Source organism: Aquarana catesbeiana, linkage group LG06 (genome assembly GCF_042186555.1).
Source record: "Aquarana catesbeiana isolate 2022-GZ linkage group LG06, ASM4218655v1, whole genome shotgun sequence".
Taxonomy (NCBI): domain Eukaryota; kingdom Metazoa; phylum Chordata; class Amphibia; order Anura; family Ranidae; genus Aquarana; species Aquarana catesbeiana.
This window is the reverse complement of record NC_133329.1, coordinates 305,196,227-305,484,584: the sequence shown is the minus strand read 5'-3', so window position 1 is coordinate 305,484,584 and position 288,358 is coordinate 305,196,227. Positions and strand designations below refer to the sequence as shown.

General features: G+C 44.3%; 1 protein-coding gene across 1 annotated transcript; it reads left to right on the top strand.

The window, feature by feature from the left end:
- The first annotated feature begins 56,712 nt into the window (after positions 1 to 56,712).
- BARD1 (BRCA1 associated RING domain 1) lies at positions 56,713 to 248,450 on the top strand. Its single transcript, XM_073633578.1, has 11 exons — positions 56,713 to 56,961; positions 66,738 to 66,794; positions 70,229 to 70,377; positions 150,868 to 151,898; positions 159,260 to 159,340; positions 163,628 to 163,800; positions 216,906 to 217,017; positions 221,788 to 221,920; positions 228,610 to 228,702; positions 240,943 to 241,040; positions 244,690 to 248,450. Exons 1-11 carry the CDS (start codon positions 56,828 to 56,830, stop codon positions 245,017 to 245,019), a joined length of 2,391 nt encoding a protein of 796 aa, XP_073489679.1. The 5' UTR covers positions 56,713 to 56,827; the 3' UTR covers positions 245,020 to 248,450.
- Positions 248,451 to 288,358: the final 39,908 nt, after the last annotated feature.

Below are 288,358 nucleotides of genomic sequence, written 5' to 3'. Positions count from 1 at the left end.
TCACAAACTTCCTTCACCCTGTGCAACCATCACCAAAATAGGATGTGCCCTTACCAAAGAGCATTGATCACCTATTACGGGGGGTCAAAATAGGCTTGCATGTCTGGAAATACTCCACGTCTGTAAAGAGGTTCGCTCAACAGAAACTTCAAGCCACCACCGGGGAAAACATCAGGTTTCTTTTACTCCAACCGTGACATCAGGTCATATACCCCAAATGAGAGACAAATGCCACAATAGTGTAAAACCTTTTTTACCAGGATTTAATAAAGGTAATGCACTTACATGAAAAGACTTTTAAAACAGTATGTACTGGATACAGTGGTTTCAGAGGTAGATTCTCCAAATGCGATGACAGGAAATGACGCTATCAAACACCAGCCAATGGGTCAATCATTGGCTGGTGCTGTTCGGCCCCGCCCATCCCCGGCAACACCGCTGGTCTCTCTCCCTGTATGCAGTTTCATTACATGACAGTTTCATACTCTGAGTGGCTCTTACAAGCCTCATGATCTGCTCAATGTGAAACTCCCCCTTTCCCCCAGTCAGTGCCAACTGCGGTGCCAATCAGTTCCACCTGCCATTGCCAATCTGTGCTTCCAATCAGTGCCACCTGCCAGTGTCAGTGCCAATCAATGCCACCTTTCAGTGTCAATCTGTGCTTCCAATCAGTGCCACCTGCCAGTGCCAATCAGTGCCACCTTTCAGTGTCAATCAGTGCTTCCAATCAGTGCCACCTGTTAGGCAGCACTGATTGGCACTATCAGTGCCAGTCAGCACTGCCAATCAGTGCCACCTGTCAGTGTCAATCTATGCTTCCAATCAGTGCTTCCAATCAGTGCCACCTGTTAGTGCCAATCAGTGCTGCTTATCAGTGCCAGTCAGCACTGCCAATCAGTGCCACCTGTCAGTGTCAATCTATGCTTCCAATCAGTGCCATCTGTTAGTGCCAATCAGTGCTGCTTATCAGTGCCAGTCAGCACTGCCAATCAGTGCCACCTGTCAGTGCCAATCAATGCCACCTGTCAGTGTCAATCCGTTCTTCCAATCAGTGCCACCTGCCAGTGCCAATCAGTGCCACCTTTCAGTGCCAATCAGTGCTTCCAATTAGTGCCACCTGTTAATGCCAATCAGTGCTGCCTATCAGTGCCAGTCAGCACTGCCAATCAGTGCTTACAATCAGTGCCAACTGCCAGTGCCAATCAGTGCTGCCTATCAGTGCCAGTGTCGTCTATCAGTAGCCATCAGCGCTGCCTCTTTGTTCCGCCTATCAATGCCTATCAGTGTTTCCAATTAGTGCCACCTATCAGTGCCCACCAGTGCTGCCTATCAATGCCCATTAGCACTGCCTATCAGTGCTCCCAATGAGAGCCACTTATCAGTAGCCATCAGCGCTGCCTATCAGTGCCAATCAGTGCCCAGAGATGCCTATCAGTGCTCATAAGTGCTGCCAATTAGTGCCCATCAGTGCTGCCAATCAGTGCCACTAAATGCTGCCAATCAGTGCAGCCTATCAGTGCCATTAGTGCTGCCAATCAGTGCCACTAAATGCTGCCAATCAGTGCCAATTAGTGCAGCCTATCAGTGCCACCTATCACTGCCAATCAGGGCCCATCAGTGCAGCCTATCAGTGCTGCCAATCCGTGCTGCCTATCTGTGCACTGAGTGCAGGGATGGGGAGATGGACTCAGCAACCAGGCAAACTGTCCATGGGGGGCAGGCCTGGTGGGGCACAACTTAAATCTGTTGATGTTCATTAATGCCACATGCCAATCTTTAATATAATAGGTAATCACCACACTACTATTTGCACTGGTGGTCATTTTGGAACAGGAAGGGGCCATACCCAAACTATTCCCACAAAGTTGGGAGCACAAAATTGTCCAAAATGTCTTCGTATGCTGACATCTTAAGAGTTCCCATCACTGGAACTAAGGGGCCAACCCCAACCCCTTAAAAACAACCCCACACCATAATCCCCCTCCACCAAATGATTTGGGCCTGTGCACAAAGCAAGGTCCACAAAGACATGGATGAGCGAGTTTGGGTTGGAGGAACTTGACTGGCCTGCACAGAGTCCTGACCTCAACCCGATAGAACACCTTTGGGATGAATTAGATAGAGCGGAGAGTGTGAGCCAGGCCTTCACGTCCAACATCAGTGCCTGACCTCACAAATGCTCTTCTGGAAGAATGGTCAAACATTTCCATAGACATACGCCTAAACCTTGTGGACAGCCTTCCTAGAAGAGTTGAAGCTATTCTACGGTGGGCCAACTCAATGTTGAACCCTACGGACCAAGACTGGGATACCAGTGAAGTTCATGTGCGTGTATTCCCCCTGAAGTAGATACGAATTCCCTGTATCGAATACGCATTGGGGAGGGGACAGGACGGAATGAGGAGCAGTTTACCTGCCATAGGAGGAGACGCATATCACCCCCATACCTTTCCATTATCTGATCTTATTGGTGGCAATCGAGTGGTGCACTAGATGCACTTTATAAATGTGAGTACCCTGTGTTACGGTTTGTTTACTTGTGTTCATTAAATTGTTTAAACCTTACTACACTATCAAGCACTTTTATTTTTACATAAAACAGGTATTTCACTAAGGAGCCCTGGATGCAGTTTTTCCCTTCTGAGCCCATAGGATGCCATAGGATGCCATAGATGCCATAGTCCTAATGCGTGTTTAGACTTAGCTTAATCACTAAGTCGCACGCTCTAAGGTGAGCATTCACTACCTAGAGGATCACTGAAGAGAGGACACCTTGGCACATTTGAACACCTACCAAGTTATTTTTGTGATTGCATGGACTACTCAGTGTATTGAAGCACAGCAGGACACTTTGTCTGCACACGAGCACTTTAATACTTGTCTTATATATTTTTTCACATACATTATATGGACTTTTATGAACTTTTTGAATTTTATGAATTTATGTGTTTTTTCACATGAGCACTATATATTTACTGTGCATTTGAGTTTCCACTCCCTTATTTATTATTTACTGGCACTTCATTATTGGTCAACATTTGTGTGTTTTTATGTTATGTATGCATTTGGTATCCAATTATTGGGTGTATAGTGCATAATACCTAGCACAGCACTTTTTGATGAGATCATATTTATAGTGCGGTGTAGTATCTACTCATGTGCGTGTAAAGGCAGGTGTCCCAATACTTTTGACAACATAGTATAATATATATATATATATATATATATATATATATATATATATATATATATATACACATATACATATATATATATATGTGTGTATGTATATGTGTATATATATATATATATATATATATATATATATATATATATATATATATATATATATATATACATATACATACATATACACACACACCTCAGAAATTTTTCCAGAAAATCAAGTATTTCTCACAGAAAAGTATTGCAGTAGCACATGATTTACTATACACATGTTTATTTCCTTTGTGTGTATTAGAACAAAACAAAAAAAGGGAGGAAAAAAGCAAAATGGACATAATGTCACACAAAACTCCAAAAATGGGCTGGCCAAAATTCTTGGCACCCTTAACTTAATATTTGGTTGCACACCCTTTGGAAAAAATAACTGAAATCAGTCGCTTCCTATAACCATCAATAAACTTCTTACACCTCTCACCCGGAATTTTGGACCACTCTTCCTTTGCAAACTGCTCCAGGTCTCTCTTATTGGAAGGGCACCTTTTCCCAAAAGCAGTTTTAAGATCTCTCCACAGGTGTTCAATGGGATTTAGATCTGGACTCATTGCTGGCCACTTTAGAACTCTCTTTGTTGCCATCCATTTCTGGGTGCTTTTTGACGTATGTTTGGAGTCATTGTCCTGCTGAAAGACACTGGGCTCTACAGTGCGACCCAAAATCCTTTGGTAATCCTCAGATTTCATGATGCCTTGCACATATTCAAGGCACCCAGTGCCAGAGGCAGCAAAACAACCCTAAAACATCATTGAACCTCCACCATATTTCAGTGTAGGTACTGTGTTCTTTTCTTTGTAGGCCTCATTCCGTTTTCGGTAAACAGTAGAATGATGTTCTTTACCAAAAAGCTCTATTTTGGTCTCATGTAAGACCTAAACAACTAAAAAGTGGACTTTAGAGGCACACAGGTAATTTATTTATAAAAGGTAAAAATTATTTTATTTAGGTATAGCTTGCATAAAATAGGAACAGTTGATGCATATAAATACATAGAACAAAAGATATTTCCATATAATTAATATTTTCTACCCCACATACAACCAAGACACCACTTCATGTGATACATATACAGAGTAACGCATCCAAAAACGGATGGGGAACGAATTCCCATACAAGTATTCCAATTATGGATGTGAGTAAGCAGATTTTGGGTCAGATTGTGAGTCCGGGTACATGTGTTCTTAGTAGCTCGACATGTTGCGCGTATGAAAACACTTCTTCAGGAGCTTGGAAAATTTCTGCTGGATATACATAAGAAAAATACACCAGTAAATATATTGTATAACATTATATAAACATAAATCATAATCAAAGATAGGTACAAAGATCACTAATTATAAGTACAACATTTGCTCCAACCAAGCTAAACGGCCACATACAATCCCCGTGAAGGAGACTGGTCACTTGGGGGCAGGACGGCAAAGCCAGGTAGCTGGGGGACCTAATATATCGTAGTAAGGGGGTTAGGATGCATGTTTGTAGATGTAGCCTAGTACAGGGTAGACCGTAAACCTCCCGAGGTAACAACAAAAGGGACAAAATTGTCCCAGAGAAAAGATTCCAGAGGCATTCATTGTATAGGAAAAAACCAATTGGGGCTACAAAAAAATTATTGGGTTGGAAATGGATATGAGAGGGGGGAGCCTGTTGTATTACCAAATACAGGGAGTAATAAATAATAATAGAAACCAAAAAACACAGCTTACCATGTAGTAGTCAGACGTGGTGGGAAAATATAAATATAGTATCTTTGCTGGTAAGCTACAATGTCTACTTGTTTGTAATGAACAACAGTATAGAAAAAAAGCGCTGTGGAGGCACCATATATAGCCCGTATCGTAAGTTTGGAATAAGAGTAGGTAAGGTCTCATATAAAGAGTTCATGAGTAACAATGAGTTACTAGCTTGAGGGGTTAAGAGCCTATAAGATAAAAAACAGAGGAAAAATACGAAAAATTTTAAGAGCACTAATAATAAAGCGATGCACAAAGTCCCACAGTGGTGGTCATTAGAATCGAGGTGTGTAAAAAGCTAGGAGTGGTTGCTTACCTCAAGCCTAATTCAACAGGGCCATAGAGTAAAGTGCAGCTCACACTTGCTGGTCAGTGTCTGCTGACAGCACAGGCTAAGCTGTGTGAATTATAGGTCCCCCCACAGGAAATGCGTCAAGTCCAGGCGGAGGTGACGCATGCCGGTCCGACCGCTGGCTACCGCGCAAGCGCCGACCAACGTTGCTGCCGCGGCGGTAGCAAAGGCAGGGACTGGAGAGAGCCAGAAGGCACCGCATGTCCCTGTCAATCGCCGCACATCCAGTCCAGAGGAAGAGACAGGATGTGCGGCGCTGGGCGATCAAACTAACCTGCCAAGAGGCATGTAGCTAGCCAAGCGATCAGGACCAGGGGAAGGAGCATGGAACCATGAGCGAGGACGGAGCAAATAAACATATCATACAGTTAACGGCATGAAGTACAAACCAAGGCATATAAAAAATGAATATGATTATGATAAATCCAATAATAATAGTATGTTATATTAGTATCCACATGTATAGTTTATAAAAATTGATAGTAAAATTTCTAAACAAGAAAAATATTATCAAATGAATAACCTTATTCATAATTAGTTTTACATTTTGGCATAGGGATGTGACTAGGAATTAATTAGCTATTATTTCATAATTCATTTTGACTGTGATATTTGTTAAATAGGACAGGAGGCACGGCAAAATTGATAAGGAATGGGGGGGGGGGGGGGGGGAGGGGAAAAAAAAAAAAACAGAAACCATCCTGTAAAAAAATTATCAAAGGGGACTTTATGTCCATTGGAGTTGACCAGAAGATTGTAAAGGGGACAATGAATAAATATGGAATTATCAATGCCTTCCCCAAAATAAACCTGCCACAGATTCTAAAGTGTTTAAATTCTATTTAATGATCATATTGCACAGGGTAAGATGCATAGGATAGTATATGGGGGGGGGGGGGGGTTTCTTTTAGAGGAAAGGTTTTTAAGACTGAGTCTCATTGAGCCCCAGCGCTCGAGTAGCATTCAGGCGCTCTATCCATAGGAGTCTCTTTTTGTAAAATAAGCTTGTCCCATTCGCCCCCTCTGGGACTTTTAGGGACGACGGCCAGAACAACAAATGAGACTGTCAAAACGGTGATAAAAGTCGAGGTGTCGACTATCTTGGTCTCATCTGTACACGAGACGTTTTCCCAGAAGGATTTTGGCTTACTCAAGTACATTTTGGCAAACTGTAGTCTTGCTTTTTTATGTCTGTGTCAGCAGTGGGGTCCTCCTGGGTCTCCTGCCATAGCGTTTCATTTCATTTAAATGTCGACGGATAGTTCGAGCTGACACTGATGCTCCCTGAGCTTGCATTTCTTTGGAATTTGTTTGGGGCTGCTTATCCACCATCCGGACTATCCTGCGTTGCAACCTTTCATCAATTTTTCTCTTCCGTACACGCCCAGAGAGATTAGCTACAGTGCCATGGGTTGCAAACTTCTTGATAATGTTGCTCACTGTGGACAAAGGCAAATCTAGATCTCTGGAGATGGACTTGTAACCTTGAGATTGTTGATATTTTTCCACAATTTTGGTTCTCAAGTCCTCAGACAGTTCTCTTCTCCTCTTTCCGTTGTCCATGCTTAGTTTGGCACACACAGACACACAATGCAAAGACTAAGTGAACTTCTCTCCTTTTTATCTGCTTTCAGGTGTGATTTTTATATTGCCCACACCTGTTACTTGTGCCAGGTGAGTTTAAAGGAGCATCACATGCTTGAAACAATCTTATTTATCCACAATTTTGAAAGGGTGCCAAGAATTTTGACCACCCCATTTTTGGAATTTTGTGTGACACTGTCCAATTTGCTTTTTTTTCCTCCCTTTTTTTTTTTGTTCCAATACACACAAAGGGAATAAACATGTGTATAGCAAAACATGTGTTACTGCAATACTTTTCTGTGAGAAATACTTGATTTTCTGGAAAAATTCCTGGGGTGCCAACAATTTCGGCCATGACTGTATAAATATATATACATACATACATACATACAAGCATGTGTGTTTGAGCTTTGGGGTGCACATCCTAATGCAATAGTCTGCGCATGCCTATGCATCTGTGCATGAACCCGCACAGATGTCTCTCAAATCGCCCCCCCCCCCTCCGAAGTCGGACTGAAATCTTAAAAGTTCAGCTGAATTCATTCAATTTCAAACCCACATTCAGTGTGAACCTAGGCTAAAACCTGGAAACTGATTCGTTTCTATGCAGAGCTGCACCAGATTTTAGTAAATCTCCCCCCTGTCACTTATTTGTTGGAGTCAGTCTGAGTCATCTTGCAGGCGATCTTCAGATTCTTTCTTCGGTGGCGAAACACAGATACTCTTCAGAACATAAACATGTAAAGTGAGGAAGTGTAGGCATGACCCAATGCTGGTATGTGCCTATGTCAGTGTACAAGAGGAGAGAGGAACAGCACCTCTAAGTGTAGAGGGATAAAACACTTTAATGGTTAAATAGTAGGCAACTTACACAGATACCACCTGGGACTGGCACGATTCCTCCTACCTGTGTGAGTTGCCTACTATTTAACCATTAAGTGTTGTATCCTGCTACACTTAGAAGCGCTGTTCCTCTCTCCTCTCGTTGCCTACAGAGTCTCTTCTAGCTCGTTTTGAACTGGCTGCTTTACAGCGTGGGCACCTTTGGAATTTCCTACCAAGAGGCTTTTCTACACGTTTCTATGGACACTTTATACTTTTCAAGCATGTTTTTAGGATAGCCTTATGTCATTTCCATGATTCTCGCCTAGTGTGCCAAATATTTACCCTTGTGCCTAGTTTAGTGTAGTTTCTTTTTGGCCTGTCCCCAACATATTCAGAAGTGTGTGATTAAACTGCTCAGACTGCAGGTTTCTTTGAAGGTGGTAAGAAGTAGTGTGTGAATTCTGCACTCCCAGCATGTTCAATAGAATTTGGAGGAGTTTGCTCTCAAAGTTTGTGTCTTGATACAAGTAACACTTCTGTGGTAGCTCATAGAATTTTTCTACTAGGTCTATAAATTGTTCTGTTGGGAAGTGGTCGGGTACTACCAAGATGTTCCCTTATCCACATGTATCAGACTCCAAGTACAGGAAATCAATGCACACCCACTCCATGGGCCCTTGGCTTTGTAAGTGAACCTTTGGCGCAGTTTTGGTGAGTAAGGTCTTCCACTGCATGCACTGTAATGGTAATTGCGATCCACTTCTGCTTTCATTCAAGGCCAGTAGAACTAATCTCTGCCTAGGTTGAAAGTCCTCACTGACTCCAGATGATAATGTTCAACATAAAAAACTACTAGCACTGTTTTCCTGTATTTTTCAGGGAGTATTTGCTGTAATTTTTCTTCAAGATCCTCGTGGGGGGGGGGGTTCTTCTGTAAATCAGTTCACCAAGGGATTGCAGTCGATTCTACTCTTCATTAATCAACTTGGCTCCCTTTGGGGATTCAGTCAGTAAAAGTTCTGGCCAGAAACTTTCTAGAGGTTTAAAGGTAACCAACAGAGGGAGTTATCTGCTTAATCCCTCCTTAAGTCCTCTTTACTGAGGCCTTGATTTCATATTTGACTCATGTTGCAGGAGAGCTTAGGGACTCCAATGGCAGCAACACTAGTTGCCTCTACCCCTGTCACTTCACAAGCTTAAAGTGGTTCTAAAGGCAGAAGGTTTTATTATCTAAATGCATTCTGTGCATTAAGATAATTATGATTGCCAGCCAATCATGAGAGCTGTTGAAGCAAGTCTCTGAAATTCCTACAAAATCTCATACAACAGTAGCTCTAGTTCTCCCATCTTGTCCGCCAGACTCCTGGCATTGGTGCACTAGCATTGGTGAACATGCCACGTAGTTTAGACCGGTTGCATACTATCTCCTTATTGGGTGTTCTGAGGTTGCAAATAGGACTTGTTACTGTACTTACCTCGGTTTAACGTGCTTTAGTCAACCTACCACTGTCCCCAACACTACCCTTTGGAATTTGTTCCGCGCCATCTCTACCTCTGGACCCTCCCACCCATCGCCTAGTTTAAAAGCCCCTCTAACTTTTTCGTCCATCTTCACTCCCAGCAGATCTGCACCCTCCTCATTTAGGTGCAGTCCGTCCCTTCTAAAAAGCTGGTAACCGACTGAGAAGTCAGCCCAGTTCTCCAGGAACCCAAACCCCTCCTTTCTATGCCAGCTCCTCAGCCACTTGTTTACTTCCCTAATCTCCCTCTGCCTTTCTGGTGTGGCTCGAAGTACCGGTAGTATTTCTGAGAAAACTACCTTGGAGGTCCTTTTCCTCAATTTAACTCCCAAGTCCCTAAAATCGTTTAAGACACTCCATCTACCTCTGACTGTCATTGGTGCCAATGTGCACCACGACAGCCAGGTCTTCCCCAGCCCCTCCCAGTAGTCTGCCCACCAGATCTGTAATGTGCCGAACCCGAGCGCCCAGTAGACAACATACAGTTCGGAGCTTCAGGTCTTTGTGACAGATGGACAGAGAGGGCATTCTAAGAATTGAGTCCCCTAACACCAGAATCTGTCTTTCCTTTCCCTTGGCTTTTCTCCCACTCTCACTGGAGGAGTTATTCCCCTGGCAGCTAGGGGAGTCACTCAGCTCCAGCAGTGCTGGTCCCTGACTGGTTTCACCAATGTCACTCAACGGGGCGTACTTATTGGGATGTTCCAGCCCTGGACCAGCCTCCCTGGCACTTTCTCCTCTATCCTTCCTGTCACCCACCTACTCTGCTTTGGTGCCTGCCCCTCATCTCCACCCGCCTCTGTGCTGCCCCCAGCCGGGTATGATCCCAAATCTTGTTTAGTATAGAGTGTCGTCTCAGTGTTGACAGTTGCTTCCCTAGATTCAGAACCTGGGCTAATTGCAGATCTTTGTCCCATATATAACTTAGGTGCTGTGAAAAGAGTCACTTTAGCCTGATGTAAGGACCCCTGGGGGTTCTGCAACATCGCAGTTAAGCTGTAAGACATGTTGAACAAAGATCAATAAAGACAATTCTTTTCACAGAAGATTAAGGTATGCTGGCAACATAAAGTTTATTTGGGTTACCCTGTGTGGCAGAAAACAGAGAAGTCCCAAACACGGGATTACCAATTTTCCAAAACATATTCTTTACTGGAAGGAAATGTTTAGATTTTGCATTGGGACCTAGGGAAGGTGGTTGCGTTATTTTTACCCCTAGGGAGGCTTGCTCATGTGATATTTCATTACATGCCAAGATAACATTGTCTCCTGACTCTACTCCATAGGTGCCTCTCTATGGAAAGTGTAACACACTGCTTAGATGTCATAATCACATGACATGTCCTGCATAGAGTTTCATTAATAAAATTTGACTCAATACGTATCTTGACAGGTTAGAGAACTTACCTTTCCATCATTCAAAGAGAGTGGCAATATCGACAAGACATGTGGCCACATGGGAAAGAGCCTGGAGTATGAAGCCAGGTGGGGGTTGGATGAGTGTCTGATGAAAAACGACTGGGAGGATAGGTAGAAGATCCTTATCTAAATATAGGACAGGTAGGTTCTTCCTAATGATATCAACTATTCTATTATACTCAGAAGAGAAGCCAGTGACAAAAAGAGACTGTACTGTCATGCATTGAAACTTGTTCTGATCTCTTCCTTCTACCTTTACATCATTACCTACGTCAGAAGCTGATCCATTGGCACTGGAAAAAAACTGAACCCAACTAGACGCAGGTCCCCGATGACAGGTGTATAATGACATATTTTATATCCTGACAAAAGGGTTAACGCTTTATTGCAGTACCTACTGAGAGAATCAAGCTGTTAGTACATTTTACTGACATCTGTTTTGATCATTTTTAAGCCATTGTGACTGCTCTGAATCTGAACAGTCTTTTATCCTTAAGTTCCTCGTAGAAAAACCGTGATCTCTTAATCACATTTACTTCCAGATTTATGGCAAGATGCTTATTTGCTTTGAGACATAAAATGTCAAAGGATGTTTTATAAATTGTGTCTAACACTGACACTCTTCTGTTTGGTGAGGGATTTTGTTACTGAACCTGAAAGAGATAAATTTTACTTATAAGCATTTTATGCGCTTGGGCAATTGTACCGCACACACAAAAGTAACAGAATTCCTGAAGTAGTATCTTCAGAGACAAGCCAAGATAAAAAAAAAAAAAAACTAGTGGAATAGATTGAACAAAAGACAAGGAATATATCAGCTGTACAGAGTGCATGATAAATGGCATTAAATATATTGGAGAACTGCAGAATTAGGGAGCTTCATCACTTTTCCAGAAACAAAAGAACAAGTATGAAAGGAATCTGCACACAATATAAGAAGACAAAAATTGACTGCCTGTATAATACTAGGCAAAGCATATTATCTGTTTGCTACCTTTCATTTGTCATTTATAACCTTCCATGCAAAAGATACAGTATAAATACAGTAACAGTACCTGCCAACACTACATCACTGTTCTATAGCCAAAACCAAGGAGCACATAATACATGCCTTTAATAAGCACAACCAGCCCTACAGCGTACATATCTCCAAATGTTTTCATTTGGTGTAGTAGATATCCGATATAAATATTGAACTATAAGCATACTCTTTTTAAGTTCTTTCAGTTTCTTTGAAGGTCCATAGCAAGTCTGTTTGGCGATCTTTACCGGACAAAAAAGCAGAAAGGAAGGCACAATAACTAGAAGCAATCAACCATAAAACCTGGTAAGTTATTACTGATTGAGAATGGAATTAGACCACGCTAAGGTGGTATTATTAGTATATCCTGTCCTGCTGCTATCTAATTGAAAAATCTCAACACAAAAAAGTGAAAGAAAGACAGTGCTGTGCCGAGGTGTATGTTAAATTAATCAATCCTAAAAAATGTGACCTCAACACAATCCTATAATCTCCCTCCAATAATTTCTAATGTGATAATAACACTTCTAGCTATATGATATAATGAAAATAAGTTAAACTAAAATAAAAGTTTTGTATTGTGATGTGTGGCCACACCAACAAGTGCTAAAAAGAGTGGGGAACTAAACCCACATAAATGTCCACTTAAATCTGTGTGTATCTATATTCAACCAAAGAACAAGAACAGGAACAAAATTCAAAGTCCATAAAAAAGTGTCCCAAAATATGGTGCCAAAAAATTATTAAGTGTGACAAAATATAAAAAAAATATTAAATAACCAAAAACAAAGTTCAGCAAAACTTTGTTCACTCCCACAAGTATAAATAGATTCTTCATGTAATGTATCCTCCACTGCTTTTAGACCCCCGATCCCTCCATAAAGAGTACCGGTCACCACCTATTACTGTCACAAGGGATGTTTACATACAATAAAAGTGATAAAAAAAAAAAAAAAAAACACAATGTAGTAATACAAAAATAAATAAGAAAAAAATGTTGTTTTTTTTTTTTTTTAAAGCGCCCCCATCCCCGTGAGCTCGCGCAGCAAAGAAAACGCATATGGAAGTCGCCCACGCATATGTAAACGGTGTTCAAATCACAAATGTAAGATATTGCTGTGATTGTCAGAGCAGGAGCAATTATTCTAGCACTGGACCTCCTCTGTAACTCTAACCTGGTAACCGTAAAAAAAATGTAAAGCGTCGCCTATGGAGATTTTTTTAGGTACTGTAGTTTGTCGCCATTCCACGAGTACGTGCAATTATAAAGCATGACATGCTTGGCATCTATTTACTCGGCGTAACATCATCTTTCACATTATATAAAAAAATTGGACTAACTTTACTGTTTCGTTTTTTTTAAATTCATGAAAGTGTCCCTTTTCCCAAAAAGTTGCGTTTAAAAGGGATAAGTCACTAATACAACAGTTGAGGTCAGAATACCTACTATGCACATAAATCCTGAAAAGGAGAGCAATGTGCAGGCAGCATGTAAGGGGGTGTTGGTACTTTTCTCTTGTTTTGCCACTAGGTGGTCCCCTCCTCATAGATAAATAGGGGGTTACATGAGAGAACAGGAGGAGTTTGGGCACAGGGTCAAGAGAGCAGGAGTGGGTCTATGGAGCTGGCCCCTATGACTTTGTGGGACCTATTCTACAGAGATGTAGGGCTTACCGTTATAGATATTCCTTGGCTGGGGAATACCGAGAGAGGCCCTGGTGCCATAAATAGAGTTGGGGGACAGGACCTAAATGTCCAGACCTGGGAAAGCACTAACAACTGCTACCATATTGGGTAGAAACTGCATGTCTTGAACTTGTGTACCCTGATGTTGTCTACTTGCCAATGCTATATTTAAGCCTGTCCTAAGCAGTGTTAAGACCTTTAGCGGCATTGTCAATGTGAACAGCTTTCGGTCTTTTGATATGCTCAGCAGATTACTGAATGGTTTGCTTACAAATACTGCAGTAACATGTATGTAGCGACGTGTGAACTCCAGTAATTGTCAAGTTTTCAAACTGTAGTCATGTGCACACTTAGCGATGTCTTATTCTGGGTGCTACACAAGTGACATGCTGTCTGTACAATGAACACAGGAAGTCACTCCCCCATACCTCCGCCATTTAGTAAACATCTTGCATTTTTTCAATTGAACAAAAATCTGATTATTCCTGGAATTTAGCTAAGTTAACCGCTTCCCGACCAGCCGCCTCAGTTATACCGCGGAAGGTTGGCTCCCCTGCGCAAGCCATCGTAGCTGTACGTCGGCTCTTTAAGACGCTGTAGCATGCCCACAGCATGTCCCCGGAGCCGATGCATGTTCCTGAAGGGCGTGATGACCGCCAGGCACTTGCAATCGCTCATGACAAAATGAGAACTGGGATCAGGTAAGAGGAGAGAGATTGTGTGTTCCTACTAAGTAGGAACAACAATCTCTCTCCTCCGCTAGTCAGCCACATCCCCCCCCCCAGTTAGAACACACATAGGGAACACAGTTAACCCCTTCCCTGCCAGTGACATTTATACAATAATCAGTGGCTATTTATAGCACTGATTGCTGTATAAATGCCAATGGTCCCAAAAAAAGTGTCCGATTTGTCCGCCGCAATGTCTCAGTAATAAAAATCGCAGATCGCCGCCACTACTAGTAAAAAAAATAAATAAAAATGCCAGAAATCTATCCCCTATTTTGTAGATGCTAGAACTTTTGTGCAAACCAATCAATATACGCTTATTGCGATTTTCTTTTACCAAAAATATGTAGAAGGCCTAAACTTATAAAGAAATTCTTTTTTAAGAATTTTTTATGGGGGATATTTATTATAGCAAAAAGTACAAAATGTGTTTTCTTTTTTTCAAAATTGTCGCTCTTTTTTTGTTTATAGCGCAAAAAATATAAACGCAGGAGGTGATCAAATACCACCAAAAGAAAGCACTATTTGTGGGGGGAAAAAAAAAGGACATACATTTTGTTTGGGTAGACCGTCACACGACAATTGTCAGCTCAAGCGATGCAGTGCCGTATCGCAAAAAAATGGATTTTTAAAACAGCTTACCTGTAAAATCCTTTTCTTGGAGTATATCACGGGACACAGAGAACCACAGTAATGACTATCTGGGTTATATGCTGCCTTTAGGTGATTTGACACTGGCAACCAATAGTAAGAAGGTTCCTCCCATATAACCCCTCCCATACAGGAAGTACCTTTAGTTTTGTAGCAAGCAATGAAGATCCCAGAAAGAGAGGGGAGGGACCTCTGTGTCCCGTGATATACTCCAAGAAAAGGATTTTACAGGTAAGCTGTTTTAAAAATCCATTTTTCTTTATCGTACATCACGGGACACAGAGCACCATAGTAATGACTATCTGGGATGTCCTAAAGCAATGCCTTTGAGGGGAGGGAACATAATATTCCTAGATCCCCTTTTAGGCTCAAGATTTATAAAGCTGCTTGCGGCTGTGGCCAAAAACAGTCTCCCTTTGAGACCCAACATCCAGTTGGTAAAACCTGGTGAATGTATGAACCGAAGACCAAGCGGCCGCTTTGCAAACCTGAGCCATAGACACTTGTTGGCGCACTGCCCAAGATGTACTAACTCCTCTAGTAGAGTGAACCTTGAGATATCGAGGTGGAACCTTGTGTTTCAACTCACAGGCCTGGATAATGACCTGACGAATCCACCTAGAGATGGTAGAACTAGTTGCTGCCTGTCCCCTCTTAGGACCCTCAGGCAGAACGAAAAGTGAGTTAGTCTTCTGAAAAGGGGCTGACATATCTAAGTAAACCTTGACAGCTCTCACCACATCCAGTGAGTGAAGCAACCTTTCCTTTTTAGACTTATGCCGCGTACACACGGTCGGACTTTTCGTCTACAAAAGTCCAACGGACGCCGACGGACTAAAGCTGGCTGGTAATCCGATCGTGTGTGGGCTTCTCCGGACTTTCAGCAGACTTTTTCAGTCTCAAATCCGACGGACTTTAGATTTGAAACATGCTTCAAATCTTTACGTCGTAACTACGACGGACCCCGAAATCCGCTCGTCTGTGTGCTACTCCGACGGACAAAAACCCATGCTAGGGCAGCTATTGGCTACTGGCTATGAACTTCCTTATTTTAGTCCGGTGTACGTCATCACGTACGAATCCGTCGGACTTTTGTGTGGTCGTGTGTAGGCAAGTCCGTTCGTTAGAAAGTCTGCCGAAAGTCCGCCGGAAGTCCGCCGGAAGTCTGTCGGACAGGCTGTCGGACTTTTGTAGACGAAAAGTCCGACCGTGTGTACGCGGCATTAGGGTTAGGAAAGAAGGAAGGTAAAATGATATCCTGATTCAAGTGAAAACTGGAAACCACTTTGGGCAAAAAATCTGGACGGGGTCGCATCACCACCTTGTCCTGATGAACAAACAGAAAAGGTTTTTCACAAGAAAGGGCGGCCAATTCTGACACCCTTCTGGCTGAGGTTATGGCCACCAAAAAGACCAATTTCCTAGTTAATAGGACCAAAGGAATACGCCTAATAGGTTAAAAGGGTTGACTCTGTAGAGCTGAAAGCACTAAGTTTAAGTCCCAGGGGCATAAGGGCGGCTTAATTGGCGGCCTTAAATGCAGCACTCCCTTGACAAAGGCTCGTACTAAAGAATAAGATGCGATTGGCCTCTGGAAAAAAAACTGATAAGGCTGAAATTTGTCCCTTAATGGTCCCTAGGGATAGATTTAAATCAATTCCTGTTTGAAGAAAGGCAAGGACCCTCCCGATCGTATACTTGCAAGGGTGCCATCTTCTCCTCTCACACCAGGAGATGTACGATTTCCAGACCCTATGGTAAATACTTCTAGAAACTGGCTTTCTACCATTTATTAATTAGAGTAGACAGGACAGATTCTCTGATACCATGGTCTTTTAGTACCCTGGTCTCAATAGCCACACCATCAAATTCAGCGACCGTAAAGAAGGATGGTATATGAGACCTTGGGACAACAGGTCTGGACGGTATGGGAGGCACAATGGGTCCCCTACTGCCATCCTCACAATCTGAGTACCAAGACCTCCTGGGCCACCAGAATTACTGTTTTCTGTTCCTCCTGTATCCTGCGTAACAGGTGCGGCAACATCTGGATTGGAGGAAAAGCGTAAATTAGGGAATACTGATCCCAGGGAATCACCAATGCATCCGTCCCCACGGCAAGTGGATCCCTGGTCCTGGACACAAAGCTGTCCACCTTGGCATTGAACCTGGATGCAAGTAGATCCACATCTGGCATCCCCCAACGCTGGCAGATTTGAAGGAAAACTTCGGGGTGAAGGGAGAACTCCCCCCGTAACAATTGCTGACGACTTAAGTAGTCTGCCCGGCAATTGTCCACCCCTGGAATATAGACTGTCGACAAAAATGGCACGTGCCTCTCTGCCCAATTTAATATGTAATTTATTTCTCTTTGGACTGCCTGGCTTGGGGTGCCCGCTTGGTGGTTGATGTATGCCACCGTGGAGTTGTCGGACTGGACTCTGACCGGAAACCCCTGCAACCTGGACGTCCAGAATATGAGAGCCAAGCGAGCTGCTCGAATTTCCAGCAGATTGATGAGCAAGGTCTTTTCTACTTGGGACCATCTTCCCTGTACGGATGCCTCTTCCATGACTGCTCCCCAGCCGAGACGACTGGCGTCCGTAGTCACCACTTTCCAGGTTACTGGCGGAAAGGACTTCCCGCTTTTCAAGTTGTTGGTCTTTGACCACCAAGAGAGGTCCTGTTTTACCCTTGGGGATAGAGACATTGGATGATCCAGGGTTTGAACAGACTTGTTCCAAGCCTCCAGGATAGTATTCTGGAATAACCTGGAGTGAAACTGCGCATAAGGAACTGCGCTGAAAGACGACACCATCTTGCCCAGCAGTCTCATGCACAGTCGAATTGAGGGCCTTTTTATCCTTTTGACTTCTCGGACCAGCTCCACTATTGAGCTGACCTTTAAGGGAGGTAAAAATACCCTTTCCTGGGTTGTATCCAGGATCAAGCCTAGATATGTCAAGATTTGAACTGGATGAAGGGCCGACTTGTCCATATTCAGAATCCAGCCTAGGCACCTCAGAAAATGAACGGTAGTTGTAACATTTTCTACCAAGGTGGAGTAGGACTGGTCCCTTAACAGAAGGTCGTCCAGATATCCTACCACCGAGATCTTTTGGGACCTTAGAAAAGCCAACGCTGGAGCAAACATCTTTGTGAAGACTCGAGGGGCTGTGGCTAGACTGAATGGAAGTGCCACAAACTGGAAATGACACCCCTCTACTGCGAAGCGCAGAAATCTTTGATGTGGACGGAAAATCGGCACATGTAGGTACGCATCCTTGATGTCTACGGATGCTAAAAAATCCCCTTTTCTTAAGGATGCGATTACTGAATGAACCGACTCCATACGGAAGGTTCAGACATTTAGAAAGGAATTGAGAGACTTGAGGTCCAGAATGGGCCTTACCTCCCCGTTCGGCTTTTGCAGTGTAAATAGGTTAGAATAGAACCCTTTGAATTTTTCTTTGTGCGGAACCTCGATAATCACCCCCTGCCTTTCTAGCTGTTCTAAGGCTAGGAATAGGCTTCTCTTTTTCTCTGGGTCCGATGGGACTCTAGATACTAGAAACCGATTTGGGGGAAAATCCTGGAACTCTATTTTGTAACCTTGTGTTATAGTGGAAATGACCCACCTGTCCTGAACCAATTTGACCCAAGCATCTGCGAACCGCCGCAGTCTGCCCCCCACCCGTAAGAGTGGGGGCGCCCCTTCACAAGGAAGACTTGGAATTGGTTTTGGCCGGTTTCTGAGTCCAAGGTCTTTTTTGACCCCGAGGTTTCTTAAAGGCAGGTAGTTGAGGCCGTCAATACTTCTTGGGAGAAGAGGCGCCTGGCCCTGGAGCGTTGGGAATTTTAAAGGAGGGCTGCTTATTCCTTCTTTTAACTGGAAGCAAGGAGCTCTTCCCTCCTGAGATTTTTTGGATATATTTATCCAGATCTTCTCCAAACAAACGCTCTCCATAAAAAGGAAAAGCCGCGAGTAGCCTTTTGCATGGCATCTCGGCTGACCAGCTCTTTAGCCACAAGACTATGCACATATGTATTGAGAGTAGCGCAAAATGAGACATCTGCTGGATTGAGTCTTTTAGTGCGTCTACCGCAAAACAAAGCGCAAGGAAGTTCTGACAATTCGGCAGAATATTCCTCCTGAACAGGCAGGTTCCTGACCAATCTTTTAAAACGGTCCTTCAAGGATTGACAAATACCAATAGCTGCAACTGCCGGTTGCACTGCTGACCCAGCCACCGCAAAGGAGGCCTTTGGTAAGGATTCCAGCTTTTTATTCGCTGTGTCTTTAAATCCTTGGGCATTATCTACTGGACAGGTTAAGCTTTTATTCACTGATGAAATAGCAGCATCCAAAGGCATATCCCACCTTTTTCTGAATTTTTCCTCCATAGGGTATAAAAAAGAAAACCTCTTTGGAGGCAAGTATATCCTGTCCGGGTGGTCCCAGTCAGCGTAAATCAGCTGCTCCAATAATGGATGCACAGGGAACGCCTGGGAACCTTGCTGAGGTCGCAAGGATCCCAATGTAGAACAGGAAAGTCCCGGTCCCTGTACGGGAGGTAACTTAAATCCTGCTCTCACCATCTCAGCCAAAGACTGGATAAACAATTTTTGGGATTGTGAAGCTGATAATGGTTCCTCAGAACCTGAACCCCCTGCTGAGGACTCTTCACCCTCCTCTTTTTCCCTTACGGTCACCTCCTCAAAATCCTCTGCCCATTCTGGATCCAAATCACCAGGACCCAACTGGCTAAGGGAGTCCTGGTGCTCAAGTGACTCAGCACTGGGACCAGGCTCAGGAGAGGGAGATCTATGCCTTTTCTTCCCTCCCTGTGTTACTGAGGCAATCATACCTGCTATTTTGCCTTCAAGGCCAGCCAGGGCTGACGTTAAGTTGTCCTTAGTAACATAAGCCGTTGCAGGGATATTGGTGGTGGCCACTACGCCTGACAAATGCAATGGCTCAGCCAGAGCCAAATGCTGTAGGTCTTTCAAGAGAGATTGATGCTGCAGTAGCTTGAGGTTGATCTCCTGTTTTCGAAGGAGTCACTTTAACCCCTGGACTTGCCCTATTCCCTGTACCTCGTTTTCTGGAAGACATTGCTTACAAGGTTTTGAGGAAAATACTCGGTACTATATGGCTGAGATCAGTGTATAGCAATTACCACCTTCAAAGTGTTGCAAATGCCCGACTCACGTGCCCAGCTCTGTGTCCCACTGCAACAGGCTCCTGGCTCTTACGAGCCTAATCTTACCTTCAAGACACTGGCAAAAAAAAAAAAAAAAAAAAAAAAAAAAAAAAAAAAAAAAAAAAAAGGTACTTCCTGTAGGGGAGGGGTAATATGGGAGGAACCTTCTTACTATTGGTTGCCAGTGTCCAATCACCTAAAGGTAGCATACAACCCAGATAGTCATTACTATGGTGCTCTGTGTCCCCTGATGTACGATAAAGAAAATGGCCTGGTCATTAAGGGGGAAAATCTTCCGACAGAGTTTAGCCCATTCGCAAGTCTGCTCGTGTGTACGCGGCATTACATTGCCCTGTATTTGGCTCCATCCATCTTCCCATCAACTCTGTCCAGCTTCCCTGTCCCTGCTAAAGAAAAGCATCCCTACTACACGATACTGCCACCACCATGTTTCACGGTGGGGATGGTGTGTTCAGGGTGATGTGCAATGTTAGTTTTGCGACACACATGGTGTTTTATTTTTAAGCCAAAAAATTACCAGTTACGCTTACCGGTAACAGTGTTTCTAGGAAGTTTTCAAGGACAGCATCCTGAGAGAGATGACCGGTCCCACCTGACAGGAAACACAATTAAGGGGTCAAAAACCCCCACCCCTCCCTCCTCTTCAGTTGTGAAAAGTATTGATCCACACCAGTGCACGAGAGTGAAAACACCTCAAATGTTCATACAACATCAATAAATCAAAACGTGTGGGAAGTAGGCCTGCCGCCCTAGAAGACTTCCCAGAAACACCGTTACTGGTAAGTGTAACTGGTAATTTTCTTAAGTCATCTTTCAGTACGGCACCCTGAGAGAAGAGCAAGTAGCACAAGCCTACCTTAGGGGGGAACAACAATCTGTAGGACTTTTCTACCGAATGCCAGATCCTGAGGTGATAGCAGCTACACCCTCTAGTGTCTCAGGAAAGTGTTTTGGCTTGCCCTCATTGCTGCTCTGCAGATCTGCTCTTCCGATGCTCTGGCCCTTTCTGCCCAAGAGGTCACCAGAGACCTTGTAGAGTTCGCCTTAAGGTTAGCGGGGACTGCTTTACCTGCCTGTTCATAGGCTACGTCAATGGCCTGCCTAATCCATCTTGCTATGGTTGTTTTCAATGCCTGCCCACCTCTCTTCTGGCTGAAAAAAACTAACAAGTGATTGGAGTTTCTAAATTCCTTCACCGTCTAAATAAAGTAACAGACACTGTCTGACATCTAATAACTGAAAAGATCTTTTCTTCTCATTCTGAGGGTTGACACAAAAAGAAGGAAGGACAATGCCCCGTGACCTGTGAAGACAAGAGGCCACCTTAGGAAGGTACAGGGGATCCTGTCTAAGAATAACCCGGTCCTCAAATAACAAGAAAAAGGGCTCCTTGATTGATAGAGCCTGCAGATCGCCGTTGTAATGGCCAGAAGGAAGGGTGTCATAAGGGAAAGTAACTTAAGCGGAACTTGAGCCAACGGATCCAAGTGTGCCCTAGTTAGGGCCTCCAAGACTGGGGTCAAATCCCACAGAGGAAATGTATTAATTTGCACCAGGGACATCCTCTGCCTAAAATCTTTTATTCAGGGGGCCCAGAGCCAGCCTCCTGTCCAAAAAGCTGTATAGGGCTGCTACCTGGACCCCGAGTGTCTTAGTTGCCGGGCCTTGATCCGCGCCCTCCTGGAGGAAGTCCAGGATTGCAGGGATATCCTGTTGGGAAGTCCCTTTCGTTGGATAACAAGAAAAGACTCCCCAGACCTTGAACAATTGAATTGTATCATAACACAGAGTGGTACTGTGGATACATATAGAGTAAAAGAGTGCTACGTCCTATAGATTAATTGTAAAGGTAGGAGGGGGGGGACTTTGGACTTTTTAGGCACAGTAACACAGAAATGAATACAAAAATATTTATTGAAAAAGCATATAAAAATATACCTTTGCATAAAAAAAAACACAAAAAGTCTAGATATACATATACTCGATAGGATTACTGCTGTGCAAGAATATACTATATGGAAACACTGACAATACCTATAACAAGGTCATTTGTTTGATTTACACTTAAAAAAAGTCAACACAGCATGAAATTATCAGCCCCTGATGATATTTACTGACAGTTGTAAAAAAAAAAAAAAAAATCAGATTTTGACAAACTGTCAGTAAATTTACTGGCGGTTGGCAACCCTGAATAGTAGTGACAATATGTAGAACTAAATCCAAGATAATTGGATAAGAAAAAGGTAATACTTACTACATGTTGTGTAAGGATGGAGAATTTAAAAATAAGAGCAAAGGCACCTATAGGAACGGTATCAGAGGCGCTAGGTGATGGGGAAAGTATGTAAAACGAGGTCCAGTGTCAGTAATCGTTTAATCACTGCCTATAAAGAAACATAGAACATTTAATAATAATAATAAAAAAAGCCAAAGTACTTGGTAGGGTAGGTAGATTGCAGAAAACTCACCAATTAGAAGGTAAACCCAAAGAAATGCTCTAAAAGCAGGGAAGGAAGGGGGAAGGTAACGCCAGGGGACCCACAGATAGTCATATTGGAGACAAGGAGTCCATTGTATAATACCCCAGGCAACAAACGAGTATGTGCGCATAAAGGGACTGGGTCCTTCACAGATAGCAAAAGGGGGTATCAATAGGATAACCTGAAAAGTAAACAGCATAACCAGATAATAATGGAAAGGACTATGCAGTAGATACAGACAGCCCATAAGGGTAAGAAGGCAATAGGGCAGAACATACCTTACTAACAAGGACCCCCCAGGACCAGTGAGCTGAAAATAGTCCAGTGACCGTTAACAGTATCAGCTGCTGGAATGTGCCTCGAACCTGTCCTATTTGTATGTACATCCCTCCCATTATCAGCAAATCGGCTAAGCCGATGTGACATCATCCGGACCGGCCGAATAGTCACTGTGCATACGCCTGATCAGTGAGCGCACCATCTGGACGTAATGACGCCACATCAAGGAAAGGGAAGCATTTGGAGTGACTGGCAGTGGTCAGCGGAGATGGAGAGCTAGGAGCTCCCCCCTGCTGGCCAAAGCATGCACCACACCAACAGATAGATAAATGGCGTGACGCTGGGCGGCCGCATAGTGACCGAAATGTAACCCTGATTCCAGCCCACCAGTGCTGAGTGAGCCAGAGAATCACAAGGGATATGCTGCTAGACAATGGTATAGAAAAATGTACAACAAATCACATACTAAAATAGAAATAATATAAATATACAGAGAGATAAACTTATCAATAATTACAAATGGTAGTGACAGTGATCGGTGACCACAAATGGAAACCACACACTGACATGCCAATGAACAAAGATACTAATATAGAGCATTAATAATGCGATCTAGATCAATTTTTTTTAATAATGGAATAGAAGATAGGTCACAGTAAGGAACTAGAGACATTGGATCAAGATAAGACAATGATTAACCAGCTATTGGAACTATCTGTATGTGAATTGGCAAAATACCTCTAACAGGTAAAAGTAAAAAACAAAGAGATTACAGAAATGGTTTATAGGACTGGGCCTCATTGATGCCAGGGGCATGGATGGCATCAAGGCGCTCTATCCATAAAGTTTCTTTCCTAAGAATCTGTTTATCCCAATCGTCACCTCGTGGGCCCTTTGTAACAACTGCAAAGGCAATAAAGGAAACCAGCAAGGTGTCGAATTTGTGATACAAATCGAGAAGTCTACTCACTGAGGTGACCATCTTACCACCCGCAGAGTAATAAACGTGGTCCTTTATACGGGATCGAAAATGTCTACCAGTTTTACCCACATAGAAAGTTTTGCATTTACAGGTCATTAGGTACACAACCCCTTGAGTCTCACAATCGGCATGAAAGGTAGGGGTAAAGACTTTGCCACTGGGGAGTATGAAACGAGTACCTGTATGAGTCCAAGGACAAAAGGTGTATTTACCACATCTAGTAATACCATTAGGACGATATTGGGATAGTCAATTATTGAAATAATGGCTGGAAGTAAGTTTGTCACGTAGAGACCTTGACCTGAGAAAGGTAATGTCAGGAGTGGGACTAATGTATTTGGCGAGAACAGGATCATCCCGCAACAAAGACCAATGTGATGTCAAAATGTCACGCAAATCCGCATGATGTTCAGAGTATCTGGTTATGTATCTTACTGTTTGGTTAGATTTCATAGTCTTAATTTTATATAACAAAGAACTGCGTGATTGACGCAGTGCCTTGTTATACGCTTTTCGTAGTAGGGATTTACTGTAGCCCCTTGCCTACAGGCGATCGCGAAGTATGTTTGCCTGTAGTTTAAATTCATCAGTGTGCGTACAGTTTCGGCGTAGCCTCAGATACTGTGCATAGGGTATACTACGAATAAGAGTATGTGGGTGGGCACTATCAGCATGTAACAGTGTGTTGCCTGCTGTTTCTTTCCTGAAAAGTGTGGAGGACAAACAACCGTTACCATCCTTGAAAATGGTAAGATCAAGGAAGGGAATCTTAGACACATCACTAGACACTGTGAATTTTAAGTTAAATTGGTTATGATTCAAAATGTCAATAATTCTAGTCCATTATTAAAAAAGTTGATTTAGATCGCATTATTAATGCTCTATATTAGTATCTTTGTTCATTGGCATGTCAGTGTGTGGTTTCCATTTGTGGTCACCGATCACTGTTACTGCCATTTGTAATTATTGATAAGTTTGTCTCTCTGTATATTTAAATTATTGCTATTTTAGTATTCGATTTGTTGTACATTTTTGTATACCATTGTCTAGCAGCATATCCCTTGTGATTCTCTGGCTCACTCAGTACAGGTGGGCTGGAATCAGGGTTACATTTCGGTCACTATGTGGCCGCCCAGCGTCACACCATTTATCTATCTGTCTATCTATCTAGCTCTCCATCTCCGCTGACCACTGCCAGTCACTCCAAATGCTTCCCTTTCCTTGATGTGGCATCATTACGTCCAGTTGGCGCACTCACTGACCGGGCGCATGCGCAGTGACTATTCAGCCGGTCCGGATGACGTCACATCGGCTTAGCCGATTTGCTGATGACGGGCGGGATGTACATACAAATAGAACAGGTTCGAGGCACATTCCAGCAGCTGATACTATTAACGGTCGCTGGACTATTTTCAGCTCGCTGGTCCTGGGGGGTCCTTGTTAGTAAGGTATGTTCTGCCCTAGTACCTTCTTACCCTTATGGGCTGTCTGTATCTACTGCATAGTCCTTTCCATTATTCTTATCTGGTTATGCTGTTTACTTTTCAGGTTATCCTATTGATACCCCCTTTTTCTATCTGTGCGGGACCCAGTCCCTTTATGCGCACATATGTTTGTTGCCTGGGGTATTATACAATGGACTCCTTGTCTCCAATATGACTATCTGTGGGTCCCCTGGCGTTACCTTCCCCCTTCCTCCCCTGCGTTTACAGCATTTCTTTGGGTTTACCTTCTAATTGGTGAGTTTTCTGCAATCTACCTACCCTACCAAGTACTTTGGCTTTTGACATTTTTTTTTTTTATTATCAAATGTTCTATGTTTCTCTATAGGCAGTGATTAAAGGATTACTGACACTGGACATCGTTTTACATACTTTCCCCATCACCTAGCGCATCTGATACCGTTCCTGTAGGTGCCTTTGCTCTTATTTCTGGTTTTAAATTCTCCATCCTTATACACAACATGTAGTAAGTACTACCTTTTTCTTATAAAACCTCGACTTTTGGCTACAATTACCGATCAATTATCTTGGATTTAGTTATATATATTGTCACTACTATTGGGTATGGCATTTCTGGCCATTTTTCAATATTTCTCATAGAGTAACCAGTTTATTAATAACTACTTATCTCCACATTATGTTACAATGTTATGTATGCCCCTGTAGTGACCATATATGTTCCCTTCTGCCTATCTTGCGCTGTCTGGGTTGGGTACCACAGGGTCATTTAGCTGTGATGACATATGATATTTACCTCTGTTGTTAGATTACAACTGTTACGCACTGTTTCAACTGCTGCGTCTGCCAAATACATTTATGATCTGCTTGGATTTGGAAGTACGCGACACATGATCTATTAACTTGGTTACCCTCATGTCCGCGTTTCTGGCCACGCAGGCCGAAACCAGGGCTGGACTCATGGCTGCTACGTTGACCTACCAGGCCCTGCACGGGGGGGGGTCTTGGACCGGCGATCTATTTGGTCCCTGATATTGCCTGCATCCTCGGAGAGGTCAGATTGTTTGGACACCTGTGCTAGAGAAGCACCCAGTCTGGGTGTCTTAAAAAAATCTCTCCTCCTCCTCCTCGATGGGGTACCTGCGTTTCCACATTTTAAACTTCAAGAGCTTTCTCTCAGGCTCCGTCCATTCCCTCAAGATGATATCTTTGAAAACCTGGTGGATTGGGAGAACCTTCGACTGAGGCCTGACCAGGCCCCTATGCATCCTGTCCTGGGCAGAGACCTGTGTTGCGGGGTCCTGGATCTCCTCTGATGCATATACTGCCCTTAGGAGACCCTCCATATCATCAGCTGAAAAAAATGTGTCTGCCTGGTCTAGAATACTCCCCCTCATCAGGAAGGCTCTGATCGGAGACCCCTGCCTCCTCTTTAGAGTCCTGAGAGGTTAGAGCTTTAAGGGGTTCAGGATGCCTGCTGTCACTGTTAGCAGATGAACCTTCCTGCGAGGAAGAGAGTCTTCCCTGCTAGAGAGGGGCTCAGGTTCTTTAGGTTTTAGGGTTTCCTGTAAAGCTTTGTGGGTTGTTAACATCTCAGTCTGTACGGAGAGGAAATCCTTCATGACCTGAAAGGTCTCTTTTCCTGACAATGTGTGGATACACTTGCAGCAGAATGGTTTTGTGTGGTCCTGCGACAATTTGTCATTGCAGTAACCACATCTCTTGGAACAGGAAGGGATCTTGGACTTAGGTCTACTGGCGATTCCCTGGGCAGCAGCCTCTCTCTCTGTAAAAGACATACAGCCATTAGTACCATCTTCCCCCATCTGCTGTATCCTGCAAGGGTAAGGGTTGGGGGCCTCCCCCCCATTAACCCCTGCCAGCTTGGTAGACTCACCCCCTGTGGTCTCCTCCATTGCTGTGGCCGTTGCCGGCCCCTCCTCTCGCTCCATAGCCAGTGCACTTACGGGCTTTGTGCCTGAGAAAAACAGGATGTGGACGCTTGCTCTGCCGCCAGTCTGACCTCCGTTCCCAAGCATGAGACGCCGCCATTTTCTCAAAGCCTCAAGTGCCCCGCTCTCGAGAGCATTGGGGCAGCGACGTCACTTCCAGCGCAAGGGGGGGAGCAGCGTCATATCGCCACCCTTCTGCTGGTACAATGGCGCTCCCCTTCTCTTCCCAGCCAACAATCCAGCGTCGTCCAAAAGCCACACACTGATTGACCCCGGGAAGCCTTAGGAATGCCCCACGGGAGATCCGACTGCCAGCCTCCTGTAAGCTGACATCCCCATCAGGTAAACAGGAAGAGCAGGAAACATGGTCCCTGAAGTTCTGGGCACACCACTGTGCCCAGGGTCCTTCAGTTCTCAGGGAGGCTCTTCCATCTCTGCTGCCCCTCGAGATGATGGGGAACCTCCCCAGGAAGGGCAAGCCCTATCAGACCCAGAGGCTTCCCACGGGGGAGACCTCCAGCCCTCGGCTTTGAGTCTAAGGAAAAATAAACTGTTTTGCTGTGGGGAAACACAAGCAAAAACTGAGGAGCACAGGGAGGGGAGGGGGTTTTGACCTCTTTCTTGATTGTGTTTCCCGTCAGGTGGGACCAGTCATATCTCTCAGGGTGCCGTCCTGGAAGACAACTTGAGAAAATACAATTTTGATCTGATCTGACCAGAGCACCTTCTTCCATATGTTTTCCATGTCCCCCACATGGATTCTCACAAACGGGAATTTAACAATGGCTTTCTTTTAGCCACTCTTCCATAAAGACCAGATTTGTGGAGTGCACTACTAATAGTTGTCCTGTAGACAGATTCTCCCACCTGAGCTGTGGATCTCTGCAGCTCCTCCAGTTACCATGGGTCTCTTGGTTGCCTCTCTGATTAATGCTGTTCTTGCTTGGCCTGTCAGTTTAGGTGGACGGCCATGTCTTGGTAGGTTTGCAGTTGTGCCATATTGTTTCCATTTTCGGATGATGGATTGAACAGTGCTCCGTGAGATATTCAAAGCTTGGGATATTTTTTTATAACCTAACCCTGCTTTAAATCTCTCCGCAACTTTATCCCTGACCTGTCTGGTGTGTTCCTTGGCCCGCATGATGCTGTTTGTTCACGAAGGTTCTCAATGTCTTCTGAAGGCAATTGGTTCCACTAGATTTTAGTTAGGGGTATCAGAGTAAAGGGGCTGAATACAAATGCACACCACATTTTTCACATATTTATTTGTTAAAAAATTGGGAAACCATTTATCATTTTCCTTCCACTTCACAATTATGTGCCACTTTGTGTTTGTCTATCATATAATCCCAATAAAATCCATTTATGTTTTTGGTTGTAACAGGACAAAATGTGGAAAAATAGGATTTTTATAACAGCTTACCTGTAAAATCCTTTTCTTTGAAGTACATCAAGGGACACAGAGCCATAGTAGTTACACCTTCAGGTGATGGACACTGGCACACCCTAAGACAAAAAGTGCACTCCCTATATAACCCCTCCTACTACTGGGAGTACCTCAGTTTTGTAGCCAAGCAATACACGTGTATACCAAAGAAGGGAGGGACCTCTGCGTCCCCTGATGTACTTAAAAGAAAAGGATTTTCCAGTTAAGCTGTTATAAAAATCCTATTTTCTGATCATGGGACACAGAGCCATAGTAGTTACTATGTGGGATGTCCCATAGCAATGGCAACTGAAGGGAGGGAGACACAACAAAAGTATGGCACCAAGAGACTAGAGGACTTGTCATGGGATCCCATGAGTAAGTCAGTGTGTGACGAAACATGTCGGGGTCGTGGCTGTACGACGTTCTTCACCAGTGATGTGTGACCCTTTCAGTTGAACAAGGAAGTGGTGATTTGTCAGAGTGGCCAGGTATCGAGGAGTGGGTGAGAGCCAATACCTGACGCCTGCATACCTCAGGTTCGCCGTGACCGTAGCCCTACACTGTGTGATCCAACTGTTTAGCGTGTTGTGTTTTGAAGCCGTTTCTGCTTATTTGGATTTGCAAAATGTGAGTTGAAAAGTTGAAGAGTGTTAGTGTTTACAATAAACTGGTTATACTGTTTTACACTATTGGAGCATCTTTTTCATTTTTACATGTGGAACGATTTCTGCACACACTATTGGATTTTTGGTTTGCTGATTTAACCCTTTCCGTATGGTTATAAAAGCGATTTAGCCTTGCTCGCAAGTGTAGGCATTTGGAGTCGGTGAGTGCATTTCTTAAGGGAGTGGGATCACTCAACACTCTGGTGTGGTGGAAGTTAAGAAGACACTACCATTCAAAGAATTTTTTGTGTACATCAATTTATGGACTTTTTTGTCTGATTTATTCACTTATTAATTTCACTTGTCACATGGTGTTTTAATTGTTGATCAGAACATTCACACAATTTTCCAGTGTTGTCTTAATTGTACAATTCTGTTTTAGGATAGCGCCACTGTTTTTTTTCTTGTTTATTTTCTTAGTCACTATTTAGTCACGTTACAAGGTAAAAAAAACACAACTTACTGAAGTTGATCGCCCATGGTCCTTTAGAATTTGGGTCTCAATAGCCAAACCATTAATTTTAGCGTTTGTAAGGTAGGATGGAATACCAGACCTTGCGAGAGAAGGTCTGGTCACAGTGGTAGGGTCCAAGGGTCCCCTACCGCCATTTTTATGATCTCGGCAAAACAAGATCTCCTGGGCCACAAGAATCACCTCCTTCCCTTCTTGCTTGATCTGCAAAGCAGACAAGGAAGCAGAACAGGAGGGAACACAAAGACCAGTATAAACTGATCCCAAAGAAAGACCAAGTCGTCTGTTCCGCATGCCATTGGATCCCTTGTCCTTGACACAAAGTTTCGATTTTGTTGTTGAACCTGGATGCAAACAGATCCACATCCGGAACTCCCTATTTCTGACATATTGACAGAAAGATGTCGGGATGAAGAGACCATTCTCCCGGGAACAATTGCTGGCGACTCAAGTAGTTCGCCTGCCAATTCTCTATTGTGGAATTAAAATTACTGATAGGCAAGGAATGTTACTTTCTGCCCAAGAAAGAATATGATTCACCTCTCTGGGCCGCACAACTTCTTGTGTCCCCTTGGTGATTGATATAGGCCACTGCTGTGGCATTGTTGGATTGAATTCTGACAGGACAATTCCGTAGTCTGAGCATCCAGGCGTACTGCCTGAGTCTCTAGAATATTGATGGGCAAGGTCCTGTCTGATTTGGACCATTTCCCTTGGACAGACGCTTCTTCCAGGACCGCTCCCCAGCCCAGAAGGCTGGCATCTGTTACCACCTTCCAGGTAACTGGTAGAAAGAATTTTCCTTTTTGAAGATTCTTGGATATTAACCACCAAATTGAGGCTCTGACACACATTGGGGGATAAATGCATTGGAAATCCAGAGCTTGGACTTTGTTCCAAGTTGACAGGATACTGTTTTGTAGCAGTCTTGAATGAAACTGCGCATAAGGAATGGCCTTCAAAGAAGCCACCATCTTTCCCAACAATTTCATGCAAAGTTGAATAGTCGGATCTTTCTTTGTTTTGACCAACTGAATCAGTTCCTTTATGGAACTGATCCTTTCCTGGGGCAGAAACACCCTCTTTTGAGCTGTATCTATGATCAGCCCCAAGTACTGAAATCTCCTTGATGGTTTTAAGGAGGATTTCTCTAGGTTGAGAATCCAACCTAGGTCTTCCAAGTAGCTGATTGTGGTGACTAAAGTTTGGTTTAAACGGGCTACCGATTGATCTATCAAGAGGAGATTGTCTAAGTAGGCTACTATTGTTATACCTTGGGCCCTTAACCTGGTTAAAAGAGGAGCCAGGACCTTTGTGAATACTCGAGGTGCAGTAGCTAGACCAAAAGGAAGAGCTACAAACTGAAAATGAAGATTTTATACCTCGAAGCGTAGAAATTTCTGGTGAGCGGGGAAAATCGGCACATGGAGATAAGCATCCTTGATGTTGATTAATGCCAGAAGTTCTCCTCCTTGTAGGATGGAGATTACTGATCGGATGACTCCACGCGAAAGGAGCAGATATTCAAAAACCGGTTTAGAATTTTGAGATTTAAAATAGGTCTGACATCCCCGTTTGGCTTTGGAACCGTGAACAGGTTTGAATAAAACCCCAAACCCCGCTCTTCCAAGGGGACCTCTGATATCACTCTTTGAGACAAGAGATGATCCAGAGCTAGAAAGAGAGACTTCTTTTTCACAGGGTCTCTGGGAACGTTTGACCTGAGAAAACGAAGAGACAGGAACTCTCCGAACTCTAGTTTGTAACCTAGAGAAATTGAGGAAGCCACCCATCTGTCTTGACATTGTTCCTGCCAGACCTTTGAAAACTGTAGAAGTCTTCCCCTCACTCGAGTGTGCGGGGGGCATCCCTTCATAAGGAGGCTTTAGAATTCTATTTTGTGGGTTTCTTCCCTGAGGTCCTCTTTTGACCCTGGGACTGACCCTGAGGTTTATCTCTTGACTCCAACGGTGGAGGCCGTCATGACTGCCTGGAGGCTGCTGCCCGCAGCACTGGAGAAGAAGTACGTTTAAAAGAAAATTGCTTAAACTTCTTCTTAACTGGTAAAAGGGTACTTTTCCCATTAGAAATTCTTTAGATATACTTATCCAGATCATCTCCGAACAACCGTTCACCATGAAAAGGGAAACTGGCCAAGAGCTTTTTGCATGGCACTTCGGCTGACCAATTTTTCAACCATAGGATTCTACGCACATGTACCAGCCCTAGCATGAGCCGTAAGGCCTGGAGAATAGAATCTTTCATAGCGTCTACTGTAAAACACAATGCTTCTGATATTCCAGCCAAATTCTGGGCCTGCTGATCAGGAATAACTTTGAGTACATCTTTAAACTGGTCCTTTAAGGACTGAGAAACTCAGATCGCTGCCAGTGCAGGTTGAACGACAACCTGCGAGCAAAATATAGTTTTTAAAAAGGAACTCCAACTTCTTATCCGTTGGATCCTTTAGCATATGAGCATTGTCAACTGGACAAGTCAGGTTTTTATTTACAGAGGATATAGCAGCGTCAATTGCTGGAATTCCCCATTTCTTATAAAAGTCTTCCTCCATAGGATAAAGTATTGAAAACTTTTTTGGAGGGAAAAATTGTTTATCTGGGTGCTCCCATTCAGAATACATAAGCTTCCTTAGCCATGAATGGATAGGAAAGGAATGATCAGATTGGGGAGGCTTAGCGAACCCAAACCAGAGGTGGGCTGACTGCCTGCCCTGCTGGCAGTAAAAATGTGGAGCGGACCAACTCAGTGAGAGATTGTACCAACAACCTTTCCTGCGAACCTGATATCTCCGTATTAGGTTCTTTGGAAGAGGAGACATCAGCCTCTTCCTGGTCCTTAGAAAACAAATAGTATTCTCTTGCTCCATGTTCCTCCGTATGAGGGTCCTCAGCAATGGACGGGGACCTGCTACGCTTAGCCCCACTCTAAAATGCAAATAAAGCATCAATTTTTTTGGCTCCAAGCTTAAAATGGTTGAAGAAAAAACCTCCTGGGTAATATACACAGGGGCTGCAATGTTAAGAGCAGCTGCAACACTTACCCCTCCTGATGGCTCACTCTGACCAGCCATATTACTTTCCGGGGAGGATGCCATCTTATTTTAGATGGTTTTCGGCTGCCGTGTGACTGTAGTAGTCTTACTAGAGCCCTTTCTTGAGGTGTTTTTCACCCCCCCTTCCGCTCATAGCCCGATGCACAAAGCAGAGGTACTACCAGAAGGAATGCCTCCACTGCTTGAGCAATAGTCCAGCTCTGTTGTTGCTATTAACCTCCCTGGGGTTAAATTTCAGCACCATTAGCGGTAACCCCGAGCCACACTCGGGACTGCATTGCAGGATCCTGGTGCGGTATACTTACCTTGTCCCCAGGATCCTGCGATGTCCCCCGGCCCTGTCCTCCGCCCGATGCCTCTGTGTGCCGGGCTCCGTTCCCTGCGAGCATCGCGACGCATAGGGGCGGAGCCCGGCGGCAAATTAAAAAAAAAAGTGAAAAATCATAATACATACAGTCCACTGTAATCTTACAGATTACATTACTGTATCAAATTATTTCACATCCCTTTTGTCCCCAGTGCTTTGTCCAATGCCCTGCAAGCAGTTTTATATGATATATACTGTTCTTTCTGCCTGGAAACTTGAGATTGTCCATAGCAACTAAAAAGTGTCCCTTCACATCAAAAGTGGTTTTAGACCAGCTAGAAAACAGCGATAGTAAATTAGAACACTTGCAGAATTGAGCGATAGTGAATCGTGGGGAAATTTTATTGTATTATTTTTTATAATTATTTATTATATTATAATTTATGATGATTTTGTGTTTCAAACTTCATCATACTCGGGATGTCTACTAGACTCTTGGTGGACAGATTTAAGTGTGTTATTGCTAAGAATTACAGGCCTACCATATAAAACGCCAAATTTCTATGCAAAATAATTGTACCGCTTTGAGACGCAAAAAAATCAAGTTAGACTTACCGGTAACTTGTTTTCCAGGAGTCTTTCAGGACAGCACCTTGAGAGCGTGGCTCCACCCACTTGTCAGGAAACACACCTCCACCAATCTTTAAAAGGAGGCTCCTTCCCACTTATCATCAGTAGTAGTAGAGAACCTCCGGCCCAAGCTGGAACACATAGTCAGAATATGGTTAGTCACAGCATAGTAATGTAATACAATAAGGGTGGGTTGCTGCTGTCCTGAAAGACTGGTAAGTCTAACTTGATTTTCCCCTTAACGTCTTTCAGGACAGCACCTGGAGAGGATAACAGAGACTTACCCATTAGGGAGGGACCACAGCCTGTAAGACCTTTCTGCCAAAAGCCTGCTTGCTTGCTGACACAAGATCCAGTCTGTAATGACGGACAAACGTTAGGTAACTTGACCACGTAGCCGCCTTACAAATTTGATCTGGGGTGGCGCCAGCTATTTCTGCCCATGTAGTGGCCTGAGCCCTGGTAGAATGTGCTTTAATCCCCAGTGGGGGAGATAGCCCCAACTGGGAGTAGGCTGCCAGAATAGCGGATTTAAGCCATCTAGCTATTGACCCCTTAGATGCTTGGTGGCCCTTCTTTTTTCCAGAAGTATAAACAAAGAGTCCGAAGACCGAAAGTTCTTTGTTACTTCAAGATAATGTAATAAAGTCCTTCTTACATCCAAATTGTGGAATTTGCTTTCTTTCTCCCCTGAAGGGTTTGAGCAAAAGGTTGGTAGGATGATCTCCTGCGATCTGTTGTGGGCTGACGCTACCTTCGTCAAAAAACCCCGGATCTGTTTTGAGTATAATCATATCTGTGTAGATGGATAAAAAGGGTTTTTTTTAACAGATAGGGCGTGCAGCTCACTAATCCTCCTTGCTGATGTTATTGCAACCAAAAATAAAGTCTTTTTTTTTTAATCAGAAATAAAGTTTATTGAGCATAATAGTCAGTACATCTTACAGGTGATGGTTAACAGTTCACAATAATTGTTGATGTCAAAGGCACAGACTTTTACAATGATAATTGTGACATATCATTACAAGCCAATATCGGGGTACATATCTTACATTGAGTTGCTAAAAGTTTGGACATATGCAGAGGTAGGAGATATTGTGCCATCGCACATGCAAGTATTGTGGTTTGCTAGTCTGTGCATGTAGAGGCTTCATTTATCCATCTGTCCCATATTTTATGGTATTTGGCAGGGCATCCACGATGGGAATACAGAACTTTTTTGTAGGGTAGGACGATGTTCACCGCCCTCTTCCACTGCTGCACTGTTGGGGGGCTAGGCCGAAGCCACTGTTGAGCAATCTGCAATCTGGCCATGAAGAGGGTCTCCTGCATGAATATTGATAGATATTTCTCCTCCTCCGATACTGTGAGCAGGCCAAGTAGACATTGGCGAGGGCACAGCGTCAGAGGAGAGTCCATTTGATCGTGGAGAAATTTAACTATTTGCAGCCAGTAATTTTGAATGATTGGACAAGACCAAATCAGGTGATAGAAGGTGCTAGAGGTGTCACCACAGCGAGGACAGGCCGAATTGGCGTCCGGTCTGTACTTGCGGATGCGTGCAGGGGTGAGATAGGATCTGTGGAGAATGTATAAGTGGGTGAGGCGATCTGATAGTTTCGGGGATACTTTTGCACTGGTCCCTAGCATGTCCCCCCACTGGTCGTCATCCAAGGTCCCAATATCAGCTTCCCACTGAACCCTTAGGTTTTGAGTATGGTTAGTGGCTACGGGTGTCAGGAGGGTATTATATAGGGTGGAGATCATCTTTTTTGGGTCGTCGCCTAAGAGAAGGTCAGTGACAGTCACCACCTCCAGGGCGGGGATATTATTACTGAATTGGGATTGAAGGGCATGACGAATCTGGAGATATCTGAAAAACATGTGATTGGGAGGGGCAAATTCATCTTTTAGAGCCTGAAAGGGCTTGACCCCCCCTCCCGCCACGACCTGGTAGAGGTATATGACTTTAAAGATAATCCATAGCTTATAGTCAGGGATATTCAGTAGTTCAGGGAGCTGAGGATTATCCCATAATGGGGTATGGGCATGGATAGGAGGGGCTCCTATGATAGTAAGTGTGCGCTGCCATATTCTACTATGATGCTGCATCAGCTGATTACCTCCCGTAGGGCCAGAGTTGCCCCTATGTTTGCAGAAGAGTATCTGGAAGGGATGTGCCACCACGTCAGAGGCATGTGTGCATACCAGGGTAGTGTAGCGGAGTCTGTCATGCCTATTGAGATAGTAAAAATGGGACAGCTGTGAAGCTAAGTAGTAGAATGCGAGGTCGGGGGTGGCGGTGCCCCCCAAATGGGTGGGGCATTTAAGGGTCTGCCATGAAAGCTTATGTCTGGATGTGCCCCATATGAACGTGTTGAGTATAGACTCGAGGGACCTAAAGATGTGAGCTGGGACATATAGTGGGGCATGCCAGAATAGGTATAGCAGCTTGGGAAGAAGAATCATCTTCACCAAGCTGTTACGACCCATCACCCCCAGCGGGAGCCTGGACCAGATTTGTGTTTTGTTTTTCAAATACGCAAATATTGGTTCGATGTTCAGGGGTATGTAATCGGCTAAGGAGCGCGAGCATTGAATGCCTAGGTATTTGAATTGGCTAGTCCTTATTAGTGGGAGGGACATCTGAGTGTGCGTTGGGACAGAGACATCAATGGGGAGTATTTGGGACTTAGACCAATTAATTTGTAGCCCTGAGGTCCCATGTTGCTGAATGAGCCGTAGAGCCGAGGCCAGCGAGGGGCCTGCGTCCGACAAGTATAGTAGCATGTCGTCAGCATATAAGCTGAGCACCTCAGTCAGCTGCCCCCTACGGAGGCCCCTGATGCCCGGGTGTGCTCTAATAGCTATGGCCAATGGCTCGACCGCTAAGGCATACAACATGGGGGATATTGGACAGCCCTGACGTGTTCCCCTGGACAGTGAGAATGGGGTGGATAGTTTGCCGTTGACCTGGATCCTAGCAGTAGGATCCTGATAGAGAAGTTGGAGCCACCTGATGAACCTGGGGCCAAAGCCGAACCTGTGAAGGCACTCCCACAGGTAGCCCCACTCCACAGAGTCGAACGCCTTGGCGGCGTCTAAACTGACTACCACTCTGGACCCAGGCTCATCATGCGTAGCTTGTAAATTTGTAAATAGCCTTCTTAGGTTAAACGCTGTATTCTTATTGGGCATGAAGCCTGTTTGGTCAGGGTGGATGAGGCTAAGGATGACCTTGTTGAGTCTCATGGCGAGAATTTTGGCGAGAATTTTCACATCCAATTGGAGGAGAGAGATCGGGCGGTAGGATTCGGGCTGAAGGGGGTCTTTGCCTGGTTTGGGAATGAGGACAATCAGTGCCTCACTCATGGTGCGTGGGAGTGTCCCGGACGTATGTATGTATGTGTGTGTATAGAGCCTCTAGTCTGGGGATGAGGACCTCTTGGAACTGGGAATAGAACTCCAGAGGGAGGCCATCCGAGCCCGGGGCCTTAGACGAAGGAAGATTCGCCATCGCCGTTTTAATGCATTCTTCTGTTATAGGGGCCTCCAATAATTCAACCTGGGTGTCTGAGAGGGAGGGAAAGTCTACACTGTCTAGAAGAAGGTGCAGTTCGTCCATGGAGTGATTAGCCCTAGAGGTGTATAGTTCAGCATAGAATCTTTTGAATTCGTGGGCTACTTGTTCAGGGTCTGTGAGCATGGTACCATCTTGTGAGCGGAGCCGGACCACCACCGGAGGCGTATGGTCCAGGTGAGCCATGTAGGCCAAGAGTTTCCCAGCCCGCTCCCCATGCTCAAAGACCCTTTGTTTTTTAAAGAAAATTCCTTTTTTGGCTTTCTCAAAGTGTAAACTATCCGTAAGTCTAGCGTAGTTGGGCAGAATTGGAGGGTGTTGGGTTGGACAGGAAAGCCTGTTCGAGGGAGCCTAAATACTCCTCGGCCTGTAACAAAGTATTATTTGAGGAGGCCTTGTGCCTGTTAGTGTGTGTAGATAGGATCAGGCGGGCATGAGCCTTGAAGGCTTCCCACACCATTCCGGGCGAGGACGACCCCTGGTTGACCTGGAAATAATAAGACCACTCACGCTGTATGATCTCAACGTCGTTGAGGATTGTTAGCCAAAATGGATTTAGCCTCCAAAGGCGAGATGGCGTAGAGGACGGTAACCTCAGAGTAATCCAATAGGGGGAGTGGTCTGAGAGAACTCTCAAGCCGAACCCCGCTGCAAGGAGGCTCGGAATGAGAGTGGGGGTAAGCAAAATCATGTCCAGGCGAGACATTGCGTTTTGTGCGGGCGTGAAACAGGAGTATGCCGGTGTGTTGGGATATTTGAGTCTCCAGCTATCGGATAGGGCAAACTCCAAAAGGAATCTGCCGAACCTTGTGAGGGTCGGCCTGCTCTGTGATATACCTGATGGGTGGAGCCTGTCGAGCATGGGGTCAATCACTGTATTGAAATCCCCCATCCAGATCGCTGGTGTATTGGGATGCTCAGACATGAAAGCCAGGCCCTCTTTGAGGGCAGTGAATTGAAAGGGTGGGGGTATATAGAAAGCTAGCAAGAGGAGTTCAAGCCCCCCCACTGTTACATGTAGGAATAAGAATCTCCCCTGCTGGTCCGACTCTAAGTTATGCAGTTGAAAATTAACCGTTTTGGCTATGAGGACAGCTATGCCTCTGGAGTTGCTGGTAAATGGAGCTTGATATATCCAGCCTACCCATGGTTTTTTAAGAGCCATTTGAAGTTGTCCTGTTATGTGGGTCTCCACTAATACTGATACATCCGCACGCATGCGCTTGAGATGAGACAGTAGGGCAAGGCACTTGGACCTGTCGCGTAGCCCCCTCACATTCCACGTCACCATTTTTAAAGAAGCCATCAACTATGTGGGTGGAATGTGGTGGCTAATCGGACCAGCAGGAGAAAATCACCCACCCCATCCGACAAAATCATTCCCCTGCAGGGCACCCCAATAAAACAATAACCAGTTGCAATCGCACAAGTCCCATCGGGGTGATTCCACAGGGCGGCTGAACAGACCCCTAAAGTGGGTCCCGCCGATCTGCGGAGAACCCCGCATGTGAGTAAGGCGATGGATGCAGATATGTACGGATCAGTTATGAGTTTTGTGGCATGTAATATAGGACATTGCTCATTTAAAAGAAGATCGATACCGTTAACTAATAAAATAACAAGAACAAAAACAAAAACTGTGCCAACTCTGGACCAGCGTGGCTTATCAAACTTGTGGCAACCCTCCGTATCCGTGGGGGCTGCTGCTGGCCAGGGAAACATTACTTGGTGCGGTTGCAGGGTAGCACTCCAGTCAGGTAGTGATCCAGGCAGGATGCTTAGGTGCATGGTTATGATTAGGTCAGGAGCCGCCCCGCAAACCGCTGAGGGCGAACAAAAGTTATCTGAAGAACATGGCGGTGCTAAACAGAACAGCATCCGAACGTCTGAGGGGGGTGCCTCAAAGTACTGGAGCCCGGCTGGGCAAACATTTCAGCAACTGGGGGGCTAAAAATGGTGTTGCGGGATAGCTGAGCTAAATGGCTATAAACCTGGTACATGGGGTGGATGAGAAGGGTATGTAATCATACGGCATAGGCAGCCCTCGATGTGGGGGAAGGGGTGACTCACTGTTTGCGTGGTAAATGGCTCCGAAGTAAGGGGCTCCTGCATGCCGCGGGGCAAAGGAGCAGCTGTTCGGTGCTCAGATCAAGGTGCCATCAGCGGTCGTGACTCAGCCCTCCAGCCAGGAAATCACTGCCGAGGGATCCTCGAAGAAGTGAGCCTTTCCGTCCCGGATCACACGGAGGCGCGCTGGAAACAGCATGGCGTAGACTAGATGGCGGTTGCGCAGCTGGCGTTTGGCCTCTGAGAACTGTGCTCTCTTCTTCTGCACTTCGGCGGAGAAGTCGGGATATACCGCCACGTGTGCATCTCCAAATGGAATATTACCCTTTTCCCGGGTTAGGCGCAGGATAGTGTCTCTGTCGCGGAAATTTAGTAATTTCGCTATGAAGGTTCTCGGGGGGGGGGCTCCAGGAGCAGGTGGCCGCGCCGCCAGCCGGTGCGCGCGCTCCACAACGAAGGCAGAGGAAAAGGCCTCTCTGCCGAAGTTAGTTACCAAGAGATTCTCCAGGAATGCTGGGGGGTTTGAGCCCTCTGCTTTTTCTGGAAGTCCCACAAAGCGGAGGTTACAACGGCGCAATCTGTTCTCCATCTCGTCCTGTTTGCTGAGGACTGTGTTTAGCTGGTATTGTAGTCTCTCCACATTAACCTGCAGTGGCGGGATTTCATCCTCTGCCTGGCCGATCCTGCGCTCCGTCTCAGACACTCTCTCCCTGAGTTTGTGGATATCTTGCCGGATAAGTGAGACATCCACCTTGACCTCTTCTATCTTGGAGGTGAGGGTTGTTTGGCAAATCGAAACCGCCTCCTGGATCCGAGCGGTATCACCGGATGTCTGGGCCTCTTCCCCCGAGTTCGACGGGACGCCATCTTCGGTCGCCGGCTCCCGCTCCTCATGGCGGTATTTGTCAAGCTTCCCGAGAGTCCCGGTGTTGCGCTTAGGAGGCGACATGATCACGGGAGGCTACCGTGTGGTTTGTGGTATCTGGTGCCAAGTTTTAGGGGTGATTTAGCCCCGCAGGATGGTTATTCAGGATACTTGTAGCCGGAGCTCTCACACCGCACACCTCACTCCATGAAGCTTCAGGCCACGCCCCCACCAAAAATAAAGTCTTAAGCGTAAGATTCTTCAGTGAAATTACTTGTAGTGGTTTAAAAGGTTCCTTTGTGAGGGCTTGTAGGACCACTGATAGATCCCAATTGGGAAAGTGCTTAGCAGGAGCTGGTCTGGATCTAGTAAATGCCTTGAAAAATCTTGTAACCAAGGGCTCAGAGGAGATTGTTCTTTCTAGAAAGACTCCCAATGCGGCTACTTGCACCTTAAGCGTGCTGACTAATAAGCCTTTGTCTGCACCATTTTCAAGGAACTCTAAAATTGACACCAAATTTTCTACCGATCTATTTGTCGAACGACAGTAGGAGTTGTAGACTTTGCAATATTTAGCATAGATTTTTCTGGTTTCTATTTTTCTACTGGAAAGTAAGGTAGTTACCAAAGGTTGTGACAGACCCTTGTTTCTTAACAACTGCTCCTCAGATACCAAGCGGTGAGGCTTAGACTGGCCACTTCTGGATGATGTATCGGACCTTGTAGAAGCAAGTCTTGCCGGAGAGGCAGTCGCCAAGATGGTTTGACTGCCATCTGTAGAATGGTGGTAAACAATGCCCTTTTTGGCCAAAATGGAGTAATTAGAATTACTGCCACTTTCTCCCTCTGCATCTTCCTCAATACCAACGGGATTAGTTGAAACGGAGGAAAGGCGTAACTCAGATGAAAGTTCCAAGGCTGTATTAATGCATCTGTCCCCTGGGAACTGTTGTTTCTGTGAATTGAGAAGAAAACCGGGAGTTGCATATTTTCTTCTGACGCAAACAGGTCTATTTGTGGCTGGCTCCAAGGCCTGGTGATCATTGCAAAAACTTCTGGATTCAAGCTCCATTCTGCCTCTTGAATCCGTCTTCTGCTTAGATAATCTGCCACTAGATTGAGAGTGCCCTTGAGGTGGACTGCTGATAAGGACAGCACACGATTTTCTGCCCATCCTAGGATCTTTGCAGCCAGTAACTGAAGTGTCTTGCTTCTTGTGCCCCCTTGCTTGTTTAGGCTATGGTAGTGGCATTGTCTGAGAGGACCTGGACATGGGATCCTTGAAGGATTGGAGAGAAGGCATCCAATGCTAAGGCGACTGCCCTTAGTTCCCTCCAATTTGAGGACTTTTTCGCCTCTGACTGAGACCAAACTCCTTGTGTGAAGTTTTGACCCAGGTGTGCCCCCCCATCCCCACATGCTGGCATCCGTCGTTACCACTTTTTCTATTGGGAAGGAGCATAGCAGGCCCTTTGACAGATTTCTCCACCACCAAAGCGATCATTTGACTTTGATGGGGATTTTTACCTTTGCCTCCAGAGATTCTGTCCTGTGACCCCATACTCTCAGGAGGAAACTCTGAAGAGGTCTGACATGTAACCTTGCCATTGAATGGCTGGCATGGTTGAGGTTAGGCTTCCTAGGGCTGACATGACTCGTCTGGCTGAGAATTCCTGATTTGTCTGTAAGGAGGCTACAACATTTTGGACTTTTACCTTTTTCTCTTCTGGGAGAAAAACTCTCTGCTCCACTGATCCAAATCCACTGATTTGATACCCCATAAATTGTACTTCCTGGGCTGGTTTTAAATTTAACTTTTCCATATTTACAATCCAACCCAAGGCTTCTAGATGGCCGCGGGCTTTCCCGAGGTCCTCTAACAACTTCACCCTGGAAGGGGCAAAGAAGAGCAGGTCGTCCAGGTACGGAATTAGAGATATTCGTGGGGCAGAAGAAAGGCCGAAGGGGAGGGCTTGAATTTTAGGTGCAGAACCTCTTTCCCCATGTTTATTGGCATCCTTAGGAATTTCTGAGACTGAGGGGCAATGGGGATATATAGATAGGCATCTCGAAGGTCGATCGATGCCATAAAGCATTCCTTTGTCAACAGGTTTCTGACCGTGAAGATGGAGTTCATACAAAACCTTTTGTATAGGACCGATCTGTTCAGCGGTTTCAGGTTGAGGATTAATCGAAAACTTCCAGATGGCTTTTTTATCAGGAATATATGGGTATAAAATCCCTGATAATGCTCCCCCTGTGGAACCCGAGTCACAACCCTAGACTTTTCAAAGAGATGCTAGACCTTCCAAGACATGCAGCAAGTCAGACTTTGTTGCATCTCTTGGAAGGTTTGTTATAAAGTACCTTTCTGGGAGGATATATGAAAATTCTATTATGCAACTTTGGGCCAGCATGCACAGAATGTACAGGTTTTCCGTTATGCTTCTCCAATAGGGGAGAAAACCCTGAAGTCTTCCTCCCACCTGTAACCGGCTGTCATTGCGTCTTGCTGGATGACACAGGAGGATGGAAAAGGACATTTCCTTTGCCTTTTCCCCTCTGCCCTGACCACTTTTTCTTTTTCTCTTGAGGCTTGTTTTGTTCCTGAGCCTTGTGAGGACGAAAAAAAGTTTGACTGGTTGTTTCTTTTTCTTGACAGGAAAAGATTTCCAAATCGGGGCCAAACAATAAATCCCCTAGGAAAGGGACCCCGCATAGTTTGTTTTTAGATGCTGCGTCCCCCTGCCAGGTTTTTAACCACAGAGCCCTTCTGACTGAATTAGTAAGGGCTGCGGCTTTTGCTGTCATCCTGATAGATTTACCTGATGCATCTGAGACATAGGCAACAGCTGCTGACAGTGCTGAAAAGGAAGCAAGGATTTCAAGCTTAGGGGAATCAGCTATTATATGAGCTTTAAGCTGATTCACCCAATACGCCATATTCCTGGAGACGCAAGTAGTTGCCATTGCTGGCTTAAGGTTGTCCATGGATTGCCAAGCCCTCTTCAGTTGTTGATCCATCTTTTTATATCTAACAGTGCCTCGTCATTGGTATCAGTGGGTGGAATAGTGACCCATCATTGGTATCAGCGGGAAGAATAGTGCCCCATCATTGGTGTCAATAGGAGAATAAGTGCCCCATCGTTGGTGTCCATGGTTGGAATAGATGGTGCGGGAGTTGGAACTTGTCAGAATCGCCCCCCCAAAAGCTCCATTTCACAAACAGGAACGGGGAGGAGGCCTTGAAGCAGAACTTCCCTTTTTGGGTGGAGCTCCACTTTAATGCAGAAGGTACATAGCATATCTTTTCTACATTAACCTCTTCATGACAGCGCTATGGCCACATAATGCCCTCCCTTAATCGTGCTTCCTGTGTGCCCCCTGCGGTGTGCATTGGGACATAGCTCCACAGATCAGGGTAAAGAGCCAATCACAGTGGCTCTTTACCATGTAACAGGATTTGCCAGTTATCGTCAATCCTCTCACGCTGACAGTGCGTGAGGAGAGAAGAAACGATAAGCATAAAGTGAACTTACACTGGACCCCCTTCCCATTGCAACGGTCTTGCTATACAGAAGTGCTGCCATCACCTGCTGTGACACAAGAACCAAAGGGTGAATCGCTCCAGGTGGTGTACTGAAGAAAATGCCCTCCTCAAAGTGGAAGCCAGGTGCAGGTTCAGCACAAGCAATATTGAAGAAATGGATTCTGGACAGCCGCACTCCGATAAAAGCCTTTATTGTAATGAATAGTCAACATTCATGTGACAATAGCAGCAGGACAAACAGTTGACGCCTTTCACAACATCATTGTTGTGAAAGGCGTCAGCTGTTTGTCCTGCGTCTGTTGTCACATGAACGTTGACTATTCATTACAATAAAGGCTTTTATCAGAGTGCGGCTGTCCAGAATCCATTTCTTCAATACCTGCTGTGACACAATCGGTTGCCGCTTCACCAGTCCCGGGATTTGAAATCCCCATGGCTTAAAGCGGAGTTCCACCCAAAAATGGAACTTCCGCTTTAAGGGAAGGTGACCCCCTGACATGCCACATTTGGCATGTCATTTTTTGGGGGGGGGGAGCAGAAACCCTCTTTTTAGAGGGATCCAGCTCCCACTTCCTCCTAGCGCAACAGCTGCGGCGCCGGAAGGAAGATCACCCCCCCCCTCGGCAATCATCTGGGACAGGTCCCAGACGATTGCCCAGCCAGTCACAGCACGGCTTGCTCATGCGCAGTGCATGCCCGGCTGTGGCAATGCCGGCGCTGCAGAAAGGAGGGGGAGACAAGCGTGGCTTCGTTCCCCCCTCATCGCTGGACCCTGGGACAGGTAAATGTCCGATTATTAAAAGTAGCTGCTTTTATTATTTTTTTAATTGGAACTCCGCTTTAATCTGCTAAACATACCTCGTAAAGGTACATATAGGAGGCATTCTAATTGGTGGGCGTCGTCACATGGACTGTACCAACCAATCAACCTGGAGGACAGAAAGCCGCTGAAATTTCAAATCCCCGGAATGATGAAGCGGGGACTTGATGTCTCACAGCGGGTGATCGCGGGACTCAGGTACAGTGGCACCAGGGGGAATGGGGAGGGGTCCAATGTAAGTTCTCTTTACAAATTTTCTGCAAAGGTGAATTACCCTTTAAATACCCCCAAAGGAAAGCTCTGTCTCATAAAAATGTCATCTGGGTAGAGCATTGCATGACCAAAGTGTGACAGCGATGAAAGCTAAAAATTGGCCTGGGCAGGAAGGGGGTATAAGTGCCCGGTAGGCAAGTGGTAATAAAACCTTCTTGTTCACATTTCTTTTATTACAGTTCCACCATGTTGCCAAAGAACATTGTAAAATGGCAAACAACAGCAACAAATAATTTCCCCGCTCTCTCTCAGGGGGGCGCTGAGCACACCCCCCCCTCACCCCGCTCTGTCGGGGGGGGGGGCACTGAGCAGACACGCCCCTCACCCCGCTCTTTGGGGGGGGCGCTGACCACACCCCCTCCCCCCGCTCTCTCTTTGGGGGGGCGCTGAGCACACACCCCTCTCTCTATCCCCCGGGGGGGGGGGGCCTGAGAACACACACCCCTCTCTATCTCCAGGGGGAGGGGCCTGAGCACATAGACCCCTCTTTCTTGGGGGGCGCTGAGCACACACCCCCCTCTCTATCTCGGGGGGATGCTGAGCACACACACCCCTCTCTCTCGGGGGGAGCGCTGAGCACACACACACCCCTCACCCCGCTCTCTCGGGGGGGGGGCACTGAGCACACACACCCTTCTCCCTTGGGGGGGCGCTGAACACACACACCCCTCACCCCGCTTTCTCAGGGGGGGCGCTGAACACACACCCCTCACCCCGCTCTCTCAGGTGGGGCGCTGAACACACACCCCTCACCCCGCTCTCTTGGGGGGGGGGACGCTGAGCACACACACCCCTCTCTCTCAGGGGGAGCGCTGGGCACACACAAACCCTCACCCCGCTCTCTCGGGGGGCGCTGAGCGCACACACCCCTCACCCTGCTCTCTCGGGGGGGGGGGCGCTGAGCACACACACCCCTCTCTATCTCGGGGGGAGGCGCAGAGCACACACACCCCTCTCTATCGGGGGGGGGGGGGGCTGAGCGCGCACACACCCCTCACCCCGCTCTCTCTTGGGGGGAGGCGCTGAGCACACACACCCCTCACCCTGCTATATCTTCCAGGGGGCCTGAGAACACACCCCTTTCTATCTGGGGGGGGGGGGGCTGAGCGCGCGCACAGCCCTCACCCTGCTCTATCTCGCCTGAGCACACACACCCCTCTCTATCTTGGGGGGGGGGGGGGGGGGCTGAGCACACACACCCCTCTCTATCTGGGGGGATGCTGAGCACACACACCCCTCTCTCTCGGGGGAGCGCTGAGCACACACAAACCCTCACCCCGCTCTCTCTTGGGGGGCGCTGAGCACACACCCCCTTCTCCCTCGGGGGGGCGCTGAAAACACACACCCCTCACCCCGCTTTCTCAGGGGGGGCGCTAACACATACCCCTCACCCCGCGCTCTCAGAGGGGGCGCTGAACACACACACACCCCTCACCCCGCGCTCTCGGGGGGGGACACTGAGCACACACAACCCTCTCTATCTCGGGGGGGAGGCGCAGAGCACACACACCCCTCTCTATCGGGGGGGCTGAGCGTGCACACACCCTTCACCCCACTCTCTCTTGGGGGGGGGGGGGCGCTGAGCACACACACCCCTCACCCTGCTATATCTTCCAGGGGGCCTGAGAACACACCCCTTTCTATCTGGGGGGGGTGAGCGCGCGCACAGCCCTCACCCTGCTCTATCTTGGCTGAGCACACACACCCCTCTCTATCTGGGGGGGGGCTGAGCACACACACCCCTCTCTATCTGGGGGGGGCTGAGCACACACACCCCTCTCTATCTGGGGGGGGCTGAGCACACACACCCCTCTCTATCTGGGGGGGGGGGCTGAGCACACACACCCCTCTCTATCTGGGGGGGGGGCTGAGCACACACACCCCTCTCTATCAGGGGGGGGCGCTGAGCACACACACCCCTCTCTATCAGGGGGGGCGCTGAGCACACACACCCCTCTCTATCAGGGGGGGCGCTGAGCACACACACCCCTCTCTATCTGGGGGGGGCTCAGCACACACACCCCTCTCTATCTGGGGGGGGGGCTCAGCACACACACCCCTCTCTATCTGGGGGGGGCTCAGCACACACACCCCTCTCTATCTGGGGGGGGCTCAGCACACACACCCCTCTCTATCTGGGGGGGGCTCAGCACACACACCCCTCTCTATCTGGGGGGGGCTCAGCACACACACCCCTCTCTATCTGGGGGGGGCTCAGCACACACACCCCTCTCTATCTGGGGGGGGGCTCAGCACACACACCCCTCTCTATCTGGGGGGGGGGGCTCAGCACACACACCCCTCTCTATCTGGGGGGGGGGGCTCAGCACACACACACCCCTCTCTATCTGGGGGGGGCTCAGTACACACACCCCTCTTTATCTGGGGGGGGCTGAGCACACACACCCCTCTCTATCGGGGGGGGGGGGGGCTGAGCGCGCACACACCCCTCACCCCGCTCTCTCTTGGGGGGGCGCTGAGCACACACACCCCTCACCCTGCTATATCTTCCAGGGGGCCTGAGAACACACCCTTTTCTATCTGGGGGGGGGGCTGAGCACACACACCCCTCTCTATCTGGGGGGGTTGAGCACACACCCCTCTCTATCTGGGGGGGGGGCTGAGCACACACACCCCTCTCTATCTGGGGGGGGGCTGAGCACACACACCGCTCTCTATCTGGGGGGGGGCTGAGCACACACACCCCTCTCTATCTGGGGGGGGGCTGAGCACACACACCCCTCTCTATCTGGGGGGGGGGCTGAGCACACACACCCCTCTCTATCTGGGGGGGGGGCTGAGCACACACACCCCTCTCTATCTGGGGGGGGGCTGAGCACACACACCCCTCTCTATCTGGGGGGGGGCTGAGCACACACACCCCTCTCTATCTGGGGGGGGGGGGCTGAGCACACACACCCCTCTCTATCTGGGGGGGGGGGGCTGAGCACACACACCCCTCTCTATCTGGGGGGGGCTGAGCACACACACCCCTCTCTATCTGGGGGGGGGGCTGAGCACACACACCCCTCTCTATCTGGGGGGGGGCTGAGCACACACACCCCTCTCTATCTGGGGGGGGGGGGCTGAGCACACACACCCCTCTCTATCTGGGGGGGGGGGGCTGAGCACACACACCCCTCTCTATCTGGGGGGGGGGGCTGAGCACACACACCCCTCTCTATCTGGGGGGGGGGGCTGAGCACACACACCCCTCTCTATCTGGGGGGGGGGGCTGAGCACACACACCCCTCTCTATCTGGGGGGGGGGGCTGAGCACACACACCCCTCTCTATCTGGGGGGGGGGGGCTGAGCACACACACCCCTCTCTATCTGGGGGGGGGGGCTGAGCACACACACCCCTCTCTATCTGGGGGGGGGGCTGAGCACACACACCCCTCTCTATCTGGGGGGGGGGCTGAGCACACACACCCCTCTCTATCTGGGGGGGGGGCTGAGCACACACACCCCTCTATCTGGGGGGGGGCTGAGCACACACCCCTCTCTATCTGGGGGGGGGCTGAGCACACACACCCCTCTCTATCTGGGGGGGGCTGAGCACACACACCCCTCTCTATCTGGGGGGGGGGCTGAGCACACACACCCCTCTCTATCTGGGGGGGGGGCTGAGCAAACACACCCCTCTCTATCTGGGGGGGGGGCTGAGCACACACACCCCTCTCTATCTGGGGGGGGGCTGAGCAAACACACCCCTCTCTATCTGGGGGGGGGCTGAGCACACACACCCCTCTCTATCTGGGGGGGGGCTGAGCACACACACCCCTCTCTATCTGGGGGGGGGGCTGAGCACACACACCCCTCTCTATCTGGGGGGGGCTGAGCACACACACCCCTCTCTATCTGGGGGGGGGGCTGAGCACACACACCCCTCTCTATCTGGGGGGGGCTGAGCACACACACCCCTCTCTATCTGGGGGGGGCTGAGCACACACACCCCTCTCTATCTGGGGGGGGCTGAGCACACACACCCCTCTCTATCTGGGGGGGGCTGAGCACACACACCCCTCTCTATCTGGGGGGGGGCTGAGCGCACACACACCCCTCTCTATCTGGGGGGGGCTGAGCACACACACACCCCTCTCTATCTGGGGGGGGCTGAGCACACACACACCCCTCTCTATCTGGGGGGGGCTCAGCACACACACCCCTCTCTATCTGGGGGGGGCTCAGCACACACACCCCTCTCTATCTGGGGGGGGGCTCAGCACACACACCCCTCTCTATCTGGGGGGGGGGGCTCAGCACACACACACCCCTCTCTATCTGGGGGGGGCTCAGTACACACACCCCTCTTTATCTGGGGGGGGCTGAGCACACACACCCCTCTCTATCGGGGGGGGGCGCTGAGCACACACACCCCTCACCCTGCTATATCTTCCAGGGGGCCTGAGAACACACCCTTTTCTATCTGGGGGGGGGGCTGAGCACACACACCCCTCTCTATCTGGGGGGGTTGAGCACACACCCCTCTCTATCTGGGGGGGGCTGAGCACACACACCCCTCTCTATCTGGGGGGGGCTGAGCACACACACCCCTCTCTATCTGGGGGGGGGGCCGAGCACACACACCCCTCTCTATCTGGGGGGGGGGCTGAGCACACACACCCCTCTCTATCTGGGGGGGGGGGGCTGAGCAAACACACCCCTCTCTATCTGGGGGGGGGCTGAGCAAACACACCCCTCTCTATCTGGGGGGGGCTGAGCACACACACCCCTCTCTATCTGGGGGGGGGCTGAGCACACACACCCCTCTCTATCTGGGGGGGGGGCTGAGCACACACACCCCTCTCTATCTGGGGGGGGCTGAGCACACACACCCCTCTCTATCTGGGGGGGGGCTGAGCACACACACCCCTCTCTATCTGGGGGGGGCTGAGCACACACACCCCTCTCTATCTGGGGGGGGCTGAGCACACACACCCCTCTCTATCTGGGGGGGGGCTGAGCGCACACACACCCCTCTCTATCTGGGGGGGGCTGAGCACACACACACCCCTCTCTATCTGGGGGGGGCTGAGCACACACACCCCTCTCTATCTGGGGGGGGCTGAGCACAGACAACCCTCTCTATCTGGGGGGGGGGCTGAGCACACACACCCCTCTCTATCTGGGGGGGGGGGGCTGAGCACACACACCCCTCTCTATCTGGGGGGGGGGCTGAGCACACACACCCCTCTCTATCTGGGGGGGGGGGCTGAGCACACACACCCCTCTCTATCTTGGGGGGGGGGGGCTGAGCACACACACCCCTCTCTATCTGGGGGGGGGGCTGAGCACACACACCCCTCTCTATCTTGGGGGGGGGGGGCTGAGCACACACACCCCTCTCTATCTGGGGGGGGGGGCTGAGCACACACACCCCTCTCTATCTGGGGGGGGCTGAGCACACACACCCCTCTCTATCTGGGGGGGGGCTGAGCACACACACCCCTCTCTATCTGGGGGGGGGGCTGAGCACACACACCCCTCTCTATCTGGGGGGGGCTGAGCACACACACCCCTCTCTATCTGGGGGGGGCTGAGCACACACACCCCTCTCTATCTGGGGGGGGCTGAGCACACACACCCCTCTCTATCTGGGGGGGGGCAGAGCACACACACCCCTCTCTATCTGGGGGGGGGCTGAGCACACACACCCCTCTCTATCTGGGGGGGGCTGAGCAAACACACCCCTCTCTATCTGGGGGGGGGCTGAGCAAACACACACCCCTCGGGGGGGGGGGGGCTCAGCGCTGGGGGGGGCTCAGCGCTCACACACCCCTCTTTATCGGGGGGGGCTGAGCACACACACACCCCTCTGGGGGGGGCTCAGCGCACACACCCCCCTCTCTATCTGGGGGGGCTGAGCACACACACCCCTCTCTATCGGGGGGGGCTGAGCACACACACCCCTCTCTATCTGGGGGGGGGGGCTGAGCACACACACCCCTCTCTATCGGGGGGGGGGGGCTGAGCACACACACCCCTCTCTATCGGGGGGGGGGGGGGCTGAGCACACACACCCCTCTCTATCGGGGGGGGGGGCTGAGCACACACACCCCTCTCTATCGGGGGGGGGGGGGCTGAGCACACACACCCCTCTCTATCTGGGGGGGGGCTGAGCACACACACCCCTCTCTATCTGGGGGGGGCTGAGCACACACACCCCTCTCTATCTGGGGGGGGCTGAGCACACACACCCCTCTCTATCTGGGGGGGGCTGAGCACACACACCCCTCTCTATCTGGGGGGGGCTGAGCACACACACCCCTCTCTATCTGGGGGGGGCTGAGCACACACACCCCTCTCTATCTGGGGGGGGCTGAGCACACACACCCCTCTCTATCTGGGGGGGGGCTGAGCAAACACACCCCTCTCTATCTGGGGGGGCTGAGCAAACACACCCCTCTCTATCTGGGGGGGGCTGAGCACACACACTCCTCTCTATCTGGGAGGGCTGAGCACACACACCCCTCTCTATCTGGGGGGGGCTGAGCAAACACACACCCCTCGGGGGGGCTCAGCGCTGGGAGGGGCTCAGCGCTCACACACCCCTCTATATCTGGGGGGGGCTGAGCACACACACACACACACCCCTCTGGGGGGGGCTCAGCGCACACCCCCCCTCTCTATCTGGGGGGGCTGAGCAGACACACCCCTCTCTATCGGGGGGGGGCTCAGCACACACACCCCTCTCTATCGGGGGGGGCTCAGCACACACACCCCTCTCTATCTGGGGGGGGGCTCAGCACACACACCCCTCTCTATCTGGGGGGGGGGGCTCAGCACACACACCCCTCTCTATCTGGGAGGGCGCTGAGCACACACACCCCTCTCTATCTGGGAGGGCGCTGAGCACACACACCCCTCTCTATCTGGGAGGGCGCTGAGCACACACACCCCTCTCTATCTGGGAGGGCGCTGAGCACACACACCCCTCTCTATCTGGGGGGGGGCTCAGCACACACACCCCTCTCTATCTGGGGGGGGGCTCAGCACACACACCCCTCTCTATCTGGGGGGGGGCTCAGCACACACACCCCTCTCTATCTGGGGGGGGGCTCAGCACACACACCCCTCTCTATCTGGGGGGGGGCTCAGCACACACACCCCTCTCTATCTGGGGGGGGGCTCAGCACACACACCCCTCTCTATCTGGGGGGGGGCTGAGCACACACACCCCTCTCTATCTGGGGGGAGGCTGAGCACACACACCCCTCTCTATCTGGGGGGGCTGAGCACACACACCCCTCTCTATCGGGGGGGGGCTGAGCACACACACCCCTCTCTATCGGGGGGGGGCTGAGCACACACACCCCTCTCTATCGGGGGGCGCTGAGCACACACACCCCTCTCTATCTGGGGGGGCGCTGAGCACACACACCCCTCTCTATCTGGGGGGGGGCTCAGCACACACACCCCTCTCTATCTGGGGGGGGGCTCAGCACACACACCCCTCTCTATCTGGGGGGGGGCTCAGCACACACACCCCTCTCTATCTGGGGGGGGCTCAGCACACACACCCCTCTCTATCTGGGGGGGGCTCAGCACACACACCCCTCTCTATCTGGGGGGGGCTCAGCACACACACCCCTCTCTATCTGGGGGGGGCTCAGCACACACCCCTCTCTATCTGGGGGGGGCTCAGCACACACACCCCTCTCTATCGGGGGGGGGGGCTGAGCACACACACCCCTCTCTATGGGGGGGCGCTGAGCACACACACCCATCTCTATCTGGGGGGGGCTCAGCACACACACCCCTCTCTATCGGGGGGGGCTCAGCACACACACCCCTCTCTATCTGGGGGGGGGCTGAGCACACACACCCCTCTCTATCTGGGAGGGCGCTGAGCACACACACCCCTCTCTATCTGGGGGGGGGGCTCAGCACACACACCCCTCTCTATCTGGGGGGGGCCTCAGCACACACCCCCCTCTCTATCTGGGGGGGGGCTCAGCGCACACACACCCCTCTGGGGGGGGGGGCTCAGCGCTGGGGGGGCTCAGCGCTCACACACCCCTCTCTATCTGGGGGGGGCTGAGCACACACACCCCTCTCTATCAGGGGGGCTCAGCGCACACACACCCCTCTGAGGGGGCTCAGCGCACACACACCCCCCTCTCTATCGGGGGGGGCTCAGCACACACACCCCTCTCTATCTGGGGGGGGGGCTCAGCACACACACACCTCTCTATCTGGGGGGGGGGGGCTCAGCACACACACACCTCTCTATCTGGGGGGGGGGCTCAGCACACACACACCTCTCTATCTGGGGGGGGGGGGCTCAGCACACACACCCCTCTCTATCTGGGGGGGGGGCTCAACACACACACCCCTCTCTATCGGGGGGGCTCAGCGCACACACCCCCCTCTCTATCGGGGGGGCTCAGCGCACACACCCCCCTCTCTATCGGGGGGGGCTCAGCGCACACACCCCCCTCTCTATCGGGGGGGGCTCAGCGCACACACCCCCCTCTCTATCGGGGGGGCTCAGCACACACACCCCTCTCTATCTGGGGGGGGGGGATCAGCACACACACACCCCTCTCTATCTGGGGGGGGGGGATCAGCACACACACCCCTCTATCTGGGGGGGGCTCAGCACAGGAATTATTATTTAATTAAAGGAACAGTGCCAGACCCTTCTACCACACTAATCAGCACACACACCCCTCTCTATCTGGGGGGGGGGGCTCAGCACACACACCCCTCTCTATCTGGGGGGGGGCTCAGCACACACACCCCCCTCTATCTGGGGGGAGGGCTGAGCACACACACACCATCATAGTTGCCAACATTGAAAAAAAAATATGTGGGACACTTTTTTGGCTGTAGGCGGAGTCGTACAATAATTAGGGGGCGGGGCATTCGTTTGTAGGCGTGGCTCAGAAAAATTATAAGTGCGGCGCGCGAAGTGGCTTACGCGAAATGGGCGTGGCTTATGCAAAAATGGGCGTGGCTTAAATGGGCGTGGCTCAAGAGGGTGTGGTTAGAGTCTGAGATGAATGAGGGATGGAGAGGGAAAGGGGGAGAGGGAAAGGGGGAGAGGGAAAGGGGGAGAGGGAAAGGGGGAGAGGGAAAGGGGGAGAGGGAAAGGGGGAGAGGGAAAGGGGGAGAGGGAAAGGGGGAGAGGGAAAGGGGGAGAGGGAAAGGGGGAGAGGGAAAGGGGGAGAGGGAAAGGGGGAGAGGGAAAGGGGGAGAGGGAAAGGGGGAGAGGGAAAGGGGGAGAGGGAAAGGGGGAGAGGGAAAGGGGGAGAGGGAAAGGGGGAGAGGGAAAGGGGGAGAGGGAAAGGGGGAGAGGGAAAGGGGGAGAGGGAAAGGACGGGACAGCAGGCCCAGATCCTACACAATAGAAATGTGTATTCTAGAAAGTTTAACAATCAGCAGATAAAGATACTCCAAACACCTGGTGTTAACGCTTCAATCAGCCTGGCACCATGGTTGTTATGGTGTCAGGATGATTGAAGCGCATTATTTCTATTATTACATTGTAATATAAAATTAAATCATTCAACTCACCATAATGCCGAATCAGTGGGATCCCTGAGCGTGTCACTAGCCACGTCGCCTGCCACCAGCAGAGTCTGTCCTTGCATCAGGTGCCCCCACCAGAGTCTGTCCTTGCATCAGGTACCCCCGCCAGAGTCTGTCCTTGCATCAGGTGCCCCCGCCAGAGTCTGTCCTTGCATCAGGTGCCCCCGCCAGAGTCTGTCCTTGCATCAGGTGCCCCCGCCAGAGTCTGTCCTTGCATCAGGTGCCCCCGCCAGAGTCTGTCCTTGCATCAGGTGCCCCCGCCAGAGTCTGTCCTTGCATCAGGTGCCCCCGCCAGAGTCTGTCCTTGCATCAGGTGCCCCCGCCAGAGTCTGTATAGACCCCCTCAGTGCAGACCCCCTCCATCAGTGCAGATCCCCTCCATCAGTGCAGACCCCCCTCTATTATTGCAGCCCCCCCTCGATTAGTGCAACCCCCCTATATTAGTGCAGACCCCCCTCTATTAGTGCAGACCCCCCCTCAGTTAGTGCAGCCCCCCGCTCAGTGCAGCCCCCCTCAGTTAGTGCAGCCCCCCCTCAGTTAGTGCAGCCCCCCCTCAGTTAGTGCAGCCCCCCCTCAGTTAGTGCAGCCCCCCCTCAGTTAGTGCAGCCCCCTCTTAGTGCAGCCCCCCCTCAGTTAGTGCAGCCCCCCTCAGTTAGTGCAGCCCCCCCCCCTTAGTGCAGCCCCCCCCCCTTAGTGCAGCCCCCTCTCAGTGCAGCCCCCCCCCTCAGTGCAGCCCCCTCTCAGTTAGTACAGCCCCCCCTGTTAGTGCAGCCCCCCCCTCAATGCAGCCCGACCCCCGCTCCTGCAGGAGCGGCCGGTGTTCTGCCGAGAACGTTCCACTCGGCAATGGAGGACCCCCTGTACTGCGCAGGCGCAGCGCTTGCGCAGTACGGGGCTGGGAGCTTTCAGCAAGACATGGCGACGACGCCGTGTCTTCTGCTCGCTTCAGTGGAGAGGGGAGGGGCCGTGCAGCTAAAGAAGGCGCTTCATTGGCTGCACGGAACGAGCCCCCTTCCCCTCTCCACTGAACACTAGAGGAAGAGAGAGCGGCGGCGCCGGCCGCCATTTTGCTGGAGCCCGCTGCTCCAAAAAAACAAAAAAAACCCAACATTCCCGATTTTCCTTATGGGAAATCCCGAATTCGGGACACTCTCCAATCGGGACGAGGGTCCCAAAATCGGGATTGTCCCGGGAAAATCGGGACTGTTGGCAACTATGCACACCTCTCTATCTGGGGGGGGGGGGGGGGGGGGGGCTCAGCACACACACACCTCTCTATCTGGGGGGGGGGCTCAGCACACACACACCTCTCTATGGGGGGGGGGCTCAGCACACACACACCTCTCTATGGGGGGGGGGGCTCAGCACACACACACCTCTCTATCTGGGGGGGGGGCTCAGCACACACACCCCTCTATATCTGGTAGGGGGGGCTCAGCACACACACACCTCTCTATGGGGGGGGGGGGGGGGCTCAGCACACACACACCTCTCTATGGGGGGGGGGGGGGGCTCAGCACACACACACCTCTCTATGGGGGGGGGGGGCTCAGCACACACACACCTCTCTATGGGGGGGGGGGCTCAGCACACACACACCTCTCTATCTGGGGGGGGGGGGGGCTCAGCACACACACCCCTCTCTATCTGGGGGGGGGGCTCAGCACACACACCCCTCTCTATCTGGGGGGGGGCTCAGCACACACACCCCTCTCTATCTGGGGGGGGGGGCTCAGCACACACACCCCTCTCTATCTGGGGGGGGGGGATCAGCACACACACACCTCTCTATGGGGGGGGGGCTCAGCACACACACCCCTCTCTATGGGGGGGGGGCTCAGCACACACACCCCTCTCTATGGGGGGGGGGCTCAGCACACACACCCCTCTCTATCTGGGGGGGGGGGCTCAGCACACACACCCCTCTCTATCTGGGGGGGGCTCAGCACACACACCCCTCTCTATCTGGGGGGGGGGGCTCAGCACACACACCCCTCTCTATCTGGGGGGGGGGATCAGCACACACACACCTCTCTATGGGGGGGGGGGCTCAGCACACACACCCCTCTCTATCTGGGGGGGGGGGCTCAGCACACACACACACACCTCTCTATCTGGGGGGGGGGGATCAGCACACACACACCTCTCTATGGGGGGGGGGGGCTCAGCACACACACCCCTCTCTATCTGGGGGGGGGGGGGGCTCAGCACACACACACCTCTCTATGGGGGGGGGGCTCAGCACACACACCCCTCTCTATCCCCGGACACACGGTCCGTTCTGTCACTTTCCTCACACACATTCCTCCACACAGCTCCTCCTCACGCACGTGCTCCATGACCTCCTGGAAGCCCCTCCTCTCCTCCATCTCCCGCCATTTTTGAAGTCTCCGCCCGGAGCTGAGTCGCTGTGTGCCCGCTATGGCTTTACGTGTCCGATCGGGGAACCGACCTCCGGACAGAGAGGACCCCGGCACAGTGCAGCACATGGCTGAATGGAGCCGGACCCGAGCCGCAGTGCGGGAGCTGGAGGGGAGACTGCGCTGCTCTAAATGGTAGGAGATTCATTCCTGGGAAGGTCCCGTATGTGATCTATACCTTGTCATAGGAGGACATGTACAGGTCACTGTGTGTGATCTGAGGGGATTCTGATTGGTTGCTGCAGTCAGAGTGTATATGTGACCCCTCAGAGTGGGCACTTCTCCCATACATCTCTATGAGGACACCGGGGATTGGAGGACAGAGATCCTCAGCTCCATCACACCCTGTCCTCTCTGCTTACATCACCTGTAGTGTTCCAGAGGGGGAGGGGTGTACTTTCCCAATCATAGTATACACATTGGTCAGGACTCTGTAACACACACTGGGAGGGGGAATACACAGCCACAGTGCTGGACCAATTGCACATCAGGCTTTTCCTGGCACTTTCTGTTTACATGTGACAATCAGTAATTTTTGCTAGAAAATTACTTATAACCCCCAAACATAATTTTTATTTATTTATTTTTTTTTTTAGCAGAGACCCTACGGAATAAATTGATGGGTTTTGCAAATTTTTTATGTCACACAGTATTTGCGCAGCAGTTTTTCAAATGCGTTTTGGGGCGAAAATAAAGATACACTTTTTTATAAAAACTTTTAATGCAAAAAAACACAATACATAACCCGATTCATTCATAACCCGATATATTTGTAAAATATAAGCAATGTCACACTTTAAAATTGTGCACAACAGTGACAAACAACATAAATCTTACTATCCCCTTGCATCAGGTGTCCCCGTCACCGCGCCCCCCCCTGCATCAGGCGTCCCCGTCACCGCGCCCCTCCTTGCGTCAGGCGTCCCCGTCACCGCGCCCCTCCTTGCGTCAGGCGTCCCCGTCACCGCGCCCTTCCTTGCGTCAGGCGTCCCCGTCACCGCGCCCTTCCTTGCGTCAGGCGTCCCCGTCACTGCGCCCCTCCTTGCGTCAGGCGTCCCCGTCACCGCGCTCTTCCTTGCGTCAGGCGTCCCCGTCACCAGGCCCCTCCTTGCGTCAGGCGTCCCCGTCACCAGGCCCCACCTTGCGTCAGGCGTCCCCGTCACCACGCCCCCTTGTATCCACATCCACATCATTGCTTCGCTACAGCTTTCAGTTGCAAGGGGCAGGAGGTGGAGCAGGCTGCAGCTGTGTACAGAGAAAGTTCTACTTCTACTTCTATCCTGATGGATCACTCAGTTCAGGTTCAGCCTGTGGTCTGCCATTTAGTGATACCTAATAAAAATATATATGCCTTTACACCCACATGGATGAGCAAGTTTGGGGTGCAGGAACTTGACTGGCCTGCACAGAGTCCTGACCTTAACCCGATTGAACACCTTTGGGATGAATTAGAGTGGAGACTGCGAGCCAGGCCTTCTCGTTCAACATCAGTGCCCGACCTCACAGATGCACTTCTGGAAAAATGGTCAAATATTCCCATAGACGCACTCCTAGATCTTGTGGACAGCCTTCCCAGAAGAGTTGAAGCTGTTATAGCTGCAAAAGGTGGGCCAACTCAATATTGAACCCTACAGACTAAGACTGGGATGCCATTAACCGCTTCAGCCCCGGAAGATTTTAGCCCCTTCCTTACCAGAGCACTTTTTTGCGATTCGGCACTGCGTCGCTTTAACTGACAATTGTGCAACGTTGCACCCAAACAAAATTGATGTCCTTTTTTTCCCACAAATAGAGCTTTCTTTTGGTGGTATTTGATCACCTCTGCGGTTTTTATTTTTTGCGCTATAAACAAAAAAAGTGACAATTTTGAAAAAACGCATTATTTTTTACTTTTTGCTGTAATAAATATCCCCCACCAAAAATATATAAAAAACTATTTTTTTTTCCTCAGGTTAGGCCGATATGTATTCTGCTACATATTTTTGGTTAAAAAAATCATAATCGTATATTGATTGGTTTGCGCAAAAGTTATAGCGTCTACAAAATAGGGGATAGATTTATGGCATTTTTATTATTAATTTTTTTGTTTGTTTACTAGTAATGGCGGTGATCAGTGATTTTTATCGGGACTGCGACATTATGGTGGACACATCGGACAATTTTGATACATTTTTGGGACAATTGTCATTAATACAGCGATCAATGCTGTAGAAAATGGATTGATTACTGTAAAAATGTCACTGGCAGGGAAAGGGTTAACACTAGGGGGAGATCAAGGTGTTAATTGTGTTCCCTAGTTTGTGTTCTAACTGAAGGGGGGAGGGGACTGTGTAGGGGAGATGACAGATCACTGTTCATACTCTGTATGAACAGACGATCTGTCTGTTCTCCCGTCAGAGAACCAGAAACTGTGTGTTTACACACACACAGATCCCGGTTCTCCGTGTGCCCCCAGCGATCACGGGAGCCCGGTGGTGATCGTGACCGCCGGGCACTCGCATCAGCTCAGGGGGCGAGCGTCCCCTAGTGGCCACATGGCAAAGCGACGTTACATAACTTTGTTTCACCCAGCCGTGCCATTCTGCCGCAGTACAACTGCGGCGGATGGTCGGCAAGTGGTTAAAGTTCATGTGCGTGTAAAGGCAGGCGTCCCAATACTTTTGGTAATATAGTGTATAAAAAGGCATATATTATCCTTTGTAAGTGCATAACTTTAGTCTAAACGAAGGGCGAAAAATACATTTTCATTATATATGCATACAAGTCTTTACATGTATAAACACATCTATATGCAGGTATCTTAATGATCATTACACAGGAAAATTTGTCCAAGATAAGACATGCGTAATAACATCGGTATAATTGTTACGGCCGTGTGAATGTAGCCTGACATTTCTAATGTGGTGTAACAATAGGATTCTAAAGCCTCATACACACGGTTCGATTGTTGGCAGGGGATTGTCTGTTGACAGACTGCTGTCCTAAAATCTTACGGTCAATACGCTCCTTTTGACAGTTGTTGTCCAATTTTCCGCCAACAAATGTTGGATGACAGGCTAGTAAATTTTCGGCGGACAACGGTTTGACGTCAGATTTTCGTATGGTCAATACACAAATCCGTCACACAGTCAAAAGTACAAACACGCATGCTTGGAATCAGTGCTCACCAAACACAAAATTAGCAGAAGGGGCCCAAAGGATGGCGCTCAAGAGCTGAAATTCCTCATAGTACGTCACTATGTTTGTGGCACGGCAATTGTGTACTGTTAGTATGCAAAACAAGATCCTGGCATGCCCTTTTGACAAAAATCAGACGCTCGGTTGGCCAACAATCGTACTGTGTACACGAGACTTTAAGCGTGTGGCAGGCAATCTTTATTAACCGCCTCCAGACCGCCCCATGTACTTTTATTGCGGCAGGGTGGTGATTTCATGCACGCGGTTTAGGGAGGCGCGCGTCCCCAAATGACCCCATTTTGGAAAGTAGACACCCCAAGCTATTTGCTGAGAGGCATGGTGAGTATTTTGCAGACCTCATTTGTTTTTGAAAATGAAGAAAGACAAGAAAAAACTTTTTTTTTTCTTTTTTCAATTTTCAAAACTTTGTGACAAAAAGTGAGGTCTGCAAAATACTCACTATACCTCTCAGCAAATAGCTTGGGGTGTCTATTTTCCAAAATGGCGTCATTTGGGGGGGGGGGGGGGTTTGTGCCACCTGGGCATTCAATTGCCTCCGAAACTGTGATAGGCAGTGAAGAGTGAAATCAAAAATTTACGCCCTTAGAAAGCCAGGGCTTGGTTTTCGGGGTCCCGCACGCGGCTAGGCTCCCAAAAAGTCTCACACATGTGGTATCCCTGTACTCAGGAGAAGCAACAGAATGTATTTTGGGGTGTAATTTCACATATTCCCATGGCATGTTTGAGCAATATATCATTTAGTGACAACTTTGTGCAAAAAAAAAAAAAAAAATGTGTCTCTTTCCCGCAACTTGTGTCACAATATAAAATATAAAATATTCCATGGACTCGACATGCCTCTCAGCAAATAGCTTGGGGTGTCTACTTTCCAAAATGGGGTCATTTTTTTTGGGGGGGGGGGGGGGTTGAACTGTCTTGGCACTTTATGCACAACATTTAGAAGCTTATGTCACACATCACCCACTCTTCTAACCACTTGAAGACAAAGCCCTTTCTGACACTTTTTGTTTACATGCAAAAATGTATTTTTTTTTTGCAAGAAAATTACTTTGAACCCCCAAACATTATATATTTTTTTTTAAAGCAAATGCCCTACAGATTAAAATGGTGGGTGTTTCATTTTTTTTTTCCACACAGTATTTGCGCAGCGATTTTTCAAACGCATTTTTGGGGGAAAAAACACACTTTTTAAAATTTTAATGCACTAAAACACACTATATCGCCCAAATGTTTGATGAAATAAAAAAGATGATCTTAGGCCGAGTACATGGATACCAAACATGACATGCTTTAAAATTGCGCACAAATGTGCAGTGGCAACAAAATAAATACATTTTTAAAAGCCTTTACAGGTTACCACTTTAGATTTACAGAGGAGGCCTACTGCTAAAATTACTGCCCTCGATCTGACCTTTGCGGTGATACCTCACATGCATGGTGCAATTGTTGTTTACATTTGACGCCAAACCAACGCTTGCGTTCGCCTTAGCGCGAGAGCAGGGGGGAACAGGGGTGCTTTTTTTTTTTTTTCTTATTTTTTTGCTTTTTTTATCTTATTTTTAAACTGTTCCCTTCATTTTTTTTTTTTTTTTTTTTTTATCATTTTTATTGTTTTGTTGTTTATTGTTATCTCAGGGAATGTAAATATCCCCTATGATAGCAATAGGTAGTGACAGGTACTCTTTTTTTGAAAAAATTGGGGTCTATTAGACCTTAGATCTCTCCTCTGCCCTCAAAGCATCTGACCACACCAAGATCGGTGTGATAAAATGCTTTCCCAATTTCCAAATGGCGCTGTTTACATCCGGCGAAATCTAAGTCATGAAATGCTCGTAGCTTCCGGTGTCTTAGGCCATAGAGATGTTTGGAGCCACTCTGGTCTCTGATCAGCTCTATGGTCAGCTGGCTGAATCACCGGCTGCATTCTCAGGTTCCCTGTTGAGACAGGAGAGCCAGAGAAAAACACGGAAGACGGTGTGGGGGGGGGGCATTCCCTCCCACTGCTTGTAAAAGCAGTCTAGAGGCTAATTAGCCGCTAGGATTGATTTTACATGAAAGCCGACCTCTGGCTGAAAAGAACGATACCAAGATGATACCTAAACCTGCAGGCATCATTCTGGTATAATCACTCAAAGTCGTGAATGGCGTACCTGAAGACGAAAAAATGGTTAACAATAAAACACAGTAAACGGTAAAGTATAAAAAATTGCATACCTGAAAAGCAAACATAATAACAATAAAACATTGCAGAATAGAATACAGTAAAAAAGAGCAGAACAATAGAGAGAGAACAATGAAACGACAACTATTTTTTTTATTATTTTATATATATTTTTTTTTTTTTGTAACTAACTTTTATAACTGTAACCGTTTCCAGGTTCGGGTCTCTCAAAATGCGATGGCATCTTGGGAGACCCTGTGAAAGTGTGCCTAGTCTGTGCAATGCTGTACCCTACGCTAATACTCAACTAGTGCATGGTAGCGTTCAAAACATTCACCAAGGCAAAGACCAGGATTGTCAGGACAGGAGGGACAATAATAGCGGGTGTCACGCCTATATCCGCGCTTGCTGCAGACGCAACATCTTTTTTGGGGGGGTTCGTTGGGTAGGGGTACTCGGGAGGACATAAAGAATATGCCTCTTATGCAGCCGACTGCATTTGGTTGGGGATGTGAATGGGGGAAGTACGGGCGCTGCAGAAGTGGTGGGTTCCTAATTAGGATTGGCGAATGCAGCAGGAAGGGCATTATGGGCACGACGGGCCTGTGTTTGTCTTCTTGGTGGCAGCGGGACACTACTTGTGCTTGCCACCTCGCCAGCTTGAACTGCACTTATGGGACTTGCCACGTCACCAAGTGTTACTGCAGTGCTGGTTTGACTATGACCGGGGTGTACTTGGCCGCTGGTGCTTGCCAGTTCACCAAAACGTTACCAAGAAAACTGTTAGCGATCGCAGGGATCAGGCCTGACTCTGCGAACGCTGCAGTTATGTGTTTAGTGTTTTGTAAGTGACAGTGATTGATCAATACTGCACTTGGGTGGGCTGGGCTGGACCGGGCAGAGGGGCAAAACGAAGGTGCTAGCAGGTATCCCTGGGCTGATCCCGCTAACACTGCGTTTTTGGGAACCCTAAACTGCTGGGGACGCTAGTATAGATCTGATCGCATCAGATATTGATCCGTTCAGATACTATACCACTAAGGGAGGCGTATGCTGCGTGCGTGGGTGTTAGCGGTACTGGCGCTAATCTGACGCTGCCTGGGGCGACGCATATCACCGCCGGGCGATCAGGGGTCTAAACCTTTATTAGGTAATAAACGGTGGGTGCCCTGACACTATAAAAAATAAACGAACTAACTAACCAGCGTCACCCGTAACAGTTATACGGTGATCAGTGGTGAAAGGGTTAACTAGGGGGCAATCAAGGGGTTAAAACATTTATTAGGTAGTATATGGGGGTCCCTGTCGCTATAAAACGCTGACGGCGAACCTAAATATTTACCTCCCTAACTAGCGTCACCAGTGACACTAATACAGCGATCAGAAAAATGATCGCTTAGCGACACTGGCGACGGGGGGTGATCAAGGGGTTAAAACTTTATTGGGGGGGGTTAGGGGGGTATCCTAGACCTAAAGGGGGCTAACACTAACTGCCCTACCACACTAACTGTCACAAACTGACACCATGCAGTAATCAGAAAAAAAAACAAAAAACTGCTTGGTGTCAGTGTGACGGGGGGTGATCGGGGGTGTAATGTGTGCCTGGCATGTTCTACTGTGTGTGTGTGTGTGTTGTGCACATTTCAGTCTTCTCTCCTCGGCACCGGAATGGAAAATGCCGAGCCGAGGAGAGATGACATAATTTCCTCTGCCTCTGTGTACAATACAGAGGCAGGGAAATGATCCCATTGCGAGGGGGGGGGGGGGCCACGAATGGATGGCCTCCCCCTCACCTCCGATCGCCGGGGAAGATTTGCCAACCGCCGCAGGCACCGGGGGGGGGGGGGGGGGGGGGCAGGCAAGGACGTACCTGTAAGTCCTTTTGCCTGCCCGTGCCATTCTGCCGACGTACATCGTCGTGCGGCGGTCGGCAACTGGTTAAATCATCATATGGTATCAATATATGGTTTATATTATTGATTTTTGCCTGGTTATCTGTCCGCACAAGACTGTCCTGACTAGCGCTTTTTTACGATTGCCCTTGACTGTTTATTTATATTCACACCTCTCCTGGTGTACTCATCCATATAGCTGCTTATTGGGCACAAGTAGGACCCTGATATTGTCTCCACTGCTACAAATATCCCAGCTTCCTGTCACCAGACTTTTTTTTGCTCTTTCCCAGAAGAGTTGAAGCTGTTATAGCCACAAAGGGTAGGCTAACTTAATATTGAACCCTACGGACTAAGACCGGGATGTCATTAAAGTGTGTGTGTGTATGTGTATATATATATATATATATATATATATATATATATATATATATATATACATACATACATACATACATACATACATACATACATACATACATACATACATACATACATGGGGTCCCCAGGTTACAAACAAGATAGGGACTGTAGGCTTGTTCTTAAGTTGAATCTGTTTGTAAGTCGGAACAGGTACATTTTTTAAGTGTAGCTCCAGCCAAAAAAACTATTTTTAAGCTTTTTGGATAGCATAGGGAAGGGTTATCACCCCTGTAACATTTGTTTTGCTGTTTGTGCCCCTGTTCAGAAGATTTCACCTCACTTTCTGTCCCAATGACAATTGGATTTTGAAAATTTTGGGTTGTTATGGTAACAAGCCTTGGTGATAAAGCATCAGTAGAGGTACCTTTTCCCCATAATAGCTTTTACAAGAGTGAATTTCCCTTCCTATGTGGTAGATTTCCTCTCACTTCCTGTTGTCTCCCTCCGTTTGTAAGTAGGAGTGGTTTGTAACTAGGGGACCCCCTGTATGTATATATAGGTGTGTATGTGTGTATATAATATATATATATATATATATATATATATATATATATATATATATATATATATATATATATATATATATATATAATATAAAAAAAGCAGGCGTCCCAATACTTTTGGTAATATAGTGTATGTAAGCGCACAAAATCATGTTCTTAGATGCACATTTTTGACTCTGTTAGGAATCTGAATGCAGTGCATGTTTGCTCACCTGTATGAATGGCTCCATTGAAAACAATGCAGCTGTGTTCAGACCCGTAATTAAAAAAACATTTGTATATGCGCTTTTTGAATGAAGCCTTAGACCCCTTTCACACTGGAGGTGTTTTTCAGGCGCTTTAGCGCTAAAAATAGCGCCTGAAAAATGTCTCATCTGCAGTCCCAGTGTGATAGCACTAGGGCTTTCACACTGGGACTGCAAGCAGCATATTTGGGGTGCTTTAGGAGCGGTGTATACAGGTAGGATGCAATGGGAAGGAGGGGGGGGGGGAACACTACTGCGTGCGCGTGTGTGTGTGTCACACACACACACACAGCGCGCGCTGTATGTGTGTGTGGTGTAAAGGGGGCAGTGGACACTGCTATGGACAGGGCTACCCCCATAGCAGTGCCCATCCTTATAGCAGTGTCCTCTACCACTCTTCATTTCACACCCCCCCCCCCGCATTCTGAGCGCAACGCACCCCCCCTGATCCCTGCATTCTGAGCGCAAAGCGCCCCTGATCCCTGCATTCTGAGCGCAACGCACCCCTGATCCCTGCATTCTGAGCGCAACGCACCCCTGATCCCTGCATTCTGAGCGCAACGCACCCCTGATCCCTGCATTCTGAGCGCAACGCACCCCTGATCCCTGCATTCTGAGCGCAACGCACCCCTGATCCCTGCATTCTGAGCGCAACGCGCCCCTGATTCCTGCATTCTGAGCGCAACGCGCCCCTGATCCCTGCATTCTGAGCGCAACGCGCCCCTGATCTCTGGACTTTCCCTGGACTTTCTTGCAACGTACTCCTTAACCCTGCATTCTGAGCACAACGCACCCCTGATCACTGCATTCTGAACGCAACGCACCCCTAAACCCTGCATGCTGAGCGCAAAGCACCCCTGATCCCTGGACTTTCTTGCAACGCACTCCTTAACCCTGCATTCTGAGCGCAACGCAATCCTGATTTCTGGCATTGCGTTCTGGTGTGAACCGGCCCTAACAACAAGACACTGTGCCCGGTGATGTTTGACTTAATCTGTTGTTCAAGCTGATCTCCATCTCTCTAAGGTTGCCTACCCCTGGCCTAGAGGAATGCTTTAAACATTACCTATAGATATTGTTGTTGTTACCGTCAATATTATTGCTAGCGTTGTTCTTGTATGCCTGCTAATAACTAGAGCAACAACTAGATACCAGTGTCTTGCTAAATTCACTCTAAGCACAGTAAGGACAAATGAAAATTGATGGTGGAAAGCTTAGAGTATCCAATCGTCTTGTCAAGTGGGCTGTCAAGAAGCTTAGAAAATTGGCAAACTTGTGCTTGCTTTGAAGAGATGAGAGAAAAAGTACAAATCAGCTATACAGTACAAGCCCAGCTAAAGAGAGAGCGATTAAAGATGCAGCCATATTAAGTCTTTATTATGCAATATGACTTTTGATTTTATTTTACTATGCATAGCTGAGGAATACTGCATCTGTGGTCTCTTTAATGTGCTATTTTCATTAAATTGTTTTTTTCTTGTTCCTGCAGCTTGTTGATGTTGAAGCAGCCTGTGTGTTTGGGTGGATGTGAACATGTGTTTTGTAGGTAAGTTACAGTTTTCGTTATCATCTGACCTATAATAGGTAGTTGAAGGTACATTTTTCTAGGTGCATCTTAACTTTTAGATCAGATTTAGATCTTTGCAGTGCTTTACTATATGCACTTTAACCACTTGCTTACTGGGTACTTTTACCCCCTTCCTGCCCAGGCCAATTTTCAGCTTTAGACCCCTTTCATACTGGAGTCATTTTTCAGGTGCTTTAGTGCTAAAAATGGCACCTGTAAAGCGCCTTAAAAATGCCTCATCTGCAATCCTAGTGTGAAAGCCTGAGTGCTTTCGCACTGGGGCGCTGCGCTGGCAGGACGTCAAAAAAAGTCCTGTAAGCAGCTTCTTTTGAGGTGTATACATCACTCCTAAAGCGCCCCTGGCCATTGAAATCAATGGGCAGCGGCGCTTTCGGGAGCTTTTAACCCTTTGTTCGACCGCTAGCATGGGTTTAAAGTGCCCCGCTAGCAGGCGAAAACGCCTCTAAAACTACGGTAAAGCGCTGCTAAAACTAGCGGCGTTTTACCGCTGACGCCCCCCCTCTTTCAGTATGAAAGGGCTCTCTCAACACTGTACCCATATACAATTTTTATAAAATATTTACGTGATAAAGGGCCAATGTGATTGGCCGTTTACCCCAATCTGTGAAGTGAAGTGAATCCTGAAGGACTCAGAGATCACAGAGCGTGCTGCAGGGGGCACACAGGCAGCGCGATCATGGGAGGACATCCATGTACGCCCTCCCGGCAAAGTAAGCCTGAGCTGTAGACATCTTTCCTTATAGCCGCATCGGCAACCCGTCGATCGCAGGCTACCTGTCGACCACGGGTAGGTGACAGGTATCTCTGCCCTCAGCCTCCCTTGCGGCACCTTCGGCCTCCTCTACCCTTCACATCACCCCCTCCTGATCCCTGCATTCTGAGCGCAACGCCCTCCTGATCCCTGCACTCTCTTGTAATACTTTTTTGTTGTGTCCACTGCGTTTGCAATCTACATTTGGGGTTAAAAATGTTTTCTCACCCACAGTAGATCACAAAGGCAGTACGTTTTGAAAATGGTGCAGGAAACGCACATTAAAAATGCCTTTCTGGCATCGCGTTCTGGTGTGAACCAGCCTTAACCATGCCCGGTGATCTTTGACTTCATCAGTGTTGTTCAAGTAGATCTCCATCTGTCTAAGGTTGCCTACCCCTGCCTTTATAATAAGCTGCCCCATTCATTTTGCAAATGTACCTTTTTACAGACCTACACCTGGGGAATGTGCCTTAGGGTGCCATTTAAAATGCTTGTTGTCAGTATTGTGCTGGGGCAGGAGAACAGACAGATTTTGTGCTGCTTCTAATGAAGAAAAAAACATCCAGGAGGAGCTGGGACTTTGATGTGAGTTCAAATGTTTTTGAGGTGACAAAAACATTTGGAGAGCGTACTGGCTCAGGTTGGGCTGCTCACAACAGACAAAGCTACCCTCCAGTGGCTGCTCCAGCAGACTACCAGATAAAAAGCATGCACTAATGGAGGGAGGGCCAGACAAAAGGATAATGCCCTGTACACACAATCGAAATTTTCGTCGGAAAAACCTTGGATGGTTTTTTCCGACGGAATTCCGCTCAGGCTTGGCTTGCACACACACAGTCACACAAGTTCTCTGAACTTTCGATCGTCAAGAACGTGGTGATGTACAACACGTACGACGGCACTAGAAAAGGGAAGTTCCATACGAAGCGATTAATCTGAGCATGCGTGGTTTTTTGCGCATCAGAATTGCATACAGATGAACGAAATTTCCAATAGGAACTTTTTCCGACGGGAAAAATAGAGAACCTGCTCTCAATCTTTTGCTGGTGGAAATTCCACCAGCAAAAGTCCGATGGACCATACACACAGTCGGAATTTCCGACCAAAAGCTCACATCGGACTTTTGCTGGCGGAATTTCCAATCGTGTGTACGGGGCATTAAAGTCCTAATTTATTTATCAGTTTGATAATCATCAGGGCTGCAACAAAACGCTATATAATGTAAATGTGACTGGTGTTTTGTTGTAGCCCTGTTGATGGGAGAGTGTTTTCTGACCCCTGAAACGTGTTGGCTGTGTTTTATTATTATAAACTAATAAATTAGTTTGGCCTCTCTTATCCTCTGATCTTCCATCTGTGCTGCTTCTGGCTGACACTTCTAATCTAAGAGAGAGGCTACAACTAAATAATCAAGACAGTCCTCTTTCCCTAAGTGAAAAAAAAGAAAGAACAGAGCAACCCCATAGTGTAGCATAAAAGATAAAATAAATGACAATTTTATTGAAAAATAGAAATGCACTCATATGTAGGGCATGGCATAAAGGTGACTTGGGAGCCAGAAAGTCAGAGAGGCAGCCAGGGAACCACCAGCCTTGGCCAACAGCTGGGGATGAAGCGTGCTGAAGATGGAGGAAGCCACTGTCACTGCCTTAAAATAATGAAGAAGCCAACTGGCTTTGAAATGTGTCTTGTGTCTACTCACGCATTTGTCTACAGTGACGTCAGGGATTTCAGTCCTGGGTTGAACATTGATTGCAGTTGCAGTGACAGCAGAGTTTAAGTGCACTAACCAACCCTCCTAAACCCTCATTTTGTAAACTAAAATTTATATCTACCAGCTACTTACTAACCACAGTAAGACAGCTGTGGTCAGCTCCATGCTTTTTTTTTTTTTTTTTTTTTTTTTTACATCTTTAATGCCAAAATTTTCATTTAGAGCTGGCTTTACCAGCAAAGTGAGGTTTCTTACACTCCTATAGGGCAATCTCTGGTGTTGGTAGAGTGCCCCATACAAGTCCATGGAAGCTTATTGTGCAAACACGATTTTCCTGTGTTAAGGCCTATAAAGAAAAGCTGCTTCTGCCAGCTTAGGAAGTCGATTGCAGAACTGCAGGTGGTCATGGTAGTTGAATGAGGTCCCTAGCTATTGTGTATGTGTTTTTTTTTTGGGGGTTTTTTTTTTTTTATTATTTTTAAGGGAAGACTGCAATAATCACATTTATGTGCCCAGCGAAAATGTACAATACTTAACCATTTAAGGATAATAATTCAAAATATTGAAAATTGCCATTTGTGACTGGTTCTCCTTAATGATTCATTGACCAGGAGTCAGGAATTCCAATGTCAGTTCCATGAATCACCAAGTCAGCAATCATAGTTCTCATATTTAACAGGTTCCCCTTGACAGCAGGACTTCAAAGTTTCTATGTTGGTATAGCTAAGCCAGCTCCTGAACATAGAATGCAATTTATCTGAATCCCGTTATTTAGTTACAAGTGACAGAGTAATGCTTTGTTCAATTAAGCTACAGTAGAAAATCAATATTTCACAGTACAAAATAATAAATAAATAATGTTTCGATTGGGTATTTTTGAGCTATGATCAACCTTGGATTTTTTTTTTCCTTTGTGTTTTTAAGGACTTGTGTGGACGAAAATGTTGGAAATGAATGCCCCTTGTGCCACACACCAGCCTGGGTAAAAGATGTGCAGATCAACAGGCAACTTGATAATATTATTCAGCTATGTAGTAAGCTAAACAGCATACTGGATAAAGGAAGTCAAGATGGTGAGTTTTTTGTGTTTACATTTTTTTTTTTTTTTTTTTTTTTACAGTTGCGAACATTGATATAATTTTACATGCACATGTATGTATGTATGTGTGTGTAGATGTGTGTTAGCCCACCCTTTGCAGCTATAACAGCTTCTACTCCCTCAGGGAAGGCTGTCCACAAGGTTTAGGAGTGTGTCTATGGGAATTTTTGACCATTCTTCCAAAAGTGGATTTGGGAGATCAGGCACTGATGTTGGGCGAGAAGGCCTGGCTTGCAGTCTCCACTCTAAAATCGGCTATAACTTTATGACCACTGACAGGTAAAGTGAAACGTTGATTGTCTTGTTACAATGGCATCTGAAAGTCAGTGGGATATCTTAGGCAGCACGTAAACATGTTGTCCCTGAAGTTGATGTGTTGAAAGCAGAAAAAATGGGCATTGCAATTTGTTGTGTATGGAGCTGTGTAGCCACAGACTATGCTAACCCATGTCCACAGCCATAAGTGCCTACAATGGGCACATGAGCATCAGGACTGAATCACAGAGCAATGGAAGAAGGTGGCCTGGTTTGATGAATCACATGTGGCATGTTTCCACATCCAGCCCTTTACTGTGGTAAACTCACTGACCTTTCTCTGCCCTGAGTACATGATGGAGAACTTTACCGGACCGTACGTTCCGACAGCTTTACCTGCCCCTCTGCTCCAGGAATTCCTCATCAATGACTGTGTAATGATGAAGACATTGCCAATGACCGTGTAAAGGTGAAGTTTCCTCACAGTTCTCCCCGTGCCTCCTACTGCTGATGAAAGGTGATGGGCTGATTTACGAAAAGTCTGCTGGTTTTCACTGAGGTCCATGCTGGGGATTGTGGTTCCTCCATTGTTTTTGATGGAGTATCTACAGATGGGGAATCTCCGGTCTCCCACTCCTCCTCACTGGAGCCCTCTTCTGGGGAAGACCAAGAGAATAGCTTCTCCACTGATCCGAACCTCTCCAGGACTCTGGGAGAACCCCAGTCTATGACCTGGCTCTCTCTCACCTCATCCAGATCACCTGAGGGATCTCCCTCCTCCCGCAACATGGGCTCCTTCCAGATGGGCACAGCAAGGGTCTTACTTGAAACCGGCTCTTCAGGGATATCAACCGGAGGCTGCACATTGGCTCCTGCAACCTCTGGTCCCCTGTCCAGGCCTCGGGTCTCCACAGCAGTCTTTTCTCCCAATATGGCCCAGACCTCTGTAGCTGACATACCTGATGGCAGCTCTCCTCCATCACTGGCAGGTGATCCTCGGCCCTCCAGACTTCCTGCGGTTCCAGCATGCACAGTCCTGTGAGCGGGCATATGGTGTAATATCTTGATTCCCGCTGGGCTGGCCCTAAGCGGGTTAATGGCTCCCCACAATGACAGCACCAGGCCCAGGCATTGACCCCAATCGTGGGTAGGTGGCACCTGGCGCATTGCTTGCACAACCTCTCTACTCCTCCGATCACCCCCAAGGCAAGTCCTCCACAGAGCTCCAGCCGGATGCCGGTGTCGACTAGCACCCGGTCCTGCATCTCAGGTGACCGACTACCCACCCTGCCATCTTCATTTGTCTTGTGTTGTGTGCGCAGCACGCGGATCTCTTTCACTGTCCTCTGCTGGGGCGTAACTCCGCCCACACGCTCCTTGGTTCAGCGTGCGAGGAACTGTAAGCAGGTTTCAAGTAGTGTGTGCTGTAGAATTGCAGGCACTGTCCAGGCTGAAGTTTTAAAACCAAGACATGGAAACTGAAGGTAGGCAAACTATACAGCGATCACCATTAACATAGTAAAGTCTCTCCTGTAACATCCTACTGTGTGGGATTGACTGTGCAACATCCCATCATCGACACCCCCTTGTTGCATTCTGTTACTAGGGGCAACAGCAGACATTCACAAACTCCTTTTACTGTGTTAAGCAGGATTAATAGTCATTTGAATTTTCTGCAATGCAGTGTATAATGCCCGTGCCATACAGAGCGCTGGACATATTTGTTGCCACGGGTGATAGCACATGGTTACAGTCACTGGTTGCAGGGCTTATTGCTGTAGTGAGTGTCCATTGACACAACTGAGTGCAGGGGCGTGATGGCAGCGCTGATCCTGGACGGTTGCTATGGGCAACAACACCTGGCAACAGCTTGGATTTGGTTGCTATGGGCAACAGCGTGTGGCAGAAGTCAATTTTGAGGGCAAAACACAGTCCTTTCCTCGTTATACCCCAAACTTTGGCAAAACAGGCAAAGTCCCCCCTGGCTTTTAGCAGTTGCTAGGGGCGACGGCCAGCAGGTTAACCGTGAATATAGGCAATAATGAATCAATTAAATTAGATAAATATATAAATACACAATTATAAATATATAAATATATAAAGTGTCTCTTCAGTATTGCAGCAGCGCTGTGCACCCCAATTAAACAGGGTCTCTTTCTTAATCTATTTCAGAAAGTTCAAACATGGATCTGATAGCCATAGTTCCACCAATAAATAATCAAGATGTATTCTGTGAGGGTAGTAATCCTTTCACCAAGCGATACACCATGTGCTGGGGTCCCCAATGAAAACTCACTCACCAGAAATCAGATCAATAAAAGCCTTGATTAATAGTAGTAAATCTGCATCAATATCCAAAGTGACCACCAGATGTCAGTATTATTCCCAGTAGTTCCAATAGGATATGTAGAAGAAACAAAAATGCTCACATAGCGTGATACTGCTAAACATCTTTATTTGAACCATCCAAACATCCCCTTAAAACCATGCGTACCAAAATTTAATAAACATTGAGCAAAGATCACAAAGTGCACTGTGCCTGATTGCGTCCTCCAGTCGTGAAAACCTGTCAGGAGCGCTCCCTGTGTGTAACCACAGTCACACGCTTCCTGGTTCCTCGGTTGGTGGAGCACATGTGTCACTTCCTGTGCGACACGTCCCTAACGTTTCGTCACTTCCTGGACTTCTTCTGAGGGCGTGACACACAAGAAAGGAGGCCGGTATTTATATAAGTGGCAGGCGGAACAGCCAATCAGCAGAAGCAGACGCCCGGATGACTCACACATCCCCGCCCCTAATGCTAAATACTGTCAGCAATGTGTGAAATAACATCATCCGGACATTCTGCTCCCACAGGTCGTATTAAGCATGACAATACCGGTTCTAGTGGAAGATGACCTAATGCATAAAAAACAAGTACCTTGAATACCTGCAATCATTCAGTGTATGTGGCGCGGACATTGATCCGCAGCGCTATCATTGAGCAAGCACACTTTCGGTATTCATTAAAACTGATTAAAATATTCTCTCAAAATATAAAAGTATTTAGTAAACAAGAATTGTCTAGCAATTTTACATCATACATTGCTTATCCTATGAATAAAGATAAAAACTGCATAGCGATTTCCTAGCATGTATTGAATAATCGCATACGCTAAATTGCACCTGATAAACATATGTTGGAATATTAAAATAAATATATTGTCTAGCAATTTTACATCATACATTGCTTATCCTATGAAAAGATAAAAACTGCATAGCGATTTCCTAGCACGTATTGAATAATCGCATACGATAAATTGCACCTGATAAACACATGTTGAGATATTAAAATAAATATGTATTAAAATTGTATATCTAAAATGTATATATGTACATATATAAAATATATGACAATCCACATGTAAATATATGTATATAAAACGTGATCATATTGGAGTCAAAATTATAATAAAAATTACACTGTGATAAAATGAAACTGGAACCATACCCCAGGGTATGTCTATGTGTCACTGATGAAACAATTTATGTCAAGCTCTATGTTAAGACCCTTGGGGGCAATCACATCCACAGAATAGATCCAATGGGTTTCACGTTTGGATAACTCTCGGATGCGATTTATGCCCCTCCAGTGGGACTGGAGATGTTCAACCCCCCAAAATTCCAATCCCGTCGGGTCACTATCATGTTTTAATTTAAAATGCAGTGAGACGTTATGATCCTTATAGCCTATTTTTATGTTGTTTATGTGTTCAGCTATTCTCACCCGTAATAGCCTTTTTGTACGGCCTATATAGATTAAACCGCAAGGACATTTCAATGCGTACACCACAAAGGTGCTGTTGCATGTAATGAATTGTTTAATCCCGAAACTGCGATTATTAATCGGGGAAAGGAAACTATCAATTCCTCTAAGAGGTCTGGAGACCTCCCTGCAGGCTTTGCATCTCCTGCATGCAAAAAAGCCGTTGCGATCCCAAAATGTCGGAGGACGTTTAGGAGGGTCAATCACTTTCTTCACCACTCTGTCTCCAAAACTTGTGGTTTTTCTATAAATGAACTGGGGCTCAGAAGGTAATACTGTGGTGAGTTTCTTATCTAACCGGAGTATATGCCAGTGTCTTCTGAAGATCTCCTCCACTTCCTTGTATTGAGTATGAAATTGAGAAATAAAGCCCCACTCTTTATTACGATTTTTTTCTGTTGGTGCTACCTCAGAACCCACCGGCCGTGATTCTTGTAAGCATGTAATTCTAGGTATTTCAGCCACTTCCTCCACCACCTTCTTCAGTTTCTTCGGGTCATATCCCTTGGCTTCAAATCTCTCTGTAAGGACTTTAGATTGAATCCAGAACTGTGTATCTTCAGAGCAGTTTCTTCTTACTCTCATAATCTGTCCTTTTGGGATATTCCGGAGCCATAAAGGATGATGACCGCTTGAGATGGGCAAATAACTGTTCCTGTCTGTTTTTTTAAAATAAACTCTTGTTTCTAATTTATCGTTCACCCTATAAATGGTGACGTCCAAAAAGTTATTTCTTCTTTGTGCCATTCTGAAGTAAGCTTAATATTATTATTATTATTATTATTATTATTTAAGGCCTGTATAAATGCCCCTAATGACTCAGATGTACCATTCCAGATAAAAAACAGGTCATCAATGAAGCGTTTGTAAAATATAAGTTCCGGCCTTTGTTCTCTAAAAATGGTCTTATCCTCCCACTCCGCCATGAACAAATTGGCTATGCTGGGCGCGAATTTCGCGCCCATCGCAACGCCTCTTTGTTGTGAGTAGAATGTACCGTCATACCAAAAATAGTTATGACAAAGGCAGAAATCCAAGGCATTCCTAAGGAAAATCTTTTGGTTATGGGGGAGATCCTCTCTTTGACTAAGGGCCCAATTGAGCGCCAATAAGGCATCATCATGCTGTATGATGGAATAAAGAGAGGAAACGTCGGCTGTGACCAAAATTGCCTGCTCTCTTCCTATCAGGCTCACATTCTGCAAACAATTAAAAAAATTCTTAGTGTCCCTTATATATGAACGGGTATTAGTGACACTCTTTTGCAAGAACCGGTCCAAGTACTGACCCATTCTGGCAGAGACCGAATCAATACTGTTGACAATAGGTCTTGCTGGAGGATTAGAGGGGTCTTTGTGAATCTTCGGCAAGGTGTAGAGCGTGGGGATCCGACTGCTGGTGGGTAACAGGAACCTTTTCTCTTTGTCCGTTAGTACTCCGCTTTTTAAACCCATGTGTACTAGAATATCCAATTCATCCCTATAGGGCAGGGTGGGGTCATTCTTCAGACGTTTATATGTTACTTCATCTGAGAGCATCTCCATAATCTGGTTATGATAGAACTCCTTTGAGAGTATTACTACCCCACCCCCCTTATCGGCTGGTCTTATGATGATATCTTTTCGTTTCTCCAACATGGTAATCCCCTCACTGATATGCCTTACATTCATTTGTTTATCGGGTTTCAGATGTTCCAGATCTCGTAGTATTAACCCTTTGAATACCTCAACTTGATGGTTGGGATTGTTGAGGGGGTTAAATAGGGACTTATTTTTAAGACCACTATTGATCACCTCCCCTGGCTTATGAGTTACCGCTGATATATTAGGGGTGCATCCCAAAAAATACTTTTTAATATTTATCTTCCTAATATATTTGTGGATGTCAATGAAGACGTCGAACTTATTGATTGTTTGTTTTTTTCAAGCCACATTTTAAGCCTAGATTCAGAATATTCATCTCTTTGTGTGTTAGTTGTTTGTCAGTCAGATTGAAGATGCCCTCTACTCCGACTCCCTTCTTCTTTTTTTGGGTCCTAGATCCCGCTCTGCAACCACGATATTTTCTTCCTTTGATTGTGGGTATTGCGGAGGGTCCCTCTTTCGTTGCGGATGTTGAGTCTTCCAATATGGGGTATTGGGGTTGTTCTGGGGTTTCTGGTCCCTGTATTGAACCCACGGGTGGGGTCTCCCTCCACGTCGGGGTTGGTTCCAACCTCTGGACGAACGACCCCTTCCTCTCCCTAAAAAAGGACGGGGGTGTGGGTGATTATTAGCATAATTCTCTTGGTTATTTCGATATTCCTGCAGGGGCTGAAACCTGTTGTGTGTGGGTATGTCATAGGTGTTGGGTTGTGAATATCCATTCTGATTAGAACGTCTTCCATTCCCCTTTAGTTTTCTTCCTCCTTTCTGTATGGGAGTGGAACACCTAATCGGTGAATTTGCATACGAGGTGTTCCCTGCACGATCATTCGTAGATACCGGATAGTTAACCGATGGTAATCCTGGTATCAGTCGCCGGATCTGCTGTGGAGGTGCAGAAGGCTCTTGTATAGATTGATCTCCTGCCTCATTTCTACAAGGCACTTGTTGCCACGAGTAAATGGAATTCTTTTTGAAGTCCTCCAAATCCCTATGGTATTTCTTCAGTTTCTTTTTTTGTGTCTCTCTATCAACTTTTTCCAATTTCTTTTGTATTCTGGCATTAAACTCTATAATTTGTTGACTATCTTTTATTGGGTCTAATTGCTGTTGTAGATCATTGATTCTTGACTCCAAATTGGCCATTTTGCGTTTTTTTCTTTGTAAGACTAACTGTTGTAGCTTGAAACCCACACCGTTAAAGTCCAACCATTCTTGCATGGAACCTTGGTCATCCCACCCATCCTGTGGGGTGACATCCCATCTAAGGCTCCTAATGATGACTTTTTCCTTGATGTATTGTTCAAGACTACATATGTCCCACCAAGTCCGTACTTGTTTTTCTAACACATGGCCCAGTGCTGACATTGCTCCATTGTAATTGGTTTGTGTGGTGGTCGGTTCATAACTGGTGAACAAAGCGTCCACATCAATGTGCCTATTACTTAAATACCGTAGGACGTCCATAGCAGCAGAGAACTAAATATGTGCCTTGAATGAATGTATGTTGTATATGCCCGTCCCAAAAAAACAACAATGCTCTGCGCTTAGTACAATATTCTAACGGTGTATGTGCGGCACATAAATAATTATATGACTAGTAGCAGCTGCTTAAATAGTAGAACATGTATATAGGCAATAATGAATCAATTAAATTAGATAAATATATAAATACACAATTATAAATATATAAATATATAAAGTGTCTCTTCAGTATTGCAGCAGCGCTGTGCACCCCAATTAAACAGGGTCTCTTTCTTAATCTATTTCAGAAAGTTCAAACATGGATCTGATAGCCATAGTTCCACCAATAAATAATCAAGATGTATTCTGTGAGGGTAGTAATCCTTTCACCAAGCGATACACCACGTGCTGGGGTCCCCAATGAAAACTCACTCACCAGAAATCAGATCAATAAAAGCCTTGATTAACCACTTGCTTACCGGGCACTTAAACCCCCCTCCTATCCAGACCAATTTTCAGCTTTCGGCGCTGACGCACTTTGAATGACAATTGCGTGGTCATACTACACTGTACCCAAATGAAATTTTTATCATTTTTTCACCACAAATAGAGCTTTCTTTTGGTGGTATTTGATCACCTCTGCGGTTTTTACTTTTTATTAAAAAAATGTAAAAACTGAATTTTTTTTTAAAAAAAAGTTTATTTTTTTATATTTTGTTTTAAAAAATTTTAAACGGGTAATTTTTCTCCTTCATTGATGTACGCTGATGAGGCGGCAGTGATGGGCACTGATGGGCGGCAGTGATGGGCACTGATGGGCGGCAGTGATGGGCACTGATGGGTGGCAGTGATGGGCACTGATGGGTGGCAGTGATGGGCAGCACTGGCAGGTGGCACTGATTGGCACTACAGGTGGGCATTGATAGGTGGTACTTGTGGGCACTGATAGGTGGTACTTGTGGGCACTGTTAGGTGGCACTGTGGGCACTGTTAGGTGGCACTGTGGGCACTGTTAGGTGGCACTGTGGGCACTATTAGGTGGCACTGTGGGCACTATTAGGTGGCACTTTTATTGGGCACTGATGAGGCAGATGTGCCTCTTCCACTAAGGGACCGATGTCCCTCACATCCGATCCGGTGATCGGCTTTTTTTTCTACTCGCGCTGTCAGCGTGAGTAAAAAAAAAAAACGATTACCGATCTTTTGTTTACATCATGTGATCAGCTGTCATTGGCTGACAGCTGATCACATGGTAAGGGGCCAGGACCGGCCCCTTACACAGATCGGTGATCAGCCGAGTCTCAGTGACTCGGTGATCACAACGCGCCCGGCGCGCGCCCTGCTGGGCGCGCGCAGGGAGCGCGCACAGGGGAGGACGTCATATGACGTCCTCCCGGGAATGTAGGTCCGCGCTGTAGCCGTCATTCGGCTATAGCGCGGATGCCAAGCGGTTAATAGTAGTAAATCTGCATCAATATCCAAAGCGACCACCAGATGTCAGTATTATTCCCAGTAGTTCCAATAGGATATGTAGAAGAAACAAAAATGCTCACATAGCGTGATACTGCTAAACATCTTTATTTGAACCATCCAAACATCCCCTTAAAACCATGCGTACCAAAATTTAATAAACATTGAGCAAAGATCACAAAGTGCACTGTGCCTGATTGCGTCCTCCAGTCGTGAAAACCTGTCAGGAGCGCTCCCTGTGTGTAACCACAGTCACACGCTTCCTGGTTCCTCGGTTGGTGGAGCACATGCGTCACTTCCTGTGCGACACGTCCCTAACGTTTCGTCACTTCCTGGACTTCTTCTGAGGGCGTGACACACAAGAAAGGAGGCCGGTATTTATATAAGTGGCAGGCGGAACAGCCAATCAGCAGAAGCAGACGCCCGGATGACTCACACATCCCCGCCCCTAATGCTAAATACTGTCAGCAATGTGTGAAATAACATCATCCGGACATTCTGCTCCCACAGGTCGTATTAAGCATGACAATACCGGTTCTAGTGGAAGATGACCTAATGCATAAAAAACAAGTACCTTGAATACCTGCAATCATTCAGTGTATGTGGCGCGGACATTGATCCGCAGCGCTATCATTGAGCAAGCACACTTTCGGTATTCATTAAAACTGATTAAAATATTCTCTCAAAATATAAAAGTATTTAGTAAACAAGAATTGTCTAGCAATTTTACATCATACATTGCTTATCCTATGAATAAAGATAAAAACTGCATAGCGATTTCCTAGCATGTATTGAATAATCGCATACGCTAAATTGCACCTGATAAACATATGTTGGAATATTAAAATAAATATATTGTCTAGCAATTTTACATCATACATTGCTTATCCTATGAAAAGATAAAAACTGCATAGCGATTTCCTAGCACGTATTGAATAATCGCATACGATAAATTGCACCTGATAAACACATGTTGAGATATTAAAATAAATATGTATTAAAATTTATTTTATATACATAATATATTTTAATACATATTTATTTTAATATCTCAACATGTGTTTATCAGGTGCAATTTATCGTATGCGATTATTCAATACGTGCTAGGAAATCGCTATGCAGTTTTTATCTTTTCATAGGATAAGCAATGTATGATGTAAAATTGCTAGACAATATATTTATTTTAATATTCCAACATATGTTTATCAGGTGCAATTTAGCGTATGCGATTATTCAATACATGCTAGGAAATCGCTATGCAGTTTTTATCTTTATTCATAGGATAAGCAATGTATGATGTAAAATTGCTAGACAATTCTTGTTTACTAAATACTTTTATATTTTGAGAGAATATTTTAATCAGTTTTAATGAATACCGAAAGTGTGCTTGCTCAATGATAGCGCTGCGGATCAATGTCCGCGCCACATACACTGAATGATTGCAGGTATTCAAGGTACTTGTTTTTTATGCATTAGGTCATCTTCCACTAGAACCGGTATTGTCATACGACCTGTGGGAGCAGAATGTCCGGATGATGTTATTTCACACATTGCTGACAGTATTTAGCATTAGGGGCGGGGATGTGTGAGTCATCCGGGCGTCTGCTTCTGCTGATTGGCTGTTCCGCCTGCCACTTATATAAATACCGGCCTCCTTTCTTGTGTGTCACGCCCTCAGAAGAAGTCCAGGAAGTGACGAAACGTTAGGAACGTGTCGCACAGGAAGTGACGCATGTGCTCCACCAACCGAGGAACCAGGAAGCGTGTGACTGTGGTTACACACAGGGAGCGCTCCTGACAGGTTTTCACGACTGGAGGACGCAATCAGGCACAGTGCACTTTGTTATCTTTGCTCAATGTTTATTAAATTTTGGTACGCATGGTTTTAAGGGGATGTTTGGATGGTTCAAATAAAGATGTTTAGCAGTATCACGCTATGTGAGCATTTTTGTTTCTTCTACATATCCTATTGGAACTACTGGGAATAATACTGACATCTGGTGGTCGCTTTGGATATTGATGCAGATTTACTACTATTAATCAAGGCTTTTATTGATCTGATTTCTGGTGAGTGAGTTTTCATTGGGGACCCCAGCACGTGGTGTATCGCTTGGTGAAAGGATTACTACCCTCACAGAATACATCTTGATTATTTATTGGTGGAACTATGGCTATCAGATCCATGTTTGAACTTTCTGAAATAGATTAAGAAAGAGACCCTGTTTAATTGGGGTGCACAGCGCTGCTGCAATACTGAAGAGACACTTTATATATTTATAATTGTGTATTTATATATTTATCTAATTTAATTGATTCATTATTGCCTATATACATGTTCTACTATTTAAGCAGCTGCTACTAGTCATATAATTATTTATGTGCCGCACATACACCGTTAGAATATTGTACTAAGCGCAGAGCATTGTTGTTTTTTTGGGACGGGCATATACAACATACATTCATTCAAGGTTAACCGTGAAGGCGAATCTCGGTGGGACCTTCAAATGTAGCGGTGTAGTTGCCACTAGTAACAAACATCCACCAAATCACCCCACTGCCAGACCTTCATATATCGCCCCCGAGACAATGAACAGTCATTTGCTTTGTTTTGTTTTTGTTTTTTGGGGAATATAACTTGGTTGGGGAAAGGGGTATATGGGATGCCCATAGATCAGATCACTTTGCCATCATATTTAAAGACTTTATAGATTAGAACTTTGAGCCTGAAGGAATGATGCGCATGCGTAACAACTACAGTCTCTTCCCTGCATCACCATGCAGACTATTGCTCCTCCTCTACATAACTCCTACAGACTATTGCTTCCAGAAATTCCTCATCAGTTACCGTGTAAAGATAAGGACTTTACCCATGACCGTGTAAGGGTGAAGTTTCCAGAAATCCTCTCCTCCTGCACAAACTTATACTGTAGCACATTAACTTGTCGCATCCTCTTCTGTATGCAAAAGAACCCACTCTGAATAGTCTCTAATGCTGACTCTGCGTTATTGCTGCTACTAGGCCAGAGGCCTGCAGTACCTCTCCCTGGAGGTCTAGTAGTTTAATAGCATGTGTTGAATGGTGTACTACTGTTCCCAGCTAGCCCAGCTTGCAAATCCTGTGACCTCGGGCCACATCAATTTGACACTATTACCCACAGTCTCTCCTCTGTTCCAGGACTCATCAATGACCGTGTAATGATGAGGACTTCGCCAATGACCGTGTAAAGTCGAAGTTCCCTCACAGACTCCCTGGCATGTCTCCACATTCAGCCCTCCACTGTGGTGCACTCTCTGACCTTTCTGTGCCCTGAGTCTACAATGGAGAACTTAACCAGACCGTACGTTCCGACAGCTTCACCTGCCCCCTCTGCTCCAAGAATTCCTCATGACCATGTAATGATGAAGACTTCGCTAATGACTGTGTAAAGGTGAAGTTCCCTCACAATTCTCCCCGTGCCACCTCCTGCGATCGGCGCATGCCCCAGATGGTTGTGCCCTCCTGCTGCTGTCTAGTACTCCATTCTCCACTTCTCCCAGTCGACAACTCCTCCCAGTGGCATGTTACCTCAGCTTATATGTGAGGCCCCCCCTTGCCAATTCCAGTTGGGGATTGGTCAGGGCTCCCGCATGAGCTGCCTCCCACTCCAGTTCAAGGCCCTGCCTTTCTTCCAGAACATTCTCCCTCGAAGCAGGGGAGGCGCTGAAGCACTGAAGCACAGATGGTCACACCCACTGCTACACTAACCGCTCCCTGCCCCCAGATCAAAACAGACAGGCCTAGCTTGCAGCATAGGCCTGCCTACATTTACCTGTACTAGCAGTTCTAGCAAAAAAAAAATCCTATGCTAGCACCTACCTATGGTAGAGGGTGCTACAGATATATTGCTGAGCACTGTAGTAGGGAAGAGCACTTAGAGAGCGTACTCTGAACTCTGTCAGAAAGCAGCCTCTTGGATTTTTGTCCCAATCTACACGTCTCTTGTATTCTGGTATACCTCAGGGTAAAGGGGCCCATCCGAATTTATTACTGTATTATGGAAGTTGACATTTTACCTGTATAATGTCCTTGGGATGGGGCTCCCCAGGGCAGTGAAGCCTTTAGATGCCTGCTGTCAAGCAATAAACACACAGTGATAAGTTGTTCATAATACCAGATTTACTTTATTCACCGAAGAGAGAAAAACGTATGCATTTTCATTTATTTAACATCTACCTGCTCAGCCACAACGTTCCTTTAACTGGGTTGTTACATCTGGGAGGGGGTTAAGGTCTGCCCAATCATGTGACCAGTGTGATTGGCTCACAAATGGGCAGGGATTTGAGCTGAATGTCTTTCATTTACTTTACACCAGAGTTGTATACAGTGTGTTGCGATACTTGTATGCTACATTGTGATTGGCTATCACCAGGGGTGACCCATCAATTAAGGGTGCACGTGTACCGCCCCCCACACACACACACACACACACACACTCCAGAATGGATAGATTCATGCATGAATCTATCCATGGCCGCCTCTGCCACCCCCTATTCAGGTGTCCGGCCCCTTTTAGGATGTCGTGCGCCTGGATTACAGCAGCGGGGGTGTTTTTTTTTTTTTTGAAGCACCCGATTAGAGCCATAGGCTCTAATAGGCTTCAAAAAAGGTGGACTCGGAGCGCAAAGCATTGCACTCGGAGCCCACCCAGGTGTGTTAGAAAAGCAAATTAATATTTGCTTTCCTAACACTGCACCGCTTCACCGCCAATTAGGTAGCGCGGGACTGATCCCCGTCACCTGATTGGCTGAAAGGACAGGCGCTGCTATTAGATGCCTAGCAGGAAGATGAGACACATGCAGCACACAGCTCGCTGCTGCCTGACCTGCCACCAAGATGGGGTAAGTGCCAGTCAGACGACAGGCGGGGGTCACATGGCTGCATTTGATGGGTCACAGTGGCTGCGTTTGATGGGTCACAGTGGCTGCTTTTGATGGGCACAGTGGCGCTGCAATTGATGATTTTCAGTATTTTTCAGAATTTTTCAGTTTGTTTGTGCCCCCCAAAAATTTTGAGCCAGGAAGCCGACACAGCACACCGCTATTCCCGGTCTGTGCAGCTGCAGACCGGGAAATGTCGCACTGCCTGTGATTAGCGGTGTGCTGTGTCGGCTTCCTGGCTCAAAATTTTTGGGGGGGCACAAACAAACTGAAAAATTCTCTACCAGCCAGGTCTCCGTAAAAACAATCACACAGCTATTCAATCTGTGTGTAGTAACTAATATTGTGTAGTTTATATTCCCATGTCCTGCAAACTGAAAATTGACTGACCGCTTACATACATTTTTGGTAATCTGCGTTTATATTCCCATGTCCTGCAAACTGAAAATTGACTGACCGCTTACATACATTTTTGGTAATCTGCGTTTATATTCCCATGTCCTGCAAACTGAAAATTGACTGACCGCTTACATACATTTTTGGTAATCTGTTTGTCACCGCTGTCTCAACTACATCTGTAGCCATGCTCCCATTATTTCAATGTTTATTTAGCCATTAAGTCTTACCTAAATTATGGGTTTCCTTATCTTTACAATTTTGGCCTTTTAGTCCCCTTGCAGTTTGATTGTGGTGTGAAAGTTATGCCCTGCTTGCTGTGTTCCTAATATGCCCTCCTAATTGATTAATTGCTAGATTCCATCCACACCCAACACAGTATATAACAAGGCTTTCTTTACGGGGGAGCACATACAGGGGTTCTTCCAAAGAAGTGGCGTTCTTTAAATAAGTGGCACTTCTGCTCTTGCACTTCAGTAATTTGCACAAAGCTAACTATAAACTACTGCAGGTGACCTCATTTTCATATTATCTCACCATCTCTGAAACATACACTCTTTACCTCTCTTCCTCTTCACAATTGCAGCCTCTCTCCTCAAGCTCTCTTTTCTACATCCCTCTGCTCCACCACACAATCTGTACATATCACCCTCACTTCTCCCCTCCCCCCATTACTGCACTCATCACCTCTTTCTAACTCTAAGCCCACTTGCTAACATACCCCCCAGGATACTGAAGCATGTCCCCTCATACAAATCATATTCTCATATTACCTCCCTCACTCTTCTGCTTCTCCTAATCGCTGGAGATATTTCCCCAAACCCTGGGCCTCCCTTATTTAACTGTACCCAACACACCCATCACCATCTACACAATTTAGTCTCCATTCCTCTTCTTCCCAACACCAGCCTCCCTCTCTCCTGCGCCCTCTGGAACGCCCGCTCTGCCTGCAACAAACTCACTGCTGTTCATGACCTCTTTGTCACTAATTCCTTCAATCTACTTGCCCTCACCGAAACCTGGCTCCACGAATATGACACCCCTTCTCTTGCTTTCCTCTCCCAGGGTGGCCTTCACTGGACTCACTCCCCTAGGCCTAATGGACGCAAGGGAGGTGGAGTGGGATTCCTCCTATCCCCCCAGAGCACCTTCCAGGTTATTCACCCTCCTCCCTCTTTTTCCCTCTCATCATTCGAAGCCCACTGTATACGTCTATTCTCTCCTACTTCCCTAAGAATTGCTGTGATTTACCGGCCCCCTGGACCATTATCGACTTTCCTTGATGAGTTTTCTGCCTGGCTACCCTACTTTCTCTCTTCGGATATTCCAACAATCCTTCTCGGTGATTTCAACATCCCTGCTAATACAAACACTCCTGCTACTTCTAAACTTCTTAGTCTAACCTCTTCATTTGACCTGAAGCAATGGGTACAGGCTTCTACTCACTCTGATGGCAATACCCTTGACCTTGTATTCTCCTACCTATGCACTCCATGCAACTTCTCAAACAATCCTTTTCCTCTCTCCGACCACCATCTTATTAGTTTCTCTCTCCCCCTGTCTTCCACCACCTTTCCCTCCAATCGCCTAACCATCACCCGTAGAAACTTTCGCAACTTCAACTCCTCTCTCCTCTATTCTGCTACTGACCACCTCTATGACAAAATCTCTCCCCTGTCCTGCCCCAACCAAGCCACGTCCATCTACAATAAATCTCTGTCCTCTACCCTGGACAAGCTCGCTCCCCTCACTACACACAGAATCCGGCCTCGACCCCTACAACCCTGGCAAACAGATGACACTAAAAGTCTCAAAAAACGTAGTCGTGCTCTTGAGCGTCTGTGGCACAAGACTAAGTCTCTCAAAGACTTCAACCAATACAAATCTGCCCTCCAAAAATACTATTCTTTCCTCCACACTGCCAAGCAAACCTATTTTACAACTCTTATTAACACCTTCTCATCCAGTCCCCGTAAACTCTTCTCTACCTTCAACTCTCTACTTTGTCCTCCACCCACTGACTCACTCACTGCCCAGGAGATTGCTAATCACTTCAAAAACAAGATTGATACAATCCGTGATGATATCTCCATTCTACAGGTATCTCCCCCAGCTATGACCCCATGTCAACAGGTACAACTGACACTCCCCCTATTCAAATCTGCTACTACAGATGAAGTTGCTAAACTCCTTTCTATCGCCCACCTAACCACCTGTCCCCTGGACCCTATTCCCTCTCAAATGCTACGGTCACCCTCTGACCCCATCCTACACTCTCTAACCCACATCTTCAATCTCTCCCTCACCTCTGGCATCTTCCCCGACGCTCTAAAACATGCACTGGTCGACCCCATACTCAAAAGCCGTCCTTGGACCCTACCAATCTTAACAACCTACGCCCTATCTCCTTGCTCCCCTTTTCCTCTAAACTCCTTGAACGCCTGGTTTACAACCAACTGAGTGACCACCTCATTAAAAACAACCTTCTTGATCCCCTTCAATCTGGATTTCGCCCTCAACACTCCACAGAAACTGCTCTTTTAAAACTCACAAATGACCTACTAACTGCAAAAACCAATGGACACTATTCTGTACTCCTACTTCTGGATCTTTCAGCTGCCTTTGACACGGTTGACCACCCCCTCCTCCTCAAAAAACTTTACTCCCTCGGTCTCCGTGACTGTGCTCTTCAGTGGCTCTCATCCTACCTATCCCAACGCACCTTCAGTGTCACTTACAATTCTACTTCCACTCCTCTTCCCTTCTCTGTCGGGGTCCCCCAAGGTTCTGTTCTTGGACCTCTTTTATTTTCAATCTACACCTCTTCCCTGGGTCAGCTGATAGCCTCTCACAGCTTTCAATATCATTTCTATGCTGATGACACGCAAATCTATCTCTCCACCCCTCAACTCACTCCATCAGTCTCTTCACGCATCAATAACTTATTAACCGACATATCTGTATGGATGTCACACCACTTCCTCAAACTCAACTTGTCCAAAACCGAGCTTATAATATTTCCTCCCCCACGTGCCTCTTCCCTTGACTTCTCTGTCAAGAGCAATGGCACAACCATCCACCCGTCCCCACATGTCAGGGTGCTAGGTGTTATCCTGGATTCTGAACTCTCCTTTCACCCCCACATCCAATCACTTTCCAAAGCTTGCCGCCTCAACCTCCGCAACATCTCTAAACTATGTCCCTTTCTAACCAATGAAACCACAAAGCTCCTGATTCACTCCCTGGTTATCTCTCGCCTGCAAATCACTCCTCATTGGCTTACCTTTAAACAGACTATCCCCCCTGCAGTCCATCATGAATGCTGCTGCCAGACTTATCCACCTTACAAACCGCTCAGTGTCTGCTACCCCTCTCTGCCAATCCCTCCATTGGCTGCCACTCGCCCAACGAATTAAATTCAAAATACTAACAATAAGTTACAAAGCCATCCACAACTCTGCCCCCAGCTACATCACTAACCTAGTCTCAAAATACCAACCTAATCGCCATCTCCGTTCCTCCCAAGACCTCCTGCTCTCTAGCTCCCTCATCACCTACTCCTATATCCGCCTCCAGGACTTCTCCCGAGCCTCGCCCATCCTCTGGAAAACCCTACCCCAATCTGTCAGACTGTCTCCAAATTTATCCACTTTTAGGCGATCCCTGAAAACTTTCCTCTTCCAAGAAGCCTATCCTGCCTCCATCTAATAACTGCACTATTTTCTCCATTAGCTCATCCCCCACAGCTATTACCCTTTTGTATAACTTGACCCTCCCTCCTAGATTGTAAGCTCTAACGAGCAGGACCCTCTGATTCCTCCTGTATTGAATTGTATTGTACTTGTATTGTCTGCCCTAATGTTGTAAAGCGCTGCGTAAACTGTCGGCGCTATATAAATCCTGTATAATAATAATAAACCTCAGCCTGAGTTCATCCAACTTGCTTAATCACCTCAGTTCCAGAAGATTTTTACCCCTTGATGACCAGCCCATTTTTTGCTATTTAGCAGTGCACTACTTTAACTGGTAATTGCACATACAACACTGTACCCAAACAAAATTTGTATAATTCTTCCATACGAATAAAGCTTTCTTTGGTGGTATTTGATCACCACTAGACTTTTTTCATTATATAAACCAAAAAAATACTGAAAATGTTGGAAAAAAAAACAGGTTTTTACTTTCTGCTATAAAACATAAAACATATTCAATAAACTAAATCAAATTTCTTCATACGTTTTTCGGCCAAAATTTATTCTGCTACATGTCTTTGGCAAAAAAAAAACAAAAAAAACAACAAAACCCCCCCCCCCCATAAGTTTATATTGATATTAGTTTGCGTGAAAGTTTATGCCCTCTACAAACTGGTGTGTGTGTATATAATGGGACTGCGATAGTGCAGCGGGCAATCTGACACAGAGTAAGAAATGATTAACTGCCACTGACCTCGTACTATACACTGTCCCTGTACTAATGACACTGGCTGGGAAGGTAAAGTCTCAGGTAATTAAGAGGTTAAATGTGTGCCCCACAATTAACAGGTGTTATTTTGTGAATTGTGTGCTGCTTTTTACTAAAGATCTCTTTTGTTACTTTGCAGGGACTATAAACAGAGAAATCCACCCCCCCCCACCCCCCAATCTCACGTGTGAGTAAAGCCTCATACACACGTTAGGACTTTGTACAAACTTTCCCGTGGATTTTTGTACAAAGGGCGTTGGCCATAAACTAATTAAGCATACACACTGCAGGACTTTTTCATCCAACTTTCACCAAATCACATGGTTTTTCAGCTCTTTACCACCACCCTTTGGTCAACTTCTGTATTGTTATCTGATCTTTTGCATTGGTTCTGAGCATGCATATTTGTACAGTAGGTGACCGCGATATTGTGTCAATCTCGCCCCCACCCCAAAGCACCTTGTCCCCATGTTGAGGAGGACAAGGGCCTCTTCCCGACAACCCTGGCCGTTGGTTGTTGGGGTCTGCGGGCGGAGGGCTTATCGGAATCCGGGAGCCCTCTTTCATAAGGGGGGCCCCCAGATCCCGGCCCCCCACCCTATGTGAATGAGTATGGGGTACATCGTACCCCTACTCATTCATCTGGGGAAAAAAAAGTGTCAATTAAAAACCTGTCTAGTGTTTTTTTAAGTAATTTTATTAGGCAGCTCCGGGGGTCTTCTTTCGACTTCAGGGGGTCTCTTCCGACTTCTCCGCTCTCTCTGGCCTCTTCTCCAGGTGTCTGGTTCTTCTCTCGCTCTCCGGCTTCTTCTCCAGGTCTCTGGTTCTTCTCCCGCTCTCCAGTTCTTCTGCTGGGCTCCTCCGCTATCTTCTGCTCTTTTGCCGCTCTTTTGCTAGCGGTGGCCCGGTCTTCTCCGTCGTCTTGTTCCCTCTTCTCTTCTTCCGATGTTGACACGGCGCTCTCCCCCGCTGTAATGCCGTGTGCGAGGTGCGCAACGACTTATATAGGCATGGGGTGTGGTCACCGGGTGATGCCAGCCGGTGACCCCGCCCCTTATGACGTCACAGTCCCAGGGCATGATGGGACTGTGACGTCATAAGGGGCGGGGTCACCGGGTAGCATCACCCGGTGACCACGCCCCATGCCTATATAAGTCGTTGCGCACTTCGCACATGGCATTACAGTGGGAGAGAGCGTTGTGTCAACATCGGAAGAAGAAAAGAGGGAACAAGACGACGGAGATAGACCGAGCCACCGCTAGCAAAAGAGCGGCAAAAGAGCAGAAGATAGCGGAGGAACCCGGCAGAAGAACTGGAGAAGAGGCCGGAGAGCGGGAGAAGAACCGGACACCTGGAGAAGAGATCGGAGAGAGCTGAGAATTTCGAGTCGAAAGAAGACCCCCGGAGCTGCCTAATTACTTTAAAAACCTGTCTAGTGGTTTTTTATTGACACTTTTTTTCCCCAGGTGAATGAGTAGGGGTACGATGTACCCCATACTCATTCACATAGGGTGGGGGGCCGGGATCCCGGATTCCGATAAGCCCTCTGCCCGCAGACCCTGACAACCAACAGCCAGGGTTGTCGGGAAGAGGCCTTTGTCCTCATTAACATGGGGACAAGGTGCTTTGGGGTGGGGGGGGCCGCAGGGCGCCCCCCTTCCCCAAAGCACCCACCCCCCCATGTTGAGGGCATGCGGCCTGGTACGGATCGGGAGGGGGGGCGCTCGCTCGTCCCCACCCCCTTTCCTTACTGGCCAGGCTGCGTGCTCAGATAAGGGTCTAGTATGGATTTTGGGGTGGACCCCCACGCCGTTTTTACGGCGTAGGGGGTCCCCTTAAAATCCATACCAGACCTAACGGCATGGTATTCCCTAGGAGGGGAATTCCCTCTCGCGCTCGCTGCAATAGGAAAATGTGTTTTTCCTATTGCAGTCAGCGTGAGATGTACAGTACCCTGTCGCCAAGCTGCGCTGGCAGGACACTCAATAAGGTCCTGCATCTTTGAGGCGCTCTAGGAGCAGTGTATACACCGCTCCTAGAGCACCCCTGCGCCACTGAGACGCTGGCAAAGCGCCGCTACAGCGCTTTCTTGGGCGTTAGTGGGGGTTAAAAGTGTGCCACAGAAACAATGGTAAAGCGCCGCTAGAAATAGCAGCGATTTACTGCCGATGCCCGCCCACCCCAGTGTGAAAGCGCCCTAAGCCCTGAGTGCTTTCACAAACTCCGTGTGAGCCCTGGTTCACACTGAGTGCGGGAATGAAATGGTGCAAGTTCAGCTGAACTTGTACCATTTCATTCCTGCATGTCAGTCCCGATTTCGGCAGCGATTTCAGAGACATCTGTGCGGGTTTCTGCACAGATGTCAATGGAAATTGCACACTGAAATCGCAAAAAGTAGTACAGAAGCTTGCCTGCAATTGCCGCCGATTTGACATGTCAAATAGCACCAATGTGAACCAGGGCTTAAAGAGTGAGTAGAGTTAAAAAAAAAAAAAAAAAAAAAAGCAGAACTGAGCCTGAACCACCAGATCTCAGAAGTGGATCAGGCACATCACTAGTGCAGTGGAATTTAGGTTTGCAGACTTGGTGTGTCACCTAGAACCCTGTTATTACTTTGCTTTATGTTGATTCACATAAGGTATGAACCAGTATGCAATCAATAAACTTGTAACGTAACCACACTAAACATAAATTACTAGTTACAGTGCAATCTGTTTATATTGAAAATGATTATTCTTTGTACAAAAATGTCTTCAGAAACCAACATTATTTTTATTTAAAACTGTGTTTTTTCAGCTATAATTATTGTGATGGCAGGCAGTGTCTAGATCAGCAGTACCTTTTGTTAACTCCATTTATTAACAAGGAGGTAATTAATTTGTGAAATATGTAAATATGCTTTGATGGTAATTATTCCTTTGTTATCTTTATGCTCATTTATCTTCTTTTTCACCTTCATATTTTTGTCATGGTTGTCTTATCTCTAAAACTGACTTATCTTGGTCATATCAAATCTTATTTGAAAAAGGTCTTGGTTGTGATAACTGAACAATTAAAAGCATCATCTTTTTCATCGTCGTATGCTATTTACAGCTTGTGTTTAATTTATGTAATACTCCTTTAAGTCTAAACTCTGAGGAGATCATAAAAATAACATTTAAAGCAGTCATGCATTCTTTGAAAAAAAAATGTATGTATATTTACATCCTGCTAGCCCATTTGCCTTCTGTAATCCTCTGCACACCAGTACTTAGAGGGGAAAGGTTAGCATCATAAGCCAGTCAAGTCACAAAGTGTCACTGTGCCTGGGTTCCAATAAGGGGAAATGTTGTCATCAGTCTGCTGCAGGCAGGACATGCCATTTCCTCGGTCTCCCCTCCCCTAGTTATTACTTACACAGAAGATTGCACATTGTAACCTTTAAAGGGGTATTTACCACTTCAATACCAGGCACTTTCGCCCCCCTTCCTGCCCAGGCCAATTTTGCAGCATTGTCGCACTTGTCAAATGACAATTGCGCAGTCATGCAACACTGTACCCATATTACATTTTGGTATTTAATCACCACTGGGGTTTTTATTTTTTGCTAAATAAACTAAAAAAGATTGCTTTTTACATTTTTTTTTTTTTTTACACACTTTTCTTAATTTCGGTTATAACATTATTATTATTATTATTATTATTATTATTATTATTATTTTTTTTTTTTTTTTTACACATTATGATTGCTTATACCAGTTTTTCACTGTTTTCACTGTTATAGGCAATCATTTTTACTGAGTGAAATGGATTCACACAATAGTACACAATGGATGGCATGAATTAAAGCCATCCATTGTGTACAATTGCCATGTGATCTGCTGTAAATTGGTTACAGCAATCACATGGTACCGGCGGTGGCTAGTCCACTGATCAGTCATCTGCTGTGTCCGGTGGACACATTAGGCGACAGATTGCGCCGCGGTGCAGCCCGTTCCAGGAGGATATGATATGGAGTGGTGAATGTACTTCCTGCCTGTCATTTGTCTATAGGCTGGGCAGGAAGTGGTTAAACACGCTAAGGGCTCGTTTACACTTGCTTCAAAACAAGGCTTCAGACATGCTTTTTTGAAGCTCTCTGAACTCTAGTGAAATCCCGTCACAAAATAAAATGGTAAGCTTACAGTCCTTGCATTTTCTTGGCTTTGTTTCAAAAATTATACCCCCGTGTCGCTTTAGTGGTGCTTCAAAGTGTGTTCAAAGCCTCCATAGACGTCTATGACAAAGCTCGCTTGAAGCACCTGAAGCTTTTGAGAGGCTTTAATTCAACTTTAGCTTCGCTTTGTTTTAGAGAAATTGCAAGTAAGAGATATCCACACATGCAGCATCTGCCAAGCTTCATTAAGCTTAAAAAAAAGCACCACCGAAGCATCGCAGAAGCATCAAGAATACATCAAAAAAGCACGTTGAAGCGGTAGGTGCTTTAATATGTGCTAAAGTTGAAGCAAGTGTAAATTGTTACACTTGCTAAGCATGCATCGCCCAACATGGGTTCAAAATATTTGATGCTGGATCTGCATTAAAAATAAGCAAAGGTTTTTTTTTTTTTTTTTTTTTTTTTCCTTTTTAGGCCTCATGCACATGAGATGCTGTTTAAACTCGTGTTCAGAGGCAGTTGGACACTTTTTTCAACTGCCCCTGAACCCATTCAGTGTTATCCTGTGTCCATGTACACAGTCTCGTTTTTTGGTGTTTTTAGGCAGTTGCGTTTAACCTCGTTTTTCCAGAAACAAAAAAATGGGTTCAGACGCAAATGTTTTCCACATTTCAGATACCAAACGCAGCTAAATGCCGGTACCGTGTTTAGCCGCGTTTGCGTTTTATAAGTGTTTTTTACAACCCGAATTTGGGGCCCCATATCTTGGGGCCTCTTGGTGCTAGGAACCCCAAATTTGGTATGCAAACACAGTGCAACTAGCACTACAACATATCCAAATTTGGGGTTCTTGACATTTTGCGACCCGAATTTGGGGCCCCATATCTTGGGGCCACTTGATGATAGGAACTCCATATTTGGATATGTTGTAGTGCTGTGTTAGCACACCAAATTTGGGGTTCCTAGCACTAAGTGGCCCTGAGATACGGGGCCCCAAAGTCGGGTCACAAAATGTCATTCTCTGCTGCAGAAGTGCTTGACATTTTGCGACCTGAATTTGGGGCCCCATATCTCGGGGCCACTTGGTGATAGGAACCCCAAATCTGGTGTGCTAACACAGTTGGACTAACACTATAACAGGGCTTGAAAAATTTGCTTGGAATCTAGGAGCCAGCTAAAAAAGTTAGGAGCCAGGTTTTTTTTAAACGACCAACAAAGCTTTATTTTCAATATAAAAAATAACTAATCTTAAATTTAAACAGAAAAAGACCGCCCCGCTAGAGGCCCGAATAGCGTCACTAAAACGACGGTAAAGCGGTGCTAAAAATAGCGCCGCTTTACCGCCGACGCCCCCCGCGGCTCGGTGTGAAAGGGCTCTAAGGGTCCGATCAGGTCCGCCTGAAAAACAGACAGGCGAACCTGATCAGACAGCCCGTGTGAAAGGGGCCAAGCAGGGAGATAACAAATTATTTAGTTTTTTCCTAATTAAAATTAATTTAACAGTTTTTATATAAATATAAAATAATAAAAAAAAAAGGCTATCCCCACATTCACTTCCTTCTCTTCTCCACTTTGGGAAGGAGATGGGCAGTGAAAACAGGCAGGTATTTCGCATTAGCATTGCTGGTTGCAATACCAACGGCCACCACAAGATGGCGCCAGATTTCAGAAGGACTCCAGAACTACCGATGAAGGCAGCAAAGCCGGGGCCTCAATTACCGGCCGGCGCGGCCCGACGTGATCGCACCGGGAGGGGGGGGGGGGGGGGTTGGAGTCCGCACAGAGCCAGGATACCCCCAGCTGTGCCGCCCCAGGCGCCAGGTCGCTAATTCTAGTCGCAAATGCGACCTGGCGCCCGGGGTTTGTCGAGCCCTGCACTATAACATATCCAAATTTGGGGTTCCTAGCACCAAGTGGCCCCGAGATATTAGGCCCCAAAGTTGGGTCACAAAATGTCATTCTCTGCTGCAGGTGCTTGACATTTTGCGACCCGATTTTGAGGGCCCCATATCTCGGGGCCACTTAGAGCTAGGAACCCCATATTTGGATATGTTGTAGTGCTGTGTTAGCACACCAAATTTGGGGTTCCTAGCACTAAGGGGCCCCAAAGTTGGGTCGCAAAATGTCATTCTCTGCTCTGCAGACGCTTCTAGACGCAAACGCGGCATGCAAATGCGGCAAAGCGGGCGTTTTCTAAACGCCGGTTTCAGCTTTTAAAAACATGTGTTCAGCAGAGTTTGCACCGGCGTCTCGTGTGCATGAGGCCTTAAGGAACTCTCTCTAAGGCCTCATGTGCAGTTGGGCATTTTTTTTCAACTGCTCCTCCGTTATCTTATTAGTACACAGGGTCGTTTACAGTCGTTTCTAGGCAGTTAAGTTTAGAGGCTTTTTTTGGAACGCAAAAAAAATGGGTTCAAAGGCTGAGTTTAGAGGCATTTCAAGCACCAGACACGACAAAACATGGTAACTCGCATTTAGCTGGGTTTCATTTACAGGCGTTTTTCATTTTTGGCTATTTTGAAAGAGAAAACAAAACAAAAAAAAAAAACGCCTGTAAACGTGGCAAAATGGACGTGGGTTACTATCTGTCAAGTTAAATCGCTCAGGAGAGGCTGTTAAAACGTCCCATGTACATGAAGCCTAAAGCTAATCCAAAGCTGTTATTTCTGACTTTTGGTTTGAGTAGTTGTTTGGGAGAATTGAATGACGAATCCTCCATGTATCTCAAGAGTCAAGAGAATGGCATCTTCATCTGAGAATTCTCACACAGCTAACTTTTGTGTTGTGACACATTTGCTTTTCTATTTTGCAGCTACATTGGGATAACACCTACTTTTATATTGTTCCATTTCACATAGCATATCTAATAGAAATATTTAAAATTGTGGCTTATGTTTTTACTTAATCATCATGCCTAGCTTTCTCCAGCTATGTAATAGTAAGAGTTATGTTTACCATAATTACCACTAGTTTTAACAGCAGGCACTTACTGCAGAGTGTGCTCATTGAAAATATTTTCACTGGTAAAAATAACATTAGCAATTTTTGAGCTAAAGACTACAATGGTAGCATAAATGTTCCCTGAGTACATTATAAGCTTTTGAAGACCAGGCTCTTTCTGGCACTTTTTGTTTACAAGTTTAAATCTGTGTTTTTTGCTGGAAAATTACTTATAACCCCCAAACATTATACATTTTTTTTTTTTTTTTTATATAGAGAACCTAGGGAATATAATGGCGATCATTGCAATGTTTTATGTCACATGGTATTTAGAAAAAAAACACGTTAATGAATAAAAAAAAAAAAAAACACAATATATACCCCAATTTTTTTGTAAAATGTGAAAGATGTTACACCGAGTAAATAGATACCTAATATGTCATTCTTTAAAACTGTGCACGCTTGTGTAATGGCTACAAACTACGGTAATCTCCATAGGCAATGCTTTAACCGCTTTTACAGGTTTACCTGTTTAGAGTTACAGCTGAGGTCTAGTGCTAGAATTATTGCTCTTGCTCTAATGTTCGCTGTGATACCTCACATGTGTGGTGCGAATGCCGTTTACATATGTGTGTTAGGGCCCTTTCACACTGAGGCGGTTTGCAGGCGCTATTGCGCTAATAATAGCGCCTGCAAACCGACCCGAAAGTGCCGCTGCTTTGTCTCCAGTGTGAAAGCCCTGAGGGCTTTCACACTGGAGTGGTGCGCTAGCAGGACGGGAAAAAAAGTCCTGCTAGCAGCATCTTTGGAGCGGTGAAGGAGCGGAGTGTATACCGCTCCTTCACCGCATCTGCCCATTGAAATCAATGGGTGCTTTGCGGTGGTTTCTAACCCTTTCTCGGCCGCTAGCGGGGGGGGGGTAAAACCGCCCGCTAGCAGCCACATACTGACGGTAAGGCGCCGCTAACAATAGCGGCGCTTTACCGCCGCCCCAGTGTGAAAGGGCCCTTAGAGCTGCACAATTCTGGCCAAAATGAGAATCACGATTTTTTTTGCTCAGAATAAAAAGATCACGATTCTCGTGACGTGAAAACTTACACATTATACAAAAAAATGGGCTAACTTTATTGTTTTTTTTTTTAAAATTCTTTCCAAAAAAATTGCATTTGAAAGACCGCTGCGCAAGTAGTGTGACATAAAACATTGCAACAACCACCATTTTAGCAAAAAAAAAAAAAAAAAATGATTTTAACTTGAAACCAAAAAATGTCAGAAAAAGGTTTAGTGTTTAAGTGGTTAAATTTTTTTCACTTACACAAGTAGTCTATTCCATTGACAAATTGTTACAATGTTCATACTTAAGTTCAACTGATAAAGAATGTTTTGATTCTTGGCAGACTGCCAGGTTTTTTCCTTCCTTTCTTTTGACAGCTGTGGCTTCAGAAGAGCAGAGAGAATTCTTTGCATAGAAAGAATCGGGAAACACTTTAGTCAAGATCACAATAACGATTCTTGATGATTAATCATGCAGCTCTAATGTGTGTGTGCGACTTGCGTATGCATTCGCTTTTTTTAATCACTTTTTTTCCTATTACAAGGAGTGTAATCATCCCTTGTAATGGAAATAAAGATGACAGGTCCTCTTTATGGAGAGAGCTGGGGTCAAAAAGACCCCAAATTTCTCTGTTACCTTTTAAAGGCCTAAAGATAAAAAAAAAAAAAAAAAAAAAAAAAAAAACTTTTTTTTTTTTTTAAACTTTTTTGCTTTAAAAAAAACAAAAAAAAAAACCTGTAACGGAAGTGGCGTTATGAAGTCGCTTCAGTCTTCCAAGGCCATAGAGATGATCAGAGGATCTACTCTTTGATCTCCTCTGAGACTAGCCGGCCACACCGTTGGATTGTTTCTTGGACGAGAAATGGTAAGCCTGAGAAACACCGGCGAGCAGCGGGAAGGAACGTTCATGAGAAAGCCAGCCGCTGGCTGTAAAAAACAATACTGGGGTTATGGCTGATATCTTCAGCCGTAGTCCAAAGTGGATAATTTCACTTTATTTCAGTAATTGCATATGTATTCATCAATTGTTAGACTGGCATCATTCAGGGGTGGGAATATATAGGGCTCATGCACATGGGCACAGAGGGCCGTACACTATCAAGAAAAACAGTATTTCTGCTCCCCGGAGTCGCAGGTGTTTGGTTACAGCTGCATCCAGCTGCCTGTACAAATCAATGGCGGGCTGACAGACACTACGGCTGTACTCATGTAGTCGCACATATGAGTGGTTACATGCAGACCGTTTGTGTCCAGGGCCTCTCATCTATCCCTTCAATGTGCAATTACATGTGTGCAGCCACAGCGTCTTTCTGCCTGCTATTGATTTTGTACAGGCTGCTGACTGCAGTTGTACCCAAACTCTCGTGGCTCCTAGATGCAGAAATATGCTCCTTACTGACAGTGTACAACGCTCTGTGCCCTTGTAAATGAGCCCATATTTTTTAAAGTGATTAAGAGTAAAAAGAATAAGAAACCTAAGGCTGAACCAAGCTTGAACGGAACACTTTTAATTGTTTATTACATTCTGCCATCTCTATGGTTTTGAAAATTGACTCCTCCTGCATACATAACACTCCTGTTTCTGTTTTAACTGCTCTATTCTTGCCTCTTCTTTCAACTACCCCTCGTTATATCCAAAAAGTGGATCAGACCTAGTGGATTGCTAACCTTGTGTGGAACTAACTATGCAGATACCTATACAAGTTCAATGCTTTATAAGACCTTTGTCAAGAAAATTAGCAACAGAATTAGTTGCAAAATAAAGCTGTCTTCTACTGTATGCAAAGCTTACTCTAAGGGCCAGTTCACACCACATGCAGTCCAGTGCATTTTGTTATGCATAAAAAAATGCATGGATAATAGGTTATATGGTTTCCAATTGGATTGTTCACACCAGTGCAGTCAGTTCCAGAAGAAAAAGTAGAACATGCTGAATTTTTTCTGTACTGAATTGTACTGGAACGCGGTAAAATGCATGAAAAACACGAACGCACCTAAATGCACCTAAAACACGCTGGAACACATGTCCTTATTTAAGGTGAAGTAAAAAGGCACCGGAATGCGACAACAATGCGCATGCAGAAAAGCATCTGGACTGTGTTTCCATGGTGTGAACTGGCCCACACACACACACACACACACACAATTTTTATTTATTTATTTATTTTTTCTCCTTTCATATATTAAGAATGAGAAAGAAAACACAGACAACTGAGGCGGAGAGCAGAAAGAGGCAGTGATGTTTCAGCAGGAGCTTACTGCAGAGTAGGATCTAGTGACTGTCCATGGGTTCCACCATTTGCAGAGGTGGAAAGTTCTGACAGAGAGGCTTCAGAGTTCAGAGCTCTGCAGTACGGGCCTTTTTTTTTTTTTTTTTTTTTTTTTTTTTTGGAACTACTGCTGGGATCTGCAGACACTGTCTGCAGCATATCGGCCATTCCAAAAGTACCAGTCATTTGGGTACCATATGCTTGGGGAAACATATGACTGTATCACAGAGCTTGGTGGGGGAAGCACCTCAATGAGACAAGACAGCAGAAAAAGGACTCTCCTACTTTCTGTTCATCACGTTCCCTCCATAACATAATTAACATAATGTTCGCCTGCTGCATCTCTCATAACTGCTGCCTCTAGTGACTGGGAGGGAAGTCTCAACAGGTTTCAGAGGCTTGGGATACTCCTCATCAAGCAGGGAAAAGTGTCATGTGGCCATGCTGAGTGAATTGGAGTGGTTGGGGTCAAGTAAAGACTGGAAACTCCTACACCTATCGTGCCATCTTCAGCATAATTCTTCCCAAGGCAGGTGTTTCTTCCACAGTGGAAGAAAAAAATGACCTCAACTCACCCTCCTGCTCCAGCCGCTCAAATTTAAGCTTGTGGATTCAGCTCCCATCCTTGGGTTTATGATGTCTGTTGTTAGACCCCCCGAGGCTGGCAGGTGTCTCATTTCTGTAGCTATCTCATAGAGGTAAATTGCCGTGGCTATTTTGTAATAATCTGAAATCTATTGCTAGAAAGCTGTCAGGAAGAGATGGCCTCTAGTGACAGAGGAGGTAAGGTATTGTGCCACATATTTTCTGAATATGTCTGCTTTACAACTTAACATGGCCCTGAAGTGCATATACACAGTAGGCAGCATAGCTAAGTCTATGCAGTCGCTACCCTTTTAAAAAAATAAATCAGTCTTTAGAATAACTTTAAGATCTTACAAAGGGTAAAACCCTTCCCTCCCCCACCCCCTAATCTCTAGGATAAACAGAATTCTGCTACCTACCTCTTCCATAGAAGCTGTACTATAGCTTCTATGAATGAAAAATGATGTCTAAATGGAGAATGGGTGGACCTTTCAGTCATCCGCCTGCTCTCTATTCAGAGATTTGTTTTTCATTCATAGAAGCTAGAAGTGCAGGTTCTATGAATTGAGGAGGTGGGCAGAAAGGGCAGGCATTGTTGGCACTCTTGATGAGTGCAAATGACAGGGCCCTTGGCTCTATTAATCTCTGATGCACTAAAAGACTACAGCAATGGAGTTGGGGGAAGGGGAGGAGAGTAATTGAAGGAAGATTTTAACTAAATGAGAAGCCAGCAGCACGCTAGACACATCAGTTTGATGGTAAGTCATGTCCCTGTTGTGCTGATTATTATTATTTCTTTATCGTACATCACGGGACACAGAGTCATAGTAGTAACTATATGGGTATATAGGCACCTTCAGGTGATGGACACTGGTATACCCAATACAGGAATTTCACACCCTATATAACCTCTTCTACCAGGAGTACCTCAGTTTTTTCGCCAGTGTCTAAGGTGTTGGTCACGAGTGAAGATGTGCTCTGAAGAGCTCTGCTGGAGGGATCCTTGCTGGATTTAAACACCCTCCACAGACCGGATCCATCCAAAGTGCCACTGAGGCTAAGGTGGATGGTACCCGGTCCTCGTATACGGAGAACGAGGTTTTGCCTGTAACACCTCTCCTTGCAGGGCTGGACCATGGGACCCAGAGCTTTTGGTCATGCTTACATTACCTAAAGTTTTTCCTGGCGGGGTGCTAATGCAGGTCCAAGGGAGTGGAACCCCCGATAAAAAGGGACCCGGTCCTTGAATGTTTGCTAACACAGCCCGCCGTGATGGGTGAAGTTTGGATCTGTCTGTCTTTAGCAGTATCCTACGGCGAGGATAAGGTAAGGGAAGAAGCCTAGAAACTGTAAAAAGTCCACCTATGGTTTTTTGTTCCATGAGTAAAATGTTGTCATGCCTTAAAGTCGCCACTAGAGGGAATAAATGCACATAACTGGTACATTGCTTCTCAGTCAGCTCTGTGTCCTAGCTAACAGCATGTGTGTGGTCTCGGCCAGCCAGGGGGGATTCCTCATCTAGAACATATTCTTTTCCCCCCTGGGGGAACTAAGGAGCTGGGAGGTACAACAGTAGTTTGTACTCTACCCCCCCTCCCCCCAGGGGAGTGCGGCGGCTTCCCTATGTTGATATTTTTATGTCCCCACAGAAGCCCACAAATGTCAAGTTTAAATTTCCGCCTCCCCAGCCTTCGCTTTCCCTCCCCTCTCGCTGGGTCTGCACTGGCAGATCCGAATGCCGTCCGCACAGACTATTGGTAGTTTAAACAAGAGGGGATAGGTTAATGAGCGGAGGGGGCGTGGCTTAGGCGCGGCGCCATGTGCAGAACGTAGCGTCCACGAGGAGCACACAGCGCAGGCACTGGGGACACCAGACAGAGAGAAAACAGACACTTCTCAGCTAGGAGCTGCAGAACATGGATGTCTGGCACACAGGAGCGCTGGGGGCACGTAAGGCAATACATACAGGCATTTCCAGTACAGGAAATACGTTTTACTCAGCACCAAGCTGAACTTTATTAGCGGCATTGTATGCTAGACTATTGCTCAGCAAGTAGTGCATTTACTGAGTGCCTCTGCTTTTGTGCTTAGCACTATGGCTCCCAAAAAAGACACCACAAAAACCTCAAAGGTACCAAAGATTTCACCCCCAGGCGCTGGGAACTCCAGTCATGCCTCCACACTGTCATCCTCTCCTGAAATATCAGATGTGGCAAGCCAGGGTAAGTTATTGGAATCAATTGGTGGTGCAGCTGCTTCTCACATCTCAGCCCCTGTATACGTGATTGAAGATGCCTTTTCCTCTGCCCTGCTGGGCCTAGAGGGAAGATTAATTAATCGCATCCTCTATCCAAAAGGCTAGGAAGCGTGTTGAATCCCCCTCCCCCACCTTAGACCCTTTACTAAGGGAACAGTGGGTAGAGGATGAGGGGTTAGCCTCTGGCGATCAGGAAGAAAAACAAACCGATTTTATTTCAGCTGAAAGTTTCTTCTTTGGGTTCCTTAAAACATTCACAGCCTTTGCATGCATTTCCCATCCATGCATTATTAGAACAGCTTATTTATGCTGAATGGGATCACCCAGATATGCATTTTCTCCCTCCAAAGAGATTCTCAGTTCTCTATCATCAAAAGATGGAATGTACCAGCAGTTGACACTGCAATTTCCAGTGTGAATAAAAGTCTAACTTGTCCAGTAGATAGTGCACAAATGCTTAAGAATCCAACAGATAAAAGGTTGGAATTCCTGTTAAAATTCTCTTTTTCTTTGACAGGTGCAGTTACTCAACCTGCAGTCGCTGCAATAGGCATTTGTCAATCCCTAAAGGACCAGTTTAGACAGGCCCTTAAAGAGGTTCCTGTACAGCAAGCCCAGGATTTGGCCGAACTACCAAGAGCATTATGTTTTGCCATAGACACCATTAAAGATTCTATTCATCAGGCATCCCGCCTTGCGCTTGTGCTAACACACATGCATAGGAGCCTGTGGTTAAAAAATTGGTCAGCCAATGCACCATACAAAAAACTCCTGACTGGTTTTCCTTTTCATGGGGATTGGCTATTTTTTTTTTTTTTTTTTTTGCCACCTCAGCAAGAAGATTTACCATGGGAATACGTTTTTCAAATTGATATTCAAAAATTCTTCCCCTTATTCCTCACATCATTGTGGCTTTTAATCTATTTCCTTGGAATATTTCATATCACCAAGAATAAAGAAAATAACATAGCCCCCCCCGTTTCTACTATTTATTATTGCTTTCTTGCTCCCTACCCCTCCCCCCCTCCCCGCCTGCCCACCCTGAGACCGTACCTCCTCCCGCCTCACAATTTTCTTTTTATTTGCCATATCTCCCCTAGGTCAGGATCTACCCTCTCTACTACTCAAGTTGTCCATATCTCAGCTGCTTTTATATATTGTTTAAATTTTTCCCAAACTCCCCACTTTGTCCTATAGGCCTCCATTTTTGTCCCTTCACTAAATCTCAAATACTCCAAATCCTGTATCTCATTTATTTTATTGATCCATTCCCTCATGTTTGGTCTTTCTTTTTTTTTTTTTTTTCCAATTTTTAGCAATTAGGCTTTTGGCTGCATCTATAAGGTGGGGCAAAAGTGTTCTGAGATAGGCCTTAGTGGGCATTTCGCTCAGATGAAATAGGAGAACCCTGGGATCTTTTGGCAAATCAAAATTTGTGATCTCTTTAGTGTATTTTTTAATCTCCTCCCAGAAGACTCCTATCTCAGGACACGACCACCACATATGAGCCATCGTCCCTATTTCATTACATCCCCTCCAACATAGCTGGGATTTTCCCCCTTCAATTTTATGCATCTTGTCCGGGGTCATGTACATTCTTGTTAGGCATTTATAGTTTAACTCTAATATTTTGTAGTTGACTGACGTAATCGAAAGTCGCTTCAGTATCATGTCTACCTCTGACTCGGTCAACGTTAAACCTAACTCCTTCTCCCATTTACCTATAAAAGCCAGGGTGTCTTTCCTTCTCAACTCCACCAATACTTTATATATACGGGAGAAGCCACCTCTTTCCTCTGTTTCCATGCATATTTTCTCTAATGGAAGTAGATTTCTTGTTGTCCTAATTGGTTGAGGTAGGGATTCCACAAAGTGTTTTAATTGACCATAGCGCCATGGATTGATATATATCCTATCTCTTCTGTTCTTGAGGACTCGTGTTTTGAACATATTTTACCCCTCTCTACTACATCCTTCAGTTGGACAGTCTCATCTAGGAGCCATTTACCAAACCACTCTTCCTTCCCCGGAGGAAAATAATCTACATCCTTTAGTGACATTAGCAGTGAGTTGTATTCCCAGTGTTCCCTTTTGTGAATAAGATCCCATATTCTAAGTGCGTGCCTAGTGATTTCATGTGATTCTATGTTATATTTTCTTATTTTTGGTGGGCACCATATTATTTTGTGTAGATTTGCCTTACTGATTTTATTTTCAATCTCTACCCACTGTTTTCCCTTATTTTTGACCCAGTCTACCACTCTCGCAAGTGCAATGGCCTCGTAATATTTACAAATGTCTGGTGCTCCCCACCCCCCTTTGCTTTTAACATTTATTAATTGAGTATACTTTAACCGTGGTGTTTTCCCTTTCCATATAAACCTTAGTATCATTGAATGTAGTCTTTTGAGGTATGCAGGTGGGAGTGCAATTGGGATCATTTGCATTTTATATGTTATTTTTGGTAATAAAACCATTTTAAAAATATTAATTCTTCCCGCCCACGACAGTTGTCCCTGGTGTATTCTATTTAATTCTGCTTTTACCTCATTTATGAGCGGCAAAAAGTTCGCTTGATATAGTTTTCCTACAGATGTAATTTTGATTCCTAGGTAGTTTAAGGCTTCTTTCTTCCATCTGAAGGGAAAATGTTCCTGATATGCGTGATCTCTTGTCTTATTGGGGTTTATGTCTAATACTTCTGATTTGGTAGTATTTACTTTAAAGTTGGATAATTTCCCGTACTCTTGCATTGTGGCCAGAACATTCGGTAGGGAAATTCTTGGGTTTGTTATATAGAGGAGTATATCATCCGCATAAGCCTCGAGCTTATACTCAGTTCCACCTATATTTACTCCTTTAATGTTTGGATTTTGTCTTATCCTAGTAAGGAGGGGTTCTAGTGCCAGCAGGAAGAGCATTGGGGAGATTGGGCACCCCTGTCTTGTTCCATTATACATACAAAAGGGGTCAGACAGGGTCCCATTTATTATAACTCTCGCTGATGGTTTTGTATAGAGCGCCCCGATCCAGCTACAGATCTTATCTCCATATCCCACTTCTTTGAGTGACTCCAACATAAAGTCCCAGTCTGCCCTGTCAAACGCTTTTTCAGCGTCTATTGACAGGAGCAGTCCTGGGACTTCACTATTTTTAATTTCCTGGGTTATCAAGAGGGTTTTAATACTATTGTCCTTTCCCTGTCTACCCGGTATAAATCCTGCCTGATCAGGGTGAATGATATTTTTGATTGTTTGCTTTACTCTACCCGCTATTATTTTTGCAAATAGTTTTGTATCATTGTTTAGGAGGGATATGGGCCTAAAACTAGAGCATAATGTGTCGTCCTTTCCTTCCTTGTGAATAATAGCTATGTTTGTCGCCAGTGCATCTCTGCTCATTTCCCCTCTCTCACCTATCTCATTCATGTAGGCGCAAAGTTTTGGCACTAGATAGTCTTGATATTTCTTATAATATAATGCTGACAGCCCATCTGGACCTGGGCTCTTTCCTGTCTGGGTCTCCTTGATGGCCTTCCTTATCTCGAACTCCGTAATAGGGGCCTCTAAGGATGTTCTCTCCTCCTCTAATATTTTAACCATCCCTGTTTCTTTTAAATAGTTTCTAATTTTTTCTTGTTTTAGCCTTCTCTCTTTGTCCTTCTTTTTATTTATTGAATAGAGTTCCCCATAAAATTCTTGGATGATTTTTGTTATATCCATATCTTTATATCTAACTTCTCCTGACTTCGTCTTTATTTTATCAATATATCTATTACTCTTCTTTTTACTTAGTGCCCTTGCCAGGAGTCGCCCAGGTCTATTTCCAGAAATATATCTCTCTTTTTTGACTAAGTTGTATTTTTTTACCATTTTCTGCCTCTATCTGCTGTCTCATGGCTTCTCTAGCTCTATATAATTTGCCCAGAATCCCTCCTTCCCCGGTTTCCTTATGCTGCCGTTCTAATTTTTTAACCTCCTCCTGGAGCGTACGAAAATTTTTAGTCTGTCTTCTTTCTTTCTCCACTCCCGCCTTTATTATTGTCCCTCTAGTATAGGCCTTATGGGCCTCCCAGACTATTGATTCCGATGTTTCCTTTGAGGTGTTAATTCTAAAATAGAATTCCAATTCTTCTTTAATTAATTTATCAATTTCTCTATCATGAAGCAGGTCCTCATTTAATCTCCAGTTATTTGATAGGGGTATTTGAGTTTTTTGTTTTATTCGCAGTGTCACCGGGGCATGGTCCAAGAATGTTATAGATCCTATGTTTACGTCTTCTACCTCTTCTAAATTCCTATGTTCTACAAAAATATAGTCGAGTCTTGAGTACGTCGCGTGTACGGGGGAGTAGTAGGTGTAGTCTTTTGTTTTCTGGTGTTGCATCCTCCATACATCAACTAGCTGCCAGAGATGTAGTTTTTTCTTAAGTTTATTCAGCCACATCCCTCCAGTCCCCCGGACACGCGACGCACTGTCTCTGCCCGGCTCTAGGCATAAGTTCATATCTCCTGCCACAATAACCCTCCCTCTCCTGAAGCTCTCTAGTTTGGATAATACACCAATTAGATATTTACCTGGGTTAATATTTGGGCAATAAATGTTAACTAAGGTATATTCCTCATCATTTAGTTTGCCCCTCAGAAACAAAAATCGACCCTCTGGATCGGTTAGACTCTCCTCTATCTGGAAGCGAATTTCCCTTGCAAATCCTATCGCCACCCCATTTGCCCCCCTTATCGGGGAGTCACTGTAAAACCAAAACGGGTACTCCCCAGACACTATCCTCTGACTTCTCCCCAGGTATAGGTGTGTCTCCTGGAGGAAGACCACCCCTGCTTTGCTGGATCTCAACTCGCTCATTATGTTAGCACATTTTATGGGTGCATTGAGACCCCTCACATTATATGTTACCAGGTTTATTCCGACCATTTATTCTTCTTTTCTGGTCCCGACAGTGGTAGACAAAGAGGTTTGTACAGGTCTCGACCCTCCCTTAGTCCCCCCCCTCCCCCCAATACCCCATCCCCCCTCCCTCCCCCCCATTTATGGGGGTTTCAGGCCTCCCAATGGCCCTATTTACCGTGGCCTCACCTTCTCCACCCGGCCCTACGGTTATTCCCCCGAGGGTTGAGCTCAGTGTGTGCGTCCCTGGATCCCCCCAGCCCGCCCCGGGACCCGCCAGGCCCCCCCTCCACTCCCCCATCAACCCCACTCCCCCGGGGTCCGCCCCCCCCCCCCCCCCCACAACCCCAGCCCCCCCACCCACCGTCCCCCAACCACACCTCTCAAACCATATATTTTAATTTTCCGGCCCCTTTAATCGGGGTACAGCAACCTATTTTATTTATTTGTTTTTTCCTAATTATTTTAACTCTTGTTTAGCGCCCTCTCTTGTTAAATACTGGTTTCCAACTTTGTGTATTTTCTGCGATGATCTGCCCTCCTGCTTTCTCCCACCACCCTGGGATTTCTATAGGCGGAATGTCCAGCTTGCGGCAGAAATTTTGGGTCTCTTCTGGGAACCTTAACGTCGCTGAGCGCCCATCTTTTCGCCCAATCAGGCACGCTGGGAACCCCCAGGAATACTGCACCTCTCGAGCTTTAAGCTGCTCTAGTAATAGTCTAAGAACTCTTTTCCTTGCCCGTGTCTCCATTGCCAGATCTGGGTATACTTGTAAAGTAGATTCACCATATTTAACTGTTTGATTGTTTCTCAGACTTGCCCTGATTTTCTCTTTGTCTTGATAGTTGTGGAACCTCACTATCACATCTCGAGGTGCTTCCTTGTTAATCTCGGCTGGTTTCCTAAGCCTATGTACTCTATCCAGTTTAACCCTTTTAACATTTGGATTAATAAGGCCTCCAAAAATTTGATCCACCTTTTCCTGCAGATTTTCCCCCTCCCCCTGTGCCTCTGGGAGGCCTCTAATCCTCAGGTTTTTCCTTCGGTTTCGGTTTTCTTGATCTTCTAATCTGTATCTTAAGTCCCTGTGTTCCTGTTGCAGCTCCTCTATCTGGCTTCTCAGGTTCCCCATCTCTGTCCTCTGTCTTTCAGTTACTGTCTCCACCTCTTCTACTCTTCTCAGTATATGGCCCATATCCCCCCGTATTGCCTCTGTTTCAGCTTTGATAAAGGTTTCCAGTCTAGCAAACATCTCCGCTATATAGTTTTTTGTTGGCAATACTCCTTCCCGTTGGCTCTCCATTGGGGCTTCTTCTACTGTTGCTGGGTTTGAACTGAGAGGTTCTGCTTCAGCCAGCTGTCTCCTTGTGTAAATTTTAGGCGGGCGTTCAGGGGTTTTATTTTTTGAACCAGATGCCTTTCCCGGGCTTGCCTGCGTGTTATCCTGGACCATGTACTTCCTTATTGTGCCTGGGCTAGAACTAGTTCTAATAGACGCTCCTGCTGGGTTTGTTGTTGTTCCCCCCCTTCCTGCCTTCCCTCTCATTCTTTGCTGACTTTTACCTCCCCTAGTGTGCCCTTTGGCCCCTGATGTCCACAGCACCTGTGGGCCTCTTCTGCAGATCCACTCCCAAAAGAGTTTGTCCACCTTAATGAAGATCCGGATAGTGCAGTTTTAGTCTATTTAGTCTATTTAAAAGTTGAATTTGGCTGGCTATGTATCAATGGTTCAAGCCAGGGACAATTTACAGGTCTTAGCCCGTTTTATCTTAGGGTATTCCTACCCACTAAGGGGTCCTGTAGAATAGACCCCCAATTGGATAGAAAATTCAAAGCTCACAGTACCAGTATTATCATCATTTTGTCTTTTACGCTGGTCCCGTCCTTTATGTATCTTAGAAATGTGGGTCAGGGCCCAGCCAGAGTACCCACAGGCCAGAAAAGGGGGGGTACTGTTGTTCAAACGGACAGTACGAGCTGAAGTACGCCCTCAGCTGTATGGTTGTGTCACGTTAATATATGACTTGTCCAGGGGCCCAAACCTGAGGCTTTAGAATCTAGCGATTGGATTATGTGCCTTGGAGAAGCCTTTTTAGAAAATGACCTGGATGGATTTACATGGCTCCCTATCTATGAGTGGTTTACCTATGCTTTATCTTCCCCTCATATCATTTCGGATCGTACATGTCATACAGTTCCAATCCTCATCTGCCCTCCATTGAACCTAATATTGCACAGAAACCTCAGGGGGGGACTCAGTACAGACAGCACCTTCACATGCAGTATAGAATAGTACCCCCTGTAGATCCTTTATTTATAGACATCAGGTCCTAAGGACATCAGCAGTCCCAGGGGGGAGTAAGGGAATGAACTGGTCTTACACACAATTTTTGCAAGTCCTCTCCATTACGTTTACCTCACTTTAATATCAGACAGTTCCCATGTCCTCAGATGAGGAGATTCGCACTTTTAGAGATATTTTGTGTACCTTTTGTGAACCTTAGAGTGTCCTGATGTCCTGGGTAATTTAAATACTTTACCGTCCATGCATAATTAAGGTAAAAATCACTCTCAGCTCATATAACCTTTTCCTTTTGCATATTCATGCTCCAACAGTGACATTGCATATAAGGCACTTACCCTCTCCGAATCCTATATTCTAATACACTTATCTGAGGGTTGCCCATCCTGACTTCTGCTACGGTTGCTGTATTCCTAGGAGGCTGTCGGTAATGTCCTTCCAGACTTCTCATCCAGCTCCCTCTCCAGGTGCTTTGGCACGTCTCAAGTTTGTGCTGGGATTTCCCGGAGCCTCAGCTCCCCTAATCAGTTGCTTCTGACCGCTGCTCCTTAGTTCACAATTCAGCCTGGGCTCCGAAGAGGAGGCAGTGAAGACGGAACGGGGGGGGAGAACAGGGGGGGGGGGGGGGAGGCGACGGCCGCTTTTGCATGGGGACCAAGTCCCGCGGTCTGATCCCGAGGTGGAGAGCTAGGAGGCGGCCGTCCGCATCCGAGTGAGAGGCGCCGCTGCCAGCGTCGCCACAACGCTGCTAGCCACGAGGAGGGAGGAGAGACCCGGCATCCCCGAGCGATCTCTGGGGTCAACCAAGCGCCCACATCCGGCTCCTCCCCTCGGCCTCCGGGATTGGCTATTTGATGATGATTTTGACAAATACATCCAAAAGATTTCAAATGGGAAAAGTACTCTTTTGCCAGTTAAGAGAAGGAATAAACGCCCTTCATTTAAGCGGAGTCTTTCTCCTGCACCAGGGGCATCCGCCTGTAGGCAGTGGCGACTGCCTCCGCCTTCATAGTCTACAGGAAAGTCTCAGGGTCAGGCCCAGGCACAAAAGTCCTGGGGGCGGAAACCTGCAAAGCAGAATACTAAAGCCTCCTTATGAAGGGGCTCCCCCGCTGGCCAGGGTGGGGGGAAGACTTCTGCAGTTCCCAGAAGTCTGGCAAGAGGAAATTCAGGACAGATGGGTCATCTCCACGGTGTCTCTAGGGTACAAACTAGAATTTTGTGAGTTTCCACAGTCTCTTTTTCTAAGGTTAAATGTTCTCAAAGATCCAGGGAAAACGCAGTCTCTGTTTCGGGCACTAGACCGTTTACTGGCTCAGGGGGTGATCATACAAATCCCCACAGAAGAGCAAGGTTTGGGGTTTTATTCAAACCTCTTTATGGTACCAAAACCGAATGAAGATGTCAGACCCATTCTAGCTCTAAATAATCTAAAACAGTTCCTGAAGATCCGCTCCTTTCGCATGAAGTCGATCAGGTTGGTGGTTTCTATCCTACAAGGAGGAGAACTTCTGGCGTCTATCGACATCAGGGATGCATATCTGCATGTCCCTTTTTTCCCGCTCACCAAAGGTTCCTGTGATTTGAGGTAGAACAGCATCATTTTCAGTTTGTAGCCTTGCCCTTCGGCCTAGCTACAGCACCCTGGGCGTTTACAAAAGTTTGGCTCCACCTCTAGCCAGGTTAAGGGCACAGGGCATAATAGTCTTGGCGTACCTAGACAATCTTGTTTCTAATAGACCAATCGGTGGCTCATTTGAAGCAAAGCGTGCGCATTACAACCAAATACCTGGAAAATCTGGGGTGGATTCTCAACCTAGAGAAGTCTTCCTTAAAACCGCTAAAAAGGCTGAAGTACTTGGGTCTGATTATAGACACATCCCAGAAAAAAGTGTTCTTGCCTCAGGCAAAGATCAGCTCCATAAGAGTGCTGGTGCAGATGGTCAGGTCGAAAGGAGATGCCTCTATTCGCCTTTACATGAGGTTGTTAGGAAAGATGGTGGCTTCATTCAAAGCGGTTTCCTATGCCCAGTTCCATTCAAGACTGTTACAAAACAGTATCCTGTCTGCTTGGAACAAAATGGTTCAAGCTTTAGACTTGCCAATGCGGCTGTCCCCAAGGGTGTCCCAAAGCCTCAGCTGGTGATTGGTAACCCAGAATCTGCTGAAAGGAGAATCTTTCAGATCAGTTATCTGGAAGGTGGTAACGACCGACGCCAGCCTTTCAGGCTGGGGAGCAGTGCTAGAAAAGACAACCGTCCAGGGACAATGGTGAAGAATGGAAAAGTCCTTGCCCATCAACATCCTAGAGATTCGGGAAGCGGGTCTGGCTCTAAAGGCTTGGACATTCTGGTTACGGGGTTGTCCTGTCAGGATCCAATCCGACAATGCCACAGCTGTGGCTTACATCAATCACCAATGGGGCACCAAGAGTCTCGCAGCACAGAGGGAGGTGAACCATATCTTAATTTGGGCAGAAAGGAATGTTCCATGCCTATCAGCAGTTTTCATTCCGGGAGTAGAAAATTGGCAGGCGGACTTCCCCCGGGAGCCCCCAGCAGTTGCTCCCGGGGGAATAGTCTCTTCACCCCGACTTTTTTGGGCTGTTTTCCAGAGATGGGGGACTCCGGACGTAGATCTTCTGGCGTCCAAATTCAACATGAAGTTAATCAACTTTGTGTCCAGGACAAGGGATCCACTCGCATGCAGAACGGATGCTTTGGTGATCCTGTGGGATCAGCTCTCACTGATTTATGCATTCCCTCCATTCAGTTGCTGCAGCAACTTCTTTGCAGCATCAAGCTGGAAAGAAAACTGGTAATTCTGGTAGCCCCAGCATGGCCCAGAAGATCCTGGTATGCAGAAATCGTAAAGATGGAGGTGGAGGATCCTTGGTCCCTTCCACTACGGCCAGACCTACTCTTACAGGCGCTGATATTCCATCCTACCTTACGAACTCTAAATTTAACGGCTTGGCTATTGAAACCCACATTCTGAAGAAACGTGGGCTTTCCCGGTCCGTTATCTCTACCTTGATTAATGCAAGGAAGCCAGCTTCCAGAACTATATATTCTAGAGTCTGGAGGGCTTATGTTTCCTGGTGTGAGTCCAAGGGTTGGCACCCTCCGAAGTACAACATAGGCAGAATTCTTGCCTTTCTACAAATGGCGGTAGAGATGAAGCTGGCCTTGAGTACTATCAAGGGCCAAGTCTCAGCTTTATCGGTCTTATTTCAAAGACTGCTTGCTTCACATTCTTTGGTCTGGGTTTTTATGCAAGGGGTGATGCGGCTTAATCCGCCAGTTAGATCACCTTTGAACTCTTGGGACTTGAACTTTGTTTTGTCAGTGTTACAAAAACAGCCATTTGAACCGATACAGCATACTCCCTTAGTCCTTCTGACAAGGAAGTTAGTGTTCTTGGTTGCTATATCCTCAGCAAGGAGGGTTTCGGAATTGGCTTTTCTTTCTTGTAAAGAGCCATACTTGATTATTCACAAGGACAGAGTGGTGTGGCGCCCTCGTCCAGGTTTTCTGCCAAAAGTGGTATCAGGTTTTCACCTGAACCAAGATATTGTCCTGCCGTCGTTTTTTCCAAAACTATGTTCCAGGGAAGAGAAGTCACTACATTGTCTTGATGTGGGGAGAGCGGTCAAGGTCTATTTAAAGACGACTGCTCAGATTAGGAAGACTGATGTATTGTTTGTGTTGACAGAAGATCCTAGGAAAGGACAGGCAGTGTTGAAATCCACTGTCGCTAAGTGGATTTGGCAAGTTATAATTCAGGCTTATGATTTAAGGGGTAAGATTCCACCTTTTCAAGTCAGAGCGCACTCTACCAGAGCAGTTAGTGCTTCTTCATCAGTGCTTCACCAGGCCTCCATGGCTCAGATCTGTAAGGTTGCAACTTGGTCTTCAGTACATACATTCACCAAGTTTTATCAGGTGGATGTAAGAAGGCATGAAGATATCGCCTTTTGGGCGCAGTGTGCTGCAGGCAGCAGTATAGGCCCTCAAGTCTGGGGGTGCCCTATGGGTTGTGTCTCCCTCCCCTCAAATAGCATTGCTATGGGACGTCCCATATAGTTTACTACTATGGCTCTGTGTCCCGTGATGTATGATAAAGAAAATAGGATTTTTACAACAGCTGACTTGTAAAATCCTTTTCTTGGAGTACATCACGGGACACAGAGGTCCCTCCCCTCTTTCTGCGGTTTAGGTATATTGCTTTGCTACAAAAACTGAGGTACTCCTGGTAGGAGGAGGGGTTATATAGTAGGGTGTGAACTTCCTGTATTGGGTATACCAGTGTCCATCACCTGAAGGTGCCTATATACCCATATAGTTACTACTATGGCTCTGTGTCCCGTGATGTACTCCAAGAAAAGAATTTTACATATAGGCTGTAATAAAAATCCTATTTTTTGTTTTTACTAAAATTAGGTTTTAACAAAACTGACAGTGCCTACAAGCTCTACACATATCTCTCCCCGTGCAGTTTGTCAGTAGCACTCCCAATGCAATTCCTATCACAGATAAAAAAAAAAAAAAAAACAAAGCTACTGTGACCTCAACCTTTTTATAGTGAGGGGCTGACCAATTCAAAAGCCCCCTTATTGGCCTTCTAAGCCAATTAAAGTGGTTGTAAAGGGTTTTTTTTTGTTTTTTTTTTACCTTCAGGAATTCTATACTTGAAGGTAAAAAACCTTCAGTGTACAGCTTCCCCGTTATACTAACCCGAGCCTGATCCCAATCCAGCGATATGTATGAGAGCAGGAGCCCCCCGGGTCTTTCCATCCTCATTGGCTGAGGCACAGTAGCTGATGCCATTAGCTTCCGCTACTGTCAATCACAGCCAGTGAGGAGGGAGCAGGGGACGGGGCCAAGCCATGCCAGATGGCTCAGGAGCTAGCACTCATGAGTGCCCCCAAGGCAAGCAGCTTGCTATAGGGGCACTCAGCAGGGGGGAGGGGCCAGGAGCACCAGCAGGGGACCAGCGAAGACAATTGGGGCTGTCCTGTGCAAAACCATTACACAGAGCAGGTAAGTATGACATGTTTAAAAAAAATAAAAATCTTGACCTTTTACAAGCACTTTACCTAAAGGCTAGGCTGTGCATTATAGTTCCAAAGAATTTGAACTTGAGAATTTGCTCACTGTTTTTCACTGTTTGCTCACCTGATAAGGTGTCCAATCATTCTTTTTATGAGATCTCCTGGCCACTGGTGTCTGTGGGGTAGCACAGACCTAAGATTGTTACCTGGTCAGACTAAAATCGGATGGATTAGGCCTTAATCGACTCTACAACTTTACAGTGTTGGCGTAAAGGCTGGTTCACACATGTGATGACTGATGTTTTTCCACACTGGATAAACACCAGTCACTACTAGGACACATAGAAAACAATTGTTTTCTATATGTCCGGTTCACACTGCAATGTAGCCGCACAACATGTTGTGGAGATATGAATGACATGTTACTTTTGACACTTCAAATAAAGTTTAATAAAAAAAACTAAAATGGTGCAATGCAATGAAACCCGCATCAAGCCGCCCCCTCACCACAACACGCTATAAGTAAAAAACTGACAGCTGCTTGCACGCTAAATGCGCCACAGTGTGAATGAGCCCTTAATGTCTAATTTTTCATCCAGGAGCTTTTCCATGTTTGTCTGCCAGGTGACAAATTGAATGGCTTTTTAAAACTTGTTTAGCATTTTGGGACTTGCACAAATATTCATGTTGGCGATAAGATGGATGTCTCAGTCCAGATTGTTCTTTTCAGTTAGTAAATGGCCCCTACTATGTGTCCATATGCTTCACTGAGAAACTGAGTTTCTTTTCTGTAGCATTAGATAAAATAGTGGTGTCCTTCATTTGTGAGCCAAAACTTGCATATTTCAATTAGTAATGCACCGAATGCAGGGTTCTTTCTGGAATTTAGCTTAGCGCTAAAGATTTCAGGATTCAGTCAACTGAATCTGCATTCTAATTTCTTTGGAATTTTAGTGCACAGCAAGAATCTTTTTTAGGAGTAAAAATGATACAACATAATTTTATTTCTAGTTAATTTAAACATTTGGTGTTAGAATGAATTGTTGTACGCAGTGTAATATTTGTGTCCGTGCGTTGTTTCCCTTAAGTGTCCAGAAGGGCCATCTTTATTTCTCTTTTTAATATTTTCCAGATTGATTATCTTTCAGAACATGTGTCTCATCTTGCTTAGCTTCTCATTTTACCCATAGCCTGAAATGTTCCAGCAATATTATATTTCAACAAGATTATTAGCTATGTTTTTTTTTTTTTTTTTTTTATGCTCCAGGATGATTGAGTAACAAGTCCCATTGTACAGCTTTCACTCTAGCTCAGGTGTCAGTGGGAGCAATAGTAGCCTATCGTTGTTATCAGTGGAAAAACATATGCCCAGTCATTGGTGTCAATGAAAGGAATTGTGCCCCACCTTTGGTGTCAATAGAAGAAATGGTACAAGTGGGTGGAATTGTTCCCTTTTTGATGGTGTTGGTGGGAAAAATAGTGCCCCACGGTTGGTGTCAGCAGCAGGCGTTATGCCCCATTGGTGTAAATGGATGGAATGGTGCCCCAAGGAGCATAAAGACAAGCAAAAGGGAGCAGTTTGGAGACTGCTGCTCTAGCTCCAGACTGTCTTAGCCACATCTATATACAGCAATAGGTTTTGGGTCAAGAAAAATCTTTTGAACTCAGGGGTGTGTCTAAAGACTTCCCCGCAGCCTAGGCGTTTGTATGGAATTGTCTCCTATTGTGTTCATCTGCAATGAAGTGTTCAATTCTCATAATGCAGTTCTATAATCTATTCACAGATTGAAGGGGTTTGTTGGGTTCGCCAGTGGGGAGGGATAAGCATCTGTTATGTGATGGTGGAGAATGTCTATTCAGTGGGTAAGAAAGAACCTGGGATCATAGACAGCAGTGCAGTTTGTGGGGGTATGTGGGATCGTTGATTCCGTGACTTATATAGTCCCGTGTGAGGATCTTATCTCAAAATGGTTAGATAAGAGCACTTTCTCACCAGATGTTTGTCATGTTGCCTTTTGTAGATGAGTTTCTCAACATTTTTCTGGGGCCAAGGGAAAGTAGTAGTGGAGTGCATTGGGGCACGTATACTGTCTGCCCAGGCTTTAGAAATTAATTTCTTGTGATTTACATGCCAGTGAAAGTTTGTGTGAGAAGGTAAAGGCTTTTTCCTCGCATTCTGAATCTGGAGAAGAGTAGTTGGGTAAGGTTGGTTGAGAGAAATGTAATACGTTACCATATAATTGAGTGGTGATTCTGTTTGGAGAGTGGAAATGAAGGAGACTATTATCAGAGTGGGATCAGCTGATAAATGAATGTTGTTTGGGAGGGAATCGATTTATGGATTTAATTTGCAAGTATGTCAATCAGTGCGATGTAATGTTGTTCTAGACTGTGGTAGGCATTGAGATATGGGGGTAGTGCACCATTTATGAGTATTTGTGGCAGTCTGCGAGAGCAGAAGTTGCAGGCAAGTCCTTCAGGTGATAAAAGGATCTCACAGAACCAAGGTAGCTATAGATTTAATAGAGCTTACTTTAAAGTGATTGTAAAGTCTTTTTTTCCCCCCTATAAAAATAACAAACATGTTATACTTACCTGCTCTTTTGCAGTGGATTTGCACAGAGCAGCCCGGATCCTCCTCTTCTCGGGTCCTGCTACTGTGCTCCTGGCCCTTCCCTCCTGTTCAGTGTCCCCGCAGCAAGCAGCTTGCTATTGTGGCACCCGAGCTGAGTCACAGCTCCTTGTGTCCATTCAGACACTGAGCTCTGACCCAGCCCTGCCCCCTCTATCCCCTGATAGGCTAGCTGACTTTGACAGTAGTAGGAGCCAGTGGCGCCGCTGCAGTGTCTCAGACAATCAGGAAGGAGAACCTGGACAGCTGAGACACTCGTGGACATAACTGGAGAGAGAGGGTTGTCAAGTAAGTATTAGGGGGCTGAGGGGGGCTGCTGCACACTGAAGGCTTTTTTGCATTAAGATAAACCTTCTGCCTTTACAATCCCTTTAAGATTATTAAATGACGTTTCTCAACAGAAAGTAGAATTAGCAGTTCATCGATGAACTCCCTGAAGTTTCTCTTTAAATGCTGAATTTTGCATGTTTTATTGGCGTGTACCTTTAAGACTAAACACTAAATTCACAGTGTAAGAATTAGTCTTTACACAATAAAAGGCACATAACATAATTACATTGGAACCCTACAAGAATTGTTTTTCATTTTCTTTGTGTTCTTTGTTTTAATCATTTCTACTGCAGCTCTGCCTTCTTTCACAGAAGTATTTGACACACTGCTCTGCAAATGGTTGTTATTAACCACTTTTTCTGTAAAGTATCATTACTGCAATTACATTGGTAATTAGAACAAAAAAAATTAGATTAGGAGACAGTAGGGCATGCCATACAGATGAGTTGCCTGATGCAAACCAAAGCAGTATAAACATGTTTTTGGTCTACTTGACTTGTACCAGTTCATTATCTTCTAAAGCAATTTTTATCAGAAAAGTGAACTTTATTTCTCTGGACTTTATTTAATAGGCATGTGCTGATGACTTTGTTTACATATTACTTTTTTAATGAAAACTTGCTTGACTTGTACCAGTTCATTATCTTCTAAAGCAATTTTTTTTTTTTTTTTTTTTACAGAAAACTTACATTTGTACCATTCAAGTGCTTGTAAAGGGAACAAAAAAAAAACAAATGTTTAAATAACATGTCTATACAGTACTTACCTTCTCTGTACAATAGAATTGCATAGAGCGGCCCAATCCTCCTCTTCTCGGATCCCACACCGGCGCTCCTGGCTGCTTCTCTCTTGCTGGTGCCCCAATAGGAAACCGATTTCCATTGGGGCACTCGTGCAGGCTCGCTCCTGGGCCTTGCTGCTGCGTTCATTGACACAGACAGCAGGACTTGGCCCGGCCCCGCTTCCTCGTCACTGGAGTTGATTGACAGGAGTGGGAGCCAACAGCTCTCGCTGTTATCGGTCTGTCTGGGCAGGAGGAACAAAGCTAGAAGAACCGCAGCTCTAATGCACAGCGCTGGTTTGTGATGCAGTTCAGGTAAGTATAGGGGGGGGGGGTGAGGGGGCGAATCTGTGAATGCATAAAGGTTAAAAACCTCGAGACTTTAGAACCACTTTAACCACTTGCCTACCGCGCTATAGCCAAATGACGGCTACAGCGCGGTTGGATAACTCTGGGAGGGTGTACTATGACGTCCTTCCAGAATCCCGCTCTCGCGCGCCCCCTAGGGCGTGCTACGAGAACATCCGTGACCGCCGGGTCCATCACGGATCATGGTAAACGGATAGCGTCATTTGACGGAGCGATCACTTGTAAACAAACCGGTGTCACGTCCGGTTCCTCTCTCCTATTGGTACGGGGAGAGATCGGTGGCAGCAGCGCTGTGGGCTGGATGTGTAGTGCCCACAGCGCTGCTCTGTGCCCATTCCAGCCATCCATGCTCCGCATACCCATCCATACTCAGCATACTCATCCATCCATCCATCCATCCATATTCGGCATACTCATCCATCCATCCATACTTAGCCATCCAAACTCAGCATACCCATCCATACTCGGCATACTCATCCATCCATCCATGCTCACCCATCCATACTCAGTCATCCATGCTCAGCATACCCATCCATACTCATCCATCCATCCATCCATCCATGCTTCAGCCATCCTTACTCGGCATACTCAGCATACTCAGCCATCCATACTCTGCATACTCATCCATCCATCCATACTCACCCATCCATACTCGGCATGCTCAGCCATCTATTCTCAGCATACCCATCCATACTCGGCATACTCATCCATTCATCCATACTCCGCATACTCATCCATCCATCCTTGCTCATCCATCCATGCTCACCCATCCATACTCAGCATACTCATCCATCCATGCTCAGCCATCCATGCTCAGCATACTCATCCATCTATCCATGCTCAGCCATCCATACTCAGCATACTCATAAATCCATCCATGCTCAGCCATCCATCCATCCTCAGCAATACTCATCCATCAATGCTCAGCCATCCCATCCACCCACATCCATAATTAGCCATACTCGGCCATACCCAGCCGTACCCAGCCATACTCGGCTGTACCCAGCCATTACAGCTGTACTCAGCCGTACTCAGCCATACCCAGCCATACCCAGCCATACCCAGCCATACCCATCCGTACCCAGCCATACTTGGCTATACTCATTCATGCTCATCCATCCCCATTCAGGCTCATCCATGCCATATCAGTTATCATCCATGCCACATCCATGCCCCTACCGTGCCTCACAAAAGTGTAATAGGTAGTCAAATTAGATTTGAAACTTATGTCCCTAGAACACCTGATGGTGCTCCCTGCATGTTGGTCCTCTGTATGTGGTCACGCTGTGGAAAAGTCTCACACATATGATATCGCCATACTCAGGAGTAGGAGAATCTATTTTGGGGTGTAATTTTTGGTATGTACATGCTATATTTTAGAAACATTGTGCAAATGGACAATGTTGTGTAAAAAAAAATGCATTATCGTTTTCTTTACACATTTTCAAAAAACTTGTAGAAAAAAATGACATGTTCAAAAGACTCGATATGCCTCATAGATTATACAAGGGGTTTTTTTCTTTCCAAAATGGGGTCATTTTTGGGGCGTTTCCATTGTCCTGGTTCTCCAGGGCCTTCAAAAGTGTAAGAGGTAGTCAAGAAATGATATGTGTAATTTATGCTCCAAGAACGCCTGATGACGCCCCCTGCATGTTGGGCCTCTGTATGTGGCCAGGCTTTATAAAAGTCTCACACATGTGGTATTGCCATACTCAGGAAGAATGGTAGAATGTATTTTGGGGTGTAATTTGTGCTATGCATATGCTGTGTGTGAGAAATAACCTGCTAATTATAACAATTTTGTGAAAAAAGAAAAAAAAATCTTGATTTTGCAAAGAATTGTGGGAAAAAATTACAACTTCAAAAAACTCACCATGCCTCTTACTAAATACCTTGGAATATCTACTTTCCAAAAAGGGGTCATTTGGGGGGGTATTTGTACTTTCTTGGCTTGTTAGGGTCTCAAGAAATGAGAGAGGCCGTCAATACATCAGGTGTGATCAATTTTCAGAGATTGGCACCATAGCTTGTGGACTCTATAACTTTCACAAAGACCAAATAATATACACCGATTTGGGTTATTTTTACCAAAGATATGTAGCGGTATAAATTTTGGCCAAAATATATGAAGAAAAATGCATTTTTTTTTTTACAGAATTTTCGGTCATTTTTGAGGCCTCATTCACACGAGGCGGACTCCGTTTCCACGGAGCCCGCCTCAGTCCGCTGGCTCAGCGGGAGATCTCCTTGTTGATCTCCGTTGAGCCGGCGAATGACAGGTCCCTCTCTGCTCACTGAGCGGGGAGGGGCTTGTCAGGCACCGCTGCTGCCTATGGAGGGATCGGATGAAAACGGACAGCATATCCGTTTTCGTCAGATCTCACCCGATCCGCCAGCGACGGATCTGGACGTAGGGCCATCTGTCTGTTTTTTGCGGATCGGACCAGTCGGATGTCAGCGGACATGTCTCTGCTGACATCCGTCGCTCCATAGGCTAACATGGAGCGCCAATTCAGGTCCGCCATCAAAACTGACAGGCGGACCTGAACGGTCCGATCGCGTGAAAGGGTCCTCGTAGCGCAAAAAATAAAAAACCCAGCGGTGATTAAATACCACCAAAAGAAAGCTCTATTTGTGTGAAAAAAAGGACAAAAATGTCATATAGGTACAGTGTTGCATGACTGAGTAATTGTCATTCAAAATGTGAGAGCACCGAAAGCTGGTTAGGAAGGGGGTTTACTGTGCCCAGTGGGTAAGTGGTTAAAGAAGATGTAAACCCAATATTTCATGTTCCTGATATGTGCCTGCTGTACCATGTACTTGTATGAGAAAGTATCCTGCTTTCTTTGTGTGAAATCCCTGGTGTTCCTGCCAGTCCCTTTTGCTTTAATATTAAAAACTGACCACACTAAGCAGGAGAACACGCCATGGTCAGTTCTCTAGCTGTGCTGGGAACTCAACTTGCTCTCCTCCGATGATCATACTTGTCCTGACAACCCCCCCCCCCCCACAGCCTTTCACTGGGAAGATCAGTGTAATGCTGTTCATCCTCCACCCCCCCCCCCCCCCATGCAGCTGAGAACAGAGGGAATGTGATCACTTATAAAAAAAAGGGGGAAAATGTATTTTATAATGTTTTGTCTATATGTCTATACTCAAATGTTTTGCCTTTCGATTCTATTTTAAACTGAGTTGTGTTACAAGGTGAGGGTTCACAATCACTTTAAATATGCCCATGCAGGTCAAAGCAAGATGTTCACTTTAATGCAGACCCCCACAGCATCATATACTCCTCTTCATTAACTCTTTCTTTAGCACTTCTTTCTTCATGACCAGGCCATTTTTTTTCCACAAATAGAACTTTTCTTTTGGTGGTATGTGATCACCTCTGCGGTTTTTGGTGCTATAAACAAAAAAAAAAACTGACAATTGTGAATTTAAAACAATATTTAATACTTTCTGCTATGAAACATATCCAATAAAAAAAAATAAAAATCAAATTTCTTTATCAATTTAGGCCGATATGTATTCTGCTACTTGCTTTTGGTAAAATAAAATCCCAATAAGCGTATATTGGTTTGCGCAAAAGTTAATGCATCTACAAACTATGGAATATTTTTATGGCATTTTTATTTTTATAAGTAATGGCGGCGATCAGCGTTTTATTTTATTTTTTTTAAATAAAAAAATTCACTCACTGTACTAATGGCACTGGCAGGGAAGGGGTTAACAGGGGCGCTCGAAGGGTTAAGTGTGCTCCTAGGGAGTGTTTTCTAACTGTGTGGGGGATGGCTTAACTGGAAGAAGAGAGAGATCTGTGTTCCTGCTTTCCAGCAGAAACACAAGATCTCCATCTTCCTCTCTGACCGAACGGTGATCTGCCTTGTTTACATAGACAGACCGCCGCTCTGCCTCTCCTGTCAATGATCAGCGTGTCCAATCACAGTGGGAGCAGGTCGCCAGCGGGGCGCCCCAGACCCCGGAAGAAGCGCTATTGTACAGGTACCTTGTTTTGAGCAGTCGGGCCGCCTTGTCACAGTAAATGTGTGGTGGGCGATCCGGAACTGGTTAAAGACTAAGTTTTATCTTTGGAACATGTTACCAGTATTTAGGGTGGAACATGTTCTAGCTCCTGCCTCTTCTCCCCACTGATCTCCCCTGCCTGTGACAGCAGGTGGGGGGGTCCTCTCCCCACACCCGCTGTCACAATTAAAAAAGAGTGTGGCCTTTCCGAGCCTCCGCCCACACAGCTGCATTTTTTCCTTCACAGTTTTCTGTGACTGAATGCCTACGGATGCTGTGAGAGCGCTGGAGAGCGCTCTGGTAGTCCATTGATTCTTCCATTGATTCTTCCTGCTATTTAGTAACTGGCTGCCAGTATGAGGTACAGGCAGACAGCTTATCAAGTGTCTGCAGAATCCAGGCATTGCACCCACAATCTTCTTAGGCCCTATTCACACCTGGGTGTTTTGGAATTGCGGCAGAATCTCTGCATATCTGCCTGTGATCTCAAAACTCGCTACAATCACAAAAAGCAGGTTCAGGTGGCATTATTTTCAAAGGCATCTAAAACACGAAGCAGTTTAGCCGCAATTGTTGTGCAGAAAATCGCATCAGGTGAAGCTTGTCGCCCAAAAGAAGCTCCAGCTTCTTTTTGGGTGACAAGCTTCACGCAAAGTGATTTTTTTCATCGATAGATCGCCCTTGTTTAGGTGTTTTTGCCTTGAAAATAATGGGACCTTTTTTTTTTTTTTTTTTTGCCACTTCAGTCGACCTTTTCGAGGGGTTTAAATCAACTTTGCAGTTCATTTTTCCATGGTCACCCTCTCGATGTCTCATCATCGTAGCGTTTTGCCATATCAAAAAAGAATAAATTTATACATTACATTACACTTCCCCAGAAGGTTAAAGCGGACCCAGGGACCATATCAAATCACCTCTCTTCTTATCTTCTCTACCCTCCCTCTCCCTCCCAACCCCAGCGCATCCCATTTCCCCTCTCTCCAAGGTCATTTCCTCTTCTACTCTCCTTCTCTAATCTAAGGCATTCAGTTCTTTAGCATAACTCCAGGTTTTTTAAATTTTTTTTCCAACCTTCCCAAGCGTCCAAGTTCCCACTGCTTGTTTCATCTATAGTATTCGCCAGGATCTCCATATTATATGTTTGCTCAACTGCATCGATCCACTCCCAGGTCTCTGGGCACTTCCTCCTCTGCCAAGTCTTCGGTATCAACCTCTTTGCTGCGTTTAAGAGGTGAGGTACCAGTGACCGCTTATATTTATTTGTATCTGCTTCTCCCCCTTGGAATAGTACCACCCAAGGGTCTTCCACCACCTCTATTTCAGTGATTATCTTTATTAAAGCAAGAATCTTCTTCCAGAAAATTTTTATTTTGGGGCAATTCCACCAAAGGTGAACCATTGTTCCTACTTCTTGGCAGCCTCGCCAGCAGGATGCCGAACCATTTATCTGATATTTACTTAATATCTCTGGTGTTGCGTAACTTCTACTTATACATTTATAGTTGATTTCTGCTGATCGTGTATCTAATGTCAAGTTAAAGATCCTATCTAAAATTTTACTAATTGTGTTTCTGTCTTTCTTCGTGCCCAAATCCCTCTCCCATTTCCCGATGAATGGCGGTATCTCCAACTGTTCTGTCGACATCAGGATTTTGTATAGTTTAGAAATTATATTTCTCGGGTCTTCTATATCACATAGCTTTTTCATCTGTCAGTTCTTCCCCGGACCTAATGGGATATGGTAATTTTACTCACAAAATGTTTCAATTGTAGGTACCGCCACTCATCCATCCCACGTGTCGCCCTACCATGTCTAAGTTGTTGAAGTGTCGTTATTTTACCATCTTTAATTATTTCTCTTACTTGTGTTATCCCCCAAAATGCTTCCTTTCCTCCTACACTTTCAATTCCCGGTGCAAAAAATGTATTATCTTTCAGTGCCAATAAAGGTGAATTATATTTCCCAATCACTTTCTTATAAACCCCATCCCAAACTTTAAAGACATTTTGTGTAATTACGTGAGTGTTATTATCTAAGATTCTAAAATGTGGAGGATTCCAAATGATACTTCCCAAATGTGCTTTACTAAGAGTTTCCTCTATTTTCACCCACCTTTTCTCATTTTCTCTCTTTGCCCATTCAACCAATCTTGACAGAACTATGGCTTTATAGTAGTTCTGGAAATCTGGCATGGCCAGTCCACCATTTATTTTCCTTTGTTTTAAAATCTGGAAAGAAACTCTTGGGCTTCTATTTTTCCATATGAAGTTCATTATTATCTTTTTTAGCTTTCTTAGGTAGGATTGGGGGAGTGGCACAGGGATCATCTGAAATTGATACGTTATTTTAGGGAGCAGGACCATTTTAATAACATTGATGCGACCTATCCATGAGAGGGGCCTATTGGCGAATCTCTTACAGTCTGATCTAATTTCATCAAGTAGGGGTATATAGTTTATATTATATATCTTCTCAATTGAGTTTGCTAATTTGATTCCCAAGTACCTTAATTCCTTGGTCCACCCGAAGCGAAACTCTTTTTTCACGTTCTTTACCTCAGGCTTGCTTAGGTTAATATTTAATATTTCTGATTTTGCTAAGTTTATTTGGAAGTTGGATACCTCTCCATACTTTCTCAGGGCTCTCACTAGTTTGGGCATAGAGGATACTGGATCTGTTATATAGAACAACACGTCATCAGCAAATGCTGCGATTTTGTGTTCATCTTCTCCCACCATTATGCCTTTTATGTCAGGGTCTCTACGTATTGTTGCCAGGAGCGGTTCCAGGGTCAGGACAAAGAGCAACGGGGACAGGGGACATCCCTGTCTTGTGCCGTTTTTCATCTCAAAAGGTTGGGACATCAACCCATTGACTCTTATTGCGGCCGTAGGGTGGTGGTATAGAGTTTTTATCCGTTGGATCATTTTCGGTCCTAATCCCATAGTCTCCAGGGTCTGTATCATGAACCCACAGTCTACTCTGTCAAAGGCCTTTTCGGCATCAATTGACAGAAGTAGCCCTTAGGGGCCCACTCTCCCTTAACTTTTGCAACAGGAGAAGTGTCTTAACCCCGTTATCTCTCCCCTTTCTTTTAGGGACAAACCCCACCTGGTCCGGATTGACCAAGGAGTTCATTAACTCCTTTAGCCTCTCTGCCAGGACCTTCGCATATAGTTTTGTATCGGTGTTAAGCAGTGAGATAGGGCGGTAACTTGAACATAGCGTTTTCTCCTTACCCTCCTTCAGTATGATTGCTATGGACGCCTGCAGGGCTTCTCTGCTCATCTCGTAGCTATCTCCCAGCCCATTCATATAATGACACAACCTTGGGACTAGTATCTCTTTGAATTTTTTGTAATAAAACAATGTGAACCCATCCGGGCCAGGACTTTTCCTGGGGGCCCCTCCTGATAGTGCCCTTCTTATTTCTTCTTCCGAAATTGGCGCATCCAAGAGTTCCCTGGCTGAGTCTGAAATCTTAGGGAGCTTCGCTTTCTTCAAATAGTTATTATTTCTCTCCCTCCTATTATTAAACTGGGGGTCTTGTTTGGTGACTGAATACAACTCCTGGTAATAGTTCTTAAAGATATCCGCTACCTTTCTAGATGAGTATTCCGTATGACCATCTTTAGTTTGAATTTTTGCTATAAAATTTCTAGCTTTCTTCTTTTGTACCATTCTCGCCAGGTGTTTGCTTGGTTTATTACCCCATCGGTATCTATCCCTTGCAATCCTACTGTATGTTACTCTTGATTCCTGCTCCAATGCCGTTTTCAACTCTGCCCTTTTAATTACCACCTGTTGATATATCTCCCGGGGGAGCTGGCCCATTTGTTTTTTATGTTCTTGTTCCAACCTATCTAAATCCGCTGTTAGTTTTTGGATTTTCTCTCGTCTCTCTCTTTTCTTCCTTGCCCCCATCCCTATTAGGACCCCTCTTATGTAGGCTTTATGAGCCTCCCACAAGGTGGACCCTGATACTTCCCCAGTATCATTTACTGAGAAGTAATTCTCTAAATTCTCTCTAATTCTGGCATATCCCTCATCCTCCCGGATCAATTCCTCGTTTAAGCGCCACTGACCACCAGACTCCGAACCTCCACCTATTGTCATTTCCATAGTCGGGGGGCATGATCTGAAAAAGTCACATTTCCAATCTTAGAGTCCAGGACCTCATCTATCTCCCTATGTTCCACAAAACCGTAGTCAATCCGAGAGTGGGACGCGTGCACAGGGGAGTAGAACGTGTAGTCCCGTCTACCGGGGTGCTGAACTCTCCAAATGTTTACCAACTGACACAGGGATAGTTTTTGCTTTACCTCCTTCAGTTGAATATTGTTCACCCCCTGTGTTCGGGCCGTACTATCTAATCCTGGGTCCATACAGAAGTTAAGATCCCCCATCAATATCAAAAGCCCTTTCCTAAACTCCATTAATTTCCCCAAGATATACACAAAATATTTAATCGAGTTTTTGTTAGGTGCATAAACATTAGCCAGAGTGTATTCCCCCTCATTTAGTCTGCCTCTGAGAAATAGGAATCTACCTTCTGGGTCTACCAATCTATCCTCCAGCACAAACCTTGTTCTTTTTGCGAAACCAATGGCTACACCTCGAGTTCTACTTGAAATGATATCTCCTTGGTACCAGATCGGGTAGTCACTTGAAAACAATCTTAATTTAGATTGATGTGAAATATGTGTTTCCTGGAGAAAGACCACATCAGGCCCTAAAACTTTAAGCTCGTTAAAAATATTTCGACGTTTATTGGCCATATTTAGGCCTCTAACGTCATACGTTGTAAATTTTAATGTGGTCCTAGCTGTCACTGAAAATAATGGGACCTTAACCTGCATTTTACAATTGTAGTGCATTTTGAGTTTGCGGGCAGAATTGCAGCGATTCTGCCACAATCCCAAAATGTCCATTAGGCCTGGTTCACACCTATGCAGGTTGAAACTGATGCCTTTTTTTCCAGGTGCATTTTACTTTTTGTTTTTTTTACTAGTTTTTAACTACTTGCCGCTTGCTATATAGCAATATGACGTCGGCAAAGTGGTTGCGATATCCTGACCGGATGTAATATGACGTCGCCAGGATATCAAGCCGCTGCACGCCCCCGGGGGCACGCATCGCGGCGATCGTTGTTGCGGTGTAACAGTCTGACGAACACCGCAACTCCGCTCTAGGTGAAGAGTCTCTGACAGAGACTCTTTACCACGTGATCAGCCGTGTCCAATCATGGCTGATCACGATGTAAGCAGGAAGAGCCGTTCATCGGCTTTTCCTCACTCGCGTCTGTCAGACAAGTAGAGGAGAGCCGATCGGCTGCCCCTCTGACAGGGGGGGTCTGTGCTGATTATCAGTGCAGCCCCCCCGAGGATGCCCACACTGGACCACCAGGGGTGCCACCACTAGTCACCACCAGGTAGGCCAACCTAGACCACCAGGAATGCCAATCAGTGCCCACAATGGGCATCACTGATTGGCAGGAATTATTGTTTGGCACTGACATCCATCAGTACCATCCATTAGTGTACATCAGTGCTGCCTTTCAGTGCCCAGTGCCACCTATGTGTACCCATCAGTGCTGCATATCAGTGCCGCATATTAGTGCCCATCATCAGTGCCACCTCATTGGTGCCACCTCATCGGTGCCCATCAGTGCTGCCTTATCAGTGCCCGTCAGTGCAGCCCCATCAGTGCCCATCAGTGAAGGAGAGAACTTACTTGTTTACAAAGTTTTGTAACAGAAACAAAAAAAAACATTTTTTTTTAAAATTTTCGGTCTTATTTTTTATTTGTTTAGCAGAAAATAAAAATCCCAGAGGTGATCAAATACCACCAAAAGAAAGCTCTATTTGTGGGCACAAAATGATAAAAATTTAGTTTGACAATTGTGCGGTCATGGTACACTGTACCCAAAGTGCGACAGCGCTGAAAGCTGAAAATTGTTCTGGGCAGGAAGATGTATAAGTGCCCGGTATTGAAGTGGTTAATGCATTTTGATGAATTTCCACTGCATTCATTGAAGTCTATGGGACCAATAACACAACCTGCTGCGGGAAAAAAGTCCCTGACCCTTTTCAGAAAAATGCATCGGTGGAAAACGCACAGATGTGAACGTGACCCATAGGAAACTGTTAAATGGACTGTAGTACGTTTCTGCATAACTGAAAACGCACTGAAAAATGCATTACTGTGAACTAGGTCTTAAAGCCCAATTCTATTGAACATTTTAAAAAAACTTTTACTGAAATACTCTTGTCCTCTTTTGGTACTGTCCCCTGCAAATAACTTGAAGGGGAGAACTGGGGGATAAAGCATCTGCATAGCATCCAATCAGCTGATCTCTAGAGGTGATATTAACCACTTCCTGACCAGGTCATTTTTTGCGATACAGCACTGCCGTTACTACCCTACAAATTGAGCTTTCTTTTGGTGGTATTTGATCACCGCTGCGTTTTTTTTTATTTTTTATTTTTTGCTCTATAAACAAAAAGAGCTGCCCTTTTTTTTGCATATGTACAGTATTTAGGGATGGAGGTGTATCACTGGTGACTGCAGACCTTTTATTTTACTTAAACAAAAAAAGATCAACAATTTTGAAAAAAAAAAACCCAATATTTTTACTTTCTGCTATAAAACATATCCAATAACCAGATTTAAAAAATCCAATTTCTTCATAAATTTAGGCCACTAAATATATTCTGCTACATATTTTTGATAAAAAAATCCCAATAAGCGTATATTGATTGGTTTGTGCAAAACTTGTAGCATCTACAAAATATTGGATATTTTTATTTATCATTTACTAGTAATGGCGGCAAACAGTGACTTCTAGCGGGACTGCGATGTTGTGGCAGACATTCTGACACTAATTGACACTTTTTGGGGACCAGTGACACTAATACAGTGATCAGTGCTAAAACTATGCACTGTACGAATGATACTGGCTGGCAAGGGGTTAACATCAGGGGCGATCAAAGGGTTAACTGTGCATAGTGAACAGAATTTAATAAACTTAGCGCTGCTTCTATATAATCACATGTGCTAAATTACACATATCTAAATTTAAAGTGCCAGGGCAATAAATAGTCCATCAGTGCAAATAAAGCGTCAGTGTTAGTGATCTTTTCTTGTGAAGATCCAAGGAGTCACTCCGTGCTCCCCTCCTGAATTTGCCACTCACCAACTGTATGTTTCAAAAAAACATGGTATATGTCCTCTGGCAAAATGGATGATAGTGGCTCCCTTCTTCTCTTTCGATTAAAGGGCTCTCAGCATAGTTGTAGTACATAATCCAATAAAGAGAGAGATTCCATAGCATAATACTGTTTACTTTAATATAGGTTTAAAAGCAATTGCTCTTACAAGAAAGTAGAAATTACAAGCGTGTGCGTGTACTGGGATCACCACCTTGGCGTGCGTTCCAAATACCGGAAATGATGTCACTAACTCGTCCCAGCTTGCCGTGTTTCGCCCCTCCCACTGGGCGTCTTCAGAAGCCTGTGTTCGCATAGCTTGTGTTTTTGTACAGTGTGGGAGGTGCTTTTACTAGGGGAAGACATGGATTCTGGTCCCTGCTTTGCAGAGACACGGGATCCATGCCTTCCCTCCTGTCAGAACGACGATCTGCCTTGTTCACATAGGCAGACCACCGTTCTGTGTGCCTGCAGGATGATTGGCAGATGCCAGTGGACATCACATCCACAGTCTCTGCCACTGGGCTCCCCCTGTGTGTGATCACAGTGGGGGCGAGCCACTGGCGGCGGTGTGCATGCACGCCCCCTACCCAGAAGAGCTGGATCACGTGTGTGTGTGTGTATATAATATATATGTAACGTGATCTAGTGCACAGCTGCTGCTCTGTAGCAGCAAAACTGCTATGGGGTGGACAGCAAGAGAGAAATAATAAGTTGCCTGGGTTTGGATTGCCTCACAAATGATTCTTCCTAATTCCCAACTTCATCCAAAACATTTTATTCTGTCTTGGATACAGTGCCTGGTTTCATTTGCTGCCCGTGTCTCTGTTGGGGAGATGTTCTCCCACCTTAGAACAGGAAATGATGGGCAATCTCTCCAGGAGGTGCTAAACCAAAAACACATTTAGAGCAGTGATGGGGAATTAAAAGTCTCAAACTATGTTTTTATAGTTTTCTTATCCTGTCTGTTTTCTTGCCCAAAAATAGGCAAGAAGATTCTAATCTACCCAGTGGGGCCAAACAGAGAGAAACAAAAAAATCGAATATAACATTTAACTCTTCCCCACTTTATTTAAAGAAAAACATTAATTGTCTGGAGTTAGACTGTAAAAAGTATCAAAGGCCCTTGCTGTGCCAGGGAATACCTTTTATAGGTAATATTTCAATGCCACATCAACCACGTTGCTGTTTTCTTCCAAATGGCCAGGTGTGCATCTAGGAGCGCTGCTTTATAGCACAGATATAGACAAAAATATAGAGCAATTTATCCAAGTTGCCTGCAACCCGTAAAATGTCAGGAAACCTGATCTGGGTCACTGACTCACACTCCCGACATTGGGAGCTCGTGTCGCATGACGTGTGAAAATCAATGTTTCCCTATGGGAGCTGTCCTAACTGGTCCGACACAAGTCGGTCCGACTTTGAAAATGCTCCCTGTAATACTTTGGTCCAACTTTGATCCTACTTCAGCCTATTGACTATCATTGAAGTCGGAACGCTGTCTCGCATGATCCAACTTTGGCATGCGACTTGTGCTCAGATGATCTTGAGGGGGAACTCCGTGCCAAATTTTAAATAAAATACCGGCATGGGTTCCCCCTCCAAGATCATACCAGGCCCTTGAGTCTGGTGTGGATTTTAAGGGCAACCCCCTATGCAGAAAAAACGGCGTGGGGGTCCCCCCACATCCATACCAGACCCTTATCCGAGCACGCAGCCCGGCCGGTCAGGAATGGGGGTGGGGACGAGCGAGCGCCCCCCCCCTCCCCGAACCGTACCAGGCCGCATGCCCTCAACATGGAGGGGTGGGTGCTTTGGGGCAGGGGGGCGCCCTGCGCCCCCCCGCCCCAAAGCACCTTGTCCCCATGTTGATGAGGACAAGGACCTCTTCCCGACAACCCTGGCTGTTGGTTGTTGGGGTCTGCGGGCGAGGGGGCTTGTCGGAATCCGGGAGCCCCCTTTAATAAGGGGGCCCCCAGATCCCGGCCCCCCGCCCTATGTGAATGAGTATGGGGTACATCGTACCCCTACCCATTCACCTAGGAAAAAAAGTGTCAATAAAAAAACACACTAGACAGGTTTTTAAAATGATTAGGCAGCTCCGGGGGTCTTCTTCCGACTTCGGGGGTCTCTTCCTTCTTCTCCATGGGCTCTCCGGCCTCTTCTCCGCGCTCTCCAGTATCTTCTGCCAGGCTCCTCCGCTATCTTCTGCTCTTTTGCTAGCGGATGGACCAGTTTTCTCCGTCGTCTTCTTCCCTCTTCTCTTCTTCCGATGTTGACATGACGCTCTCTCCCACTGCAATGCCGTGTGCGCGGTCCACAACTACTTATATAGAGTTAGGGCGTGGTCACTGGGTGATGTCACCCAGTGACCCCGCCCCTTATTACGTCACAGTCCCATCATGCCCCGGGACTGTGACGTAATAAGGGGCAGGGTCACCGGGTGATATCACCCTGTGACCACGCCCCATCCCTATATAAGTCGTTGCGGACCATGCACACAGCATTACAGTGGGAGAGAGCATCGGAAGAAGACATCGGAGAAGACCGGGCCACCGCTAGCAAAAGAGCGGGCAAAAGAGCAGAAGATAGCGGAGGAGCCCGGCAGAAGATATCGGAGAACGTGGAGAAGAAGGAAGAGACCCCCGAAGTCGGAAGAAGACCCCCGGAGCTGCCTAATAAATTATTTTAAAAACCTGTCTAGTGTGTTTTTATTGACACTTTTTTTCCTAGGTGAATGGGTAGGGGTATGATGTACCCCATACTCGTTCACATAGGGTGGGGGGCCGGGATCTGGGGGCCCCCTTATTAAAGGGGGCTCCTGGATTCCGATAAGCCCCCCCGCCTGCAGACCCCGACAACCAACGGCCAGGGTTGTCTGGAAGAGGTCCTTGTCCTAATCAACATGGGGACAAGGTGCTTTTGGGGTGGGGGGGCCACAGGGTGCCCCAAAGCACCCACCCCCCCATGTTGAGGGCATGCGGCCTGGTACGGTTCAGGAGGGGGGGGGGGGTCCACTCGCTCGTCCCCACCCCCATTCCTGACTGGCCGGGCTGCGTGCTCGGATAAAGGTCTGGTATGGATTTGGGGGGGACCCCCACGCTGTTTTTTTCGGCGTAGGGGGTTCCCCTTACAATCCATACCAGACCCGAGGGCCTGGTATGCTCTTGGAGGGGGAACCCATGCCGGTTTTTTATTCAAAATATGGTGTGGAGTTCCCCCTCAAGAGTCATACCAAACACAGTGTCTGGTATTCATTGAAAGTCGGACGCATGTCGGCTTTAAGTCGCAGGGCAAAGTCTGATCCAAAGTAGGAAGGCTGTTGTGTCGCACCAGTGTGAACCCGGCCTCATAGCAAAAAATAGAACTGACAGCCCTGGAGTTTGCAGCTTTAAAAAAAACAAAAAAAAACAAAGTTTTGTATATTTTTGTTCTTACAGGGCCTGCATCTGTGTATACAAGTCATTTTGGGTGCGTGAATAATTTACATTTCTTTAATTGTTTTTGGAGATCATGGCGAAAGTAATAATACAAAAATAAAAGCTTGTTTTAATTAAGAAGGCAATGTTGCACTTCAGTTCTTTGGCACTGTATTGGGAATTTTGGTTACCGCCATGTTACTTTAACCTGACTTATCCTGCCTTTAGTGGTGCTGAAAGTAAGTGGATTGTAATAGCCCCTTCTGTTCAGATATACTTCTTTCTCCAGGCAGTACTTAACGTTTGTTTGGTTATACAGTATATAACTTATTTTGCATGTGTTGCATTCCACATAATAGCTTAAGATGAGTGTTTAAACGGCTGTCTTTTCCTTTTTTTTCTCTAATGCAAAATAATCATTCCACAGTGACTGCAAAAACTGTTACCCAGATGGCACCAAACCATTTTCCTTTGATTTTTTAATAAGAGGCACGTTTATCAAAGAGATTTCTCAACGTACTGTTGGTAATGGGAAATAATTTGAAAGGCACACAGTGTGGATCATTATATTTCTTTGATGCAGATTAATGGCAGCTAAAGCAGCGTTTTGTAATTGCTTCATTTTGCCATAGACTTTTTTTTTTTCCTTTGTTACATTACGATGGTAGGAGAACTTTGGTTTAGGCTTATAGTTTTTACACACATGAAGGAAAGATTTTGGATGTCTGCCAGTTTCATAGAAAAATCCATTCATCTTTCAAGTGGCATTGTTGCTTTTAGTTTTTTTTTGTTTTTTTTTTCACAGGATTTTGTATTGTATTCCATTACATCTTAAAGGAAACCTTTTCTGAGAGTAAGATATTGCAGTCTGCAGATGCTAGTTGCTTGGCTCTCATATTTACCCTCATGATCTATTCTGACTCAGTGACGTAAAGATATTGAAGCCAGGCACCTAGCATTTTCTGGAGGAGGTGAACCTTGCCAGCCTCCATATTAGATACCAAACATCGTCGAGGTATCGACCCTTATCTGAATCATTCAGGTCGGATTTTAACATGAACTGTGGATAGGTTCTTCTGACTCTGCATAGAGGTTGCCATCTGCTGACTGCTTAAAATACATTTGAAAGCAAGTCTGTCACTTACAGAAAGTATATTAAAAATGGCATACTTGCAAAGGAATACTTACCTCTGCTGCTCAGCCTGAATGCTGAGGAATCCAATGCTGAAGTTTCTTCCAAGATAAAGATAGACTCTTCACAGGAGTGTTGATCTCATTGGTTTCCCTGCAGCATAAAGTGGTTCCTTCTGCTAACCTCCACTCTTCACAGGATACAGTAGTGATGTGGTACAGTAGTGATGTGGATGTATCCCCCGCAACCTTCTGGGATACGTCACAACCTGGGACCATTCACAAAGTGCATGGCCACGAGTCACAGCTATCAAAAAAGGATTGAAATCCTGCGCTTATCCTACCCTCCTGGTGAAGGGAAGTGTGACTATTGAAATGGAGAAATCAAACATATTGATAAATGAAAATATATAGATAAAGAAAAGCTGCAACCTAAAAGGTCCAAACCCCTACCATAAGCATAGATAATTTAAAAGAAACAGGTGTGCTAATCTATAAGAATATTCACAGTGCAAAAATACACATGACAAAAATGTAAGGGCATAAAGCCCACTCCTACAAAAGCAAGTGTATAATGTGCATAAAAAATGTCCAACTGGCAAACCCTTATACAAAAGGGAACTGAGTGAACCAAGTATGTGAAAACTTCAGTTCTCCAAGGAAATTGGGTGACCCAAATATAAGGCCGCGTACACACGGGTGGACTTTTCGTCCGGACTGGTCCAACTGACTTTCCAGCGGACTTTCGACTGACTTTTTAACGAATGGACTTGCCTACACATGATCACACCAAAGTCCGATGGATTCGTACGTGATGACGTACACCGGACTAAAATAAGGAAGTTGATAGCCAGTAGCCAATAGCTGCCCTAGCGTAGTTTTTTGTCCGTCAGACTAGCATACAGACGAGCGGATTTCTGGGTACGGCGGAGTTACGACATAAAGATTTGAAGCATGTTCCAAATCTAAAGTCCGTCAGATTTGCGACTGGAAAAGTCCGCTGAAGGTCCGGTGAAGCCCACACACGATCGGATTGTACGCCAGATTTGGTTTATCGGCGTCCGTTGGACAAGTCCGGTCGAAAAGTCTGACCGTGTGTACGCTGCATAAGGGAACTTCAGTGCTCTTCAAAACACAAAGACTTTAATATCCCATCACAACATAGATTCACTTCTTACCAGATAGAAGTAGTTTCAAGCATTGGATAATAATCCCACCCTGCTCCAACAGACTGAACTGTAAAAAACTAACCAAATTCCGGATAGCAGCGGTATCAGACACTGGATAATGATCCCATCAGGCTCCAACACCTTAAGCTGTAAAAGTGGACCCGGTTTTTCAATGGACATGGGAATCACGGTATCTTTGGAAGAGCTGATATCCAATCTGGCAGCTCAAGGATAAATCCCAGAGCATAAAGGAAACAGAGGAAAGCCTCGTAGTGCAATATGTTTCAACAAAAGGATTTATTAAAACAGCACACTAAAAACTTACATCAAGGCAGCCAAACATCAGCAAAAATAAAAACACCAGCCAGCTCAAACGGTTAGACGTCTCACAATGGGCTCCACCCGACTGGTTTCCCCGTAATAGGTTTCAGCTGGAAAAGGAGAGTCTGATACCACTGCTATCTGGAATTTGGTTCGTTTTACAGCCCAGTCTGTCGGAGCATAATGGGATTATTATCCAATGCTTGAAATTACTGCTATCTGGTAAGAAGTGAATCTATGTTGTGATGGGATATTAACCACTTGACAATTGGGCACTTAAACCCCCTTCCTAACCAGACCAATTTTCAGCTTTCGGTGCTCTCACACTTTGAATGACAATTACACAGTCATGCAACACTGTACCGATATGAAATTTATGTCCTTTTTTTCACACAAATAGAGATTTCTTTTGGTGGTATTTAATCACCTCTACGGTTTTTATTTTTTGCGCTATAGATCAAAAAAGACTGAAAATTCGATAAAAAAAAATAAAAATCTTTGTTTCTGTTAAAATTTATTGGCGAGTATTGGCAGTGTTTTGCAGTGTTGCAGAGTATAGCACAGTGTTGCAGAGTATAGCACAGTGTTGCAGAGTATAGCACAGTGTTGCAGAGTATAGCACAGTGTTGCAGAGTATAGCAGTGTGTTGCACAGTGTTGCAGAGTATAGCAGTGTGTTGCAGAGTATTGCAGATTATTGCCATTTTTTATATTGAGCAGCACTGTGGGCACTAAACATCCAGCCCACAGCGCTGCCATCTCTCCCCCCTCTCCCCCGCACTGTACCGATCGGTACAGAGAGGGGAGGGAGGAACCGGCATCATGACGTGACACCGGTTTGTTTACATGTGATCGCTCCTTCATTTGCCGGAACGATCACGTGGTAAACAGACCCGGCGGTCACGGATGTTCCCTAGTGCGCGCCCCAGGGGGCGCGCGGGAGCAACATTCTGGAATGACGTCCATGGACGTCCACCCAGAACTAGCCGACCGCGCTGTTGCCTTCTTTCGGCAATGGCCCGGTCGGCAAGTGGTTAAAGTCTTTGTGTTTTGAAGAGCACTGAAGTTCCCTTATATTCACCAAATTTCCTTGAAGAGCACTGAAGTTTTCACATACTTGGTTCACTCAGTTCCCTTTTGTATAAGGGTTTGCCAGTTGGACATTTTTTTTTTAATGCACATTTTTCATATAATATAGAGGCAACCTTACCCCCTTCCCGACCAGCTGCCGCAATTATACTGCAGGTTGGCTCCCCTGCGCGAGCCGTCATAGTTGTACATCGACCCTTTAAGACTCTTCAGCAGGCGCGCGCCCGCAGCGTGTCCCCGGAGCCGATGCACGTGCCCGACGTGTGTGATGAATGCCGGGCGATCGCTCATGACACACAAATCCCGGTTCTTTCAAGGGAGAGGAGACAGATAGTGTGCTCCTACTAAGTGGGGACACCGATCGGTCTCCTCCCCTAGTCAGTCCCATCCTCCCACAGTTAGAACACACCTAGGGAACACACTTAACCCCTTGATCGCCCCCTAGTGTTAACCCCTGCCAGTGACGTTTATACACTAATCAGTGACTATTTTTAGCTCTGATTGCCGTATAAGTGTCACTGGTCCCAAAAAAAGTGTCAAAAGTGTCTGATCTGTCCGCCGCAATGTCGCAGTCACGATAAAAATCGCTGATCACCGCCATTACTAGTAAAAAATAAAAAATAAATAAAAATGCCATAAATCTATCCCCTATTTTGTAGATGCTACAACTTTTGCGCAAACCAATCAGTATATGCTTATTGCGATTATTTTTTTTTTTTTTTTTACCAAAAATATGTGGCAGAATACATAGTGGCTTAAACTGATGAATAAGTTTTTGTTTTACATTTTGTTTTTTTTTTTGGATCTGTATTATAGTAGAAAGTAAAAAAAAATTTATTTTTTTTCTTTTTTCCAAATTGTCGCTCTTTTTTTGTTTATAGCGCAAAAAATAAAAACCGCAGAGGTGATCAAATACCACTAAAAGAAAGCTCTATTTGTGGGGAAAAAAAGACATCAATTTTGTTTGGGTACATTGTGACTCAACCGTGCAATTGTCAGTTAAAGCGAGGCAGTGCTGTATCTCAAAAAATGGCCTGGTCAGGAAGGGGGCAAATCCTTCCAAGGCTGAAGTGGTTAAAGTGGTGGAGATCTACCTGAACATCAAGGGAGAAGTCAAAGGTCACTGGGCACAGTGTCGCCTCCTCACACCTGATTTAAACCTATAATTGCAGTAGCGCTGTGTCCCAAATGTGTGCATTGCACGGCAATCATGGGTTTAAATCAGGTGGTGAGAAGGCAACATATTACCTCCTCACCACCTATCAACACACACCCGGATCACTTTTCAGTGGAGCAGCATTTGAATGCGCCTTTAGTAGCATTCAGCAGTGGCACCTGAGGGCTCGTTCACACGTAAAGTTGGGGATGGTTAAACAGCAGGTTATAATAAAAGTTAATGGCTAAGTGCAGCAAACCCGCAGGTACACTGCACTGCAGTGCACTTTGTGGGTAAACCGCAGCACATCAGTGTGAAAGCAGCCCTATACTATTATGCCTGGTATATTACTTCACACTGACCTGAAGATCTCTTCTTTCCTGCTTCTGGCACCACACTAGAGACCGCTACCTGGGATCAGAGGCGGAGTGCAGTTGGGATCACTCTGCATGGGACAGGAGCCAGCACTACAGAGGAAGCATCGGCTTATGTGCCTCTTTCTCCCTTCTACAGCTCCAACTTTTACAAGTAGTCCCTCTGCATTGCACTCTGTTTGATGCTTTGTAATGGCAGGTCAATAAACTCAGACCATGATCTACTAGTCCCCTGTCTTGAGATCTACTGGTAGATCGTGATCTACAGGTTGCTGACCCCCGTAATATAGCATATACGATTGCAACCCAAGTCATATTGTAATTGAATGTTATTAAAAATTACCTTTCATTTTCAATCTGCAGCACTGACATTTTCTGCAATATGGCTACCTGAAGGCATTCTGTACACAGATGGTTTACCGAACGCCCCCAGATATGTCATTTCCTGCTTGTGTGATTGGCTTAGTTCCCCTTATTGGAAAATTAGTAAGGCCAGCCATAGACGGTTTTGAATCGAATCATGTATGGGCAGGCTGAATGTGCACAAGTTGATTGATCGATCATCTTGGGTACAACCAGCCTGCTGGATTTTGCATGTGATTATCACTAGGGGCTAGTATAGCTTCCTTCGCGTGATTCTTCCACGTTCAGGAGAGGGAGCACCACCCAATTGTTGAGACAACTAAACAGTGGTGTGTGTGGCTTTTACATATATGTGCTGTTGTATGCAAATTACTTTTTTTTCCTTTTTAGAAATGGGTATAAACTTGATTGCTGGGATGTTTGTTTTTTATTTATTTCTAGTAAATTTCCCCATCCAGCTTATTTTAAATTGGCTCAGCTGCTTGGCCCTTTCTCTTTTAGCAAACAGTTTTTAGGCACATACAGTTTCCAAAGTTTGTTGGCGTTTGGTGACAAGGTTGATACGATTGAAGTGATTGTAAAGGAATTAAAAAAAAAAAAAAAAAACATGTCCATACTTGCCTGCTTTGTGCAATGGAATTGCACAAAGCGGCCCTCGAACCTCCTCTTCTCTCTTCCCCTGTCGGCTCTCCTGGCTCCTCCTCTGTCCAGTGCTCCCATGGGATGCTGCTTTGCATTGGGGCACTCGTGCATGCTTATTCATAAGTCCTGCTACTGCGTCCATTGACACAGACAGCAGAACTTGTCCCCACTCTCTAGTCACTGGCTTTGATGTACCGCACTGGGAGCCCATGGCTCCCGGTGCCCCAGCAAAGCCAGTGAGACCCAGAAGCGAGGGGAGAGAAGAGTTGCAGATGTGCACAGCGCTGGATCAAATGAGGGCTCAGGAAAAGGGGGGGTTGAGGGACCAGAATCGATGCCTAAACATTTTTTACCTTTTTTACAAGGAATGCATTAAAGTGATACTAAATACACAGTGTTTAATTTACATTGTCCTTTCTCTTTCATCATCATCATGTGGATGATGGCAGTGTAATTTTAATTTTAAAAAAAGCATCTAAGTACTGTTTTCTCAATCAACCTACAGCTGTCACATGACCCAGATCTTTCCCAGTCAGTCTTGTCAGAAACCATGAAATTAGACCGAGACAGAAGTAGAGTTAAATCACACTTGCTTAATAATAAAAGTAAAAAGAACAAACGTAGTCAAAACATAGCCAAAGTTCAGTAACCGGAACAGATAGTCATCCAAGCCAGCAGTCACACATCAATCTAGTGGAACAGCAAGCAGGATCTGCAGCCAGAAGGGATGTCAGCAAAGCCAGTCTTTAAACAGGAATACAGGAGATGTTTCTTGTGATGTTGACCAAGGCAAAGGCAGAGATCCTCTGGACTGGATGGCTTAAGTAGGCAAGACTGACGAGCAGGATATCATGAACAGCTGAGTAACTGTGGAGAGAGATGGGAGCTGGCAATTAGCTGACAGCTGCGCGGCCAGCTCAGAGAAGGAAGGGCTGAGCCCAGCCCTGACAAGTCTGTAGAGAAACATTAGCAGAAGGAGCTTATAGCCCTCTGCTGCTGGTCACATTTTCAAAATGTAAAAAAACGCACAGCCTTTGGAATAGAGAATAAAAATAAATAATATCAATAAACTGTTTTAAATTGTCCTACAAATATATATTTTAAATAAATATTTAATTTTTTTTCTGGCAATAACAGTGTTGATGGATTTCTGCCAGTCGCAGACTGTCATGCCCCTCCAGCCTGTGTCTTAGAATAAGAGGGAGGTGAATCCTCCATTAATCTACATGTAATATCCCGCCCCCATCATGTTTAGCTGGTTAGTGGGCATGGAGGGGGAATGAGGGATTGGGCTGTCATTTACCAGTGTATACTCCCGCATGTGTGACTCTAATCACAGGAGCTGCTCAGACGTGATAGGGAGTAAGTGCTCAGCATAGAAACTCACTGAAAACTGAGCATGTGCAGAGGTGCCAACACTGCTCTGCAAAATCCCTAGCTGCTTTGGGGACTTGAACAGAAGGTGGAGAGATAGAGAGCAGCAGAATACAGAAAATGAATCTCATAGTGACTGAGGGAGTATGAACAGAATGTAATACAGCATTTATTAATAGTTTTTTTAATGAGGTGGGTTTAGTGACACACTAAAGTAAAAAAAAATGTTTAGGCTTTAAAACCACTTTCAAGACCACAGTGCTATGCAGCACGGCAACTTTTTAATAGTGACCTTCTGAGGAGGTTAAACACACATAGATTGTTCTTGGAGGATGTCTTCCTTAGCACATCTTATCTTAACATTTATAATCCCTTCCAGTTACATAAAATATTTGACTAATGCAGAATTTTCTTTGAGGACCGCCATACAGAAGTATCAAATGCATCAAATTAGGACTGTGATTTTAAAATGATCTTTTTGTGCAAAGAGTAAATGAGTTCACTTTTAAGGCAGCTTCTTGTGAGGTTGATTTATTTTTTTTTTTTCAGAAGTATGACTTGCACTATGCAAAATTCCTATGCTCTTCTTTACACTTTACACATAAGTGCAGAATTCAAATGATAAACTAAACATCTTATAGTGAAGTGACATGAAGTGAAGCCCAGTAGGTCAAAGAAATGCTATGTATGTTAGCACCATGATAGAGCTTAGTACTGACTCTCTCCATATTGTATGATGCGTTCAAGCCAAAGCAGTGTGGATTTACCCTTATTATCAATAGTACTTTGTTTTTCGCTTTTTCTCAACAAAGGCGTTTAAATGGTAAACCTTACAGTAGTGAAAATTCTAGATCCTCAGCAAAGCCTTGTTATGCAGAAGATGAAGGCCTGGCCTGTAATGTGACCATTGGGCACAGGGCATCAGTACACCTGATGTACTATGCGAATAGCCACAGATTTCTTTACAGGTTCACCCCCTGCTGGAACCCTTTCCCTGTAGACACCCTAGTTAGCATGCCCTCTGTGGGCAAAGGTGCAGACTGTGTGAGTGGGGCTTGTTCCTTGAATCCTGCGCTGGTACTCCTCAGCTTTGACTGTGTTTGGGAGCCTCAGGCGTCTTCCGGACCACCACTATGGTGAATAACAGGGTTATGCTTCTGTAGTGGTTGTGCTTAGAGTCCCTGGCTGCTGCACCTGCAAGGTTTAATACTTCGAGCTCTGGCCATGACACTCCATTTGTCACAAATCCTTGGTGGGAATTGGGTGCTGCATCGTTTTTAAATTGTGTCACTCAATTGTGCCTGCGGTTCTGAGCATGTGTGGCTCTTCATTGTGCATGTGCTGCACTGCCACCTATGTTGCATGGACAGCTTCATGGTCTCGTTGTCCTTCTATTTGAAGCCTGCATCACTGTCACCATGATCCTCTGCAAGAGATCAGCCATGGTCTCTCTGCTGTCCTTCAGTGACTAGGTAATGAATGGCTATACAACCACCCCTGCATCTGCAGTTAATTTATTTATATCCCCTGTGGGAATATGCATGCTTGCAGTATATCAGATCATAGGAGCAGAAGAAGCAGTCCTTTTGGCCTTCCTCGCTCAGGATCCCTTATGCAGGATGGTTTATAGTGTCTCTGCCCAGGGGCCCGACCACATCAGCCAGGACATTTGTCCCCACACGCTTATTTAGACTTTCCTTATTCCCCCAAACATGGAGCCACCTCTGCCTAATTCCAAGGAGGAATTTTCCGCAATCTTGTATTTCATGAGTAAAATCACTTCTGTGATAGTGGACTCAGAAAAGGGGGTGTGAGTGTTTCTTCCCATTCTCCTCCAGAGTTTTTCTCTAATTTGCCTGCTGCCGTAGCTGTTCTCGTGCACTCAGCAGAAGTGTAATCTGTCCCTCTTGGAATGCATTGTGGAGGGTGTCCAGTATTCACAGTCCACAGTTCATATTCCCATTGCACACTTTCCTGGAATTCACTCTTAAAGTGGAGTTCCACCCAAAAGTGGATCTTCTGCTTTAAGCAATCCTGACCCCCTGACAAGCCACATTTGGCATATAATTTTTTTTTTTTGGGGGGGGGGGGGTACTTAGTTTTAACAGGTACCCAGCTTCCGCCCAGGCCGCCTAGGTGGCCCTTCCTTCCCTGCAATCCTCTGGGACACCTCAGAGGTCCCAGAAGATTGCCTGGCCATTCAGGACACGCATCGCAACTCATGCATACTCAGTGCTCACCCGTCTGTGAAGCCGCAAACTGTCACAGCTGGGTGCCCACAATAGTGATGCCGGCGCCGTGGAGGGAAAGGGAGAGAAGCAAGGCTTCGGGCGGCCCCATCGCTGAACAGTGGGACTGGTGAGTGTGTGTTTATTAAAAGTCAGCAGCTACACTTTTTGTAGCTGCTGAATTTTTAATAAGCAGGTGGAACTCCGCTTTAAGGTACTGGGTGGGGTAGCGACCGCCAGCTGGATACTGGAACCTGTACGATGTGTACTGTAGATATTCGGCAGCACACCAAGGATCATCAATTTTGTCCAAACAGGTTTTTATTTAAGAAGTATCACATCACAAAATGGTGTAGTGTATTGTTTCAGAGCCACGTAGGACCCCTTCATCGGGCATATGATACTACATACCGGACGAAGGGGCCGTGTGTGTCTCCGAAACGTTGCACTACACCATTTTGTGATCTTTTTTGAATAAAAACCTGTTTTGGACAAAATTGATGATCCTTGGTGTGCTGGTGAATATCTAGATAGAGAGTGTATACAAGGGGGCTCTGAATAGAAGGACCAGGCAGATAATGTCTACATTGAATAGAGGTATTCAAATGATAAGGGTCTTCAAACACTTAGGGCAGCACTCAGAGGGGAGCAATCTCTAGTAAAAGAGAAACCGAAGAAAAGATGCCTCTAAGTGCAGAATTAAAACTTTCAATATCCCCAAAAAGGATTAAAAACACTTACAGGATATAAGAATGAAGGGAGCATTTCACATGTTTTTAAGGTAGGTGATCCGGCATCAGGAAGGTCCCAGTGTGTTATAGGTTTCCAGGGGTGTTGATGTGCAGCAGCAGAAGATCCCAGGGTGACCAGCAGATGGAAGCCACAATCCCTGGAAGCACTGGTGGAGCAATTGCGCTGTCAGCGTGGAACATGAATCTGTGTATGGGAGTGGAGGAGGAGAATAGTGCATTGTTATCCCAGGATTACAATATACTGTGCTTTATGGACATAGCTGCATAGAGAAGTGCAGGAAAGCACAAAATGTGTAAAGGATACATTTGTGCTTTCCTGCGCTTCTCTGTGTGTGCAGCTATCTATGTCCATAAAGCACAGTATATTGTAATCCTGGGATACCGTTGCACTATTCTCCTCCTCCACTCCCACCTATAGTCCCATCCACAGTCCGCCCACAGATTATAAGAAGCTATGCTTCTGCTAACCTGTAGTCATTGGCTTGAAGAAGGAACCAATCAGCAGTTCCGAAACACGTCCCATTTTGATGACCTATTTCCGGTTTGCGGTTCACACTGGTTGTCATCCCCTCCCGCTGACGTAATTTCCGGGATTCATGTTCCAAGCTGACTCTGACAGCGTGATTGCTCCACCAGTGCTTCCAGAGCTTGTGGCTTCCATCTGCTGGTCACCCTGGGATCTTCTGCTGCTGCATATCGACATCCCTGGAAACCTATAACACACTGGGACCTTCCTGATGCTGGATCAACTGCCTTAAAAACATGTGAAATGCTCCCTTCATTCTTGTATCCTGTAAGGCCCCTTTCACATTGAGGCGTTTTTCAGGCGTTTTAGCGCTAAAATTACCGCCTAAATACCGCATGAAAAACGCCCTCCATGTATCTCAGTGTAACCTTTCACACTGAGGCGCTGTGCGTTGGAAAAAATCCTGCAAACAGCTTTTTTGGAGCATCTTTGGGGCGCATAAAATAGCGCTGTAAAAACGTCTATCCTAATTGAAATGAATGGGAAACGCTGTAAAAACGCGGTAATAACGCGGTAAAAAAGCTTTAAAACCACCCAGAAACTGTGGGGAAGGTCACATGAACACATGGTCACATGGTCAGGTTTGCTGACGCTAAAGCTTAAAAAACGCTATAAAAACGCGATTAAAACACATGGCCGGTAGCGCTATTTTTACAGCTAACGCGTCAAAAACGCGGTAATAACGCTCATCAGTTTTTACCGCGGTTTTGCAACGCCTCAGTGTGAAAGTAGCCTAAGTGTTTTTAATCCTTTTTGTGATATTAAAAGTTTTAATGCTGCACTTAGAGGCGCCTTTACTTCTGTTTTTTTGGTGAATATCTACGTACCGAATTCTCTGAGATCCCCAATCTGTCAAGTTTCCCTGAACACTCATTAATAGAACCTGTTTTGTATGGTGACTGGCCTATCCCTAAGAGCCCTTTCACACTGGGGAGGTTTGCAGGCGCTATTGCGCTAATAATAGCGCCTGCAAACCGACCCGAAAGTGCCGCTGCTTTCACACTGGAGCGATGCGCTGGCAGGACGGTAAAAAAAAGTCCTGCCAGCAGCATCTTCGGAGCGGAGTGTATACCGCTCCTGGCCATTGAAATCAATGGGAGAGGCGCTTTGCGGTGGTATTTAACCCTTTCTCGGCCGCTAGCGGGGGGTAAAACCGCCCCGCTATCGGCCGCATACCGACGGTAAAACGCCACTAATAATAGCGGCGTTTTACCGCCGACGCCGCCCCCGCCCCAGTGTGAAAGGGCTCTAACATGCTGTTATTTTTTCCAAAGCATTTTGCCTAGCTGTACCCTATTCCGCAGTTTATCCTGCAGGAGATATTGGCTTTCACTGCCTGTAATGCGATTTGTATGAGAATCTGATTATTCACAGGATTTATCTTCTCTATTACAAGCAGTGACAGAAGGTTTCTCAATGGAGGAGGAAGGGGCGGGTACCTATTGGGATCTTGTTCACTTGTTAATAAGTTACATCCAAGCACTTAACCCAGACCCTCTCACCCCAAAAAAAGAAGAGCCTGTCCTATGTACATGCACATAAAAATGTAAATGCATTTGTCAGGGGCACCTAACTACAATCTCAGCATAGTGAAAATAACTCCAACTAATGTATTAAATAAAAAAATGAACATGAATCAGTGCTTCAGTCTTGCAATGTATCCATTGTACACACACCCAAATGTGATCAAAGCTCCCAGTGTTGAATCAAAATACAACAAAGTATCCAGTTTAATATATCAGTCACTTCTCAATGCAGCCGTTACTGCATGCACTCCTCAGACAGTGTGTCTTTATGAATAATCTCTCTGCAAAAATTGCCACAGATCATCTCTGACCCCCCTCTGTACTTAAAGAGGAACTGCAGTCTGCTCACATAATTTGTAATAAAAACATCTTTTGCCATGCTGAAGCTTCCCTCCAACCACTTTGCGTATTATTTTATTTATACTGAGATTCTGTACTTGCCAAATATGCTGCAGAAATCTCCTTCCACCGAGTCTGGCTGCAACTATTTTAACTGTGGACAGCTGAAGGTGCTGCCTGTTCACTTCCTGGATTTACACAGACACACACAGAGGCACACCTCCAGCTCTGCAGCTCTCATTGGCCCTCTTATGACTCATCCCCCCTCCCTTCCTGGCAAACTCTCCCGAGAGTGGGAGGGAGAGCTGTGCATGATGTCATAAGCCTGGGCTTTTTACCAGACAAACAGGAAGTGGGCTGTATAAGTTAGTTACTGGCAGAAAAAAAGTTTTACTATCCAAAGTTAAAACAACAAGGGCAGAAGATTTAATAGATGGAAAGATGAAAAAATGACTGAACTTCCGCTTTAATAAGAATCTTTTAATAATCTCAGTCATTGCATTATTTGGGTATTTTAGGTGAAGCTTATTTCTTTTCCCATTTATTATCACTTTGGTTTATTTAGGGATTGTTTGATATTTTTTTTTAGCATATGATTATTTAACTGCGAAAATGGTGATCGTGTTGCATGATATATTTCATCACGTACACCGAAGTGGGAGCTATAATTCTATGAGCATGATGTATGGTTAACTTTAAACTGATGACCTGTAGAGGTGTTTAAAATGTCGGCATTGGACAATATTGTGTACCAAAATCGGCACCCGAATTACAAAAAAACGTTTATTATACAAAGACTAAAAACACATGGGTATACCAATCCTCATTTAAAACCACCCACCAACAATCCTCAATTTAATATACGCCTGCTTATATGGAGTAAAAAACAGCAATGCATATTAGATTCCACTCTGAGATATGAATATTTCATTATGCTTTCAGACTTTAGATTTACTTAATATCAAGCCAATTGAACCCTGGCAAAGTCACGCACCACTCAATAATATATAAAAAAAATGCTTTACTAGTTACTTCAAATATACAAAGAACAGAGCGGTGGAATCAATGTTGATGTGCCAAAGATAGCGTGTCTTAATTCCACAAAAGAATGTTGCAAGTTCACATACTAGTGTGCTCATTGATTACAGACACCGTTTATTTACTGTATAATGATAATGACTGTAGATGTCATAGAATGATAAAAATGGTGAGTGCCTGGCCAGTTTTGCTGGGGACACCGAGCTTTCTATATTTATTGCTCCATATAAGCAGATATATATTAGATTTAAGGAATGTTGGTGGGCGGTTTTAGACACCTATGTGTTTTTTTTAATTTTTATATTATAAATGGTATTTTTGGAATTTGGCTGCTGACAATGATTATTTATATTTTTGAAGTGTTTTGTTATATATAACATACTCTTTTAGGCCCTATATGATCTCCATGGTAGTCCATTATATTTTGTCTACTGGGGACTTTGAATGAGGAAGTGATTTGGAGGCCTTTTTTTTCTTAGGGTTGATGAGCGGCTGTTGAAGCCCAAGTCCTAAAAGTTAATGGTCTATCTGATTCCTTTATTCCTATGCTTGTAAAGCTAGAAAGTCATCCTCCTGCAAGGTCTACCATCCCACCTGGCAAGTGTACTTTTCATGGTGCGAGCAAGGATATTTAATCCCAGGAAGATACTCATTAGGACACCATCCTGGTCTTTCTCCAGTCTGGATCAACATTTGACTTTAAGCACCCATAAAAGTAGGAGCTCAACCCTCACGATATATTTCAAGACTAGTTGACTATTGTTCTTTGATGAAAGCCATAGTCCGGGGTGTGACTCGCATAGCTTCATCTGTACATGTACCGGGGGATCTCCACCTAGTTCTGAGGGTACTAAAAACGCTTTGAATCTATCCAAGCAATTTCTCTCTTTTTTCGCACACACTTTTCCTTGTTACCATCACCTCTGTGAGGCAAGTTTGTGTGCTAGTTACTTAATCCAATACAGAACCATTTCTGGTGCTGCATATTAAAGGTTGTTTTGAGGCCTAAGGCCTGCTTTCTCCCTAAGGTTGGACTCTTTCATCTTAACCAGGACATCTCCTCCTCCTCTTCCTCCTGCCTCCTGTTCCTCTGTTACTAGGTGGCATTGGCAGCTTATCAATCTTTAGGGTTCAAATCTTTAGGATCGTTGAATGTCTCTTGGACTTCAGCATCCATATTTCAGATTTGCAAGGCTGCCACCTGATCTTCTGTTCACACATTCACTAAGTTTTATCAAATGGATGCTCAGGTCTCTGCTGATGCTAGCTTTGAATGTAAGGTTCTTTAGACAACCTGTAAAAAAAAAAAATTAAAAACACCTGGCCTAGGTGACTTACACCCTACAGTCCTATGAGTTGAGCTCAATTACCTGTAAGTCATAGAGCCGCACGATTCTGGTTAAAATGGGAATCACAATTTTTTGCCTTTGAATAAAGATCACGATTCTGTCGGTGTAGCATCATCTTTCACATTATACAAAAAAATTGGGCTAACTTTACTGTTTCGTTTTTTTAAATTAATTGAAGTGTATTTTTTTTAATATATGATAGATAGAGATATATCTCTATATATAATGTTTTATATAGCAAAAACTATAAAAAAATACTGATTTCAACTTTGTAAGAAATAAGAGACCGAAAAAGGTTTGGTCTTTTTAAGTGGTTAAACTTCCCTCATCTACACACTGAAGTTTATCCCTTTGATCTAAGAACAAAAAGTTACAATATTTATAGTTATCTACAACTTGGCAGACTGCCCGTCTCTATTTCCTCACGTGGTATACTGCTTGACCTGCCCATGTGGCCTATTCTATGTAGCGGTTTGGCGAACATAGACGCTTTATAGAGAAAGGCCATGACAAACACAGTGTCCCTCTTCATTTTCTGAAGGAACATCAAAAATCCACCACAGGCCTCAAAGTCTGGGTTATAGAGGCCATCCCCAGAGGTCTTCCTGCTGCAAACGTTTATGTCAGCAGGAAACCTACTGGATATATTCTTTGAACACCCTCTCGCCGGGGGGACTCAGTGAGGAAATAGAGACACACTCCTTATTGTAGATTTTATTCCTACTGTTGTTTTGCTGTTGCCCCATAGTGAAATTATTTTTTACCAAAAAATTTCACGTTTCCATGTGTTGAACTGTTTTAACACTTTTTTTTCTCTGCTCTTCCATGCATTTTCAATGCATTTTTAATACTTTTCTCATATTTCTCTTTTTATATATATATATATATATATATATATATATACACACAGATATATTTTTTATTGTCATACTTTATAACAAAGTGCATTTTCATACAATCAATTGACTTTTAAATCTTATCCCCATTTGCATTAATGTAGGTCCGCTGGCTGTTATGGTTCCACAGCCGTGGACCCCCCGCCCACTTCCTTTCAGTCCTATGTCCTGTAATTTTATTTAAACTGCTCTCCTCCTGAGAGCTGACAGGCCAGTAGAAGGAGCTGTGAGCCCCGAGCGCATAGCCTGTACATTTCACTATCCATGGTTGGATGCTGTCCGTGCACCGCTAACGTCACATCCGCTTTCGCCTTCCGGGGTGGTTAGCGCGGAGCTTCCACACACTGGACACCGCTGATCTGCTTCAGCATCCAGGAGTACTACTTCCCCTGAGCTCATAGACGGCAACCGAAGCCTGCACCCCAGCACCAGCATATCACAGGACATCTTTAGGTTTCATGGACACCGCCACCCCATTCTGAAGCTACGAACCAGTAAGTGTATATACTGCACTATATTACCATTACCTGTCAGTATATATAGAGTTGGCGCCTCCCAATCCCCCTCCTTTTCATTTGCTAACTGTCTTTGGGTGATAACTATTTTCAAAGGATGAAAAAGGTAATTATTCCATTGGTGACAAATTGGACCATACTTGTAAGAGCTTTATGCAATTCTCTTGAAGTGTTTGTGTGTGCATGCGTCTTTGAACTCGAAGAATGTGTGTCTTTTTTTAAATTTATTTTTTATTTTACCAAACTTTGAAACTGTGGGTATTTAAAGGAAAATTGCTGAGAGAAAAATGAAAGCTGCGATTTCTGGCATCTTTCTTAAAGTTCTAGTTCTCTGTCTCTGACTCAGTTTTTTCTGAATGACTGACAGTCAGAACACTTGACTATGACTGTGCCTTAAAAAATATTGAAGCAGTTGGATCAACTAAATAGGCAGAGAGCAAATTCAAAGAGTGGACAGCAATGGAAGCCTACTTTTAGTTCAGTACAGTTGTCCTTAAACACATTAAGGGGAATTATTAAAAAGTGCCTGAGTCGAGCTCTATCTTAACTGGTGTTGTTACCCATATCAATCAATTGGCTTCTGTTCATTTTTTCCACACAGCTTAGGTAATGAAAATAGAAAAGCCGATTGGCTGTACTCCTCTTTAGACATTGTTTCAGACAATTTTTATTAATTCCCTCCATTTAGTTTAGTCCTGACAATGAGGTTGATCGGTACATAAAAAAATATGCATTGTGAGCCCGGATTTTTCTTTTCTTTTAAAAGCTCTGTTACTATTACATGTTTTGGCTTATTATTTATTTTTAATGCTCTTAGCCACTCCACTGCAGAATAGCCAATTCACAGCTGTCCCTTCCTAGCATGTAAAATATATTCCCATAAGTACCCTCTCTAACACCATTTAAAAAGTATACCATTTCAAAACAATTGCTTCTATTAGAAACTAATGGTGCTTACATAAACTGCTGAAAATGACTTATAATTTCCACTTCTCTTGCAGAAAACAAAATGGATTTATGTCAAGATGCATCACTCAAATCAAGCACCACTGAAGGAGAATGCAATAAAAAACAGATAAAGATGTGGTTTAGCCCTCGTAGAGGGAAGGCAAGGTATGTCTTAGAAAGAGGAGTCAATCAACAGATTCCTTCAGAACTTGAACAGATTCCAGTATTCGAAACATACGAGTTTGTGTCATCTTCACCTACTGTGGAGCCCATGAAAAAGAAAAAGAATTCAAAACAAAGAAAATCCAAAAAGAAGAAACTAGAAGATATCAACCAAGAATGGGGAGTCGGAGCACAAACTCAGAACAGTGATGATGGCAAGAAAAGTATTGTTTCAAACAATATTAGATCTGTCTCATTTTGCAATTCTCCTGTAGTTTTAACATCTCCCAGTGAACAGGAAAATGACCAAAAATGTGATTCACCAATGAGAAATAGTCAGACTGGAAATGAGAATGGTTTTAAAGAACATGCAGAAACTGAATTTAAAAATACTGAAAACCCGCCTGAGGTCACTCTGTTTGAGCCCCAATGTTCTGTGCCAGTTTCTAACAATATTGTATTTAAGTCTCTATCGAAGCAAAGCTGTGACGCTAAAGATGGTGAGGTAGATGAAAGCAATCAACATGAGGATAAGAATGGAGTTGACGATTTTGAAGGCAAAGCCAGTAATAAAAAAGCTTTACGAAGTGCAAGGCAAAAAAATGTAACTTCAAAAAGAGAAACTAAGGTCTTAAAACGTAAAGAACGCACATCTCCTTCTCCAGTTTCCAGTATCTCAAAACGTTCAAGAAAAGAGCCTCAGAAGCCAGGAGGCGGTTGTAAGACTGAGAAGATAGAAATAAGTGATCCAAACCCGGAACAACCAAAATTGCTTTCCAAGCCTTCCACACCCTCTTCTAAAAACAAAGATGGAAGAAGAACAAGCCAAACTAGCACCAGTATCCAGATGTCTCCAAGTAACCTTTCCGTTTCTAAGAAAAACATCAGGGGAGAGACATTGCTTCATGTTGCCTCCATAAAGGTAATAATTGGACAGCGGTATTGTATGCAACATATAAAATGACATTTAAAAAAAAAATTTTCTCAGCATTTTATATTTTTTCGCTTATTATTGTTTTCTATCTTATATCATTGCCAGCTATATACAACAAAAGGTCTTTGCTTGAAAGTCTGTCTTTAAATCAACCATATTTAAGCTAGCTTCTGTCAAAAACACTTATCTAGCAACTAGTTTGGAGTACTTTAAGCGGAACAAAATTTCTGCTGTTACTCACTGTGAGCAGGAGGGCTTTTTATTGCAGAAGAGACATCGAATGTCTCTTCTGCAATAAAATACACCTACTTGCCTGCTCATGTAAACAGCTTGCCATGCTCTCATGTAAACTGAGCTGTTCATGTGAAGCACAGCTGCTGGCGCCAGCCTGATCCATGTGTGCCAGTATGACTGACTCCTGTGCATACACAGGAGTGACGTCATCCGATGACAGAAAATGAAGACACCCGAAGACCGGCATACAGAAGAAGATGGCCAGGGATCATTATAAAAAAGGCACATCACATAAAGCCCCCCTTAGTTCCGCTTCAAGTAAACCTTGCCACATATATACGTCCAAGCTCCTTTCAAGTATGTCAATTGACATTGATAATAAACCTTAACCTCTACTCCATCGTTAAAAAAAAAAAAGCAATGCTTTTGAAATTCTACAAATAAAAAAAAAAAAAAACAGCTATTATTACGATACTAGCCTCTACTTTAAAGCAGTAGTGAACTGCTGGCTTTTTAAATTTTTTTTTAAACCTGCAAGGCACTGGAGTTGATTTGCTAAAGGCAAATGGAGTGTGCACTTTGAAAAGTGTGGTTGCACTCAAAAAGTTGCTCCAGAGCTTAGTAAATGAGCAAAAGCTCTGCTAACTTCTATCATCCAATCATGTGTAAGCAAAAATGTTGTTTTTTAAATTTCCCTTGCACATGATTGCGTATTCTTTGCAAAGTGAAGCTTCACCTCATTTACTAAGCTCTGGAGCAACTGCTTTTGCAGAGTGCAACTGTACTTCGCAAAGTGCACTGTTTATTGGCCTTTCGTAAATCAACCCCAATGTCATAATGTGCTAGTATGCATACTAGCACATTATGTGAAACTTACCTTTAAAACGAAGCCCTCCAGCGACACGCTGTCACCACTGAAGGCACTTCAATCTTCACCCGGTCTTCTATTCGGGTTTGAGGACTCCGGCTGTGTGAGTGATTACGATGCACAGGCGCCAATGTTTACGGCACAGGACTCTAAAGCAACGTTCCTTCAAAGCGCATGCACTGGAGACGTCACTGGCAGCATCTTAAGTAAATATCTCCTAAACGGTGCATGTTTAGGAGATATTTACAGTACCTGTAAATAAGCCTTATAGGCTTACCTATACGTAAAAATCATGTACGGGAGCTTACTCACACTTTAAGGTTTCAACGCTAGGTGCTTTATAGCGGACAACAGGCCCTCTGCTGTCGGGAACTATGCAGGCTGAATACAAAGTTTTAAAGCGGAGTTACAGTCCCCCAAACTTTTTTTTTTTTAAAGACCGCTCTGTAACTGTCTCAATGTGTAAATGAACATTTCTAACATGTCATATTTTTTGCGCTTTTACTTTAAAAATAGTTAGTTACTTACTGATCTCAGAAGCAGGCAGGTTCCATTTTAGTTGTGGGCATCTGAAGCCCTCTCGTGTTAATTTCCTGGATTTCTGTGCAGCTGTCTACTCATCATGCACCACCAACACCAAATCTTGCATATGCTCATTAGTGCCTCTATATAATAATAATAATAATATATATATATATATATATACTTGATATAGTGATAATGTGTAACCCGCTCTGAGGCCGTATAACATTGAGCAGACTTGTAATGTAACTGTGTGCAGGGAGAGAGAGGAGCTGTCAGAATTCATCGGTGATGTCGGGGGTGGGCGGGACCGAGCTGCTATCGAACACCAGTCGATAGAATGGGGAAAGGTGGGACGCTATGTGTTTGCAGCTCCGCCCCCTTTCTTAAGAAGCCCAATAATTGACTGGTGTTTGATAGCTGCTCGGCCCCGCCCCCCCCCGACATCACCGATGAATTCTGACAGCTACTCTCTCTCCCTGCATACACGAGATTACAGCAGTAGGCGATTTGCAAGGAGTCTTGGGATACAGGACGCCACTATCCCAGGAACACTTGCGAATTGCCTAGTGATGCAATGGTCTAGGCGATCGCAAGGAGGAAGTAATGTATAAATAGAAAAAACAGGTATTTAACAGCAAAAAAAAAATGGCCATTGTGAAAACTATGAGCTAAGGGCATGCAACACAGCCAAAGAGAAAAAAATGGGTGGAACTCCGCTTTAACTTAAAGTAACTGTATCCATTTGGTATTCTATTGAAGGCAACACTGAAAAATCAGCGTAAATAGCAGCCCTTGTTAAAAAAATAAAAGATAATAATTTTTGCTGGCATTTGTGAAAGGTAACACTTGAAGTGTTCCGATCATTCTGATGCATAAAGTTTTATTTTAGAGCAGCCACAAGTATATGGTTACTTGCGTGTACGAGTAAATAAAATGTAGGCATTTTGACTTAAGTTCTGAAGTGAGTGAAATTGCAACTCAATATCGCTAGCGCACTGATAAACATACATTATAAAATTTTGCATATTTTAGGCATCTTCATTCTCTGTTTAGCTCCCACACATCACCAGTCAAGCACCAGGCACTGGAAGATGGAATAGCTGCCTGGTGTTTGACAGGCTGAGCAGTTAAATATAAAGTATATATAAACCCAATCACTAACCTCTCATTTAAGCTTTAAACCTGTTAATGTAACTGCAGTTATGTATTTGGTTTTGAGTTGCTCAGCGAGGGTGCTAATTTCACTATTCTGATCGATAACCAGAAGAGGAAAAAATCTATAGATTTATTTGTTAACTATCATTATGAATATGAAACAGCAGGCAAGCCAAAATGTGAAGGTAATCTCTTGAAGTAGTTTCAGGTAAACCATAAAATACCTCTCTTAATGTGCATACGTTTTCCTGTAACCCCAAAGCGTGTTGCTATATTTTGCATACGCATCCCTTTCAAGCAATCCTAATACCCCATAGATGAACATCTTTTGGAAAGCATTATTCACTATGGGTTAAAACAAAATCTCCACTGAAGTTTTTATTGCCGCGCTTTAAAGCTGCAGTTATTCCCAGCTGTCAGAGCTAAAATTCTTTTATGTGCAGCAATCGTTACCACGTTTTATGACCGTTCTTGGATGCTTATTAGTTCCATTTTTGGCGTCTGATTTGAGTTAATTTAATCTTTTGGAAGGCAATAGGAGCTGTGCTTGATTATCGTGCATTTTCCAGGAAATGCTCCATTGGTAAGAAAATTGGTTTGGAACTCGTGAGTCTCCAGGAGAATACTAAAAAAAAAAAAAATTTAAGCTGCCGCAATTAAGCTATCTGCAAGTATTGTGTGACTGACAATAACTGCAAGAAAGATGAATGAAAGTTGATAGCCTGGCCCACAAGAATGTGTTTTTTTTTTTTTCAGACTACGATTTCCCTTCTGATTTCCAGAATCTGACATTTTCTTCATAATCATCTTGTCATCACTGTTGAAAGAGAGGGGAAAAAACAAGGCAATTTCAATAAAAATAACCAAATATCACATTTATAGTTTGAATTGGGAGCAATTGGCAAAAAATAAGTGTTGCCATAATGCATAGGCCGGTTTTTGGGGACATTCAGCTTCTTCAATAGTGTCATTGTCATCCTTGTGTTTCCATACAAAAGTTTTCCAAGTCACCTTTTGTACACTAATGGTATGAGGCCTACACACAGCACAGAGTAGATATCTACTATCTATATCTAGATATCTACATATGTGACTGCTAAACCTACTGCTGTAAATGACCTCTGACTCAGTCTTTTCCATGCCATTAATTTCTCATAAACCGGTACTCTTCACATTTTGTTTGTAAGCAGCTGTGCTTTCTGTCAGCCCGATACCTATTCCTGACTTCATAGTGTACCCATTGATCATTTTCCACACAGACCCCCGACTCTCCGTTCTCCTAATTAGCAATCTACTTACGACAGGTATATTGGTGGTTGGGTGGGGGGGCGGGAGCAGGGAGAAGTGCACTCTAAGACCCGGGGCGGGGAGGTTTTAACCCCCACTAGCGGCTAAAAAAAGGGTTAAATCCACCTGCAAAACGCAGCTGCAGTGGCGTTTTGCCGGTGGTATGGCGGCGCTGCCACATTGTTTTAAATGGGCAGGAGCACCGCTCCTCCACCACTGCGAAGAAGCTGCTGGCAGAACTTTTTGTGATGCCCTGCCAGCGCAGCGCACCAGTGTGAAAGCACTCGGGCTTTCACACTGGGTTTGCAGCTGAGGCTTTTTTCAAGCGCTATGCAGGTGCTATTTTTAGCGTTGTAGTGCCTGAAAAACGCCTCCAGTGTGAAAGGGATCTTAAGCAAGCCCTTTTTAATTCATCCTTGTTATGTACTGTTGTGTTGCTCAGATTCCCTTTTTTGGTCCTAGCTGGCAAAGACCAATTATTATTATTATTATTATTATTATTATTATTATACAGAATTTATATAGCGCAAACAGTTTACACAGCACTTTACAAACTAAAGGGAGGCCACACAGATACAATACAAATCAATACAAGAGGTTGGGGGGCCCCGATTTATGAGAGCTTACAATATAAATGGCTATTGATAGATCTAATCGAGATTGTACAGCCGAATTGTAACATTTATGGTCCGCTTTAGGTAACCACCTACAGAGATTATGCTCAGGTAAGCATTTGGGGGGCTGAGGAAGGAACGGACAATAGGTTTTTTACCTTAATGCAGCGAATACATGAAGGTAAAAAACCCTTCAGCCTTTATAACCACTCCACAAGGAAATTTGTCATGCTTGCTCAATACTTAGTGCATGGATAGTATCAAAGTTATATGATATGCATATGCTATATGTTCTTTGTCAGTGGCTCAAATGGTATTTAAGTCTTTAAAGCAATGGGGTTTATTTACTAAAGCTCAATTAGTCACAAATCTGCAGAGAAACCAATCAGCTTCCAGGTTGTATTGCTAAAGCTTAATTAAACAAGCTGAGGTTAGAAGCTGATTGGTTTCTCTGCAGAATTGTCACACATTTTGCCCTCTCTAGCTTTGGTAAATAAACCCCAATATGTCAGCTAGTCAATTAGGGTTTTTTAGAAGCAGTGGTTGCAGTCTACAGATAACCTCATACATTTATCTCATTCAGACATGTTAGTCCTTAACAATTAACTAGGTAGGGTAAATTATATATTCTTGCAGGTAGATGAATGATATTAACAACAACAATACCTGTAAGGACATACAATTATCAAATCCTAGTGGAGAAGATAATTGTACATCTTGTTGAGGCGTAGGGAGGGTAAAAAAGGAAGAGGTAGGGTGCTGGAATTGAAAGGGAGGGGGAGAAGATACCAATCAAAGGTGGCATACATTAGTACAGTAACAATAGGCCAACAAAGGGTAAACAACCAGAACGATAGAGGACATAAGATTTACATTCGTTCTCAACCTTTAAATGTGCAGTTTAGGCAGGATACCCAAACCGACTAGAGAGAAATTAATTTCTGGTAGATTAAAATAATTGAAGTCATTATTTTTTCCATTTTCACATTAATGGTTGATGTCCATAAAGGCCCGTACACACAGTTAGAATATTGTACAAAGAATACCACTTTTGAAGTGATCGTATGACAATTTGATCGTTAGTACACAGCTTTCATCCGAAACTATCCCAAGGGACAAACCCAAAACTTTTTCTCGTATGATACCAGATCGTACGATTTTCTTTTAATCAGTACAGTTTTCATTCGAAAATACAATACAAATACATTACATCACTTCAGAATTTTTATTCTGTTGTATGGGAATTTTTGTACTTTAGTATCCTATTCCTTTTGAATATAGAGACTAGCATGCAAAAAACCCCCAAAAAACGGATGATCATTCATCCAATAATCTCATTGTGTACTAGGCTTGAGTGTATCTGTTATGCTAGGTTGTGTATTAGAGTTCCACAGCCTAGCGATATTAAGTTTTGAGACTAAGGGTGGGTGGATGGTATAATCTCCAGTTTTAAGGGGCAGTTTGTCAATGCCTAAATGTTAAAGTGCTAGGGCGGGGTCAGGGGATATATGGCCTGTGTAAGTAAGGAGATTAGTGAAAAGACCCAATTCCAATCATTTCATTCTTATTTAGCTAGGTAACTTGATGATGTGCAATTACTTCAGCCAGTAAGACTTCAGTTTTCAGAACAGCAAAGAGGTTACTGGCCATACAGGTGCAAATCTCTATTTGAGATAAGGGATAGGAAGGTATCTGCCATCAGATCAGATGCCTGTGTGGTTCCCACCTTCCTTCACGTTGTCATATAGAAGAGAGAAAGATTGGCCAGGTCACAAGTGATTTTCCAGTAACTTTTCTATTTCTTTTAATGTCTACAAGCTTTGCCAACACTGGCAGATGTCATTTATACCTCCTGAGGGGGACCCCAACTGATATCAACCTGATGTTTACCCGGACACTGAATTGAACAGTTGGACTGTGCTATTTATTGTTCACTTTATACAAAAAGCCTGATCAAATGAATGCGTTGTAAAATAAGGAAAAGCACACTAAAGTGTGCAAGAGAATTTTGCCTATTTTTCTTTTTAAACTATGTATTCCAATGCTTATTCTTTTATTCTTCGTGTTTGTGCATAAAACGTATGTATTTGGTGCATGCTCTGTGTATGCTGCTTCTTGGTTCTTCTGATTTCTTTTAACACCTAAAACTCGCAGACTTACTGTTTCTGCTGTAGAATCTGACATAAAGCACAAAACAGAAGACCAAATGTTATTATAGAGCAGAGTCCACCCTGGAGATACCTGCATCAAACATTTCCGAGACCGGCTAGACGAGCCTTAGGACTGAAATCTGCTAGAAAGAAATGTTCTTTTCATTGCACCATATTCATTACATCTGTAAAGTGCCACAGCCTATGACTCTGCAGTTAGATGATATTTGTTCTCTGGCAGTTGTACAGCAACACCACTTTGATTTCTAATCATAATAAAGACTGCGCCTCTTGGTGGTTGCAGTAATATTTTTAATACACTACTAAAGAGCAGCTGTCTTTTGCTAGAAGTAATAATAAGGAAAATGTGGAGCCTGGCTTCCTGACACATTATCACACATATAACGTATAAAGCTATTCTGACGTTTTTTTGCTGCGTTTTAACTGAATATTCATAAGACTTACACCACATACTGTTCTAGAATTCAAAGGATTGCTTTTCATAATCTTACACAGGGGGACCTGAAGGGAGTAGAGGAGCTTCTCAAGAATGGAGCCAACCCCAATGTGAAAGACAATGCTGGCTGGACACCTTTGGTAATTTGTTTTACTTCTTTTTAAAAGCTAAATCAAAGAATAAATGTTTGAGTGACAATTGAAGAGTCATTGTTGGGTGCATTTGGTGCAGACCTGTTAATTGTGTGACTTTTATAACACTTGCACAGACCAACTGCAGGGTAGTTTTTGCATGTTACTAAAACAGGCAATTGTGTCCTCATTCATAAACAGGTTTATTTAGACTGTTTTTTGGGGATTTTAAGGTAACTCGTCATACACTTTTTTGGATTACTGCCCAATAATATATTTCAGCTGTGCACATATTTGTTGTTGGAATGTGTCTGCTGGGAACGTTAATGTTGGCAAGCAATGTGTGCTAGGGACCTGTCAGAGCTGTAGTGCAAAAATCTGGAAGGCACTGGTTCTGAGAAGAGGTGCATATACTTCCAACTGCATCCATTAAGGCTACATTCACATTTTAAATTCTGAATTCTCCAGCAGCGAAGTTTAATGTGACAGTTCTATTTAAAGTCAATTTAACACTAAAAAAAAAATAAAAAAATAAAAGTTCCTGTTCCTTTTTAAGGCATAATATTTAGCATAGTGTTTATGTAGTGTTATATGTCCCATTCTGTGTTGTACAATACCTGATTGATCCTGCCTTTTCCTCTCTTCCCCTGTTTAAACTGACCATGTTTTTATCATGGGGGCTGATCCATGATAGCGTGGTCAGTTTACATTCCTCTGTCATCCTGCTCTCTCCTCAGCGCCTCTGCATCTCCTCCTCTCCCGGTCCCTTCTATGGTTTGTGTGTGAGCCAATCTGCTTCCCTCTCCTCCTGCCTTCATTGAGTAATATTATTCCCTGGTAGTTGCTCCAGCGCTTGTAACGTAAAGAAACATGTATTATAATGCTAAATACCTTCTTTGCAGAGCCCTGCTGTGCAGACACGTGGCCATCTTGCATTAATCAGAGGGAATTCTCAGCCCCTCCCACTGTACTAACATCGGGAAGGGAAGCAGAAGGAGGTCACATGATAATACAGAAGTAGAATATTGTAAATGCATCGCTCTCATACATGCCATTTGATCAGTAAACACATCAAGTAAAAAAAGGTGTATTTCTAGCTTCTATCATTTTAAAATGTATGGCTAGTTTTTTTTTTTTTTCATTCCCTGGAGTTTTATCAGACAGATCTGCTGACTGGAGGACCTGGTCGTCATTCTTTCTGCTGCTATTACTCTCACGTTCTGGCTGAAGCAGCATACAGTTGTCAGTCTCTGCCCTTAGGACGTGGAGACGAAAAACTTTAAATCTTAAGTAGAAATAATAAGAATTGTATTACTTATATATGAGCTATATGTTAAGAATTATTTTCCTAGCTGTCTAAGCAATAGAAACGTTACAAGCTCAACAAATTTTCTGGAATTACCTTACAAAACATAAAAAAGAAAGGTATTATAGAAGGCATTTTCCTAATGTGGAGTTTGGCAAGGTTTGTTTCCCACCTGATTATTAGGTAATAGGACTATGGTTGGGAGACCTATTTACATTGCTGGCACAGCTGTATAAGGCCAGGTTCTTCATAGGACCTACTAGGGAGAGCAAAGCACTTGTCCACTAATGACTTCAAGGTGATGTACAAAGGAATCCATTTAAAGGAAACCTCTACAGATGGCAAATGCGTACATGCTATTAGTGAACTCTCATTCTTAGAGTGCTGATGGCCTTTTATAGTGATCATTATGCTACAATAGTCTGGGGTCAGTCAGTCAAAAAAAAAAAGCATGTAAAGCAGAGGTTCTGAGTGTTGTATGCTTGTTATGGGCCTGTGACTCGGAAAGTATAGACAAACAAGCAACTAGCATTTTCAAGAAGAAAGCCGCAATGGAGGAGGAGCCATGTAATACAACTTGGCTATATATGTAGGTCTGATGATTAGGTTCAGTGCTTAAATTATAGCTGTAGGTGAGGGAAGAGATAGCACTAATTAGCATTGGAGCCAATGATGTGTCTTCTGCATCTGTGATTGGTTCACCCACTTCAGGTGACTTTTTTTTCTTTTTTTTTTTTTTTTTCCCTAAGTTTGGTTTGGGCTAATGATGGTACAATGCTTATAGTTATGTTTGGATAGGATTATGGCTTTGGCTGCTAATGCTGACCATACAAAGAACAATGAAGATCAGTCGTAGCTTTTGAGGGTTTCCCAAAACAATCAGTTTTGTCAAATTGGTTTGGAATTTCTGGAAGGATCTATAGCTGTTTTTTTTTTAAATAAAACAGTTGTTGCCCAATGGGTGCAATATATACTTAAACTTCTTTCTTTAAAGTGATTGTAAAACTTTAAATTTTTTCATTAAAATAATAAACATGTTATACTTGCTTTGTACAGCCGCAATCCTCTTCTTAAGGGGTCCACTGCTGAGCTCCTGTCTCCTCCTCCCCACCACGTGCCCCCACAGGAACTAATTTCCTCTGGTGACACACGTGCATACTTGATCCCAAGCCACCAAGCTATTTGTGTCTGTTAAGACAACACAGCCCATCTCAGCTCCTGCTCTCTGCTTACATGTTTTGACTTGACAGCAGGTGCTAATGGCTCCCTCTGCTCTCAGTCAAGCCTGTGAGACAGGGAAGAAGAGCTGCTGCAGGCGTGCACATTACTGGATCAAGATCAGGCTCAGGTGAGTATTTGGGGGGAGGGAACAGGCTGGAGCTACTGTTAAAGGGTCTTTTTTTAACCTTAATGCAGAGAATGCAGTAAGGTAAAACAACGTTTACCTTTACAACCACTTTAAAGCTGAATTCCAAGAATTTAGCTCCTTTGTAAAAAGTGAAGGCACACTAATGCCCTGTACACACGATCGGACATTGATCGGACATTCCGACAACAAAATCCATGGATGGGTTTTACTTCCTCTTTATTTCCCTGCAAAGGTAAAGCATAATGGCTACTATGCATGTCATAGTAGCCCATTATGTGTCACTTACCTGAAACCAAAGCCTGCAATGTCACCGCTGTCCCCACTAGCAGCGAACGTCGATCTTCACCCCTTTTTCTTCCGGGGCTGCGAACTCCGGCTCTGTGACTGGCCGGAGTCGCGTGACGTCACCCGACTCCGGCCTGCACGCGGGAGCTGCCAGTCACGGCATGACCCCTTTAGAAACGTCACAATCTGCCCTTTTTAAAGTGCACATGCGCCATCGAGGTTTAGGAGATATTTCCAGCACCTACAGGTAAGCCTTAATATAGGCTTACCTGTAGGTAAAAGTGGTTGTACATGGTGAACAACCACATTAAGTCCAAAGAGGTGAATGATCTCTCCTGGACTTATCACTAATATTTATATCTGACAGGTTAGGCCTATGATGAAAGGTACACCATTCCTATGATGAAACACGGAGGTGGATCGCTGATGTTTTGGGGATGTGTGAGCTACAAAGGCACAGGGAATTTTGGTAAAAATTGATGGCAAGATGAATGCAGTATGTTATCAAAAATACTGGAGGAACATTTGCATTCATCAGCCTGGAAGCTGCACATAGGACGTACTTGGACATTCCAACATGACAATGATCCAAAACACAAGGCCAAGTCGACTAGTCATTGGCTACAGCAGAATAAAGTGAAGGTTCTGGAGTGGCCATCTCAGTCTCCTGACCTCAATATCATTGAGCTACTCTGGGGAGATTTCAAACGTGCAGTTCATGCAAGACAGCCCAAGAATTTACAGGAACTGGAGGCTTTTTTTTCAAGAGAAATGGGCAGCTTTACCACCTGAAAGGTTAGAGCCTCATCCACAAATACCACAAAAGACTTCAAGCTGTCATTGATGTTAAAGGGAGCAATACACGGTATTAAGAACTGGGGTATGTAAACTTTTTTGATCAGGGTCATTTGGCTAGTTTCTGTTGTCATTATGATTTAAAGAGTAAACACAGTTGATTAATAATAAATGGCTTCAGCCAAACGCTAACCATGAATGAAAGAAAAGTTTTTGTGTAATCGTTCATATATGAACATATGAAAAATGGCCAAGAAATCCAAAAATTCTGTCAGGGTGTGTAAACTTATGAGCACAACTGTATATAAGGGATGAAACAAATCCTGCTCTACAAGAAGACTAAATTTGTTGCTCAATCTTATGTTTACCTTATATAATTTGCAGATTTATAATTTTTGTTTGCTTTACGTTGATGAATAAGGCCCGTTGCGAGAATGAATGATACGGCAAACTTGTTTTAATTTTACATTCATTTTGTTCTTTTCTTCTGACATAACTGCTGTGTTCATGTGTAATATTTTTTTGTTCTTTGTATTGCTAGCATGAAGCTTGTAATCATGGACACTCAGATGTGGTAGAACTGTTGATGCAGTACCAAGCTCTAGTGAATACCACTGGCTACCAGAATGACACTCCTTTACATGATGCTGCAAAAAATGGCCATGTAGCCATTGTTCGACTATTGCTGAGCCACGGAGCTTCCCCAGATGCAGTGTAAGTGCAGATTGGTGTGTGTAAGTGCAAACTAAATTTTTAAATCTACAGCTCACCTGAACTAGTTTGTATTGCGGGGGGGGGGGGGGGGGGGGGTCTTTAAAGCAACTCTGTGTTGCATCACTTGTAAGAATTTTTGTGTAACTAAAGATACCTGCTTATTATGTATCTGAAGTGTACCACTGTGCAATTATATAGGGAGAAATGTTTTTTTGATGTGTCAGAGCCGTGAAAGCATTCTTAATTGTTCTGTACTTTTACTGTACCGTTGAATGAGAAATTGATTTAATCATTAGTTTCTTGCCATAATTGCCTCTTGAAAAGCAAGGCTTGTCTCTGTAGCAAAGTGATGAGGAAAAACGGCATTAAAAATTATACCTCGAAAAAGCAAGAAAAACACTCATTATTTCGGTGACAGACTGTAGGGATTACATTGTTTTTAGAGTGTTATTTTAAAGGGTCAACCTGCCCAAAAGTGATATTTAAGTTACAGGTGAAGTGTTGTTTTCTGAAATGTCCCCTGGCTTCTTGTATCTCTTTGGATGGATATATTAGCACCAAGATTTCACAACACTGCCATCTCTCACCTTAAGCCACATACACAGGGACCAAATATCATCCAAAATCAGCCGGTACAGTGGAAACCGGCCATCATTAGGCCCGTGTGTGCACAGCTCCTTGCCATTCAGAAGCCAATCTCACTACTGGCTTCTGCAGAACAAGCAGGCTGGAAAACCAGCAGCTGATCAGCATCAGATCAGCGCTTGCAGTGAATGGCCTCGAGCGCTGTCCAGGGTTGTCTGGCGGGAACACAAAAGCAGAGCAGAGAGATCACTGTGCTAACATTGGATAAGATTCAAACAAGGAAGACGCCGCTTCAGGTGAGCAATCACTACAGTCCGGATGCACTGGGTGCAAGCCACGACTCCCCACGATGATCAATAGGAAGAAAAGAACGGCTGCACTGTAACATTCCAACGATTTTATACAAAGACAGTGTTTGCACCCAGGAGTGTCCGAACCTCCTGGGTTCGGACACTCTGTCTTTGTTAGCTGTCATTTGCTATTTTTGGAATAAATCATTGGAACAATCCTGTGGTGTGCAGCCGTTCTTTTCTTCCTAACATTGCATAGTTAGTACAGTGAGAGCCTCAGTTTTTTTCCGTTCAGCTCTCTCACGTGTGTGCCAGGAGTCTTAAGCTGGCAATACACTAGCAGAATTTCATTCAAAAATTTTAATTCTAAGAGGGTTTGTTTGATTTCTTAATTGTTAGATTTCTTAATTGTTGGGTGAAATCGACATTTCTTTGTGACTACAGTGACGAGGAAGTTCAAAGGAGCAGGATGCAAAATTTTTCACAAAACTGCAACAGTGTATGTGGTTTTCATTCACAACATGACATTAAAATCAAATGTTAAAGCATACAACATTTTTCATATGAATCTTCGTACAAATTTTTGTACGAATGTTCTTCATAAAATCCACTAGTATGTGTGATGCCGTGTACACACAAGCGGACTTTACGGCAGACTTTGTCCTGCGGACTTTTCGATGGACTTTACGACAGGCTTTCTGAATAAACGGACTTGCCTGCACACGATCAACCAAAGTCTGATGGATTCGTACGTACGACCGGACTAAAACAAGGACGTTCATAGCCAGTAGCCATAGCCATAGCCGTTCATAGCCAGTAGCCATAGCCATAGCCGTTCATAGCCAGTAGCCAATAGCTGCCCTAGCATCGGTTTTTGTCCATTGGACTAGCATACAGACGAGCGGACTTTTCGACCGGACTCGTTTCATTTCTAGGTCTGTCGAACTTTGGGGAAAAAAGTCAGCTGGAGCCCACACACGATCGAATTGTCTGACGGACTCCGGTCCGCCGAACCAAGTATGCCGTAAAGTTTGGTCGTGTGTACGCGGCATCAGGGCCTGAACCTGGGACCTCTGCAATGTCTAGCAGTAACTCTTCTTGCTGAGCCACGTGAGATGCTGGACAGCTCCCAGATTGCTTGATTGCTTAAACAAGACATAAGGCAAGTTTGTCTGTTTCTTTTGAACCTTAAACTCTTTGCTCCTCCCATGAACTTCCTGATTTATGCCATGCCTTTGCACTTCCTGTTTGCCAGATTATTGCACTCTCTCCAGCTAATATCTCGCTCTTGTCACTCCTGCTGCCGTCCATATCTTTGCTACCACTCGTTACCGACCTTTGCCTTGTTCCTCGACTACAGGCTTCTGCTTGATCCCTACCTGCTATATCTGCTACAGGACCGCGGCTTACTCACCTCCTGGTGGGGCGATCCTGAGGACCGCAAGCTGGTACTGATATGCAGCAAAACCCATCTCCATCATTAGGAGCTCTGGACCGGTTAGTACTTAGACCTCGGGAGAGCTCACATCATCTGCTAGGTTGACCTGCTTGTTCACTTATCCAGCTGGTCAGTGGGAGCCTCTCTACTATTGTAGCTACTGGTCTGCAAGCCTAACTGTGACAGTATGGCCAGCTTTACTGCTGCTGCTACAACATAGGCACCATCCTCTTCTTCTTTTTTTTTTTTTTTATGTTCAATAAAAGTTTTATTGTTTTAATACAAGTTTAAACAGAAAAAAAAAGCATGAATAACACCGGAGCCTAACAATAGGCAATCCGGTACACCAAGTACAAATATATATTTATAATAATAAAATTTAGTGCATTCTATTACAGGTACTGAGTTAGCTGGAAATTATGCTTGTTAAGTTAACATTTAAACAGTAGATCACCATTAAATTTGAATGCTATGTCTCTGGATCTGGATGCCCCAATGGGAGCCTGCTGTGTCCAGGGGCCAGAGAAACAATTAGTAAAACACGTTTATTCAGTAGGGTTTCAATGGTAAAATAATTCCAGTTCTCATGAATAATGGAAGAACTCATGGTGAAAAATCAGAATACAAATGATTCCTTGGTGTGGCCAAGAAAGGTAAGCCAGAGTAGGCTGAAAGTGGCAGTAGAAGAAAAAAGAAAAAGCTAAGAGAAAAAAAAAGATTGAGAGTATATAGGGGGGGGGGGGGGGGGGGACAGCGAGCCTAGACCCAGTATCAGCATCACTTTTGGATGTATGAGGATGCTATTATAGGGATGTTTGGACTCTCAGGTTACATTTACCGTTGAGAGCCTATGCTTTAGTTTGTCTGAAGCAGAGTAATGCCTCCAGATGCTCCAAATAAAAGAAAACTTTGCTTGTTTATCTAATACCTTGGCTTGCATTTCTTCCATGAGCATTACATTGTTTATTTCGTTTACCCATTCTACAAGAGATGGGGAAATGGTAGTTTTCCAGTGTCTGGGAATCAACTCTCCCTGCACTAAGGAAAAATCTTAGGAGGTTATGTTTTTGTGATTTAATAGTACCAGGGAGTATAGAGAGAAGAGCAATGGTACGAGAGGGTGTAAGTGGTTTATCGTATATTTCTGAGTATATCTGGAAAATTTGTGTCCAAAAAGGGAGAAGCACATCGCATTCCCACCAAATGTGAATGTACGTACCTGTCGCTGAGTTACATCTCCAACAACTATCAGAGATTGAAGGAAACATAATCCTGAGAGTGAATGGAACCCAATACCACCTTGATATAAGTTTATAGTTTTTTTCCTGAATATAGCTCGAGATGGCTGATTTATGAGTGAAAAGAAAGGCTTTACCCCATTCAGCTTCTGTTATGTCTCTCCTGAGTTCCTCCGACCAAGTTTTAGTGTATTTAGGTAATGATCCGTGAACACGGTCTAGAACCAATTTGTATATTAATGATAAGGTGTGTCTAGGAGTCTCAGAGAGAGTGCATAATTGCTCGAAACCAGTCAGGGGTCTATGAATTTGTTTGGAGTCGTGGAGTTGTTTACAATAGGAATTCAAGTGTAGACGTGTAAGCCATGTTACCTTAGGGGATATGGTGATTTGGTTTGTAACAAATGTGCCTAGAGTGTTATGTACAAATTGTCTGGCTGTGGGCCAGGAAGCTCTATTGTAATAGTCTAGGTCTAGAATAGAGTTGCCTTCGGGGAAGGCAGGGTTGTCAAATAGGGGAGTGAGAGGGCTCGGTTCGGAGGATAAGGAGTAACTCTCCCTCTTACGATACCAGATCGCCAAAGCATCTCTGGTGAGAGGGGACACTCCTGCTAACGATTTGTATGTCTGACCATAGCCCCATAAAAGAGCACGAAGGTCAATTGAGGCCATGTCCTGTTCCACAAGGGTGGAAGCTTTGATCAACGGGCGGGGGAACCACTCCAGGATACGGGAGAGTACTGTCGATGTATGATAGAGTTCAAAATCAGGTAGGCCAACTCCTCCCTTAGTGGGAGGGGAGCAAAGGAGTTTGTTTTCAGTCTAGGGTGGTTTCCCTGCCACACAAATCGAATTGCCATGGATCGAAGGGTGCGAAAAAATGCCACGGAAAGGGCAATTGGGAGGGCTTGGTATAAATAAAGCAACTTTTTTTAGTACGTTCATACAACCAAACCAGGACATTGGTAAGGCCATACGGGTTTCAGTGAGGCGTCTGAGTTTCGTTAATAGTGGGCTGAAGTTAAGAGCGTATACATCTGATGTTGGTTTCGGAATGGCTGTTCCCAAGTACGATATGGAGTTTGTTTGCCATTGAAAGGAGAAGTTGGCTTTAAGGGAAGAAAGGGTGGTGTGTGACAGGGACAGATTTAATGCCTCTGTTTTAGTGATATTTAATTTGTAATTACTAAAACAGCCAAACCGATCAGTCTCAGCTAATATAAAAGGTATGCTAATATGTGGTTGGGTTACATAAAGTAGTAGGTCATCTGCATATAGGGAGAGTTTACAGTGGGAAGTGGGGGATTGAATACCGTGTATGTTGGGATTAGCTCTGATAGCTTGGGCCAGGTGTTCAATTACCAAGGCGAACAAGAGCAGGGAAAGGGGACAGCCCTGCCTTGTACCGTTGGTAATCATGAGTTTTTCTGATTGGGTGCCATTTACTAGAACTGTAGCCGATGGTTTGGAGTACAGGAACATAATGCGTGTAAGCATTCTTGGGGCCTAGACCCAACTGGGAGAGGGTAGCAAAATGATACCCCAGCTCCACTGCCAGTATGATGTTCTATGAACTGTGATCCGGTGCTCTAGCCAGGACGTTCAGGCCCCAAAATGCAATACTTGAATCAGAAAAGGGCTGGCGACTCGGATGCTCTTGAATAAAAGCCCTTTATTGGGTTACATGGATACACGGGTACAGGCTACGCTGACGCGTTTCGGCTAAGAAGCCTTCATCAAAGCATGGGAGAGGGTAGCTGATATAAAGGGCCAGCTGAGGTCGGTATGTGGTTGCGTTGGGCCTACGCCATAAGGTGTATAGTTTTGGTGGTGTTGTCCCTGGCTTCACGTCCAGGGACAAATCCCACCTGATCTTTATGAATCGCCGCAGGCAGTAAAGGAGATAAGCTATTCGCGAGGATCTTTGCATATAATTTCAAATCTATATTCAAAAGGGAAATTGGTCTATAATTGGGGCATAAGGAGGGGTCTTTACCTGGCTTTGGGATAACAACTATTTGGGCTTGAAGCAATGTAGGGGAAGGAGCAAGATCACCATCAATGGCATTAAAAGCTTTTGCTAATAAAGGTGCTACTTGGAGAGTGAACGTCTTATAGAAGCGTGAGGAAAACCCATCAGGGCCGGGGGTCTTTCCGTTTTTAAGATTTTTTTATGGCGAGGAGAAAGTCTGTTTCGGAAAGAGCAGACTCCAATTCCTCTGCGTCGAATGTTGGGAAGGGTGGGAGAGCCGTTTCCTGTATGTATGAAGGGAGGTCCTGTGAATGAGATAAGGGCGATGAGATTCGTGGGGTAAGATTATATAAAGTAGAATAGTATTGGCGGAATTCTTCGGCTATGGCCGAGTTGTTCAGTACTTTACCTTTAGTAGGGGAGTTAATGAGCTGAATTGGCTTACGGGTTTGTCGGGGTTGGAGTGTACTTGCCAGATGTCTACCACATTTATTGGCTTGGGAATAGTGGACGAATCGCCCTTTATCTCTCGCTACTAAGGAACGCTCTGAGAAAATTTGCAAAAGATCTCTCCTAGCATTGGTGAGTTCTAGTAGCACTGTGGCGTCCGGGTTGATTTTGTGTGATTCCTCCAATGTGGCTATGTTGGCAAGAAGACGTGTGCTATCGTCTGTACATGCACGTTTAAGCCGAGAGCCGTGTTGAATAAATTTACCCCTGAGCACACATTTAAGTGCTTCCCATTTCGTAAGTGGGTTGATGGTATCTTGGGCGTGATAAGCTATAAAGTGCTTAATGGTCTGTACAATATCTTGTGTGCAGACTGAGTCAGACAATAGATTGTCATTCAACCTCCAGGAGGCCTGTTTCTTTTGTAAAGGGACGTTTCCTAGTGTCATGTGTATAGGAGCATGGTCAGACCATAGAGTGAGGCCTATGGAGAAGAGGGGAGAGTAATCTAGTAAGGATTGGGAAATGAAAAAGTAGTCCAGTCTACTATAAGTTGAATGTGCTGGGGAATAGTATGTGTAATCTTTAGTGGAGGGGTGTAGTATTGTCCACTAAGAAAAGGTCAGATAAAGTTGTTCGCATTTTGGTCAGAGAAGCTGGGGAGAGTGATGACTTACCCGATGAAGCGTCGAGGCGGGGTATCAAGGTGGCATTGAGGTCCCCTCCCAGGATCACGTTGGTTGTACTAAATCTCTTCAAATGAGAAACGGTGGAAAGGAAGCGGTGCTGGTCCTGGTTTGGAGAATAGACATTGATTATAGTATAAATCATATTCATATATGACAGTTTAAGAAATATATGTCGGCCCGATGGATCAACATAAGTATGAACATCTGGTGTGAATGTAACATGAAATGCAATGGAGACCCCTTTCGATTTTGCTGAAGGGTTGGTGCTATGAAACCAGGTGGGGTATTGCTTGTGGAGCAATTGTGGAATCGCATCCGACCTAAAATGAGTTTCTTGTAGGAGAAGAATTTGGGTGCGAAATTTATGAAAATGATAGAGTATGAGTCTTCTCTTCTCCTGGGTGTTGAAGCCCCTGCAATTTAACAAGGAGACTTTAAGGGAGGTTGGAGCTGACATTGGGAACGTGATTTAGAGAGTGAACAAGAGTAAATATGGTCAAGGCCCACTGTCCCAAGGGAGAGGGAGGGTAAGGAGAGGGGAAGGAGGGAGTGACATCTTGTGGGGAGAGGATAGAAGGTAAGTATGAGAAACAGAAGAAAGAGAGAATGGTAGAAAATAAAATAGAAAGCAAAGTCCTAGATGGCCGTACTAACAATGTTGAAATCAACATAACAGCTAAAACCGCAGTGGGCGCTGTAAACTCTAAATGGGGGGTCACGGTCAGAGCACAGAGAGGCCCGCACACGTCGGGCAATTTCCATTAATTTTTGTCTATATTCAAGTACGCTCAGGCCCTGCATTGCCTATTGTATTTTTAAGAACTATTAATGGGTGTCAAAAAGAACCCTATGCAACATAAACTTAATGGCCTACAGGGACTCATACACAGCTTCTAAGTTTGACAGTATTCTACAATAAGGTTGAGGGGGAGGGAAGTATAAAAAAAAAACTATGGTGGTGAGGGGACCATAAGTACAAACATTTATGTTTCTTCCGTAAAAAGAAAACACGCTTCCCATAGAAAAAAGGGTAAGACTCATGTACAGAAAATCAAGGTTAGATCACCAATACAATGTCCCAACATAACTGCAAACTGTGAACAGGGACAGCTTCACTGGTCCAGAACCTGTGAAGGAAAAATGTGATTAAACCGAGAATGAGGAACAGAGGGTCATCCATCGGCTGCTCTAGAGGCATTTGATTTAGATCGTTTGCTCTATTAGTCTTCTTTTGCCAGCCTGTGGCAGCTTGAAAACCTGGGGTGGCAGCATGAAGAGGCCAGTCCGGTATGGGAATCTGTGGCAACTCAAATGTTCCAAGGAATTTTGGGAGATCACCTAATGTGCGGAATGTTGCTGACTTTCCTTCGTGGGATGCAAAAAGATTGAAAGGGAAACCCCAGCGATATTTTATCTGCTTTGCTTGAAGGGCACTTGTGAGGGGTTTCAGGGCTCTCCGCATGTCGAGTGTCAGTTTGGAGACGTCTGGGAGTAAAGACACTGGGGTCTCATTGAAGTAAATGGCATCTTGAATTCTTACCGCATTCATGATTGCGTCTTTAACCGCATAGAAGTGTACTCTGCAGATGACATCTCTGGGATGCTCCAAGTTAGGGTTCTTAGGGCCGAGGGCTCTGTGAACATGGTCTAACTCTAGAGGTGCATCTTTATCCTTGTGGAGCAGGTTGTTCAATATAGTGATGACTGCAGGGGCTAAGTCTGTGGTTTCTACCGACACTGGTAAACCGGGGATACGTATGTTATTACGTCTGGCTCTATTTTCCTGGTCGTCCTGATGGTACATTAGTTGTTGGATCTGTAGTGTGTGTTCATGCAGGATGACTTCACGTGCTTGGTGTGTGGAGGTGTTCTCCTCCACTTCGTGCTCCACTTCTTCCAGCCTGTTCGTTACATCTTTGCGTAACTCAGTGATTTCCTGCTTGTATGAACGTTCAAGTCTCTGTACATAGGTTTCAAAGTCATGCTTGGTAGGGAGGGCCTTAATGTAGGTTTCCATGTCCCATCCACCATAAGATCTGTATGAGTCTGGGAAATGGCAGGCCGAACGAACCGAGCCGTTATCAGAGTCTGGAGAGGACCTGGCACGCTGTCTGGTATTCATATGAGATGTGGAGCGCTGTGAAGCAGCTCCCTGTGAGGCCGCGTGTGTGCCTGAGGTCCGGGCCGGCGCCATCTTGGATGAGGGGGGGGTCGCGCTGTGTCTGTCCCAAACGGGTGAAAAAGCGATCAATATCACCCTCGCTGTGTGGATCGGGAGTGCGGTGTCCCTCTCCCCCTCCTTTCTTCCCCATTACCGACCTGTTTGTGGTGTCTAGAAAGGGCTGAGAGCCTTGTTCGTTCCGACGTGTGCAGGAGCTCCAGGCAGGCACGTCCTGCTACTCCATACGCTAGGCCACGCCCCCCCCCCCCCTTTTTTTTCTGACAGGTCAAACAAGCTTTATACATTCCACACAACAGATGTAGAGAAGAGAAGGCTGCTGATAAACAGATACAACTTATGTAGGAGGATTTGTTTAATCTGTGTACCCCCTAAGGACAGTCACTTCACTGGGTATATCCAATTAAGGGCCACAATGTACTGCGGACAGGCTGCATGTACAGGCAAAGCAATGTACTGGTACATTGCTGCCCGTTTCTGTGTTTCCCCAGTTTTGCAATGATCCATGGCCGGGACCTGCTGATTGACTGTGTCCAATTACAGCCCAGAGCCTTGTGTTGACAATCAACACAGGCTTTGTACAGAAGGAATGATCTCTGCAGGGATAAGAAACAAAGAGATCTTTAGTAGAAAAAAAAACAGCACACATTACACATTGTTAGGCACACATTTAACCCCTTGATCACCCTAGATGTTAACCCCTTCCAAGAGTGTCATTAGTACAGTGACAGTGTATAGTATTAGCACTGATCACTGTGTCAGTGGCAGTTAATCAGTTCCCCCATCAGTTAGTGTCAGATTGCCAGCTGCACTATCGCAGTCCCATTATAAGTCGCTGATCACTCCCATTAGTAGTGTAAAAAAATAAAAATTCCAGTATATATACTGTAGTTTGTAGAAGCTATACCTTTACACAAATTAATATACACTTTTTGGGATTTTTTTTCACCAAAGGCATGTAGCAAAATACTTTTTTGGCCAAAATGTTTTATAGCAAAAAGTTAAAGAATTTTTTTTTTTCTTTTTTTTCAAATTTTTCGTTTTTTTTATTTTATTTTATTTTATATAATAAAAAAAGCAGTGGGGACCAAATACCAAGAAGACAAAGCTCTATTTTTGTGAAAAAAAAAATATAAATTTAATTTTGGTACAGTGTTGCATGACCGCAGAATTACCAGTTAAAGTAACACAGTGCTAAATGGCAAAAAATGGCCTGGTCATTAAGGGGTAAAACCTTCTAGAGCTGAGCTGGATATAGAAGGGTTTACAACTACTTTAAACCCTTTATTTCGTTTTAAAACATTTAGAAAATATTGTATGGGAGCAGATATGTTGGGGGGGGGGGGCATTTTCCATTTGTGCTCTACAAATTCTTGAGAACTCTCTTATCACAATCTATAGCTAAATAAAAGCGGTCCTAAACTGAGGATGCCATTGCTGAGCTCTTCCGAAAATTCTAGCTGCGGAGCTATTATGATGGTCCTCTCAATACGTTGTTAGTCTTTAATCCTAAACACGTGCACTTCATCAGTCAGGGTGAAATCAGATGTTTGATCTACATAGTTGTTCTGGGTCAGTGACTCAAGTTTTTAAAGCAAGAGGATTGGCAGAATGAAAAGTCAGCTGTGGCAGCTTTAATGTTTATTTCAGGAAATACTTCTTTTAATCAGAAATGACTGAGTGCATCACACAGCTAATCTGCACAGATTTAACCCCAGCAATAAAAAGAGAAACCAAGTCTAAACTTTTATATATAATACATGGAATTAGTTGTATAAAATTGGCTGCTTAGGTATTCAGCTGGTGTGCAGTTACTTGGCTGCTGCAGACTCCACTGCAGTGTGACTGTGGGAACCATTAGTGAGCGTTTTTCTTTCTCTGTTTGGCTGTATCTTATTGGTGAGACAGCTACGTTTCCCCCCCTTCTTTTCAAATATGTATATCTGATAACAGCCAGTGTAGATTTGCCCCCCCCCCCCCCCCTGTTTTTTTCCTAGCTATGAGATGACGGCTGTAAAAAAAAGTCGTGCAGGGAAATGGAGCAAACCACATATGCTATGGACCATGTACCCCATCTGATTAATTTGTGATTGCTGCCTGTGAATTTATTGTGTTTTCTACTTTGAATAGTATCTATTCCACACATTACATGGTGCATGACAAGTGGGAACCATATGTCACACTATGTGGGCTTACATTATTGAAAAAGAGTGTGGACTCATTTGATTAATCAGTAGAAAACTTATAGGGAGATGCATTTAGAGGTATAGGGAAACATAGATGCTAAATCGCTTTCCTATTTTTATTCTTTCTGCAAAAGGTAAGACCATTTAAGATTCCCTGTAAATGCAGATGTGTGTGTATGTATGTGTGATGTGATATATATATATAAGAGAGATATAAACTGCTCAAAAAAAATAAAGGAACACTTTGAAAACACTTTAGTTCTCAATGGGGAAAAATATCATGCTAGATATCTATACTGACATGGACTGGGTAATGTGTTAGGAGCTAAAGGGTGCCACATCATTTGATGGAAATGAAAATGATCAACCTACAGAGGGCTGAATTCAAAGACACCATGAAAATCAACGTGAATAAATTATGCAGCAGGCTAGTCCATTTTGCTGAAATTTCATTCCAGCAATTCAAAATGGTACTCAGTAGATTGTATTGGCCCACGTGCTTGTATGTGTGCCTGACAACATCGGGCATGCTCCTAATGAGATGACGGATGTTGTCCTAGGGTATTTCCTCCCAGATCTGGACCAGGGCATTACTGAGCTCCTGAACAGACTGAGGTACAACCTGGCAGCATCGGATGGACCGAAACATATTGTCCCAGAGATATTCTATCGGATTTAGGTCAGGGGAGCTTGGGGGCCATTCAGTGGTATCAATTCATTCATCCTCTAGGAACAGGCTACATATTCTCACCACATGAGGCAGGGCATTGTCGTTCACTAGGAGGAACCCAAGACCCACTGCACCAGCGTAGGGGCTGACAATGGGTGCAAGGATTTCATTCCGATACCTAACAGCATTCAGGGTGCCATTGTCTAGCCTATAGAGGTCTGTGCAACCCTCCATGGTTATGCCTCCCCAGACCATCACTGACCAACCACCAAACCGGTCATGCTGAGCGATGTTACAGGCAACATAACGTTCTCCACGGCTTCTCCAGACACTTTCACGTGTGTCACATGTGCTCAGGGTGAACCTGCTCTTATCTGTGAAAAGCACAGGGCACCAGTGGCAGACCTTCCAATTCTGGTGTTCAATTGCTGATGCCAGGCAGTGAGCACAGGGCCCACTAAAGGACGTCAGGTCACCCTCATGAAGTCTTTCTGATTGTTTGGTCAGAGACATTCACACCAGTGGCCTGCTGGAGGTCATTTTGTAGGGCTCTGGCAGTGCTCAGCCTGTTCCTTCTTGCACAAAGGAGCAGATACTGGTCCTGCTGATAGGTTAAGGACCTTCTACGGCCCTGTCCAGCTCTCCTAGAGTAACTGCCGGTCTCCTGGAATATCCTCCATGCTCTTGAGACTGTGCTGGGAGACACAGCAAACCTGGCAATGGCACGTATTGATGTGCCATCCTGGAAGAGTTTGACTGCCTGTGCAACCTCTATAGGGTCCAGGCATCGCCTCATGCTACCAGTAGTGACACTGACCTTAGCCAAATGCAAAACTAGTGAAAAACATACAGAGTAAGGCAAGAAAAATGGCAGTGGCCTCCACCTGTAAAACCATTCCTGTTTTGGAGGTCATCTCATTGTTGCCCATCTAGTGCACCTGTTAATTTCATTAACACCAAAGCAGCTGAAACTGATTAACAACCCCCTCTGCTACTTAACTGACCAGATCAATATCCCGGGCGTTTAATTGATTTGATGCTATACCCTGATTAAAAAGTGCTAATTAAATTTTTTGGAGCTGTATGTGTGTGTATGTATGTGTATATATATATATATATATATATATATATATATATATATATATATATATATATATATATATATATATATATATATATATATATATTATTATAATGATTTAAATTTTTTTTTTTTGTTCTTTATTCACTTGCCCTCCAGACGGTTTTACTACCTGGTATTTGATCACCACTGGGGTTTTTGGGGAAAAAAAACAATATTTTCTACTTTCTGTTATAAAACATATCCAATAAAATAATAAAAAAAAAAAAACTTCTTAAATTTAGACCAAAATGTATTCAAATGAAATTTATATATATATATTTTTTTTAACACAAATAGAGCTTTCTTTTGGTGGCATTTGATCACCACTGCTTAATTTTTGTTGTATAAACGAAAAAAGAGCAAACATTTTGAAGAAAAACTTTTTTTTTTTTTTTTCTTTCTGCCATAAAACATATCCAATAAAAAAAATGTAAAAATCTAATTTCATCATAAATATGTGGTGCATTTACTAAGCTATCCCGAGGGAATAAAAAAAAGCAAGATCGCCTGTCAGTGTAAAAAACTTTGTATTTACAAGACAGAGCTCTCCTCTGAATGATGGAGCCAATCAGCGGGTCCCAGCAATCAATCATTGGCTGGGACCAGCTGATCGGCTTGCACTATACCGAAGCACCTTACCTTAAAGTGCTGGCCAAATAATAGATACATGATCCAGCGCACAGTGGCTGCCCTGCCACGGTAGATGTACGTGGGGTGGTCGCTAAGCGGTCAACAAAGGGTATATGCAACTTCACACGCTGACTTCTAAAGCAACCAAACACTTCTAAAAATGTAACCGTTTTCTAAACCTAACCTGTTTTATATTGCCTGATGTCTTATAACCAACGCTGATGAGAAAAACTGGGTATACTGTACTGTCCAGAATGTCAGTCACTTGACTGTCAGTACCTTGAATGCAGCAGCAGTGGCTCATGGTTTCACTCATGGTTAGTGTTTGACTGAAGCCATTTATTATCAATCAACTGTGTTTATTCTTTTTAAATCATAATGACAACTGAAACTACCCAAATGACCCTGATCAAAAGCTTATATACCCTGGTGATTTTGGCCTAATAACATGCACACAAGTTGACACAAAGGGGTTTGGATGGCTATTAAAGGTAACCATCCTCACCCGTGATCTGTTTGCTTGTAATTAGTGTGCACGTATAAAAGGTCAATGAGTTTCTGGACTCCTGACAGACCCTTGCATCTTTCATTCCAGTGCTGCACTGACGTTTCTGGATTCTGAGTCATGAGGAAAGCAAAAGAATTGTCAAAGGATCTGTGGGAAAAGGTAGTTGAACTGTATAAAACAGGAAAGGGATATAAAAAGATATCCAAGGAAGGAATTGAGAATGCCAATCAGCAGTGTTCAAACTCTAGTCAAGAAGTGGAAAATGAGGGGTTCTGTTGAAACCAAACCAGGGTCAGGTAGACCAACTAAATTTTTAGCCACAACTGCCAGGAACATTTGCATTCATCAGCAAGGAAGCTGCGCATAGGACATTCCAACATGACAATGATCCAAAATACAAGGCCAAGTCAACCTGTCATTCGCTACAGCAGAATAAAGTGAAGGTTATGGAGTGGCCATCTCGGTCTCTTGACCTCAGTATCATTGAGCCACTCCGGGGGGATCTCAAACGTGCAGTTCATGCAAGACAGCCCAAGAATTTACAGGAACTGGAGGCTTCTTGCCAAGAGGAACGGGCAGCTTTACCATCTGAGAACATAAAGAGCCTCATCCACAAATACTACAAAAGACTTCAAGCTGTCATTGATGTTAAAGGGGGACAATACAAGGTATTAAGAGCTGGGGTATGTAAACTTTTAATCAGGGTCATTTTGTTCGTTTCTGTTGTCATTATGATTTAAAGAGTAAACACAGTGGATTGATAATAAATGGCTTCAGCTAAACTCTAACAATGAGTGAAAGAAAAGTTTTTGTATTATGATTCATATTCTCTGAAAAATTACCAAGAAATCATAAATTCTGCCAGGGTATGTAAACTTATGAGCACAACTGTATGTGCCTGCTGTACCATGTACTTGTATGAGAAGTTATCCTGTTCTCTTTGTATTGTTTATTTATGTGAAACCCCTGGTGTTCCTGCCAGTCCCTCTGCTTTCCTAATAAAAGCTGACACAACTAGCAGGAGAGCACACTGTGGTCAGTTCTCTAGCTATGCCTGCTCTACTCCAATGATCAGACTTGTCCTGACATGCTCCCGCTGCACAGCCATTCACTGGGAAGCTCAGTGTGCTGCTGCTTCTCCTCCCCCCAGCTCTTATGCAGCTGAGAACAGAGGGAATGTGATTGGTTCTAAAAATGGGATAAAAAAAGTTGTTTTTATGCCTTCCATTTCTATTTCAAACTGAATGGGTTGTTTTACAAGGTGATCTTTCCTTTGATCCGCAGATAACAAAAATAACATTGTTACTTTGTCTCTCTATCTCATGCCTGAACACTGTGTCAGATGGTCCATATTTTTGACAGCAAGAGCTTCTACAGCAACTCCGAGCTGTCATTTTGACAGCCAGGAATTGATAACAAGTGCAAGGGGGAGAGTGGTGAAAGGTTAGGGTGTGCCACACACTGATTACATTTTTTTGGGATGTGTGAAGCACACCTAGTGTCCGCAGATGGTTGAAGTATAACCCAAAAATAAAAATGTAATATATTGCAGCTTACTAATCCTTAGAAATGGTGGCTGCATTATTTTTCTTCAGACTAGGAACATTTTCAGCAAGTACACAAAAAGTCCCATTGCTATTGCCAGGAATGCACCATCCTTGTCACTTTCAGTGAGCCAAACTGTAAGCTTCCTTCTATAAATTACTAACCTCCCCATCTCCCATTACAGATATGGACAAAGCCAGATATGCTTTGACGTCCAGCCTGGGTGACAACCATGGCTCCATCCATATATACAGTGGAGGTGTAGCAACCCAAGGACAGGTATTATGTTATTCACAGGATAACTAGGTGAAAAAAAAGATACTAATGCAGCCACCATATCTATAGACCGATAAACTGCAATATCTTTCAATCTTGTTTATGGGTTCAAATACACTTTTAACTTTATAGGGGTTAAGAACTAAATTGAATTTCTTTCAGAGAGCCAAAGTATCCTGTGACTGGATTTTTGCACTTGGAACTCTTAGGATTGGGGACACAGGGTAAGTGTAAAGCACATTATTAGATCACCCTTGTCCCTGCCCAGTGATCCTGGAGTTGTTCTTCTAATTCAATTTCACAATTCTCACTTTTTAATTATACCTAAGTATCTGCTCAGTAATTTTTCAAATACTGTGTTTTGAAATTGTAAGACTTTTGTCTTGCAAATAGGCCTCTTGATAAATTTGTGTGCAGATCTCCACAGAAGAGATGATGAGGTGGTCGTTTCAGGTGCCGAGCCTGAAATCTTAAAGATTCCACAGTTCTGCTGCTTTCCCTGCCATTCATAACATTCCCCCTGTGTAGGCAAGATAGCAAACTGCAAATGGAAAATGTGATCTGGACCATTGGACCTATTAATTGCCCCGCTGATCTAGTTAATTTTTTTTCCCTTAAGTTAATCTTCTGCACAGAACTAATTTATATTTTTATAGCGGCTTTTCTTCACATACCGTCTCTGGTTCCTGTGCCTCCCCCTGGCCGAGGCACAGCCAGCCAAGTCATTGACAAATTAGATCTGCACATTTTGCAATTTCACAGTTGTTCGTAAACACTTGAGCTGAAATGGACTGTCCTGCCTGCTTTTCATGCACAGCGGGACTGGCATTAGCAAAAGCTGTTTTCATTCTCCCCTTTTCGCTGGGGATATGAAATTCTAGTGGGCATGTGCAGCAGGATTTAGTTATTCCAGACAAATTGGAGCTTTGCATTAAGTACTTGATAGTTAAGGGGCCATGGTGTCTGCTTTAACAACACATTCTCTTTGAAAACGAAACACAGGAACTGTTATACATTTTATATGATTTTATGCAACACCTTGGGCAGCGAAGTAGTATATAAAAAGGGCGAATGATCGCATAATCTTGTCGGGCAGGAAGTAAACAAGCAAGGATAGTGCAACACTGCGTTCTTGAATGTTAAAAGCATACCGCCTGTTGTCAGTTTTAGAATGTTTTCCTGCCACTTATTTTTTTATGCTTTTCTCTTGCTATTAAAGGACTTTTTAACCCAATAAATGAATATAATATATTGAAGCTTATCAGTTCTTAGATATGGTGGCTGTAATATTGTTTTTGTTTTCTTTTCTTTTTTTTTTTTTTTTTTTTTTTTTTTTTTTATATAAGAGCATTTTCAGCAAGTAAAGTATCTGTTAATTTTACCAAAAATACAGTGTCCTTATCACTTCCATTGAACTGAAATGAAGGTAAAAGCAATGCTATTTTCTGTCTGTTAAAGAGGAAGTAAACTTCCTTTGCTGACATTTGCCTATAGGTAGGCCTATAATGAGGCTTACCTATAGGTAGTGTAAATATCTCCTAAACAAGCGCCGTTTAGGAGATCTTTATATTACGTGCAGCCAGTGACATTACTGGTGCATGCACTCTGAAGGAACAGTCACCTGTGCCGTTCCTTCCAAGCCCCGTGCCGTAAACGGCGGCTCCTGCGCACATGCGCTGGAGTGACATCATCGCTGCTCCGGCCAGTCACAGAGCCGGAGCCCGCGAAGATGGAAGCGGCATCAGCGCTGACATTGCGGCACTGGAACAGCTTCGTTTTTCTAGGTAAGTTTCACATAATGTGCTAGCATGTGATGCATGCTAGCACATTATAACTCTACCTTGCAGGGGGGAAAAAAAAGTCCAGCGGTATACAACCACTTTAAAGTGATTCTTTTTTTAACTAAGAAACCTGTTATACCTACCTGCTCTGAAACATGTTATACTTGCCTTCTCTGTGCAATGGTTTTGCACAGAGCTGCTTGATCCTCCTTATCTAGGGTCCCCTGCCCTCAACCCCTTGTCACAGGATTTGATTGACAGCAGGAACCAAAGGCACCCACTGTTGCTTCTCCGTCCTGAGAGAGCACAGTGCTAGATCGAGATCGAGCTCAGGTAAGTATTTGGGGGGCTGCACAAAAGGTTTTTCTCTTGCGTTCATTGACAAACACAGCTGCTGTTTCTTTATCCATGAACAAGCATGATTTTATAGCTCACCCACAGGAGTAGGACACTAGCCAGAAAAAGACTTGGCACCTCCTATGGGCAGTTCTCTCTGAACATAAAACCTCCTCTCTACTATAGGCCTGCAGTCATTTTGCCTAGTGTCTTCAGGAATATGGACGTGATTTTTTTTTTTGCTGGGACTTGTGTTCCCACAGTTTTTCTTTTTTCCTTTTAATTTTTCCTTGAGTTTTGCTTTTCCTGCGGAGATCTATCAACAATCGGGCTCACCCGGTGCTCTTGTTCATAAATTTAATAGCTCTGCACCCCTTACCAGAACCGTTGGATCTCAGGTTAAACGCGCTCAAGTAAATGCCTGCCAGCAGAGATAGTCTCCTCCTCTGATTCCTTCAGGGGAAAGACCCTTATCCAATATAGCAGGCTATCCAATTGAGTGGAAGTCTGAGAAGAACGAATCATCCTTTCCCAAGTGTTCCTAAGTAATCTCCGGCATTCAAGGATAAAAGGAAGAGGCTTCATGGTGTAGTATTCCAAAAAGATTTATTTAAAAAAATAGTATTATTTACATCCAAGAAGACATTGGAAAATAAAACTTTCAAAACAGCAACGGCCCTGGCCAGCTGGCTGATACGTGGTGACGTCAAGGGATGCTGCTCCACCCGACGGGTTTCCCCATACAAGGCATTGCCTGGGATCGGAGGCTCTACCTGGATGTCACTCACCACACATTAAATGCCAGTGAGGCAGGAGAGACACCGGAAGGGCCATTTCTGTCTCTTCCTGTCATCCATTTCAGAGGATTTCAGTATCAATCTAATTGCAATTCAAAAAAACTATTTAATATATAATATAAAATATTATTTTGTATAAATATACATCACAAATCAATTATATAAAAAATACAGAACTATTAAGATTATTATGATTAAAAGAGAAATCCAATAGAAAAACAGGGAAATATCTGGCATTTTAGGCCGCGGCTTGCGGCCTGCTGGGCGGCTGTGTTAACCGCCATTTTGGCTTTGAGCAGTCTTCCTTCCTTTCCATTGCTGTCGACTGGAGCTCAACCCCCCTTCCAGCAGGGTGAGACTGGACACTGGGCGTGCTGGAGTGCCACCCTGTTATGTTGGGCATACTTCCCCTTGCTGTGGCCAGTCCCTAGAGGCAGCTCTTTGGGAATGGTTTAGCTGGCAGCCATTTTCTTGTGGCCTGCCGGCGTTTAGCTAGATGACAGCCGCATTCGGTCGGGGTGTGGGGACCAGCAGCGATTTGTTAACCCCTGCGGGCTGCGACCAGCGCTCACTCCGGTTATGCCTGCACTGCCTTGGGACCTGGGATGTCCTGTGCAGCCTTGGCTACCCTGCCTATGCCTCCATACCTGTGGCAGTGGTAAGTGTTTCCCCCTATCCTGATTTTGGCCATGTGGCATCATGAAATGGCTGGGGGAACAGGTCAGAGACCAAGATAGTTGTTTATGTGCCTTCCCTGGGTCCGCAGAGGTTGTCCACCTGCCATAAGGTGCAGTTCCCTATGGCCTGGCAGGCTCTGACTCTGTTAAGTAGGGTGACTCCATTTCCATGTGCGACTTGCTTTGAGTGGTGGACACATAGCATGTCAGAGTCTAATTGCTGGCCTCTGGTGGGGGGACTCCTCCCCTTTATCATTCTCCTGCAGAATAGGCGCTGGTGACCGCTCCATCTAAGGTGGTGTTGGACAACTGCCTGGTTTTAGTCTCGTCTGAGCTGCATAGGCAGTGGCTGTTCCCTATGGTGCCCTGTATGTCGGCTGGGATATCTATGAGATTGTGACCGGCCATTGGTTTTTCAGCATCATGCAGTACATTCCGCAGTTGACAGGGCCCTTCTAAATATGTGGACCAGGTCCTCTGTGGTGGCTCTTTCCATCCCTAGGTTGTGAAAATTAAGCATGTTTCTGGTGGCAGTATCCCCACCCTTTGTAAATCCTGTGGACAATACAGCAGATTTGGTCTTTTGATAGGTGTTTGATTAGCAGCGTAACACTGCAACCTGAGGGGCCCTTGCCCCAGTAACTCAGCTGATTACGGAGTGGTTGACAATGTTGAGTACCTTACAGGTGGCGAGCATTCTTCTGCCCACTAGTCAAGGAGGGAAAGGAACCACGTTGGAAGGCGGGGCCAGCCTTCTTGGCACATATGTGGATTTTTTCATTCACCTAGGCCCTCGACCAAGGGATTCAAACCCTTTAAGACTTCCACAGGCGTTCCTGGTCCATGGATAAGTTCTCCTCGACATGATGGTTGCCCCCACCTGTTCCTGGATGAGGCGTCGCCTTCGCCGGTCGAGCCCGTGGGCCTCCCTCATCTATGTCAAGTGGGTCCGTGAGCTCATTCTCTCAAGTTACAAAATCGTTTCATTCCTTGCCGCCGGACTGACTTTTTGAGTGGTTCTGGGAATTTTAGTCCAATCTGCTCACAGTTCTCAAGACAGACAGGGTTCGCCTGATCCTGGACGTCAAGACCCAGACTGCCTTTCTCCGGATTCACAAGTTCAAGATGGCATCCGTCTGTTTGGTAGTCTCCCTCCACCAAGAGTATTTTCTGTCCTCCTTGGACATCTGAGACGCCTACCTGCACATTCCCATTTGGGAGGGACAACAACGTTTCCTGTGCTTTGCTACTGGGTTCGCACATTATCAATTTGTAGTGCTGCCCTTTTGGTCTGGCCTTCGCTCCCCTGGTGTTTATCAAGGTCTTGGTCCCGGTTCTTGCCTTGTTGAGACGACGAGAGATTGCGGTGATCGTTTGCCTGGACGACTTGCTTTTATGTACGGAGACTCGCTCGTCCCTGATGGACAGTGTGGAGATCACCAATGCATTCCCTACGGGACTTCGGTTGGATTCTGAACCTCAGGGAGTCTGTGTTCACCCTGTCCTTGTGCTGAGAATATCTGGGGCTGATTCTCGATTTGGAGCAGACCAAGGGTTTCTTCTGTTGGACAAACTCCGGAAGCTGCCTGAACAGTTCTGGTCTTGCAAACATCTCTCCCTGTGATTTTTGCATGCAGGTTTTTAGGTCTGATGGTGGCCCCTTTCGAAACGGTGCTTTATGCTCAGTTCCACACGAGCGCACTGCTGAAGGATTTATTATCCAAACGGAACAGGTCTACTGCTTCCTTGGACTATTGGATTCCTCTGGAGCGGTTGATGAGGGCCTCGCCTAAATAGTCTTCCAATCAGCACCCAGCCAAACAATGTCAGCACGGTGGCATATGTTAATCATCATGGAGGCACGTGAAGTACATCAGCGGCGCTGGAGACATCTATTTTTTTTTTTTTCTGCGATGGGCGGAGAAGTTTGTTAGGACACGTTCCATGTGCCGACAACGGCCTAGCAGATCAGCTCAGCCACCAGACACTGAATCAGGGTGAGTGGTCCATGCACCCAGAGGTGTTCCATTGGCTTTGTCTTCACTGGATAAAGCCGGATGTAGATCTTCTGATGTCCTGCCTCAACTGGAAGGTTCCAAGGTTCATGGCGAAATCGTTGGATGTTCTGGCGGAGGCAACAGATGCGTTAGTGGCACCGTGGGATCAGTACAATCTACTCTACGCCTTTCCCTTACTTCCACTGATTCTTCATTTGTTGCGCAGGGTAGAGGCTGAAAGGATTCCAGTCATCCTGGTGGCCCCGGACTGGCCTCGCCGTCTTTTAATGCCGGCGTGGTGCGGTTGGTAGCAAGCGCTTCCTGGCGGCTGCCTCTTCAAGGGGACTTTCTTTCCCAGGGGCCAGTGTTCCACCCTGCTTTACCATTGCTGGCTGTGACGGTATGGCTATTGAAACTCAGGTTCTGATGGATGGAATTGTCTGGCTCGGTGACCCTGACTACTCGTAAAGTTACCTCCTAGAAGCTTTATCTTTGCAGCTGAAGAACTTGTATTATTTGATGTGAAGCCTTGGGGTTCCATCCTTGCTCTTTCTAGGTGTTGGCCTTTCTTCACTGTGAAATGGACCAGAGGCTTGCTTTAAACACGATCGAATGGCAATTCTCTGTTCTGGCTGTTTTTCTTCAGTGTCCCTTGGCCAGGCAATAATTAATTTGCTCTTTCATTCAGGGGGTTCGTCATTTGGTGCACCTATGCTTTCCCCGTTGCCACTGTGGCACTTGAATTTGGTGTTGCTGGCTCTTCAGAAGCCTCCATAATGAGAGTGTTTGTTTGGGATATTACCTTGCAGGATGTTGCCTTCCTAGCCACTATACTTCGGTGGAGCGGGTGTCGGAGTTGGCAGCTTTCTCCTTTTGGCTGCATTTTCTGATCTTACACAAGGATTAGGTGGTGTTTCGATTTCCCCTTCCTTTCTTCAGAAGGTGGTGTCGGATTTTCACCTGGATGATATTCTCCAACCTTCTTTGTGTTCTCGGGCGTCGCATCCTAAGGCGGTGGTCCTGCACTTCTTGACCGTCGTTCTTTCTGTGGTGGACTTTTCGTGTCCTGATTCTTAGTTTGTGCTCTCAATGCCGAAGAATGGCATGACTGCCTTTTTCTGCCACCTTTTCCTGTTGGATTCGGCAGACTATCATGCACTCGTATGCCATTAAGGGCTGGGAACCTCCCTTCCCTGTTATGGCCCATGCCACCAAGGAGGTTAGTGCCTCCTGGGTTTTCCGACTTCAGGCGCCTGTTCATGTTTGCAAGCAGCAACCTGGTGGTTTGTGCACATGTTTACTAAGATCTATAGAGTTGATGTGTTGGTATCCTCCAATGATAGTTTTGGCCGCAAAGCTTATTTATTTATTTATTGCAGTCGGCTGTTTAGGACTTTCTTGCTCCCCATGGGGTGGTTCGAGTGTTGCTATGTTGTCCTGGGTTTCTTCTCCATGGGTCAGTTTGCCCACCCCTCATTGAGGCACTTATTGGGGACATGCCTGTTTGTTCATGGATAATGAAGAAGCTGTCTCCGTCAATGAACGTAAGAGAAAACAGAATTGTTCGTTACTTACCATGAAATCCCTTTTTCTGAGTTCATTGACAGATGGAAATTCTCCTTTGACACTGCTTGGTACTGTCTGGAGGCGTATAGCAGAGAGAGGTTTGTATGCCCAGAGAGGACTGCCCATAGGGGGTGCCGAGTCTTTTTCTGCCTAGTATCCTACTCCTGTAGGTGGGGCTATAACAAAAATCCAATTTTTACCTTAGTAGTTCTAAAGGCTGAAGGTTTTTTACCTTCATGCATTCTATGCATGAAAGTAAAAAACCTTCAGTGTCCAGCTCCACCCTCAGTGTCCCCATCCCCTCTCTCTGCCCCTTTATCCTCACCTGAGCCTGATACAGTGATGTGCATGAGAGCAGAAGCTCTCCCAGGTCTCTGCCTCGTCATCGGCTGAGACACAGCAGCAGAAACCATTGGCTTCCGCTGCTGTCAATCACAGGCAGTGGCGAGAGAGCAGGGGTGGGACCCAGAGGTGCTCTGTGTGTCTCATAGACACACAGAGGAGGCTCGGGTGCGAGCACGAACAAGTGCCCCCATAGCAAGCAGGGGGGAGGAGCCAGGAGTTACCAGTGGGGGACCTGAGAAGAGGAGGATCGGGGCTGCTCTGTGCAAAATCATTGCACAGAGCAGGTAAGTATGACATGTTTGGTTTTTTTTTTTTGTTTTTAAATTACCTTTACACACACTTTACAGCAGAGAACACATTGAGGTAAAAATAAACCTTCTGCCTTTAGAACCACTTTAACTTGAAGTGAAGAAATATTTCAAGTTCAGCCTGGGGGGACAACCATGGCTCCCTTTGTATTATATAGTAGAGTGAGGCAGTGGAGCCACCCAAGGACAGTAAATCCTAGGGTGACAGCCTTCCTCCCCCAATACAGAGAGAGTGTTGTCACCCCTTAAGTTTGTTAAGCACCGGGGGGACACTAATCCAGCCATCACATTTAAAGACTGGTAAGATGCAATATATACACTTTTGGAGGATTCAATATGCTTTAATGATGGAAGGCTCTGAATAATAGTTGGTCCTAAGAGAGGGCTCCTGTTTAATATGTGGTATTACACCAAAAAGCAAACATTTATGCTGTTGCAGCTTACCAGTTCTTAGATGTGATGGCTGAATTTAGTTTTCTTTTTTGGCTTTCTTTCCTTTGTTTTCATCTGGTGATCAGCCACTAACCCCCTTGTTTTTCAACAGAACAAGCTGTCCTGCAAATGTAACAATTAGTGTTGAGACAAACTATTTACCTCTGACAGGGTTGCTTACATTGATCAGCTTTTATTTATGTAAAACCTTTTATCCCAAAAGGAAAAAAAGCAGTTCTGTAACTGCAGGGTGAGCTGGAGTTTGGCTTCAATTTGTTAGTGTATCTAAATCTGCTAGCTAACACTCCCTCCCCACTCCAACTAACAATGCTGCTGTCCAAAGGTGTCCCTGTCCTCCTTCAGCCAAAGTGTAGGAACTGAGTTCTTTTAATTACCTGATCATCAGGTAAAAATAGAAGGAAAAACGCATGGATAGTAGGTTATATGGTTTTTAGTGGCATAGTTCACAACAGTGCGGTCAGAAAAAAAAAATAGAGCATGCTGCATTTTTTCTGCACCGGACTGTACTGGAATGCGTTAAAACACATGAAAAATGCATTGGAACACACTTGGCCTTATTTAAGGTTAAGAAAAAAATGCACTGGTCCGCATCAAAAACGCGTCAAAAACGTGCATGCAGAAAAGCATCCGGAACACATCCAGACTGCATTTTTATGGTGTGAACGGGCCCTTTAAAAAAAAAAAAAAATTCTGCCACCACATTCAAGGATATGTAAGCTGCAATAGATTTGATTTCGGGTTTAGTTCCACTTTTTTTTTTAAATATCTTTTTATTTGAAAAAGTTATCCAATACAGCATATACAGCAATCACATCGAGAAAAACAAAAAAAAACAAAAAAACAAAGACAAAGAAAAAAGAAAAGAAGTACATAGATAGGGACTGTCACTGAAATCATCAGCACAATAAGATCATCAAATATTCCCATAAAGTTCTCTACGTCCGATATATACCAATTCAAAAATATCTATAAGCTGTAACTTTCAGGAAGGGAAGCATGGAAACCATTTCTTTATTTTCCCCTGTCCCCCCCCCCCCCCTTCTCCTCCCCACACCCATCATGCATCCTCACACATACCCTACATCCCTCTCATCCTGTGTCCTCCTCACTCCGCCACTTATCCATCTCTCTCCCAATCCAACCATGCTTTCCATATTTTCTCAAATTTCTTATAGTTACCCCTTTTCTTATAAATATACTTTTCCCTACAGACCACTTCCCTTACTGCATTTTCCCATTCTGTCAATGTTGGGGCCTCCTTCCTCTGCCAATGCTGTGCGATAAGTTTTTTTCCCTGGAACAAGCATCTGTCTCTTGCCGTCTGCACATCCTTTGAGATTCCTCCCTCCCCCTTCAGGCCCAGCAGGCACTCCCTCGCCTCCACCCTCAGCGATGTCCCAAACACTAAGTTTATTTCCCCTACTATCCCTTCCCAATATCTATGCAACTTGGGGCAGCGCCAGAACATGTGGATCAAATCCCCATGCCCCCTTCTGCATCTCTGACATTTTGCGTCAGGTCTCCTGCCCCACTTGAATAGCTTCAAGGTTGTGTAATATGCTCTGTATAACAGATACAGATGAGACATCACTTGTGAGGGCGAGAGAGTGATCCTGGGACCCAGCGCCAAGACCTGATCCCATTGATCGTCAGCTATTGTGCCCACATCCTTTTCCCATCTAGCCCTGTTTTTATTTTCGACCCGGCCTTCTTGAACTGCTGCTTTCAAGCATCCATACATGTCCAAGATCAGACCCTTTGTGGATCCCGCATCGATCAGCTTTCTCAAAGAGGTCATTTCGCACCATACTGGCATTTCCTTCCCAAATTGTGCCTCCAGGGCATGCCTGAGTTGCAGATATCTATAAAATGACCTGTTGGAGATCGCATACTCCTCTACCAGTTCCTGGAAGGACTTTAACCTCCCTGCCCTATATACCTGTGCAAGGTAGTGGATGCCCATGCGGTCCCATTCCTCTACGCGCCCCATTTTTTTAAGCTCGTTAAGGCTATTGTTGTCCCAAAGTGGCGAAAATTCCGCAAAACCAGCATATCCCAGAATTTTTTTAGCTTGTACCCAGACTTTACTCAACAACCGGGTAGTAGGACATTTGGTACAAAATGAGTCTGCCTCTAATCCCTCTGCCACTGTATCATGTCTGGTGTCATTCAATAAGATGCTACCCCCTGCTCCTGCTTCTCTTAGCCTATTACTGCCTCCTATTTGTTGCAATTGGGCTGCCAGGAAGTAGCCTCGTGGATCTGGTACCGCCAGGCCTCCCTTCTCCTCTGGTCGCCGTAGCGTCTCCAGCCCGATCCTGGCCACCCCTTCCTTCCAAATAAGTTCTCTAAATATACTGTCCAATTTTTTGAACCAGTGCTTGGGAATCCAAACAGGAGAGTTCTGCATGACATATAAAATTTGAGGTAGCCAGACCATTTTAATCAGATTGCAGTGCCCGGCGACCGAGAGGGGTAGACGTCTCCATACTTGACACTTCTGTCTCAGTTTTTTCATCAATGGGACTAAGTTTCCAGATATATACTGGCCTGGGTCTCTGGTAATATTAATCCCCAAATATTTCATTTGCCTGACCACTTGGACTTGGGATGCCTGGTGTGGGAGAGGCTCACACATGGTATCAATGGGCAAAATCACTGATTTCTCCCAATTGATTAGTAGCCCAGAAAAATTTCCGAACTCCCTCACTATCCTTATAGCTGTTTCCAGTGACTCCTGCGTATCTGCCAAAAATAATAAAATATCATCGGCATACAAGGCCACTTTATCCACCCCCTTCCTCCTCTTGAATCCCTGTATACCCTGTGCCATCCTTAGAGCCACCGCCAAGGGTTCAATTGCCAATGCAAAGAGCAGGGGGGACAGAGGGCACCCCTGTCTTGTACCCCTGCTCAACTGAAACCACTCCGAGCATTGCCCGTTGATTTTTACCTTGGCTCTTGGCTCGCTATACAGCAGTCTTAGCCACCGAGCGAACCCGGGGCCAAGCTGATATTCCGCTAGTACCTTCCATAAATAATGCCATTCCAGGGAATCGAAGGCCTTGGCCGCGTCTAGCGAGAGAATTGCCCTCCTACCGCTATTTTCTATGGGGATTTGCATATTGAGATATACCCGCCTTATATTCGTGCTTGTGGATCTGTTTGGGATGAACCCAGACTGATCCGGGTGTATTAGTTTAGGAATTATTTTGTTAAGCCTTGCGGCTAATACTTTGGCAAGGATCTTCACATCCGAGCACAGAAGCGATATGGGCCTATATGAGGACATATCTATTGGGTTCTTCCCTTCTTTTAACAGAAGTATTACTATGGCTTCTGCCATAGAGGGGGGCAAAGCCCCCTCCTCCCTAGCCCCATTGAATACTTTCAGTAATAAGGGTAACAATACCTCCCCGTATTTTTTATATAGTTCTATAGGTAGGCCATCCGGGCCTGGGGATTTTTGAGCCGCCATATCTCCAACCGCCCTCTGCAGTTCCTTAAGAGTCAATGGGGCATCCAGCATCTCCCGATCTTCCTCTGATACCGGAATTATCTCCAGCCCCTCAAAGAAACTCTGCATTTCCCCCTCTACATTTACCCTGGAGGAACTATATAGCTTCTCAAAGTATATTTTAAATTCGTCTACTATATCCGGAGTGTTTTTTCTTATTTCTCCTTCCCTCCCTGTGATTGCCGGTACTGCACTCGGAGGGCCATTTGCCTTAATTATCAGAGACAGAGCTTTCCCAATCTTCTCCCCCTCTCCAAAAAAACTCCATCTCTGCTTTCTCCTGAAGTACCCTACTGTACTCTTCTTGCCTCTTCACCCAGCACTCGTGGTTAACTTGGGATGGTGTTACTACAAAATGCGCCTCTGACAGTCTTGCGTTCTCTTTAGCTTCCATTTCAACAGCTTGCGACTGTCTTTTAACATACGCTATTCTCTGGATTAAGGCTCCTCGGATATGTGCCTTCAAGGAGTCCCAGACCACCCCAAGTGAAGCCGATCCTAAGTTTATGCTAATAAATTCCGAAAGCCCCTCCATCATTTTCTCCTCCTCTCCTATAAGTTCAAGCCAAAAGGGATTAATCTTCCAGCTCCCCCTGCCATACTGTCCCCCCACTCTCACGGAGGCAACAACTGGGGTGTGGTCTGAGATGCCTCTTGGCTCATATACTATCTCCTCCACTACATTTAGGGCCTCCTCATTCCCTAGTACGAGATCAATTCTAGACAGGGTGGCATGGGTCCTGGAGTGACACGAATACTGCCTTTCTCCAGGATGCCTCCTTCTCCAGATATCTACCAGTCCTAGTTCATCACAATACTGCAGGAGGGGACTCCTGTTGGCCTCTCCCACTCCAGGCTTTGGCGGGAACCTGTCTATACTCCCATTCATCGTCATATTAAAATCTCCCAGTGCTATTACCGGTATCCCAGGGAAGTCTACTACAAACCTGGCTAGGTCCTCCATTACCTCTGTGCAAAATGGGGGGGGGATATACACATTCGCCAGTATATATCTTCTATTTTCTATTGAACAGGAGAGGAAAATATACCTTCCCTTTTCGTCTACCCTGCTCTGCCCGCAGGAGAAGGCCAGCTCCGTGCTTATCAGTACACTCACCCCTCTCGAATATGAGTGAGTAGAGTGAAACTGCGTCCGGAACTGCTTATTGCTCAAAGTTTCAAGTGTATCCTTCATCAAATGCGTCTCCTGCAGGCAGAGTATCTTGACGTTCCCCCTTTTGGCTATTGAAAAAATGATTTGTTTTTTAAGCTTGTCCCTTACTCCTCTTACATTCCATGAGCATATATTGATCCTTTTACCCGTATCCGGGATTTTACCACTCCCTCCTTTAACGCTCATGGGCCCTTCTATCTAGTACCGTTATGATATTTTAATCCCCTGTCAGGACTAACCATCTCCCATTACAAGTGCGATAAGGGGACACATAATATATCTCCCTATCATTTACCCATCCCACTAATCTGACAACCTGAACCCACTCATATCCGCTCACAGCACTCCCTACCTTCCACCTCTGGTTATATACATACCTCTTCCCCCCAACCCCCCACCCCCCATTCCCCCTCACCCTCCCAGCACCCCCCCCTCCTCCCCCCCTCCCCCATTCTGCCCCCATGCCCGCTTTGGGGCCTAACCCTCGGGCTTCTATTGTGACCTTCAAAAAACTTTTTTGAGGTTTAAGAACAAAAAAGAGGAAAAAAACCGTGAACCGGGCCCAGTAGGGGGGGACTTTCCCCCTCTTGGAAAACCAAACAAAAAAAAAAAAAAGAGCAAACATGTATTTTGTGCTATTACCTTGTGCGTAAATTGTGCATTTTTCTCTATAAATACATTATATTACTATTTACTTAGTCCCCCCTCCCCCACTCCGCTCCCCATTTATCACATCAATAAGAAAAAATCCAGTGAAAAAACGACCCAAAAATAGTACAATAAGAAATTCAAAAAAAGAAACAGGAGAAAGTTCCAACCAGCACTCAACTTCCCTCTCCTCTCTTAATTCTTTCCTCAATATTCTCTAGCCGGGTTGACACTTCATTGGGGGTGGAAAAAAACCTAACTTCTCCCAGAGCTGAGACACGCAGTCGCGCCGGGAACAAAAGGGCATAATTGATTTTGAGTTGTTGAAGCTTACGCTTGCAATCTACAAATTTGGCTCTTTGCCTCTGCAGCTCAGGGGCGAAGTCTGGGTAAATTGAAATTCTAACTCCATTATGCTGGATGTTCCTTAACTCTCTTGCCTTCTGTAAAATAGTGACTTTGTCCCGAAAACACAAAAGCTTAAAAATAAAGGGTCTAGGGTGGCCTCCTGGTGCTAGGGTTTTGGGGCCTATTCTGTGTGCCCGCTCAACAGCAAATGTAGCAGAAAATGAGTCCCTGCCGAACTTCTCCCTCAGCCAGTCCTCCATAAATTGAATGGGGTTGTTCCCCTCACAGCCTTCTGGGAGCCCAAGTACCCTCAGGTTCTCTCTGCGTAGCCTGTTCTCCATACTGTCCATTTTCTGTAAGCAATCCCTTAGTTGGATTTTCATGAGTGCCTCCTTTTGCTTTAATGGGTACACATCATCCTCCATTTGGCTGCATCTCTCCTCAAGTGTTGTTGTGCGGGTGCAAACCGTGCGCACTTCCCCTTTGACCACAAGCAGTTCATCTCTAATACTTTTAAATTGCTCAGACAGCTCGGTGATTGATTGCTTGCAGATATTGACAGCTGTAAGAATATCTTGCAGGGATGGCTCTCTCTCACCTGAGCTGCCCTGGTCTCCCCCTATCGCCCCTTCTAGGCCCAGCTTTTGTTGTTTATCCAGGGTCCCTCTTGAGGCTGAGCCTGCCAGTGAAATAGCTGACGATGGAGCTATCAGAGTCTCATTTTCCTGGGTCTGACTTCTCCTCCCAGGATGTCCCACCTGCTGTTGGCCCCCTCCTAGGTTACTGGGTTTGATTTGGGGTGTGTGCAAAGCGCTCTAGTTTGGTGGCTACTTGGTTTCCCTTCTCCTTGGCGCTGCGGGTTCCGAGACCCCCTGTCCCTTGCTGGACTGGCCCATCCTCCATCCCCTTCTTCCTGGACATTCCTGATGGTGTCCTGATAGTAAGCTGTTTTGCCAATACACCGCGCTAGCCCCCTGCCCTGTAATCTGGGCCTATATAGCCACGGTCCCCTAACCAGGGTATCGGTAATAATGTCTCTTTGCAGCTGGGCTTTTATACTGTGGGTGCACACACAGCCAGCGACTCGCCCCTCCAGTGCTCCGGACGAGATCCCGTGCCACTTAGTCCTTCCAGGGGTTTCCAGCACCGCACAGCACAGCTCAATCCCAGGTGTCAGCGTCCTCCTCTCTCACAGGAACAGGCGCTGCCGATGTATTTCCTGTGTGATTGGGCTCCGTGCGGCTCCGTGTGTGTAGCAGTCCCATCCACAGTCACGTCCGCGGTAGCCTTGGTTAAGTGCTCCAGGCAGTCTCCTAGGTCCCGCACTGTCAGACGCCGGGTACGGAGCGAGGGGAGAGGGCTGAACTCAGTCACGGCGTCCTCTCTCGCCTCTCACCTCAACATCCGGTCACGCCCCCTTAGTTCCACTTTAAGTTGGGTGGGTCATCGGATATTGTTGCCTAATAACCAGCCAATGAAGATGTCCCAGATGATGCAGCACAAGACTGCATAAAGAAAAATAAACCTGTATTTTTTTGTAATGCTGTACTGTAGTTGCAAAAATCACATCCAGTTATTAATGTTTTTATTGCTGCTTTAGGGAAGTTTTTCCATTCTTCCTTGCAATAAGTGCCTAGCTCTTATGCTGCAAATGCAATTGTGCAGTAACCGAAAACTTCAAGTCCCTGCCCAACATAGCACAACCTTTTCCGCAAAACCTCTCAGTCGCAACCACCCTTACTACTGCGCATGCCTGGTGCTTGGCCTGTATTCCTATGAATTACTGGGTGCTGCCATAGGCCCAGCTCTAAGCAGTCAATCAGTAGAATAGCGTGCATACACGGTAGGAGCTGGACACATCTGAGAGTTTTTTGCTGAAAATGCTGTGTGCCATTATTTTTGGCCTTGCAGTGAAAATTTTAAAGTGGGGATAAAGGTAAGTAATTTACTAGGGTGTCTGCTAATCTGAGGGATGTAAACATTCTTGATTTTATTAGGGAGAAACAAGTACAAGAACTGAGGGGAGCAGTTGTAACCAAGACAGTAAGACTCAGAGCGTAATGACTTGTCTGAAATTGCCAACCAGTGAGCTGCAATAGTTCCCTCCATGGAGAGTTTTTCCATTACAAAATTAGACCTTTCTACAATGGGGTCACACCTAAGTTTTTTTTTTTTTTCTTCGAATTCAGGGTGGAAGTAAAACACTTTTTTTATTTTTATTTTTTTAAAGCAAAAGATCAATTTTTATTTTTAAAGGTAAAGAAGAGATTTGAGGTCTTTTTGACCCCAGATCTCTTCATAAAGAGGACCTGTCATCCTTATTTCTATTACAAGGGATGTGTACATTCCTTGTAATAGTAATAAAAGTGTTAAAAAAAAATTAAAGGGACAATATCAAAATGAAAAAGAAAAAAAAAATTAAGCGCCCCCATCTCTCTGTGCTCACGCACAGATGCAAGCAGGCGTTTAAAACATCACCTATGGAGATTTTTAAGTACCGTAGTTTGTCGCCATTCCACGAGAGTGCACAATTTTTCAGCATGACATGTTGGGTATCTATCTACTCAGCGTAACATCATCTTTTATACAAAAAAATTGGGGTATATATTATGTTTTTGTTTTCGTTTTTTAATTCATTCAAATGTATTTTTTCCCAAAAAATTGCGTTTGAAAATACTGTGTGACATAGAAAATTGCAATGATCACCATTTTATTTCCTAGGGTTTGTTTTTTTTTCACACAAATGTAGCTTTTTTTGGTGGTATTTGACCGCCACTGGTTTTCTCATTTTTTCTTATATAAACGAAAAAGACCAAAAAAATTTTGAGAAAAAAAAGATAATTTCTACTTTCTGTTATAAAACATATGTAAAAAAATTACATTTCTTCATAAATTTAGATCAAAATGTATTTTGCTACATGTCTTTGGTTTAAAAAAAAATCCCAATAAGTGTATTAATTTGTTTGTATGCAAGTTGTAGAGTCTACAAGCTATAGTATGTATATGTGAAAATGGATAGATTCTTATGTACCAACGGCCTCATTTCTTAAGGTTACCAAAATTACCCCTTTTTGGAAAGTAGACAGTCTGAGGCATTTTTTTAAGAGGCACAGCGAGTGTTTTGAAGTTGTAATTTTTTTGTCACAACTTTTTTGAAAATGCAGAAATTGAATAAAATTTTTGTGTTTTTTTCACAATTTATAAAAATCTTTTATTCAATTTTATATATATATATATATATATATATATATATATATATATAAAATAAATTTTCCATCCTGCCATTGGAGTACTGTACTGGACACTGTACTTCTCTGGGGGCACCACAGCACGGTACCACTCCATCAGCATTTCTTCCTGGCTAGCACACTTCCACTGCCAAGCAGAGTTTCTCCTCGTGCAGCTCGGCTCCTGCAAAGTATCCAACCTCCTCCACCCCTGCGAGGTTTCCCTATCTCCGGTGTCTGTGACCCTTGTGTGGTCCATGCTGCCCTAGTGGTTATGTGCCTTGCCCCTCGACTTCACATGTGAGTGCATATTTGTTTTTCATGATAAACACTCTTGTTTTCTAAACATACTACATTAGTAGCCTTTGTGCTGGTTTCTTTCTGTTTAATTATTTGTTAATGTGTATGTTTTGGGGACTTAAGCTACAGATCTATTTTCTGAAGTTCAAGGCTCTAGTGCCCTGCTGCAATTTTGTTCTTTCTATTGCTACTATATTAGTGCATAATATTAAAATAATGTATTTATCTTTGAGAATGGGACCCTATGGGGTTGGCCAGGGGGGTGAGTTTAACAGGGAAGTCAGGTGCAGAATTCTCACCAAGAAGCTTGGGTGATTTACCAGCTGACATCTTTCAAAAGAGTTCATTAGCCAATACTCTACTGTATACATTTAGTAGACCTTTATATTTTCATCACAAACTCTCTTACCGTGAAAACGGACTAGATACAATGGTAAATACAAATGTAGTGTAACGATCTGGGGTGATTATGCTCAAGTGGTGTATGTGTTTTCAGGAACACTGGTCAGTCCAGACTGTAGTTTTTAAGGGCGTGGCAGCCCAATTTTATTTAAACGAAACAAACTTCACAGAAAGTCTTCCCTCGCAAGGGGGTTCCACCATCGTATAACAGAAAAACTTCAGCCTCCTGGCTCACTCCCTCCTGGAGCTTATTTGCTCAGCTGCGTGCTACTTGGCCGCGGGCCACATCTGCCTCCTGCAGACATACACGCTCAGACTCCTAGAGACCGCCTGTCTCTCTTTCGTGGAGCCGTGTCCACCTGAAAACCCTCCCGACTCCTAAACCAGGCCACCTGCCTGTAGGGTGGAGCTGTTCCCAAGTGTGAGCCCTGAGCTCTCTTCCTGGGGGGAATATAAACCCAGCCCACGGATGTGAAATCATCATGCCTGTCTTTTCAAAAAACAGGCTGAAGGTGCTAATACACACCGTGACCTGGGGTTGCTTCTCCACAGTAGGTTAATTGCATTTGTGTGTTTATGTTCCCTTTTACTTGTTCTTTTAATGTTTTCCTAATGCTGAATGACTAGATCACGGATTTATGAATGTACTATTATGTGTTAATGTATTAAAACCTTGTTTCTGTGTATAGAATCCATACACTAATCAGCCATAACATTATGACCACTGCAAGGTAAAGTGAATAACCTTGATTATCTTGTGACAATGGCACCTGAAAATAGGTGGGGTATATTGGGCAGCAAGTGAACATGTTGTCCCTTAAAGTTGATGTGTTGAAAGTAGAAACATTTGAGAGCCTTTGACAAGGGCCAAATTGTAATGACTAGACAACTGGGTCAGAGCAACTTCAAAACTGCAGCTCTTGTGGGATGTTACTGCTCTTCAGTGGTCAGGCTTTACCAGAAGTGATTTAAGGAAAGAAAACCAGTGAGCCTGCGACAGAATCATGAGCAGCCAAGGCTCATTTATGTACAGGGGGAGTGAAGGCTGGCCTGTGTAGTCTGATTCAATAGAAGAGCTACTATAGCTCAAATTGCTGAACATAAGTAATGCTGGTTCTGATAGCTTTTAGAATACACAGTGTATTGCAGTTTGTGTATGGGGCTGCATAGCTGCAGATTGGTCAGGGTGTTCATGCTTCATGTCCACAGCCAAATGCACCTACAGTGGACATGTGAGCACCAGAACTGGACCAGCAATGGAAGAAGGTGGCCTGGTCTGATAAATTCAAGAATGGTTTGAGGAACACAACAATGAGTTCAAGGTGCTGACTTGGCCTCCGAATTCTCCAGACCTCAATCCAATAGAACAGGCTTTCTCAAACTTTTAACCCTAGAGGAACCCCAAAAATAATTTTCAGGTCTCGAGGAACCCTTACTAAAACCAATTAATCAAGACTCAATAGGAACAATGCCCCTTATATTGGTTGTCAATAGGAAGAATGTCCCCCTTAAAGTGGTGCTCAGAATGCCACCCTTAAAGACAGCTAAAAAGATATTTGGTGTCATGCTGCTGGCTTTGATAAGTGATGCTGTACCTTGAACTCTGTAGGCATCATCAAATAGGTGGTTCATCAGCCACAGCTCAAGGAACCCCTAGCAACCTCTGGAGGAGCCACAGGGTTCCACGGAACCCTGGTTGAAAATGGCTGCAATAGTGGATCTGTGAAATGTGCTGTAAAACAAGTCCCATTCATGGAGGCCCCACCTTGCAGTTTACAGACTTAAAGGATCTGCTACTGACAACTTGGTGCCTGATACCACAGCATACCTTCAGCAGTCTAGTGGAGTCCATGCCTCAACAAGATATGGTGGGTGGTCATAATGTTATGGCTCATTGGTGTATCTGTATGATAAAGGCAACCTTAATCATCTTATTTCGCCACTGATTGAAAAATACATCTGTATTAATAAATGGTAGCCAGGGACCATGTGATCTAGGCTGGGAAGCTTTTGTGTGTGTGTTAAGTGGTACATTTTTAATTAAACATGGTAGGGATTTATTGAATTTCTTTTACTGACACTCTTTCTGGCAATTCTGAATGGCACCCCACCGAATCTTGGCAATGGACCTGCCTTACAGTGCACAACAAGGCACGGGTGTAGTGCGTAGTGCACTTTGCTACAAAAAATAGTCATTGCACTTCTTTGGTATGTTAAGCACTTCAATTTAATAGGCTGCCTTAACTCAACGCTTGGCAGAACGTATGTTAACGCAGTGCAACAGTCTGAACTCGGCCTTCATGATAGGTTCACTTTAATACACATCACCACAATATCAGATAGACCCACTGCAGATAATCTGACATGTTTTGCACCTGTGCTATTTTGAGTAGTCAGATAAATACATTTATTGTAATAGTTGCTTGTTCTGGGTTACAGTAAATGGCAACAAACAATTTTTTTTAAATTTTTTTTTTTTTTAAGAAAAGGTTTTGTTTAAATGGGAGTTTGTTACATTTATTGGATTGGAATATACTTGCACTGCTTTAGTCACTGAGCCAATTATGTACCAAAGGAGAGAGCTGACTTTATAAAGGTCCAAATATCTGCCCCTTTGATGCATGCCAAAACAGAGCAGCGTGACAGCATTTAATGGGCCGGAACTCCCAGGATGCCGTGGTGAGGCTAAACCAATTATCCGTTAATCTAGAGCATTTGTAATGTGCCAGCTCCCAGTACATTAATAATGCAGGAGAACTGGGGGCTTCTATTAGAACAAAATTAATCGGGGTATCCCACAAAACAGCTGATCTAGAAGTTTCTGATTTTGCAGTGTGGCTTAACGCTTTCGACCACTGTTAAATCTACAGTTGTGCTCATAAGTTTACATCCCCTGGCAGAATTTATGATTTCTTGGCCATTTTTCAGAGAATTTGAATAATAACACAAAAAACGTTTCTTTCACTCATGGTTAGTGTTCGGGTGAAGCCATTTATTATCAATCAACTGTATTTACTCTTTTTAAATCATAATGTAAACAGAAACTACCCAAATGACTCTGATCAAAAGTTTACATACCCCAGTTCCTTAACATCGTGTATTGCCCCCTTTAACGTCAATGACAGCTTGAAGTCTTTTGTGGTATTTGTGGATGAGGCTATTTATCTTCTCAGATGGTAAAGCTGCAAATGCCTCTTGTCAAAAAGCCTCCAGTTCCTGTAAATGCTTGGGCTGTCTTGCATGAACTGCACGTTTGAGATCTCCCCAGAGTGGCTCAATGATATTGAGGTCAGGAGACTCAGATGTCCACTCTAGAACCTTCACTTTATTCTGCTGTAGACAGGTCGACTTGGCCTTGTATTTTGGATCATAGTCATGTTGGAATGTCGAAGTACGTCCCATGCGCAGCTTCCTGGCTGATGAATGCAAATGTTCCAGTATTTTTTGATAACATACTGCATTCATCTTGCCATCAATTTTGACCAAATTTTCTGTGCCTTTGTAGCTCACACATCCCCAAAACATCAGCAGTCCACCTTTGTGTTTCACAGTAGGAATGGTGTACCTTTTCATCATAGACCATGTTGACTCCTCTCCAAATGAAGCGTTTATGGTTGTGGCCAAAAAGCGAAATTTTGGTCTCATAACTCCAAATGACTTTGCCAGATAGTTTGAGGTTGTTTCTGTGCTGTTTGGTGTATTGTAAGCTGGATTCTTAGTTGCATTTGCGTAGCAATGGCTTTCTTCTGGTGACTCGACCATGTAGCCCATCTTTTTTCAAGTGCTTCCTTATTGTGCATCCTAAAACAGCCACACCACATGTTTTCAGAGAGTCCTGTATTTCACCTGAAATTATTTGTGGGTTTTTCTTTGCATCCTGAACAATTTTCCTGGCAGTTGTGGCTGAAATTTTAGTTGGTCTACCTGACCATGGTTTGGTTTCAAAAGAACCCCTCGTTTTCCACTTCTTGATTAGAGTTTGAACACTGCTGATTGGCATTCTCAATTCCTTGGAGATCTTTTTATATCCCTTTCCTGTTTTATACAGTTCAACTACCTTTTCCCACAGATCCTTTGACAATTCTTTTGCTTTCCCCATGACTCAGAATCCAGAAACGCCAGTGCAGCACTGGATGTAAGATGCAAGGGTCTGTCAGGAGTCCAGAAACTCATTGACCTTTTATAAACACACACTAATTACAAGCAAACAGATCACAGGTGAGGATGGTTACCTTTTATAGCTATTCAAACCCCTTTGTGTCAACTTGTGTGTATGTTATCAGACCAAAACCACCAGGGTATGTAAACTTTTAATCAGGGTCATTTCGGTAGTTTCTGTTGTCATTATGATTTAAAGAGTAAACACAGTTGACTGATAATAAATAGCTTGAGCAAAACACTAACCATGAGTGAAAGAAAAGTTTGTGTTCTCATTCATATTCTCTGAAAAATAGCCAAAAAAATCATAAAATCTGCCAGGGTATGTAAACTTATGAGCACAACTGTATATCTGCTTAAATCTATTATCCAGCTCTAACCAAGCCTTGAAAAAAATATTTATACAGTGCCTTGAAAAAGTATTCATACCCCTTGAAATTTTCCACATTTTGTCATGTTACAACCAAAAACATAAATGTATTTTATTGGGATTTTATGCGATAGACCAACACAAAGTGCCACATAATTGTGAAGTGAAAGAAAAATGATAAATGGTTTTCAAAATGTTTTACAAATATGTGAAAAGTGTGGCGTGCATTTGTATTCAGTCCCCCTGAGTCAATATTTTTGTAGAACCACCTTTCACTGCAATTACAGCTGCAAGTCTTTTTGGGTATGTCTCTGCCAGCTTTGCACATCTAAAGAGTTAAGTCTTTGCCCATTCTTCTTTGCAAAATATCTCAAGTTCTGTCAGATTGGATGTGGAGTGTCTGTGAACAGCAATTTTCAATTCTTGCCACAGATTCTCAATTGGATTTAGGTCTGGACTTTGACTGGGCCATTCTAACACGTGAATTTGCTTGATACAAACCATTCCATTGTAGCTCTGGCTGTATGTTTAGGGTCGTTGTCCTGCTGGAAGGTGAACCTCCGCCCCAGTCTCAAGGCTTTTGCAGACAGAAGTTTTCTCCATCTTCCAGTCAACTCTTACCAGCTTCCCTGTCCATGCTGAAGAAAAGCATCCACACAACATGATGCTGCCACCACCATGTTTCATGGTGGGGATGGTGTGTTCAAGGTGATGTGCAGTGTTAGTTTTCCACCACACATAGCGTTTTGCTTTTAGGCCAAAAAGTTCAATTTTGGTCTTTTATGACAAGAGGACCTTATTCCACATGTTTGCTCTATCCCCCACATAGCTTCTCACAAACTGCAAGCGGGACATCTTATGGCTTTCTTTCAACAATGGCTTTCTTCTTGCCACTCTTCCATAAAGGCCAGATTTGTGAAGTGCACGACTAATAGTTGTCCTCTGGACAGATTCTCCCACCTGAGCTGTGGCTCTCTGCAGCTCCTCCAAATGTACCATGGGCCTCTTGGCTGCTTCTCTGATTAATGCTGTCCTTGCCCGGCCTGTCAGTTTAGGTGGACGACCATGTCTTGGTAGGTTTACAGTTGTGCCATACTCTTTCCATTTTCAAATGATGGATTGAACAGTGCTCCATGAGATTTTCAAAGCTTGAGTTATTTTTTTTATAACCTAACCCTGCTTTAAACTTCCTCACAACTTTATCCCTGACCTGTCTGGTGTGTTCCTTGGCCTTCATGATGCTGTTTGTTCACTATTGTTCTCTAACAAACCTCTGAGGGCTTCACAGAACAGATGTATTTATATTGAGATTAAATTACACACAGGTGGACTCTATTTACTAATTTGGTGACTTCTGAAGGCAATTGGTTCCACTAGATTTTAGTTAGAGGCATCAGAGTAAAGGAGGCTGAATACAAATGCACACCACACTTTTCACATATTTATGTGTTAAAAAATTTTGAAAACCATTTATTATTTTCCTTCTACTTCACAATTATGTGCCATTTTGTGTTGGTCTACCACATAAAATCCCAATAAAATACATTTACGTTTTTGGTTGTAACATGAAAAAAATATGTGGAAAATTTCAAGGGGTATGAATGTTTTTTTTAAAGGCACTGTATGCAGTGTGTGTGTATTTGTATGTATGTATGTATGCAGTGTGTGTGTATTTGTGTGTGTGTGTGTAAGCATATATATATAATCACAAGAAGCAAACACATTTTGCCTTGAATTATAAAATGTATTTCACCAGAGAAGACACATGAAAGCCGGTTCAAAGGAAATTCTTTGGGCACTGGTTCCAGTGCCTGGTTTCCTTTGTCTACAGCATAGCTTATCAAAACTGTCAAAATTGTGCAGTTGAGGGTTGCTGAAGCAATACCTTCGAGAGCCAGTCATCATCGTGTGGATATAGAATTTCAGATATTTAATTTTTTTTTTTTTTTTAAGCAGTGCAGATTTTTATATTTACTCACCTACTTTAGCTTTACCTAAATATTCTGAGGCTAATGCCGTGTACACATGGGTGGACTTTTTGACCGGACTGGTCTGACTGGACGAATCTGTCGTACAATCCAACCGTGTGTGGGCTTCATCGGACCTGCAGCGGACTTTTACGGTCGAAAATCGGACTGACTTTAGATTTGGAACATGTTTCAAATCTTTCCGACGGACTCGAGTCCGGTCGAAAAATCCGCTCGTCTGTATGCTAGTCCAACGGACGAAAACTGTTCGTTCGAAAGTCCGTCGGAAAGGCTGTTGGACCTTTGATGCTGAAAAGTCCATTACTCTTCAAGTTGAAAGCTGGTCATAGAGCTGATGGTTGCTACCCTTTCAACTGTCTTACATTCTAACTTGTGCATCTTAGGCCTCATGTACACTGCTGCTGGTAAACAGAAGTTAAGAGGCAGTTGGATGCTTTTTTCAGATGCCCCTGAACTCATCCAATGTTATCTTATGTGTTCATGTACACAGCTTCGTTTAATGTCATTTTTAGGCAGTTGTGTTTAGAGGCTTTTCTTTGAAGGCAAAAAAAAATGACTTTCCGCGTTTAGCCACGTTTTTCGTTTAGATCTGTTTTTAAAGGTGCCCTATTTTTTTTTACATTACAAAACTTAAAAATGATAGCAAATTATGAAAAACCACTAAAAAAAAATATTTAAAAAACTTGTAATTGCTTGCAATGCTTCATAGACCATTTATATACCCCTAATGAGCCCATGATCCAATCCAATACACCACTAGCATTGCTGTTAGCCAAAGTAGAATTGGAATTTGACCCATATGTTAGATTTGAACCAGATAACCCCACCATTGAGCCTGATTCCCGACTCGATCAAACATAGTTGCATGAAATTTAATATCTGGCTTTTTTAATTCCATTTTGCCCTCATGTTAAGTTTTCTAGATAGCTTTGACAATGATTCACAGGACTGTCTCTTCCCCTCACCCCAACCTGGCTGAAATAGTTGATTAATACTGTTTTTTGTGCTTTGGGAGGGTCTTATGATGTTATCTTAAATAAACGCTCCTAGACTAAACGCGGCTAAACGGGCATTTTTAAACGCCGGTTTCAAGCTGTCAGAAAAATCGTTCAGAAGAGGTTGCCTCAGCATCCCGTGTACATTAGGCCTAAGGGTGAATAACAGCATCAAATAACAGTCATTCTGTTGTGTATACATTCCTTTTACCTACAGTGCTTAATTTTTTTTAAAATAGGATACTCTCTCAGAAGTGGACTGTGGGTAAGTTCTTCCTGTTGTGAGAGCAGTAGTTGCCAGATTTTAGATGATATGACTTTAAAGCTGAAGAGTCTGACTCAAAGTAAATAATACTGCATGAGGGGGAGACTTTAACTTTCATACCAAAGCCTGTACAGTTACAGTAATTGAAAACTTTGTATCAGGTCAGTTGACGGAGGTTTACTGTAAGGTCGGAGTTGAACATTGCAGACAAAACAATTTTTAAAGCAGTAGTAAACCGCCAGAAGAAAAAAAATCCAGCTCCCCAGCAGAGTTGGGTCACAATGTACTAGTATGCTCTGCATATTAGCTCATTATGACAGACTTACCTGCACATGGAGCTCTCCAGAGAAGCGATGTCACGGCTCCCCTGAGCGCTTCCATCTTCACCAAGTATTTCTTCCGGGTTCGTGGACTCCGACTGTATGAATTACTCCAGCATGGAGCTCTGGGCCATCCCTTCAGAGCACATGCGTCGGTAAGGTCACTGGCTGCATGTGAATATCTCTTAATTGCTTAAGGACCAGCCACCTGCGCAAATTGCCGTCATTGTACATCGGCCGCTTAGAATAGGAGGTGCTCGCTTTCGAGGTTACGGAGCCGATGCTCGTGGCCGGCGGCCGCGGTGTCTGCCGGCCACCCGCGATCACTCCACAGAGAGAATGGGGATCTGTCAATGTAAACAGATCTCCATTATGTCAGGGCAGTAGAGAGTGATCTGCTGTTCCTAGTGATTAGGAACAGCGATCTCTCTCTAATCCCTGGCAGCCCATCCCTCATACAGTTAGAAACACCTCCCAGGGAACACACTTAACCCTTTGATCGCCCCTAGTTCCCTGTCAGTGACATTTATACAGTAATTAGTGGCTATTTTTAGCTCTGATTGCTGTAAAAATGTCAATGATCCCAAAAAAGTGTCCGATCTGTCCGCTGCAACGTCGCAGTCCTGCTAAAAAAAATCGCTGATCGCCGCCATTACTAGTAAAATAAAAATTAACAAAAATGCCATAAATATATTCCCTATTTTGTAGAAGCTACAATTTTTGCGCAAACCAATCAATATACACTTTATTGAGATTTTTATTTTTTTTTGTTTGTTTTATTTTTATTTTTTTACCAAAAATCTGTAGAATACATATTGGCTGAAACTGATGAAAAAATTAGTTTTTAAAAATTTTATTTTGTATATGTATTATAGGAAAAAGTAATAAATATTAGGTTATTTTTCAAAATTGTCGCCCTTTTTTTGTTTATAGCACAAACCATAAAAACCACAGAAGTGATCAAATACCACCAAAAGAAAGCTCTATATGTGGAGAAAAAAGGACGTCAATTTTATTTAGGTACAGCGTCGCACGACCGCGCAATTGTCAGTTAAAGCGGCACAGTTCTGTATCGCAAAAAATGGCCTGGTCATTGGGGGCAAATCCATCGGGTCCTTAACTGGTTAAACAGTGCAGGTTTAGGAGATGTTCACTAAACCTACAGGTAAACCTTATTATAGGCTTACCTGGAGGTACAAGTTAAAAAGTGGACTTTACTTCCACTTTAATACTTCTAATGAGACAGCAATGTCTGTTCTACATATAAAAGACAAGAGCGGTTTTGCAAATGATTGAACTGAAATAAGAAAATAGTTAATTTGGTTGCATTCAGAGATATAAAAAATCCTCAACTTTAGTCGAAGACCTACAATCCTCTTCAAGACAGTTAATAAAATTACAGCGATTTGTAACAAACATTTTTGCAGTCTTCTGCTCTGTGGATATTGGTGCATTCATTCCAGGCGTTGGTGTTGTAATAGCAGAAAAACTGCTAGAAAAAGCAACAAGCTAAAGGAAGGAAAACCTATAAAATAATAAATATAAAGCATTCTTAACTTTTTGCTATATTGCAACAAAGTGATATTTGTATCACAGAATAGCTTTTTTTTTTTAAATTGTGCTTTTTTTTTTTTTAAATAGCCACTTAGTGCCTGTATATACATTGATGCCTTGCTATAAAAAAAAAAAAAAAAAAACAGACCTCCAGTGCTTTAGAGTACTATGGAGGGCCTGACTGCTAGTGAGTTGCTGAGGAAGGGTGGGCCTTGGCTTAAAGTGTCTTGCAGTCTCGTAGGACAGTCAGAAAACTCCTCCAAGCTTTAACCACTGCTTAGCTGGACACTGATAGAAGTCACAAGACTGCTATATACTGCTGATGAGAAAAAGAAATGTTGCAGTTTATATTTATTAAAATAATTGCAATAACATGTAGTGTGTGTACTGTGGCAGACCAGATATAGTGAATTGCAGGGTCCTGGGTTTAGTAACACTTTGTATCTGAAAACAACAGTTTCTTGTTATTTTGGATCGCACAGGGAAGGGGGTGGAATCTCTGTAATTTTCCTATTGCTGTCCCAAGTTCATGTAAGGGAGATTCACCCTGTCTGTTTGTCCTGGTGACCATTATTCCCAAAAAATGAAAGTGAGAAAAGATCCAAAATGGCAAGTTGTTACCAGAACAAAAATAGAAACAAAATCTTATGTAGCGCTACCCCCACAGGAGCTGCTTAACCACTTCAATTCAGGGCATTTTCATCCCCTTCTTGCCCAGACCAATTTCCAGCTTTCAGTGCTGTAACATTTTAAATGACAATTGCACGATCATGCAGCACTTTACGTAATTCTTTTGGTGGTATTTGATTACCTCCTGTGGTTTTTATTTTTTGCACTATAAACAAAAAAGAGCGACAATTTTGAAAAAAAAAAAAACACATTTTTTACTTTTTGCTATAATAAATATCCCAAATTAAAAAAAAAAAAAAAACAGGGATAGGGATGGGACAATTGTAGACACTCACTCAGGTTGAACTAGATGGATTGGTGTCTTTATTCAACCTTACTAACTATGTAACTATGTACATTTTTTCCTTAGTTTAGGCCGATATGTATTCTTCTACATATTTTTGGTAAAAAATGTTTTAAAAAATCGCAATAAGCGTATATTGATTGGTTTGCGCAAAAGTTATAGCACCTACAAAATAGGGGATAGATTTATGGCATTTCTGCAATTTTTATTGTGACTGTGACATTGCGGCGGACAGATCGCCCACTTTTGACACTATTTTGGGACCACTGACATTTATACCAGGATCAGTGCTATAAATATGCACTGTTTACTGTGTAAATGTCACTGGCAGGGGCACTAGGGGGCGATCAAGGGGTTAAATGTGTTACTTAGGGAATGACTAGGAGAGGAGACCGATCATTGTTCCTATACTAAGAACACACGATCTGTCGCCTTCCCCTGACAGGACGTGGATCTGTGTGTTTACAAGTTCCTGCTCTGTCACCAGCAATCGCGGGTGCCCGGTGGACATTGCAGTTGCCGGGCAGGCGCATCAGCTCCTGAGGGACGCGGCGGGCGCGCGCGCCCTATACCGCCGGGAAGCTGAGGACGTCATATGACGTCCGCCCAGGATGGGAATTCCCACCTGCAGACGTCATATGACAATATGTGGGTATTGAAGTGGTTAAGTATGTTTGTTGCGTACTCTGCCTCTCAACCCCAATAACAGTCTCAGCCATCTCTGGCACACCTGGCAATAGTGTAAGTGCAAGGCCCAATAAGAAATACACACGTTATGATAAAACACAGAAATTGTCTTTACTGCAATATTTTTGTGGAAAAAGAGTAATAAACAGTAATTATATATATATTCAAGTAATGCAATTGGAGAGCAGTAACTGAGATTAAGAGCAATATAGCTCAATACTATATTCAGGCTGCTTTCAGGGGATTCAAAATCTGAGAATAAACCTGTAGTGGAAAAACCCACTATACGCTTTTGCGCTAATAAGCGCCCATTTCGTCTAATGGTATAATGTATCTTACCTATCACTCTATTTCCCTGCATATCCCCAAGTAAACAGACATGACCACAGCTTATGTCCTCATCTCAGCACGACTGCCCCACCGAGCACCGCACTCAGTCTTTTATTCAAAATCAGCAAAAGCAATCACAAACAGAAAGTCATGGCCCCAACAGCCAATCGCTTCCTTCCATGGGAAATGACCTCTCAGGATATGAATGTCAACACGGAAAATCCTTCCAACAGGATGAGTTTATACAACAACCAATGAATAAGGAATAGGGGCGTCTTATGGGCGTGTCTGGACGGGGCAGCGTGTACGATCTCCTGCCCCCTGTCTCTGTAAGCTATCTTCAGCTACACAAAGGAAGCTTGAGATCATGAATGTTGTTCCCAACCACAACGTTTCAAGGACTCCCGTTTTTACCGTTTTTCACGAATCCTTATTCTGCTTTGTTCAGAGAACAAAGCATACCCGGACTATACTACCATCCATTGTGGATAGATTATCTGCAGATGTATACCACGCCCCCCCCCAAACATGTTGATCAGGCATACAGGGGTGACACGAGCGCACATCCACTAAACCGATAATGTCTTTGTAGAGCGAACACATCCCCCCTAGACAATCGTTCTGTGCATCACACAGGGGCCCCTCGCTGGCGGACATATCCCCACTCTGCAAACACTTCTCTGCATCCCCAAAGAGCTTTTCACTACCAGACGGATCTCAACCAGTGTCAGTCTGCCCCAGTCCGCTCTTTAGAGTGGGTTGCGGGAGAACAAACACTGGGAGACACTATGACAATACATATTAAATACGTCTTCATAAAATTTCCACAACAACCCCAAGAACAGAGGCCAGGCAGGAGGAGAGCAGAGGAATGACCCTCTTTATGCCAGGCCTCTCTCTTCTGTCCCCTGACACCACAGGCCCAACTTCAAACACTGTACTCAGATCACTGTTTAATGGCTTAACTTCCCAGATAAACTATCTGGCACCAGTAGCTTGTCCTTTTGAAGAAAGATGAGTTGGTGCACTTAAACTCCTGAATAACAGGGCAAAACAACAAAACTGGCCCGGATTATCAAGTAAAGAATGCAGGATCTTCCTCAGCAAGGTGAAAGGACAATGGTGTCTGTATACAGTGTCTCTGTGAATGGGTGGCCTTATCCTTTAGCCCTGTGGCACTTCAAGTGCCAGCAAGATGACTAACAGCAATGATGTCTGTTTACAGTGTCCATTTAACTCTGTGTGCAGTGTCCTTGTTTCCTGCAAATGGGTGAAAGTCCACTCACCCAACTCTGCGGTCAAGGACCAAATGTATGTTTTGAAACAGGCAGGCTCTTCTAGTGATCCGACTGGTTACCTCACACTGGAACGCTTCACACCGTCGGTGCAGGTGCGTCTGGATATGCACCTGGGATCCCCCTTGTAAAGAAAATGTAAGCGTAGGATAGTTTTGCCTTAACGAGAAGATACTTCTGTAAAAGTAGTGTAATTCTGGGTTATTAAAAATATAGGTTCAATATCGGTCATGCACATATGTTCTTTCATTAGCATTTGAAAAGGACAGAGCCAATTTCTAGGATCAAAGTGACACTTAGATGCCAATAAAAGTTCCCATTACAGTAAACATAGATTGCCACCTTCCTGAGGCCTCAAAGAAAACTGCTAGTCATCTAGGCTACACGGATACACAGGGGGCATTCGCAAGGCTACGGCCAGTCTGCAAACTTAGATTAATTTCAACAGATCTAAGGAACCTAGTTTATCTCTCATAAAAGCTAAAATATTAGCGTCAGAGAGATGAATATAATTCCTTTTGACCGTACACGTGATGGGTTACGTGTGCATTTAACTCTGTATTTTTAGCATGTGTGGAATCCTAGAGAACCACACAAAATCGTTATATGGCGCCTGATTGCGTCAGGCAGGCAGTGATTGGTGCTGTCGCGATCGAACTGGTGCGATGGTATCGGAAATCCTATCCATGACCCAGCAATCAGCGCCGTTCTGGGCCAATTCGAATCTGGTCATTTCAGAACACAAAACATCCTGTGGGTTAAGACAGGAACACACCCCAGGGTTGATTGGCCAAGGGCTAACGTCCAGCCCACATCCATATTTCAATAAAATGGGTAGCCTGAGATATGGACATGGTTCTTCTATGAAGCCAGTTTGAAACTGGGGAGTTCCCACATGTTCCAGTATGCTTCTACTAACGGATAGACTTCGGTAAAGTTTGTTTCTGTTTTTATCCCCTTTTATTTTCATAGCAAATTGACAATTTGTGTCTTTCTGTATTTTTTGTATCTATTTTTAGGTAAATCCTTTTTCTTTGTATATCTTTTATGCACTGCCCACTTTCAGGACATTAAATGATAAAATGAATAAGTGACTTCTGTGTACTAAGCTAGGACTCATCTCTGGAGAGGTTGTTGTATTTTAGGGCCTAAGTACTTGGTCTAAGTTACGTGCCAATCGGTATGCAATTGCACGGCGTGTTGGCAGATTGCATGCAGATTGTACGCTAACAGATCTGCCAGAGGGAGATCTGTGAGTGTGGTGACTCAGCAGACCAGTCTGCGGACAAACTGTTGGGTGGTGGCATGCTATTGTTTATTGTGTGTGGGGACAGTGGGAAGAGTGATTAACACCGGGGTTCAAGGTTGCATGATAGCTGGAGGAACCCTAGAAGCATGTGCCAATTGCTAGACTGTGCCCCAACCCTTAGAATGCACCAGATTGTATGTAAGATATCTATCTGCCTTTGTGTGGTCAGCCAGCTGGATTGGAGTGGAGTCTCCCTCTAATAGTGGCCAAAGGTAGTGCGGGCTGTGAAAGTACCACAGCCAGTCCTATATGCTCAGCAAAAGTTCCCCCTTATTCCCTTAGTTCCTCATATACCCCAGTCACGGAACGCACGTCACGGTTAACTAGTCACCGTGGGCGTGCGTAATCGTGACACCCCTCTCTCAGGCTGGATGACCCAACTGGCTGTGGATGCCTGAAATCATGCGGTGGACTGATGTGCACCTCTCCCCTAGGTCTAATATCTTCCTCTGCCTGTGTAGTCTAAGAAATCTCAGTTCAGCAAGATGGAGTCTCTAGTTCCTTTTGCCCCCAGAGCAGACTGGCTAATGTAGTTCTGTCTCCATAGAAAGCTATGGGGCCGTTTTAGATGGGGACTACATATCCCAGAATCCTTTGCAGCTGCTGCTTGTTAAAATCCTTCTCATTTGCTCCTGTAATTGGCTCTCCTCTTCCTGCCAATAGGGACATGGGAGGGTGCAGAGTGAGCAGCTTGGTGTGTGTCAATGAAGAGAAAAAAAAAGGAGGAGGGGGGGGGGGGGAATTCCCCTGCAGAAACTGACAGGCACTTTTTTTCCTCACAGAAGAAGCTTGGCCAGCTTGGCCAGGCCGTGGGATATACAGGGCACCAGCTACACTTATACTGAAGATACCTCAGGTGACAACTGTATAAGCCCTCGTTCACGTTGAATGCGGCTTTGAAATCGTGCAATTTGAAATCGCACGATTGCAAAGCTGCATGTCAGTGCGACTTGGCCAACATCTGCACAACTTACAGTGGAAGTCAAAAATGAAAATTTTTCTATTAATTATATGTAAAATATCTTTATATTTGACATTATTCATTTTCTGCATAGCTGATTGTGTCGCTTAGAAAGTCTACTCAAAGCCAGACAATTAGCTTCTTCCTATTCTTCGGGGACAACCTTATTTCTGAATTCTGCATGAGGGCATCTCGCTTCCTGAAAACGATGTCCTTCTCTTCTACATGCCCCACCCCCATCCCTCCTCTCCTTTCTAGACCTGCCCACCCCCACCCCTCTTCTCAGATCTCCTCCTGTCTTGATATCCCCGTTTTGGATAGCAGTTTCTCCTGGGGGGGGGGGGGGGGGGGCAGGTTTTGGAAGTATGTTCTGTTTGTTAGAAACATGGTGCAGATTTTCTACAGAGTACAACCACGTGGTTGTTTCTGCATGGCACTGTGTGCATGGTGAGGCATACGCCCAGCTAAGGGATCTACATGTAATGAGTTTAAGGCCCCGTTTCCACTAGTGAGACTTGTCATGCGACTTTAGACACATAGAGTCGCATGACAAGTCACAGCCCATTTATTTCAATGGCAAATGTTCTCATCTGTGCGACTTTGAAAGGGTGCCTGCACTACTTTGATGCAACTTTTGATGTGACTTTGATCCAGAGTGTAAAGTTGGATCAAAGCTGCACTCAAAGTTGCACTCTAAATCGCACAGCTTTGGAGTTGCACTAGTGGAAACTTAGCCTAAGACTAGAGTGCGACTTTGGAGTGTGACTTTGGTTTAACTTTACACTCTCTGGATAAAAGTCGCATCAAAGCATTGCATGTACCTTTTCAAAGTCACTGATTTTCAAAGTCACATAGATGGGAACGGGTGCCATTGAAATCAATAGGCTGTGACTTGTCATGCAATTTTGTGTCCAAAGTCGCTTGACAAGTCATACTAGTGGAAATGGAGCCTTAGTCTACGTTTCCACTATTGTAACCCCAAGTTGCACGATTTAGAGTGTGACTTTGATGCGACTTTACACTCTCTGGATCAAAGTCGCATCAAAGCATTGCAGGTACCTTTTTTAAAGTCACTGATTTTCAAAGTTGCATACATGGGAATGGGTACCATTAAAATCAGTAGGCTGTGTCTTGTCGTGCGACTTTGGACACATAGTCGCATGATAAGTCACGTTTACACTATAGTTTGCACTTTGACAATTCATACTTTTGAAAACTGAGCCTTAGTCTATGTTTCCACTATCGCGACCACAAAGCTTTGATCCAACTTTACACTCTCTGGATCAAAGTTGCATCAAAAGTTGCATAAAAGCATTGCAGATACCTTTTCAAAGTCGCTGATTTTCAAAGTGGCATAGATGGGAATGGGAACCATTGAAATCAATGGGCTGTGACTTGTCATGCAACTTTATGTGTCCAAATTCACATGACAAGTCGCACTAGTGGAAACAGAGCCTTAGTGTGGTTGTGCCTATACTGTGATCATTGTAGACTGTGAGCTGAGACCCCAGAGCACTTCCAGCTACACTGACAGTCCCCCCCCCCCGGTGTCCAGCTCCCTTATGTGCACAGCTATATTGTATATGTGCACTGCACCTCCCATCCCCCTCTTGTGTGGATGGGGCTTTTTATTTCTTAATTTTCTCATGAATTAGGATGTACAAGAGAACACTGGGCGGGAACCTATGATCAGCTCCTCCCATCCTGTATATGCCCACTGGCTACACAGGATCAGTGTCCCTCCCAGGAAGTGATGTCACTAGCTTTCAGTAACCACACCCTCTGGCTGATTTTACTCTCAGAAGCAAGTAGAATTGAAGTCATGTGACAGCACTGGATTCTGCAAAATAAAGGTAGAAAAACCGATTTTTTTCATTTTGAGACATAAGGCTGAACTTAGCTCACATTAATGATTGCTGGGCTGAATTTAAGTGTTAGGGTGGACTTCCACTTAATGCACAGATGTCTATGCAAGATGCACCTGAAATTGGCAAAAGTAGTGCAGCAACTACTTTTTCAAATCAGTGTGACGCCACAAAGCCGGCGTTATACCAACTTCAACGGTTCCATTGCCAACGATAGGGTGCGACTTGGCATGTAATTTGACCTGTCCAATCTCATGACAAGTCGAACCGGTGTGAATGGGGGCTAAGAGAGGATTTCCCTCACTTCCCATTTTGTCTATGGGTCAAGAAGTTAAGGAAATCTCCCCAATGGGAAACGTACAGCAAATGTAAACCTGTCAGGGGGTTCTAACGCATCTCTAATCTATCCAAAGCAAAAAAAAAACTTTTTTTGTTTTTGATCTGCTTTAAGAATTTGATATTTGCATAGAGCAGGTGTAGGCAACCTCTGTGCTCCAGCTGTGATGAAACTACAAATCCCATCATGCCTCTGCCTCTTGGAGTCAGGCCTGTGATTGTTAGGGTCTTGCAATGTCTCATGGGACTTGTAGTTTCACCACAGCTGGAGGGCCGAAGTTGCCCACCCCTGGCATAGAGGAATAGTCAAGATTTGAAGGATGAAACCACCGCTCACCATAGTCGATCCTAGTGTGGATGTATACATGTGAAAGCTTCAGTCAGTGTTGCTCCTCGGGCCATGCTCCCTGACATGTTTCGTCCCGCTCACCGGGGCTTAATCATAGGGGTCCAACAGGGCCCTTCACCTCAGTCTGAAGCAGCACCACCAAGCACTAATGGCCTTCTAGTCAAGCTTTTAAGGACTTAATAGCTGATATAACATATGAGCAACCCTCTTGTGTCTGTTTTTCTGCCCTGTAGTCACTTCAGTAGGTTAAATTGAACACACATTCATTTTAATAGCTTTTATTTCTCAGCTTATCCAGCATAAAAACTAGTTTATTTTTCATATTTGCATTTCATTATAGTTTATTTTGCTAATACCAAGTTGAGTCTCTGGAATACCTAATACTATGGTTTAATTAAAAATTTGTATCACCACAGAGTGATGCTGTGGATACGACACTTTTGTGTATATAATGCCACGTCCCGATAATTTGGATTATTAAAAGATACATTTTTGGATGATGGACTTTATAGGCATAACACAAGTACCGGTGTATATATTAAAAATATATTAATTACAAAAATAGAATCAAGACAATTACATAAAATTTCATAGACTATTCACAAAATGTGCCTATGAGTATAAACAACACACCACTTACATAGAAAGCATTTATCAAAAGATCGGAGGACCAAACAGATCACTCTACAGTATTGCGAAAAATTGAAGAGGTAGTGTGTCATATTAAAAAATTATTATTCAGGAGCTTATGGCGTATTCTATGAACAGAAAAATTTGCAGTTAAGTTCATCACATTTTGTATGTTTATTCAGCATTAACATATAACATTATTGCCTCTGTGAGCTCAGTAATGCCGCACAACCACCCCAGCTCCGGGGGATCCTGACTAGCTGGGGGTGGTTGTGCGGCCTTACTGAGCTCACCGAGGCAATAATATTATATGTTAGTGTTGACTAAACATATAAAATGTGATAAATTTAATTGCAAATTTTTCTGTTCATAGAATACGCCATAAGCTCCTGAAGAAGCGTCTCTTGAATATGCGCAATGTGTAGAGCTGAGTTTTAATATGACACACTACCTCTTCAATTTTTCTCAGTACTGTTGAGTGATCTGTTTGGTCCTCCGATCTTTTGATAAATACTTTCTATGTATGTAGGTTGTGCATTGTTTATACTCGTAGGCACATTTTGTGAATAATTTATGAAGTGTTATGTAATTGTCTTGATTCTATTGTTGTAATAAATATATTTTTAATATATACTTGTTTTATGCCTATAAAGTCTATCATCCATAAATTTAATACTATGGTTTATCTTGGCAGAGCCATGCACTGAAAAATGGAAATGTCAGAATTGCACATGGCTATTTGTATGGGATAGGTACCATAAACATGAAGCCTGCAGGCTGTTGCATTTATGCCGTATCACTAGAAAACAGAAGACATTTGTGTCAGAGGAGATAGACTTTGGCTTCTGTGTTTTATATATCTTGTTTGATTCAGCAGCCTGTCAGCCCACGGTCCATCTGTCTTGCCTGTAATTCCAAGGCTTATGTTTTTGTGTATGTGTTGAGAGTCCAACGTGCAGAGAAACAAGACACGGCAAATAAAACTTGATTCCTGCTAATGTACCTAGTTAAGAATCCAGTCACATATTGTATTTACTTAAAACCCATCTGTGCTTGTTTTACCAGTAATATATACGGTCTGCGGCCTGTAGACTATGCAGAAACAGAGGAGATAAAGTTGGCTTTGCTGCAAGCACAGAAAAACAAGGATCCACTTGTGAAGCTGCCATGCTCTGGCGTAAGTAACAAAATCTGCAGGGTTGTGGGAGACTTTATATGGGGACTAGGTTGGGATTTTTTTTTTTCTGTTTAAACCTTCATTAGCAGGGCCCTCCTATTCCTTCTGTATTGAACTGTATTGTAATTGTACTGTCCCCCCCTCTACATTATAAGGCACAGCATAAACTATTGGCGCTATATAAATCCTGTATAAGAATTCAAACTTAATATAATATTTGTGTGCCTTGCTTTTGCAGCATAGTACATACTCTGTGCCTAAAGGTTACCTGTGCTTTCTCCATGCAGGGAAAAGCAAAGGATTCACTTAAAGGGGTAGTAAAGGCTCACGTTTTTTCACCTTAATGCATCCTATGCATTAAGGTGAAAAAAGATCCGACAATAGCGCCCCCAGTCCCCCCATTTTGCTTACCTGAGCCCGTTCACCTGCTGCGCTCGCCCCCTATTTCCTCTTCGCCGCTCAGCCTGCCCATGGATTGGCTAGAGTGGATGGATTGAAAGCAGCACAGCCATTGGCTCGTGATGCTGTCAATCACATCCAATGACGCAGGCCGCATCACGGGAGCGCGCCCGCAAGAACTAAACACCATGCAAGAGAGCTCGCATGAAGGTGTTTAGTTCTTGCCGCCGAGGGACCCCAGAAGACCAGGTTCGGGGCCACTCTGTGCAAAACGAGCTGCACAGTGGAGGTAAGTATACCATGTTATTTAAAAAAAAATACTTTTACAACCCCTTTAATTGCCTGACTACAATAGCCCCCCCCCTCCCGCCACCTATTTTGGACACAAAAGTGTCTCAATTGACAGTGCTAAAGTCCAGGCTCCTTATCATGCTTGAAAGTGCCTGTGTTAGTCTTCACATTGATTCCTGCAAAGCAACAATGATCCTAGGCTGGGTATGCGCGTTAATTTTTTTTTTTTTTTTCAACCGGTGGGTTGACCGACAAAAAAAACCTGACGTATCCACGCATCAAAAAAACTATGTGTGATGTGGGGATCTCTCCCGCTCTTCTATTGAATTCAGACAGGGGACTCCCCACCCCCCCAACCTGCTGCCAGAATAGACTTGCACTTGCAAGAAGCGCCGATTAAATGCTGGCATTCCAGCAAGACTGCCCGACAGAAGCCGATCATTATACTGACTTCTGTTGAACAGACAGCAGTACACATGTACAGAAAGTCAGCTGTGCGACTTTTGATATGTGTGTACAGGGCTTTAACTTCTTCCCACCGAAGATACGCATCTATGTAGCCTCTCGGAGGGTGGGCTCTAACACCAAGAGGCCACATATGTGTGGCCCTATATAAACACTTTGCTGAGATGAGCTGTATTTGAATTTTTAAATATCAGCGCATCTACTGCCTACTAAGGTTCCAGAATGTATCACTTGAATGACAGTAGTGGGAATTATTGTCACGAAATAGGGCTAAACACAACGTAGACAGAAGTCAATGCCCTTTGTTCAGCCTGGCCCTGTTTAAGAGAGATTTCTGTGGCTAACACAGATGATACTGGGCACCTTGTGTTTTTCTACTTTTAGGCAGAACATTTACTTTTAAACGTTTAAAAAAGGGTTGATCAGATTAGCCTAATAGAAATAGATAGATTTATTTTTTTTTAATAGAAAAAAATTAAAAAAAAAAAATTAAAAAAAAAAAAGAAATTGCGCTAGGTGCATAAAAAATTGTGAAAAAACTGTGAAAAATCCTGCTGCTGTGCACTATAACCCCGATATAAGGGCACAAAAAACAAAATATAATATAGAAAGTGCAGCGCTGGACATGTGAAGTGAATTTATGAAATTTGATAAACAAGTTATTAAAATAATGAAGAAAATTAATCAAAATCAAAAACAGTGACACAATCATACGTATTGGTTATGTGAAGTGTTTCCTAGAACGTGAACACATAAACTAAAAAAGAGTCTTTCCTTATAAAAAATTTTTTTTTTTTTTTTTTTAAGAAAACACATAAAAGTCCACAACAGTGTATTTGATACAAATGTAGATTTCAGGGGTACATTCTTCAATGTTCCATGTTGCCCACCACCGAATAGAAGAATAAGAGGCTTACCAGAAAGCCTGTGACCACCCTTACTCAAGGGGGGTCAAAACAGGCTTAGTAGATATGCGGAAACCACCACAGGGATACTCCAAGGGACACCGATGGATTGGTGCGTCAGGAATCTTTACCAGGTAGCCGACCAGCCAACAACCGCTGTAGATGTTCTCCCAAGTCCTATCCTCTCATGGGGCAAACTTAAAATCTTCCACGAATCCAGTGCAAAAAGGAGTAGTTATAATGCCAGAAGAAATAAAAAAGGAGATGCTCCACTGGTGCAGATAACTTTTGATTTTCTTTTATTGGCAAATAACGTTAAAATAACAAAGAAAATAGAGCAAGATAAAAAACGACACTACCGCCGTTTATTTTAAAATCGCGCATGCGCGGTGCGTGCAATGTTGTCGTTTTTTATCTTGCTCTATTTTCTTTGTTATTTTAACGTTATTTGCCAATAAAAGAAAATCAAAAGTTATCTGCACCAGTGGAGCATCTCCTTTTTTATTTCTTCTGGCATTATAACTACTCCTTTTTGCACTGGATTCGTGGAAGATTTTAAGTTTGCCCTATGAGAGGATAGGACTTGGGAGAACATCTACAGCGGTTGTTGGCTGGTCGGCTACCTGGTAAAGATTCTTGACGCACCAATCCATCGGTGTCCCTTGGAGTATCCCTGTGGTGGTTTCCGCATATCTACTAAGCCTGTTTTGACCCCCCTTGAGTAAGGGTGGTCACAGGCTTTCTGGTAAGCCTCTTATTCTTCTATTCGGTGGTGGGCAACATGGAACATTGAAGAATGTACCCCTGAAATCTACATTTGTATCAAATACACTGTTGTGGACTTTTATGTGTTTTCTTAAAAAAAAAAAAAATTTTTTTTATAAGGAAAGACTCTTTTTTAGTTTATGTGTTCACGTTCTAGGAAACACTTCACATAACCAATATGTATGATTGTGTCACTGTTTTTGATTTTGATTAATTTTCTTCATTATTTTAATAATTTGTTTATCAAATTTCATAAATTTCATAAATTCACTTCACATGTCCAGCGCTGCACTTTCTATATTATATTTTAAATTTTAGTTTGCCTTGGTGCTTTGTATCACCCCACTGGCCTTTTATATGGCTGAAGGAGTCAAGCACGATCGTAGCCTCCCTGGCGGTTTTCCCGAGTGTGGCTCGGGGTTAAAATTCAGTACCATTAGCGGTAACCCCGAGCCACATTCGGGATCGCATTGCAGGATCCTGGGGCGGCGTTACTTACCTTGTCCCCGGGATCCTGCGATGTCACCCCGCTGTGTCTGTGGGCTCCGTCCTCCTCCGAAGCCTCTCCGTGCCAGGCTCCGTTCCCTGCGAGAGGCGCGACGCACGGGGGCGGAGCCTGGCGGCAAATTCAAAAAAATGTAAAAAGCATAACACATACAGTACTGTAATCTTACAGATTACAGTACTGTATGAAATGATTTCACATCCCTTTTGTCCCCAGTGCTTTGTCCCATGCCCTGCATGCAATTTTACATGATATACACTGTTCTTTCTGCCTGGAAACTGGAGATTGTCCATAGCAACCAAAAAGTGTCCCTTTACGTCAAAAGTGGCTTTAGACCAGCTAGAAAACAGCGATAGTAAATTAGAACACTTGCAGAATTGAGCGATAGTGAATTGTGGGGAAATTTATTTTATTACTATTTTTTTTTTTTTTTTAATTATTTATTTTTATTTATTATATTATAATTTATGTTTTTGTGTTTCAAACTTTATCATACCCGGGATATCTACTAGACTCTGGTTTGGACAGATTTAAGTGTGTTATTGTTAAGATTTACAGACCTACAATATAAAACGCCAAATTTCCATGCAAAATAATGGTACCGCTTTCAGCACCTAAAATCCGAAATAATCATACCGCCAGGGAGGTTAAAGTGTTTGTAAAGCCTTTTAGGTTTTCCACCTTAATGCATTGTATGTATTAGAGTGAAAAACCTTCTGTGCTGCAGCTGCCCCCCAGGCCAACCCCCCTCCCCCCCACTTTTTCTTACCTGACCTCGGTCTGATCCAGTGATGTATTCGAGCGCAGCAGCTCCATCCACTGTCTCGCTCCTCATTGGACAGATTGATAGCAGCAGATGCCATTGGCTCTCGCTGCTGTCAATCAAATCATGTGACCCGGGGGCGGGGCCGAGTCCCGCTGTCTGTGCCAATGGACGCAGCAGTGGGAATCGGGAGGGAACCCACATGGGTGCCCCCATGGAAAGCTGCTTTCCCTTGGGGCACCCGATGACTAGGATGGGCTTGGAGTGCCGGCAGGGGACTCCAGAATAAGAGGATCGGGGCTGCAGGTAAGTATAACATGTTTGTTATTTTATTGCAAAAAAAAGAAAAGCTTTACAACCACTTTAACTTCAGTAAGAGGCGTCCGCACATGTCTAACTGCATTGGTAAAATGTATTATCATGTACACGAAGTTGATATTTATACACGCCCTAAATATGAATATAGTACACCTGAATTGAACGCAATACGACTGTTACAGAATGTGACTGTAAAATCTGTACAGTAAATAAATGGAAACAGAACCTTAGTATTTTTTGCTTTAAATGGCAGGGAGAACTATGTCAAATATGGAATATTTATGATTTAAAGCTGGGTGGTACCAAATGAAATGCAAGTAAATTTTTAATGGTGTCTCTTTGGATTGTGTGCTTTACAGCTGAACAGACGCCAATGTAGAGAAGAAGCTATTGTCCTTTTGGCTAGCGGCCTGTCAGCCTCTCAAAAGACTAATCTTACCAAGCTTGCTGCACTTCTAAAGGCAGAAATCTGCTCTAACTACAACAGTTCAGGTGGGTGGCTACATTGTCTGCAAGTATGACGCTTTGAATCTTAAATATGTATTGACCTGTTTGTGGCAGTTGGTGATGTTTTCTGATGTACTGTATCTTCAAATGAAAACATTTCATGCCATATAACCAAACCACAAAAGAGCAGTGAACATGGGTCTCATTTAATGCTAAACTCCAGGATAAGCAGATATTGTCTTATACAAGAAGATGTGTGTTCTGTATAGGCTATGTGCAGTACATTGACATCACTGCAACTTTTACCAAGCAATAACAGTGTTTGCAAAGACATTTGGTGCCCACAAAGTGGATTTTTATCCTTTGCAGCTACTAAAAAAAAAAAATCATATATAATTATAAAATTATATATTTATACAAGTTTTTCACACCTGCATTTAGGATCCTCTGCCATTCCTCCTTGCAGATCCTCCCCAGTTCTGTCAGGTTGGATGGTAAACGTTGGTGGACAGCCATTTTTAGGTCTCTCCAGAGTTGCTCAATTGGGTTTAAGTCAGGGCTCTGGCTGGGCCATTCAAGAACAGTCACGGAGTTGTTGTGAAGCCACTCCTTTGTTATTTTAGCTGTGTGCTTAGGGTCATTGTCTTGTTGGGAGGTAAACCTTCAGCCCAATCTGAGGTCCTGAGCACTCTGGAGAAAGTTTTCGTCCAGGATATCCCTGTACTTGGCCACATTCATCTTTCCCTCGATTGCAACCAGTCGTCCTGTCCCTGCAGCTAAAAAACACCCCCACAGCATGATGCTGCCACCACCATGCTTCACTGTTGGGACTGTATTGGACAGGTGAAGAACAGTGCCTGGTTTTCTTCACACATACCACTTAGAATTAAGGCCAAAAAGTTCTATCTTGGTCTCATCAGACCAGAGAATCTTATTTCTCACCATCTTGTAGTCCTTCAGGTGTTTTTTTAGCAAACTCCATGCGGGCTTTCATGTGTCTTGCACTGAGGAGAGGCTTCCGTCGGGCCACTTTGCCATAAAGCCCCTGACTGGTGGAGGGCTGCAGTGATGGTTGACTTTCTACAACTTTCTCCCATCTCCCGACTGCATCTCTGGAGCTCAGCCACAGTGATCTTTGGGTTCTTCTTTACCTCTCTCACCAAGGCTCTTCTCCCGCGATAGCTCAGTTTGGCCGGACGGCCAGCTGTAGGAAGGGTTCTTGTCATCCCAAGCATCTTCCATTTAAGGATTATGGAGGCCACTGTGCACTTAGGAACCTTAAGTGCAGCAGAAATTTTTTTGTAACCTTGGCCAGTTCTGTGCCTTGCCACAATTCTGTCTCTGAGCTCTTTAGGCAGTTCCTTTGACCTCATGATTCTCATTTGCTCTGACATGCACTGTGAGCTGTAAGGTCTTATATAGACAGGTGTGTGGCTTTCCTAATCAAGTCCAATCAGGATAATCAAACATAGCTGGACTCAAATGAAGGTGTAGAACCATCTCAAGGATGATCAGAAGAAATGGACAGCACGTGAGTTAAATATATGAGTGTCACAGCAAAGGGTCTGAATACTTAGGACCATGTGATATTTCAGTTTTTCTTTTTTAATAAATCTGCAAAAATGTCAACAATTCTGTGTTTTTCTGTCAATATGGGGTGCTGTGTGTACATTAATTAGGAAAAAAAATTGACTTAAATGATTTTAGCAAATGGCTGCAATATAACAAAGAGTGAAAAATTTAAGGGGTCTGAATACTTTCCGTCCCCTCGGGGGGGGGGGGGGGGTGTGTGTGTGTGTGTGTGTGTGTATATATATATATATATATATATATATATATATATATATATATACACATATATATACACATATATATATAAAAAATATATATATTTTTTTTTTTTTGTGTCCAGATTTTTTTGCAAGTTAGGCTCCATGAACACTTGGCTTAAAAAAAATGGCAGTTCCCTTAGCAGAAAACAATGCTTATAGAGCATTTTTTGTACAACGTTTAGGAGAGTTTTGCATCTTTTCTGCCAGAAAGCTCCAATCAGAAATGCAGACCAGAAGGTTTTGTTTTCCTGCCTCTAAACGCTGAGCTCAAAATATGCTTGTAATCATCCTAAAGTGCATGGACACATAGGATAACATTGAGCTGCTTCTACAGGCAGAACACAAAACTCCTGTAGAAGCAGCAATTTTTAAGTCGGTGTGCATGGAGCCTAAAAGTGGGAGTAAACTCCCTTGGGCGACTGCACCATTTAGGAGACATTTACTGGTGACATCATTGGCGCATGCGCTTGGCATACAGTGTTGTTCCTTCAGAGCTCTGTGCCGTGAACAGCGGCTCCCATGCGTAGGGGTGACCTCATCGCAGCTCGTCCAATCAAAGGACCGAAGCCCACCAACCCAGAAGGAAGACCTGGAAGCACATTATAACATTGCCTTGCAGGTTTAAAAAAAAACGAAAAACGGCAGTTTACTACTGCTTTGAGAGCATAATGTGCTAGTATGCCCTCCAGTGGTGCGCTATCACCACTGACAGGGCTTCACCCTGCCTTCCTTCCAGGTTTGCAGCACAGTTCTCTCAATGGATGGCATGGCATTCATGGAGAGTGCAGTGCGCATGTGCCAGTGACATCACTGGCTGCTACTAAAGTAACTAAAAGGTGCACATCTCCTAAAGTAAATATCTCCTAAAAGGTGCACATTTAGGAGATATTTACTGTACCTACAGGTAACTTTTATTATTGGCTTACCAGTGGATCTAAATAAAAGAAAAAAAAAATCTTTACTACCGCTTTTAAAGGATAAACTATACTTTTATTACATACGGTATCTCACAAAAGTGAGTACACCCCTCACATTTTTGTAAATATTTCATTATATCTTTTCATGTGACAACACTGAAGAAATGACACTTTGCTACAATGTAAAGTAGTGAGTGTACAGCTTGAATAACAGTGTCAATTTGTTGTCCCCTCAAAACAACTCAACACACAGCCATTAATGTCTAAACCGCTGGCAACAAAAGTGGGTACACCCTAAGTGAAAATATCCAAATTGGGCCCAATTAGCCATTTTCCCTCCCCAGTGTCATGTGACTCAGTGTTACAAGGTCTCAGGTGTGAATGGGAGGCAGGCGTGTTAAATTTGGTGTTATTGCTCTCACTCTCTCATACTAGTCACTGGAAGTTTAACATGGCACCTCATGGCAAACAACTCTTTGAGGATCTGAAAAAAAGAATTGTTGCTCTACATAAAGATGGCCTGAAACAGAAAAGTCTGAGAGCTGCTCCCTGATATGAGACACCTCCATCCCTATATTGCGTAGAAATACAAAAATTCGCCCCTGGGACTTTAAATGAAGTGTCCATGGTGATCACAGGAAAGTAACAAAAGTATAGGAATGACAACATTTATTGTGATAAATAACATCCAGTACAAGTTATGAACATCGGTGACCCATACATGAAAACAGCAGCATGATAATGGTCCTAAAAACATAGCCATCATGACATAACATCAAAATATAAAAGGGTACAGATATACATGCTACATCTCTAACCCGACGCGTTTCGCGAGCTCTCCTCGCATCATCAGGGGCTGATGTGTATATCTGGTGTCTGTAATAACAGGTAAAGAGTATATTGGAGTATAGGTTATGGTAGGACAACAACATGAAGCCAGAGTAATTAATCCAATACCCACTTGTCAGGCGTGGAACCCCGAGGGGGTGGTCCCCAGCGGGGGGCAGCGGCAATACATCTCCCCCGGGAGCTGAGGGGGAGGAGACCACCAAATGGACATCCAGGATCAGGCAATGGGCAGGCAAGGCAGTTGAAAAGAAAAGAGGAATGAACCCGACTGTCACCCAGGATATTTTTAGGGTGTATTTGCTGTATGAAATAAATAACAAAAATGTATACGTATCTAAGATACTGGCAAAAGCCATATCTAAAAGAAATTGGCAAAAATGTACTTGAATATGAATATGAAGAGTACAGGGTGTTCAGCAGGGCATGAAAGAGCGAAGCAGAGAAGGGGTAAAAATGTGAACTCAAGTGTTACCCATGGGCCTAGCAGGGCATACTCCATGTCATGGCGTATATAAATGTGTATAAATATATTGAGATGGTACATGACATAATCCCCCAAGTAGCCCATGTGTCCTAAATGACATGAGTACCATAGTAAAATACATGGATATATATATTGTATGACTGGGGTTGTTGATGTCGCACTGTAGTAGGAATGTAATATAGTAACCTGAGGTACAAGGAATGCAGGAGTGTCCTGCAGAGCATGGGAAAATGTGATGTGAAAAGGGAAAGTGCATGTGGGGAGAAAAGTGAGGGAGTGGTGAAAAGAAAAAGAAAAAGAAAAAGGGGAGAGGGGGAGAGAGAAAAGAGAGGAAGGAAAGGAAAACAAAAAAGGAATAGACAGCAAAGAAAAAGAAACAAGGAAAAAGGCAGAGAAGAGAAGGAGAAAAAAGCATGCAGATGAACAAAAAGAATGAACAGATAAAGGGAAGTAAAATCAATGACAAATATGGCTCCAGCGTGTACCTATATGAATGAGAGGTACGCTAGTGAAGTGACATAACGATCTGTGTATGAAAGTGGTGCTTACCAGTGTGCTCTCTCGTCAGAGTGTAAAGGACGCCAGATAGAGAAGAAGACTGACCATGCCAAACCCCCGCCTTAAATGCCCGGAAGTCCACCGTAGTCTCCACCCCCAACGTCATACAGACATCGGTGAGGGGGACCGCCCACCACATCCGCCAAAGAGCGGCGGGACGCAGCAGAGGTCCCCGCCCAACGTCAGCTGTTACTGTGCCCAAGAGGTGGGGACACCGCCGTATGCGGAAGTCTCCCACTATAGCACAAGGCATGACGCTATAAAGATGGCCTGGGCTATAAGTAGATTGCCAAGACCTTGAAACTGAGCTGCAGCACAGTGGCCAAGACCATACAGCGGTTTAACAGGACAGGTTCCACTCAGAACAGGCCTCGCCATGGTTGACCAAAGAAGTTGAGTGCATGTGCTCAGCGTCATATAGACGTATGAGTGCTGCCAGCATTGCTGCAGAGGTTGAAGGGGTGGGGGGTCAGCCTGTCAGGGCTCAGACCATACGCCGCACACTGCATCAAATTGGTCTGCGTGGCTGTCGTCCCAGAAGGAAGATTCTTCTAAAGATTATGCACAAGAAAGCCTGCAGACAGTTTGCTGAAGACAAGCTGACTAAGGACCTTGATTACTGGAACCATGTCCTGTTGTCTGATGAGACCAAGATAAAGTTATTTGGTTCAGATGGTGTCAAGTGTGTGTGGCGCAACCAGGTGAGGAGTACAAAGACAAATGTGTATTCCCTACAGTCAAGCATGGTGGTAGGAGTGTCATGGTCTGGGGCTGCATGAGTGCTGCCGGCACTGGGGAGCTACAGTTCATTTAGGGAACCATGAATGCCAACATGTACTGTGACAGCTTCTGAAGCAGAGCATAATCCCCTCCCTCTGGAGACTGGGCCGCAGGGCAGTATTCCAACATAACAGCCCCAAACACATCTCCAAGACGACCTCTGCCTTGCTAAAGAAACTGAGGGTAAAGGTGATGGACTGGCCAAGCATGCCTCCAGACCTAAACCCTATTGAACATCTGTGGGGCATCCGCAAACGGAAGGTGGAGGAATGCAAAGTCTCTAACATCCACCAGCTCCGTGATGTGGTCATGGAGGAGTGGAAGAGGACTTTAGTGGCAGCCTGTCAAGCTCTGGTTAACTCCATGCCCAAAAGGGTTAAGGCAGTGCTGGCCACACAAAATATAGACACTTTGGGCCCGAATTGGACATTTTCACTTAAGGGTGTACTCACTTTTGTTGCCAGCGGTTTAGACATTAGTGGCTGTGTGAGTTATTTTGAGGGGACAGCAAATTTACACTGTTATACAAGCTGTACACTCACTACTTTACAGTAGTGAAGTGTAATTAGTGAAGTGTAATTTCTGCATTGTTGTTGCATGAAAAGATATAATAAAAATATTTACAAAAATGTGAGGGGTGTTCTCACTTTTGTGAGATACTGTATATATGAAAACTGAATTGGCTAAAAGTTCACTCCAGTTTTATAATACATCAGTGAATAAATTAAATTCATCCTTCCATAGTCCAACTGGCTGCTGATTACAGATACGAAAACACCGAAGGACACTTCAACCTTCAGTACAGGTATTCCTGGATCAAAAACAAATCAAGTGCACACAGGCTATTTAATTATATTTACAGTAAGTTTCGACTTGTCTAGAGGTACCCTAAACTTGTCACAAACTTGGGGAATTCAAACTGAGGTTGCTACAATGAATATCACACATCAGACTGATCAGTAGATCATTCCATTCCACTTCCCAAACCCCTCTGATGGTCCTCAAGGCTGCCATATTGCATTAAGAAGTGTCTGAAGGGACAGGAACAAGCCCAACTTCTACAGGAAATAGAGATTTGCATATGAACTACGCAGCCTGTGTCTCAAAACTTACAAATCCATTGACATACAGTTTTTAGTATTATGTATTTTTTCATCATAAGCTCTGTTTGAACTGCTCTGCTTTATAAAATGTTTACTTTAATGTATATTTTCTGTTTTCTATGGTATGCACATTCTATGGTGTTTTTTAAAGGCCCAAAGAGCAAGGAGTTATAAGATTTTGTAAATTTATGGTTGTCCTCTTGTCTTTTAGTAACTCACCTCATTGTTGGCGAGGATTCCATGCTCCGTACCTTAAAGTGCATGATGGGGATGTCAGCCGGCTGCTGGATCCTTCAATATTCTTGTAAGTTGTAGAAGTATTGCCAGCTAATGGCACACATACATTATGTATCTAAAGTGAACCTTTCTATTCAGACCCTGTTGTGCAACATTCCCTGAGCTGCATTGTTGATTGAAGCCCTGTAACATGTAAGACCATTGGATATGCACTCTAAAGGCATTGGTTTCGATCCTTTTTTTTTTTAATTACCGTATTTATCGGCGTATAACACGCACTTTTTTCCCCTTAAAATCAGGGGAAAGTCGCAGGTGCGTGTTATACGCCGATCCCCGCCGATCCCGAGCTGTCACATTTTCAAAATCGCGGACCGCGATTTGAAAATGGCGCCGCCGGATCCGAAGTACACAGAGCCGGTCCTCGGCTCTTTCCGGCGGCTCTTGTTTACTTTCGGCTCCACTCGTAGTCCCGAGCGGAGCTATCCGAACCTACTCGGATAGCTCCGCTCGGGACTACGAGTGGAGCCGAAAGTAAACGAGAGCCAGCGGAAAGAGCCGAGGACCGGCTCTGTGTACTTCGGCGCCGGCGGCGCCATTTTCAAATCGCGGACCGCGATTTTGAAGCCCTGGAAGCAGGGACAGGGGATCCCAGGCTGCACTGGGGCAAGGCTGCACTGGGGCAAGGCTGCACTGGGGAAGGCTGCACTGACAAGGCTGCACTGACAAGGCTGCACTGACAAGGCTGCACTGACAAGGCTGCACTGGTGAAGGCTGCACTGGTGAAGGCTGCACTGACAAGGCTGCACTGACAAGGCTGCACTGACATGGCTGCACTGACATGGCTGCACTGACATGGCTGCACTGACAAGGCTGCACTGACAAGGCTGCACTGACAAGGCTGCACTGACAAGGCTGCACTGACAAGGCTGCACTGACAAGGCTGCACTGACAAGGCTGCACTGACAAGGCTGCACTGACATGGCTGCAATGAAGGGCATTTAAATGTAAGTTTTTTTCCCTTCAACTTCCCTCCTAAAAGTTTTTTTTCCTTAAAATTCCCTCCTAAATTGGGGTGCGTGTTATACGCCGGTGCGTGTTATACGCCGATAAATACGGTAGGTATTATTTTAACAGAACAGTCAGGTCAGTTTTTTTTACAAACCGTGTATGAAAGTATAGCAAAACACATATTGGTAACCAGTTACTATGTCCACCAATCACCAATGTTAAATTCAGGATTATATTTTAGAAGAACACCTAGACAGTACACGCATTCTCATATAAAGAGTAATTGTGAAGTACATGGAGCTCCAGCACATTGAAAATACAATACAAACTGTCAGGTGGTTTGATCCCATGGTTTTCTAGAATTACACAGGGTTGGGAGGATTAATGTAACTACCTAGCCAAGGTAGCAGTTGATGGGGGTTAAAATGGAAAGGGAGAACAAACTGTATAGTTTTGAGGGCATCCTCTATCATTTAAAGCGTGGATCACCAAAATGTGGCCTACTGCAAGATTTTATTCGGTCCCCTGGAAGAGGGGCCTCTTATGTAAGTGGACACTCTATTGTAAGGGGGGGCTTTGATGGGGACTCTGATGTAAGGGAGATCTGATAGAGATTCTGATATAAGAAGGGACTGTGATAGCCTAAGCTTATCTGGAATGTATTTACTTTATTTTATTGAGGTTTTGTGCTGTTGTTCTAAATCATATCATGCTGTTTACCTATACATTTACAGTATATACATTTATAAATTGAACGGTACCTTTAAAGGATTCTTTAAAGTACAGTTTATTCTTTCTCTGTGCTGATACTGTAAGTCAGCTTTTCTGTTTCCAGCAAGGAAATAAAGCGGTAAACCAAAATGTAATATATTGCAACTTACCAATTGTAAGATGTGATGGCTGCATTCGTTTTCTTGCTTTTTCCCCTCTGTTTTCACCTGATGATTTGGCCAGTACTGCACCATCCTGTCTGGATGAAGGAGCGCAGGGGGCACCTTTTGGACAGCATAATTGTCTGTCTTGGGGGAGCGAATTCTGAACTTCAGCTAATACTTTATAATCAGCTACAACAGCAGTTTTTTCCTTTTTGGGATAAAGGTTTTACAGAAATAAAGCTGATCATTTTACCACTGTCAGTGGTAAATGGTTTGTCTCATCACTGTAACTGATACATTCTCCTGGAGAGCTTGTTCTGTTGAAAAACAGGCTTGCTTGTTGGATTACTGGATGACAATATAAGAAAGAAAGCCTAAAAAAGGATTAGTAAGCTGCAATATAATACATTTTTGCTTTTGGGTTTAATACATCTTTGAATTGCGTCACTGGGCAGAGAGCTGAGGAAAGGACAAATATTAGAGGAGTTAAGTGTTGCATGGCATAGTTGCAGATTTTGAAAGTATAGTGTCTAGTGAACCCATATTCCACTTGTAAAGATTAGTATGGTTTAAGGGCCCTGGTTCTTACGTATGCATTTTTTAGTGCATTTTCAGTTTTGCAGAAACACACTACAGTCCATTTAACATGGTTTCCTATTGGTCACGTTCAAGTCTGTGCATTTTATGGAAAGGGCAAGGAACTTTTTTCTAGTTTTTAGTTCCATAGACTTCAATGAATCAAAAACTTGTATTGAAAAATGCAAAATGCACCTGCAACCTGCAAAGGTGTGAATCAGGCCTAAGAGGATACCCCAAGTCTGAGGTTCTTGCAAACCTTTCCAGACTGCAGCAAAGTGTACATATGCTGCTCTGTCTTGGTCTTAGAAGGTAGAACCCCGACCCCATCTTGAGCTTGTTGTGGCCCATGTTCTCTTTATTCCTCTTTGTCTTTGTGGAACTATGAAACCAGTGGACCAGCTATAAAAGAAGAGTGAGGTGCTAGCAGATAGCAAGTCAGGAGGTTATTGGTCATTAGTGTGTGATTTCAGGTTGTATTGATCAAGATGCCTGGTGGGAGCTGCACACATCGCTGTCCTAGCCACACGCCCTGGTTCGGACCAGTAAAGCTACTGTATATCAACTTGCCCTGAGCCAACAGCACACTAAACACTTTTAGCACCATAAAAAAAAAAAAAAAAAAATATATATATATATATATATATATATATATATACACACACACACACACACACACACACACACACACACACACACACACACACACACACAAAAGTGAGTACACCCCTCACATTTTTGTAAATATTTTATTATATCTTTTCATGTGACAACACTGAAGAAATTACACTTTGCTACAATGTAAAGTAGTGAGTGTACAGCTTGTATAACAGTGTAAATTTGCCATCCCCTCAAAATAACTCAACACACAGCCATTAATGTCTAAACCGCTGGTAACAAAAGTGAGTACACCCCTAAGTGAAAATGTCCAAATTGGGCCCAATTAGCCATTTTCCCTCCCCAGTGTCATTTAACTCGTTAGTGTTACAAGTTCTCAGGTGTGAATGGGGAGCAGGTGTGTTACATTTGGTGTTATCGCTCTCATTCTCTCATACCGGTCACTGGAAGTTCAACATGGCACTTCATGACAAAGAACTCTCTCGGAATCTGAAAAAAAGAATTGTTGGTCTACATAAAGATGGCCTAGGCTAAAAGAAGATTGCCAAGTACCTCAAACTGAGCTGCAACACGGTGGCCAAGACCATACAGCGGTTTAACAGGACAGGTTCCACTCAGAACAGGACTTGCCATGGTTAACCAAAGAAGTTGAGTCATATTCAGCGTCATATTCAAAGGTTGTCTTTGGGAAATAGACGTATGAGTGCTGCCAGCATTGCTGCAGAGGTTAAAGGGGTGGGGGGTCAGCCTGTCAGTGCTCAGACCATACGCCGCATACTGCATCAAATTGGTCTGCATGGCTGTCGTCCCAGAAGGAAGCCTCTTCTAAAGATGATGCACAAGAAAGCCCGCAAACAGTTTGCTGAAGACAAGCAGACTATGGACTTGGGTTACTGGAACCATGTCCTGTTGTCTGATGAGACCAAGATAAACTTATTTGGTTCAGATGGTGTCAAGTGTGTGTGCAGCAATCAGGTGAGGAGTACAACAGTCAAGCATGGTGGTGGGAGTGTCATGGTCTGGGTCTGTATGAGTGCTGCCGACACTGGGGAGCTACAGTTCATTGAGGGAACCATGAATGCCATCATGTACTGTGACATACTGAAGCAGAGCATGGTCCCCTCCCTACAGAGACTGGGCCACAGGGCAGTATTCCAACATGAGAACAACCTCAAACACACCTCCAAGATGACCACTGCCTTGCTAATGAAGCTTAGGGCAAAGGTGATGCAAAGCATGTCTCCAGACCTAAACCCTATTAAGCATCTGTGGGGCATCCTCAAACGGAAGGTGGAGGAGCACAAGGTCTCTAACATCCACCAGCTCTGTGATGTTGTCATGGAGCAGTGGAAGAGGACTCCAGTGGCAAGTGGAAGCTCTGGTGAACTCCGTGCCCAAGAGGGTTAAGGCAGTGCTGGAAATTAATGGTGGCCACACAAAATATTGACACTTTGGGCCCAAATTGGACATTTTTACTTAGGGGTGTACTCACTTTTGTATATATATATATATATATATATATATGTGTGTGTGTGTGTGTGTGTGTGTGTGTGTGTGTGTGTGTGTGTGTGTATGTATATATATATAATGTGTGTGTATGTAAATATATATATATATATATATACACACACAGTCAGGTCCATAAATATTGGGACATCGTCACAATTCTGATCTTTTTGGCTCTATACACCACCACAATAGATTTGAAATGAAACGAACAAGATGTGCTTTAACTGCAGACTTTCGGCTTTAATTTGAGGGTATTTACATCCAAATCAGGTGAACGGTGTAGGAATTACAACAGTTTGTATACAGTTTCAGTTTGTGCCTCCCACTTTTTAAGGGACCAAAAGTAATGGGACAATTGGATGCTCAGCTGTTCCATGGCCAGGTGTGTGTTATTCCCTCATCCCATTTACAAGGAGCAGATAAAAGGTCCAGAGTTCATTTCAAGTGTGCTATTTGCATTTGGAATCTGTTGCTGTCAACTCTAAATATGAGATCCGAAGAGCTGTCATGATCAGTGAAGCAAGCCATCATTAGGCTGAAAAAACAAAACAAACCCATCAGAGAGATAGCAAAAACATTAGGTGTGGCCAAATCAACTGTTTGGAACATCCTTAAAAAAAAAAAAGAACGCACCGGTGAGCTCAGTAACACCAAAAACCCGGAAGACCACGGAAAACAACTGTGGTGGATGACTGAAGAATTCTTTCCCTTGTGAAGAAAACACCCTTCACAACAGTTGGCCAGATCAAGAATACTCTCCAGGAGGTAGGTGTATGTGTGTCAAAGTCAACAATCAAGAGAAGACTTCACCAGAGTGAATACAGAGGGTTCACCACAAGATGTAAACCACTGGTGAGCCTCAAAAACAGGAAGGCCAGATTAGAGTTTGCCAAACAACATCTAAAAAAGCCTTCACAGTTCTGGAACAACATCCTAAGGACCGATGAGACCAAGATCAACTTGTACCAGAGTGATGGGAAGAGAAGAGTATGGAGAAGAAAAGGAACTGCTCATGATCCAAAGCATACCACCTCATCAGTGAAGCATGGTGGTGGTAGTGTCATGGCGTGGGCATGTAATGGCTGCCAATGGAACTGGTTCTCTTGTATTTGATGATGTGACTGCTGACAAAAGCAGCAGGATGAATTCTGAAGTGTTTCGGGCAATATTATCTGCTCATATTCAGCAAAATGCTTGAGAACTCATTGGACGGCACTTCACAGTGCAGATGGACAATGACCCAAAGCATACTGCGAAAGCAACCAAAGAGTTTTTTTTTAAGAGAAAGAAGTGGAATATTATGCAATGGCCAAGTCAATCACCTGACCTGAATCCGATTGAGCATGCTTTTCACTTGCTGAGGACAAAACTGAAGGGAAAATGCCTCACCAGGGATGAAACCCAGCGTCTGGTGATGTCTATGTGTTCCAGACTTCAGGCTGTAATTGACTGCAAAGGATTACCAAAGGAAACCAAGTATTAAAAAGTGAAAGTTTGATGGATGATTGTTAATCTGTCCCATTACTTTTGGTCCCTTAAAAAGCGGGAGGCACATATACAAACCGTTGTAATTCCTACACCGTTCACCTGATTTGGATGTAAATACCCCTCAAATTAAAGCTGAAAGTCTGCAGTTAAAGCACATCTTATTTGCTTCATTTCAAATCCGTGGTGGTGTATAGAGCTAAAAAGATTAGAATTGTGTCGATGTCCCAATATTTATGTACCTGACTATGTGTGTGTGTATGTGTGTGTGTGTGTGTGTGTGTGTGTGTGTGTGTGTATATATATATATATATATATATATATATATATATATATATAATATACACACACACACAGTGTTACATTCTTACAGTATTCAGTCTTTTGAACTCTACTCTGTTCTATTAAGCCTCACAGCATGGTTCAGCAGGCTTTTAGTTGTGCTTTTAGCCAGGACGGTGCATTAACTTATTTTTGCTCTTGCCAGTTATTGAAGATGTACTTGGCAAAATAGAAATATTATGGATTTTTCAACTGAATTTATTTTTTTAGCTAATTGGATATGGAAGCTGTCCTAACCCGTAAGATGCTTATAAAGAAATAAGAAAAAATCCCCAAGCCTAGAACTTGATGGCTTTACATAGCAGGTAGTGCTTTTTAAAGACATGATATAACAGGCACCTGTATGTAGGATTGGGTAGATTTTAAGAAATATTACTTAATATGACTCTTAGCTGCCAAACATTTGGAGAGAGTTTTATTGTTTTCTTTAGATACTCTTCTTTCCTAGCTCCTTGCATTCTAATCTAGTTTGGTGACCCTTCTGTATAGGTGCAATAGAGGTGTTGAAGCTAAAACATGCCTAGAAATGTTTCCATTGTGCAGTGGCTGGAGTACTCGCTGCTCAGTCTATTTTCTGCTGAGTGCTCTGCCTGTAGGGATCCCAATTATTGCAGGAAACATTGCTAGGTTGTAATGACTTTGGGAGAATGTAAGTAGTTCTAAGTGAAGACCAGTGGAGCTTCTTTAACTACCAGCACATCTGTGCAGAATGACTATATTTCTCTCTGCATAAGGCTAGCTGAGAATAAAGCTGTTAGTCATTTGAGGACTTTGTAGTTTAGAAAATGTTTTGGGTTTACTATATAAACTTTAGCCACGCTGCTAAATCACAACTGAAATGTATGTGAAGTTTTACTTGTTAAATGTTTGTAGTTATGATTCACACATTCCTGCCACCCTGCATAGGCAGGTAGTGGTGTCCTCTTTCTGGGTCAACTGACTGCTTGTTGGACCATCATAGAGCAATATCATTACACTATTGCGATGAGTAAAGAAGTAAAATCGGGCTTATATATTTACCTCTTCAGATGAAAATTCTTCTCCAGCCTTCCTACAGTGTTGGACACATGACCAAAAGACTATGCATTTGGGAAGGGGGAAGGGTTCAGATTGGCTGATCATTCCACTAAACACCTCAGTCATTAAATCTGAACAAAGCAGATACACTCACTGGCCACTTAATTAGGTACACCTTGCTAGTACTGGGTTTGACCCCCATCCAATCCTTAATTCTTCATTGCATAGATTTAAAAAGGTGTTGGAAACTTTCCGCAGAGATTTTGATCCATTTTGACATGATAGCGTCATGTAGTTGCTGCAGATTTGTCAGCTGTACATCCATGATGCCAATCTCCCATTCCACCACATTCCAAAGGTGCTCTATTGGATTGAAATCTGGTGACTGTGGAGGTCATTGGAGTACAGTAAACTCATTGTCCTGTTCAAGAAACCAGTTTGAGATACTTTGAGCTTTGTGACATGGTGCATTATCCTGCTGGAAGTAGCCATCAGAAGATGGGTAAACTGTAGTCATAAAAGGATGGACATGGTCAGCAACAATACTCAGGTAGGCTGTGGCATTTAACCCCTTACGGACTGCCCGCTGTCCTTATACGTCGGCTGTTTGAAGAGGAATATCGTCGTTATGGCAGCAGCCAGCTGCCATAACCCTGGTATCCTCTTCTTCAGCGGGCGGTCCACTTTCAGATAAAAGGTACAGATCACTTTTATCAGCGGCGGGAGAAGGCCCCCACCTTCCGCCACTCTCCGGTGCCCTCCGGAGGCGATCGGATCCTGTGTGGCATGGAGCTGAATGAGGGCAAGATGGCCTCCACGCGGCTCCATACCATTGTCAAAACATCACTTCCGCCCATAGCTTTTAAAGCAACATTTTTATTTATTTTTTTCAATTGACATTTTTTTTTTAATTATTGAATTTGTGTGTAAATATGAGATCTGAGGTCTTTTTGACCTCAGATCTCATATTTAAGAGGTCCTGTCATGCTTTTTTTACTATTACAAGGGATGTTTACATCCCTTGTAATAGCAATAAAAATGACGCAATTTTTTATTTTCTATAAAGAACAGTGTAAAAATAAATGGTAAAATAAATAAGAAAAAAATAAATAAATTTTTTTAACTTGCCCCGTCCCGCCGAGCTCGTGTGCAGAAGCAAAAACATACATCACCATCACCCACATATGAAAACAGTGTTCAAACCACACGTGTGAGGTATCACCGCGATCGTTAAAATGAGCGCAATAATTCTAGTCCCAGACCTCTTCTGTAACTCAAAACATGCAACCTGTAGGAATGTTTAAACTTTGCATATGGAGATTTTTGATGGTAAAAGTTTGTCGCCATTCCACGAGCGGGCGCTTTACTTTCAATTTACTCTGCGTAACATCTTTCACAATATAAAAAAAAATTGGGCTAACGCTACTGTTGTCTTATTTTTTAATTCAAAAAAGTGTATTTTTTTTTTCAAAAAATGCGCTTGTAAGACCGCTGCGCAAATACAGTGTGACAGAAAATATTGCAACGACCACCATTTTATTCTCTAGGGTGTTAGAAAAAAAAAAAAATATATATATATATATATATATATATAATGTTTGGGGGTTCTAAGTAATTTTCTAGCAAAAAAATAATGATTTTAACTTGTAAACAACAAGTTTGAAAAATAGTCCCGGTCTTAAAGTGGTTAATCAACGCTCAATTGGTGCTAAGTGTGCAAAGAAAATATACCCCCAGCCTGGAGAATGGAGCCATGATTTCATGTTGTTTATGCCAAATTCTACCCCTACCATCTGAATGTCACAGCTAAAATCGAGACTCATCAGACCAGGTAAAGTTTTTTCAATCTTCTATTGTCCAATTTTGGTGAGCCTGTATGAATTGTAGCCTCAGTTTTCCGTTCTTAGCTGACTGGAGCCCATCTGCTTCAAGGTTCGATGTATTGTGCGTTCAGAGATGTATTCTGCATAGCTTGGTTGTAACGAGTGGTTATTTGAGTTACTGTTGCCTTTCTATCCTCTCAAACCTGCCCATTCTTTTCTGACATCAACAAGGCCTTTTCGTCCACACAACTGCCGCTCACTGGATAATTACACTTTTTCGGACCATTCTCTGTAAACCCTAGAGATGGCTGTGTGTGAAAATCCCAGTAGATCAGCAATTTTTGAAATATTCAGACCCGGCCATCTGGCACCAACAACCATGCCATGTTCAAAGTCACTCAAATTCCCTTTCTTCCCCATTTTGATGCTCGGTTTGAATATCAGCAAGTTGTCTTTACCACGTCTAGATGCTTAAATGCATTGAGTTGCTGCCATGTGGTAGGCTGATTAGCAATTTGTGTTGCCAAGCAATTGAAAAGGTGTACCTAGTAAAGTGGCCAGTGATTGTATACCTGTAGTGTTTACTTGTCTCACTCCAAAGCCCTGAGTGTCATTTTTCTCTGGTGCTTCCATCCTCTGTTATCAGCATGTTATTCCTACACATGAGATAAAATGGTGACGGAGGAAGGGAGCTCCAGCACACAGCTTATCTGTTCACAACACAGCTCTGCATCGTTCCTGTACTGTGTGTGAAGGAGGGTGTGGTCCTTTCCTCTAGTCGACTCTAACACACTGTACAAGAGCTCTAACTGCAGCTCCCTGCTCCCTCCTCTGTGCTCCTGACAGATGAAGAAGAGTTTTATCTAAATTCAGCACTTTTGAGGGAATGTAAAAAAAAAAAGAGAAAACTGAATACAAACAAGTAAAACTTGTTTTACTTGTAGGAGGATTTGTTTTATCTGGGAGTATCACCTAAAGCTAATCACTTCACTGGGTATATGTGAGGGTTTACAACAAGGGTGCCCAACCAGTGGCCCGGGAGCCTTCTGATGTTGTCCGTGACCTTCTGCTCTAGGATGGCGGGTTGGCAAGCCCAGGATGCCTACCCGGTATGCCAGAGCATCAGTGTTGTGAATGAAGCCAGTGGTAGAGGAAGCAAGCAGCTGCGGAGCAGAGCTGCATAAGCTAATACTTCCTGTATAGTGCCAACTCCTATCACAGGCGGAGTGAAACCAAATGCACTCTGCCTGGGACAGCAACAGCCGGTGATACCTGAATGGAATGCTGTTATTAAAGGTAAGTTTATTACTAAAATCACAGTTTATATATGGGCATATCTGTTCTGCAGTGGTTTACTGGGCTGTTTTCAAACTGATCCGCAGGTGTGGCGCAGTGCACCTGTGGCTTACCTGCACTAAACCATAGACTTCTGGTTTTACCTGCGGGTTTGGTGCCCTTTCAGAAAGTGCACTACACCTGCAGGATATAATAGAATTCTATGGCAAAGTACAGCTAAGCCACAGGTGCACTGCACTGCACTCTCAGTGTGGGTAGACCGCAGACCATCAGTGTAAAAGCAGCCTTACACCCCTTTCACATGATCGGTCTGACCCAATTGGACCCTCCATTCACCTCTATGGAGAGGCAGATGTAAACAAACTTGTGTCCGTTTTACACCCGCCTACCTCCAATCCGATCTGCTAAAAAAACAGAAGTGGATCAGTCCCCTTCCATCTGATTGGATCAGAGGGCCTATAGAGTAGAGTGGGCTGTGTCTGTGTCCGCTTTGCATCTGCAGAGTGGAAGCAGACCTGTCATCCACCCACTCCGCTCATTGTGGCCCGAGGCTGGTTACTAAGTCACTTAAGTGGCCCTCACTCTTCAAAAGGTTGGGCACCCCTGGTTTACAACCACTTTAAAGTTTAGGCTTCCTTTAACATAGTGTTAATAGTTAACAGTATAACACGATTTAGAATGAACAGTGCCCAGTTCTAAGGACATTCATAGTCTCATGTAGGAATCGGTGGTCTGTGTAGAGAATAGCAGGCTTTGTGAAACCTGCTGAAATTTGGATATTGCATAGCAGCCTATCCCCTTCAATCATGTAAACCCTTTGTTGCCTCTTAATATTCTAGTCTGAAAGATTGTCTTGGTCTTTATTTCCTTTTGGAACATCTACAGAGTAATTGGACACAGATTTTTTTTAGCAAAGCTGCAATTTTGCATCACTTTTTTGTTAGGTGAAATATGATAATTTTCAGCTGAGGCTCCAACATTTGTACTGTGATCATGGCTTTTACAGAAGGTCTGCAATGCGTATAAATACAAACACTCCTGTACACACTACATTGGGCTGGTTTAAAATTTAAAAAAAAGGCTGCAAGAGATCTAAATACTAGAGAGAAGTTTATAACAATCTAGAGAGTTATTGATTCCCTGTGCAGTGTATGATAGATATTACATTTAATTTTTATTCTTAGGTTAACTTTCATGTGGTTACCTTTTCAGCTCTGTATCACTTAAAGTGTTACTAAACCCAAAACCACAAAATCAGTCTGTATATGTAGGAAAGCATGCTTGTTATACTCCACATTGTGTAAAAAGGTTGTTTGATACTGTCTTCCCTGATCCTCCCCGTCTTCCACTGTCCCCAATCCATCTCCTGATAAGACAAAACCTTGGAGTCACTCTGAAGTTTGTGTAATGCTAGAGAGTTTTTTTTTTCTTGGTAGGTGCATGTGATCAGCACAAGGCCAATCAGCACTGTCCATACAGAGGGACAGGGGTCCTGCAGCCTCATAGGACAGTCAGTGTAGAATGAAAACTCTTCCTACAAGCTTTAACCAAACACTGATAAAAGCTGCTGCTGATGACAAAGTTTATATTTACAAAAAATTGCATTCCTGTTTAATTGTTGCCACTAAGAGGGTGTTTGATGTTATTAGATATTTTATTATTGTTATTACCTAATATACAACCTTGCAGGTAAGTTACCATCGAGCTCATAAGCCACATCTAATGCTCATGTACACAATTTCTCTTGTGTTTGTTCAGGGGTGAAGGCCTGCCTGGAGTCACGTGGCCAAGAGCCAGGAGAAGCACATGAGATAAAGGGTGGACCCCACAGAGCTCGACTCAACCGAGAACAGCTGGTAAATGTTTTTATCTTCATTAAAGTTTGTATTTTCAGGTTTCTTTGACCAGCAAAAGCTTGTTCTGCTGCAATAAAATTACATTTTAAGGAGCCAATTATGGCCACTGTTAATGTAAGATTTGTGTTCCGTAATAAACAAGTAAGAATATGCTCATTTTAACATTCTTGCCTTTATTTCTTATTGTGGAATATTAGCAAGGCTTCCCAGAAGTCAAGGGCAGCTTTTGTGTCTGGAATTTAATGACTAGTACAAATCTGGTGAATAACCCACAGGCTCTTTATTGCTTCCAGGGAGTTAGACAGACCTAGGAGCTCAAGGGTATTGCCTATATTCTGTAGCTAGTATTGGGAAGTCTCATTCTCCTGTTAGATTTCTTATTTTCAGTTAGACTGCAGAGATTACAGCAGGAGCTGTGACACTCCCTGGTGGCCAAATGAACAGGGAATTGAAGTAATAAAACTTCCATTTAAAAATCTTGAAGGCCTCGTAGATTGAGACCACCTTCTTTAGAGTGACCTAAGCAATTGAGTAAAGAAGCTCCTTTGCTCACTGAGTTTTAAAACTGTCATCTTGATCCCAGTATCATTACCCAGTGAATTATTCACCTGGAACAAGAATTTAGCCAGTAAATAAAAAATAAATAAATAAAAACAACCCTTGCCTGAATGCTTTTGTGGTAGGCCAGTGATTTGCTGGCATACAAGGAGTTATAGTGGTTGTAAAGGCAGAATTTTTTTTTTTTCATCCTAATGCATTCTATTCATTAGGCTAAAAAAAACCTGTGTGCAGCAGGCCCCATCAGCCCCCCTAATACTTACCTGAGCCCCATCTCAATCCAGCGATGTTGCGCAAGAGGGTCGTCTGTCCGGGACTGCCTCCCCTCATTGACGGAGGCAGCAGCGGGTGCCAGTGTCAATCAACGTGAGTAGGCCAGTGAGGAGAGAGAGGGGGCCAAGCCGTGCTGCAGCTCCATGTCTAAATGGACACACAGAGCAGCAGCTTGGCTCAGGTGCCCCCATAGCAAGCTGCTTGCTGTGGGGGCACTCAGCAGGAGGGAGGGGCCAGGTGCGTGGCGAGGGGCCCGAGAAGAGGAGGGTCTAGGCTGCTCTGTGCAAAACCAGTGCACAGATAAGGTAAGTATAACATGTTTGTTATTTTTAAAGAAAAATCACTTTAAGTGCAAGGAGTTGTATGTCACCTTCTGAATCTTCTTCAGATCTCTCTATTGTTTACAACTTACTAGTTTACTGAGCGTGGATATTATAGCTTTTTCCATACTCTCTTGCTCCAAGAGGAGAGAGAGGCTCTGCTACACAGCAGTCCCTCTGCCCAACCCTCCTCTCCCCTGTCCATTCAGAGAAACTTTGGATTTTCTGAATGGGTTCACAGAATGCAAAGCGTTCTATGATTGGGCAAGGGGAAGGGAGATGTGGGACTCCTTTAGTGCAAGCAGATTTGAAAAATGTGTTTTTTCCTGGAGTTTTTCTTTTACACCCTTACCACCTTACATGTGCATTACATTTATGTATTTGGTTTTAAAGGTGAGCTGTTCTCATCAGTTTTTTTTCCTGGAATTCTTTAACCCATTATGTACTGCTGTACATTTTTGAACAGCGGATTGGCGGCCCTTTATTTATTCAGTGCTGTTTATGAAAAGCACTGGATAAATAATCGTTAGGCAGTCGATCCGCTGAGTGATCACTGTACTACACTGACACTGTACTCAGATGAGGGGCTGGGTACCATACGATTGCTGTGATTGGTTATCCCCTTACAACAGGGGAAGAAGAAAGATCGTGTAATTGTCAATGGGAACAGAATAAATGAAACAGCATGTAGGGATAGGTTTTATTAACCCTTTCATGCCCCCATCCCCTCCTCTTCTACACATACTATCTCTATGCTGTTGTGACCTGTATATTAACCCTTTCATCTCCCCGATCCTCCACATCTGAACATTAACCCCTTCATTGCCATGATGCCACTGTATGTGACCAATACATTACAACTCCTTCACTTCCTCCTTGCTCTGTGTATGACTTGTACATTAATGTATCTAGTGCACCATTACCAAGCTCTGTGTTTAACCCACTCAATACCGGAATGTTTCTTTATTTTCAAAGAACCTCTAATAGTATATACAGTATATCTATTCTGTCTGTTATTCTCAGAGTGGATTAGATATTTTGCTCTCTAACCATATAGTTGGCTATTTTTATTTACCACTGCATAGAGATATTTAAGAATAAATTGCCTTTTTTTAAAACTTTACATATTAACTAAATTATACACCCACTTTTTTTTTTTAAGGTTATTAATCGATTAATCGAAACAATAATCAGCCAACTAATCGATTATGAAAATAATCGTTAGTTGCAGCCCTACCTAGAGTTAAGCTTTAAAATAACAGTTGCCTACACTTAAATTTTAAATATGCAGAACATAAGCTTACATTTTACCCAGTTTCACCAGCAATATGACTGATAGTTGCTGTATGGGTTTCGGCTCGGTTCACACTAGTGCAGGCCGTGCGTTCCAGGTGCAGGTGCGGGAATCGCATTGAGACGCGTGGGGCTGCCATTCATTCTCAGTGGGTGCGGGAACCACAGGGAAACTGCAGTCAAAAAGACTATGCAGTGTCCCTGTGGCCACATTTAAAAAAAGGTGCATGCTCATTTTTTTTTTTTTTTTTTTTTTTTGTGCGGTTCACGCAGCACAGCACTTCATTCAAATAAATGGGCTGCCATACCCAAGCAAACACGGGACGCACGGCCCGTACTAGTGTGAACCAAGCCTTATGGTATAACCAAAACAGGGCCTGGGCTCTGTGCAAAAGACTTTCAAACTGCTGAATAATCTTCTGTGACTGATCTTTGTAACATTTTCTATATGAAAACATTACAATTATTGTGCGCATACCACAGAGTCATGCTTTATATACAAAAGTATTCTACCATAAGCATTGTTGTCATTAGCACACTTATTTTTCAGTTCACTAATTCACTAAATATAAAGATTATCACCTTGTAGACTAAAAATAATGCTAAGATGATGCTCCTTAGATAAATAATAAAAAGTGATTCATAAGAAAATAAATTTAACAGTCAAATGCCCATTTCATGCAAAAAATATTTATTCCTTCCGTAAGTGTTGTTTATGTCCCTGAATTGAAGATTTCTAGGTAAATAATTGTTTATAGTTACTGCCCTAGTGCATTGGGTTTATAATGGCTCATCATTTTTACAATAGGCAGGTGTACAAATTAATCCACAAGACTATTCATATACAGTTGGCCATAGCAGCCCATAACTTTGGCTGGACTTACTGTAGAAGATGTCTTGTATCTTGGTATGTATGTAAATATAGTGCCTTTGCCCCTAGGATCTTACTTTAATTTTCAGTTGAGAAATTCTAGTTCTTAATACCGATTTAATTGCTTTGGGCAACTTAAGCATTTTTATTTTTCTGTTTTTCTTTTTAAATTACACACTCTGTTCTATATTCCTGTATTGTAAGCAGTGGTAGACTTTCACTCTTGTGTCCAGCTTTCTAAGAAGTGTCCTTAAGCGCTATGAATAAGTTCCCTGCCTCGTGTAATTTTTTTTGTTTTTTTTTTTTTTTTTTTTTTTATTGTATTTTTACTTAGCTTCCGAAACTACTGGATGGATGTCATTTTTATTTCCTGGGATCCTTCAAAGAACATAAAAAGGAAGACTTGACTGAGCTGGTCAAAGCTGCTGGAGGACAAATTCTCATTCGCCAACCAAAGCCTGATAGTGACGTGACCCAGACTATTAACACTGTAGCTTACCATGCTGATGCTGACTCTGATCAAAGGTTCTGCACACAGTATATCATTTATGATAAGACTTCCAAATATGTCCCACGCATAGTACGCCAAGGGAAGGTCTGGTTTGCGCCCTCAAATTGGCTTATTGACTGTATTACCTGCTTTCAGTTGCTCCCTGTGCAATAACAAGCCACGTAGACCCAAACAAGATACAAGTATAACTGGCTACCTATGGTGCTGTTCCTCAACAGTACATGAAGCATTTTCATATTGCTGACAGTTTTGTAAATTCTTAATAGAATACAAAATAAACAAAGACACTGCATACTCTGCTGGAATAACATTTGAATATAATGTTAAAAACTGAAAGCTGACGGTGATTCTGTTTTTGTCATTTTTTTAACTACATGCAACATTTTTTTTAATTCAAAGGGTACCAGTTTTTAAACTTGTAATGACAATTGTGAAAGAAAAATATGTGACTTTATAGTGTTACTAAACCCATGCTCGTATAAATAATGCATCCGCAGCACAGACAACATACAGTGAGGGAAAAAAGTATTTGATCCGCTGCTGATTTTGTACGTTTGCCCACTGACAAAGAAATGATCAGTCTATCATTTTAGGTAGGTTTATTTTAACAGTGAGAGACAGAATAACAACAAAAAAATCCAGAAAAAAACGCATTGCAAAAAAGTTATAAATTTGCATTTTAATGAGTGAAATAAGTATTTGATCCCTTTGCAAAATATGACTTTGTACTTGGTGGCAAAACCCTTGTTGGCAATCACAGAGGTCAGATGTTTCTTGTAGTTGGCCACCAGGTTTGCACACATCTCAGGAGGGATTTTGTCCCACTCCTCTTTGCAGATCCTCTGCAAGTAATTAAGGTTTTTCGAGGCTAACGTTTGCTAACTCGAACCTCCAGCTTCCTTCACATATTTTCTATGGGATTAAGGTCTGGAGAATGGCTAGGCCGCTCTAGGACCTTAATGTGCTTCTTCTTGAGCCACTCCTTTGTTGCCTTGGCCATGTGTTTTGGGTCATTGTCATGCTGGAATACCCATTCATGACCCATTTTCAATGCTCTGGCTGTGGGAAGAAGGTTCTCACCCAAGATTTGACAGTTCATGGCCCCGTCCATCATCCCTTTGTTGCGGTGAAGTTGTCCTGTCCCCTTAGCAGAAACCCCCCCCAAAGCATAATGTTTCCACCTCCATCTTTGACGGTGGGGATGGTGTTCTTGGGGTCCTAGGCAGCATTCCTCCTCCTCCAAACACAGCGAGTTAAGTTGATGCCAAAGAGCTCGATTTTGGTCTCATCTGACCACAACACTTTTTCACCCAGTTCTCCTCTGAATCATTCAGATTTTCATTCGCAAACTTCAGATGGACCTGTACATGTGCTTTCTTGAGCAGGGGGATCTTGCGGGCGCTGCAGGATTTTAGTGCTTCACGGTCTAGTGTGTTACAAATTGTTTTCTTTGTGACTATGGTCCCAGCTGCCTTGAGATCCTTGACGAGATTCTCCCGTGTAGTTCTGGGCTGATTCCTCACTGTTCTCATGATCATTGAAACTCCACGAGGTGAGATCTTGCAATCTCCAGACCAAGGAGATTGAGTTATTTTGTGTTTCTTCCATTTGCAAATAATCGCACCAACTGTTTTCACCCTTTCACCAAGCTGCTTAGCGATGGCCTTGTAGCCCATTCCAGCCTTGTGTAGGTCTACAATCCCTGACATCCTTGGACAGCTCTTTGGTCTTGGCCATGATGGAGAGATTGGAATCTGATTGCTTTTGTGGACAGGTGTTTTTTATACAGGTAACAAGCTGAGATTAGGAGCACTCCCTTTGAGAGTGCTCCTAATCTCAGCTCGTCACCTGTATAGAAGACACCTGGGAGACAGAAATCTTGCTGTTTGGGGATCAAATACTTATTTCACTAATTTAAAATGCAAATCAATTCATAACTTTTTTTAAATGCATTTTTCTGGCTTTTTTTGTTGTTGTTCTGTTTCTCACTGTTAAAATAAACCAATAAAATTATTGACTGATCATTTCTTTGTCAGTGGGCAGATATCAACAAGTTAACCAAACTCCAGCACAGGATGGAGTTTAGTTTAGTTAGATTTGTCAGTGGGCAAACATACACAATCAGCAGGGGGATCAAATACTTTTTTCCCTCACTGTATAAAACCGCTATATACCTTTTCCGACCAGCGGTATACAGTGGTAACGCGACATATAGCAATGTCCAGTCGAACGCTGAATGTTCTTGTAAGAGGGAGGCTTCATTCTTCTCTGACTTGTCTTTTGATGCTGACTGACCCCTGAACCCTCTGTCTGGCCAGCACTAGCTCCAATCAAACAGGAAATGTTCTTTTCCAGCCATAGAGACCAAACTGCATGTGCAGACTGACTCCACTAACTCGTTCTTATCTGGCTTTGTTATGAGGACAATGTAATAAGAGGAGGATCTGTGCATACAAGATCAAACAGACTTTTTACACAATGCAGAGGATTAACCCCTTAGGTTCTACAGTGAGTATAACGAGCATGCTTTACTGCATATACAGACTGATTTACTGTTTTGGGTTTAGTAACACTTTAATGGTGCCAAACCATCTCAGGAGTAAAGAAACAAAAATTGAGTTAAAAAATGTATTATTTTTTTAAAATTCTCAACATCTGGATGACCATCTGTGAGTAATTATTTTTTGCTAACCCTTCACATTTTTGTTCTTTTCCTGTAGTTTTGTAACAATAATGATTAATCTTGTCAATACCAGAATGATGTTTCCTGAAGAAGCCGAAACTGAAACGCGTTGAGATTTTACAGCTGTTGTATCAGTGTTCTTTTGCATGTGTCATCTTTCATACGAGTATGCTATTGTCAGCTTTAATTGAATAGCAGCTATTAATGTCAAGTATAACCCTCCTCTTTTTTATGTATACATTTTCTGAGCAATGTTTTTTTTTGTGGTGGATTTTATTAAATTACATTTTATTTTAACCACTTGATGACCAATGACATACCGGTACATGGCTGGTTTTCAAGTGGTTATACAGGAAGGATGCCTTCAGCTGCTGCTGGATCAGGTGGGGCTCTTCCCCAAGACCTCCTGTGTAAATCTAAAGTGGTAACCTGTAAGTGCAATTTCTGATCACTCATAAAGAGAGCTACAAGCTGGTGACACACTTTTTTACACAACATAAATAACCATGCCATACCCTCTTTTTCAGTGCACCTAGTGCAGAAAATTGGAAGATTAGTCAATTATTCTCTAGAGGGGGCTCCCAGAGGCTTAGTGAAAGGACTGCATCACTTTTAACAACTGTTGGGGTTAGGTGTTATCCACATAAGCAGTGCTTTGTTTACAAGGATGGACCCAATTCATAGACTTGCATTGTGAAGATGAACAGTAGAGTACAACCTTTTTGTATTGAAGAAGGAAGCAATGGCCAAATATGGGTGCCCCATGTACATATAAAATTACAAATTATACATAAAAATAGTTTTCAGAATATTAACACACATTGATAGGATTACATAAATCTTGCTGATAATTTTTGTTCATCTTATCAAATATTGTAAAATAAACAAAGGTTTGCTTTAATGGCTTCATGTGTTGGTAACCTCCTGCTATTCATCTCAAATGTGTGTAAATAGACAAATGACTGACATTACTATCTGCTGTGGCCACTGAGTTAACTCTGCCTACACAATCTTCTTGTCTTTATCATGCTGTTTCTGTTAAAAGTGTGAGAAAATGAGTAAGGTCAAATAATTTGCCCTCTTATGTGCTGCAGCCAGAAGCTGTCTAGTCTATCTGGAAAGCTAAAATCATTTTCAGCTTTAACCAAGTGTAGATGATGTATTTTTCAAACTATGCAATTCATACCTAACTTTGACTCATTTGCCTCTAAAGTATTGACAAACAACCCATGTGAGAAGACTGTGGTGGAAATAGCTTTAAGCCAACCATACATAAATTGAAATTTGGTGAGTTCAGCACTGACAGGCCAAAGTTTGATCTATGTATGGGCACGCTGGCTGTGCACAAGTCGGTCTATACAGTCTTTTCTGTATAACCAGCCTGTTGGGTTTTTCCTAAACTATTAGTTTTACTGGCTATAGCCAACAACACTAATCATTGTGTTCTGTGGGCAGAGAAGGCTCCCCACCAGCAGAGAACAATAGCACTGCAAGAGGGAGAGATTCTCCCATCAACACAGTCCGGAATCTAGCAATTTTCTTTCCTTCCACTCGTACTGGAAGGAAAGAAAATAGCATAATAGACAGTGGGTATAGAAAAGAATCACCCCCCTTTTAACTTCTTGCCTACTGGGCACCTTTACCCTCTTCCTGCCCAGGCTGATTTTTAGCACTGTCGTACTTTGACAATTGCACGATAATGCAACACTGTACCCAAACAAAATTTCACCATTTTTTGAGACACATAGAACTTTCTTTTGGTGGTATTTAACCACTGGAGGCTTTTATGTTTTGTTACAAAAACCGAAAAACATAAAATTTTGGGGGGGGAAAAAAAAGTACATTTTCTCCTTTACTGATGAAGCTGTACTAATGACACGGCACTGATGAGGCAGCACTGAAAGGCAGGGCTGACGGGCATCACTATTGGGCACTGATTGGCATCACTGTTGGGGCTGTACCTATAATCAGTACCCTGATTATTTGTGCAGATCTCCCCTGTGAAAAAATGCAACTGAGCGGCTCTCCTCACGCTGCCATTTCGCCGGCATTTCCTTGTTTACATGTTATCAGCTGTGATTGGACACATCTGATCACATGGTCAAAGAGCCTCATCGTTGGCGCTTTACCAGGATCAGTGATGCGCTATGACCCAGGGGCTGAGCGCACTACCGAACGGCGCACATCCAGAGTGGGACAACGTCATCCCAGAATGAGAGAGCCACTACCTGCTCGTCATTTGACAAGTTGTAGTTGGAAAATTGATTCCCCCCAACCACCTTTTACTGTAATTACAGCCTTCAGTCTGTTGGAATATGTCTCTACTAATTTTGCACATTTAGACTTTGCAGTATTTGCCCACTCTTCTTTGCAGAACTGCTCAAGTTCAGTTAAATTTGGTGACCATTTGTGGACTGCAGGCTTCAAGTCATTCCACAAATTTTTAATGGGGTTCAAGTCAGGGCTCTGACTAGGCCATGCAAAGACATTCGCCTTTTTCTCCTTCAACCACTGTGTGGTCACTTTTGCTCTGTGCTTTGGGTCATTGTCCTGTTGGGAGGTAAACCTTCCCTTTGACAACTTTCTGGCAGAGGGCAGCAGATTTTCCTCAAGGATTTGATAGTATTTTGCCCCATCCATTTTTCCTTCTATGGTGACAAGTGCTCCAGCTCCTGCTGCAGACAAACACCCCTATAACAGGATATTACCCCCCCCCCATGCTTTACTGTAGGAATGATGTTCTTTGAATGGTGAGCTGTATTGGATTTCCGTCATACATATAGTTTGTTGTGAAGGGCAAATAATTAAATTATAGTCTCATCTGACCATAAAATGTTTTTCCTTGTGCCCCCAGAATCTTCAAGGTGCATTTTGGCAGAGCAGAGTTGTCACTGCATGTGACCTTTCTAGAGGAGGGTCCTTTTCTTCTTGCAACCCTCCCATACAAGCCACATTTGTGGAGAATATGTGATATTGTCACATTCACACAATGGCTACCCTGTCATAAATTCCTGCAACTGCTTCAGAGTTGCTGTAGACCTCATGGTATCCCCTCTGACCAGTTTCCTCCTGGCTCTTCCATCCAGTTTGGAGCGACGTCCTCTGTGTTGTACCAAATACCTTCCACTTCTTAATAATAAACTTCAGCGTGCTTCTAGGCATTAATAAATCCTTTGACGTTTTTTTTGTATCCATCGTCTTACTTGTGCCTGTCCACAACTTTATCCCCGAGCTCTTTTGACAGTACCTTGCCACCCATAGTTGATTGTTTGCTTCAGTTGCACTACCAGGGACTGAAATGCTCCAGGAAAACTCTTTTCATGCTGAGCTAATCAAAATGACAGCTGATTACAGTTTAAAGTCAGATGGCTTTGTGCGCCATTGAAAAGGTGATTAGCTACACCTGATTGAGTTTAAGAGTAATTTTTAGGATGGGTTGATTCTTTTTCCAACTCAGTGATTCTGTTTTCAATATTCTTTTCCAACAAGTTGGTGTTATATATTTTACTTGGATGTTATAAGTTGCACTGAGTAAATACAGCTGGATAAAACAAAAACTGTGTCTGTCTTAATTTCAGGCAACAAAAGGTGATTATTTTAAGGGGGGGGGGGGGGTGATTCTTTTCTATACCCACTGTATAGCCTGCCTTAGTTGCAAATTGAACAAAAGCACTGCTATGAAACTAGTATAGGGCAAGTCAGGTTATGTGCTTGGGCTGATACATACAAACAGATCAGCCCACAGTACAAATGACACAGCTGACGACATCAGCTGATGGTGCCCTCCAACACTTCTTCCAAGACATGAAAACATTATAGAAGAAACATTCAGCACTGTTCTCCAAAACCACTTAAAATCTTATTAAACCCCAAACCAAAAATGTAATAAAGTTGTACTCATAAGTTTACATACCCTGGCAGAATGTATGATTTCTTGGACATTTTTCAGAAAATATGAATAATAACACAAAAAAACTTTTCTTTCACTCATGGTTAGTGTTTAGCTGAAGCCATTTATTATCAATCAACTGTGTTTACTCTTTTTAAATCATAATGGCAACAGAAACTACCCAAATAACCCTAATCAAAAGTTTACATATCCCAGTTCTTAATACCGTGTATTGCCCCCTTTAACATCAATGACAGCTTGAAGTCTTTTGTGGTATTTGTGGATTAAGTGCTTTATCTTCTCGGATGGTAAAGCTGCCCATTCCTCTTGGCAAAAAGCCAACAGTTCCTAGAAATTCTTGAGCTGTCTTGCATGAACTGCACGTTTGAGATCTCCCCAGAGTGGCCAGGGCCAGATTAAGAGCATCATGGGCCTGATGCTAAGGATTTTGGTGGGCCTTTTTATGAAAATAAAATGAAAACGCAAACAATTTTTTTATTAAATAAAGAGAGAGAGAGGGGTGTGGGAGAGTGGTTGAGAGAGAGAGGGGGTTGGGGTGATAGCGAGATGGGAGGCTGAAAGAGAGGGGAAAAGAGAGAAAGGGGGGTGAATGAGAGAGAGAGGGGGTGAGATAAAGGGGAATAGAGAGAGGGTGAAGGAGAGAGAGGGTGGTAGGAAAGGGGGGTGAGAGAGAGAACAGGGTGAAAGAGAGGGGGGAGGGGGAGAGGTGAGAGTGAAGGGGTGAGTCTGAGGGGGGCACAGCATAGTACATTACATGGGGGGAAATAGCACAGTACATTACATGGTGGATACATGGATACAGCACATTTAATGGTGGGCAAAGCACAGCACATTACACGTTTGGCACAGTACATTATATGATGGGCACAGCACATGACATGGTTGGTACTGCACAACACAGCTCATTTCATGGTGGGCACAGCACATGCACACGGTCACAGGACCTTATATGGTGGGCACACCACATGATAAGGTGGACACAGCTGAGCACATTACAAGTGGGCACAGCATATTATATGGTGGGTACTGCACATGGCATGGTGGGCACTGCATGACACAGCACATTACATTATGAGCACAGCACATTAAATGGCGGGCACTGCACATGACATTCCATTGGGCACATTGGTGGACACGACACAGCACATTACATTGTGAGCACAGCACATTAAATGGTGGACACCACACATGACATGGTGAGCCCTGCACAGCACATTCTATTGTGGGTATTGCATGGCACATGCCATGGTGGACAATGTACAGCACATTACATGGTTGGTACAGCACATTACATGGTAGACACTGCATGGCGCAGCACATGACATGGTGGGCACTGCACAGCAATTTACTTGGTGGGCACTGCACATGACATGGTGGGCACTGCATGGCACAGCACATTACATGGTGGGTACAGTGCATTACATGGTGGGCACTGCATGGCACAGCACATGATGTGGGCACAGCGCATTACATGGTGGGAACTGAATGGCATAGTGCATTACATGGTGGGCACAACACATTGCACTGGCATGGGCCTATGTTGAGGGAGGGGCCTGGAGCTGCAGCTCCACTAGTCCCTATGTTAATCCAGCCCTGAGAGTGGCTCAATGATATTGAGGTCAGGAGACTGAGATGGCCACTCCAGAACCTTCACTTTATTCAGTTTTTTTTGATAACATACTGCACTCATCTTGTCATCAATTTTGACAGATTTCCTGTGCCTTTTGTAGCTCACACATCCCCAAAACATCAGCGATCCACCTCTGTGTTTCACAGTAGGAATGGTGCACCTTTCATCATAGGCCTTGTTAACTCCTCTCCAAATGTAGTGTTTATGGACAAAAAGCTACATTTTGGTCTCATCACTCCAAATGACTTTGTGCCAGAAGGTTTGAGGCTTGTCTCTGTGCTGTTTGGCATATTGTATGGGGGATACTTTGTGGCATTTGCGTATTAATGGCTTTCTTCTGGTGACTCGAGCATGCAGCCCATCTTTCTTCAAGTGCCTCCTTATTGTGCATCTTGAAACAGCCACACCACTTGTTTTCAGAGAGTCCTGTATTTCACATGAAGTTTGTGGGTTTTTCTTTGCATCCCAAACAATTTTCCTGGTAGTTGTGGCTGAAATTTTAGTTGGTCTACCTGACCGTGGTTTGGTTTCAACAGAAAGCCCTCATTTTTCACTTCTTGATTAGAGTTTGAACACTGCTCATTGGCATTCTCAATTCCTTGGATATCTTTTTATATCCCTTTCCTGTTTTATACAGTTCAACTACCTTTTTCTAGCAGATCCTTTGACAATTCTTTTTCTTTCCCCATGACTCGAATCCAGAAACGTCAGTACAGCACTGGATGAAAGATGCAAGGATCTGTCAGGACTCCAGAAACTCACTGACCTTTTATACACACACATCCACACACAAATTACAAGCAAACAGATCACAGGTGAGGATGGTTACCATTAATAGCCATTCAAACCCCTTTGTGTCAACTTATGTGCATGTTATCAGGCCAAAATCACCAGGGTATGTAAACTTTTGATCAGGGTCATTTGGGTAGTTTCTGTTGCCATTATGATTTAAAAAGAGTAAACATAGTTGATTGATAATAAATGGCTTCAGCTAAACATGAGTGAAAGAAGTTTTTGTGTTATTCATATTCTCTGAAAAATGGCCAAGAAATCATAAATTCTGCCAGGGCATGTAAACTATGAGCACAACGTTTTTGGGGGGCTTCTCCTCTCTTTTTTTCATCTGGTGATCTGTCCAGAAATACACCTCATTTATTACAGTACCTCCACTCTGGATGAAGGAGCACAGGGGTAGATCATACTATGACATATTATAGACATGCTTGTACAGCACCATTGTCCGTCTGGGGGAGAGAGAGAAGTGTTAGATGTACTAGCAGATTTTAATACACTAACAAATTAAAGCCAAATTGTACATGGCAAAAATTAAGGGCCGTTCACCCCTAGTGCAGTACTTCTTTTTTTCTGCATCAAAAACATGGAAAGTAGGTTATTTGGGTTCCAATGGCATAGTTCACACCAGGGCAGTGCATTTCAAATCCAGGGAAAAAAAATACAACATGCTGCTTTTTTCCTGCAGAGAACTGTATTGGAATGTAAAAAAAAAGTATAAAAATGCTTTAAAAATGCACCGGACCCCAGTACAGTGAAAAAACAGGAAAAAAAGCATCTAGAAAAGCATAAAACATGTTAGAATTGCATCCTGAATGAGTTTGGAGGACGTTTTTGTGGTGTGAACAGACACTAAAAACAGTAAACAATATAAAAAGTACAGAACCGCAAACAACGGTATGGAAAAAGTATATAAAATATAGTATAAATATTGTTTGTGTATCCCACTTATGTTTGAGTACCTACACATCTGAATTATAGGTGGGAGCTTGACTTTCACATATAGTGTTCCTCTGTGGTGCTGCCTTTTAAAGCATTTATTCTATATTTTATTCATTTTTTCTACATGTCTCTGTTTAGTTTTTAGCATTCTTTGTATTTTGTACATGATTTATTGATTTAGATTTTTACCATGTGCTTTGTTATTTAGTACCATATTTAGCGACGTGTAAGGCGACTGGGTGTATAAAACAACCCCTTAATTTTCCCATTTAAAACATAGGTTTTGGGCTATATTTGCCATATAAGTCTACCCCCCTTCTGAGGCAGCACCATTTAAAGCATTTGTTAACCCAAAAAAATAAAAATAAATATGTTCCCTTAAAGCATGTTATACAGCACAGTGCTTGTGCTGCGTCATTTGGACCCCGTATCACCTGAAATACCTGGCTGGTCCTGCCTGGCTATACCCTCTCCTCTGCAAATTGACCACAATAATAATGGCTGCTGATCCCTGACACCGTGGTCAGTTTGTTTACCTCCACCGACCCTGAGGAGACATTATAACATTATGCCCGGGCCTCCAAGGGTCATAGAGATGACTGGGGACCATCTGGTCACCAGAAATCTCTGGTAAACGTCCGGCGGCGACCGATTCATTCTCCGGCTCACTGATCGCAGGGGCAAGCTGGGAGAAGCATCAGAGGGGCATCCCCTCCCATCGCCTGTAAGAACGATCAAGCGGCTGAACTGCCGCTATGATTGTTCTTATGGTGCACAGAATCACCAGCTAAAAACGATGATATCTGAATGCCTGTAGCTGCAGGCATCATTCAGATATCCCCACTCAAAGTCCAGGACGTCATATGATGTACCTTGGGTGGGAAGTGGGATTTGATTTAAATAATATTAATTAAAATGGTTATGACTTACCAGTACTTAAAATCCTTCATCATGTTCATCCTCTGACATCATAAGTTCACCAATGACATCTTGTGATACATTTGTAAGATAGTCTTCATATGGATCTAATTCTGAAACAGATGGTTTGGCTTCAGCTTCGGCTTCTCCTTCATCTTGCCAAAAGTAGTCGTCCTCCATACCATCCAATGAATTTGATATGCCACACTTCTTGAAAGACTTTATTACTGTTTCTGCATCAATATCATTCCAGGCTTTTATGACCAAGTTACACAAAACATCCAACTGTGGAGCACACGTTTCCTCCTCTTGTGAATTACTTCGTCGCTAACCATCCACTCATTCCACTGTTGTCGAATGTGATCTTTAAATGGCTTGTTTAGGCACACATCCTGTGGCTGTACCAACAATGTCAATCCTGCAGGAATAACTGTCACATCTGTGTTTATTCTTGCCAGCCTTTTCTTTGTGCTGGTAGTTAAATGAGCCCTGAACATATCCCACACCAGTAGGCTACGTTCTCAATGTAGTCCACCTAGTCGCCTACTCCATACATTATCAAGCCATAGCTTTACCCCTTCTTCATCCATACAGCCTTTTTCATTCACATGTACAAAAACTCCAACAGGGAACTTGATTTTAGGCATTGTTTTTCTTTTAAAAATAATCATTGGTCTTAGTTTGGTGCCATCAGCTGTACATGCTAGTACCAGTGTAAAACTGGACTTCTCATGTCCTGTTGTTTTAATTAACACTGTTTTTCGCACCTTTTGAATTGACAGTTTTATTTCCAACCATATCAAAATTCATAGGTGTTTCATCCATATTTCCGATATTATTTAAGACATAGCATGTTCCTTGCGCTGTTGTATTAAATATCAATGGAAATTACTTTGCCGTCGAGATCAGCAGGTAATTTTTGTGCAATTTTGGTTTTTTGCCTCAGGACCAGATTATGCCTTTCCAAGAACCTAGTACACCAGGATACAGTGGCCTTAAATCCTTTGCTTTGATCTGGGTTAGATTTGGCCCACTGAAGTGCAAACATACGTATGTAGTTTTGTGTCATTACATAACTATTTTGACGATGCTCATGCACCATGTCTGCTACATGATTTTCAAGTTTTGGTCAATGTGGGGTGTCTCTTCATAGTGTACAATTGTCCCTTGGCATACTCTTTAATGCATCTTCATTTGATTTCCAGTCTCTGACCATCTTTTCTGTTACTCCATATCGTCTTGCCAGCAGCACAGTTATTATGTTCCTTGGCAACGTTTACAACTTTCAGCTTGAAACTGGTTTTATATTTCCTTCTTGCTAGAGCCATGATGGGGTCTTGTCTACCAGCCATTTTGTTTATACCCACTAATCTGTCAGCGCGCTTGATGTGTGGTAATACTGTATCCATGGTAGCTTTGGCTACATACAGTATACCGCGCTGAGCCAATCACGGCGAGCGATGTATTCTGTTAATGAATACAAAGCCAGTTCGGATTGGCAGAGGTTGTAACATAATCAGCCCGCCTCTCTGGCTTTGTATTCATTAATAGAATACATCGCTTCCCGTGATTGGCTCGGCACACTATACTGTATGTAGCCGAAGCTACATACAGTATTACCTCACATCCGGTGGGCTGACAGATTAGGGACGTTTGTTTTCGGCCAAAACAAACTAAAGGTTCACATTTTATACCCCGCATATAAGATGACCCCTGATTTTTGGGAAATGTTTTAAGTATAAAAAGTTATCTTATACGCCGGAAAAAATACGGTATATCTGGTTTCCTCTGGACTCCTGGTCTGTATTTACCTGTATGCCTTCCTGAGATGGATATTTAAAGGAGGAGTGTGTACAGCTATAATTAAGGCCAGTATTGTCCAAAATGCTTCAGCACTGCTGATATCTTTACCCTGTTTTTTTAGGTTGGTTCAGAAAAGAGTGCCAGCCTTTTCTTTTATTTGAGATTTTAACATACTCAATTGAATTGTTTATTTGCAGTTTGCCAGCTCTACGTTGATTTGCTCAGTCTGCGGCCAGTTGTTTTGCCAATTTCTGGTTGCAGAGTATGACACTGCTTTACTTAATGGCATTATAAAGACTACTTGCAACACCCTTGAATATTTTCAGAGCTTTCTAAACTGCTTTTTTCCTATCATAAAACAAATTATAATTTGTTTTTATTATGACCAGCAATATAAATGAAAATAAGTTTATGCTATAAAAAAAAGTTAAGTAATTGCTGTACAGTATTGTGATCTGCTCATATATGCAGTGAATAAACACAATGCATCCTCTGTGTAAGGTGTAGTTTTAGGCTGTTAGTACTACAGCGCATTATTTATGGAACAAACTTTACTTGAAGAATCATGTCGTTTTCCATAATGAGAACATTCATCAAAAAGCGAGATATAAATTACTGGTTATGTCCTCTAATTAGAGGATAACTCCAAGCAAAACGCAAAATTCACTCATAAATATGCAGTGATTGATTATTTACCTGGGCTCTTAATGCATCATTTTAAAACAAAAACCATATTTTTGATTTTTTTGGACTTAAGTCATAGTATGGGATTTTCGGTATGTTCGAACAGGGGTCTTCAAATGTTTCAGTATGAGGGCCTCATTGTACATTTAAAAAATGTTCACAGGCCAAAAAAAAAAAAATCTATTTTATAAATGAAAAAATCAAATACAAATGATTAAGTCTTACGTGGAGTTTTTTGTACTCAACATATGATTTAGAATAACAGGAAGGAACTCTGATATAAGGGGGAACACTGACAGACTCAGACTCATTTAGAGTCCCCATCATTAAAGAGGAAGTAAACTCTCCCACTCTGTTGCCACTTTTCTTCTAGACCATTATATGAAGTTATAAGCAAACATCACCCATTGTAAATAAGCCTCAATCGCATATTACTTACATTTTATTAAAACTTTTATAAATTATTTATCCAGGGATTAGGCTGCGCCATTTTAGGTATTGTTTCCCAAGTCTGCACTGCAAATTACTTCCGCCCTTCCATGTATGTCTTGCTGCATTCTCGCACATGCGTGATCGCGTCTTAGCCAAGCCTCCGTTTCGATCCGACGTTGCTATGGCGACCGTGCTCCGCCGCTCATAGCCGACCAGACAGTGCAGAACTACACAGTAGTTTTGCCATTCTCATATTGTGTGCCTGTCAGGCTGCTGTATGCTGTGGCTAAACACTGCTATGCTATGTAGTCCAAAGGCAAAGTATGCACCCCATGTAATGTCACATGGGGTGTAGCAGGAAGTTCAGAAAGAATCTGAAGTCTCATGGGTTTTGAGCGCAGTGCCACTGGGAAAGGAAATCGCTTCCACAGCATCCTGTCAATGGAGAGACTGTGTAAGGGCACTCAGAGTGTGCCGTGAAAAGCGGAAGAGATGTTCATGCGCAGGTGATGTCACTACACAGAATGGGACGGATTACAAGAAAAGTAAGCAAGTAAGAAGACATTCAAGCAGCAACCATTAGGGTTTTTTAAGCAGATTGAAATGTGATAAAGTTGTGGGGGAGAGGTTACAACCACTTTAGCCAGCTATACATGGATCAGATTTGGTAACAAACAAATGGCCACTGCCCCCATCTATAATTGGCCTTAACAGCAAGGAGCACATGGAAGGGAAACGCATACAAAACAAGACCAGAGAAAATTCCCAGCTCAACTCGCCAACCAAATTATCCTGTCTAATATTTTGCATTAAAAACAGGTGTTTAGTTGGCACACACATGCGTAAGCTGCAGCGTCGCGCCAAGGAATCCTGATATTCCTGCAGCCTTAACTCTTGTAAATTTCTGAGAGCCTCCACAGTGGAAGCACATGCATTCTAATGGATAGATGGAGATAGTCCACCCCTCCTTAAAGGCACAGGAGCACACTGGACACCCAGCACATAGCACAATGGCAAAAAAAGCTCTGCAGCTTATGCATGTATTTGCAAATGTGTGCTAACTAAACCCCTGTTTTTATCGCAAACTGTTAGACAAGATAATTTGGTTGGTAGCAGACTGGTTGGCGAGTTGAACTGGGAAATTTCTCTGGTTTTGTTATGGATCAAATTTGGCCTTTTAAGCAGAGGCCAGCCAATTTTGATCTATGTATGGGCAAGCTAGTTGTACAGGGGTCGATCTAGCCGGCAGCGCTGATAAGTGTATTTGGACAGCTGAGAAGTCTCCCTGCTGTCAAAATACAAAGGCTCAGTGGGACACTTCCCCCATCCATCTCAAAGACACATAAGAATTGTTACTGCTGACTTGTTTTGGATGATACAAGTGACAGAGCAGCCTTCCTTACCATACAATAGGGTATTCTGACACTTCACCAGGTGAATATCTGTGCCAACCTAACAATTCAGAAAGTATTGAAACAAAAATAGGGATGCCTATGGACGGAGTGGCCCAACTGTCTAATCTTTTCAACAAACTTTTATGAAAAAATACAATTAACACACAACACATACTAAATCAGTAACACATTCCACCAAGATCTAGCCCCCTTCTATAGCCCAATTTGTTTGTATAATGTGAAAGATGACGTTATGCCAAGTAAATAGAAAGCCTGAAGGCGGTGATTGGATTTCGGGGTCCTGTATGCGGCTAGTCCCACACATGTGGTATCCCCATACTCAGGAGAAGCAGTAGAATGTATTTTGGTGTGTAGTTCCACATATATCCATGGCATCTTCCAGCAATATATCATCTAGTGACAACTTTGTGCAAAAAAAAAAAAAAAGTGTAATTTTCCCAAAACTTGTGGCAAAATATTAAATATAACATGGACTCAACATGCCTCTCAGCACATAGCTTGGGGTGTCTACTTTCCAAAATAGGGTCATTGGGGGGAGGGTGGGTTGTGCTATCTTGGCATTTCATGGCCTTTGAAACTGTGATAGGTAGTGAGGAAGTGAAATCACCATTTTACGCCCTTAGAAATCCTGAAGGCGGTGATTGGTTTTTGGGGTCATGTATGCGGCTAGGCTCCCAAAAAGTCCCACACATGTGCTATCCTTTTACTCTGGAGAAGCAGAAGAATGTATTTTGGTAAATCCACATATACTCATGTCATGTGTAAGCAGTATGTCATTTAGTGACAACTTTGTGTAAACAAAAAAACAAAAAAAAAAATTGTAATTTTCCCAAAACTTGTGGCAAAATATAAAATATTCCATGGACTCAACATGCCTCTCAGCAAATAGCTTGGGGTGTCTACTTTCCAAAAAGGGGTCATGTGGGGGGGAGGGGTTGAACTGTCCTGGGATTTTATGCATAACATTAGAAGCTTATCCCACACATCACCCACTCTTCTAACCACTTGAAGACAAAGCCCTTTCAGACACCTTTTATTTACATGAAAAAAACCTTTTTTTTTTGCTAGAAAATTACTTTGAACCCCAAACATTATATATATTTTTAAAGCAAAGGACCTACAGATTAAAATGGTGGTTGTTGCATTTTTTTTTCTCACAGTATTTGCTCAGCGATTTTCCAAGCGCAATTTTTTTGGAAAAAAAATATTTTTTGAATTTTTTAATGCACTAAAACACACTATATTGCCCAAATGTTTGGTAAAATACAAAAGATGATCTTAAGCCGAGTACATAGATACCAAATAGGACATGCTTTAAAATTGCGCACAACCGCACAGTGGCGACAAAATTTATACATTTTTGAAAGCCTTTACAGGTTACCATTTTACATTTTTCAGAGGAGGTCTACTGCTAAAATTACTGAATCGATCTGAGATTCGCAGTGATACCTCACATGCATGGTGCAAATGCTGTTTACATATGACACGAGATCGACACTTACATTCGCCTTTGCGTGCAAGCACGGGGAGGTTGGGTGCTTTTTTTTTCTTTTTTTTTATAATTATTTATTTTGCTTTTTTATTGTATTTTTACACTGTTCCTTTATTTTTTTTTTATTTTCATTGTTATCACAAGGAATGTAAATATCCCCTATGATAGCAATAGGTAGTGACAGGTACCCTTTTTTTAAAAAAAATTGGGGTCTATTAGACTCTAGATCTCTCCTCTGCCCACAAAACATCTGACCACACCAAGATCGGTGTGATAAGATGCTTTCCCAATTTCCCAATGGCGCTGTTTATATATGGCAAAACCAAAGTCATGAAATGATTGTAGCTTCTGGTTTCTTAGGCCCTAGAGATTAGAGCTGTTCTGGTCTTTGATTAGCTCTATGGTCAGCTGGTGGAACCACCGGCTGCATTCTCAGGTTACCCGGTGGGACAGGAGAGCCTGAGAAACCATGGAAGACGGTGGGGAGGGGACGGTCCTTCCCACTGTTTGTAAAAGCAGTCTAGCAGCTAATTAGCCGCTAGGATTGCTTTTACATGAAAGCTGACCGCTGGCTGAAAAGAATGATACCAAGATGATGCCTAAACCTGCAGGCATCATTCTGGTATAACCACTCAAAGTTCAGCAACATACCAGTACGTTGCTGGTCCTTGTTGGGCATATATGGTAATGTTCTTTTTTTTCATGTAGCCTGTGGGCTGAACGTAAAGAGATTGATCGGTAGGTATGCCCATCATTAGAATACCGCACTGCATCCACCCACTTTTAATGATGGGCATACATGCACTGGTTTTTTTAAAAGGTGGTGAAATAACCTCCTACAGCGCTGGAGTCGCTGATTTACGTATCGTGAGAGCAAACGCTGTTGCTGTCAATATAAATAAATCAGTGCTGCAGCTGAATGGCGTAACTGAAAAGCAAACAATGGTAACAAAACATTAACTCAATAAAACAACAACAATCTGTGCCAAAAAAAAGAGTAAAAAATATATGCCGAAGCATGGGGGCGATCCACCCCTAATGTTAGGGGCAACTTGCCCCTCCACCCCTGCCTCCATGCTACCTCCTACAGCGCTGGAGTCGCTGACTGATTTACATATCGTGAGAGCAAACGGTGTTGCTGTCAAGATAAATAAATCAGTGCTGCAGCTGAATGGCGTACCTGAAAAGCAAACAATGGTAACAAAAAATATTAACTCAATAAAACAACAACAATCTGTGCCAAAAAAGAGAATAAAAAATATATGCCGAAGCATGGGGACGATTAATAAATAAATAAATCAGTGCTGCAGCTGAATGGCGTACCTAAAAAAAAAAAAAAAAAAAAAAATGGTTAACGATAATATACAGTAACCAGTAAAGTATAAAAGAATTACATACCTGAAAAGCAAACATGATAAAACATAGTAACAATAAAACATTGCAGTTAAAAAATGCAGTAAAACAGAGCAGAACAATAGAGAGAGAATAACAATAAAACGACAACTATTTTTGGCTTTTTTATTTTATTTATTTTTTTTTTACTTTTTTTTTTACTTTTTTTTTTTTACACCTTTATTTGTAACTGTAACTGTATTGGTTCCAGGTTCGGGTCTCTCAAATACGACGACATCTTTGTAGACCCTGTGAAAGTGTACCCTAGACTGTGCTGTACCCTATGCTAATACTCCACTAGTGTGTGGTAGCATTGGAAACAGTCACCAATACAGAGACCAGGTTGGCCAGGACAGTAGGGACAATAATAGCGGGTGTCACGCCTATATGCACGTTTTCTGCAGACACGACATCTTCTTTGGGGTGATCATTGGGTAGAGGTACCAGGGAGGACATACAGAAAATGCCTCTCATGCAACCAGCTTACTGCATTTTCAGTGAAAAGTTGGGGCACAGCACCGTCTGGAAACAGAAGGGCTGTGATAATCCCTTCCTGGAATTTAAGGAAGGATCCAGTTCGTCCTGACTCTTTTTATAGCATATAAGCGTTCAGCAGAGCCAATTGAAATAAGTATACAGACACTTTTTTTTATACCAGTGTCTGGCCTTACGGGCAATTAAAGTACAGCGCCATCAACTGGTCGTTGAGGTCCACCCCTCGCATATTAAGGTTGTATTCGTGGACACAGAGGGGTTTCTCCACAACACCAGTCACCATTGGAATTTGGACTGTCGTATCTGCGTGAAGGGAGGATAGAACGAAAACATTCTGATTATCAGTCCACTTCACTGCGAGCAAATTATTACACTTCAAGCAAGCTCTCTCTTCCCCGTATAAGTCAGGATTCTACAAGCAGTTGGGGGAAGCCCCGGCGATTAGATCACACGGTGCCACATGCACCAATTCCATGATCAAACAAGTGACTAAAAAGTGGCACGTTCATGTAATAATTGTCCACGTACAAGTGGAACCCCTTACCGAATAAGGGTGACACAAAGTCCCAAACAATCTTGCCAGCACTCATTATGTAGTCTGGGCAGTTTTCGGGCTACATGTGACTATCTCTTCCCTCATAAACCATAAAACTATATGTATAGCCTGTTGCCCTGTCACAGAGCTTATACAACTTGACCCCATATTTGACGCGCTTGCTGGGGATATACTGTTTGAAAGACAAGCGGACAAAAAATGTAATCAGGGACTCCTCAACGCAGACAACTTAATAAATTAATAATAAACAAGGCTGAAAACTGTTGGTTGAAGTGGTTTATGAGGGCCCGAATTTTGTGGAGCCGATCGTATCCAGGATCACCCCGTGGATGACAGAGTTCCTTGTCATTAAAATGCATGAACCGCAAGATCTGTTCGTATCTAGCCCTGGTCATGGAAGCAGAGAACACGGGCATATGGTGATTTGGGTCAGTGGACCAATATGACCGCAACTCACTTTTTTTGGTTATGCCCATGAGGAGGGATGGGCCCAGAGGGTCTTAAATTCGGAAACCGTAATAGGTTTCCAATCTGGCAAGGGTCAACTGGGGATTAGCGGCGATAAATTGACCAGTATACAAATTGCTTTAGTCCATAATAGATCTATAGAGATCTTCCGTGAAAAACAGTGAATAAAAATCAAATGACGTAAAATCATCTGTTTCCACTTGAATTCCGGGTTGGCCAGTGAATGAGGAAAGTACAGGTGCTGTAGAAGTGGTGGGCTCCCAATCAGGGTTAAATAAAAAATGTGGAATCGCGCTAGAAAAAAGCACCTGTATGTCTGGTGCACCGGCCGATAAGCACCAAGACAAGCCCATCCTACTGCAAACAGCAACAGCGATACGAGGCGACGCAAGCATGTCGCTCTGCCCTATGCGTTTCGTAATAGAATTACGTCGTCCAGGGTTGGCATATTCTGCTGGAATGCATTATGGGCTAGACGGGCCTGTCTTTGTCTTCTTGGTGGCTGCGGGACACTACTTGTTCTAGCCACCGCACCAGCTTGAACTGCACTTACTGGACTCGCCACATCACTACATGATACTGCAGTGCTGGATGTACGACCAGGGTGTACTAGGCCGCTGGTGCTTGCCAGTTCACCAGAAGGATGAGCGGCACTAGTACTGGCTCTTTGCTCCATAGGAGAGCCCTGCAGTTCTTGCACCTCAACAACAGAGGAACGGGGCCGGGAACGCCTGACCTTAGCAGGGACAACTACACCATCATCAGAGCTATCTGTCAGGGTGCCGCTGCTGTCTACCGGTTTGTATACTGAGCCTGAATCTGCCAGTGAGGTGGCTTCCCCTTCGCTCTCATCTGTCATGCTCAGCAATGTGTAGGCCTCTTCGATAGTGTACCTCTGATTGGACATTTTGGCCTTTAAATTATTAGGTACAAGTGGGGCGTGGCCTGGACGGCAATGTGAGCGGACGCGTCTGAGCAGAGCTCCGCTAGTGTTATATCCTGTTAGCGATCTCCTGCACATCTCTTACCGGCAAACCGACCCACATCGAGGGAAACTACTCCAGCCGCCCCTGGTCTAGCATGTCTCCACCGAAGAGGAGTAATGCGGCATCCTCCTCCCTAGACAGGTACCGCCGTGTAGACCGGGACCTGGGGGGACAAGATGGTGCCTCGGCAACATCTCCTGCAGCACAACAAGCAGAACACGAGGCAGCAGACACTAATAGAGTCCTGGAGGCGATCTCGGTATGCCAAGCCACACTGACCTCTAAAATAGAGGAAGTAAAGGTGGACATTTCGCTGATTCGCCAGGATATGACTAAGATCCGGGAACGGGTCACAGAAACGGAGACCAGGATAAGCCGCGCGGAGGACATAATTCACCCCCTACAGCACAGCCAGGAGGATATGCAGCGTCAACTTCAACAACTCGCTCAGAAACATGACGAGCTTGAGAATCGGGCCCGCAGATCTAACATACGGTTCATTGGTTTACCGGAGGGCTCGGAGGGCCCTGACCCAGCCACCTTTTTGGAAATATTCCTCATTAATGCATATGGCAGAGAGGCCTTTTCTAATACATTTGTCGTGGAACGTGCCCACCGTATGCCTGCCCGCCGCCCCCCTGAAGGCGCACCGCCGCGCACATTTATAGCAAAGCTACTGAGCTTCAGGGACCGGGATGCCATTCTCCGCCTGGCAAGAACCAAGGGGAATATACCGTTCCAATCGGGTCACGTGATGGCCTTCCCGGATTTCTCAGCAGAAGTTCAAAAACAGCGAGCTTGCTTTGGAGAGATTAAACGACGCTTAAGGGCCCACAACCTGAAGTATGCAATGTTGTTTCCGGCCCGCCTTTGGGTAGTGGGAGAGGATCGTGCACATTTCTTTGAAGACCCGACTCAAGCAGTGGCCTGGCTGGATCAGCAAGAAGCAGAAAGGAATCGCCCCGCCAGCTAATCTTTCGGCCCTACAGGTCCGGCGTTTGTAAGTTGCCTTATTTACTTCTCTCTCCCCATGAACAGTGACTTCCATACTATACCCACAAAGGGCCTTTAATCTACACATGTGACCATTATGTGTATGGGATGATTTACTATACACATCTGAGGAACTCAGGGATTGCATGTCCAAAAGGATTTGCCTAAAACACATCAACTTCATGAGTCTGTTAAGTGCACAAGCGAAACTTCTTCCTTTCCCGGTGCACAGTCCTGACTGGCAGACTGTACTTTCACAAGATAACATCCTTGCTAGAAAGGCCCTTTACAGTTCTCGGAGGTATGGAAGGGGAGGACATATGCTATTTTGAGCTGTTGATTTTCCTTTTTCTTTCAGTTACCAATTTATAGATATGTCATGTATGATTACTATATATCACGGCGGAGTGGTCGGTTGGAAATATCTATATACCGACCACTGCTAAGTAATGCCGTTTGTCACTTGCATTGCTAATTTTACACCAGTGTTTGTTCACCCTCACTGGTGGCGCGTATTCTGCTAATTAAAGCGGTGCCGTGCCCCCAGTGGACGAAGGTTAAGATGGTGCGTGATATATTTGTCTATATGAGTGGACGGATACTCTTGCACAATCGCACAGGTTTTGGGATGTATGCCCCAACCAAGTTCGGGAGGTGGAGGGCAGGGAGGGGGGGTGGGGAAATGTTATATGTTATTTTTATGGTTATTGATAGATGGCACAACAGCAAGTACTGATAGATACCCTATAAGACACAGTATACGATTGTATGGATGGGGGACCTCTGGGTGGTGGACATCAGTGTCCCGGGCACACCTCAGTGACATGCGTCTCAATCATTTTAAACAACTTAAACATGACTAGCATAAAGTTCCTAACTTGGAACGTTAGAGGGATCAGAGATACGATCAAACGATTGGCGATTTTTGGTTGCCTTAAATCATATCGTGCCGCCATTACAGTCCTGACTGAGGCGCATATCACTGGACATCTTCAGAGCGCCTTAAAACGCCCGTGGATAGGATGGTCATATCATGCCACCCACACCCCATACTCACGAGGGGTCTCAATCCTAATAGCTAAGACCACCCCATTCAGCTGTATATCAGTAAAGACTGACCCTCAGGGCAGATTTATCTTCCTGCACTGCACCATATCAGGTACACAATATCTCATATTGGCGTTTTATATACCCCCACCGTACACTTCTACTTTGATTAATGAGGGACTTCTATACATGACACAACACCCCTTATTACCAGCCATCTGGCTTGGGGATTTTAATATGGTATTGGATCCATCCGCGGATAAGTTACAGGTGAACCGGGACGCTCAGCCCTCTAGCACTACCAGACTTGAACGCACACTGACAGAATTCTCTCTTACAGACACGTGGAGACACCAACACCCGGGTGACAGAGCATTTTCCTGCTTCTCTGCGTCACACTCCTCCATGTCACGAATAGACATGATACTCACCTCAGACACTCTACTCCCTCTACTAACAGACTCAGGCTATCACACAAGATCCCTCTCCGATCACGCCCCATGTTGGGCCACTTTGACATTATCCCCGCCGACAGGGCCTAGGTTGTGGCGCCTCCATCCCTTCTGGCTGTCGGCTTTGGGGGATCAGGAAGACATACCGGGAGAATGGCAACATTTCTTTAACACCAACAATTACACCGCTTCCGTGGGCATGGTCTGGGAATCATTCAAACTGCACGTTAGGACCCTACTGACAGTTCGCATAAATAGACTAAAAACCACCTCGAGCACACTACTCCACGAGACGACCGAGAAACTAGACGAGATTACAAACGAATTCAACACAGACCCCACACCTGACAAAGCCTCAGCAATTAAACTGTATACCCGAATGTTAGATCAACTGCACTTTGAAAGGGCTAAACAAAAACTATTTTTCACAAAACAAAAAGTATTTGAACAAGGTGAACGGGCGGGTAAACTATTGGCGTATTTGGCTAAACAGGATACTAGGCCCCCTGTGGTTGTCTCCCTGAGGGGCACAGGTGATGCATTGTTCACTGATCCCAAAGCGGTGGCGGATACTTTTAGGGCATACTTTGCAGATCTGTATTCATCTAAGGTGCAGGTCACCGCAGAGGAAACTAGGGTATTTCTGCAGGATGTTCCCCTTCCCCAAATCTCGGAATCACAATTGGAGGCCCTTGAGGCCCCGCTTACCGTGGACAAGATCATGGCGGCTGTGGCATCCCTGGCGCCAGCTAAGGCCCCCGGGATGGATGGCCTGCCACTAGACTTCTATGCAGCCTACTCAGAGGTACTGGTGCCTGAACTATTAAGGTTATATAGTCACATTTTTGAATCTGAGTCCCTTCCCCACTCACTTAGACAAGCGGTGATTATAGTGCTTCCCAAACCAGGTAAGGACCCCCTGTATCCTGAATCCTACCGCCCAATTTCATTACTCCAGACCGACATCAAGATCTTGGCAAAGATATTGGCCATGCGCTTAAACCAAATCATTTTATCCCTAATACACCCGGACCAGACAGGATTCATGCCCGGGAAAAACACGGCTATGAATTTACATCGATTATATATGAACGTCTCGGCGGTGCATGAGGAAATTGGAGGTAGGGTAGTGGTGACGTTAGACGCTACCAAGGCGTTCGACTCTGTGGAGTGGGGATACCTTTGGGAGTGTTTGAGGGGGTTTGGGTTTAGACCTAATTTTATAAAGTGGGTTAAGTTACTTTACTATTTACCTGAGGCCAGTGTGTCGGTGAACGGGAGAACATCTGACCCATTTCCCCTTGAAAGAGGGACTAGACAGGGCTGCCCACTTTCCCCGCTCCTGTATGCTTTGGCAGTGGAGCCACTCGCCATATCCCTTAGGAACAACCCAGAGATACAGGGCCTTAGAATGGAAAATTTGACGGAAAAGGTCAGTTTATACGCTGACGACATGCTCCTATATCTGGAGGATTCAGGACCATCACTACAGGCTGCCCTCAACACAATTGAAAACTTTGGAAAACATTCGGGATTACGAATGAACTGGTCAAAGTCACAAATTCTCCCCCTAGATATTTCGCCGCCCACTAAAATATCAGCAAATCTTCCTCTGCAGAGGGTGGCATGCATTCAATACCTGGGAATTAAAATAACTAGGGACCCCATGGAATTTTTAGACAACAATATAGAACCACTCTTTTCCTACCTTAAATCACACATGCAGGTATGGGCTCGGCTCCCATTGGGGATCATGGGTAGGATCAACCTTATTAAAATGATCATAATGCCAAAATTTCTATATGTTTTCTGGAATTCACCAATACTTATTCCCCTCAAAGTCTTTAAAACAATCGACAAGCTCATCAACTCATTTGTCTGGGACACATGTAGACATAAATTGGCATGAAACACTCTTAAAAACCCTACCACATCAGGAGGAACGGCCCTACCCGACTTTCACTCATACTATATAGCCGCACAACTGTCTCATTTTTACTACATTCACAACACAGACAGTGCCAAGTACCAGACTCTGGTTTGCAACAAACCCAATAAGGATACCCATACCCCCTTGCAGGTTTTGTTCAGGGGTAGATCAGGTGGGAGGGGAGCAGTTGGACGAGGACCCCTACTGAAACAGCATAAATGCGTATGGGAGATAGCATTAAAATTGATCGGTGCAGATTTTTTTCATTCTCATACTCCTTTGTGGCACAACCCACAATTAAGAGAATTGCTTTCGATTCCTGGGGTGGTCAGATGGGCTACGAAGGGTATAATTTTCCTCCACCAGGTAATCACCCCATCGGGAGTAAGAGACTTTAACTCTTTAAAAACTGAGTTTCAATTGCCTCCACATATGCTATTTAACTATAGACAACTCACACACGCCCTACAAACACAATTTGCTACCGGATACCCAAATCCACAAGTGTTACCCCTGGTGGATGTTATAACGGGTGCAGAACCAACTAAATTGATATCAACTTTGTACTCAGCCCTTCGGGCGCGCGCGGTTGCGGGCATAATTGAGACAGCAAAAATTAGATGGGAAGAGGATATAGGCCCAGTGGAGAATGATGATTGGGACGAGGTCCTAGAAAATGTTAAAAAGGCCTCCCCCAGGCTTCCAGAGCGTATGACGCAGTTATACATAATCCACAAATCTTATCTCACACCAGCTAGAATAGCCAAATTCTCCCAAACCCAAGACACTCAATGTCCAAGATGCACAAGCTCATCAAGCTCTTTCTTCCACCTTATATGGGTTTGCCCAGTTATCCAAACTTATTGGAATCAAATTATTAAATTCCTCCATGATGAAATGGGCTCCCCTGTTCAGGTGGATCCAAGGTTATGTGTACTAGGGCTGCTCCCAGATGTTACCATAGACAAATTCACTGCTACTCTTCTATATGAAACACTCTTTTGCGCCAGAAAATTGGTGGCAAAACACTGGATGAGGGCCTCCCCTTCTACTTTTCAGGAATGGATTAAAACGGTGAACCTGTCCCTACCTTACAAAAAGGTTATATATAAACACAGGGGATGTCTAGCTAAGTACAATAGGATATGGGATAAATGGCTTAACAACACCAACACATGTGATGCATAAATAGATGTATAATAAGAGGATCGGTGCTGGGAGCTGCCCTGGGATCTGTACAGCTGTGTTAATATACCCTGGGAAGGAAAGTCGGGGAAAGATTGTGTCTTATCAGCGAGCTTTTGATTGCCATTATAAAAGTGCCAGAGTTTTTATTCTTAGTTTTCTTTAGTTTATTTTACAAAAAGTCTGTACATGCATGTAAAAACTACATAACCACTCAGGAAATAAGTATAGAGTATAATATGCTTGTATGCTATGTACATGTATGTTTTTTTACCAATAAACTTGTTTATTAACAAAAAAAAAAAAAATTATTAGGTACAACTAGTGCGACTCACGGGCAAAAAAAAAAAAAAAGTACCTGACTGTCAGCGACTGCTTCAATCGCTACCAAAAAAACTTTTATGCCCCGTACACACGGTGGGATTTTCCGACAGAAAATGTGTGATAGGACCTTGTTGTCGAAAATTCCGACCGTGTGTAGGCTCCATCACACATTTTCCATCGGATTTTCCGACACACAAAGTTTGAGAGCAGGATATAAAATTTTCCGACAACAAAATCCGTTGTTGGAAATTCCGAACGTGTGTACACAAATCCGACGGACAAAGTGCCACGCATGCTCAGAATAAATAAAGAGATGAAAGCTATTGGCCACTGCCCCGTTTATAGTCCCGACGTACGTGTTTTACGTCACCGCGTTAAGAACGATCGGATTTTCCGACAACTTTGTGTGACCGTGTGTATGCAAGACAAGTTTGAGCCAACATCCGTCGGAAAAAATCCTAGGATTTCGTTGTCGGAATGTCCGAACAAAGTCCGACCGTGTGTACGGGGCATTAGTGTTCGCAGGGATCAGGCGTGACTCTGCGAACGCTGCAGTTATGTGTGCTGTGTTTTGTAAGTGACAGTGATCAATTGATACTGCACTTGGGTGGGCTGGGCTGGGCGGAGGGGCTAAACACAGGTGCTAGCAGGTGTCTGGGCTGATCCTGCTAACGCTGCATTTTTGGGAACCCTAAACTATTGGGGATGCTAGTATAGATCTGATCAAATCAAAGATATTGATCCGTTCAAACACTATACTAGTAAGGGAGGTGTATGGTGCGTGCTGACGCTAACCCTAACTGACGTTAAAACATAACTGATGTCACCCGGCGGGTGATCAGGTGGTTAAACCTGTATTAGGTAATATACGTCAGGTACCATGACGCTATAAAAAAAACTAATTAACCAGCGTCACCCGTGACACTAATATAGGTGACAGGGGGAGAAAGGGTTAACTAGGGGGTTAAAACCTTTATTAGGTAATATATGGGGGTACCATGACGCTATAAAAACCTGACGGTGAAACTAACCAACTAACTGGCTAACTAGCGTCACCCATGACACTAATACGACGATCAGAAAATAAATCTACTAGTGACAGGGGGTGAAAGAGTTAACTGGGGGGTGATCAAGGGGTTAAACCTTTATTAGGGGGTACCCTAAAGCTACCTGGGCCTACTACTAGCTGCTCTAACGCTAATTAGTGTAGTGTTGGTGCAACTCACGTTTGTATGTCCTCTCACCTCTCTCTGGAACCGAAAAGGATTCCACGAGTGGAGGTGACATCACTTTATATATACCGTATATACTCGAGTATAAGTCGTTCCGAGTATAAGTCGAGGCCCTAATTTACCACAAAAAAAATGGGAAAAACTTATTGACCCGAGTATAAGACGAGGGTGAGAAATGCACAGCTACTGTAAGTGGAAAAGAGGGTCAACAATGCCCATTTGCAGCCTCACTGTGCCCATTTGCATGCCTCACTGTGCCCATTTGCAGCCATAGGTCCCCCGAACTTCAAACTCGGTAGTTAAGGGTTCCTAGATGCCCCCTAGCTGCAGCCAAAATTTGAGGTCTCTGAACCCAAAGGGTCCCGAAATGACATTGCTGCAGATGGACACAGTTGACCGACTTTGGGACCCCCGTATCCCGGGGTCACTTAGTGCTAGGAACCCCAAATTTGGTGTGCCAACCCAGTGGAACTAGCACCATAAAATATCCAAAGCTGGGATTTCTAGCACCAAGTGGCCCCAAGATACAGGGCCCCAAAAATAGGTTCAGAAAATGTCAAGCACTTTTCTGCAGCAGAGAATGACATTTTCCGAACCTATTTTGGGGCCCTGTATCTCGGGGCTACTTGGTGTTAGGAACCTCAGCTTTGGATATGTTATGGTACTAGTTCCACTGGGTTTACACACCAAATTTGGGGTTCCTAGCCCCAAGCGGCCCTGAGATACGGGGCCCCAAATTCGGTTCAGAAAATGTCAAGCACTTTTCTGCAGCAGAGAATGACATTTTCCGAACCGATTTTGGGGCCCCGTATCTCGGGGCCACTTGGTGCTAGGAACTCCAGATTTGGATATGTTGTGGACCCAGTTCCACTGGGTTAGCACACCAAAGGGTTCCTAGCACCAAGTGGCCCTGAGATACGGGGCCCCAAAGTCGGTTCGGAAAATGAAATTTTTTGCTGCAGAAAAGTGCTTGACTCGAGTATAAGTCGAGGGGGGCACTTTCAGCACAAAAAAATGTGCTGAAAAACTCGACTTATACTCGAGTATATACGGTATATATACCGTATATATATATATATATATATATATATATATATATATATATATATACATACACACACACACTCTGCATCCAGTGTAGCCTACCTATAGTGCATTCCGTGGTGTACTGTTTCGAATACACTTCAGGCGGTGTATTTATATATATATATATATATATATATATATATATATTCACAAAAGTGGGTACACCCCTCACATTTTTGTAAATATTTTATTATATCTTTTCAAGTGACAACACCAAAGATATGACACTTTACTACAATGTAAAGTAGTGAGTGTACAGCTTATATAACAGTGTAAATTTGCTGTCCCCTCAAAATAACTCAACACACAGCCATTAATGTCTAAAGCGCTGGCAAAAAAAGTGAGTACACTCCTAAGTGAAAATGTAAACATTGGGCCCAATTAGCCATTTTCCCTCCCCAGTGTCATGTGACTCATTAGTGTTACAAGGTCTCAGGTGTGAATGGGGAGCAGGTGTGTTAAATTTGGTGTTATCGCTCTAACTCTCTCATACTGGTCACTGGAAGTTCATTATGGCACCTAATGGCAAAGAACTCTCTGAGGATCTGAAAAAAAGAATTGCCGCTCTACATCAAGATGGCCTAGGCTATAAGAAGATTGCCAAGACCCTGAAACTGAGCTGCAGCACGGTGGCCAAGACCATACAGTGGTTTAACAGGACAGGTTCCAATCAGAACCGGTCTCGCCATTGTGGCCCAAAGAAGTTGAGTGCACATGCTCAGCATCATACCCAGAGGTTGTCTTTGGGAAATAGACATATGGGTGCTGCTAGCATTGCTGCAGAGGTTGAAGGGGTGGGGGGGTCAGCCTGTCAGTGCTCAGACCATACGCCCGCACACTGCATCAAATTGGTCTGCATGGCTGTTGTCCGAGAAGGAAGCCTATTCTGAAGATGATGCACAAGAAAACCTGCAAATAGTTTACTGAAGACAAGCAGACTAAGGACATGGATTACTGGAACCATATCCTGTGGTCTGATGAGACCAAGATAAACTTATTTGGTTCAGATGGTGTCAAGCATGTGTGGCGGCAACCAGGTGAGGATTACAAAGACAAGTGTGTCTAGAGTTAAGGAAAGTGGTTGGAGTGTCAAAGTCTAGGGCTGCATGAGTGCTGCTGACACTGGGGAGCTACAGTTCATTGGGGGAACCATGAATGCCAACGTGTACTGTGACATATTGAAGCAGAGCATGATCCCCTCCCTTTGGAGACTGGGTCGCAGGGCAGTATTCCAACATAACAACCCCAAACACACCTCCAAGATGACCACTGCCTTGCTAAAGAAGCTGAGGGTAAAGATGATGGACTGGCCAAGCATGTCTCCAGACCTAAACCCTATTGAGCATTTGTGGGGCATCCTCAAATGGAAGGTGGGGGAGCGCAAGTTCTCTAACATCTACCAGCTCCGTAATGTCATTGTGGAGGAGTGGAAAAGGAGTACAGTGGCAACCTGTGAAGCTCTGGTGAACTCCATGCCCAAGAGGGTTAAGGCAGTGCTGGAAAATAATGGTGGCCACACTAAATATTGATGCTTTGGACATTTTCACTTAGGGGTGTACTCATTTTTGTTGCCACCAGTTTAGACATTATTGGCTGTGAGTTATTTTGGAGGGGACAGTACACTGTTATACAAACTGCACACTCACTGTACACCCACTACTTTACATTGTAGCAAAGCGTAATTTCTTCAGTGTTGTCACATGAACAGATATAATAAAATATTTACAAAAAATGTGAGGGGTGTACTCACTTTTGTGAGATACTGTATATACTCTGCATCCAGCGTAGCCTATACCTACAGTGCATTCTGTGGTGTACTGTTTCTAATACACTTCAGGCGGTGTAATATAATATATATATACACACACACATACATACATATATATATATATACATACATACATACATGTACACACACACACACACACACACAGTCTGGTATATCTATATCTATATATATTTATACTCTGCATACAGTGTAGCCTATAGCTACAGTGCATTCTGTTGTGTACTGTTTCTAATACACATCAGGCGGTGTACACAGTATCTAATACAGTGTGTACAGTTTCTACTACACTTCTGGTGGTGTACACAATACAGTGCAGCTGTAGTACAGTTGCTAATACAGTGCAGGCCGTGTACACAATATCTAATACAGTGTGTACAGTGTCTACTACACTTCTGGTGGTGTACACAGTATAAAATACAGTGCAGCCATAGTACAGTTGCTAATACAGTAAAGGCGGTGTACACAGTATCTAATACAGTTTGTACAGTTTCTACTACACTTCTTGTGGTGAACACAGTACACAATACAGTGCAGTCGTAGTACAGTTTCTACTACTTTTCTGGTGGTGTACACAGTATCTAATACAGTGTGTACAATTTCTACTACACTTCTGGTGGTGTACACAGTACACAATACAGTGCAGCCATAGTATACTGTAGTTTCTACGACTTTTCTGGTGGTGTACACACTAATACAGCTTGTACAGTTTCTACTGTACTGGTGGTGTACACAGTACACAATACAGTGCAGCCATAGTACAGTTCCTACTACTTTTCTGGTGGTGTACACAGTATCTGTCAAGTATCAGGTGTGACCAGAGCTGTGTGGACAGCAACAGAGGAACAAACACAGGTAATGTGAAAATATATGATTTATTAAAGATAAGTGAATAAATATAAATACAACCACCTCCAATATCGCTCAGTGCACAACAACCATTACCAAACAGAAACCTACAAACAATAATAGTAACAGACAAATATATATACGTAATTGGGAATACCAGAATCATAAACAGGGCCAGGCCAGGGTCGTCAACGGGAAGTCAGCAGCTTGGGAAAGGGAAAACAAACAGGACAAGGAGAGGATGGATGGATCCCAGGAGGGACGGGTACAGGTAAAAGGCACAGGGTACAGGTAACAGACAGAGGAGGAGTCCCCAGAATTATTTAAAAACAGTGTCGGTACATGCTATTGGAGGATTCGCAGCGATTTGAAGGCTCCGATGTTGGTTCCCAGGTTGAGGAAGGGAGTAATGTGAGCCTAGTTAGAGGGGGTGCCCAAGAAGGACAAGAAACTGGCAGTTATGTTCCCCCAGCTGCAGCATACTGCCAAGTTTGCTCCAGTGACGAGGAGGGGGGGATAATGAGGTCACTGACTGTACTTGGGTGCCTGAGAGAAGAGAGGAGGAGGAGGCACAGCTCCAACGAGGCAGGATGTCCTCTAGGGGGCAGCTTAAGGACAGCCACCCTATTGCATCACACCGCAGAGCTCCGCAGGTACAGGGTGCTGCTGACTCCCCGCTGACTTTTAAAAGTTCCTTGGTGTGGGCCATTTTCGACACATGTGCAGCAGATCGCACCATTGCTGTTTGTAACCTATGTCTGAAGCGGATCAAGCATGGTCAGAACAGCAGCTGCTTGGTCACCACATGCTTGACCAGACATATGACGACCTGCCATGTAGTCTGTTGGCAACAGCACTTGAAAGACCCACATCAAAGAAAAAGGCGGACTTCTCCTTGCTCCTCATCTGGGATCTCCAACCCCGCTATACCTCCAGTCCTCTCAAAAACCTGCACTGAGAGGAAGGAAGGTATAGTAAACAGGTGTCCCAAGTACTTGCAGCCAATCTGCTAGCAGTACACCACCATCTGATTTTAGCAGGCAAATTTCCCCACCCCAGTTAAACCGTAAAAAGAAATTCGGTCCCAGCCATCCACATGCTCAGCATCTAAATGCTAACTTGGCCAAATTGCTAGCACTGCAACTGCTAGCTTTTTAGCTGGTAGACTCTGCCCCCTTTCGTGAATTTGTGGAATGTGCTGTACCTCAGTGGCAGGTTTGTGTGTTTTTGGTGTGGAATGCTGCATGGTCCAACCATACATACATATATTGTACTTCGATTGCTCTGTCATGGGAATCCATGCACTGTCCATTCATCAGTGTTATGAGGCTTTCCTACATAGCCCCACATATAGACCCCAGAGCTCCCATATTGTGCGATTGAGCAGGTTCAGAGATGAAAGCCCCTCCTACGTGTGAATCCTGATGTGTACTATACTTTAGAAAAGACACAAACTGTATATGTGTTAGGTACCTGGTAGTTGAGCCCGACTTGTAGGAGAAGACCCCTCTTACAACGCTGGTTCAGGAGCCACTGGAGTGGGAACAGTGGTCTCGTGAGCACAGTGGGTAGGAGTGCCTGATAGAAGTTGCAGCGGCTGGCACCGGAACTAAGTAGAGATCCTCCAGGCATGGCTGGGCTGCAGATAACGACAGGCAGAAGAGGATCAGCAAGCTGGAAGGCCGGAGATGAAGGAACAGCGGCAACTGGAGCTGGATGAGGAGGCCGGGAATACAGCAACACCAGGCAATAGGCAGAAGGCAGAGTCAGACAGTCCGGGTTGGCAGGAGATCAGGCAGATAAGTTCAAACGGGCAAGCAGCAGAGTAGTCAGACAAGCAGGAGTTCAGCAACGGGTCACAGCAGAGATAGGCAGAGTCAGGCAGGCTGGGAAGGATTGGAGATGGTAGAAGAGTCAGGCGAAGCCAGGTCGGATATAACAGCAAACAATCAGCAACAGAGCAACAACAGATACAGGAACACAGGTAGAGAGCTGCAGACGAACAGCACTGCATGAGTGCAGCTGTGGCATTCTTAAAGGCTCCTTGGCGCCAAACAGCGCTAGCGCGCGCCCACGCACGCGCGCCCGGGGAGCGCGCCGGTGGACACCAGTAGGCAAATTCTGCTGCATAATTCTGGGGAGACCCCGCGTGCGCATGCATATTCCCCTGAACGGTACCAGCACATCCCTGACATTATGCCATGCTATTTCAACTACTGTGTTTTATACTTATATACTCACCCATGTATTATTTTTGTTCTTTATTATTATTTTGTTGTTATTAGAAAAAACAGCTCGCTTCAATTAACCCCTGAAGAAAGAATTAAGTATTTACACCTATATTCCGAAACTTGTTGGGAATATTGTGATTACACACTTCACCTGATCTTGTTTTGAGATCACCTGTGTGTTCCAGAATCTAGTTGCTGCTTATTGATCAAATCTGATTTAGGCTGGGTTCACACTGCTGCGGTGTGGGAACGCAGCGAATTTACTGCGGGTTCCCGCATCGCACCAACTCGCACGGCAGTTCACACTGCCATATGCGAACTGCTGGGGAGTGTCATACAATGTTACCGACACCCCCAGTTCAGCTCGCATATTGCACTGCGAACTGACAATTCGGACATGTATCGGATCGCATAGGTGTGAACACCCATGCGATCCGATTCTGGTCCGAACAAAAAAAAGGGTCCTGTGCGAGTTTGGACCGAATGCGGTGCGATGTCAGCCATACTATCTGTATGGCTGATATCGCACAGCACAGACATCGCATGTGATGTGAACAGCAGTGCGCTGCAAATCACATACGATGTCTGCCACCGCAGCAGTGTGAACCCAGCCTTAATTGTTTTTAGGTGTTCATACCTGTGTATCAACCTTATTATCATTTGTACCCAATACATTTTTTACTTACTTATTCTGGTTTACCTCCTTTGCCTGTACAATCCCTGGGGCACCTCTCTTTGCAATTTCCACACGTAGCAGAGGGCCATCAATGAGTACCTGTGCAAGTATGGCACCAGGACGGGGTCAGGGGAGCTTGGCTTCTTTTTGCCATGCCAGTGGCTACTGATCAAGGATGCATGCACTATCCTGTCACCATTTGAGGAGGCCACAAGGATGGGGAGCAGCGACAATGCATGCATCAGTGACGTCTAGTCTTCCTGTTGGAGCACACGCTTCATGGAATCATGGACAGGGCACTTGAAGCAGAACAGCGGGAGGAGGAGGAGGACTTCCTTACCTCTCAAGGCCCCCTTTATCCAGATAGCATTCCTGCAGGCCTGCCAAACACACAGGAAGAAGAGTAGGAGGAGGAGGATTGTGTTAGCTTGGACGTGGAGGATAAAACTCAGCAGCAGTCTGCAAGGGATGGTTTTCAGTCCCCAGAAACCCAAGGAGTTGTACGTGGCTGGGAGGAAGTTGTTACGGATCATGTGATCTTTAGTGACCCAGAGGACTCAGAATCAAATGCCTCTGCAAACTTACGCTGCATGGCTTCCCTGATTCTGCAAAGCCTGTGAAAGGACTCTAGAATTTGTGGTATCAAGGAGAGGAATCATTACTGGCTAGCAACCCTTCTTGATCCACGTTACAGGAGTAAAGTTGCAGAACTCATCCTGCCTTCGCAGAGGGAGCAGAGGATGAAATATCTTCAGGAGGCCTTGAAGAAAGGTTTCTGCAATGCATTTCCAGACCGTGGAAGGTTACAATTTCCTGGTGCTGGACAACGCGTTGCTGAGGCTTCGTTCAGTCAGAGGAAGAGTGGTGGAGAAGGTGGCTGGCTGACCGATGCCTTTAAACAATTTTTCAGTCCTCAGCGCCAAGGTCTGATTGGTTCAAGCAACCATCGCCAGAGTCTGCATTACATGGTGCAGAAACATCTAGGGGCAAGAGCAGACTTGGAGACCTTTCCAACAGAGCATCCACTGAGTCTTGAGGATGGACCACTGACCAGAACTTGCTCAATATGCAATTGAGCTCCTGGCCTGTATTGCATCCAGCGTTCTTTCTGAACGCACATTCAGTGCTGCTGGAGGGTTTGCAACGGATCGTAGAGTGCGCTTGTCCATAGACTCCAGACTCCGTTGATAGGCTCACATTCATAAAAATGAATCAGTCTTGGATCAGCATCTATCAAGCACCTGATGCTGATGTAATGATTGAATTTTCTTTGGATGTGGGATCCCTTGAAGACTGCCTATGCTGACTACCCTATTCCTTCTCAATCTTGATGATGCTAGCTTCCAACAATATTTTTGGTTTAGGGCACCACCACTACCACCCAAGGCCCAATTTTTCTGCCCCTGTTTAACAGGGGCATGTAATTACAATTTTCAATCCAATATTTCACAGCAGGGCCCATTCCTGCGCCCAACAAGAGTATCTGTGAGGGGTTAGAGTGTTGTGGCACCACGACCACCCAAGGCCCAATTTTTCTGCCCCTGTTTAACAGGGGCATGTAATTACAATTTTTGATATAATATTTCAACGCAGGGCCTGTTCCTGCACCCAACAAGATTAACTGTGAGGGCTTACAGTGTTGTGGCACCACCATCACCCAAGGCCCACTTTTTCTGCCCCTGCTTAACAGGGGCATGTACCGTATTTATCGGCGTATAACACGCACCGGCGTATAACACGCACCTCTATTTAGGAGGGAATTTTAAGGAAAAAAACTTTTAGGAGGGAAGTTGAAGGGAAAAAAACTTACATTTAAATGCCCATCATTGCAGCCTTCTCAGTGCAGCCTTGCCCCAGTCCAGCCTTGCCCAGTGCAGCCTTGTCAGTGCAGCCTTGTCAGTGCAGCCTTGTCAGTGCAGCCATGTCAGTGCAGCCATGTCAGTGCAGCCATGTCAGTGCAGCCTTGCCAGTGCAGCCATGTCAGTGCAGCCATGTCAGTGCAGCCTTGCCAGTGCAGCCTTGCCAGTGCAGCCATGTCAGTGCAGCCTTGCCAGTGCAGCCTTGTCAGTGCAGCCTTGCTAGTGCAGCCATGTCAGTGCAGCCATGTCAGTGCAGCCTTGCCAGTGCAGCCATGTCAGTGCAGCCTTGCTAGTGCAGCCATGTCAGTGCAGCTATGTCAGTGCAGCCTTGCTAGTGCAGCCATGTCAGTGCAGCCTTCCCCAGTGTCCAGTCCAGCCTTGCCCCAGTCCAGCCTTGCCCCAGTCCAGCCTTGCTGAAGCCTGTGAGCTTCAAAATCGCCGACCGCGATTTGAAAATGGCGCCGCCGGCGCCGAAATACACAGAGCCGGTCCTCGGCTCTTCTTGGCGGCTCTCGTTTACTTTCGGTTCCACTCGGACGGTGAGCGGAGCTATCCGAAACTAGCCGAGTATACTCGGCTAGGTTCGGGCGGCGCTCGAGTGAAACCGAAAGCCGCCGAGAAGAGCCGAGGACCGGCACTGTGTATTTCGGCGCCGGCGGCGCCATTTTCAAATCGCGGTCAGCGATTTTTTAATTCTGACAGGTCAGGATCGCAGGGGATCGGCGTATAACACGCACCCGCGATTTTTCCCTGATTTTAAGGGGAAAAAAGTGCGTGTTATACGCCGATGAATACGGTAATTACAACTTTTGATATAATATTTCAACGCAGGGCCCATTCCTGCGCCCAACAAGAGTATCTATGAGGGGTTACAGTGTTGTGGTACCACCACTACCACCCAAGGCCCTAGTTTTCTGCCCCTGTTTAACAGGGGCATGTAATTACAATTCTTGATATAATATTTTATAGCAGGGCCCATTCCTGCGCCCAACAAGCGTAACTGTGAGGGCTTACAGTGTTCTGGTACCACCACCACCAAAGGCCCAATTTTTCTGGCCCTGTTGAACAGGGGCATGTAATTACAATTTGTGATATAATATTTCACAGCAGGGCCCTTTTCTGCACCCACCAAGAGTAACTGTGAGGGCTAATGCCCCGTACACACGGTCGGACTTTGTTCGGACATTCCGACAACAAAATCCTAGGATTTTTTCAGACGATGTTGGCTCAAACTTGTCTTGCATACACACGGTCACACAAAGTTGTCGGAAAATCCGATCGTTCTAAACGCGGTGACGTAAAACACGTATGTCGGGACTATAAACGGGGCAGTGGCCAATAGCTTTCATTTCTTTATTTATTCTGAGCATGCATGGCACTTTGTCTGTCGGATTTGTGTACACACGATCGGAATTTCCGACAACGGATTTTGTTGTCGGAAAATTTTATATCCTGCTCTCAAACTTTATGTGTCGGAAAATCCAATGGAAAATGTGTGATGGAGCTTACACACGGTCGGAATTTCCGACAACAAGGTCCTATCACACATTTTCCGTCGGATAATCCGACCGTGTGTACGGGGCATTACAGTGTTGTGGTACCACCACCACCAAAGGCCCAATTTTTCTGCCCTGTTTAACAGGGGCATGTAATTACAATTTTTGATATAGTATTTCACAGCAGGGCCCGTTACTGCGCTCACCAAGAGCAACTGTGAGGGCTTACAGTGTTCTGGTACCACCAACACCTAAGGCCCAATTTTCTGCAGGGTATATAGGGAAGGCCGTATGTTATATATACTGCTCTCCAGAGTATATAGTGCCTGGGGGACCTCCAAGCCATTTTTTTTTAATTTCTGTGCGGGGTTCCCCTTAATATCCATACCAGACCCAAAGGGCCTGATAATGGACTGGGGGGAACCCATGCCATTTTTTTCAATGATTTTCATCTATATTGCCGGGACCCGACAATACATTACAGCCGCGAGTAGTTTTAAATTACATTTATTCCTTTAGAAATGTCATTTTGCTGTGGTAATGTTCTAAACACGGGAAAAATGCGCTACTTTACAAGCATACTAAGGACACCCCCCAGGTACGATATTTAAAGGAATATTTCATTTTTATTGTTTCACTTTAAGCATTATTAAAATCACTGCTCCCCAAAAAAATGCGGTTTTTAAAACTTTTTTTTGCATTGATACATGTCCCCTGGGGCAGGACCCGGGTCCCCAAACACTTTTTATGGCAATAACTTGCATATAAGCCTTTAAAATGAGCACTTTTGATTTTTCATGTTCGTGTCCCATAGACTTAACGGTGTTCACGTGTTTTGCCTGTTCGTATGTTCTGCTGCGAACCGAACTGGGGGGGTGTTCCGCTCATCTAAGTGGATGCAATGTCATTTGTAATTTTAGCCATCCCTACATAAGGTAAAAGGCAAACATTTACTTTGAGCTTTACCATTCTGCTAAGCTATATGAAAATCACGCTTATGTAATATCATTTTTGTTAGCAAACTTTGTTAGTTAAATTTTGAGGTTAATATTTTGGAATGCACAAAAAAGTTAGCAAAAACTATAGGAAATGCATTTTCTCTTTTAAGTTTACAGTAGACACATTTCCTAGCTTGCCAGTGATGTAGCATAAGCACAGGTAACGTGCAGCCTTCAAGCTGTTGTGGGTAGTGTTGCATGCTGGGTCTTATAATTAATAGATGTAACACTGCAGGTTGTCTACCCTGACCTGAATCTTCAACTGTTAATCTTCCTGGCCACTGGAAATATTTTAGATTGGTAGCACTCTTGTGTCCTCCCTCTTTGTGACCTTTTTAAAGGGGTTGTAAAGGTAAAAATTTTTTCACCTTAATGCATTATATGCATTAAGGTGAAAAAACTTTTGACAATACCGCCGCCCCCAGCCCCCCCGTTTTACTTACCTGACACTTCGAATCTCCGCTGCTCGTTCTCGTCATCTCTATTGCAGCTCAGCCTGGTCGCTGATTGGCTGCAGTGGATGGATTGAAAGCAGAGCAGCCATTGGCTCGTGCTGCTGTCAATCACATCCGATGACGCGGCGCGCCAGGGGGCGGGGCCGAGTGATACAGCGAGCGGCTATAGCCGCCGGCTGTATCACGGGAGCGCGCCCGCAACAACTAACCACCATGCGAGGGAGCTCGCATTAAGGTGGTTATTTCTTGCGGGGAGGAGCTGAAACAGCCGCCGAGGGACCCCAGAAGAGCAGGTTCGGGGCCACTCTGTGCAGAACGAGCTGCACAGTGAAGGTAAGTATGACATGTTAGTTATTTTTAAAAAAAAATAAAATTACCTTCACAACCCCTTTAAATTGTGACAGGGTGCGAGGAGAAGATCCCCTGCCTGTCGTCACACCAAGGGGAGGAAGGGGGGGGGGGTTTAGGGGGAACTGGCAGCAGGAGAAGGAACATGTTAAATGCTCTACCCTGAATATGAGTGGAACATGTAACATGTTTCAAAAGGTGAACTTAGCCTTTAATGCCTAAAGGATTAATTGAACACTACTTATCTTAAATGTTTATATCCAAAAGATTTTGCATGTGTTATATATAAAGATGCTTGCAGGACTTTTTGTGACGCCCTGCCAGCGCACCGCTCCAGTGCGAAAGCCCTCACTCGAGTGAATGGAGCCGCTTCTTTAGGGCGTTTTTCATGCGCTATTTTTAGAGCTGTAGCGCCTAAAAATGCCCAGTGTGAAAGGGGCCTAAAAAAAGTCCTGCTAGCAGCACCTTTGGAGCGGTGAAGGAGCGGTGTATAAACCGCTCCTGCCCATTGAAATCAATGGGACAGCGCAGCTATACCACCAGCAAAACGCCGATGCGGTGACGTTTTGCCGGCGGATTTAACCCCTTTTTGGCCGCTAGCGGGAGTTAAAACCGGTAGTGGCCGAATCCCACCGGTAAAGCAGCGCTAAAATAGCGCCTTTTTACCGCTGCCGTCTGCACCGCTCCAGTGTGAAAGGGGCCTGAGGCCCCTTTCACACGGACGGACCTTTCAGGTCCGCCTCGGACCTGCGGGCCTGAATGGACACTCCATAGACCTCCATGGAGGGTCTGATGTCAGTGGTGACATGTCCGCTGACATCTGACCCACTCCAATCCGAAAAAGTGTAATGGAGGAAAAACCTATTTTTCCATCCGTCTGCGGATCGGATCGTGTGACGACGGACTCTACGGTCCGTCATCATCCGATCCCCCATAGAGGAGAGCAGCACTCTGACAGGTCCGTCCCTGCACAGTGTGCAGAGACAGACCTGTCATCTGCCTGCTCAGCGGGGATCGACGGAGCCATCCCTCGCTAAGCAGAGCGGGCTCCGTACAAGGACACGTCCGTGTGAAAGAACCCTAAGGCCAACGTGTGTATGAGGCTTAAACACCAGAAATTCAAGTTTTCATATCTTTAAAGGTCAACATACACTGGACAATCAGTTAGATCTTCCATAAATTAGATTCAGTGCAAGAGCCTGTTTGATTTTATACAATTAGAAGTAATTCTTACAGTGCATCTTCCTATTACCGCTTTAGCCTAATGCTCTGTTTCCACTATTTCAACCCCAAAGTTGCGTGATTTACAATGTGCTTTTTCAGCTTGTTTTCCACTATTGCGACTTGTCATGCCACTAGGGACTGAAAAGTTGCATCACAAGTTCTACCCCATGATTTACAATGAGTACCGTTCATATGTGTGCGACTTGTTTACGCCCCTGCTCACATGCCGTATACACAGCGGGCACACATCTTTATTACAGAAATCCATATTCGGCATGAAAATTAACCACATGCTTACTGGGCGCTTAAACTCCCCTGTTGTCCAGACTAGGGATGAGCTTCGAGTTCGAGTCGAACTCATGTTCGACTCGAACATCGGCTGTTCACCAGTTCGCCGAACAATTTGGGGTGTTTGCGGCAAATTGGAAAGCCGCAGAACACCCTTTAAAAGTCTATGGGAGAAATCAAAAGTGCTAATTTTAAAGGCGTATATGCATGGTATTGTCATAAAAAGTGTTTGGGGACCTGGGTCCTGCCCCAGGGGACATAGATCAATGCAAAAAAAAGTTTTAAAAACTGACGTTTTTTCAGGAGTAGTGATTTTAATAATGCTTAAAGTGAAACAATAAAAGTGTATTATTCCTTTAAATTTCGTACCTGGGGGGTGTCTATAGTATGCCTGTAAAGGGGCGCATGTTTCCCGTGTTTAGAACAATCTGACAGCAAAATGAAATTTCAAAGGAAAAAAAGTCATTCAAAACTACTCGCGGCTATCCATGAATTGCCGGTCCGACAATACACATAAAAGTTTGTTGAAAAAACGACATGGGAATTCCCCACAGCGGCCCGAGAAGAAGGGAAGAAGATGCCGCGGAGGAAGATGCCGGACGAGATCACCGGAGGAAGAACCAGAAGAACCAGAAGAAGAAGAAGAAACCGAAGGAAGATAGAAGAAAGAAGAAGCATTTAAATAAAGGAATTGTCAAAAACTGTCTCTTGTCATTTTTAACATTTTTGACACTTTTTTTGTGAAATGGTAGGGGTACTTTTGTACCCCCTTACCATTTCACACAGGGGGGAGGGCCAGGATCTGGGGGTCCCCTTGTTAAAGGGGGCTTCCAGATTGCGGGGGGGGCGCTCTCTCGTCTCCCCCTCTTTTCCTGCGGCCTGCCAGGTTGCGTGCTTGGATAAGGGTCTGGTATGGATTTTTGGGGGGACCCCACGCCATTTTTAAATTTTGGCGCGGGGTTCCCCTTAAAATCCATACCAGACCTGAAGGGATTTTGAGGGGGACCCCCACGTAATTTTTTAAAAAAATTTTGGTTTGGGGTTCCCCTGTGGGGAATTCCCATGCCGTTTTTATCAATGAACTTATATGTGTATTGTCGGACCGGCAATTCATTAATAGCCACGAGTAGTTTTAAATGACTTTTTTTTCTTTGCAATGTCATTTTGCTGTCAGACAGTTCTAAACACGGGAAACATGCGCCCCTTTACAGGCATGCTATAGACACCCCCCAGGTACGAAATTTAAAGGAATATTACACTTTTATTGTTTCACTTTAAGCTTTATTAAAATCACTGCTCCCGAAAAAACGGCCGTTTTTAAAACTTTTTTTGCATTGATCCATGTCCCCTGGGGCAGGACCCAGGTCCCCAAACTTTTTATGACAATAACTTATAAGCCTTTAAAATTAGCACTTTTGATCATTCATGTTCGTGTCCCATAGACTTTAACGGTGTTCGCGTGCTCGAACAAATTTTTTGCCTGTTCGCATGTTCTGGTGCGAACGGAACAGGGGGGTGTTTGGCTCATCCCTAGTCCAGACCAATTTTCAGCGCTGATGCACTTTGAATGACAATTGCACGGTCATACTTAGCCAAATGTTTTTTTTTTTGTTTTTTTTAAAAGTTCCCACAAATAGAGCATTCTTTTGGTGGTATTTGATCACCTCTCTGTTTTTTTTCTTTTGTTCCAAAAAAAAAGAAAAGACAGATTTTTATAAATAATTTCATGTATTTTTGGATATTTTGATATTAGATTTTGCAAACAGGTAATTTTTCTCCTTCATTGATATACGCTGATGAGGCGGCACTGATGGGCACTGATTGGTTACACTGATAGGCAGCACTTCTTGGGACCACTGGTGGGCATTGATAGGTGGCACTGGCAGGTGGTACTGGTGGGCACAGATGAGGCAGAATTGCCTCTTCGGCACCAATGTCCCTTGCACCTAAGCCGGTGATCAGCTTTTATTTTTATCCTCATGCTGTCAGCGTGAGGAGAAAAAATAAACAATTAGCGAGCTTTAGTTTACATCATGTGATTGACTGACAGCCTAATCGCATGGTAAGTGGCCGGGATCAGCCCTTACTTCGATCTGTGATCACCCGAGTCTCAGTGACTCAGTGCGCCCTGCAGGGAGCACACGGGGAGCCCGTCCTATGACAGCCTCCCAGAAATTCAGGTCCACGCTGTGGCCGTCGTTTGGCTATAGCACAGACACCAAGTGTTTAATAGAAAAACAGATGCAGATTTCTAGGACTGGCCAAAAATATTGTTTAGAGTCAAAGGCAACTGATGACTTTCTATTAAAGGTCTAAATGGGCCATTAACATGCATCACAATTGAACTTAGGAATGTCTTTGCAAAGTTAATCTAATTAAAATCCTTTCTTATTTTTGCTTGGGGATAGACTGCAGAGGGATTAGAAGTTTTGTCA

Coding starts and splice junctions, on each gene's coding strand:
- BARD1 (XM_073633578.1), top strand. CDS start 56,828: ATGGCTTTACGTGTCCGATCGGGGAACCGACCTCCGGACAGAGAGGAC. Junction 70,378..150,867: donor GGATAAAGGAAGTCAAGATG/GTGAGTTTTTTG, acceptor CTTCTCTTGCAG/AAAACAAAATGGATTTATGT. Junction 221,921..228,609: donor CTCTAACTACAACAGTTCAG/GTGGGTGGCTAC, acceptor CTTGTCTTTTAG/TAACTCACCTCATTGTTGGC.